The 240777-nt window shown below is 40.2% G+C and overlaps 1 protein-coding gene, 151 non-coding genes and 4 pseudogenes across 152 annotated transcripts; 1 reads left to right on the top strand and 155 right to left on the bottom strand.

The window, feature by feature from the left end:
- The first annotated feature begins 29710 nt into the window (after positions 1–29710).
- NCF1 (neutrophil cytosolic factor 1) lies at positions 29711–61512 on the top strand. Its single transcript, XM_063457401.1, has 11 exons — positions 29711–29908; positions 32060–32140; positions 37288–37363; positions 46274–46439; positions 46685–46746; positions 47825–47947; positions 49378–49485; positions 56829–56946; positions 58112–58219; positions 59336–59475; positions 60035–61512. The coding sequence occupies exons 1-11, from the start codon at positions 29837–29839 to the stop codon at positions 60157–60159; spliced, it is 1179 nt and encodes a 392-aa protein (XP_063313471.1). The 5' UTR covers positions 29711–29836; the 3' UTR covers positions 60160–61512.
- Positions 61513–61860: 348 nt separating this feature from the next.
- On the bottom strand, positions 61861–62074 carry LOC134574831 (small nucleolar RNA U3). The gene has a single exon (XR_010085512.1). It is a non-coding gene; the product is annotated as a small nucleolar RNA U3 (small nucleolar RNA).
- Positions 62075–62733: 659 nt separating this feature from the next.
- On the bottom strand, positions 62734–62949 carry LOC134574773 (small nucleolar RNA U3). Its single transcript, XR_010085504.1, has one exon. It is a non-coding gene; the product is annotated as a small nucleolar RNA U3 (small nucleolar RNA).
- Positions 62950–78272: 15323 nt separating this feature from the next.
- Positions 78273–78489, bottom strand: LOC134574768 (small nucleolar RNA U3). The gene has a single exon (XR_010085502.1). It is a non-coding gene; the product is annotated as a small nucleolar RNA U3 (small nucleolar RNA).
- Positions 78490–79156: 667 nt separating this feature from the next.
- On the bottom strand, positions 79157–79372 carry LOC134574612 (small nucleolar RNA U3). Its single transcript, XR_010085473.1, has one exon. It is a non-coding gene; the product is annotated as a small nucleolar RNA U3 (small nucleolar RNA).
- A 674-nt stretch (positions 79373–80046) lies between these two features.
- On the bottom strand, positions 80047–80262 carry LOC134573814 (small nucleolar RNA U3). Its single transcript, XR_010085377.1, has one exon. It is a non-coding gene; the product is annotated as a small nucleolar RNA U3 (small nucleolar RNA).
- Positions 80263–80920: 658 nt separating this feature from the next.
- On the bottom strand, positions 80921–81136 carry LOC134574604 (small nucleolar RNA U3). The gene has a single exon (XR_010085472.1). It is a non-coding gene; the product is annotated as a small nucleolar RNA U3 (small nucleolar RNA).
- Positions 81137–81794: 658 nt separating this feature from the next.
- On the bottom strand, positions 81795–82011 carry LOC134574786 (small nucleolar RNA U3). Its single transcript, XR_010085506.1, has one exon. It is a non-coding gene; the product is annotated as a small nucleolar RNA U3 (small nucleolar RNA).
- A 658-nt stretch (positions 82012–82669) lies between these two features.
- On the bottom strand, positions 82670–82886 carry LOC134574791 (small nucleolar RNA U3). Its single transcript, XR_010085507.1, has one exon. It is a non-coding gene; the product is annotated as a small nucleolar RNA U3 (small nucleolar RNA).
- A 658-nt stretch (positions 82887–83544) lies between these two features.
- On the bottom strand, positions 83545–83760 carry LOC134574783 (small nucleolar RNA U3). Its single transcript, XR_010085505.1, has one exon. It is a non-coding gene; the product is annotated as a small nucleolar RNA U3 (small nucleolar RNA).
- Positions 83761–84434: 674 nt separating this feature from the next.
- Positions 84435–84650, bottom strand: LOC134574123 (small nucleolar RNA U3). Its single transcript, XR_010085409.1, has one exon. It is a non-coding gene; the product is annotated as a small nucleolar RNA U3 (small nucleolar RNA).
- Positions 84651–85308: 658 nt separating this feature from the next.
- LOC134574112 (small nucleolar RNA U3) lies at positions 85309–85524 on the bottom strand. The gene has a single exon (XR_010085408.1). It is a non-coding gene; the product is annotated as a small nucleolar RNA U3 (small nucleolar RNA).
- Positions 85525–86179: 655 nt separating this feature from the next.
- On the bottom strand, positions 86180–86395 carry LOC134573870 (small nucleolar RNA U3). The gene has a single exon (XR_010085386.1). It is a non-coding gene; the product is annotated as a small nucleolar RNA U3 (small nucleolar RNA).
- Positions 86396–87053: 658 nt separating this feature from the next.
- On the bottom strand, positions 87054–87269 carry LOC134573936 (small nucleolar RNA U3). Its single transcript, XR_010085392.1, has one exon. It is a non-coding gene; the product is annotated as a small nucleolar RNA U3 (small nucleolar RNA).
- A 658-nt stretch (positions 87270–87927) lies between these two features.
- Positions 87928–88143, bottom strand: LOC134579362 (small nucleolar RNA U3). The gene has a single exon (XR_010086202.1). It is a non-coding gene; the product is annotated as a small nucleolar RNA U3 (small nucleolar RNA).
- A 658-nt stretch (positions 88144–88801) lies between these two features.
- On the bottom strand, positions 88802–89017 carry LOC134579354 (small nucleolar RNA U3). Its single transcript, XR_010086201.1, has one exon. It is a non-coding gene; the product is annotated as a small nucleolar RNA U3 (small nucleolar RNA).
- Positions 89018–89672: 655 nt separating this feature from the next.
- Positions 89673–89888, bottom strand: LOC134573859 (small nucleolar RNA U3). The gene has a single exon (XR_010085385.1). It is a non-coding gene; the product is annotated as a small nucleolar RNA U3 (small nucleolar RNA).
- Positions 89889–90546: 658 nt separating this feature from the next.
- On the bottom strand, positions 90547–90762 carry LOC134573847 (small nucleolar RNA U3). The gene has a single exon (XR_010085384.1). It is a non-coding gene; the product is annotated as a small nucleolar RNA U3 (small nucleolar RNA).
- A 655-nt stretch (positions 90763–91417) lies between these two features.
- Positions 91418–91633, bottom strand: LOC134579375 (small nucleolar RNA U3). The gene has a single exon (XR_010086204.1). It is a non-coding gene; the product is annotated as a small nucleolar RNA U3 (small nucleolar RNA).
- Positions 91634–92291: 658 nt separating this feature from the next.
- On the bottom strand, positions 92292–92507 carry LOC134574234 (small nucleolar RNA U3). The gene has a single exon (XR_010085419.1). It is a non-coding gene; the product is annotated as a small nucleolar RNA U3 (small nucleolar RNA).
- A 659-nt stretch (positions 92508–93166) lies between these two features.
- On the bottom strand, positions 93167–93382 carry LOC134574616 (small nucleolar RNA U3). Its single transcript, XR_010085474.1, has one exon. It is a non-coding gene; the product is annotated as a small nucleolar RNA U3 (small nucleolar RNA).
- Positions 93383–94059: 677 nt separating this feature from the next.
- Positions 94060–94275, bottom strand: LOC134573773 (small nucleolar RNA U3). The gene has a single exon (XR_010085336.1). It is a non-coding gene; the product is annotated as a small nucleolar RNA U3 (small nucleolar RNA).
- A 679-nt stretch (positions 94276–94954) lies between these two features.
- Positions 94955–95170, bottom strand: LOC134574344 (small nucleolar RNA U3). Its single transcript, XR_010085429.1, has one exon. It is a non-coding gene; the product is annotated as a small nucleolar RNA U3 (small nucleolar RNA).
- A 658-nt stretch (positions 95171–95828) lies between these two features.
- Positions 95829–96044, bottom strand: LOC134574573 (small nucleolar RNA U3). The gene has a single exon (XR_010085461.1). It is a non-coding gene; the product is annotated as a small nucleolar RNA U3 (small nucleolar RNA).
- A 658-nt stretch (positions 96045–96702) lies between these two features.
- Positions 96703–96918, bottom strand: LOC134573881 (small nucleolar RNA U3). The gene has a single exon (XR_010085387.1). It is a non-coding gene; the product is annotated as a small nucleolar RNA U3 (small nucleolar RNA).
- A 658-nt stretch (positions 96919–97576) lies between these two features.
- On the bottom strand, positions 97577–97792 carry LOC134579230 (small nucleolar RNA U3). The gene has a single exon (XR_010086174.1). It is a non-coding gene; the product is annotated as a small nucleolar RNA U3 (small nucleolar RNA).
- A 658-nt stretch (positions 97793–98450) lies between these two features.
- On the bottom strand, positions 98451–98666 carry LOC134573914 (small nucleolar RNA U3). Its single transcript, XR_010085390.1, has one exon. It is a non-coding gene; the product is annotated as a small nucleolar RNA U3 (small nucleolar RNA).
- A 655-nt stretch (positions 98667–99321) lies between these two features.
- On the bottom strand, positions 99322–99537 carry LOC134574493 (small nucleolar RNA U3). Its single transcript, XR_010085445.1, has one exon. It is a non-coding gene; the product is annotated as a small nucleolar RNA U3 (small nucleolar RNA).
- Positions 99538–100215: 678 nt separating this feature from the next.
- LOC134579201 (small nucleolar RNA U3) lies at positions 100216–100431 on the bottom strand. The gene has a single exon (XR_010086168.1). It is a non-coding gene; the product is annotated as a small nucleolar RNA U3 (small nucleolar RNA).
- Positions 100432–101089: 658 nt separating this feature from the next.
- Positions 101090–101305, bottom strand: LOC134574512 (small nucleolar RNA U3). Its single transcript, XR_010085450.1, has one exon. It is a non-coding gene; the product is annotated as a small nucleolar RNA U3 (small nucleolar RNA).
- A 658-nt stretch (positions 101306–101963) lies between these two features.
- On the bottom strand, positions 101964–102179 carry LOC134574399 (small nucleolar RNA U3). The gene has a single exon (XR_010085434.1). It is a non-coding gene; the product is annotated as a small nucleolar RNA U3 (small nucleolar RNA).
- A 655-nt stretch (positions 102180–102834) lies between these two features.
- On the bottom strand, positions 102835–103050 carry LOC134579347 (small nucleolar RNA U3). The gene has a single exon (XR_010086199.1). It is a non-coding gene; the product is annotated as a small nucleolar RNA U3 (small nucleolar RNA).
- Positions 103051–103808: 758 nt separating this feature from the next.
- Positions 103809–104019, bottom strand: LOC134574818 (small nucleolar RNA U3). Its single transcript, XR_010085510.1, has one exon. It is a non-coding gene; the product is annotated as a small nucleolar RNA U3 (small nucleolar RNA).
- A 658-nt stretch (positions 104020–104677) lies between these two features.
- Positions 104678–104893, bottom strand: LOC134574388 (small nucleolar RNA U3). Its single transcript, XR_010085433.1, has one exon. It is a non-coding gene; the product is annotated as a small nucleolar RNA U3 (small nucleolar RNA).
- Positions 104894–105570: 677 nt separating this feature from the next.
- On the bottom strand, positions 105571–105763 carry LOC134574798 (small nucleolar RNA U3; annotated as a pseudogene).
- Positions 105764–106076: 313 nt separating this feature from the next.
- Positions 106077–106292, bottom strand: LOC134573991 (small nucleolar RNA U3). Its single transcript, XR_010085397.1, has one exon. It is a non-coding gene; the product is annotated as a small nucleolar RNA U3 (small nucleolar RNA).
- A 658-nt stretch (positions 106293–106950) lies between these two features.
- Positions 106951–107166, bottom strand: LOC134579378 (small nucleolar RNA U3). Its single transcript, XR_010086205.1, has one exon. It is a non-coding gene; the product is annotated as a small nucleolar RNA U3 (small nucleolar RNA).
- A 677-nt stretch (positions 107167–107843) lies between these two features.
- On the bottom strand, positions 107844–108059 carry LOC134574664 (small nucleolar RNA U3). The gene has a single exon (XR_010085482.1). It is a non-coding gene; the product is annotated as a small nucleolar RNA U3 (small nucleolar RNA).
- A 658-nt stretch (positions 108060–108717) lies between these two features.
- LOC134574800 (small nucleolar RNA U3) lies at positions 108718–108910 on the bottom strand (annotated as a pseudogene).
- A 313-nt stretch (positions 108911–109223) lies between these two features.
- Positions 109224–109439, bottom strand: LOC134573980 (small nucleolar RNA U3). The gene has a single exon (XR_010085396.1). It is a non-coding gene; the product is annotated as a small nucleolar RNA U3 (small nucleolar RNA).
- Positions 109440–110097: 658 nt separating this feature from the next.
- On the bottom strand, positions 110098–110313 carry LOC134574657 (small nucleolar RNA U3). The gene has a single exon (XR_010085481.1). It is a non-coding gene; the product is annotated as a small nucleolar RNA U3 (small nucleolar RNA).
- Positions 110314–110971: 658 nt separating this feature from the next.
- Positions 110972–111187, bottom strand: LOC134574432 (small nucleolar RNA U3). The gene has a single exon (XR_010085437.1). It is a non-coding gene; the product is annotated as a small nucleolar RNA U3 (small nucleolar RNA).
- A 676-nt stretch (positions 111188–111863) lies between these two features.
- LOC134579242 (small nucleolar RNA U3) lies at positions 111864–112079 on the bottom strand. The gene has a single exon (XR_010086176.1). It is a non-coding gene; the product is annotated as a small nucleolar RNA U3 (small nucleolar RNA).
- A 758-nt stretch (positions 112080–112837) lies between these two features.
- On the bottom strand, positions 112838–113048 carry LOC134574810 (small nucleolar RNA U3). The gene has a single exon (XR_010085509.1). It is a non-coding gene; the product is annotated as a small nucleolar RNA U3 (small nucleolar RNA).
- Positions 113049–113706: 658 nt separating this feature from the next.
- On the bottom strand, positions 113707–113922 carry LOC134574366 (small nucleolar RNA U3). Its single transcript, XR_010085431.1, has one exon. It is a non-coding gene; the product is annotated as a small nucleolar RNA U3 (small nucleolar RNA).
- Positions 113923–114599: 677 nt separating this feature from the next.
- Positions 114600–114792, bottom strand: LOC134574795 (small nucleolar RNA U3; annotated as a pseudogene).
- Positions 114793–115105: 313 nt separating this feature from the next.
- LOC134579390 (small nucleolar RNA U3) lies at positions 115106–115321 on the bottom strand. The gene has a single exon (XR_010086208.1). It is a non-coding gene; the product is annotated as a small nucleolar RNA U3 (small nucleolar RNA).
- Positions 115322–115998: 677 nt separating this feature from the next.
- LOC134574650 (small nucleolar RNA U3) lies at positions 115999–116214 on the bottom strand. Its single transcript, XR_010085480.1, has one exon. It is a non-coding gene; the product is annotated as a small nucleolar RNA U3 (small nucleolar RNA).
- Positions 116215–116872: 658 nt separating this feature from the next.
- Positions 116873–117088, bottom strand: LOC134574421 (small nucleolar RNA U3). Its single transcript, XR_010085436.1, has one exon. It is a non-coding gene; the product is annotated as a small nucleolar RNA U3 (small nucleolar RNA).
- Positions 117089–117764: 676 nt separating this feature from the next.
- On the bottom strand, positions 117765–117980 carry LOC134579235 (small nucleolar RNA U3). The gene has a single exon (XR_010086175.1). It is a non-coding gene; the product is annotated as a small nucleolar RNA U3 (small nucleolar RNA).
- Positions 117981–118657: 677 nt separating this feature from the next.
- On the bottom strand, positions 118658–118873 carry LOC134573892 (small nucleolar RNA U3). Its single transcript, XR_010085388.1, has one exon. It is a non-coding gene; the product is annotated as a small nucleolar RNA U3 (small nucleolar RNA).
- A 658-nt stretch (positions 118874–119531) lies between these two features.
- On the bottom strand, positions 119532–119747 carry LOC134579342 (small nucleolar RNA U3). The gene has a single exon (XR_010086197.1). It is a non-coding gene; the product is annotated as a small nucleolar RNA U3 (small nucleolar RNA).
- Positions 119748–120405: 658 nt separating this feature from the next.
- LOC134574024 (small nucleolar RNA U3) lies at positions 120406–120621 on the bottom strand. The gene has a single exon (XR_010085400.1). It is a non-coding gene; the product is annotated as a small nucleolar RNA U3 (small nucleolar RNA).
- A 678-nt stretch (positions 120622–121299) lies between these two features.
- LOC134579339 (small nucleolar RNA U3) lies at positions 121300–121515 on the bottom strand. Its single transcript, XR_010086196.1, has one exon. It is a non-coding gene; the product is annotated as a small nucleolar RNA U3 (small nucleolar RNA).
- A 658-nt stretch (positions 121516–122173) lies between these two features.
- On the bottom strand, positions 122174–122389 carry LOC134574013 (small nucleolar RNA U3). The gene has a single exon (XR_010085399.1). It is a non-coding gene; the product is annotated as a small nucleolar RNA U3 (small nucleolar RNA).
- Positions 122390–123067: 678 nt separating this feature from the next.
- Positions 123068–123283, bottom strand: LOC134579336 (small nucleolar RNA U3). Its single transcript, XR_010086195.1, has one exon. It is a non-coding gene; the product is annotated as a small nucleolar RNA U3 (small nucleolar RNA).
- A 658-nt stretch (positions 123284–123941) lies between these two features.
- On the bottom strand, positions 123942–124157 carry LOC134574587 (small nucleolar RNA U3). Its single transcript, XR_010085463.1, has one exon. It is a non-coding gene; the product is annotated as a small nucleolar RNA U3 (small nucleolar RNA).
- A 658-nt stretch (positions 124158–124815) lies between these two features.
- LOC134579329 (small nucleolar RNA U3) lies at positions 124816–125031 on the bottom strand. Its single transcript, XR_010086194.1, has one exon. It is a non-coding gene; the product is annotated as a small nucleolar RNA U3 (small nucleolar RNA).
- A 674-nt stretch (positions 125032–125705) lies between these two features.
- Positions 125706–125921, bottom strand: LOC134574756 (small nucleolar RNA U3). The gene has a single exon (XR_010085498.1). It is a non-coding gene; the product is annotated as a small nucleolar RNA U3 (small nucleolar RNA).
- A 658-nt stretch (positions 125922–126579) lies between these two features.
- On the bottom strand, positions 126580–126795 carry LOC134574476 (small nucleolar RNA U3). The gene has a single exon (XR_010085442.1). It is a non-coding gene; the product is annotated as a small nucleolar RNA U3 (small nucleolar RNA).
- A 658-nt stretch (positions 126796–127453) lies between these two features.
- LOC134574002 (small nucleolar RNA U3) lies at positions 127454–127669 on the bottom strand. The gene has a single exon (XR_010085398.1). It is a non-coding gene; the product is annotated as a small nucleolar RNA U3 (small nucleolar RNA).
- Positions 127670–128343: 674 nt separating this feature from the next.
- LOC134574562 (small nucleolar RNA U3) lies at positions 128344–128559 on the bottom strand. Its single transcript, XR_010085459.1, has one exon. It is a non-coding gene; the product is annotated as a small nucleolar RNA U3 (small nucleolar RNA).
- A 674-nt stretch (positions 128560–129233) lies between these two features.
- LOC134574201 (small nucleolar RNA U3) lies at positions 129234–129449 on the bottom strand. The gene has a single exon (XR_010085416.1). It is a non-coding gene; the product is annotated as a small nucleolar RNA U3 (small nucleolar RNA).
- Positions 129450–130107: 658 nt separating this feature from the next.
- On the bottom strand, positions 130108–130323 carry LOC134574300 (small nucleolar RNA U3). The gene has a single exon (XR_010085425.1). It is a non-coding gene; the product is annotated as a small nucleolar RNA U3 (small nucleolar RNA).
- A 658-nt stretch (positions 130324–130981) lies between these two features.
- LOC134574167 (small nucleolar RNA U3) lies at positions 130982–131197 on the bottom strand. The gene has a single exon (XR_010085413.1). It is a non-coding gene; the product is annotated as a small nucleolar RNA U3 (small nucleolar RNA).
- A 658-nt stretch (positions 131198–131855) lies between these two features.
- Positions 131856–132071, bottom strand: LOC134574628 (small nucleolar RNA U3). Its single transcript, XR_010085476.1, has one exon. It is a non-coding gene; the product is annotated as a small nucleolar RNA U3 (small nucleolar RNA).
- Positions 132072–132734: 663 nt separating this feature from the next.
- LOC134574598 (small nucleolar RNA U3) lies at positions 132735–132950 on the bottom strand. Its single transcript, XR_010085471.1, has one exon. It is a non-coding gene; the product is annotated as a small nucleolar RNA U3 (small nucleolar RNA).
- Positions 132951–133608: 658 nt separating this feature from the next.
- LOC134573958 (small nucleolar RNA U3) lies at positions 133609–133824 on the bottom strand. The gene has a single exon (XR_010085394.1). It is a non-coding gene; the product is annotated as a small nucleolar RNA U3 (small nucleolar RNA).
- A 658-nt stretch (positions 133825–134482) lies between these two features.
- On the bottom strand, positions 134483–134698 carry LOC134579179 (small nucleolar RNA U3). Its single transcript, XR_010086164.1, has one exon. It is a non-coding gene; the product is annotated as a small nucleolar RNA U3 (small nucleolar RNA).
- Positions 134699–135370: 672 nt separating this feature from the next.
- On the bottom strand, positions 135371–135586 carry LOC134574046 (small nucleolar RNA U3). The gene has a single exon (XR_010085402.1). It is a non-coding gene; the product is annotated as a small nucleolar RNA U3 (small nucleolar RNA).
- Positions 135587–136244: 658 nt separating this feature from the next.
- Positions 136245–136460, bottom strand: LOC134574289 (small nucleolar RNA U3). Its single transcript, XR_010085424.1, has one exon. It is a non-coding gene; the product is annotated as a small nucleolar RNA U3 (small nucleolar RNA).
- Positions 136461–137118: 658 nt separating this feature from the next.
- On the bottom strand, positions 137119–137334 carry LOC134574156 (small nucleolar RNA U3). The gene has a single exon (XR_010085412.1). It is a non-coding gene; the product is annotated as a small nucleolar RNA U3 (small nucleolar RNA).
- A 658-nt stretch (positions 137335–137992) lies between these two features.
- On the bottom strand, positions 137993–138208 carry LOC134574212 (small nucleolar RNA U3). Its single transcript, XR_010085417.1, has one exon. It is a non-coding gene; the product is annotated as a small nucleolar RNA U3 (small nucleolar RNA).
- A 677-nt stretch (positions 138209–138885) lies between these two features.
- LOC134574590 (small nucleolar RNA U3) lies at positions 138886–139101 on the bottom strand. Its single transcript, XR_010085464.1, has one exon. It is a non-coding gene; the product is annotated as a small nucleolar RNA U3 (small nucleolar RNA).
- Positions 139102–139759: 658 nt separating this feature from the next.
- Positions 139760–139975, bottom strand: LOC134574487 (small nucleolar RNA U3). The gene has a single exon (XR_010085444.1). It is a non-coding gene; the product is annotated as a small nucleolar RNA U3 (small nucleolar RNA).
- Positions 139976–140633: 658 nt separating this feature from the next.
- LOC134579196 (small nucleolar RNA U3) lies at positions 140634–140849 on the bottom strand. The gene has a single exon (XR_010086167.1). It is a non-coding gene; the product is annotated as a small nucleolar RNA U3 (small nucleolar RNA).
- A 657-nt stretch (positions 140850–141506) lies between these two features.
- LOC134574278 (small nucleolar RNA U3) lies at positions 141507–141722 on the bottom strand. The gene has a single exon (XR_010085423.1). It is a non-coding gene; the product is annotated as a small nucleolar RNA U3 (small nucleolar RNA).
- A 658-nt stretch (positions 141723–142380) lies between these two features.
- LOC134574621 (small nucleolar RNA U3) lies at positions 142381–142596 on the bottom strand. The gene has a single exon (XR_010085475.1). It is a non-coding gene; the product is annotated as a small nucleolar RNA U3 (small nucleolar RNA).
- A 658-nt stretch (positions 142597–143254) lies between these two features.
- LOC134574739 (small nucleolar RNA U3) lies at positions 143255–143470 on the bottom strand. Its single transcript, XR_010085495.1, has one exon. It is a non-coding gene; the product is annotated as a small nucleolar RNA U3 (small nucleolar RNA).
- Positions 143471–144128: 658 nt separating this feature from the next.
- Positions 144129–144344, bottom strand: LOC134579262 (small nucleolar RNA U3). Its single transcript, XR_010086180.1, has one exon. It is a non-coding gene; the product is annotated as a small nucleolar RNA U3 (small nucleolar RNA).
- Positions 144345–147799: 3455 nt separating this feature from the next.
- Positions 147800–148015, bottom strand: LOC134574528 (small nucleolar RNA U3). Its single transcript, XR_010085453.1, has one exon. It is a non-coding gene; the product is annotated as a small nucleolar RNA U3 (small nucleolar RNA).
- A 658-nt stretch (positions 148016–148673) lies between these two features.
- LOC134579384 (small nucleolar RNA U3) lies at positions 148674–148889 on the bottom strand. Its single transcript, XR_010086207.1, has one exon. It is a non-coding gene; the product is annotated as a small nucleolar RNA U3 (small nucleolar RNA).
- A 3455-nt stretch (positions 148890–152344) lies between these two features.
- LOC134579275 (small nucleolar RNA U3) lies at positions 152345–152560 on the bottom strand. The gene has a single exon (XR_010086182.1). It is a non-coding gene; the product is annotated as a small nucleolar RNA U3 (small nucleolar RNA).
- Positions 152561–153218: 658 nt separating this feature from the next.
- On the bottom strand, positions 153219–153434 carry LOC134574245 (small nucleolar RNA U3). Its single transcript, XR_010085420.1, has one exon. It is a non-coding gene; the product is annotated as a small nucleolar RNA U3 (small nucleolar RNA).
- Positions 153435–154092: 658 nt separating this feature from the next.
- LOC134573836 (small nucleolar RNA U3) lies at positions 154093–154308 on the bottom strand. Its single transcript, XR_010085383.1, has one exon. It is a non-coding gene; the product is annotated as a small nucleolar RNA U3 (small nucleolar RNA).
- Positions 154309–154963: 655 nt separating this feature from the next.
- Positions 154964–155179, bottom strand: LOC134574223 (small nucleolar RNA U3). Its single transcript, XR_010085418.1, has one exon. It is a non-coding gene; the product is annotated as a small nucleolar RNA U3 (small nucleolar RNA).
- Positions 155180–155838: 659 nt separating this feature from the next.
- Positions 155839–156054, bottom strand: LOC134574410 (small nucleolar RNA U3). Its single transcript, XR_010085435.1, has one exon. It is a non-coding gene; the product is annotated as a small nucleolar RNA U3 (small nucleolar RNA).
- A 677-nt stretch (positions 156055–156731) lies between these two features.
- Positions 156732–156947, bottom strand: LOC134579396 (small nucleolar RNA U3). The gene has a single exon (XR_010086209.1). It is a non-coding gene; the product is annotated as a small nucleolar RNA U3 (small nucleolar RNA).
- A 675-nt stretch (positions 156948–157622) lies between these two features.
- On the bottom strand, positions 157623–157838 carry LOC134574706 (small nucleolar RNA U3). Its single transcript, XR_010085489.1, has one exon. It is a non-coding gene; the product is annotated as a small nucleolar RNA U3 (small nucleolar RNA).
- A 678-nt stretch (positions 157839–158516) lies between these two features.
- On the bottom strand, positions 158517–158732 carry LOC134574333 (small nucleolar RNA U3). The gene has a single exon (XR_010085428.1). It is a non-coding gene; the product is annotated as a small nucleolar RNA U3 (small nucleolar RNA).
- Positions 158733–159390: 658 nt separating this feature from the next.
- On the bottom strand, positions 159391–159606 carry LOC134574568 (small nucleolar RNA U3). Its single transcript, XR_010085460.1, has one exon. It is a non-coding gene; the product is annotated as a small nucleolar RNA U3 (small nucleolar RNA).
- Positions 159607–160264: 658 nt separating this feature from the next.
- On the bottom strand, positions 160265–160462 carry LOC134574778 (small nucleolar RNA U3; annotated as a pseudogene).
- Positions 160463–161120: 658 nt separating this feature from the next.
- LOC134579223 (small nucleolar RNA U3) lies at positions 161121–161336 on the bottom strand. The gene has a single exon (XR_010086173.1). It is a non-coding gene; the product is annotated as a small nucleolar RNA U3 (small nucleolar RNA).
- A 658-nt stretch (positions 161337–161994) lies between these two features.
- Positions 161995–162210, bottom strand: LOC134573903 (small nucleolar RNA U3). Its single transcript, XR_010085389.1, has one exon. It is a non-coding gene; the product is annotated as a small nucleolar RNA U3 (small nucleolar RNA).
- Positions 162211–162865: 655 nt separating this feature from the next.
- Positions 162866–163081, bottom strand: LOC134574101 (small nucleolar RNA U3). Its single transcript, XR_010085407.1, has one exon. It is a non-coding gene; the product is annotated as a small nucleolar RNA U3 (small nucleolar RNA).
- A 677-nt stretch (positions 163082–163758) lies between these two features.
- LOC134579217 (small nucleolar RNA U3) lies at positions 163759–163974 on the bottom strand. Its single transcript, XR_010086172.1, has one exon. It is a non-coding gene; the product is annotated as a small nucleolar RNA U3 (small nucleolar RNA).
- Positions 163975–164632: 658 nt separating this feature from the next.
- On the bottom strand, positions 164633–164848 carry LOC134574322 (small nucleolar RNA U3). Its single transcript, XR_010085427.1, has one exon. It is a non-coding gene; the product is annotated as a small nucleolar RNA U3 (small nucleolar RNA).
- A 655-nt stretch (positions 164849–165503) lies between these two features.
- On the bottom strand, positions 165504–165719 carry LOC134574090 (small nucleolar RNA U3). Its single transcript, XR_010085406.1, has one exon. It is a non-coding gene; the product is annotated as a small nucleolar RNA U3 (small nucleolar RNA).
- A 677-nt stretch (positions 165720–166396) lies between these two features.
- LOC134579213 (small nucleolar RNA U3) lies at positions 166397–166612 on the bottom strand. Its single transcript, XR_010086171.1, has one exon. It is a non-coding gene; the product is annotated as a small nucleolar RNA U3 (small nucleolar RNA).
- Positions 166613–167270: 658 nt separating this feature from the next.
- LOC134579323 (small nucleolar RNA U3) lies at positions 167271–167486 on the bottom strand. Its single transcript, XR_010086193.1, has one exon. It is a non-coding gene; the product is annotated as a small nucleolar RNA U3 (small nucleolar RNA).
- A 678-nt stretch (positions 167487–168164) lies between these two features.
- On the bottom strand, positions 168165–168380 carry LOC134579315 (small nucleolar RNA U3). Its single transcript, XR_010086192.1, has one exon. It is a non-coding gene; the product is annotated as a small nucleolar RNA U3 (small nucleolar RNA).
- Positions 168381–169038: 658 nt separating this feature from the next.
- Positions 169039–169254, bottom strand: LOC134574729 (small nucleolar RNA U3). Its single transcript, XR_010085493.1, has one exon. It is a non-coding gene; the product is annotated as a small nucleolar RNA U3 (small nucleolar RNA).
- A 658-nt stretch (positions 169255–169912) lies between these two features.
- Positions 169913–170128, bottom strand: LOC134579310 (small nucleolar RNA U3). Its single transcript, XR_010086191.1, has one exon. It is a non-coding gene; the product is annotated as a small nucleolar RNA U3 (small nucleolar RNA).
- Positions 170129–170802: 674 nt separating this feature from the next.
- LOC134574750 (small nucleolar RNA U3) lies at positions 170803–171018 on the bottom strand. The gene has a single exon (XR_010085497.1). It is a non-coding gene; the product is annotated as a small nucleolar RNA U3 (small nucleolar RNA).
- A 658-nt stretch (positions 171019–171676) lies between these two features.
- Positions 171677–171892, bottom strand: LOC134574472 (small nucleolar RNA U3). The gene has a single exon (XR_010085441.1). It is a non-coding gene; the product is annotated as a small nucleolar RNA U3 (small nucleolar RNA).
- Positions 171893–172550: 658 nt separating this feature from the next.
- On the bottom strand, positions 172551–172766 carry LOC134579302 (small nucleolar RNA U3). Its single transcript, XR_010086188.1, has one exon. It is a non-coding gene; the product is annotated as a small nucleolar RNA U3 (small nucleolar RNA).
- Positions 172767–173444: 678 nt separating this feature from the next.
- LOC134579297 (small nucleolar RNA U3) lies at positions 173445–173660 on the bottom strand. Its single transcript, XR_010086187.1, has one exon. It is a non-coding gene; the product is annotated as a small nucleolar RNA U3 (small nucleolar RNA).
- A 658-nt stretch (positions 173661–174318) lies between these two features.
- LOC134574464 (small nucleolar RNA U3) lies at positions 174319–174534 on the bottom strand. The gene has a single exon (XR_010085440.1). It is a non-coding gene; the product is annotated as a small nucleolar RNA U3 (small nucleolar RNA).
- Positions 174535–175192: 658 nt separating this feature from the next.
- LOC134579296 (small nucleolar RNA U3) lies at positions 175193–175408 on the bottom strand. The gene has a single exon (XR_010086186.1). It is a non-coding gene; the product is annotated as a small nucleolar RNA U3 (small nucleolar RNA).
- A 678-nt stretch (positions 175409–176086) lies between these two features.
- Positions 176087–176302, bottom strand: LOC134579292 (small nucleolar RNA U3). Its single transcript, XR_010086185.1, has one exon. It is a non-coding gene; the product is annotated as a small nucleolar RNA U3 (small nucleolar RNA).
- Positions 176303–176960: 658 nt separating this feature from the next.
- LOC134574723 (small nucleolar RNA U3) lies at positions 176961–177176 on the bottom strand. The gene has a single exon (XR_010085492.1). It is a non-coding gene; the product is annotated as a small nucleolar RNA U3 (small nucleolar RNA).
- Positions 177177–177834: 658 nt separating this feature from the next.
- On the bottom strand, positions 177835–178050 carry LOC134579286 (small nucleolar RNA U3). The gene has a single exon (XR_010086184.1). It is a non-coding gene; the product is annotated as a small nucleolar RNA U3 (small nucleolar RNA).
- Positions 178051–178724: 674 nt separating this feature from the next.
- On the bottom strand, positions 178725–178940 carry LOC134574744 (small nucleolar RNA U3). Its single transcript, XR_010085496.1, has one exon. It is a non-coding gene; the product is annotated as a small nucleolar RNA U3 (small nucleolar RNA).
- Positions 178941–179598: 658 nt separating this feature from the next.
- On the bottom strand, positions 179599–179814 carry LOC134574454 (small nucleolar RNA U3). The gene has a single exon (XR_010085439.1). It is a non-coding gene; the product is annotated as a small nucleolar RNA U3 (small nucleolar RNA).
- Positions 179815–180472: 658 nt separating this feature from the next.
- Positions 180473–180688, bottom strand: LOC134579268 (small nucleolar RNA U3). The gene has a single exon (XR_010086181.1). It is a non-coding gene; the product is annotated as a small nucleolar RNA U3 (small nucleolar RNA).
- Positions 180689–181362: 674 nt separating this feature from the next.
- On the bottom strand, positions 181363–181578 carry LOC134574544 (small nucleolar RNA U3). Its single transcript, XR_010085456.1, has one exon. It is a non-coding gene; the product is annotated as a small nucleolar RNA U3 (small nucleolar RNA).
- Positions 181579–182236: 658 nt separating this feature from the next.
- LOC134574079 (small nucleolar RNA U3) lies at positions 182237–182452 on the bottom strand. The gene has a single exon (XR_010085405.1). It is a non-coding gene; the product is annotated as a small nucleolar RNA U3 (small nucleolar RNA).
- A 658-nt stretch (positions 182453–183110) lies between these two features.
- On the bottom strand, positions 183111–183326 carry LOC134574057 (small nucleolar RNA U3). The gene has a single exon (XR_010085403.1). It is a non-coding gene; the product is annotated as a small nucleolar RNA U3 (small nucleolar RNA).
- A 674-nt stretch (positions 183327–184000) lies between these two features.
- LOC134574556 (small nucleolar RNA U3) lies at positions 184001–184216 on the bottom strand. The gene has a single exon (XR_010085458.1). It is a non-coding gene; the product is annotated as a small nucleolar RNA U3 (small nucleolar RNA).
- A 658-nt stretch (positions 184217–184874) lies between these two features.
- LOC134573925 (small nucleolar RNA U3) lies at positions 184875–185090 on the bottom strand. The gene has a single exon (XR_010085391.1). It is a non-coding gene; the product is annotated as a small nucleolar RNA U3 (small nucleolar RNA).
- A 658-nt stretch (positions 185091–185748) lies between these two features.
- Positions 185749–185964, bottom strand: LOC134573969 (small nucleolar RNA U3). Its single transcript, XR_010085395.1, has one exon. It is a non-coding gene; the product is annotated as a small nucleolar RNA U3 (small nucleolar RNA).
- Positions 185965–186622: 658 nt separating this feature from the next.
- LOC134579191 (small nucleolar RNA U3) lies at positions 186623–186838 on the bottom strand. The gene has a single exon (XR_010086166.1). It is a non-coding gene; the product is annotated as a small nucleolar RNA U3 (small nucleolar RNA).
- Positions 186839–187510: 672 nt separating this feature from the next.
- On the bottom strand, positions 187511–187726 carry LOC134574035 (small nucleolar RNA U3). The gene has a single exon (XR_010085401.1). It is a non-coding gene; the product is annotated as a small nucleolar RNA U3 (small nucleolar RNA).
- A 658-nt stretch (positions 187727–188384) lies between these two features.
- LOC134574267 (small nucleolar RNA U3) lies at positions 188385–188600 on the bottom strand. Its single transcript, XR_010085422.1, has one exon. It is a non-coding gene; the product is annotated as a small nucleolar RNA U3 (small nucleolar RNA).
- A 658-nt stretch (positions 188601–189258) lies between these two features.
- Positions 189259–189474, bottom strand: LOC134574145 (small nucleolar RNA U3). The gene has a single exon (XR_010085411.1). It is a non-coding gene; the product is annotated as a small nucleolar RNA U3 (small nucleolar RNA).
- Positions 189475–190132: 658 nt separating this feature from the next.
- LOC134573803 (small nucleolar RNA U3) lies at positions 190133–190348 on the bottom strand. The gene has a single exon (XR_010085367.1). It is a non-coding gene; the product is annotated as a small nucleolar RNA U3 (small nucleolar RNA).
- A 677-nt stretch (positions 190349–191025) lies between these two features.
- Positions 191026–191241, bottom strand: LOC134574256 (small nucleolar RNA U3). The gene has a single exon (XR_010085421.1). It is a non-coding gene; the product is annotated as a small nucleolar RNA U3 (small nucleolar RNA).
- A 658-nt stretch (positions 191242–191899) lies between these two features.
- LOC134574134 (small nucleolar RNA U3) lies at positions 191900–192115 on the bottom strand. The gene has a single exon (XR_010085410.1). It is a non-coding gene; the product is annotated as a small nucleolar RNA U3 (small nucleolar RNA).
- Positions 192116–192773: 658 nt separating this feature from the next.
- LOC134573792 (small nucleolar RNA U3) lies at positions 192774–192989 on the bottom strand. Its single transcript, XR_010085356.1, has one exon. It is a non-coding gene; the product is annotated as a small nucleolar RNA U3 (small nucleolar RNA).
- Positions 192990–193666: 677 nt separating this feature from the next.
- LOC134579280 (small nucleolar RNA U3) lies at positions 193667–193882 on the bottom strand. Its single transcript, XR_010086183.1, has one exon. It is a non-coding gene; the product is annotated as a small nucleolar RNA U3 (small nucleolar RNA).
- Positions 193883–194541: 659 nt separating this feature from the next.
- Positions 194542–194757, bottom strand: LOC134574692 (small nucleolar RNA U3). Its single transcript, XR_010085487.1, has one exon. It is a non-coding gene; the product is annotated as a small nucleolar RNA U3 (small nucleolar RNA).
- A 677-nt stretch (positions 194758–195434) lies between these two features.
- Positions 195435–195650, bottom strand: LOC134574550 (small nucleolar RNA U3). The gene has a single exon (XR_010085457.1). It is a non-coding gene; the product is annotated as a small nucleolar RNA U3 (small nucleolar RNA).
- Positions 195651–196309: 659 nt separating this feature from the next.
- Positions 196310–196525, bottom strand: LOC134574686 (small nucleolar RNA U3). Its single transcript, XR_010085486.1, has one exon. It is a non-coding gene; the product is annotated as a small nucleolar RNA U3 (small nucleolar RNA).
- Positions 196526–197202: 677 nt separating this feature from the next.
- LOC134573781 (small nucleolar RNA U3) lies at positions 197203–197418 on the bottom strand. The gene has a single exon (XR_010085345.1). It is a non-coding gene; the product is annotated as a small nucleolar RNA U3 (small nucleolar RNA).
- Positions 197419–198095: 677 nt separating this feature from the next.
- LOC134574539 (small nucleolar RNA U3) lies at positions 198096–198311 on the bottom strand. Its single transcript, XR_010085455.1, has one exon. It is a non-coding gene; the product is annotated as a small nucleolar RNA U3 (small nucleolar RNA).
- A 3454-nt stretch (positions 198312–201765) lies between these two features.
- On the bottom strand, positions 201766–201981 carry LOC134574522 (small nucleolar RNA U3). The gene has a single exon (XR_010085452.1). It is a non-coding gene; the product is annotated as a small nucleolar RNA U3 (small nucleolar RNA).
- A 655-nt stretch (positions 201982–202636) lies between these two features.
- On the bottom strand, positions 202637–202852 carry LOC134574698 (small nucleolar RNA U3). Its single transcript, XR_010085488.1, has one exon. It is a non-coding gene; the product is annotated as a small nucleolar RNA U3 (small nucleolar RNA).
- Positions 202853–203529: 677 nt separating this feature from the next.
- Positions 203530–203745, bottom strand: LOC134574759 (small nucleolar RNA U3). Its single transcript, XR_010085499.1, has one exon. It is a non-coding gene; the product is annotated as a small nucleolar RNA U3 (small nucleolar RNA).
- Positions 203746–204403: 658 nt separating this feature from the next.
- On the bottom strand, positions 204404–204619 carry LOC134579256 (small nucleolar RNA U3). The gene has a single exon (XR_010086179.1). It is a non-coding gene; the product is annotated as a small nucleolar RNA U3 (small nucleolar RNA).
- Positions 204620–208075: 3456 nt separating this feature from the next.
- LOC134574761 (small nucleolar RNA U3) lies at positions 208076–208291 on the bottom strand. Its single transcript, XR_010085500.1, has one exon. It is a non-coding gene; the product is annotated as a small nucleolar RNA U3 (small nucleolar RNA).
- Positions 208292–208945: 654 nt separating this feature from the next.
- LOC134574504 (small nucleolar RNA U3) lies at positions 208946–209161 on the bottom strand. Its single transcript, XR_010085448.1, has one exon. It is a non-coding gene; the product is annotated as a small nucleolar RNA U3 (small nucleolar RNA).
- Positions 209162–209839: 678 nt separating this feature from the next.
- Positions 209840–210055, bottom strand: LOC134574178 (small nucleolar RNA U3). The gene has a single exon (XR_010085414.1). It is a non-coding gene; the product is annotated as a small nucleolar RNA U3 (small nucleolar RNA).
- A 658-nt stretch (positions 210056–210713) lies between these two features.
- On the bottom strand, positions 210714–210929 carry LOC134574680 (small nucleolar RNA U3). Its single transcript, XR_010085484.1, has one exon. It is a non-coding gene; the product is annotated as a small nucleolar RNA U3 (small nucleolar RNA).
- A 674-nt stretch (positions 210930–211603) lies between these two features.
- Positions 211604–211820, bottom strand: LOC134574770 (small nucleolar RNA U3). Its single transcript, XR_010085503.1, has one exon. It is a non-coding gene; the product is annotated as a small nucleolar RNA U3 (small nucleolar RNA).
- Positions 211821–212478: 658 nt separating this feature from the next.
- LOC134574673 (small nucleolar RNA U3) lies at positions 212479–212694 on the bottom strand. Its single transcript, XR_010085483.1, has one exon. It is a non-coding gene; the product is annotated as a small nucleolar RNA U3 (small nucleolar RNA).
- Positions 212695–213368: 674 nt separating this feature from the next.
- On the bottom strand, positions 213369–213584 carry LOC134574683 (small nucleolar RNA U3). The gene has a single exon (XR_010085485.1). It is a non-coding gene; the product is annotated as a small nucleolar RNA U3 (small nucleolar RNA).
- A 658-nt stretch (positions 213585–214242) lies between these two features.
- Positions 214243–214458, bottom strand: LOC134574355 (small nucleolar RNA U3). Its single transcript, XR_010085430.1, has one exon. It is a non-coding gene; the product is annotated as a small nucleolar RNA U3 (small nucleolar RNA).
- Positions 214459–215136: 678 nt separating this feature from the next.
- LOC134574534 (small nucleolar RNA U3) lies at positions 215137–215352 on the bottom strand. The gene has a single exon (XR_010085454.1). It is a non-coding gene; the product is annotated as a small nucleolar RNA U3 (small nucleolar RNA).
- A 658-nt stretch (positions 215353–216010) lies between these two features.
- LOC134574718 (small nucleolar RNA U3) lies at positions 216011–216226 on the bottom strand. Its single transcript, XR_010085491.1, has one exon. It is a non-coding gene; the product is annotated as a small nucleolar RNA U3 (small nucleolar RNA).
- Positions 216227–216884: 658 nt separating this feature from the next.
- Positions 216885–217100, bottom strand: LOC134574732 (small nucleolar RNA U3). The gene has a single exon (XR_010085494.1). It is a non-coding gene; the product is annotated as a small nucleolar RNA U3 (small nucleolar RNA).
- A 2781-nt stretch (positions 217101–219881) lies between these two features.
- LOC134574482 (small nucleolar RNA U3) lies at positions 219882–220097 on the bottom strand. The gene has a single exon (XR_010085443.1). It is a non-coding gene; the product is annotated as a small nucleolar RNA U3 (small nucleolar RNA).
- Positions 220098–225384: 5287 nt separating this feature from the next.
- Positions 225385–225600, bottom strand: LOC134579207 (small nucleolar RNA U3). Its single transcript, XR_010086170.1, has one exon. It is a non-coding gene; the product is annotated as a small nucleolar RNA U3 (small nucleolar RNA).
- Positions 225601–229058: 3458 nt separating this feature from the next.
- LOC134574634 (small nucleolar RNA U3) lies at positions 229059–229274 on the bottom strand. The gene has a single exon (XR_010085477.1). It is a non-coding gene; the product is annotated as a small nucleolar RNA U3 (small nucleolar RNA).
- A 674-nt stretch (positions 229275–229948) lies between these two features.
- On the bottom strand, positions 229949–230164 carry LOC134574498 (small nucleolar RNA U3). Its single transcript, XR_010085447.1, has one exon. It is a non-coding gene; the product is annotated as a small nucleolar RNA U3 (small nucleolar RNA).
- A 677-nt stretch (positions 230165–230841) lies between these two features.
- On the bottom strand, positions 230842–231057 carry LOC134574638 (small nucleolar RNA U3). Its single transcript, XR_010085478.1, has one exon. It is a non-coding gene; the product is annotated as a small nucleolar RNA U3 (small nucleolar RNA).
- Positions 231058–231716: 659 nt separating this feature from the next.
- LOC134574825 (small nucleolar RNA U3) lies at positions 231717–231935 on the bottom strand. Its single transcript, XR_010085511.1, has one exon. It is a non-coding gene; the product is annotated as a small nucleolar RNA U3 (small nucleolar RNA).
- Between the last annotated feature and the right edge of the window lie 8842 nt (positions 231936–240777).

The raw sequence follows: 240777 nt of genomic DNA, 5'->3' as shown, positions 1-240777 counted from the left end.
GGTGGGGAGCGCAAGGACCATGTCAGACAACTGGCTCCAGAATTGGGGTGTAGATGTGTTGGGGGCATATATGTTGATTAAGTGGATGAGTTGTGAATGAATCCGGCCAGTCGCTACAACATATCTGCCGTCTGGGTCTGAAGTCACTTGGGTTATATGAACTGGGCATCGCTTGTGCGTGAGGATCGCTACTCCGTTGTGTTTACGGAAGGTGCGTGCCTCAGCGGTCAGGCGGTATGTGGAGTCGCGGAGGGAGACCTGGGCGGACCGAGACAGGTGTGTCTCTTGTATGAAAGCAATGTCGGGATTTAACCTTTTTAGTTCCCTGAAGAGTGTCCTTCGCTTGCGTGGGGCGTTGAGGCCTTTAACGTTAAGCGAGGATATTTTAAGAGACATGATCAGGTAGTTTTGGTGGGTGCACTTGGTCCCGAGGGATACTCGGGCCGCTTTGTTGCTGCAATAGGGGTCGGCTGGCGTAAGTATGTAACGGGGGGTGGGGTGTACTCCCACCTCTGTTCCTTTGGGGGGGCGGAGGAAGGGCGGGGACCAGTCATCGGTGGTTGCATACAGTATTACATATTCACTCACATCAAGACATATCAGTACAAATCTGAAACATGACAATCCCGCTGTCCCCTCCATTTCCAACATAACACCCCCTTTAAGTAACTTCCGTGTCCCGGTATGCGTGTGTTCCGCTGTCCACCTCGGCCCCGCCACATCCCCCCAGCCCACCCGCCACCCACCACCCCATCCCCCCACCCCCCCCCGCCACCCACCACCCCATCCCCCCACCCCCCCCCGCCACGGCCCGTGACTCCATGTTGTCCGGGTGTATGCTTCCCCTGCATAGTGTGTGACCCCTTGCCTTGAACCTTTGTCATCGTGTGGTGTGGATGTGTGGTGGGTTGGTGTCTGGAATAACGTGTTGCATCTATTGTGGTGTGTGAGCCTTGGCTTGCTGTCACATTATTTCATACAGATTGCAGTTATATACATTACTCTTCCGTTTGGTGTCAGGAACGTGACAGCAATTATCAGTTTCTGATTTCAGTGCCAAAGTGTCCGCAGCAGTCCAAAAACAGGTCCATAGTGTGGCTTATCGTTGTAGTTGCCACTGGGACAGGAGTTGGGAGGTTGGTGGGGTGAAGAAAGCTCGTCGATCATGTGTAGGTAATAGTCAGCGTGGATAGAATCCGTTGATTGGTGCGTGTGGCAAGGGTGAGCTTCGGAGCGTGAGCCCATTGTAGAAAGGAGCCTTATTTTTGGGTGTCACGGTTTCAGTCCGACCGGTGGGCAAAACGTCTCGGGTGCTCTGTTGCCTAGTGTTCTGCTGCCGGAGGATAGGAAAGGGTTGGAATGGCGCCGTGAAGTCATCGGAGGGGTCTGGTGTGCTCACTCTCGGGAGGTTGATATTGCCTTTGTTGCCGGTGTCAGTCTGTCGCCTATTTACTCCATGGTGGTGTGCCAATCGCGTGGCAGGGGTTGTAAGGCTGGCAGGGAGGTGTCAGGTAGCGAGAAGCTCTCTGGTAGTGTTATGCCCAGGGCGCGAAAAAAGGGTGCTGGGTCCGTGCCTGGCATGAGGATGTGAGGTCTGCCGTTTTTAAAGACCATTATTTTAAACGGGTGCCCCCAGGCGTACCTGATCGCGTTGGCCCTGAGTAGCTCAGTAACTGGCCTCCATTCTCTTCTGCGTTGGAGGGTAATGGGAGCCAAGTCTTGGAAAAGGGTGATTTCTCTGTCTTGGAATTTTATAGGGCTCTCTCTGGCCTTCCGTAGCACTGCTTCTTTCGTTTGAAAATGAAGAAAGCGGACAATTATGTCCCTGGGTCTTGCGTTGTCGTCTCTTCGGGCGCGCAGGGCCCTGTGGGCTCTGTCGATGTGCCAGTGTTCGTCTGGTATTTCTGGTAATAGAGGACGTAGGAGTGCAAGGAGCATGGTCGGGATTGGGCCTTCGTCCTGTTGCTCTGGCAGGCCGCGCACGCGTATGTTGTTGCGGCGCGACCTGTTCGCCAGGTCCTCCAGCGCTGCCTCTGAGGCCTCTAGTCGGGTGGTAAGTGTATTGACATGAGCGGTTACCAAGTTGTGAGCTATCGTGGTAGTTTCCACACGTTGCTCCAGGTCTGCGGTACGCTCGCCCAACTTGTGGATTTCTGACATCACTGCCTTCGAGCTTCTGTCAATCTCTCGGGCTAAGTAGGTTTTCACCGCCGCCAGCTCGGTCAGGATATGGGCCGTTTCCGATACGGCTGGGCCGTGAGGCTGGGGTGAGCTTGAGATTGCCGGCGAACCCGGAGCTCGCGGGCTGGATCCGCCGCCATCTTGGATGTCTTGGCGCGGCGTGCGAGAGGCCGCAAACAGATCGGGTACCGTGGCGGCTGTGTCTGTTTTTTTTGTGCCCGGTTTTCTCTGCTGGCGTTTTTCCATGGTGGGTAAGGAGTCAGGGGGTAAGGTTAATTAGTCGGTATTCAGCCGTTGTATGCGTTTGGTACAGGGGGTCAGCGAGGAGCTCTAGGCTTGCACGTCCAGCTTGGTTCCCGGTCAAGCCACCTGCTAACTTTTTTAAGCACACCAATGCCTCTACAAAGGCTACTTCATTGAAATTGCCTTTACTATTAAACATCTTCAATTGGGATCATGAGTAGCCTGGTAGTGAGTGGTGTGCTGAAAGACTTTGAAATAGGGTGTGGGGGAACACAACGAGATTATGGAAAGCAGCAGATATTGAGGCAAATGTGGATATTGCCAAGACATTAAGTCATGAATACTGGTGGGTACTAAAACTTATAGGAGGGGCTTATGGAATATACAAGAGACAATCGCTGAAGAACCAAAAGGGAGACAAACTCAATAGTAAGGTATGCCGAGTTATCATGGGAATGAAGGCAGTGAGAAATGCACTTGTTTTTAAAATACTTGTTGGGAAAAAATATTTTAAGATTTCCTCCATTAAATAATAGCAGGTTTAAGAAGCACTAATTTCATTTTTATTAAGCTTTAGTAGACGCTCTCCCCATACATATGATCTAGTTTAGTTCATAAAAAAAACAATAAATTTCTTTCAAACGTGCAGCTTTGCAATCCTGACACCTTCCTCTGAAAATACTTAGTGCAGCAAGTTTTTGCATGGATTTTGAACAAACTCTTGTTTTGGGCTGGCTAATGCTGCACATACAGACTCCAGGCACAGTGATGACTTCAAATCACTGATGTGGTTTTGGTTCTGTGAGTAACCCTTTAAGAAGAGGACTTTATTGTAAAAGCAGAATTGGGACATACACAAAGGGTTCAAATGTCTAAGGGAAGGCATTGTGGAATGTTGGCTAGTGATACAAATATATCTAGGAGTGGGAAATACATGTTGATAACTATTCGGTTGGCAATATATTTATTCTCCTTGGATTATTAACAGTAGTAGAACCTATCTGGTTATTTTATTATTGAGCAATATCCTGGCAATTTTAAAGATATATAATTGAATGCCATATACTATCTTACTCTCTTCACAATTACATTACTTCCATAGCCAAGCTACTAAGGCTGACTGAGTAACAGAACTAATTAATTGTTTATTGAATAAAGTGAGAATTTAAAGTGAGTTTCAGATTTAAGGCCAACGTTGCCAAACTGGAAGCATACAAGACTTGGAGAACTCTTCCAGTTCAGCTCCATAGGGAGAGCAGCAATAACAGTGCTGCTCTCCCTATGAAGACATAGATATTTACCTATTTACCATTAATTGGAACAGTGCTAAACCTCTTCCAAGACATGTACAGGGTTATTCATTACGGAGAATTCAAAGGGAGTTTAAATTTAAACCTTGCTGTTTCATATGGGACGTCACTAATGGGACATTCCAACCTTTTACAAAATGCCCTCTTGTAACTTGTTTCAGGGGAGTTATGCCAACTTTTCTTCTGGGAAAGGACACATCTAAAAAGGACTTGTTTGAACATGTAACATGTCTTCTTAGTAAAAAAAATGCCTTATGATAGGATTACTACATTTATATGGAATAAATAGAATGACAAAAACATCATGGGAGCTAAACTTGTATGTCTAAAAATATGTCCACACTTCTCCATTTTTAGAAAAAAAAAAGAAATGTAGAAAGAGGAAGCCTTTTTTTTTTTTTTTTAAATACTTTTCATTTTTAACATTATAAAAAAAAAAATTATTTCCACTCTGACATATCACAGAATGAAAATATGGTTCTACTTATAGAGAACAAAAAGGTTGTTTTTTGTTTTTTTCCAAATGCAGAATTGTTGTGAATTCAAAACTGAATTTCACCATTCAGCTCATTGGTCTGGCCAAGTTTCTAAATACTTTTTAGTCCTTGGCCTTATCTTATAGTTAGGATAGCCTTATGCCTATGCCACACATGCTTAAACTCACTGTGTTAACCTCTACAACTTCAGCTAGAAGGCTATTCCATGCATCCACTACATTCTCAGTTAAGTAATACTTCCTGATATTATTTTTAAACCTTTGCCTCTCTAGTTTAAGACTATGTCCTCTTGTTGTGGTAGTGTTTCTTCTTTTAAATATACACTCATACTTTTCTGTGGAGGGCAAACTTGTTCTATTCACATACCAAGAATCTTGATGTAGAATTTATCATTGTGCCAAATGTAATTGATTATTCAAAATTATTAAGGACACTAGTGTTGTCGCGAACCCGAAATTTTCGGTTCGCGAATGGCGAACGCGAACTTCCGCAAATGTTCGCGAACCGCCATTGACTTCAATGGGCAGGCGAATTTTAAAACCAACAGGGACTCTTTCTGGCCACAAAAGTGATGGAAAAGTTGTTTCAAGGGGACTAACACCTGGACTGTGGCATGCCGGACTCCCATGGAAAACTCCCATGGAAAATTACACAGTTGATGCAGAGTCTGCTTTTAATCCATAAAGGGCAGAAATCACCTAACATTGACACCTGTCCTCAAAGCCCCTGATACACACTGACACAGAGCAGAATAGAGACTGTTCCCCGTCCTCAGAGACCATGATACACACTGACACAGAGCAGAATAAAGACTGTTACCCCTACATAGGGTCACTTGGCAGATATGGCGGGGTCGTGGGAGGGGGAGGATGACTTTCACCTCTTCCCCGTTAGATTCCCGTTGTGCTGTGACATCACCCTTATACGCTGTGTAAAGCATACTATTTAATTTGATCAGCATGGCCACTTGAGTTTTTATAGTTTTCACGCTGCTTGTAGTTTATATATGGTTCACAAAAATCAAACAAACGATAAAGTAAACATGTAAGGATTCAGAATATTCTTTCAAACCCTTACACATTGTGTGTACGTATTTTTTGTCTTAAGTTTGTGGCTTTAAAGAGGTTCACGTTGTTTCTATGATGTGCATAACATGTTCTTGTAAATGTTTGTTAAATTTTTCCTGGAATTGTAATTTTGGAATCTGAATAAAGATAGTCAAATCCCTGATACACACTGACACAGAGCAGAATAGAGACTGTTCCCCGTCCACAGAGACCATGATACACACTGACACAGAGCAGAATAGGGACTGTTCCCCCTACATAGGGTCACTTGGCAGATATGGATTGACACCTATCCTAATGATCCCTGATACACACTGACACAGAGCAGAATAGAGACTGTTCCCCCTACATAGGGTCACTTGGCAGATATGGATTGACACCTGTCCTCAAAACCCCTGATAGACACTGGGGGGGGGGGGGTCCATAAAAATAATGAGGGGGGCCTACTGTCCTCCCCCCCGGCCCCCACCCCTCCTATAGTCTTCACTCACCCCCTCCCCATAGTCTTCACCCACCCCCTCCCCATAGTCTTCACCCACCCCCTCCCCATAGACTTCATCCACCCCCTCCCCATAGACTTCATCCACCCCCTCCCCATAGACTTCATCCCCCCCCTCCCCATAGACTTCATCCCCCCCCTCCCCATAGACTTCATCCCCCCCTCTCCATAGACTTCATACCCCCCCATAGACTTCATCCCCCCCCTCCCTCCCCATAGACTTCATCCCCCTCCCCATATTCTTCTCTCCCATACTGTCCCCCTCCCCTTGTCCCATAATTACTTACCTGTCTTGTAGCGTTGGCCGGCAGCACAGGGCGCACCGCGGTAGTGGAACTTGAATTTCATGTTCGGGTTTCCGGCGGGACTGAAAGGAAGTGCGCACTCAGCTTGTGCACACTTCCTTTCAGTCCCGCCGGAAACCGGAACATGAAATTCAAGTTCCACTACCGCGGTGCGCCCTGTGCTGCCGGCCAACGCTGCAAGACAGGTAAGTAAAGCTTCATATTCGCTCCATAAGACGCACAGACATTTCCCCTCACTTTTGAGGGGAAAAAAGTGCGTCTTATGGAGCGAAAAATACGGTAACTGCGAGTGTATGTAAAGGTGCCTTGCGAGTAGACATTCCCGCGCCTCTTCTGTCAGAGACGGAACAGGAAATGGAAGGTTCTATTCTCGCCAGGAGCAGCTCAGTTCAGTGTCATTGGGGCAAGATCTTTTCACGCCTTTTGACATGGCACAGGTTAATCATCTCATTATGTTTTTGTTTTATGGGTTGGCTTAGGATCTGTAAACATATTAGGACAAATTTATAATGCCTACTCCTAGCTGAACATATATATTTTTTTCTGCCCCTACATTGTCCATATTCTGCAATCGGCGCCATCCAGTGAAAGGGTTTACTTCGCAGCTTAGCTTCATTAGCCACAATTCTGAGGATTCAAAGTTAAACCATAAATGCTCAAAGTGATGAAGAGGTGTTTCTAAACTGTGTGTGCAACTAAGCTACTAACAAATACAGATTGGCGCTGTATTGACAGAAAATGGCCCAATGGGCAGGTTTATTTTACTTTTCCTCTTAGTTTAAGGTTGTCAGATGAGTAAAACATTAAAGATAAATGGTACAATCTGGAATGAGATTTTTTTTTTTTCTGTTTGTTTTAACTGAATAAAAGCCCACTGGAAATAAAATCACTGTCAATCTGCAGTTGCAGTATCCGTTATGCCTGTTAATTACTATTGCAATGCAGTACATGCATTGGGAAGTTAAAAAAGGTATTGCTTCACTTTAAGTACATTTTCGTTTAACATATATTGCTCTGGTCCCATTGTGTACTTAAAAGTGGGGAATGCCTGTATAGACTTTCAGTCTGTGGCGAGAAAATGACCAACAAGAGGCTTTTCATTGAGACAGAGACATCTGAAATTGATTTTTTTTTGTCAATCTGTATTTTATTGAGGCATATTAGTTGGGATACAGAATAGAGAGAGGGAAATGTGCATTTAGAATACAGTATAGGGTTCAATAGCAATGGTATCTAACATTTCCTTAGTATTTGTACCTCTTTTTTATATATTATGGTTTAACGTCAACAAGTAAGCAAAGCGTAAAATAATATTAGCAGAATCAAGCTGGGTGCAAGCTGGTCAGCAATAATGAGTATTTCAGTCGTTTAGTTACAGTAGCTTAAGGGTAAGTGTTGGATGTCGTCGCTTTAACTTTAACCTCGGCCCTAAGTGTAGTCCTACTTTTCTCGCTTAACTGTGCTCTAGTATGGCGTGTATGTTCCACGTGTTAGTGAGCAATGGCAGGCGGTTTGACCAGTCTAATCTTAAAGTAAAGGAACAGGTGGGTCATGTGTCAATTATTGTGTCTGTCTCTATTTATCGGGTTAAACAGCGTGTGAACATGCATTTGTGATTGCAATTAGTGACAGTCAGTTAGAGACAAGCTGGTGAGATCTACAAGCTGGGTGTTAATTACGGCGTGGGCCATAGGCAGGTTTATTAATGGGGTATAGAACCAGGCATCATATCTCAGGCCTTGATAATACAGAGTTCCTGAGGGAAAGGTGGCGAAAGGTAAGTCTTTCATTTATCACGAGTCCAACTTCGGATGGTCGGGATATGTTTCCCCTCAGCAGCCGCTGATGTGTGGTATCAGGGCACACAGGTTGTAATGCTGGGCGAGACCTCCGCTGTGCCCGATCTGCTTGTGAAAAGCTCCATGACAGCGACAATGTGGACGGTCAAGTTCAGTCTCTGTATGTGCCGGCGGGCCCCCCAGTGCAGCGGTAGTTGCGGGTCACTAATATCCCTGTGGGGCGGTGTGTTGCCCTGCTTGGAGGAGAGAGGGTGCACGGGGTCTTGCAGTCGGCCTCTAAGGGTGCTGTCTCTTCGAGGGTAGGCGGCATGCTAAGATGCAGGAGTGCTTGCAAGTGTGGGATTACGGCAAGGATCTGTGCCTGTTATGAGCTGCCGTTGTGGATGAGCAGCTTAACCCCTTAAGGACCAAACTTCTGGAATAAAAGGGAATCATGACATGTCACACATGTCATGAGTCATTAAGGGGTTAAGAGGGTACTGATCAGGACTCCATACCACTTGGCCTCCGCCATCTTGGTGTCTGTGGCTGGAGCGCGGGTTTTAACGGCCCTGCTGTTTAGCTAGTTGTACCTGTCATGCACCCTGTTTCTCCGTCTTGTATTAGGCGCGGCGGACATTTTGTTTTTTCACATGCGGTCTCAGGTTGGGCTTTCTGCCGATCGGCTGTAGTGGTCGTGTCCCGAGGGTGTAGACTGGGATCACCGGTCCATAGGGGGGGGGGGTACGGGGCCGGTGTCCCCGTGGGTCTGACTCTGAGTGCTGGACGGTGTGCGGCAGGGCAGCGGCCGTCCGCCCCGCTCGCCTCCGGGATAGGCCGCAATGGAGTCAGATCGGCTTTCTCTTCCAGGGGGCTGAAGCCTATCAGGCCAGCCTCACCCTGGTTCCAGGATACTCCGCCCGGTGGGGGCCGCCGTTGCCGGTCTGTTTTGAGGCAAAAATCTTAAGGTTTGTATGTAGTTCTATTTTAGGTTGCAGGAGCTGGTCTTGCGTGCGACCAGCCAGCTCGGCGGTCCGGCCCCGCCCCCCGTGTTTTTTTATTTTATATGATGGGCTTAATGATAGGAGGGTTAATCTTGGATACCATAGCTCTTGAGTTCAATGTATTCTTCCCTTTTCATGCTGTATTATATAAAACATGTATTATAAGACTTTTTGGAAACAAAAAGTCAGTCTCCATATACACTGAACAGCCAGAGCATTAAAACCACTGACATGTGAGGTGAATAACACTGATTATATAGTTACAATGGCACATTTAACGGGGTGGGGTATATTAGGCAGCAAGTGAACAATCAGTAAGTCCTTGAGTTTAATGTGTGAAGCAGGAAAACTGGAAAATAGGCAAGCAAAAAGATCTGAGTGACAAGGGCCAAATATTGGTGGCTAGACTACTCGGTCAGTGCATCTCTAAAATGGCAAGTTTTGTAGCGTGTTCCCATTATAGAGTGGCTAGTACCTACCAAAAGTGGTACAAGGAAGCACAATCCGTGAACCAGTGTCAAGTTCACTTGGGGTGCGAAGGCTTGTATGTCAGGTCCAACCACACAGAAGAGTTACTGTAGTTCAAACTGCTAAAAAAAACAACAACAAAAAAACAAAGTTAATGATGGATATGGATATGACAGAAAGGTGTCAGAATATACCGTGCATTGCTGTTTGCTGCCCATGAGGCTGCTTAACCACAGGGGTCACCACATGATTACCCCTGTCCACTGCCGAAAGCACCTTAAATGGGGAAGAGAGCTTCAGATCTGCAAGATGAAGCATTGGAAAAAGGTTACCTGGTTTGATGAATCATATTTTATTTTAGATTAGGTGGATGACCAGGTGTGTTTGTGTCGTTTACCTGGGGAAGAGATGGCAGCAGGATGCATTATGGGAAGAAGACAGGCTGGTGGAGGAAGTGTCATGCTCTGGGCAATGTTCTGCTGGAAAAATCTTGGGTGCTGGCATTCATATGAATGTTTCTTTAACAGTTTACACCTACCTGGATATTGTTGCAGACCATGTGCTCCCATTCATGGCAATGGTTTTCCTTGATGGCAGTGACCTCTTTCAGCAAGATAATGTTCCTTGCGTACTGCAAAAATTGTTCAGGAATGGAATCGGCAACATGACAAAGAGTTCAAAGGTGTTGCCTTGGTCTCCAAATCCCACAAATCTCAATCTGATTGAGCGTCTGTGGGATGTGCAGGAACAACAAATCCGGATGCCTTCCCTCGCAACTTGCAGAAATGAAAGGATCTGCTGCTACCGATACCACAGGTGCCGTTTAGAGGTCTTGTGGAGTCCATGCCTCAGCGCACTAGCGCTGTTTGGGCAGCATAAGGAGAACCTTTACAATATTAGACAGGTTGTTTTAATCTGGTTGATCAGTGTATGATTTCTAATCCGGACAGGAAGCAATTTACAGGTCACATATAGCACAAAATGCATTAGCCAAATAGCCAGTATTTCTTAATAGTAATGAAATTGGGAATATACCAGCCGCAGATAAATAAAAAAATATATATAGTAACTTCCTTAGTTTCAACTAGTAAAAAAATAAACAAAAAAGTGTCAAACAATCAGGGGAAATACCAACCCCATGACAGATTTTTAAGGGAATTTCTTTTCTTGCTTTTCATAAAATTTCTTGCCCTTGTCATGATACTACCTTCATATAGTAGTATTATAGTTTCAATATTTTCATTTATTAAAATAAATATTGGAAACTACTTGTGCAAGTCAATGAAAAGTGTCATCTTGATTGAGTTTTCCATTTTAAAAATCTTTTAATAAAAGATGTGCTAACTCCTGTGACCTGCACTCTGGTTGGTTTGGATCAAGCATAGGTAATAAAATTTCAGGTGACATCCCAGTGAGTGTTGTAAGGACTATGCAAGCATACAATTGGGGCATTCTCTAGTTTTCAAGTTTACCATGGACTCTTGGCGTAGAGATATTACGTATATAACTAAACAGCTCCAATCTCATCACCTGAGAAGAATGAAAGGTTGAGTTGACTATGTAAACCTAATGTTTGAGCAGGTTCTGCAGTTTCTGATTAAAACCCAGGATTTAGGGGCTACCCTACTTTATTCTAATAAGTATGTTAGGAAAACATGACCTTTTATGATCCTTTAGAACTTCCTTCAGACGTACTGCATAAGTCAACTGTCCCAGTTGGTAGTAAAGTTGTGCAAATTAAAGGTTGTAATTTTTTCTATGGCTTTCCATACAATGTGAATAAATTAGTTTATCAAGATCAACAAAACCCTTATTATATAACATAATTAACATAAGAGGTCAGGGAGAGTGTGTTAGGTTGGGAATAAATAGTATGGTTTGGGAGGGCTAGCTACAGGATACCTGAGCAGATGTGTCCACCATGAGCTCCGTATGAAATAAAATGTAACCAAGCTTTTACGCAGTAATTCTACAGCAAACTGACATCAACAGCTGCCACTTACCTTTCTCAACCTGGAGAAGTGGAATAATATCACGGTATGTGGCTTCCAAGATATTGGGGACTTGCTACTCAAGGGGAACACCAGGTGGAGCACCTAAGATTAACACGTCAGCTGTGGTGTCTTCCTCCAAGGAGGAACTTTCCTTGGATACCCTCAATGAGTTACCAAGGAGGGGGGCCTACACCATCTCTCTTTGGATGAGGAGACTGATATGCCATCTACCAAGAGGGATATTACATCCCTATTGAAGGACATGCAATCTCTGTTCCAAGCTGATCTAGCAAAAGATTAGGAGGTCTTAACTTCCATGACAGGCAGATTCAGGGCGAAGGAGGAGAATGTCCTTGAACTCAAGACCAAGCAGGTTGCAATGCAAGATTCCAATGATAAGTTATTACAGGCTAAGAGAAAAGTGATAGTGAATCTTGAGGAGCAGGAGCATAAGAGTCGTTGCAACAGTTAAAATTGTTAAGAGGAGGTTGTGGCCGAACCACCTCACTATCTACACCGCCTGTTTCCCCACTTACTACCACCTAAAACAGTTAGTTGGATGTTACTGCGTACTAAAGCTGGTTGGATAACCAAGCCGATAAATAGTCCTGACTCTACCACACTGGATCTATACATAGTCCAAATTCTGTCCTCTTGTGGTCAAAATAGAAGTTTTATCACCAGTTCGGGCCTCCGCCACCTGTGAATCTTAATCACATAGCCTTGTCTTCTTCTCCGACCTGTACCAAGTCACTCTCTCTGCATGGTCACTGGTATTCGATAGGAAAATAATGTCCATTACAGATGGGGCAATCTCCATTTGCTTCAAGTCACCAAATATGGCTTATTGCACAGGCTCCTGGATGTTGTTGAGTTTCAGGCCTTTGTTCAAACTCTGGGCCTCGCCATGGTTGACTTGCAACAACGATCTAGGCAGTATCCCTGGGAAAACCGACCAAGATTGGTCTGAATGGCTGAAACTCTTTGGGCCACTTTGGTTTCATGGGCACTGAACAACACAAAGGATTGTTCTCGTTATATGGAAGACATAAGATAAGAGACCAATCTTACAGAGTGTAAGGGGCAATATATGTGATAAAAAGATAAATATATTCCACTCACATTTAAATGAGCTATAGCCAGCTCAGGTATAACAGGCGTACAGCGGAATGATCCCCACTTATGGGATATATGGATGATTGTCCTCTGGATGGAATGATGTCTGGCTCTCAGGAGAGGGATATATAAAAACAGCTAATAGTGCTCACTGTTTGATAAGGTATAACCGTTGATAAAAAATAAAATGTACTTACAAGTATAGTGCAGGCCGACTGCACTATGGTAACAGCGTTGGTGGTATGATCCCCACCTCAGGATATGCTTGTAAGTACTTGATAAAATCAGTAAAATGCCAGGTAGAAGTAGAAAAGTGTATAAAAAGATAGTTGGCACAAATAGTAACCAAAACAATCTTTAATTATATAAAATACACAATAATAAAACCATTTACGCGTTTCGCCACTAGGGCTTTTTCAAAATGGGATAACATTAAAAACCTGGCAGGTAGGATTATATATAGGTACATAATAAATTAAGAATTGGCACCAAAAAAACGTCATTGATCAGTAGCCAATAGAATAACATTTGTATATTACATAAATTGTAAATAAATAAAACAGTTTATATTAAAAGTGACATAATACAGGGTCTTATGCAGTTAAAATGCTTTAAAAACTAGGTATATAGACTTAGAAATGAATAAATAAAGCGCGTCACGTGACTCAAGTGTAAATATGCGCTTTGCATACTGGGAGATGTAGTGCGCGGGTCACGTGAACGGCACATTCATAGGTGGCAGTGTGACGCGAGCAGTGTATCTTGCGGTATTGTGGGAATTAGGAATCGTCATACCGGAAGTGGTCATACATATCGCGGCACTTTGCCGCTTGGGAAATGTAGTACTGTAAATGTAAATGATCTTGTGCGGCCACCGTTCTAGTGGGCGGTGCGCACGTGATGAGGGGCGGGCTCACTTTGTTGGCTATGACAGGAAAAAAGGGGCGGCATAAATAGTGAATAGATGCATGGCTAATAGAAGAATACTGAAAAGTAACTGTGGGCAAAGAGTAGAGGAGCAGCCATATTAGCTATGGTAATAGATAGTGATGTGCCGGACGGTTCGCCGGCGAATAGTTCCCAGCGAACATAGCGTGTTCGCATTCGCGGCGGCGGGCGAACATATGCGATGTTCGGTCCGCCCCCTATTCGTCATCATTGAGTAAACTTTGACCCTGTACCTCACATTCAGCAGACACATTCCAGCCAATCAGCAGCAGACCCTCCCTTCCAGACCCTCCCACCTCCTGGACAGCATCCATTTCAGATTCATTCGGAAGCGGCATTCATTTTTTTTTTTCAATTTATTATTATTATTTTTTTTTCAGTGCATATAAATGTTACAAGCAGATACTCCCCCCAGACACTCTGTATTACTGCAGATACTCCCCCCAGACACTCTGTGTTACTGCAGATACTCCCTCCAGACACTCTGTGTTACTGCAGATACTCCCTCCAGACACTCTGTGTTACTGCAGATACTCCCCCGAGACACTCTGTTACTGCAGATACTCCCTCCAGACACTCTGTGTTATTGCAGATACTCCCCCCAGACACTCTGTGTTACTGCAGATACTCCCTCCAGACACCCTGTGTTACTGCAGATACTCCCTTCAGACACTCTGTGTTACTGCAGATACTCCCTCCAGACACACTGTGTTACTGCAGATACTCCCACCAGACACCCTGTGTTACTGCAGATACTCCCCCGAGACACTCTGTGTTACTGCAGGTACTCCCTCCAGACACCCTGTGTTACTGCAGATACTCCCTCCAGACACTCTGTGTTACTGCAGATACTCCCCCCAGACACTCTGTGTTACTGCAGATACTCCCTCCAGACACTCTGTGTTACTGCAGATACTCCCTCCAGACACACTGTGTTACTGCAGATACTCACCCCAGACACTCTGTGTTACTGCAGATCCCCTGTGCGGTGGGTGGGGGCCATAAAAATAATGAGGGGGGGACCTACTGTCCTCCCCTCGCCCCCACCTCTGCGCAGTGGGTGGGGCCATAAAAATAATGAGGGGCGGGTACCTACTGTCTTCCCCCCGGCCCCCACCCCTGCGCGGTGGGTGGGGGCCATAAAAATAATGAGGGGGGGACCTACTGTCATCCCCCCTGGCCCCCACCCCTGCGCAGTGGGTGGGGGCCATGAAATGAATGAGGGGGGGGACCTACTGTCCTCCCCCCGCCCCCACCCCTGCGCGGTGGGTGGGGGCCATAAAAATAATGAGGGGGGACCTACTGTCCTCCCCCCTGGCCCCCACCCCTGCGTAGTGGGTGGGGGCCATAAATCACAATGGGGGGAGGACCTACTGTCCTCCCCCCACCCCCACCCCTGCGCGGTGGGTGGGGCCATAAAAATAATGAGGGGGGACCTACTGTCCTCCCCCACTGGCCCCCACCCCTGCACGGTGGGTGGGGGCCATAAAAATATTGAGGGGGGGACCTACTGTCCTCCCCCCTGGCCCCCACCCCTGAGCGGTGGGTGGGGGCCCTAAAAAAACAATAAGGGGGGACCTACTGTCCCCCCCCAGCCCCCACCCCTGAGTGGTGGGTGGGGGCCCTAAATAAAAATCCCCCCCAATCAAAGGTGACTAGGGGTCCCCAAGCCCCTAGTCACCGACCCCCCCACCCCAAAAGAAGTTACCCCCTACCTACCCCCCTCACCCTAAAAAATAGTGAGGGGGAAATAAAATAACTAACCTGTAAAGAAAAATTCAACTTACCATTTGACGTCTTCTTTTTTCTAAAATCTTCTTTTTTCAGCCCCAAAAAAGGCCAAATAAAAAGCCATAAGAACCGACGCAATTAAAAAAAAAAGAAAAAAAAAACGAGCGCAAAATTTTTTTCCAGCCACTCTCCTGTTTCTTGGGGCTGATGGGACTGTCAGTCAGCTGGCTCTCCCTCTTCATTGTCGGGCGGGCGCTCCTCCCGCGCGGAGTGAGCTGGGAGGAAGTGACCACTTCCTCCCAGCAGCACTTGCGCTGCGTCAGCATTTTTTTTTTTTAAAGGGGCCCGGTCGGCGCTATACCACGGCCACAGCGCTGACCGGGCCTCTGAAGATATGGGTCCCATCGGGTGGCCCTAAGTGCATGGGCCACCCGATGGGCCCCATCAGCGTGCGGGCACCGGCTGCTACACGTGGGGACCGGGCGGCCGGGCCCCCCAGGGCCACTGGGCCCGTGACAACCATTATGGTTGTCACCCCCTGATGGCGGCCCTGACAGTAGGTCCCCCCAACTCATTGTGATTTATGGCCCCCACCCACCGCGCAGGGGTGGGGGCCGGGGGGAGGACAGTAGGTCCCCCCCCTCATTATTTTTATGGCCCCCACCCACCACGCAGGGGTGGGGGTGGGGGGAGGACAGTAGGTCCCCCCCCCCAGTGTGTATCAGGGTCCCTGAGGACAGGTGTCAATCCATATCTGCCAAGTGACCCTATGTATAGGGAACAGTCCCTATTCTGCTCTGTGTCAGTGTGTATCAGGGTCTCTGAGGACAGGTGTCAATCCATATCTGCCAAGTGACCCTATGTAGGGGGAACAGTCCCTATTCTGCTCTGTGTCAGTGTGTATCAGGGATCCTTAGGATAGGTGTCAATCCATATCTGCCAAGAAGTGACCCTATGTAGGGGGAACAGTCCCTATTCTGCTCTGTCTCACTGTGTATCAGGGTTCCTTAGGATGGGTGTCAATCCATATCTGCCAAGTGACCCTATGTAGGGGGCACAGTCCCTATTCTGCTCTGTGTCAGTGTGTATCAGGGTCCCTGAGGACAGGTGTCAATCCATATCTGCCAAGTGACCCTATGCAGGGGGAACAGCCCCTATTCTGCTCTGTGTCAGTGTGTATCAGGGTCTCTGAGGACAGGTGTCAATACATATCTGCCAAGTGACCCTATGTATGGGGGAACAGTCCTTATTCTGCTCTGTGACAGTGTGTATCAGGGTCCCTGAGGACAGGTGTAAATCCATATCTGCCAAGTGACCCTATGTAGGGTGAACAGTCTATATTCTGCTCTGTGTCAGTGTGTATCAGGGATCCTTAGGATAGGTGTCAATCCATATCTGCCAAGTGACCCTATGAAGGGGGAACAGTCCCTATTCTGCTCTGTGTCAGTGTGTATCAGTGTCTCTGAGGACAGGTGTCAATCCATATGTTACAAATCGCTATTTGTAACTGTCCCTTTAAATGAAAAATTGCCCTGCTTCCCTGGATTGTGGAGAAGCCTATTTGCCAGCCTCCTTCCTTATGACTATGGCCCTGTGTGAGTGGTGATACCCCAGATAGCTATGCCATGGAGCCTATTCATATAATGAAAGACTATGGGAAAGACTTTAGCTCCATGGCAATTGAACTGTGTGAATAGGATCTGCGCGCTATTCGGTAGTTTTGTGCGCTCAGATCCCAGCTATCTGGGGATATGTGAAATGTCTGTGTGTTATGTGTAAAAGGTGACTTTCTGTATTTTAAAGTGTTTTATGTGTTTTTGCAACCATGTGGTTAATGGAGTCTGCCTCTAACCCTGGATAATTGGATTACTTCTCCCATTGTCTCCAGGATAGAGGGCCCTGTAAAACCTGCTTGAACCAGTGCCATGCGGCCAGCCAGGCCCCAAAAGATACTTTTGATAACTTCTACGAACCCCTGGTCGGATTCATGCCATTTTTTAATATGTTGTTCCCCTGAATGGATTGATTGTGGATATGTATTTTTATGTGAATGTGATGTATGGTTTTAGAGTTACGAAAGTTGTGTAAAAAATATATTTCAACTGTATGTATAATGGGATTATGTGTCACACTAAGGGGAGGGGATGTGTGGGTTGCACTCATGATACTATTGGTTATTTTATGCCTCCCCCTGGGTGTGGCCTGTATGTGTAAAATGGTAATAAAAACCAGGCTGGGTGTTCCAGCACCTCAGACCTATTCTGACCCTCTAACTTGCAGCCTTGACTCATGTTTGTAGGGGACAGCTATAATCACTACAGGGATTGCTATGCTCTTCATACTCCCTTACCTACTGAGCTCTTGTAAGAGCTCTTGTTCCTGATCCTGCTTCGCTCTACAGAAGGAAGAGGTTCGCCTATTGGAACCTGGAGCCTGGTCGTAGGTCCAGGGCGCAGAGCAGACGGCGAGATACCAGCCCAGCAGCGGTGGTTCGTGGAGTCTGCAGTGCTTATGGTGGCTGCGGTGCTGATGGTCCTTTGGTGAGCGCTAGGAGCATCCTTTCCTACTATCCAACTTCCAGCCAGCCTGGAGGCAACCGTAACATTTGGTGGCAGCGGTGGGATGGCATCCTAGCGCAAGGAGCAGCACCCCAACAGCACTGGTATCGTATGAGAGTTATTGAGGGCAACGCTAGCCACTGCGCAGCGTCCCTACCTAGAGCAGCATGGAGCCAGCCAGTACGTGCACAGCAGCCGAAATGGAGGAGAGGTTCCTCGACAGATTGCATGACTTCCTATCCTGGAGAGATGGGGCAGTCTCAGAAGAGGAGATGTGTGGGTACAGACATGAGGCCAGAGCCGAGCTGTGGGAGGAAGCCCTACAGGAAGTTCAGCGTTGGCGAGGTGATCGTAGTATCAGCCGAGGGCAGCAAATCCAGGCTCGAATGGCAGAGCGGATGCCCCTCCTGGGCAAAATACCCCCTCCAGCGTGGGTGACAAACTAGAGGATCTAGTATATAGCGAACTGTGGCTCGACAACGCATACCAGGTGCTACAGTGGTACGCGGCTCAGCTTGTTCCAGAGATGGCTGAGTATGAATTCCCTGAGAGTGGGGATTACGATGGCCCTGGTCTATTCTGGGATAACATGGACGATGACGACTTCGGAAAGGCTACAGACTCACGCTTCTGGGACCTGTATGATGACCGGGAAGACATGCTGGGTCTCCCTAGAGCCATTGACCTAGGGGCAGATCTGCGGTACCTAGTCACCAACGAATGTGACCTTGAGTGGAAGTACCAGCACCTCATCAATGGGTCCCGGGAAGAGACAACCGGTCCCCTTTCTCCACAGCATCCAGAGGTACCCCAGGAGAGCACAGCAGCAGAGCCAGGTCGAGAGCCCTTCTGCTGGAAGGATATCGTAGAGGTATACTGGGAGGAACCTCTGATGGCAGGTAGAGATGGGACCGAGGTCTCTCTACCGGCCCTACAGGGATGCTGGGCCACCGGCCCAGATCCCAAACCCCAGGGTGAGTTACAGGGAGCGCAGAGCAACGACCTCCCTCCCCAGCGGCAGCCTGAGTTACAGGGAGAGGAGAGCAGCGACCTCCCTCCCCAGCGGCAGTATACCGTGCAGAGGGAAGAGACAACCGGTCTCCTTCCCCAACCCCAACCAGAGATACCCGAGGCAACAGGCCTCATGGACTGGTCCTGGGAGGACCCCCAGCAGGCAGGTGGAGATGGGACCGCAGTCTCTCTACCGGCCCTACAGGGATGCTGGGCAGGCTGCCCAGATCCCCAGCGACAGACCCAGCTACAGGGAGGGGAGAGCATCGACCTCCCTCCCCAGCCGGAGTGTGCCTTCCAGGGAGAGGAGACAACCGGTCTCTCTCCCCAGCCGCAGCATGTTCCACAGGGAGCGGAGAGCATCGACCTCCCTTCCCAACGGCCGCAGGAGTATCAGGAGGAGGAGGTAAGCCAATCCCCCCCTCCCCAGCTAACTCCTAACGTGGGCCCAGGGTTAACAGTGGAGATGTTAACCCCCACTGACCCCCACGTTCCCTTTGCCACCGGGCAGGACTATGCCCCAATTCCCCCAGCAGAAGCGCTGGCACCAGGGCCGCTGGCCGCTGGCCTCTGCCCCCCAAGTACCACCAGCTATTTGCCCAGCTGCACCGGGAAGGCACAGGCCAGTACTATTTATTGTGGGGGGGCTTCTCTGCCAATGTTTATTTGTGGGTGGGCTGCGAGACTAACTTAGGCACTGACCGACAGAAGGTCAGGTGCCTGGTTAGTCTCCCTCCAAAAGGGGAGATGTGTTACAAATCGCTATTTGTAACTGTCCCTTTAAATGAAAAATTGCCCTGCTTCCCTGGATTGTGGAGAAGCCTATTTGCCAGCCTCCTTCCTTATGACTATGGCCCTGTGTGAGCGGTGATACCCCAGATAGCTATGCCATGGAGCCTATTCATATAATGAAAGACTATGGGAAAGACTTTAGCTCCATGGCAATTGAACTGTGTGAATAGGATCTGCGCGCTATTCGGTAGTTTTGAAATGTCTGTGTGTTATGTGTAAAAGGTGACTTTCTGTATTTTAAAGTGTTTTATGTGTTTTTGCAACCATGTGGTTAATGGAGTCTGCCTCTAACCCTGGATAATTGGATTACTTCTCCCATTGTCTCCAGGATAGAGGGCCCAGCGCTGACTGGGCCCCTGAAGATATGGGGCCCATCGGGTGGCCCTAAGTGCATGGACCACCCGATGGGCCCCATTAGCGTGTGGGCACCGGCGCAACTGCACCAGCGGCAGTTCGGCTGCTACACGTGGGGACCGGGACCTGAGGACAGGTGTCAATCCATATCTGCCAAGTGACCCTATGTAAGGGGAACAGCCCCTATTCTGCTCTGTGTCAGTGTGTATCAGGGTCTCTGAGGACAGGTGTCAATACATATCTGCCAAGTGACCCTGTGTAGGGGGAACAGTCCCTATTCTGCTCTGTGTCAGTGTGTATCAGGGTCCCTGAGGACAGGTGTCAATCCATATCTGCCAAGTGACCCTATGTAGGGGGAACAGTCTCTATTCTGCTCTGTGTCAGTGTGTATCAGGGATCCTTAGGATAGGTGTCAATCCATATCTGCCAAGTGACCCTATGTAGGGGGAACAGTCCCTATTCTGCTCTGTGTCAGTGTGTATCAGGGTCTCTGAGGACAGGTGTCAATCCATATCTGCCAAGTGACCCTATGTAGGGGGAACAGTCCCTATTCTGCTTTGTGTCAGTGTGTATCAGGGATCCTTAGGATAGATGTCAATCCATATCTGCCAAGTGACCCTATGTAGGGGGAACAGTCCCTATTCTGCTCTGTGTCAGTGTGTATCAGGGTCCCTGAGGACAGGTGTCAATCCATATCTGCCAAGTGACCCTGTGTAGGGGGAACAGTCCCTATTCTGCTCTGTGTCAGTGTGTATCAGGGTCCCTGAGGACAGGTGTCAATCCATATCTGCCAAGTGACCCTATGTAGGGGGAACAGTCTCTATTCTGCTCTGTGTCAGTGTTTATCAGGGATCCTTAGGATAGGTGTCAATCCATATCTGCCAAGTGACCCTATGTAGGGGGAACAGTCCCTATTCTGCTCTGTGTCAGTGTGTATCAGGGTCTCTGAGGACAGGTGTCAATCCATATGTCAAGGTGTCAATATGTCATATGTCAGGTGCCAACCCATATCCATTGTGATTTAGGAATGTTAGGTGATTTCTGCCCTTTATGGATTAAAACCAGACTCTGCATCAACTGTGTAATTTTCCATGGGAGTTTTGCCATGGATCCCCCTCCGGCATGCCACAGTCCAGGTGTTAGTCCCCTTGAAACAACTTTTCCATCACTATTGTGGCCAGAAAATTTTATGTTCGCGACATCACTAGTCATAGATGGTACTGCAATAGTAATATATAGAATTTTAACTATTACCTAAGTAGTAGATCAGAGCACTTACTGTCATCGCACTAATAAGGCTCTGTTCGCCTCCTTTAAAGTCGACACAAAAAGTAATAAAATAAAATAAAAGTGTGCTAAAAAAAAATCTATCATTAGATGCAGGACACAGGGAATTGTCATGCGAATCCTAATGCACAAACTATGACTAGCATGTATTTAAATCATAAGCATCTGTAGGCATATAATTCTCCAGTGTCCCCAACCTCAATGGCTTTATTTATTATAAGGCATTTCCTTGGACAAGACTGTCAAGGGGGTGGCAAAAATGTTGCCCCTAAATAATGTTGCCCTTGTTAGCCTTGTGTCATTGTGACCCAAGAGCTTGCCGGCTGGCTATTGTTGGGACCCCCCGAGGTGCTCTGCTGTGCATACTGCATGTGGGTGGCGAGGGAGCACTGATCTCTATGTTCTTCTTGCCCTGCTGTAATGCTGGGAGACGGAATATGGTGTCATGCTGGAACTGGCATCACTAAGCAGCACGCAAAGGAGCAGAGCAAGTACTGCACAGCTCCCTCGACACCTCCACTGAGCCCCACCTCAGCAACCCAGCAGCCACACTGGAACTCAGGGACAGCTCTCCCAAAGGTAGAGAGGCTGGGTGGATTTAAATAAAATAATAATTTGTGAGTGTATACGTAAATGTGTCAGGTCATACCTGTCGGCATCACCATTTACCAGGCACTTCCGCATAGACGGAGCACTGCTACGCCCCCTTCTCTGACGCGGTCTCCTCGCGCTACATAAGGAGACCGCGCCAGATTCAAAATGCTGGATTATTGATGAGGCTTTCCCCAAAGATCCTCAGACCGGCTACAACTACTGCAAACCACAGATATGTGTACCGAACCCGGACTGGACATCGCTAACCTACCTTCTCCTCACCTCGACCTCGGACTGAATAGGACCTCTGCTTCTGTTTCATAAGAAGTTTTCTCTCTCATTGGATACAGCACTAAATAAGAGCTCTGGAACTATCTTCCACTGAACGCTAAGTATCACTTAAAGTTTATTTTGGAATTGCCTGCTTGCCTAACAACTACCAACCTTTTGCTATATAACCTTATTTCCTGTCTCCTGCAAATAATATCGCTCTGAGTTAATCAGAGCTCTGGATCTATCTTCCACTGAACGCTAAGTATCACTTCAAGTTATTTTGGACTCTGACTGCTTGCTTTTGCAATTGCCAACTTGCTACTATTTAATAGCATTATCTACTGTTACCTGCAAATAATAACAGCTCTGAACTCTACTCCTTATATTTGGATTTTATAACAAGACACGGAGGCTCATATTGCATATCCCTTTCTTTACTGTTGACAAATAGCAGCAAAGGAAACATACAGAGTGAAAAAAGAATGAACATGTGATAACCTAGGCCCCTCCCCCTCAGGTCCCAGTATAACAGGCAGCACTTCCCTTCCATTTCCCTCTTTCTTTGCTGCTCTGACACAAAGATAAGTACATGCCATATTTTCTCTTATATACTATTCATTGATAATTTAATGGATTTTTATTTAATTTGTATTTATTTAGTCTTTTATTTCTAAGGTTAGTAATTGTGTCGTTATACACTAGCCTCAGGGCCCAGACCTCCCCTGCTTATGTAACCTTGTCTGTTTCTTCTGCTCGAGCGCCTCTCTGCGCACTTCTTCTTGTTTCATTATTCCTCCGCGTAGCTTGCGGGTGCCGCGAATCCCACGAGATTCCCGGCGGCCATTTTCTGTCATTCTGTCCCTACCTCTTAGTGTGTCGCTGGTCTGGGCCCTGGTGAGAGCGTTTTTTCCTTTGCTTAGTTTGTTTGGGTGACTAACCCATACGTCCTTGATCATGCCTAAACCCAGACTATCTACTGGGTCCGCTCACTCTGGGGAGTCGGATTCCCCAGTAATCAGAACTGAGGTCCCTGTCACCTCAGATATTTCGCCTTCTTTGGCGGATGGGACTACCCAACCCGGTGGACCACAGTTTCTGGCGCTACAGCGCTCAGTGACAGACGCCATTATGGCTGCTATGGGGTCTATGTCCTCCACCCTCTCCCACACCATTTCACAAGCCCTCTTGCCCCGTCCTTCAGACGAGCAACTCTCGGGCACCTCGACACCCCAGGGAGAGGCATCTAAAGGGGACTTCAAAAAGGCTGCCCGTAAATCTAAACACTCCTCTGCCTCCAGAAACACCATGACTGGCGTACCTTCGGTCGCCCCAGAAAGCGTGTCCCATCCACGCAAAAGAGCCTTTCCGCGCCAGGCAGAACGGGCGCGGCTTTGGAAATGTGCTAGAGCACAGATTGAGAGCGGCACCGACTCAGAAATCGGGTCAAATGAGGAGGCTATGAACGAGTCAGATTCCGACTCTGATGCGGATTCCGCCGATGGCGCTCTCGACCTCCTTTCCTCTGCTCAGGCAGAGATGCCCGGAGGCGAGACGGGGACCAGGAACCCTGCGGCTGCGGGGCCATCCCTCGTGGATCCTTCGGGGGTCCCACTCTTCGACCCGGATGACCTTCATCATCCGAGGTCGGCGGAGTGGCTCCCAGCCGACCACGTTGCCACATATCTGGAAAATTGGGTCAGAAAACCCTTAAGCAAGGCGGCCCGCAACAAATTGAGGGCGGAGTGTCCTAGGCCTCTGGTGCCCAACAAGGTGTGTGACACCCCAGAGGTTGATCCAAAAATGACCCAGTTCCTCACTAAACTGGGCTGGAACCCCCGTAAAGGACTAGAGTCCGCTTTGAAGTCCTGCCAGGACAAGCACCTGGACATATTCGGGCCTTTGGCCAAATTATTTGACTTGGCGGAAGACGCCAGAGCGGAGAACTGCATGGTCGACCCTGAAGACCTTAGAGGTTGGGTCCAGAGAGCAATTTGTATTGCTGGGAGCGTAAATACCTCCCTGTCTATTGAAAGGCGTAAAGCCATATTGTTCAAAATTGAACCAAAACTAGCCAACCTCGCCCTTACGGAGGCGGGCAAAGACGCCCAAGGACTCCTCTTCGGAGACTCCTTCATCAAAGACTTGGGGCGTTTTGTGGGGGCATTCACGGCTCTAGACAAGGCCCAGGCCTCCATGAGGCGAGTATTCCAGGGGCGGGTCTCTACCAGGGCCGGCAGAAGCAGGAGCCGTCTGTCCGGCCGCAACTATCCCCAATCCCGTGGCACGGGAAGAGGCTCCTTTCAACAGTATCACCAATACCAGGAGACCTCCCGCCCCATGTTTTTTCCATCCCGTGGACGTCAATGGCGATCCAGAGGCCTTCGGAGTAACCCAAACTCCAGACGACCATACGGTGAGTTGCCTTCTACCACACATTTCTTCTCCGGGTTACATAGGGGGCAGACTCCAACATTTTTTCCCAGCCTGGTCACAAATCACTTCAGATCCCTGGGTACTGGCCACTATTCAGGGCTTCCATATAGAACTCACCTGCCGCCCTACACACATTCCCCCTCCTCGACCGATCCGCTTTTCCATCCAGGATCGCGGTCGGATCGACGAAGAACTTTCATCCCTCCAGTTCAAAGGGGCTATCGAACTAGCACCCCCCAGCCCTGCGGGCGTAATAAGCAATATCTTCCTAGTGGAAAAGAAAGGCGGCCAATCGAGGCCAGTCATAAATTTGCGCCCCCTCAATGCCGTAGTCAGGTACCGCCATTTCAAGATGGAGGGTATTCACCTGCTAAGGGATCTCCTCCTCCACGGAGACTGGCTAGCGAAACTAGACCTAAAAGACGCGTACCTGACAGTGCCAATAGCGGAGGCCTCTCGGGACCTCCTACGCTTTTACTGGCGACACGAAATATGGCGATTCACCTGTCTGCCCTTTGGCCTATCCTCAGCCCCGTGGTGTTTCACAAAACTTCTACGGCCCGTTATGGCCTGGCTACGCAGTCGAGGAGTTCGGCTAATCGTCTACCTAGACGATATTCTACTCATGGCTCAGGAGCGCTCCACCCTCCTCTCACACCTACGACTAGCCATAAACCTCCTGTCACGCTTAGGTTTCATAATCAACTGGGAGAAGTCATGCCTGACCCCCGCCACCCGCTTGGAATTCCTAGGTTTCCAAGTGGATTCGGGGGCAGCGACGCTGAGTCTCCCGATATCCAAGATTCGTTCCATCCGCAAAGAATTGCGCAGGGCCCTTATCCGACCCCAGCTCACCTTACGCCAATTGGCACGCCTCATAGGCCTACTGGCCTCTTCAATCCAGGCCGTGTTCCCAGGCCCACTCCACTACCGAGCGCTACAGCGCCTAAAAATCGCTCACCTAAGAGCCGGGGCATCCTACGCAGACCTAGTCTCCCTGGACAACGAGACGAAAGACGAGTTGCGATGGTGGATTCTCAACCTGTCTGCGTGGAATGGCAAAGCCATCTTCGGCTTAACGCCGGAATTCACGATCGACTCGGATGCGAGTCTACACGGTTGGGGAGCCCACTGCGAGGGCATCTCAACTGGGGGCCGGTGGTCGGAGTCCGAAGCCCGACTGCATATCAATGCCCTGGAGCTCCTGGCAGGCTCCTTCGCCATCCGCAGCTTCGCCAAGGACCGTGCCCTATCATGTATTCGGCTCCGCATGGACAATGTTTCGGCGGTGAGATATGTCAACCACCTGGGTGGTACACAGTCGGCGGTCCTGGCCAGATTGGCGAAAGATTTTTGGGAATTCTGCCTGGAACGGAACCTGATGGTCTACGCAGAGTACTTACCTGGCCTGCACAACGTCCAAGCGGACTGGGGTTCACGTTGTCTTTCAGACACCAGCGACTGGAGATTAGCCAGGAAGGTGTTCTCCAACATATCATCTCTTTGGGGACCATTTACCATAGACCTTTTCGCCTCCCGGCTCAATACTCAACTCCCACGCTTCTTCAGCTGGAGGCCGGACCCAATGGCGGAGGCAGTGGATGCCTTCCTACAAGAGTGGAAGGGAGGCCTCCTCTATGCCTTTCCCCCATTTTCCATGATCCCTCGCTCACTCCTGCAGACCCGCAAGCACCGGGCGGAGCTAGTCATGGTCACCCCATTCTGGGAGACGCAGTCTTGGTTTCCCCAAATGCTCGAGATGACGTTGGACTATCCTCGACTCCTGCCGGGTCGCCACGACCTGCTACAAGACCCGACGGGTCGCTATCATCCCCTCCGGCTGGAGGGCTCTCTCCCACTTCTGGCGTGGCGAATCTCCGGGGACCCTGGGAAATCCAAGGAGTTTCGGACGCAACTAGACTCTTATTGGCTGCAGCATGGGCTCCCGGCACTAGACGGGCATATGGGTCAGCTTGGCGAGCTTGGGCTAGCTGGTGCATGGCTCGGAACGAGGATCCCGTTTCGGCCCCTGTAACAACGATCCTGCAGTTCCTGACGTCTCTCTTCGAAGCCGGTAAGGCTTACAGGACCATTAACCTTTACCGCTCCGCTATCTCGGCGATTCACCAAGGCTTCGAGGGCCGCCCCGCGGGACAACACCCTCTAGTGTGCCGACTCGTCAAGGGCTCTAGATTTTCAAGGCCACCCAGGCCCCGCTACTCCACGACCTGGGATGTTTCAGTTGTATTGGCTTTCCTCTCATCCTGGCCCGCTAACACAGGACTCTCCCTCAAACAGCTGTCGGCCAAATTGGTGTGCCTGCTCTGTCTCATCTCATGCAAGAGAGTCTCGGATGTCAGTGCACTGGATGTCGATGCCAAGTCATACACCCCGGACGGGGTAACTTTTAACATCAGCAGACGCACTAAGACTTCCATCAAGGCGGTATCCTACCCTAGTTTCCCTGCCTTTCCTTCGCTATGCCCAGTGACCTGCCTTCGTGAATACGAATCTCGCACCGAACCACACCGATCTACTGCCTCCCGTCAGTTGTTCTTATCTTTCCGCCCCCCTTTTCACCCAGTTTCCAGCACTACCTTATCACGCTGGGTGAAATGGCTGCTGGCCCAAGCGGGCATTGACACTACAGTGTTCGGCGCCCACTCAGTACGAGGGGCTTCGGCCTCTTCTATGATGTCTGCGGGCGCCCGCCTAGAAGACATTATGAGAACAGCTGATTGGTCTAGGGAATCTACCTTCCGAGAATTCTACTTTCGGCCGGCCCCACACACATTCGCTGTAATAATGGATCAGCTTTAAACTTGCAATATGAGCCTCCGTGTCTTGTTATAAAATTGCATGATTTTGCTATTACATGACGAAAAGTCATGATTTTATTAAAGACACGGAGGCGAGTATTGCCCCACCCTTTTTTGTTACTCTCACGCTGGTAAGTATATATCTCCCCACCCATATTACTCATACCACGATACACCACATGTTATAGTTTGGGACGGTAAGTGGGGCCGTCCTTATACTTGTTGTTTTCAATATTACTGGATATGTTAACATTGATTGTTTTGTGGGATTGTATATACAAGGGTCTTTGTTCCCACTGGTGTAACCTTGTACTAGTTACAAGTATCGACTTTAACCTGTTGGCTCCTGTCCTTTATGTCTCCACAGCTTAATCTGGCAAGACGTCTAGCAAGGATCCGGTTTATTGGTCTCCTCCCGCTGTCCTCCATCGGTCCTATGGATTCTACGGCCACACTTCCCAGTTTGTGATGTTATACCTCCTCGGTTTTTTTCTGTTATTACCTTGGGACTTTATTCTCGCATTACTCTAGTTATGGACATTGTTCTTTGGTCGCATCTGCAGAAAGAGGGAAATGGAAGGGAAGTGCTGCCTGTTATACTGGGACCTGAGGGGGAGGGGCCTAGGTTATCACATGTTCATTCTTTTTTCACTCTGTATGTTTCCTTTGCTGCTATTTGTCAACAGTAAAGAAAGGGATATGCAATACTCGCCTCCGTGTCTTTAATAAAATCATGACTTTTCGTCATGTAATAGCAAAATCATGCAATTAATCTTAATTGCTACTGCTACTCTGTTGCAAATCTGTTGCTGCTTGTACTGTTTTCAACAAATAACACCCGTACTAAAGTACTTAAAGCTACAGTAACTGCTCTAACCAATTATATTTCCTCCTGAGTATTGATTAAATAATTTAATCAACGTTTTCTACAGTTGTGTTCCATCTATTAATTGAAATAGCATTACAAAATGTGTGTGAGTGTGTGTCTGTCTGTCAGTATATACCTGTCAGTGAGTGTATGTCTGTCTGTCAGTGTGTGTCTGTTAGTGTGTGTGTCTGTAAGTGAGTGTGTCTGTGTCTGTCAGAGTATGTCAAATCAGTGAGGATGTGTGTGTGTGTGTGTCAGTGTGTATCAAATTAGTGAGCGTGTGTGTCAGTGTTTGTGTATCTGAGAGTGTGTGTCTGTCAGTGAAAGTGTGTGTTGGTTAAACAGTGTATGTGCCAATGACTGTGTATCTGTCAGTGAGTGTATGTCAGTGCATGTGTCATTAAGGACATGGAATTGTGAGTGTTGCTCAGTTGCTTGAGTCATGCTTAGGGCAGCACAAATTAAAAAAAAACATTGGGTGAATGTGTGTGTCTGTCAGTGTATATCTGTTAGGAAGTGTGTGAGTGTCTGTCAGTGAGTGTGTGGGTGTCTATCAGTGAGTGTATAACTGTACGTGTGTTTCTGTGAGTGAATGTGTGTGTCTTTCAGAGTGTGTCAAGTCAGGGAGGAAGTGTGTGTTTGTCAGTGTGTGTTTGTGTGTATCAAATCAGATAGTGTGTGTGTCTGTCAGTGAGTGGGTTTGTCAGTGTGTGTGTCAATTAAAGTGTTTGTTGGTTAAACAGTGTATGTGCCAATGACTTTGTGTGTGTGCCTATGATTGTGTATCTGTTAGTGAGTGTATGTCAGTGCATGTATCAGTGAGGGTGTGTGTCTGTCAGTCAAACAAGTGCGTGTTGGTCTTAAACAGGAATAAATGTGGCCTTGACAGGACGGGGTGGGAGATATTTAGATTAAGGGGTTGCCCGAGATTAGTCATGCATAGGGCAGCACAAATCCAAACTACACCACTGCATGCGACTGTAGGCCTACTCTGTCTAATGGGAAATCTGGTTGTGGCTAGCGAGTGGTTTGGAACTACAGGGATCAAAATTCTGTCCCAGGTGTCTGGCTGAGCATTGTGGGAGATGTAATCCATACAATTGCTGTTTTTTTCCCCACACATGTTTATGTGCTAGGTATGTATCTCATATTTTACATGAATGTGGTATTGTTGGTAAAACAAAAGGGATTAATAGACAAACATAATTTCCTAGTCCTACATTTAAATTTGCTTTTCACCTCACATGCCAAAGACATTGCATATAGTATTTTATTAAATGAAAAGAGTACAGCAACAGGACTGTTAATAGATATTATTTATTCAGATGACTATCATATTAAAGGGGGCATGCATTACGTGCTATTTAGTAAAAATGACACAATGTAGGCTTGAAAATTCTCAAAGTTCACTGTTGAGTAATGAGTAACAGTAAAAAGAGAAGTTGACAACTGAGAATTCTAGGTTCCAAAAACCGAATCTTGCTGTTGTCTGCCTAACCAATCAGAGCTTTCTTTCATTTCCACTCCTACTGTATATAAAGCACACACCTTTTTATAATTAGTAGAAATTGCCAGCTGACAGCTGCATTGATAATCAAGGAAGTAAGCTCCAGGAAGCAGCTTGTTCGTTAGATCTAACAAAGAATACCTTGTCACCTTTTCTACAGCTCTGAACAAATAACAGAGCATCTCCTGCTCACAGCATCATGTCTGATCCATTCATAAGACACATCCAGCTTTTGGGATTTGAGAAGAGATTCCTCCCAAGTCAGCACTATGTAAGTAAATTAATTTAAAGCAGATATCTCATAGATCATTTGGATTGCAAATATGTTTTTAATTAAATTATCATTAAAACGGTGACATATTACAGGTGATTCTGTTTATAATGTATATGAATATGCATGAATAAGCTTTTTTTTTGCTGGTCTCTAATTATGTAAAAAAAATTACATTACAGCTGAGTTGACAATTTTAAAGAAAATTTCCATTTTTTTTATGTTAAGGCAAACAAATTCTAGATAACTGTTAACCATTTAAAGATCAGCATCATCAAAAAATTTCAGACTTTGCTATACCTTAAATCCTTATACCAAGCAAATTTTTAATAGTAGGTCTGTAAGTGGGGCATTCCCTTTGAGAATTGCATCCTTGAAGACCAGAATGTTATGTCTATGGTTTTAAAGGTCTAAATAGACATAATTTAATGTATTTGACAAGAAATAATTCAAATATTTTTCATCTTGTTTCTCAGCATAAATCTTGAAATGATACATTTTTAGGACATTTTTATTGTGAATTTGCAAAAATTGAACAATCAAATTGGACAATGTTTCATAAAATCTTCATTCATATGTGTCAGTTTTAAAAAGTGAGATTGAACAACACAAAAAAAATAGTATATAGATTTACGTTTTCATACTTCCTCTTTTTGGTTTTTATTGTACAGTATGTCGTTTTCACCGACTAAAAATGGCACTACACCACCTTGCCCACTACCACTAACTATATGTGTTATGGAGAAAGGAGTATTTAACTGTTTGTTGTTCCCCCATGTTTTTGTCAAATGGCTTAAAGGGACACTCCAGGCACCCAGACCACTTCTGCCCATTGGAGTGGTCTGGGTGCCAACTCCCACTACCCTTAACCCTGCAACTGTAATTATTGCAGTTTTTATAAACTGCAATAATTACCTTGCAGGGTTAACTCCTCCTCTAGTGGCTGTCTACTAGACAGCCACAATATCTACTAGACAGCCACTAGAGGGAACTTCCTGGTTCATAGCACAGGTTTTCTGTGCTATAGCGTAGTTGGATGTCCTCACGCTGGACCTCCAGCGTCGCTAAAATCCCCGTAGGAAAGCATTGAAAGCATTTTCAATGCTTTCCTATGGGGAGGTCTAATGCGCTTGCGCAGCATTGATCAGTCTTCCCGGCCGGCTGACGTGGTGACGGGGAGGAGCATGGGCGGACCAAGAAGCAGCGCTGAGGGACATCGTCGCTGCCTCTGGTAAGTCACTGAAGGGGTTTTGACCCCTTCAACAACTGGGGATGGGGGGGTGATTGTTTTCCTGGCACTGGAGAGTCTCTTTAACAAAAACAAATGGTATCCCCAGCACCCAAAGATCCTCCCTGATTGGAATGTCGCGAGGAAACATTTATTTCTTATTTATGCATTCAAAATGTCAAATTGTATTGCTAAGCAGGATGTATCTAGCACCAATATTTATTAGCTCTTTCAGTGGTGCCAAGTTAACACAACTTCTCTATATATTTATATCATACACATTATCATATATATTTGAATACTATGGTGATGAAATGTTTTGTAATATTTGCCACTAGTTTATTTTGTGCTTTGGTATGAGTTACCATCGGTTTTGAGAATACAGAAAGCAATGGTGTTTTCAAGAGCTGATAGTCTTTTGGAAATAACACTAAATATGCATATTTTTTTTGTAAAATTTGACTATTAAAACCAGAAATTAATGAGGCTAGTTGACTCCCAAGAATTTTGTTTTCTATTGAAGTGATAAGGTTGTGCCATAGAACTTGGCCTGCACTGTGGTGTATTGTATCACAGAGAGCTAATTAAACATTAAATCCCGGCAGGGTTGACTCAGCCCTTCATCCTTCCGAGGTAGATAAAATGAGTAATAGTAAGAACCTCTGGATGCTGGGCTAAGGTACCATCCCCAGGACGTACTTGAAAACCAGAGTAATCTGAATGTACCTTTCCTGGTTAAATACTTTGTTATTATTATTATCATTATTATTATGAATAATAATAATAAAGAATTCATCAGTTCATTCAAGCATCAAACTTATCTCCAGCTCTGAGTAACTAGGATCAGATTACATTTAGGTAACCAATTAATGTTGTCAACTAGTCTAAATATTTTGTGCATCTTTGCTTTTTTTTTTCTTTAGGTGTATATGTTTTTGGTGAAATGGCATGATCTTACAGAAAAACTGGTTTACAGGAAATATACGGAGATCCATGAGTTTCACGTAAGTTTTCTTTGTTTTCTCTTGATCATAGCTTTTTTTTTGTTGTTGCAGTTTTCAGCTGAGGATATAACAATCCATAGGGCTTTAATGATTTCACACAAATATGAAGGATTTCATAACACTCCCAGATACAGCTATTTGCCTTTAATACTGTTATACTGGGAGAGGAGCTGGAGAGACGGAGACATTGTGATTCTCTTTCTCCAAATCCTTTTCAGGCATATAACTAAAAGCAGAGAAACTAATATAGGTCAACAGTAACTCTAAAAAATCCATTGCGGACCACATCACATCAACATGTATTGGACTCCAGCAACAGCCCTAGCCTTAACTGTAGCCTAACCCCTAGCAGTACTCCACGCCCTAGGTCCAGCCCTAATTCTACCCCTAGCCCTAACCCTGTTTCATAAAAGATACACAAAGCTATGTCATGGCTTTATAGTTTTTTATATCATGTTTATAGGTTTTTGTTCACAGAAAAGATGTTACAGAGTTGCAGCCATTTGGTTTTGCCCGCACTGTGAGTGTCACATTATAGGAGGGGAAAACCATAGCCACAGTGCTATAGATGAGTCTCAAAAGCCATTCTTCACAAACTGAATGGTAATCTACTTTATACTAGTACACTACTGGAGTATAATTTTTTTTTATATTTTTTTATTTTTTTTTACCGTTTTACTTGCTTAATGTTTGGAAAGAAATTAGTTTAGCAACCAGTGTGAGCAAACTTCTTTGTTGCTTGTGTAATATGCTACTTCTTTTTTTCCTTTAGTTTGGCACATAATTGTTTTTCTAAACTATTTTGCAGTCTAATTATTTAAATTGACCACTGTTTTATGTAACAAATGTAATTGTTATCTTCAGTTCCTCTAACCTTAGCTGATTCATTTCTTTAGTTAGCAGTCATTTATATAATCCCCTGTTATAGTCTGACACATTATTAACTTGACACAATATGGCATGCTTGAAAAAGGAAGAAGATATATATATATATATATAAATGTCACTGTATCACAACAGCAGCAATCACATCTAAATTTGTATCAGAATTTTATTTCATAAAAAAATCCAAAACATTAGGCTATATAGATAGTGAATTAAAATGGGCACACAAGTTTTTAGCAAATGTATCTTACTTACAATCAGTCACAGTCAACAAATAAAAAGGTTGTTCAAGTGAGACATGCTTTGTAGGATGACTTTCTAAAAATGACATGGTTAAACTGCTTCAAAAATTATTATATCGTTATTCGAATGTTAACACTTTATTTATTAGGGATTTTTATGCGGTAATACACAGAATATTAAGAAAAACGAATTAGCTTTGATGCACAAAACTCAGATTTGTAGAAAATTTGAAATGGAATTGAAAACTTCCAGGCATAGGCAACCTTAGGGCACTCCAGATGTTTTGGACTACACCTCCCATGATGCTTTGCCAGCACTATGGGTGTCAGAGCATTATGGGGGATGTAGTCCAAAACATCTGGAGTGCCGAAGGTTGCCTATCCCTGCAAGTGATCTTAGGCAAACATACCGTATATACTCGAGTATAAGACGAGTTTTTCAGCACATTTTTTGTGCTGAAAAACACTCACTCGTCTTATACTCAAGTCAGTTGTCTGTATTATGGCAATTTTCATTGCCATAATACAGACAAGGACCGGGGGCTGTCAGGAAGCTGTAACTTACCTTCACCGCAGCTCCTGTCAGCTCCCTTCTCTCTTCTCCGGTGCGTGCAGCTCCCAGGTCAGCTCCCTCTGCAACTCTCGCGAGAGCCGCGGGGTCAGAGCGTTGCCACGGGTTACCGTGGCAACGCTCCGCGCGGCCGCGAGAGTTGCAGAGGGAGCTGACCTGGGAGCTGCACGCACCGGAGAAGAGAGAAGGGAGCTGACAGGAGCTGCGGTGAAGGTAAGTTACAGCTTCCTGACAGCCCCCTCCTACAGCCCATCCACTGGACCACCAGGGAGTGAGAGCCCCCCTCCCTGGCCAGCTAACAGGCAGGGAGGGGGTACGAAAAAATAAAAATATTAATAATAAAACAAATAATAATAAAAAATATTAAAATAATAATAGCATAAAAAAATAATACAATTAATAATAAAATAAAAAAAAATATTACCTAAAAAAAATATAATAACATTAAAAAAAATATTAAAATAATAATTAAATAATAATTAATAAAATGCCCACCCCCCACCAATGCTCTGCACTCACACACACACACACTGCACCCACACACACACACACTGCACACACATACACACACTGCACACACACTGCACTGCATTCATTATATACACACTGCATTCATACACACTGCACTCATACACACACTGCATACACACACTGCATACACACACTGCACTGCATTCATTATACACACACTGCACTCATATACACACACTGCACTCCATTCATTATATACACACTGCACTCATACACACTGCACTCATACACACACTGCATACACACACACTGCATTCATATACACACTGCATTCCTTATATACACACACTGTAAATAAATATTCAGTTAATATAATTTTTTTAGGATCTAATTTTATTTAGAAATTTACCAGTAGCTGCTGCATTTCCCACCCTAGTCTTATACTCGAGTCAATAAGTTTTCCCAGTTTTTTGGGGTAAAATTAGAGGCCTCGGCTTATATTCGGGTCGGCTTATACTCGAGTATATACGGTAATAAGCTAGAAAAGAGTTGATTATACCAGCTCAACTAATGAAATTTGCAGTTTACATAAATGGGTGAATACCATGCACTCATTAATTAAGAAAATAAATCTTAATTAAATAACAAAAACATAGCAAATGACCTGAAATAAATAAGAATTTGACAAAGGGTTACTCCAACTGACATAACCCTTTCAGTGCTTTTAAGTGGTGGTAGAAGTCTGGATGTGCAGTGTTTCTGCTTGACGCAGTGCACATTCAAAGATATTTACACTTTTGTCCTGGGGCAAGTTGTACCCTTGGCACACATGTAACTCTGTAACTCTGCTCAGGGCTGCCTAATGTTAATTCTGGCAATACGTTATATCTGTCATCAGCGTGTACTACACGCTGGTAAAAGAGAGTGCCTGCAAGGGGAAGATTGCTTCTGCCTCCCGCCGTGTGTGCGCTCACTCCTGCCTTCCTCCATTAAATAAATAGTGCTTTTTAAATTAAATGTTTTCCTTTCTTCGTGGGAAGAATCACTCCAAACATCATTTTCTGCTCCAGAATGGACTCAAATCATATCCTTTACTCACCTCAGCTCCAGCTGTGCAAAATACCAAGAGATGAACTATAGGGGAACTCACCCATTGGTATTACACAGAAAATTCCCAAATACTTCCCAGAGGCAGCCGACACCTGGCTGCTGGAGATGTATAAAAGAAGTGGGTACTTTCGTTCATGTCTTTTTGGGAGTGACCACGCCTCGTCCCCTACTGGCAGATGATCTTTGACACCATGACATGGATAGCAGACGAAAGCGTATGCTTCAATCTTGCTGAGATGCTTCTGAATAAATCGAACCTATCAATCTCAAAATACAAGAGAACTCTCTCGAGGCACATACTAACAGCAGCACGGTCACTATTCCCACTGCACTGGCGCTGTAAGGAACCCCTGACTTATCAGGAGTGACTGGAGAGTGTTGAGGATATAAGACAGGCTGAGGAAGAGGTTTAATTGTAAGTGGGCGACTAGACAAATATGAAGAGATATGGCGACCATGGACTTATTACATATGTTCTAGTGATGGAGGTTAGGGAACAACATTCGGATGCCAGCACGATGATGGGCTTCGGAAGACCTCCCCCCCCTCCCGGCGTGGATGGGGCATGCCGCGGCGGCTAAATGTAGACAAAGATGAGGGGGTCACCCACGGGTCTAGACTGTGGTTCTCATTACATGCCTTCTAACCTACCTCCTCTCTTTCCCCTTCTTCTCCACTCCCCCCCCTTTTTTTTCTCTCTCTGGCCCTCTTCCTTACTCAATCTCAACTTTTCCCACTTCGTCTCTCTCTCTTTTATCTCATTATTTCCACTTTCACTGTTCTATCTTTCCATGATTACGTATTTCACATCTTCGTCTCTCATACAGCTGTTTCCCATAGCGGCTGGAACTCTTAGGATTTCTTTCCTTGCCCAAGGTTAGGCGGCTTGACAGGGTCGGATGGGGCAGAAGAGATTTTTTCTGATCAGATTACATCGGGAAGTACAGATGCATAGTCAGTGAATCGCCACACAGGTTGGAGACGGTCAGGCCCACAGTGGGCGACAGGGAGGTTAGGCCACGCAACAAACACATGGGGCTCTGGGGCTCTATGGACAGTTTAGACATTAGCAACTAGAAGGCCACGTAATTAGCACTTCCAGGCTAGCCTCCAACCGCCTGACTTTCGCACACCTAACTCGAATTGCAGATAAATGGGTTGCGTACAGTTAGCTTTACTGGTGCGTTAAATTACGATCAATGTCTAGATGTGTTTTCCAGATGCAATTGTTAAACGACATGCAGTTCTGACATCAGCAAAGAGACGACTGTTATATATTTATTTCATTACTTTCTCTTTGTACCTGTATATTGAAAAACTAATAAACAAAGAATGAAACATTTTTATTTTTATTTATTTTTTTACCAATGGAGAGAGCTTTTGACTCATATGAGCACTCTAGCAGCATTATAAACTAATTTGAGAATTGCCAGGAATTATGAAAAATTAAAGCCAAAATAGGCAAAATTCATACTTTATTGGATAACCCTGTTGATGACTCATTGCACCAAATAAAAAAAAAAAACAATGTTTGAGTGCCTATGTAATTGCTTTTTCTTTTAATTAATTTGCAGTTCCCATTCAGTTCTCCACAATTTCCAGTTTGGTGAATTTCCTAATGTGGTTAAAAAACATATGAGATTTGTGTAGGGTTAATTAGGGATTTGGAAGAATTAATTTTTGTATGTACTGTAACTATGTATACTGTAGCCGTGTACCTAGTGTTTAAAGACTGTAAGAGCTCACTCCAGTTGTAATAAGTATTTTTTTTTAACATAGTTATTCCAGATTTAATATACCTCTGATGAACCATTGAATGTAGTGTTTAAAGGCAGCATTCTTACATACATAACATTTTTTATTTGTAGAAAGCATTAAAAGAAATGTTTCCTATTGAATCAGGGCAAATTGAGAAGGAACATCGGACAATCCCTCATTTACCAGGTAAATACATGTGTTTACAATGTTCAGAAGTATGTTACTGTCTTAATTATTTATGGCATGTTAAAGAAAGTGGAAAAAAATTATAATGGGTACCATACAATTATGTATTCCTGACACTATAGTTCTAACAGTGCCCTTTAGGTGCAGTGTTAGACTCACCTTTTTTCCATCGCTGACCAGGTTCCTGCGCAGCTGGCTCTCCCCGTGGTCTGCCTCCTTGGCTGAGATCATCAGACTTGATAATCTCTGCAAATCCATTGATTTCCCTCTTTAGGAAAGCATTGGGAGGCTATTGCACATGCTCACAGAGATACATTGAATCATTGCATCTCTATGAGGAACATTCAGCTTCTACATGCAGAGTGTCCCAGGAAGCCCCTCTAGTGGCCGTCTGAGTGACTGTCACTAGAGGTGTTACTAGGCAGTAATGTAAACAGTAAACACTGCCTTTTCTCTGAGAAGGCAGCGCTTACTTAAAAAAATATTTATTATCATTAAGCCTTAGTTGTTTTGGTGAATGTAGTGTCCCTTTAAAAACAAATACCAGTGTATTTAAGTTGTTATAGTGCACAGAAAGACACATTATTAAAGTGTAATCAATGACATACCTATTAGTTAATATAAACAATTCCCCAGAAATAAGCAACCCCACAAGTAGCCTACCTTCACAAATGCAATACAACACGCCTTACACATGCCGCCCCACATTCCAACAAACTTACAACACCATATGCGTTTTTTTTCTCACGCACACAACATCACAAACAGCCTCTACACACACACACTCAAGAAAAAAAATATGTTCTAAAATGCTGGATCAATGCAAATGTGGTTAAATTCCTCATTAACTGCTCTTTGAACTAGACCTACAGTACATTCAAGCATTTCTGTCTCTTTAAAACAGTTCCCATTACGATTGGATGTAGTTGAGGACAACTTTTCTCTATGTAATGCGAAGTAAAATGTGACTAGCACTAGCATTCTTGAGCACTGTATAGATGAGATTTTTCTTATCATTTGAATTTTGTGTAACTTAAACAACCTCAGCATGGAAGATGGAAAACAGAAGTGAAACTTCTCATTATGACTGAGCCTCCTGTTTTGTATCACAATATATTCTAATTGTTTAACAAAATGAACACATGTGGGGGGAGTGTGTCTAGATTTATTCTGCACCTTACATTTAGTGAAATAATATTAAAAAGGGTAGAATATAATAAGTATACCATTATAGAACATAAATACTGATGTAGTAAAGGTATCACATCTTTTTTGGTATTTAGCAAGGGTCAAAAAATGTTATAAAAGCAATAATGGAAATTTCAAAGGGGTTCACTCCTTCTATTCCCGATCCCTCTCTCCCCCCCCCCCCCCCAAACCCTGACCAAAATTAAAATACATGCAAGGAAACGTATAATTTAAACTAAAATGTATGGGCATGACTCTCTAATCCTACTGTATGCAGAGTTGGTGTTTGCCTAACTGAAGTTTTGTTATGCATTTTACTCAGTGTAACTAGATCATCGGGTCCCTATAGCTCCTCTATAACGAGTGTTAAATTTAATAATTCTGGGGGGGGCGTGTCCTGCGACCGCATGGAGTAGTCGCACTGTAACGGAGCTCCGCAGCCACCGAGCCTAAAAGCCGTCAAAAACGAGCCAGAAATACCGCAAAACTCACCCCTCCGGTCGCCCCAACATCCTGACACAACATGGCACCATCCAGACAGCTGAAACTGACGGACCCGATCCGGAACGCCAAAAAAGACCGCCCGCGGCAAAAACAAGATGGCGACGGCGGAACTCCAGAAGCCTCTGAGTTCGCAGATGCCACTGCACTAACAATCGAAGATGCAGACCAGACCCCCCACGGGGACTCTCTGGTAACTAACCACAGCCTCCATTTAATGCTGCAGGACCTAAAAGAGTCTCTTAGATCCGATTTCAAGCAGATTACCAGAGAACTGCGCGATGATATTCAAGAGCTGGGAGACCGCACTGACCGACTGGAAGCCAAAACGGATGATATGTGCACAGCCCATAATGAGTTGGTGGATCACATACACCGCTTGGAGGAAGAACAAGCAACTCTAAAGCTTAAAATGGCCGATATGGAGGACAGGGCCCGCAGAAATAATCTGCGCTTCAGGGGCATAGCTGACACAATCCCGAATGAGGCCCTTCCACATTTTCTACGAACCCTATGCTCATCAATAGTACCACAGCTCGGGGCTGAGGCCTGGACGCTGGACAGAGCGCACAGGCTGCCAAGATCGGCCAGGCTAACGGCAGACACGCCGAGAGATGTTATAGCACGCTTTCACTACTACAGCTCAAAAGAAGCAGTCCTGTCCGCGACAAGGAAACTGGAAACGTTACCCGAACCGTACCAAGGACTCAGCATTTTTGCCGACCTCTCCGCAGCTACCATGGCGAGACGACGTGAGTTTATTAATATCACGAAAACCCTACGCAACCGACAGATCCCGTACAGATGGGGTTACCCTACTAAACTGCTAATTTGGCACAAAGGCAAAACTGAAGTAGTATTAGACCCGGAGGCCGGAATGGCGAAACTTAAAGACTGGGGCCTACATCATAACATGGGCCACAACTCTCCCACGCGCACGCAACCAAGGAAGCTGACAGCTGACTGGATGATGGCGGGATCGACTTCGAAAGCACCAGCACATAAAGAACTTTGAAGCAGAACCATCCAAGGCCTAGGCCTTGCCGGCTCATTCACTTAAGTATCACTATCTGCAATACGCATTTGATTTAACGAATAACCTATATGCATGTATTCAGGGTTTCCGGTTAAGCCACTTCAGTTGGCATAACGGTTTTGTTTAATGTTCGGTTTTTAATTGCCACTGACCGTAGCCGTTATGAGTTATGTTTATAGTATAGTGGTTTAGCGACTTGCCTACCCGGCACCCTGTAAATGAAACTACTGTAATCCAGCACAAGGTTTACATACACCGACAAGGTGACCTTTGCCTACGGGGAACCACGCTCAGTAATTGTTGGCCTCCCAACCGGCCCATGAGGTGGATCCCCATATTGAAGTAATTTCTCTCAACGCCACCAGTAATACCCTTAGCCTACCTAACAGGCGTGGTCGGTACATGTTTGGGGAGCTGGTATGGCGCACACCCCAGATTCGATAACATCAAGACATGTACCCCTTAAATTGAGCTACTGACAGTTATGTTTTAGTTTGCTTTAGATTTGGGCCCCCAACGCCATATTCTAGTATGAACCTATATCATTCCATCTGGCTCCTCAAGGTAGAATTTAAATAGGCTCGGCTTCGGTGGAGCCGTCTATCCACACCCCCCACCGCCCATTCTCGAGAGATGCCAAACTCTCACCGGAGGCGAACTACATCCCTGTGCTGGCCACAGGTATCCCCTTGTTCTCCCCCTTATACCCCAACCCAAGGTTTAAATGTGTTTGTACGATATGTGTTAACATGTATAAAAATGTTCCTAGATGCTATGCAATGTACCAGTATTCCACCACTCATAATGTGTGTAACTTGCCTAAACATGCAATGTCTGTGCGTTTGCCTACCCCTGACCGTACGCAACACTCCCCAGGTTGGACGCCAGGCCCTACTGGTTCCAGGCGCTAAAGCACTGCATCCCCACACACAATCATGACGCTACCTACGTTTAAAATCCACTCGTTAAATGTCAAAGGCCTGAATAGCCCGCATAAGAGGCGCCTCCTGGTGCAAGAAATGCAGAAATCTAAGGCGGCAGTTATATGCCTCCAGGAGACACATCTCTGTGTCCGCAAACCCCCACGCATCTACTCCTCTCACTATCCCCAGGTATTCCATGCGTTCTCGCCCAACAAATCCAAAGGGGTCGCTATTCTTTTCCATAAAGATTGGGTCTTTCAAGAAACAAACAGGTATACTGACAAAGAAGGGCGCCTGCTGGTTCTGGTGGGTAACCTAAATGGCATGTTGATGACTATAGCAACACTATACGCCCCAAATGAAGCCCAAAATACGTTTATACGTAAGTCTTTGCTACATCTCACTAAAATCAAACAAGGTCACACGATAATATGCGGGGACCTTAATTGTACCCTGAACCCTGATCTTGATATACAACGAGAAGGCCACAAACCCCCCACCGCTCAATCGAGAGCGATAAGCGCTGACTTAAGCAAAATAATTTCCCACAATGAGCTATATGATACATGGCGCTCTATATACCCTACCAAAAGAGACTATACGTTTTTTTCACAGGTACACAGAACGTACTCAAGGATAGATTATTGTCTGGTAGACAAGGTGACCCTAAATAATATAGAGGACATACACATAGGACAGAGGACGTGGTCGGACCACGCCCCGCTGTCAATCACCTTTAGATCTCTACACTCGGCGAGAGGCAGGGGAAAGTGGAGACTCAATGAGAGTCTACTAGACAACCCACATATACTTGACACAGTAGTCAAAGAAGCAACTGAATACTTCAATATCAACTCATCAGATGACATCCCGGCCCCAACCATTTGGGTTGCTCACAAGGCAGTTTTACGGGGAGTACTCATAAGGGAAGGGTCCAAACTTAAAAAGATAACTAAAGACAAACGTGACCTCCTGCGACTAGAACTGACATCCCTTGAGACACAAAACAAAACTAATCCAACAAAAGCCCTAACGAAACAAATCTCCGAAATACAAAGGGAATTACATGAACTAGACCTCTTGTCCACCGAAAGATGGATGAGATCTCTCAAACTCAACTATTACACACAAGGGAACAAAGCAGGAAAACTACTGGCCAAAAAACTCAAACACAAACAACTACAAACCAAAATCCCTTACATTGACTCCCCCACAAGAGGCAGATTATATAACCCTTTAGATATCGTAAACGAACTGGCAAATTATTATGACACACTTTACAACTTGGAAAAAGACCCAACGACACCCCAACCCACAATTGAGACTATAGAGGCCTTTCTAAACAAAACATCGCTACCGCAACTCTCCCCAATAGCCTGCAGGCAATTGGACGAACCATTCACGGAAGAAGAGGTGCTCAACACTATTAAGTCCCTGCCCAAACACAAGGCGCCTGGCCCCGACGGGCTCTCTAATTATTATTACCACAAATTAGCGCAGACATTAACACCCCACCTCACAGACCTATTCAACACCATTAAACGAACCGGCACTCTCCCGGCGGAGATGCTGGAGGCACATATAGTCACCCTGCCCAAACCAGGCAAGCCGCCCACTCTCTGTGAAAACCTTCGGCCTATCTCCTTACTGAACGCAGACATTAAACTGTATGCGAAACTATGGGCAACAAGATTGAAACAAAACCTCCCCAACCTAGTCTCTGCCGAACAAGCGGGATTTGTCCCAAGCAGACAAGCGGGTGATAATACCAGACACTTCATCAATATGATCAACTGGGCTAACAAACATAAGAAATCAGGAGCAGTTCTGGCGCTTGACGCTGAAAAAGCGTTCGACCGTCTGAACTGGCTATACATGGAAGCCACACTATCCAAAATGGGCTTCACTAGCCAATCTCTGAGAGGTATTAAGGCACTGTACCAAATGCCATCAGCCAAGATCTTCAACTCCGGCTTCCTGTCAAACACATTCCACATAAGCAATGGCACACGCCAAGGCTGCCCGCTGTCCCCGTTACTTTTCATTTTATGTCTAGAACCACTCATACAACGCATCAAACATGACCCCCAGATAACAGGCTTAGACACTCCAGCAGGGACCCAAAAACTAGCCTTATTCGCAGATGACGTGTTAGTATACGTTTCCGACCCAGAACGATCCATCCCAAATCTAATGACTCTTCTCCAAGAGTATGGAAGAGTTTCATACTATAGGAATAACCTAAAAAAGACACAAGCCCTGCCCATAAACCTCCCCCAGCGCACCGTGCAGTCCCTCATGGGCTCACACCCATTTGACTGGAGGAAGGTATCCATAAAATACTTAGGTATTAATCTGACCAAATCAGCCCAACATCTCCCTAAAGAGAATCACACCAAGGTAGCCCATAAACTACAATCGCTACTAGATGGCTGGCAAGATCTGGAAATCTCATGGTTGGGTAGGGTGAACACCATCAAAATGATGGCACTGCCCCATATCCTATATCTATTCCGCACCATTCCCATAGCACTCACCGACAAACTACTACACAAATTCCAAAGTATCTTCAATGCCTACATTTGGAAAAAAAAACCACCAAGACTAGCTAGGCGCCTAACCTGGCTTTCCCCGAATAAAGGGGGGCTGGGCATCCCAAACATCAGGATGTACTATAGAGCCGCAATTCTGGCACAAGGCCTGGAACTACTCACACGCCACCACACACCTATTTGGGCTTCCCTAGAAAACGCCTGCATTCAGCCACTCACTGTGCAAGCCGCACTGCGGGCATGTGTACTCGGGAAGACGCCCGCGTACAACCCATTACAAAGCACAACCTTTCTACTAAAAAGCTGGAAGAAATGGGCAGGCACACTCACGGGTGCGACTAATCTTCTATACTTCGCACCTATACAAACAATCTCAGAATTAGCTGAAAATATCACTATGACAACATGGACTACGAGTGGCATACACTCGATAGCCCAACTGTACACAAAAGCAGGCCTAAAACCGTTTCCAGTGCTCCAACTGGAGTTCAATCTTCCCCCCAGGGACATATTCAAGTATATCAGGATAAAACACATCCTACAAAATTTACACGCACAATACTGTGAGGAAACACAACTAACACACTTCGGCCGACACTGTATAAAACGACCCACGCAATCAAAATCATTATCCATGTGCTATACAGCTCTCAACGATAGAGACCCGCTCCACAAGCACACCTATATGCGCTTGTGGGAACGCGAGCTAGAAGTAAACATCCCGATGCCATTATGGCTACAAGCCATTCAGACAACTAGAAAAGCGTTTCACAGCCTAGCGCACTGGGAGGCCTACTGTAAAATACTTATGAGGTGGTATATGGTACCAGTCAGGCTGGCTCTCATGTACAAGACCACACCACCCAACTGCTGGAGATGTGATGCCCCCAGGGGAGATATGTTACACATTTTTTGGACATGCCCTGCAATAACCGACTTTTGGAGGCAAATAGGGAAAGCCATCAAACTGATTACACATCGCAAACTCCCATTCACACCAGAATGCTTCCTCCTCCACCTGTCTCCAGAATTGTTAACAGACAAAACTAAACATGTCCTCTTGCATATTTTAACCGCAGCTAAAACCAGCATAGCATGTCACTGGAAGAAAAGGAGCGCCCCAACACCGCTAGAGGTATGGGGTAGACTAGACAATATCGCTATGTACGAACGCATGGCATACAAAATACAGGGTCGTGCCGAATCCTACTCCACACACTGGGAAAATTGGCACACGGCACGCAAAGAAATATTGAAACAATGAAAACTCACACCACTAACATTTAACACACTTCATCACTTTCACAGCCAACGTCCCACCGGCTAGCATATGGGAATTTACGCAATCAAGGTATACCACAAAGCTCAGACAAGTAACACAAAATGTACACTGCATGGAACTAGTACAAGATACTTGTACTGTATTGTATAAACACTGGTTACTAAGTTACCCCCCTGTTTACTTTCTCTGACACCCATACCCCCACCTACACCCCGACCTATGAATATGCATATAATCTGGCGAACACACACAGTCCACAAGTCGGACACTAGTCATCACTCTATGCAATAACAGGCACATAGATTTACAGACAGAAAACAACTTGGAGAATGGTATTTAAAAGACGATGTGTAATATGTATGTATTTTGCATGTACCACCTGAATGACTCAACACCTGTCGTCCCCTTTGTATAACTCCGATCAATGCCTAATATGTACTGTACAATGAGATAATATGACCTTGCATATTCATGTACCCCTCCCCTTTCTTCATTCTGTACCCCTATAATTCTGAATTTCTTACTGCAACAAAATTTCAATAAAAACGAAACATTGAAAAAAAAAAATTGGATAATTCTGGTACCGCGTATAGTATGGTGTGTGTAGAACAGAACAAATAAATAATATGGAATCTATAAACATAGCGTTTTGTGCAAATGGGATTATATACCATATTCTGAGATCAAATTATAATAACTAATAAATTATGGAAAAAGTAATATTATTTACTACACAGTGGAGCACCCCTCATTTCCTGACACTGTGAGAAAAAGGAATATAGTTGTGGGGTGTGAATACCATAATATAAACGAGTAGAGTCCATTTATACATCATTACATCTAGTAAACTTACATAGAAACAAATTAGACTTGTGTAAATATGTGTTATTATCTGCAACAAATGCGTCAGTTTCCAGTTGATCTACACCCAAACAAATTGTAGATTAACAGTATTTTGATACTTTCGTTGCAAGTGAAAAGGATTTGTACACAAGTCTAAAACAAACATTTGTAATTGTTCCTAGCTCATTTTAGCATATCAATCTGTTACACTGATGCCTGCTTCATATGAAGGTAGGAACACCGGATAATATACAGAGCACAGGCAGAGATATTGACCTATGTGAGAATTTTAAATTTAAGGCCAGAGTAGCCAAACTAGAATAATCCTCTCTATCAGTAATGCTTTCCGTTCAGCTACTCTGGCACTCACTTTAGAAAATACACCTGCCAGTATTTAAATCTGCATGGGAAACAAGTAAAGTAGGTCACGTCTCCATTTTCTCTTATACAATTTTACAATTTAGAAATTCCCAGTGCTTTGTATGAATGGAGGGAACTAAGTACCCATAGGTTCCCATTGTATTAGAGCCCAGAATAATTTCAGATAAACTAACCAAAAATTCAACAACTTTATTGGCTTTCCAGCTCCAAAGTGGTTTGATGGCCTTAGATCCACAGAGAACAGACAGATTACACTGGCTGATTACTGCGCATCATTGCTCAATCTTCCATCTAAGATTTCCCGTTCTCCCCATGTGATAAACTTCTTTAAAGTCCGATCAGATGATGTGAACCCTGCATCCAATAAAAAGTGAGTATATAGCACTATCTTTGAACAGCTAAAGAAAAACTGCTCATTCGCTCTCTAACAGTTTGTATATTTATATGATACATATGTTAAACTTCCTCCATTGGATCTGTCTGAGGTCACTCAACTAGAGTTGCCTGACAAGCCTCTATTGCCTGACAAGCAGAAGTCGTTAAGCTTTTGTACAAAATACAAGCTTGTGTAATAATATTGTTTCCAAAAGTACCTAACGTCTGTCTGTATTTTAGTGGTCGAAAACCGGAAACATTTTTGTTGAAGACAGAATCGACAAAGCAAGCAAACGTATCAGGTAGGAAAAAGAAATTCTTAGTACTTCTCATTTATTTGCTTTCTCAGATTGGGTTTTATATTGTTACTTGACTCCCTTAACCCCTTAAGGACCAAACTTCTGGAATAAAAGGGAATCATGACATGTCACACATGTCATGTGAGCTTAACCCCTTAAGGACACATGACATGTGTGACATGTCATGATTCCCTTTTATTCCAGAAGTTTGGTCCTTAAGGGGTTAAGGGGTTAAAGGGACACTGTAGGCAGCAAAACCATTTTGTTTTAGTGCCTGGAATCTCTCTACAGGTATGGCTAAGGCAGAGATTACATATTTCCTTCTAGCCATACCAATTCATATCAGGAATGGACACTGTGATAGACTGAAAGCAGTTAGCTGACACTCTTAGCCAACCACAACTGTCCATTGCTGCTTAGGCTGCTTAGACTAATGAGGAATCATTAGGGGGATGGTTGCTGGGGACTTCTGTTTAGCATCCCCCCCAAAAAAAACAGTTATTGCTGCATGGAAGGGCGCCAGGGGACAACAGACACTATAACAACTTCCATGAGATGAAGCAGTTACAGTGGCTACAGTGTGTCTTTAATTTGAGGAAAGGATGAATCTTCCGCTGAGAAGAGATTTCTTAAAGCTGGAACATAACTGTTTATGTCTACTTGGTATATCCATGTTACATAAATGGTATGGAATTTAGTGGAACATAGAGGTACTTCAGTAACAATATATTTTTGTGATGGCTGTTTCAAAGCCATGTAAATAAATGTAATGTAAATGAATTTTATAGAAAACGTGTAATCAATTTGGAACAAGATATAAATATTGATTTAAATATTATGTATGCACATCTATGTATTTTCTAGCGCTTTCACACGTACAATGTATTAAGATGCTAGTAAATTTTGGGTATAGGAATTAGAGGCCAGTATCTTTAAGCATTAGCTATCATAATATTCTCCTGTATAGAAACCCATGACATAAGATAACTGGAGGGCCATCATTTTCTTTTTTTTTTTCTAGCCCTTTTGAATCTTATTGCATTTGCTGACTAAACAATCACTACTTATGTTCTGACCACAGATATCACCGGTCCCATTATACTTCAGTCATATCGCGTGATCGCAGACTATGTAAAGAATACAAAGAGTGAACTGGGGGTAACAGCTGGTGATGTTGTGGATGTTGTGGAGAAAAATGAGAATGGTAATATACTTTTATATCCATTACAAATACTTAATATCTGTGTATCAATGCGTTTGGGAATGGCGATCTCTGCTATATAGGACATACACTTTATATAAGTGTATGAACATCTCTCTGTTTTTCTGAAATCTGAACTTACTGATTGTACTTGAAAACTGGAATTTATTCACACCCTTGTACTCTCCAATCACCAATCAATACAGGTTGCCGCAGTGGTTATTCAGGAGTGCCCTGGCGTCTAAGTAGTCAAGCCATTTGAGAATGGTTTATCAAATTACTTGGTGTTTGCAGGGTGCTTGCTGCGGCCCTCTCTCTAGCTGGAAGCTCCTGCTCTAAGCTGAGTCTGTCGGCTCAGGAAGGCACTCATTGGTTTAGACAACTCACCTGATGCTCTCAGTCTATGAGCGGGCCAAGGAAGCCTCTTTCAAGGAAATTCTGGCTCCACTGGTTATTGTGTTTGAGTATTCCTTTCATCAGATTATTTTATTGGCAATATGAGTGAGTGCAGGTTTTGATCAAACCTTGATTATGATCTAAAGGGCTGTTGTGTCTTTGTAGGGATGATATGAGGTCTTATAACCGTATCAATTTAAAAGAACCTATAGTGTCATGAAAACGAACATGTATTCCTGACACTATAGGTTTAAAACTGGAGTTTAGCTATCCAGACAACCTAGGCTGCATTTAAAAAGGTGTAAACCAGGTTTTGGCTGTGCCTCGTTGGCTGAGATCATCACTTTTGATGATCTCAGCCAATACAATGCTTTCCCATAGAAAATCATTGGGAGACTATTGCACTGCACAGCAAACCGCCACACTGCACCAATAAACATCTCCTCATAGAGATGCATTAAATCAGTGCACCTCTATGGGTGGTATTCTGCGTCTTCATACAGTACGTGGAGATGCTGAAAGTCAGTGCTGCACACACTGATCCAGGAAGCACCTCTAGTGGCCGTCTGAGTGACTGCTACTAGAGGTGTTACTAGGCAGTAATGTAAATACTGCTCTTTCTCTGAAAAGGCAGTATTTACATGAAAAAGCCTGCAGGATCACTTTATATACACCAGAACAACTACATTATGCTATAGTTTTTCTGGTGACTAAAGTGTCCCTTTATTTAACCGCCTGCAAAGCTTAAATATGGTTATCCATACTGTGTGCACCATTGCATTATTTATGATGGTTAAATATCATTCGTTTTAATATTCAAGGACTACTAAATAGGACTTGTATGGAAAACATCTCTTAAATAATATGAATTTAAAAACGATTTAAACTGTTTGAAGAAATGTTTAAGAAATCTTTAATTACATCAGCAAATTGAGTTTTCACTTCTTAGTCATACATTTATTTACACTGCAATCATCTGTCTGACTTAAAAATATGCAGAATCAGGAATTTGTGTATTTAATGTATTCATGTCACAGGTTGGTGGTTCTGTCAACTAAAGAACAAACGAGGCTGGGTTCCTGCTGCCTATCTAGAACCTCTTGATAGTCCAGATGAATCTGAAGAGCAAGATCCTGATTATGCTGGTAATACAAACATCTTCTCTATCTTACACATTTGTTTTTCCACTACCTGGATAACCTTTATACATGTGTCTTTAAATAAATTTGTGAAGTTAACTACTCACCGACTCATCTTGTAACTGGCCTGAATGGACTGGGCAAACGCACTCTCACAATTCCTAACACGTGGGTGTAAGGTAGGGGTTTTAAAATGCCTTATACAGCTACCTGGTAAAATAATGTTTGTAGTCTTCATGCAAAGCTGCAAAGGCTAAGTAAAGAAAAAAATTAAATGAAATGGAAATAACTTTGTTAGCACAAAATAATAATCATGAAGTACATGATTTACAAGTAAATCACAGTGAAGATTGGGGACCAATACATCATTAAGCTAACAGTGACTAATTTACTTATCTTTTACTTCTAAATGTTCCTGAAAAATTGTTATGTACTAGGTGCAAAGAGGAAGTTTGTAACAGAATGGTGTTTGGTAGGTGTAGACACTCCTTAAAGGGACATGCATCACTTTTAGACAACTGCCTTGTTCAAAAGATTTATTTGGAATTAGACAGTTGACTCAGGCAGAAAAAGCAGGTAAATAGGATTTTTCTTTTTCATATATACCTGCTTCTTCTTGCCTGGGCTTTCCACACTTCCTCCTAGGAGGACACTGATGTTGTCAATCAGTGCCCAATCCCTAGGAATTGTGAAAAGCCAAATTGCACATGCGCATCTCAGTCGTGCATGCACAATTCAAACATCTCAAGACATCATTGATGATGTCATAGGATGTGTGCCGATAGTGAACGAGGGTTATCCACAAAAAACAAGTGCTTGGCATTTGAATGAGACATTTATCTCATTCTGTTAGCAGAAAAGGCAAGTATATATATTTTTTTGCTTTCCTCCATATCTACCTGCTTTTTCTTCCCTGCCTTTTGCACGCTTTTCTTAGGGGGGCACTGATCCAGCCAGTAAGTGTCCTATCCTTAAGTATTTTTGGAAAATCACATTGCACATCAGTGATGTTGCATTATTCTTAGACGAGCATCTACCTTTTTTACACAGAGCTGTTCATTCTACACAGGGTGTCTTCCTCGACAATGAGCGAAAATTTCTTCAGATTGTCTCCCGTAGATAATGAGTGTTTCTTTTTAAATAATAGATACTCTGCCTCTACTAGTGAGTCCCTCTGTAGACTGTGGCTCAGTATATAAAGAGGAATTCACAGTACAGAGCATTGAATGTCACTAAGTATATAGAATATAAGAATATAGAGAGATTCACAATGCAGAGTATTCTCTGCACATTGAGTTCCTCTGTACTAACAGTACACTATATATATATATATATATTTATATATATATATATATATATATATATATATATATATATTCTCTCTCAGAAAACAATAAAGGTATGGTGGGGAAAAATGAGATTCAAAACCCCTTCCACCTGAAGTCTGTGGATAGTTAATACAATGTTAAACAAAAATCTGCATACCAGTCAAGCCATAAGACATGCTTTTTCCACAGGAACAAATTTGCAGTGATGTTACTACCACAAAGGATTCTGGGTGGGTATATGCAAATTAGTTCAACAAAGAATACAATTTTTGCCTCATTCCATTTTAAACATGGATTCCTTTGAGTCTGTGTGTGCTGTATATATTTCAAAGCTGTTGTATACAGCATTTTCAGAAAGTCAGTCGATCATAACTGTTTCCCTGACTCTCAGCATCCTTTGCTCGTTTGTGTGCAAATGTCACAAGCGTGCACATAGTTTTTCATGCATGCCTAGTGCTAGTTCATGTGAAACTGAGATGGGTGGATTAGTGGTTTGGAGAGCAGCAGGTAAGAGGCAAGGGGAGGGAGGCTGAAGAAGCACCCCTAGCTAAGAGATGTAAGAAACAAAGGAAACTACAAACATTAATAATAGGTTTTTAAATGTTTATTATATACCTTACACACTTTTCCTTCTTTATTTTAGTTTGTATATTTGTGTAAAAGTGTTTGCTTGCTGGTTTAAAACAAATATTGTCGCATGATGCATGTCCCTTTAAACTATAAATTACATCCCACACATGGCACACCCCTCTCGGCGTTAAATTTCTACTCGATAATGGTGTTTGTGATATTGAAAATCTTAAGCTCATATGTTAATTATCCTCCCCCCCCCCCCAAAAAAAATATTTTTTTTGTTAATCTTTTTACCTACTTTTTGATGCAATAGTTTCTAAAGACACTCCGATTGAGGGCAATTTTATGTATTCATCTAGAGATATTAAATTAACACTCCAAACACTTAAATCACTTCAAAAAGTGTGTCCCCTTTTACATTTTAAATAGAAATCCACACTTTCACAATTCTATCCGGCTTCAATTCACCAGTAGGGAGGTTTTTCTTCCAGCTAGTTTAGCTCCCTGGAGCAAAGTGTAAATGGCAGGTGCCCAGAGTACTAGATGTTGACATGCGGAGTATTATTAATTGAATTGAATAAAAAGACTTCAGTGGTAAATCCTCATTTTGTTCTGTCATGGATTAAAATGAATTTGATTTTAACTAACTGGTCCAAATGAGTTTGTGTACAAGTCTACTAGATCTGCAGCTCAATTTTCATCACCTCCAAAGAAAATATGCAAAAAGACATGTATGTCATTGGGGCACATCTATTAATACAAAAATAAGGCAAGCACATTATTTGATGTGCTTGGGCTATGTTCAGGACTGAAATAGTGCTCCCTGCATGGTCTGCCCACAGTGGGCTGGCCTGCTTGATTGCCAGGTTGACCTGTCACTTCTACAGGTCACTTCTACAGGTGGAACCACCTCTTTCTAGGCAGGGCCAGCAGGGCCGCCACCAGAAATTTCCGGGCCCCTAACAGAACAAATGGTCTGGGCCCCCCCCCAATTCACAAAAAGTGCAAATAAATAATAAATATAAATATCAAAACAAACAAATAACGCAGGAAACAATGAGCAAATATATACAACAATGTGCAAATAGTGCAGTGCAAACAAATGTTACACAAATTGACTTGCTCTATGTGTTTTAATACAACTTACCAATGTAGTAATCTTCAGATGTCCTAGGAAGTTACAAGCACGTACGTGGTCATGTAACAGGCAGAAATACTCACCTTTCAGGAAAATTGCAGGTGTCCATCAGTCGCAAGGTCTGAGCAACAAGAAACAAACACACACACTGATGCACAGAGAAACACACAAACAAACATACATTCACAATGTGCATTTGGCTCTGTGTATTTCTAAATGTGTCTGAGAGTGTGTGTCAGACAGCAAGTATCCTTGTAAGTGAATGTGTGTCTCTGTGAGCATGTGTGTGTCTGGGACCATGTGAGCAAGTGGAAGCTCGTATGTATGGGGGGCTGATTGTGATCTTTGTGCATTGTGTTTATGGAGAAGCTATATTTCATGACTGTGTATGATTACTGTCTTCAGGGTGTAACTGTGAAGGGGGAATATAGGGTTAACTTGGCAGAGTAAGTGTGACAGGCAGGAGCGTATTAGCCGCGAGGCAAACAAGGCATTTGCCTTGGGCGGCATTTTCCAGGGGGCGCCTGAGTTTTGTCCTGCCTAGGGCAGCACAAAACCAGGATACACCACTGGTGACAGGGCGAGGGGCGTGAAAGAGACAGGGGTGGGGGTGAGTGTGACAGAATGAGAGAAGTAGAGTGTGACAGAATTGGGGTGAATGTGGGGCTTAACCCCTTAAGGACACATGACATGTGTGACATGTCATGATTCCCTTTTATTCCAGAAGTTTGGTCCTTAAGGGGTTAAAGTGACAGGGTGAGTGTGGCAGGGAAAGATTTGGGGATGAGTGTGACATAGTTGGAGGAGGGAGTGTAACAGGATGAGGGGTGTTAATAGAAACAGAGAATGTGACGGCAGATAAGAACCATTCGGCCCACCTAGTCTGCCCAATTTTCTAAATACTTTCATTAGTCCCTGGCCTTATCTTATAGTTAGGATAGCCTTATGCATATCCCACGCATGCTTAACCCCTTAAGGACCAAACATCTGGAATAAAAGGGAATCATGACATGTCACACATGTCATGTGTCCTTAAAGGACCACTATAGTGCCAGGAAAACATACTTGTTTTCCTGGCACTATAGTGCCCTGAGGGTGCCCCCACCCTCAGGGTCCCCCTCCCACCGGGCTCTGGGGAGAGGAAAGGGGTTAAAACTTACCTTTCTCCAGCGCCGGGCGGGGAGCTCTTCTCCTCCGATCCTCCTCCTCTCCTCCCATTCGGCTGAATGCGCACGCGGGGCAAGAGCTGCCACTAGAGGCTTTGAGGGCTGGATTAACCCATTTATAAACATAGCAGTTTCTCCGATCCTCCTCCGTTCCGCCCCGTCGGCTGAATGCGCACGCGCGGCAAGAGCATTCAGCCAGTCGCATAGGAAAGCATTATCAATGCTTTCCTATGGACGCTTGCGTGCTCTCACTGTGATTTTCACAGTGAGAATCACGCAAGCGCCTCTAGCGGCTGTCAATGAGACAGCCACTAGAGGCTCTGGAGGCTGGCTTAACCCTCAGTCTAAACATAGCAGTTTCTCTGAAACTGCTATGTTTATAAAAAAATGGGTTAACCCTAGCTGGACCTAGCACCAAGACCACTTCATTAAGCTGAAGTGGTCTGGGTGCCTAGAGTGGTCCTTTAAGGGGTTAAAGGGACACTCCAGTGCCAGGAAAACACTGCAGGTCCCCTCTCCCTCCCACCCCCCATCCCAAGTTGCTGAGGGGGTTAAAACCCCTTCAGTGACTTACCTGTATCCAGCGTCGATGTCCCTCGGCGCTGGGTCAGGATCCACTCACGCTCCTCCCCCACCGACATCAGACGGGGAGACCTATAGAGCATGCGCAGCCGTCGGCGGGGGAGACGCACACAAACAAACGCGCATTAGACCTCCCCATAGGAAAAAATTGAAAAATGCTTTCAATGCTTTCCTATGGGGATTTCAGCGACGCTGGAGGTCCTCACATAGCGTGAGGACGTCTTGTGCCGTTATAGCACACTTTTCATGTGCTATAAACACAGAAGTGTCCTCTAGTGGCTGTCTAGTCTAGAAGACCGCCATTAGAGGAGTTAACTCTGCAAGGTAAATATTGTAGTTTATGAAACTGCAATAATTACACTTGCAGGGTTAAGGGTAGTGGGAGTTGGCACCCAGACCACTCCAATGGGCAGAAGTGGTCTGGGTGCCTGGAGTGTCCCTTTAAGGAGGATTAATATTCAGGTTCAGTGTGACATGGTTGAAGTGTGAATCAGTGAGTGTGACAGCATTTGGTGCTAGTGTGGCATGGTTGGAGGATGGAGTGTGACAGGATTGAGGGATTATTATGACATGGTGAGTGTGGCAGAGCGAAAGGTGTTGAGTGTGACAGGATTGGATGTATTAATGTGAGTGTGGCAACGTTGTTGGAGGGGAGTGTGATACAGGATTAGCAGGGATAGATGTGAGTGTGGCATGGTAAAGGGGATGACTTTGTGTGGGGGTGAGGGTGACAGTGAGTGAGTGGAGGTGTGGGTAGCAGTGATTGCGGGAGGGGAGGGTAGCAGTGAGTGGGGGAGGTGAGGGTGGCAGACTGGCATTGAGTGGGGGAGGGGATGGTGGCAGTGAGTGGAGGGAGATGAGGGTGGCAGTGAGTGGGGAGGGTGGCAGTGATGGGGGGAAGGGAGGATGGCAGTGATGGGGGGAAGGGATGGTGGCAGTGATGGGGGAAGGGAGGGTGGCAGTGAGTGGGGGAGGTGAGGGTGGCAGACTGGCATTGAGTGGGGGAGCGGAGGGTGGCAGTGATGGGGGGAGGGGAGGGTGGCCGTGATGGGGGGAGGGGAGGGTGGCAGTGATGGGGGGAGGGTGGCAGTGATGGGGGGAAGGGAGGATGGCAGTGAGTGGGGGAGGTGAGGGTGGCAGTGAGGGGAGGGTGGCAGTGAGACAATAAATTAACTTACCTCAAGAGTGAAGTGACTCCCTGTCCCTGGTGATCTTCTTTCCTGCAGCAGCAGGAGGGTGGCAGTGAGTGGGGGAGGTGAGAGTAGCAGTGAGTGGGGGAGGTGAGGGTGGCAGTGAATGGGGGAGGTGAGGGTGGCAGACTGGCATTGAGTGGGGGAGGGTGGCAGTGAGTGGAGGGAGGTGAGGGTGGCAGTGAGTGGGGTGGCAGTGATGGGGGAAGGGAGGATGGCAGTGATGGGGGAAGGGAGGATGGCAGTGAGTGGGGGAAGGGAGGATGGTAGTGAGTGGGGGAAGGGAGGGTGGCAGTGAGTGGGGATGGGAGGGTGGCAGTGAGTGGGGAGGGTGGCAGTGATGGGGGGAAGGGAGGATGGCAGTGATGGGGGGAGGTGAGGGTGGCAGTGAGTGGGGGGGTGAGGGTGTCAGACTGGCATTGAGTGGGGGAGGGGAGGGTGGCAGTGAGTGGGGAGGGTGGCAGTGATGGGGGAGGTGAGGGTGGCAGTGAGAGTGAGACAATAAAATAACTTACCTCTGTCCCTGGTGATCTTCTTTCCTGCAGCAGCAGCACCCTCCTGGTCCCATGCTCTCCTTCCTGTCTGCAGCTCCGCCTCCACGGGTTCAGAGCTGCAGTCAGACCATGTGGAGATTGTCTCGCGAGCTCTGATTGGCTGAGCTCGCTGACAATCAATCATGGTCTGCAGCTCTGCACCCGTGGAGGCGGAGCTGCAGACAGGAGTCACAGGGATCCGGATTTGTGCACTGTCTGCAGTCACAGTGCACGGTGACAGGCAGCTCTCTCCCGGCGGCACACAGGGGGGCCCAGCATCCAGCGGCACAGAGGCTAAGCTGCTGGGCCCCCCTACTGTCAGGACTCGAGCCCGCCCGACAAATGAGTCCTCTTCTCAGTCCCGGCCCGCACCAGCAATCCGGCCGCGGGCCGGGCCCCCCAGGACCGCCGGGCCCGTGACAATTGTCACGGTTGTCATGCCCTGATGGCGGCCCTGAGGGCCAGTGACGTGAATTGCATCACTAGTCTTCCCTTTTTTGTGCCTTTCACTAAATCCCTACTTCGTAGGACGCCAGAGTTGAGATGTATGCTATATGAGTTTAGAATCCGTTAAATCAGCTATATTATACTGAATTTTATAACTGTGTTCATAGTTCACAGATATAGTTTAGAGATTAGCAAATAACCCTGTAAGTCACATAGCATAACTGCTATTTGCCCAAAGGCCAAATCGGGATAGAAGGAGATGCCTGGGGCAGGCATCACTAGAATGATATCGGCTATTAAACCAAGAATGGATATTTATTTGGGTTTCTTGTGTTTGTTATGTTGTTGGAAAAACTGTTTTCTTTATAGTCCTCTTTCTCCCTACAATAAAGGTGAAAAACACATTATCACAAAAGATTATTCAAGCACTCTGGATGATGAACTGGATGTGAAAGAGGGTGAAACAGTTGACGTTATTCATAAGCTCCTGGATGGATGGTGGGTTGTCAGGTATGAGCAAAGTGAAATACAAGGACTTCCAGGGAGAGTTCTAGATATATTTGTTTTTCAGGACGGAGTAAATTAAACTTAGAGCAAATGGGAATAGAATCAAAGGATTGGGATTGGTGCTCACAAAAAGACAGACGTTCAAGCAATTCAAAGCATACCAGACTCACATCCTATTGACACATCCCCTGCACTTCTCCCACCTGGCTCATTAAAAGAAATGGACATCGATTTACCACCCTGTTTTCGGCCCTAGGTTTCCCTATGTAGATTTTTTTTTTGAATAGTTTTAAAAATCATTGATGGAAATAACACTAAAACTATTGATGAAAACTAGTAACTGCTTTACAATATTGCCCCTGAATCTCTAACAGAGCAGGCTTAACCTTAGGTGGTCACCTCAGATCTAGTGGTTAGACAGGGAGCCCGGAATACTTCATTTGTCCCCTTATACCTCCCTATATAAAAAATTAAGGGGGAGGGATAGTAACCTGCCTATGGCCTATGGAATCCTAATCTTTCTCTGATAAATGACTAAAATCTATTATAACAGTTAGACCTTTTCCTTAGGCTATATTATGTTATCTGAGTAGCAGATATGATTGAAATACAGTGTCACCTTGACCTGCGGGTACCAACTTGTATTCATCACCTGACATGAATTAGAGACAGCACATTACTGTTACAGTATATACAATATTACCGGTGATGGTGACACTTAGTGGTTTAACAGCTCATCATCAGCTGTTAAAATGTCACAATTATCAGATATAAAATTAAAATGTTCCAATGTTATCTACTTTGTGTGAAGAAGGGCCTTATACCTTATTATTAAACACTCAAGTTTCAACAAAGACAGTCCTGTCGAACACAAATTAACAACACTCAACACTTTAAGGGAACCATCGAAAACTTTTATTAATGAAATTAGGGTTTAGGCCTGTTTTTTTAGATGATAATATTTTCTGACTTTCGACAATGTGCTGGTAGAAAATAGATTTGTGAAGTTTGGATTCCTAAAGCATGGTTACAGATGCTAGACTGTAATGTAGAGCTTAAACATTTTGGGGTGTTTGGCACCAACTCTTGATACCACAAATGAAATCTGTATGAATATTTATGAAAATAGTTTTTGGGTGGTTCATAACTTGTTTTTTCTCTTGTACAGGAAGGGCAGCATAACTGGGTATTTGCCTGCAATGTATCTGAAGAAATCTGGTGAAGCATTCCCTGCAGATGAGAATCAGACAAAGACTAAAGCCTTGCCACCTCGAAGGTGAGCCAAATTGTTAAGGTTAAAGAGCTCCCCACATCTCTTTTTGGTTGCTTCTTTTCTTTAGTCAAGGAAAATGATGTGGGTGTAATGTACAGTAAACATACACATGCAGTACAAATGGGTATTTTCCTCTGAAATGAAGGGGAAACATTTACATGTTGGAGTGCCTGTGCCTTGTGCATAATATGCATGTCATGTATAGTGTAGTTATTTCCTCAGTTTTTTTACCCTGTATTAAGTAAAAATGCTAAATTAAAACATAAAAATGCAATACATTTAAAGTTGCCAATTAAACCTTAATATATAGTGATTAAAAAAAATATAAAAATGCAATCATGGATTTGATGAACAATAAGTCAATAAAAACAGAGAAAGTACTTTAGCACAGTGTTTCCCAAACCAGTCCTTATGGCCGACCAACAGTCCAGGATTTATGTATTTCCCTGTTTTATTCCGAAGGAGATACTGACAAAACCTGGACTGTTGGTGGGTCTTTATCCCCTTAGGGGGTCGAAACGTCGATTTGAACATGCACAGTTTATGTATTTTTTTAAATACAATAAATAACGTTTTTCCACGATTTTGAGACCTGGGGTGCTCTATAATTTTATATATATATAAAAAAATGTATTTATAATCTATTTCATACATGAGCCAGTGCACTCACTCATTCACTAAACCATGATTTCACAGAATGTAATTTTTTTTATTTAAAAACAACTTACCAAGGCAAAAAAAAAAATGGGGGTTTAGTTACAATATATGATCATGCATTACATAAGCCTGCCACAATGTCAATGCACCCCATTCTTGGCAGGTCCTATCCTAGCAGTCTAGTGCCTGCTCTGAGATTAATCCACTTACTTGGGAGATGCTTCCTCCTGGAACTCTCTGCAGGGCAAGGTTACGTATAATGTGTATATATATATATTCTTTATAGTCGTACAGGTATCTTACATTAATTAAAAGGGACCCTATGTATTGCATCATGTAGGGAATGTGGTGGTAGTGGCTAGCCATAAAAAAAGAACAGGAAGCTAATGACTCAAAAAAATCACACAAAAAATAATTTTAAATTAAACACTTGTTTTTCTTATTGTTTCATTCTAAATGTAGGTCCACTATTTCAAATGCTCGAAGCATGCACCAACAAAGTCGCAAGCAGATTACCCAGGACACATACAGGAGAAACAGCAAGAAGTATTTAAAAGAACGACAGTCTAAAACAGAATCTATGATTACAGCCATAACAATTGGTATGTATGGGTCTACTTATGTTATAGGCATGTATTATATTTATCTAAGTGGATTAACCCCTTAAGGACACATGACATGTGTGACATGTCATGATTCCCTTTTATTCCAGAAGTTTGGTCCTTAAGGGGTTAAAAGGTTAATTAGCCTCTTGTAGTGCAGTACAGTGTAAAATCCTGTTTCATGCAGTTCCCAGCTTGCATCAATTCTTATGTTTATATCTGCAATATTTTTGCATTCGTTTTTCACAGAAACAATACAGAAACTGCTTAATAGCTTATATCAGGGTTCGCCAAATGATAATTCCCAGCTCCTGTTAAACTGCAATGATGATGCTAAGACTGGCAAAGAGTCATGAGAATTGTGGTTCTATAAAGTTGGAATCTTCCGTAGGTTTAGATGAAGGCAGTATAATTAGGTAGTAGTGAGTATATATTTTTTTTCTTTCATTAAACTGTCTTTTAAAAGTATATATCATCATTGTAGAAATGATAATGTTATACCCTTTGCTTTTTGTATTTTCTTCACTTTTGTTTTTATATTTTTTTTTGTGTGGTCTAGATGAGGACAAAGAGATGGAAAGTCATTGCAAAGCACAGCCTGCCATTCCACCAAGGCCAAGCAAAGAAGTTATTTTGGATCGTTGTACAGAGCACACAAAATCCAAGATTCGGACTATGAACTGAGAGAAACTGAAAATCAAGAGCCTCTGTACCTGAGCCTCTCATGAGCCATTTATCATTTCTAAATTTTGTGCACAGCACATTGAATTGCTCATTTAAATATTAAATGTGCCTTCTGCCTATTGTGTTTATCAGGAAACAATAACATTACTGTGGAGTATAATCTTGACTTCCAGTAAGATAAATACCCAATTAAATTATATATTGTAATGCTCCTTCGAGGCTAAAGTTTGGTTTTACTGCATAAAGCAGCAATACCATTAATGGGTATGTGCTTATCTACAACACAGCATGGTGCACACATACCTATTCCATACAGCACACAACACCACAGCATGGTGCACACATACCTATTCCATACAGCACACAACACCACATATCCCTCCTCTGGTACTCTACTGCGTATAAGCAACTTTATTGGTGTATTTATACAGAAAACAAAAATTACAAATCAGTACACATTCACAAATGTCTGCAACCGAATAGGAGGAGAAAGCAATGAACAAGAAAACCTGTTTGTGGGATTGAAAGCAAGCGAGTAATTCTCTTAGACTGTCAATGATGGAATAGTCTCTGACAATGCTGCAACAGTCTTGACTGATAACTTGCTATCTCCTGAACAACAGAGAATTTCAATCAAACCATCAAGCCTCCTACAGACACCATATCAGGGGCCAAGTATGGGGGCAAATCCATGTTGTGCCATATGACTACATGTGTATTCTAATAGCGGGAATAATCTCAAGGGTGTATATTACACTGCAACAAGTTGTGGTGAGTTGACAATAGCCTTGCAGAATATGTGCCAAAGAAGCTGAGTTAAAAAAAATAAAAAATATTTCAATCTTGAACTAAGAGGAAGTATATATTTTAGTCTAGATTCTGCAGTGATTGTCAAAATCCACTGACCAAAAAGTCAAGTTTTGGTAAGTAGGGGAAGTGCATATTCACTTTATAATTGCATACCTGTAAAAAGCCAGAAAGAACATTTAAGCTATCTTTACAGAACAAAAGTCTAGGACAGGGTTAGGCAACCTTCGGGACTCCAGATGTTGTGGACTACATCCCCCATAGTACTCTTACACCTATAATGCTGGCAAAGCATCATGGGTGGTGTGGTCCAAAGCATCTGGAGTGTCGAAGGTTGCCTGTGCCTGGTCTAGGATATGTGCAGTTGTATTTAAGTGAATTTGGTCTACCTTTATCGTGCACATAATTGCTAGCAGTGCTATCCTATACTGGTCAGTTGCATGTTTTTTAAAACTTTACATTTGTATAATCCACCTTTATATCATATACATATGTATTCTTACTTTTTCAAACTTGTTCAATAAAGAATATGGAAAAAAAGCTTAATCAACCAGAATAATAATCCAGGATTACTTAAAGCAATTCTATGCAATGTACTCTATTCCAAAAATATATTGTCTCAGAAATTTAGATGTGCAAAATTTGATTAGTTCAAGTGAGAAGGAAGTCAGGAAGGAGTGTTGCTTATAATTATTATTTAGATTTCCTTTTTATGAGACACCAAGTATACCACGTCAATACAAATTAATGACAGTTTCTTAAAATTGTATGGTGCACAAAAAAAGCAAAGCAAACATAGTACAAAAATCACCCTAAACCACTCAATTAAGGTTACTCCTCATTAATTTCACCATTTGCCTAAACCTAGAACCACTGTCATCTTAACACTATATTCTCATAATTATTATGTTATAAGCCCCATTTAAGGAGCCTGGAACAAACATTAAAAGTAACCAACAGCTTAAATACAGAAGAAGAGCAGGAACTCATCTCATGCTCAGCAAAAAAAAAACCCTGAAGCTCTTGCTTGTGGTTATTGAGTTTAGACACTTTCAAGCCCATTCTACTAGTTACAAACTATAGAAATTATCCCTGGAAGTTTAATCTTAAAGGTCATGTTTGCAAGAATATGGCATACTTTAAAATGTTCTCCTTAACATTGCATCTACAATATAAACCATGTACTGAAAAGCCCTCTTAGGAAATGATTTGTGACATATTGACATTTTGACCTCAAGAAAATGTGACAAGGAGTTTATGTGGAGTTGCAAGATAGAATTTGTGTTTTATACAGTGCTAGTCTGCACATGTTCACATGTGAAGTCAAGGAATCAGACTCATGCATGTATTTTGATGCTTTAATCTCTGAAAGATTGAGAGGAAGGCAACAAGAACAATTGTCGTGTATACTTCTAAATTGCACAGAAACACCCAGATACATTATTTTGATCTTCAGAGTTATTCTCCAGTGCCAGCATTTTATCCCACAATTGTTCCATGCAAAGGCATTCCAAAGTGTTTGGAGCTATTCCCAAGAGGATATTGACAAGCTGGTTAAAAGAGAGCTGGAAATATGTTAAGGCATGTAAACACCCCTCTAGAGATACATGTAGGATATCTGCTGCCTGTAGATAGTTCCAGCTAAAACCCACATTGTCGTTCGGCTTTGACATTTTATTAAACATGGAATCTCCACCACAAGGTCAAACAGAACATGATGTATTTCTTTAGAAGACAACCCTGCTAGTATGACAAATTATAAATAGCACCACTCAGATTGGGTTTTCTCTGTCCTAAGTCCCATTTAAGAAACCCAGTACATTCATCAAAAGTAACCAGCGACTCCATACAGAAGTTACAGGAACTCATCTCTTGCTCAGAAGAAAACCCTGAAGCTCTTCCTTGTGGTTACTGAGTTTAGACACTTTCAAGCACATTCCACCACCTACAAACTATATAAATGATCCCTGAAAGTATAGTCTTAAAGGTCATGTTTGTAAGAATATGGCATAATTTAAAATGTTCTCCTTAACCCCTTAAGACCGCAGCCAAATGTACAAGTTGTGAACGAAACAAAATGTAAACAAAACCTGGCATTTGACTTGGAAGGGCATATTACCAAATCCTACATTAAAACCATGCTCCAAGATCTGAGAGCGACGATCAGGGAAGATTTTACTACCGCTATTGCAGGCATACACCAAGAACTAGCGGAGCTGGGGGACCGTACGGACCACTTAGAACAGAAGACTGAGGAGCTATGCTCAGCCCACAACGAGGCAGCTGATAAGCTTCATGCACTAGAAGCTGATAACATGTAATTATGGCAGAAAATTGCAGATATGGAGGATAGATCAAGGAGGAACAACGTGAGGTTCCGAGGCATAGCAGAAATCATCCCGGCTGACAAACTAAATGAATACATCACCAACTTGTGCGCCACACTAGCTCCCGCAATCAGCAGCACGGCCTGGGAACTGGACAGAGCCCACCGTCTACCGAGACCACCGCGCCTCACGCCCGAAATCCCACGCGATGTTATCGCTCGATTCCTCCACTATAAATCAAAAGACGCTCTCCTCCAGGCGGCTAGATCAACACCCACTCTACCTGCACCCTACGATGGCATTGCACTGTATGCTGACCTATCGGCCATGACTATGGCCCGCCGTAGAGAATTTTCCACAATCACAAAAACGCTACGCAACAACAAAATTGCCTACAGATGGGGATTTCCAACTAAACTGTTAGTCTGGAAAGAAGGAAAGCTAAACACATTGGCAGATCCTGACCGCGGACTTACCGTCCTGAAAGAATGGGGCCTATGGAACCCTCAGAGCCCGTCCATTCCGCCAGATGCTCCCCAGAAGCGATTTCAACCGGAGTGGAAGATGGTGGGACAAGCCAAACGCTAGCCCGACACAAGATGCCAGCACTCAAGGACTTTCAAAGAAACAAGAAAAAAAAGAAAAAAAAAAGAAGTTTATTATCCGAAGACCCGCGCATAAGATGAACCGAGAAAATGACTTTCATGCTAAATGATGTATAGCAGACTCCAGGACTGGTAGTATTACGTGAGCGCCATTTATGGTGCTATAACTTGTACATAACTGTTCTCTTTCCACCTACATTAAGGTACTAGAGTGTCTCCACTGTAATATTAAATCTTTCGGGGTAATGGGGCTAGAAAGTGGGCCCATAACACCACTAGCACTCCACTTCCGTTCCCCCTAGATTGCAGGGCACAAGCGGCTTGCGGCCCACAGAGCCACTACACGATCTGGCAGCACGACCGCAGGCAATCCTGGGTGGTTGGAGGCCTGTGGCCGCGTGGTAGACACCGGCAAACACCAAGTGCCGCAGGGGGACGGGACGGGAGGACAGGACCTCCTAAATTTGGGTTGTATCCTACGTCACGAGGTAGCAAAGCGGGTGGGAGATACGTCCATATCTAACTATGGGAACACACAGGCCGTTTATGCCTATCATTCACAGACCCTCCCCCATGTAATCTAGCCCCCAGGGAGATGAGAGTGGCATTAGCCAGATTCGGGGGCAGGTACTTCTTTCTCTCCGCCCCCCCAAAAAAAAAAAAAAATACCGCTTCGTAGCTACGCATACAAAAAAATCTATTACCATCACCACTATACAGAGAAACTAGGTTGATTGCACACACTGGCTCTAATGCAGTGAATCTGCAAGCCGGGAGAGCAAACTACACAGGTAGCCGGATAACTTAGCCCATGTGTCAATTTGTGCTGATATGTTCTTCGATGACATTACTATGGCTCGGGAGCGAGCCCGCTCCACACGTTCCCTATTAGGATGTACACTGGAGGTACACTAAAGTACTCTCCAGCCCATCCACAGGTTACCTCTCAATGGAGAGGATGTTGTATATACTTTATTTGTACTGTTCTTGGTTATGTTTCCCCCACCCTCCCCTCCTCCCCCCCCCCCCCAACTCCTAAACCTTTATATGTCACACAACCAAAGTGGAATACCTAAGCTTAGACACCTAATTGACAACTCTTATAGGAAGTACACAATTCTCGCCTACGGACGAGACGGTCGATAGGGTTACGGCACGATATCTCCAATTCTAGCGACATACAACTATGCTAACGACATTCACTCCCCCTGATATGTCCCACCAATTTAAGTGCCTCTCCTTGAACGTAAATGGCTTGAATAGCCCGTTCAAGAGACACGTAGCCATGAGGGAAATACATGATTCCAAGGCTGCAATAATTTGCCTACAGGAAACACACCTGAGCACGCACAACCCTCCGGCATTTAAACCAATGTGTTATCCACAAATTTTTCATGCACTCTCCCCTAACAAGTCCAAAGGGGTCGCTATATTGTTCCATCAAGATTGGGTCTTTCAACAGACAGAGTCAGGGACATATCAGGATAAACTGGGCAGATTGCTAATATTAGTGGGCACACTAAATGGCATAATGATCACGATAGTCTCCCTATACGCCCCCAACGAAGCTCAAGCACCCTTTTTACAGTCAGCATTTAACAAAGTGGCTAAACTTAGACAAGGCCACACTATAATATGCGGGGACTTTAATTGTACTCTGGACCCCAGTCTGGACACTCAGAGGGCGCAAGGTAAAAAACCGCTACAACATACCACATCCCTCAGTCGCAAACTCTCCACAATCCTCCACACCCACGACCTCTATGACACCTGGAGAAGTCGTTTTCCTAGCGGAAGGGACTACACCTTTTTTTCACCCGCGCACCACACATACTCGCGCATAGACATGTGCCTGGTAGATGCAGCGACATTACAAAATGTGGAGGACGTGGAAATTAAAAACAGGACATGGTCAGACCATGCCCCGGTTATTGTCACGTTTAGAACTCTGTACCCCACGAGGGGTAGGAGTACGTGGAAGTTAAATGAAGCCCTAATGAATGAGAAAGCGCTCATAACAAAACTAGCCACCGCAATTCATATATTCTATGAAGTACATGCAAAGGATGGGTCGACCATTTCAACACAATGGCTGACTCTCAAAGCAGTAATCAGGGGCCTATTAATACAAGCAGGAGCGCTCCGCAAATGAAAAGGCAATCAGGTAAAGGCACAACTCTTAGAAGAACTCACACGAATAGAAACCAGAAACAAGCTCAATCCATCCAAAAAACTAACTACACTAGCTAACAAAATAAAATCAGAGTTACATGCTGTAACGGAACCGCTGGCACCCCGACCGGGTACCCTCCGCTGACGGATGCTCCTAGTGCTTTCCGAGGTCTCCAAGCACTCCACCAGACACCATAATCACTGTAGACTCCCACGAACCGCCGCAGCTTGGTTGGGGTCTCGCCACGCTACCCACTCTGGACCCACGACCAGGGTCTAGCTTCCAGTAGATGGACCTCTCCGAATTCCAGAGCGCAGGAACAGGAACCAGCTCTTAGCAGAGCTCAGCGATAATACCCTGGGGAGTATAGTGATTATAGCAATCCCCAGAGTGTAGTTTTCCAATCCCCCAAACATGAGCCGAAACTTCATGAAGGTACAAGATGATCTGAGGTGCTAGCACACCCAGTCTGCTTTTATTTCCATCTTACACATAAAAGACCGCCCACAGGGGCGGGGTAAAACAGCCAATAGCATAACGGTTACAACCCACAAGTTCCCTCCCCTCAGATAACCAGTTAACATAATTATTACAGCCAGGGAAAATACAGTTTTTATACATGTGCTATAACTTTAAAACCGTACATCCAATCTTCCCAAAAACCATATATTTAGAATCAGCACACTTTAAACATACACCCTTCCAAAATTCAGCCAAATCCCTCCAGCGGATCAAAAGTTAGCTGGAGGTCCCTTTATGACCGACCGCAAGCACATTTTCCTGCCCAAAACAGTTCCATAGATTTGGGCTGTGTGGCCGGTCAATTTCATGCAAAAAAACGACATTTCGAACGGGACTTAGTCTCTGGAGCTGCAAGTTCAGTATGGAAGAAGGTAAGGGTCAGCGGTGTTCGGTAAAATGTGTAGCCGATTTTAGTTCCACAGAATCTTTAGCATACACCGCTGACCGCATCTGACTGAACCAAGATGGCCGCCGCCACGTGCAATTAACCTGCAGTAACCTCACAGCCTGGGAGGTAAATTGCCTGCACACTTTAACTTCTGGGTGGTCCGCCTGTGTGGTACTTGGTTCAGTAAGCCCTATTTACTGAACCAAGTGGGGGAAAGCCAGGGGCAAGTTATTTTACAGGTCAGGGGCCATAGTCTTAAAGGGGCATTGTTCAGCAAAGTCACAATATGTCCCCAGACGGTTCTTAAAGGGCCATACACACACAATAAAAGTTCATACTTTTCAGGGGCCATAGTCTTAAAGGGTATTGTTACCCAAAGTCTCAATATGTCCCCAGACAGTTCTTAAAGGGCCAGCAGCAGTACAATAAAATACCATTCACTGTGCTTAAAGGGCCAGCAGTCGCACAATAAAATACAATATGCCCAAATATAGTTCTCTAAACGTACCAATTTTCAAGGGGCCATAGTCAGCAGGTAGGAGGCGGGCAAACAGGCTTCTCCAATGCCCAGTGGCGAGGTTGGTTTCGTCACACATGCAATATCCCTATCCTCGTTGGAACAACAAATGCGTAAACTCAACCTAACCCACTACATGCAAGGTAACAAGGCAGGTAAATTACTGGCTCGCCACCTGAAAGCACAACACTTACAATCCAAACTCCCATACATGGCCTCGGCCTCTGGCGAGAAACTCTATAACCCCCAAGACATAGTGGAAGAACTAGCATCATACTATGATGCACTCTACAACTTAAAACACGCAAAAGACACCCACCAACCCTCCACAACCGAAATCCATGCGTTCATAAACAATGCAGATCTCCCACATTTGACAGACACACAAATACTGGCCCTCTCAGCACCTTTTACAGAAGCGGAAGTACACAAAACCATCAATTCACTCCCCAAGCACAAAGCACCCGGTCCAGACGGGTTTCCCAACGCCTTCTACGTAACCTTTGCCACACTGCTCACGCCACACCTCACTAGGCTCTTCAACCACATCAAAGACACAGGGACCATGCCGGCAGAGATGCTCCTAGCTCATGTAATAACACTCCCAAAACCAGGGAAATCTCCCACAGAATGCGCCAACTTAAGGCCAATATCGCTACTGAATGCAGACACCAAGTTATATGCAAAACTACTAGCTACACGCATCAAACCGATGCTACTAGACATGGTCTCCCCTGAACAAGCAGGGTTTGTTCCGTCTAGACAACCGGGAGACAATACACGCCACTTCTTAAATATAATCCAATGGGCACAAAATACCCAACAACAGGGCATACTATTGGCACTCGACGCTGAAAAGGCGTTCGACCGCCTAAATTGGACGTATATGACAGCAGTTCTGTCCAAAATGGGTTTTCCCCCTAAATTTCAGAGGAGCATACTGGCCCTTTACTCGAGCCCTTCGGCCAAGGTATACAACACTGGCTTCCTCTCAAGGCCATTCCCTATAACTAACGGCACAAGGCAAGGGTGCCCCCTCTCCCCGCTAATATTCATCCTATGTCTGGAACCGCTGGTCAAACTTATCAAATCACAAGACTCAATCCAGGGCCTGACCACACCAATAGGGACTATGAAAATTGCATTGTTCGCGGATGACATCCTTTTGTTCATCTCCAATCCATCTCAATCCCTCCCACATTTAATGACACTACTCGGCGAATATGGTAGAGTATCCTACTACAGAAATAACGCGAAAAAATCACAGGCCTTAGCGATCCGACTGCCACACCGCACGTTACAAACTCTCCAAACTGCCTTTCCATTCGACTGGCGCAAGACATCAATCTCATACTTAGGTATTCAGCTACCTGCCACACCTACGTTAGTGCCTAAAGTAAACCACATCCCCCTGCTGCATAAACTGGACCTCCAACTCAAACAATGGGACACTAGAGGAACATCCTGGCTTGGCCGCATAAACACTGTTAAAATGATGATCCTACCACACATCCTATACCTCTTTCGCACATTACCTATAGCGATCCCAAATGCGATTATAAAAAGATTCCAAACAACTATAAACGCACATATATGGAAGAGAAAACCCCCCCGCGTATCGCAGAAGTTGACTTGGAGACCCTTCTCGGAAGGCGGTCTCAGCGTCCCCAATATCCAGTTATACTATAAAGCCTCCATTATGGCACAGGGCTTAACAATCTTGGAAAACAGAAATTCCCCCATCTGGCTAGCCTTAGAAAATGCCTGTATAGTCCAAGGCACGATCACAGATGCCCTGTGGACACACACAGACCGACAGTTGAGAGATAGGGATATACTTCCTCCTACGAAACTGCTACTCAGAACGTGGAGCCAAGCGGTTAAGAAAATGGAAATTGGGAATGACCTTATGCGCGCTGCCCCCCTAAGTACCATGACCCCACACACAACAGACCTATACCTTGAAACGTGGACACGACATGGCATTATCACTATAGGTGCATTGTACGACGATGAGGGTGTGATGCCCTTTCCAACACTACAGAAATCCTTCAACCTCCCATCGAGAGAAATATTCACATACCTGCGCATAAAAAACATGTTACATACCCGTAAACTACACACTGAGAGACACCACCCATCTCCAAACTTCGTCCTCAAATGTCAGGGCAAAATTAGAAGCACTAAAGCATTATCTTTTTGTTACTCAGCTCTTATGGCTCTGGTAGATAAAGAAACCCCCCCATATATGAGCACATGGGAGAAGGACTTAAACATACAAATCAGCCAACATACATGGCGGACGGCACTGATTAGGGTAAAGAAGGCCACATATAGCATGGCCCACAGGGAAGCGTTTTGCAAAGTACTGATGAGGTGGTATCTGGTTCCCTCGCGTTTAGCACACATATACCCGGGCTCACCCTCCACGTGTTGGAGATGCCAGAACAACGAAGGCACATTACTACATATATTTTGGTCCTGCCCGGTTTTAGCTCAATTCTGGAACGCGCTGGAACAGTTTCTCCACAATAAGCTGAAAATAAAGGTGCCAAAGTCCCCAGAATGTTACCTACTCCATATATTCCCGTACCCCCTCAAAGAAGATGAGCTACATATACTCACCCATTGTCTCATAGCAGCAAAAATTACTATAGCACACAAGTGGAAACAACCACAATGCCCTAACCTCCCAGAAACTCTCACACGCCTCGAATTGACAAACAACTATGAAAAAATGGCTAGCCGTCTCCGAAATGACGAACATAGATATACCACTAGATGGCAAAGATAGTCTCAGATCACAGACCTACTTGCGTCCTAAAACCCTGATCAATAGGTCCCTTAAAAATACGCCCAGCTAGGACAGACAAGACAAGTTAGACCAGTAAGACCGTTTAAATCTATGCCATAACTAGATGACGGACGAACATTAAGCAACTTCCTCCCAGGAATAATCCTCCCCTCACCCGCCCACCATACCCCTCTAGAACAGGAGCAAATGTGTAAAAATTAATAGTCAACGAAGGAATCAGATCAGGGGTACGGTGTGAGATGCACATGGAATCAGGGTTTTCGATATATTCTAGGATCGTCCCAGACAGAACATAACGCCGCACCAACGAGGCCCAAATACTTGCCCAATATACGCCACTAGGTCAACGAACACGCTATAGGATACACTGGTATGTGATGCTTAGGGTCACAGTCAAAAACAATGAGGTCATATCTACCATGTTGTAATGTAAAGCCAAATCGAGTTGTATCACCATCCAATTGTGTAAATATATTATATTGTGTAAATGTACGATGCAATGGTAACTTGAACACTTAAGTTGTGATATTAAGCTCTATGTTTGCTTCTAAGACTGCTTAACCCCCCTCCCCTTCTTCCTTTCTGTACCCCTCCTGTATTATTTCTATATTTACCAAAAAAAAAAAAAATTTCAATAAAAATTGAGATATTGAAAAAATGCACCCCCCCTTATCATATATCATTTTATTCAGGGGAAACAGGTCTTTCATTTAATATCAAATATTTAGCTATGAAACATAATTTAATATGAAATAAATGGGAGAAAATAATATTTTTTTTTATTTTTTTAGTTCTACATGACATTTTAACTGTCAATGTCATAATACTGTTTGCTTTTACTGCAATAAAATACACATATTTGTATTCAGCAAAGTCTCACGTGTAAAACAGTACCCCCTATGTACAGGTTTTATGGTGTTTTGGGAAGTTACAGGGTCAAATATAGCACGTTACATTTGAAATTAAAATTCGCCAGATTGGTTACGTTGCCTTTGAGACTGTATAGTAGTCCAGGAAATAAATTTACACCCATAATGGCATACCATTTGCAATAGTAGACGACCCAAGGTATTGCAAATGGGGTATGTCCAGTCTTTTTTAGTAGCCATTTGGTCACAAACACTGGCCAAAGTTAGCGTTAGTATTTGTTTGTGTGTGAAAAATGCAAAAAACGCCAATTTTGGCCAGTGTTTGTGACTAAGTGGCTACTAAAAAAGACTGGACATACCCCATTTGCAATACCTTGGGTTGTCTACTATTGCAAATAGTATGCCATCATAGGGGTAATTTTCATTCTTGGGCTACCATGGGGTCATAAAGGCAACGTAAGCAATCTGGCGAATTTTAATGTGAAAAAAATGAAACACAAGCCTTATATTTGATGCTGTAATTTTTGAAAACACCATCAAACCTGTACATGAGGGGTACTGTTGTACTCGGGAGACTTCGCTGAACACAAATATTTGTGTTTCAAAACAGTAAAAAGTATTGCAGCAATAATATCGTCCGTGTAAGTGCTGTTTGTGCGTGAAAAGTGCAAAAAACGTCACTTTTACTGGCGATATCATCGTTGTAATACATTTTACTGTTTTGAAACACTAATATTTGTGTTCAGCAAAGTCTCCCGAGTAAAACAGTACCCCCCATGTACAGGTTTTATGGTGTCTTGGAAAGTTATAGGGTTAAATATAGTGCTAGCAAATTAAATTCCCTATACTTTCGGCATGGGTTGTCAGGCAGTCCCGCTAATTGTAATTAATTAGGATACCTAATTATGTAAAATTATTACATAAATATATGTGTAGAATTAATATATGTATATATATACATATGTGTATATATACGTATATATATATATATAATTTTTTTTAAATATTTTTATTTATATATAGGTATATATATAGTGATATATACGTATATATTTATGTATATAGATATATATATTATTTCGTTCTACGTGTATTTTGATATAAATATATATATATATATATATATATATATTAATATCACAATACAGTTAGAACTAAATAAAACACATCTATATATTTTTTAATATTTTACTTTCAATTATTTTTTTATTTTATTGTTTTTACGTATTTACATATTTTTTATATTATATATAAATATATATAACAATAATTATATATATATTTAATCAGTATCAGTCTACGTGTAATTTGATATTAATATATATATATAATTATATATATATTAATATTAAAATACACCTAGACAGTGTATGTGTGTGTATGTATATGTGTATATATATACTTAGATCATATATATATTATATATATATATATATGATCTAAGTATATATATATATTTTTTACACTTATTTTATTTTATTTTTATTTGATTTCAGCCAGCAGGGGGACTAACTGTCATTACAGTTAGTCCCCCTGCTGGCATTGCTGCAGCCAGCTATCCCGGCCATGTGATGGTGAGGTCCTCGCAAGGACCTCACTCTCACATGACCGGGGGGGACCGGAGGAGGAAGATCTGCCGTGGGGGGGCTCCCTGGGAGTCCCCCCAACCGCGATCGCCGCGACCGGGTAAGTAAATAAAAACCGGAGGGCGTACATTTACGTCCTGCGGCGTTTAGAGCCGCTTTAAAAAGGACGTAAATGTACGCCTTCCGGACTAAAAGGGTTAACATTGCATCGACAATACAAATCATGTAATGAAAAGCCCTCTTAGGAAATGATTTGTGACATATTGACTTTTCGACCTCAAGAAAATGTGACAAGGAGTTTATGTGGAGTTGGAAGATAGAATTTGTGTTTTCTACGGTGCTAGTCTGCACATGTTCACATGTGAAGCCAAGGAATCAGACTCATGCATGTATGAGCTTGGTTGCTTCATCTAAGTGTTGCTTCTAAGTGTGTGTGGTTGGAGATATTCTGGAGAGTTTTACAGAAGCTTCAACTGTCTAAGAGTTGTGCTAAGAGTTTTCTTTTTTACTGTTACAGGTAAGATTCATCTGTAGGAAAAGGTTACTGATTGCACAAGGTTTGATTTCCTGTTGGTAATTATAAGGCATTTGATTTGATTAGGTAGCTACTTGCTATTGATTGCTGTGTAAATTAGCTATTGTTTGCAAATAAGCAGAGGCCTACCCAGGTGTTAAACATTCCTAGTGGAAGGTGATTTTAGGAGTATATAAGGGTTGTTGTCATTAGCTTGGCTAATAGAGCTTGGTTGCTTCATCTAAGTGTTGCTTCTAAGTGTGTGTGGTTGGAGATAAACTGGAGGTAATCTGAGGTAATCAGGAGGATAAATAAACAGTTAAGATTTGTTTGATTTAAATTATTCACCTCATTGGAATGGCAGACCTAGTTCAGTGTAATAGTTGCTATGCATTTGTTTCACGTTCCACTTTTTGGAGGTTTGGTTGTTGTCTAATCTGTAGACAGTTCTCTATCTTGCAGCAGGAGATTGTATTTTTGAAGTCTGAGATTTGTAAATTATCTGGTAAACAAACTCAGGCTGGAACTGCTGCAAAGCCACTGCCGCAGAGACATACTAGGAATGGCAGATGGATTACTGTAGGATCTGGTAGACTTAGAGTTGTGGATAAAAGGCATATTGCACAGTCTGTTGCTCTACATAATTCATTTTCTGCACTTTCAGAGTGTAATGGTGTCATGGAGACAGGCACTGAGGCTAGTGGTGTTGTGCTGAGAGGCACTGAGGCTAGTGGTGTTGTGCAGAGAGCCACTGAGGCTAGTGGTGTTGTGCAGAGAGGCACTGAGGCTAGTGGTGTTGTGCAGAGAGGCACTGAGGCTAGTGGTGTTGTGCAGAGAGGCACTGAGGCTAGAGGTGTTGTGGAGAGAGGCACTGAGGCTAGAGGTGTTGTGGAGAGAGGCACTGAGGCTAGAGGTGTTGTGGAGAGAGGCATTGAAGCTAGTGGTGTTGTGGAGAGAGGCATTGAGGCTAGTGGTGTTGTGGAGAGAGGCACTGAGGCTAGTGGTGTTGTGCAGAGAGGCACTGAGGTTAGTGGTGTTGTGCAGAGAGGAACTGAGGCTAGTGGTGTTGTGGAGAGAGGCACTGAGGCTAGTGGTGTTGTGCAGAGAGGCTTGAAGACTATGGTGAGGCCTAATAGAAAGCAGTTGTTGTTGGGGGATTCCATCATAAGAGGTGTGGAGATGGACAATGGTGGTCTTGTGAGGTGTCTTCCCGGAGCTACTGCTCACAGAGACAGGAGACGTATCTGTAATATTGTTAAGCAAGCAAAGCAGGAAGGGGAATTGGATGTACTTGTCCATTTAGGGACAAATGACTTGGCTTGCAATGAGGTTTCAGAGGTTAAGGAAGTTTTTAAAGTTTTTGCCAATGATATACGGCAGGTTGCTTCCACACTGTCATTCTCTGAAGTTCTGCCTGTGCATAACACTAAGAATGACAGGCGGATGCGTATTAGGGACTTTAACTTGTGGCTTGGTGAATGGTGTCGGGAGCAAGGATTTGGCTTTATTGCTCATGGTAGCTCTGTTTGGAATGGAAATAAACTGTACAAAAAAGATGGTTTGCATCTTTCTCAAAAGGGAACAAATGTTCTCAGTGAGCAGTTCAGAGGTTTTGCTAGGATGTATTTAAACTAGGAGGGGGGGCAAAAGGGTGATAAAACATTATTCCAATTCTCCCCCAAAACAAGGACAGAAGGTGCCTGTGGCAAGTGTGTTAAAAAATGATAAGCTTAGAGTCATGTCTACAAATGCTCGCAGTTTAGGGAATAAGATCCATGAACTTGTGGCAATAATGGCAACTGATAGTGTAGATTTAGTTGCTGTTACTGAGACATGGTATAATGAGAAAAATGACTGGGACATAGCAATACCAGGGTACTCTTTATATAGAAAAGACAGGGAAGGCAAGAAAGGGGGAGGGGTGGCCCTGTATGTGAAGGATAGCATAAAATCTAGCCTAATAAAGGTTAGTGAGGCGAACATAGAGTCCGTTTGGGTTACGTTAGAATTTGGTAATCACACAGTAACTCGTGTAGGTGTGACTTATAGGCCCCCAGGACAAATTGAAGAGTTAGATAATCTACTAGTTGAAGAAATAGCTAAAATGACAATGAAGGGGGAAGTTATCATCATGGGTGACTTTAATCTTCCTGATGTGAATTGGAAAACAAAAATAGCTACTTGTGCCAGGAGCACACATATTCTAAACTCCCTACTGGGATTGTCTCTAAAACAAGTTGTTGAGGAGCCAACTCTTAAAGAGGCCATACTAGATTTAGTGTTAACAAATGGAGATTTGGTATCAGATATTACTGTAGGTGAAAGTTTAGGATCCAGTGATCATCAGTCAGTGTGGTTTAATATAAGAACAGTGACTGAGTCACACCACACAAAAACAAAAGTTTTAGACTTTAGAAAAACAGACTTTTCTAAAATTAGAATATGTGTAAAGGAGTCATTATCAGACTGGAGCAATTTAAATGGAGTCCAAAAGAAATGGGATTATTTAAAAGTTGCACTACTGAAGGCAACAGAAAATTGCATTAGGCTTGTCAGCAAAAGCAAAAAATTCAAGAAACCACTGTGGTACTCCGCAGATATGGCCAAAATAGTAAAAAACAAAAAGTTAGCATTTAGTAATTATAAAAAAACCCAGAGTGAGGAAGACAGAATGACCTATAAGATTAGGCAGAAAGAGGCTAAGCAAGTTGTAAGAGCTTCCAAATCACACACAGAAGAGAAAATAGCACAGTCAGTAAAAAAGGGGGACAAAACTTTTTTTAGATACATAAATGAGAAAAGAAAAGTAAAACAAGGATTAGTTAGATTAAAAACAAAAGAAGGAAGGTATGTAGATGAGGATAAAGGTCTAGCTGACTGCCTCAATAATATTTTTGTTCGGTATTTACAGATGAAAATGAAGGAAAGGGACCTCAGTTAAGAAAAAGGATAAATGAGTAATTTATTACACGTGAGTTTACAGAGGAAGAGGTTCTATTTTAACTGTCAAAAGTAAAGACAAATAAGTCAATGGGACCTGATGGAATACACCCAAAGCTATTAAAAGAGCTTAGTGGTGTACTAGCAAAACCACTAACAGATTTATTTAACCAATCATTGTTAACAGGAGTAGTCCCAGAAGATTGGAAGTTAGCGAATGTTGTGCCCATTCACAAGAAAGGTAATAGGGAGGAGTCGGGCAGCTATAGGCCAGTAAGCCTTACTTCAGTAGTGGGGAAAGTGATGGAAACCATGTTAAAGGATAGGATTGTTGAACATCTAAACCCACATGGATTTCAAGATCAGAGACAACATGGGTTTACTTTAGGGAGATCATGCCAAACTAATCTTATTGATTTTTTTGATTGGGTTACTAAAATTATAGATCAGGGTGGTGCAGTAGACATTGCTTACCTAGATTTCAGTAAGGCTTTTGACACTGTTACACATAGAAGGCTTATCAATAAACTACAATCTTTGAGTTTGGATTCCAATATTGTTGAATGGGTAAGGCAGTGGCTGAGTGACAGGCAACAGAGGGTTGTAGTCAATGGAGTATATTCGAAGCTTGGGCTTGTCACCAGTGGGGTACCTCAGGGATCTGTACTTGGACCCATTCTCTTTCATATTTTTATTAGTGATATTGCAGAAGGTCTTGATGGTAAGGTGTGTCTTTTTGCGGATGATACTAAGATATGTAACAGGGTTGATGTTCCAGGAGGGATAAGCCAAATGGAAAATGATTTAGGTAAACTAGAAAAATGGTCAGAGTTGTGGCAACTGACATTTAATGTGGATAAGTGCAAGATAATGCATCTTGGACGTAAAAACCCAAGGGCAGAGTACAGAATATTTGATAGAGTCCTAACCTCAACATCTGAGGAAAGGGATTTAGGGGTGATTATTTCTGATGACTTAAAGGTAGGCAGACAATGTAATAGAGCAGCAGGAAATGCTGGCAGAATGTTTGGTTGTATAGGGAGAGGTATTAGCAGTAGAAAGAGGGAAGTGCTCATGCCATTGTACAGAACACTGGTGAGACCTCACTTGGAGTACTGTACACAGTACTGGAGACCCTATATTCAAAAGGATATTGATACCTTGGAGAGAGTTCAAAGAAGGGCTACTAAACTGGTTCATGGATTGCAGGATAAAACTTACCAGGAAAGGTTAAAGGATCTTAACATGTATAGCTTGGAGGAAAGACGAGACAGGGGGGATATGATAGAAACACATAAAGGGAATCAACACAGTAAAGGAGGAGACTATATTTAAAAGAAGAAAAACTACCACAACAAGAGGACATAGTCTTAAATTAGAGGGACAAAGGTTTAAAAATAATATCAGGAAGTATTACTTTACTTCCAGCTGAAGTGGTAGAGGTTAACACAGTAAAGGAGTTTAAGCATGCGTGGGATAGGCATAAGGCTATCCTAACTATAAGATAAGGCCAGGGACTAATGAAAGTATTTAGAAAATTGGGCAGACTAGATGGGCCGAATGGTTCTTATCTGCCGTCACATTCTATGTTTCTATGTTTTTATGTATTTTGATGCTTTAATCTCTGAAAGATTGAGAGGAAGGCAACAGGCTATGGGTAGCACATAAAGAACAATTGTCGTGTATACTTCTAAATTGCACAGAAACACCCAGATACATTATTTTGATCTTGAGAGTTATTCTCCAGTGCCAGCATTTTATCCCACAATTGTTCCATGCAAAGGCATTCCAAGTGTTTGGTGCTATTCCCAAGAGGATATTGACAAGCTGGTTAAAAGAGAGTTGGAAATATATTAAGGCATGTAAAAACCCCACTTGAGATACATGTAGGATACCTGCTGCCTATAGATAGTTCCAGCTAAACCCCACATTGTCATTCGCTTTGACATTTTATTAAACAAGGAATCTCCCCCACAAGGTCAGACAGAACATTTCTTTCTAAGTATTTCTTTGGAAGACAACCCTGTTAGTATGACGAATTATAAACAGCACCACTCAGATTTGGTTTTCTCCGTCCTAAGTCCCATTTAAGGAACCGAGTACATTCATCAAAAGTAACCAGTAACTTCATACAGAAGTTACAGGAACTCATCTCACGCTCAGAAAAAAACCCCTGAAGTTCTTCCTTGTGGTTACCGAGTTTAGACACTTTCAAGCACATTCCACCAGTTACAAACTATAGAAATGATTCCTGAATGTACAGTCTTAAAGGTCATGTTTGCAAGAATATGGCATACTTTAAAATGTTCTCCTTAACATCGCATCGACAATATAAACCATGTACTGAAAAGCCCTCTTAGGAAATGATTTGTGACATATTGACTTTTCGACCTTAAGAAAATGTGACAAGGAGTTTATGTGGAGTTGGAAGATAGAATTTGTGTTTTCTACGGTGCTAGTCTGCACATGTTCACATGTGAAGCCAAGGAATCAGACTCATGCATGTATTTTGATGCTTTAATATCTGAAAGATTGAGAAAATTTTATGGGTAGCACATAAGGAACAATTGTCGTGTACTTCTAAATTGCACAGAAACACCCAGATACATTATTTTGATCTTCAGAGTTATTCTCCAGTGCCAGCATTTTATCCCACAATTGTTCCATGCAAAGGCATTCCAAAGTGTTGGGAGCTATCGCCAAGAGGATATTGACAAGCTGGTTAAAGAGAGCTGGAAATATATTAATGCATGTAAACACCCCACTAGAGATACATGTAGGATATCTGCTGCTTGTAGATAGTTCCAGCTAAAACCCACATTGTCGTTCAGCTTTGATCGTTTATTAAACAATGAATCTCTCCCACAAGGTCAGACAGAACATGATGTATTTCTTTGGAAGACAACCCTGTTAGTATGACGAATTATAAACAGCACCACTCAGATTCGGTTTTCTCCATCTTAAGTCCCATTTAAGGAACCAAGTACATTCATCAATAGTAACCAGTTACTTCATACAGAAGTTACAGGAACTCATCTGATGCTCAGAAGAAAACCCTGAAGTTCTTCCTTGTGGTTACTGAGTTTAGACATGTTCAAGCACATTCCACCAGTTACAAACTATAGAAATGATCCCTGAAAGTATAGTCTTAAAGTTCATGTTTGCAAGAATATGGCATACTTTAAAATGTTCTCCTTAAAATTGCATTGACAATGTAAACCATGCACTGAAAAGCCCTCTTTGGAAATGATTTGTGACATATTGACTTTTCGACCTCAAGAAAATGTGACAACGAGTTTATGTGGAGTTGGAAGATAGAATTTGTGTTTTCTACGGTGCTAGTCTGCACATGTTCACATGTGAAGCCAAGGAATCAGACTCATGCATGTATTTTGATGCTTTAATCTCTGAAAGATTGAGAGGAAGGCAACAGGCTATGGGTAGCACATAAAGAACAATTGTCGTGTATACTTCTAAATTGCACAGAACAACCCAGATACATTATTTTGATCTTCAGAGTTATTCTCCAGTGCCAGCATTTTATCCCACAATTGTTCCATGCAAAGGCATTTCAAAGCGTTGGTAGCTATTGCCAAGAGGATATTGAGCTGGTTAAAGAGAGCTGTAAATATATTAATGCATGTAAACACCCCACTAGAGATACATGTAGGATATCTGCTGCTTGTAGATAGTTCCAGATAAAACCAACATTGTCGTTCAGCTTTAATATTTTATTAAACAATGAATCTTTCCCACAAGGTCAGACAGAACATGATGTATTTCTTTGGAAGACAACCCTGTTAGTATGACGAATTATAAACAGCACCACTCAGATTGGGTTTTCTCCATCCTAAATCCCATTTAAGGAACCAAATACATTCATCAAAAGTAACCAGCGACTTCATACAGAAGTTACAGGAACTCATCTCATGCTCAGAAGAAAACCCTGAAGTTCTTCCTTGTGGTTACTGAGTTTAGACACTTTCAAGCACATTCCACCAGTTACAAACTATAGAAATGATCCCTGAAAGTATAGTCTTAAAGTTCATGTTTGCAAGAATATGGCATACTTTAAAATGTTCTCCTTAACATTGCATTGACAATGTAAACCATGCACTGAAAAGCCCTCTTTGGAAATGATTTGTGACATATTGACTTTTCGACCTCAAGAAAATGTGACAAGGAGTTTATGTGGAGTTGGAAGATAGAATTTGTGTTTTCTACGGTGCTAGTCTGCACAGGAATCAGACTCATTCATGTATTTTGATGCTTTAATCTCTGAAAGATTGAGAGGAAGGCAACAGGCTATGGGTAGCACATAAAGAACAATTGTCGTGTATACTTCTAAATTGCACAGAAACACCCAGATACATTATTTTGATCTTCAGAGTTATTCTCCAGTGCCAGCATTTTATCCCACAATTGTTCCATGCAAAGGCATTCCAAAGTGTTGGGAGCTATCGCCAAGAGGATATTGACAAGCTGGTTAAAGAGAGCTGGAAATGTATTAATGCATGTAAACACCCCACTAGAGATACATGTAGGATATCTGCTGCTTGTAGATAGTTCCAGCTAAATCCCACATTGTCGTTCAGCTTTGATATTTTATTAAACAATGAATCTCTCCCACAAGGTAAGACAGAACATGATGTATTTCTTTGGAAGACAACCCTGTTAGTATGACGAATTATAAACAGCACCACTCAGATTCGGTTTTCTCCATCTTAAGTCCCATTTAAGGAACCAAGTACATTCATCAATAGTAACCAGTGACTTCATACAGAAGTTACAGGAACTCATCTGATGCTCAGAAGAAAACCCTGAAGTTCTTCCTTGTGGTTACTGAGTTTAGACATGTTCAAGCACATTCCACGAGTTACAAACTATAGAAATGATCCCTGAAAGTATAGTCTTAAAGTTCATGCTTGCAAGAATATGGCATACTTTAAAATGTTCTCCTTAACATTGCATTGACAATGTAAACCATGCACTGAAAAGCCCTCTTTGGAAATGATTTGTGACATATTGACTTTTCGACCTCAAGAAAATGTGACAACGAGATTATGTGGAGTTGGAAGATAGAATTTGTGTTTTCTACGGTGCTAGTCTGCACAGGAATCAGACTCATGCATGTATTTTGATGCTTTAATCTCTGAAAGATTGAGAGGAAGGCAACAGGCTATGGGTAGCACATAAAGAACAATTGTCGTGTATACTTCTAAATTGCACAGAAACACCCAGATACATTATTTTGATCTTCAGAGTTATTCTCCAGTGCCAGCATTTTATCCCACAATTGTTCCATGCAAAGGCATTCCAAAGTGTTGGGAGCTATCGCCAAGAGGATATTGACAAGCTGGTTAAAGAGAGCTGGAAATATATTAATGCGTGTAAACACCCCACTAGAGATACATGTAGGATATCTGCTGCTTGTAGATAGTTCCAGCTAAAACCCACATTGTCGTTCAGCTTTGATATTTTATTAAACAATGAATCTCTCCCACAAGGTCAGACAGAACATGATGTATATCTTTGGAAAACAACCCTGTTAGTATGACAAATTATAAATAGCACCACTCAGATTGGGTTTTCTCCATGCTAAATCCCATTTAAGAAACCCAGTGCATTCATCAAAAGTAACCAGCGACTCCATGCAGAAGTTAGAGAAACTCATCTCGTGCACAGAAAAAAAACCCTGAAGCTCTTCCTTGTGGTTACTGAGTTTAGACACTTTCGAACACATTCCACCAGTTAAAAATTAGAGAAATGATCCCTGAAAGTATAGTCTTAAAGGTCATGTTTGCAAGAATATGGCATACTTTAAAATGTTCTCCTTAACATTGCATTGACAATGTAAACCATGTACTGAAAAGCCCTCTTTGGAAATGATTTGTGACATATTGACTTTTTGACCTCAAGAAAATGTGACAAGGAGTTTATGTGGAGTTGGAAGATAGAATTTGTGTTTTCTACAGTGCTAGTCTGCACAGGAATCAGACTCATTCATGTATTTTGATGCTTTAATCTCTGAAAGATTGAGAGGAAGGCAACAGGCTATGGGTAGCACATAAAGAACAATTGTCGTGTATACTTCTAAATTGCACAGAAACACCCAGATACATTATTTTGCTCTTCAGAGTTATTCTCCAGTGCCAGCATTTTATCCCACAATTGTTCCATGCAAAGGCATTCCAAAGTGTTGGGAGCTATCGCCAAGAGGATATTGACAAGCTGGTTAAAGAGAGCTGGAAATATATTAATGCATGTAAACACCCCACTAGAGATACATGTAGGATATCTGCTGCTTGTAGATAGTTCCAGCTAAAACCCACATTGTCGTTCAGCTTTGATATTTTATTAAACAATGAATCTCTCCCAAAAAGTCAGACAGAACATGATGTATTTCTTTGGAAGACAACCCTGTTAGTATGACGAATTATAAACAGCACCACTCAGATTGGGTTTTCTCCATCCTAAGTCCCATGTAAGCAACCAAGTACATTCATCAAAAGTAACCAGCGACTTCATACAGAAGTTACAGGTACTCATCTCATGCACAGAAAAAAACCCTGAAGTTCTTCCTTTTTTGTTACTGAGTTTAGACCCTTTCAAGCACATTCCACCAGTTACAAACTATAGAAATAATCCCTGAAAGTATAGTCTTAAAGTTCATGTTTGCAAGAATATGGCATACTTTAAAATGTTCTCCTTAACATTGCATTGACAATGTAAACCATGCACTGAAAAGCCCTCTTTAGAAATGATTTGTGACATATTGACGTTTTGACCTCAAGAAAATGTGACAAGGAGTTTATGTGGAGTTGGAAGATAGAATTTGTGTTTTCTACGGTGCTAGTCTGCACAGGAATCAGACTCATGCATGTATTTTGATGCTTTAATCTCTGAAAGATTGAGAGGAAGGCAACAGGCTATGGGTAGCACATAAAGAACAATTGTCGTGTATACTTCTAAATTGCACAGAAACACCCAGATACATTATTTTGATCTTCAGAGTTATTCTCCAGTGCCAGCATTTTATCCCACAATTGTTCCATGCAAAGGCATTCCAAAGTGTTGGGAGCTATCGCCAAGAGGATATTGACAAGCTGGTTAAAGAGAGCTGGAAATATATTAATGCATGTAAACACCCCACTAGAGATACATGTAGGATATCTGCTGCTTGTAGATAGTTCCAGCTAAAACCCACATTGTCGTTCAGCTTTGATATTTTATTAAACAATGAATCTCTCTCACAAGGTCAGACAGAACATGATGTATTTCTTTGGAAGACAACCCTGTTAGTATGACAAATTTTAAACAGCACCACTCAGATTCGGTTTTCTCCATCTTAAATCCCATTTAAGGAACCAAGTAAATTCATCAATAGTAACCAGTGACTTCATACAGAAGTTACAGGAACTCATCTGATGCTCAGAAGAAAACCCTGAAGTTCTTGCTTGTGGTTACGGAGTTTAGACATGTTCAAGCACATTCCACCAGTTACAAACTATAGAAATGATCCCTGAAAGTATAGTTTTAAAGTTCATGTTTGCAAGAATATGGCATACTTTAAAATGTTCTCCTTAACATTGCATTGACAATGTAAACCATGCACTGAAAAGCCCTCTTTGGAAATGATTTGTGACATATTGACTTTTCGACCTCAAGAAAATGTGACAACGAGTTTATGTGGAGTTGGAAGATAGAATTTGTGTTTTCTACGGTGCTAGTCTGTACATGTTCACATGTGAAGCCAAGGAATCAGACTCATGCATGTATTTTGATGCTTTAATCTCTGAAAGATTGAGAGGAAGGCAACAGGCTATGGGTAGCACATAAAGAACAATTGTCGTGTATACTTCTAAATTGCACAGAACCACCCAGATACATTATTTTGATCTTCAGAGTTATTCTCCAGTGCCAGCATTTTATCCCACAATTGTTCCATGCAAAGGCATTTCAAAGTGTTGGGAGCTATTGCCAAGAGGATATTGAGCTGGTTAAAGAGAGCTGTAAATATATTAATGCATGTAAACACCCCACTAGAGATACATGTAGGATATCTGCTGCTTGTAGATAGATCCAGATAAAAAACACATTGTCGTTCAGCTTTAATATTTTATTAAACAATGAATCTTTCCCACAAGGTCAGACAGAACATGATGTATTTCTTTGGAAGACAACCCTGTTATTATGACGAATTATAAACAGCACCACTCAGATTGGGTTTTCTCCATCCTAAGTCCCATTTAAGGAACCAAGTACATTCATCAAAAGTAACCAGCGACTTCATACAGAAGTTACAGGAACTCATCTCATGCTCAGAAAAAAACCCTGAAGTTCTTCCTTGTGGTTACTGAGTTTAGACACTTTCAAACACATTCCACCAGTTACAAACTATAGAAATGATCTCTGAAAGTATAGTCTTAAAGTTCATGTTTGCAAGAATATGGCATACTTTAAAATGTTCTCCTTAACATTGCATTGACAATGTAAACCATGCACTGAAAAGCCCTCTTTGGAAATGATTTGTGACATATTTACTTTTCGACCTCAAGAAAATGTGACAAGGAGTTTATGTGGAGTTGGAAGATAGAATTTGTGTTTTCTACGGTGCTAGTCTGCACAGGAATCAGACTCATGCATGTATTTTGATGCTTTAATCTCTGAAAGATTGAGAGGAAGGCAACAGGCTATGGGTAGCACATAAAGAACAATTGTCGTGTATACTTCTAAATTGCACAGAAACACCCAGATACATTATTTTGATCTTCAGAGTTATTCTCCAGTGCCAGCATTTTATCCCACAATTGTTCCATGCAAAGGCATTCCAAAGTGTTGGGAGCTATCGCCAAGAGGATATTGACAAGCTGGTTAAAGAGAGCTGGAAATGTATTAATGCATGTAAACACCCCACTAGAGATAGATGTAGGATATCTGCTGCTTGTAGATAGTTCCAGCTAAAACCCAAATTGTCGTTCAGCTTTGATATTTTATTAAACAATGAACCTCTCCCAAAAGGTCAGACAGAACATGATGTATTTCTTTGGAAGACAACCCTGTTAGTATGACGAATTATAAACAGCACCACTCAGATTGGGTTTTCTCCATCCTAAGTCCCATTTAAGGAACCAAGTACATTCATCAAAAGTAACCAGCGACTTCATACAGAAGTTACAGGAACTCATCTCATGCTCAGAAGAAAACCCTGAAGTTCTTCCTTGTGGTTACTGAGTTTAGACACTTTCAAGCACATTCCACCAGTTACAAACTATAGAAATGATCCCTGAAAGCATAGTCTTAAAGTTCATGTTTGCAAGAATATGGCATACTTTAAAATGTTCTCCTTAACATTGCATTGACAATGTAAACCATGCACTGAAAAGCCCTCTTTGGAAATGATTTGTGACATATTGACTTTTTGACCTCAAGAAAATGTGACAAGGAGTTTATGTGGAGTTGGAAGATAGAATTTGTGTTTTCTACGGTGCTAGTCTGCACAGGAATCAGACTCATGCATGTATTTTGATGCTTTAATCTCTGAAAGATTGAGAGGAAGGCAACAGGCTATGGGTAGCACATAAAGAACAATTGTCGTGTATACTTCTAAATTGCACAGAAACACCCAGATACATTATTTTGATCTTCAGAGTTATTCTCCAGTGCCAGCATTTTATCCCACAATTGTTCCATGCAAAGGCATTCCAAAGTGTTGGGAGCTATTGCCAAGAGGATATTGAGCTGGTTAAAGAGAGCTGTAAATATATTAATGCATGCAAACACCCCACTAGAGATACATGTAGGATATCTGCTGCTTGTAGATAGTTCCGGCTAAAACCCACATTGTCGTTCAGCTTTGATATTTTATTAAACAATGAATCTCTCCCACAAGGTCAGACAGAACATGATGTATTTCTTTGGAAGACAACCCTGTTAGTATGACGAATTATAAACAGCACCACTCAGATTGGGTATTCTCCATCCTAAGTCCCTTTTAAGGAACCAAGTACATTCATCAAAAGTAACCAGCGACTTCATACAGAAGTTACAGGAACTCATCTCATGCTCAGAAGAAAACCCTGAAGTTCTTCCTTGTGGTTACTGAGTTTAGACACTTTCAAGCACATTCCACCAGTTACAAACTATAGAAATGATCCCTGAAAGTATAGTCTTAAAGTTCATGTTTGCAAGAATATGGCATACTTTAAAATGTTCTCCTTAACATTGCATTGACAATGTAAACCATGCACTGAAAAGCCCTCTTTGGAAATGATTTGTGACATATTGACTTTTCGACCTCAAGAAAATGTGACAAGGAGTTTATGTGGAGTTGGAAGATAGAATTTGTGTTTTCTACGGTGCTAGTCTGCACAGGAATCAGACTCATGCATGTATTTTGATGCTTTAATCTCTGAAAGATTGAGAGGAAGACAACAGGCTATGGGTAGCACATCAAGAACAATTGTCGTGTATACTTCTAAATTGCACAGAAACACCCAGATACATTATTTTGATCTTCAGAATTATTCTCCAGTGCCAGCATTTTATCCCACAATTGTTCCATGCAAAGGCATTCCAAAGTGTTGGGAGCTATTGCCAATAGGATATTGACAAGCTGGTTAAAGAGAGCTGGAAATATATTAATGCATGTAAACACCCCACTAGAGATACATGTAGAATATCTGCTGCTTGTAGATACTTCCAGCTAAAACCCACATTGTCGTTCAGCTTTGATATTTTATTAAACAATGAATCTCTCCCACAAGGTCAGACAGAACATGATGTATTTCTTTGGAAGACAACCCTGTTAGTATGACGAATTATAAACAGCACCACTCAGATTGGGTTTTCTCCATCCTAAATCCCATTTAAGGAACCAAATACATTCATCAAAAGTAACCAGCGACTTCATACAGAAGTTACAGGAACTCATCTCATGCTCAGAAGAAAACCCTGAAGTTCTTCCTTGCGGTTACTGAGTTTAGACACTTTCAAGCACATTCCACCAGTTACAAACTATAGAAATGATCCCTGAAAGTATAGTCTTAAAGTTCATGTTTGCAAGAATATGGCATACTTTAAAATGTTCTCCTTAACATTGCATTGACAATGTAAACCATGCACTGAAAAGCCCTCTTTGGAAATGATTTGTGACATATTGACTTTTTGACCTCAAGAAAATGTGACAAGGAGTTTATGTGGAGTTGGAAGATAGAATTTGTGTTTTCTACGGTGCTAGTCTGCACAGGAATCAGACTCATGCATGTATTTTGATGCTTTAATCTCTGAAAGATTGAGAGGAAGGCAACAGGCTATGGGTAGCACATAAAGAACAATTGTCGTGTATACTTCTAAATTGCACAGAAACACCCAGATACATTATTTTGATCTTCAGAGTTATTCTCCAGTGCCAGCATTTTATCCCACAATTGTTCCATGCAAAGGCATTCCAAAGTGTTGGGAGCTATCGCCAAGAGGATATTGACAAGCTGGTTAAAGAGAGCTGGAAATGTATTAATGCATGTAAACACCCCACTAGAGATAGATGTAGGATATCTGCTGCTTGTAGATAGTTCCAGCTAAAACCCAAATTGTCGTTCAGCTTTGATATTTTATTAAACAATGAGCCTCTCCCAAAAGGTCAGACAGAACATGATGTATTTCTTTGGAAGACAACCCTGTTAGTATGACGAATTATAAACAGCACCACTCAGATTGGGTTTTCTCCATCCTAAGTCCCATTTAAGGAACCAAGTACATTCATCAAAAGTAACCAGCGACTTCATACAGAAGTTACAGGAACTCATCTCATGCTCAGAAGAAAACCCTGAAGTTCTTCCTTGTGGTTACTGAGTTTAGACACTTTCAAGCACATTCCACCAGTTACAAACTATAGAAATGATCCCTGAAAGTATAGTCTTAAAGTTCATGTTTGCAAGAATATGGCATACTTTAAAATGTTCTCCTTAACATTGCATTGACAATGTAAACCATGCACTGAAAAGCCCTCTTTGGAAATGATTTGTGACATATTGACTTTTTGACCTCAAGAAAATGTGACAAGGAGTTTATGTGGAGTTGGAAGATAGAATTTGTGTTTTCTACGGTGCTAGTCTGCACAGGAATCAGACTCATGCATGTATTTTGATGCTTTAATCTCTGAAAGATTGAGAGGAAGGCAACAGGCTATGGGTAGCACATAAAGAACAATTGTCGTGTATACTTCTAAATTGCACAGAAACACCCAGATACATTATTTTGATCTTCAGAGTTATTCTCCAGTGCGAGCATTTTATCCCACAATTGTTCCATGCAAAGGCATTCCAAAGTGTTGGGAGCTATCGCCAAGAGGATATTGACAAGCTGGTTAAAGAGAGCTGGAAATGTATTAATGCATGTAAACACCCCACTAGAGATAGATGTAGGGTATCTGCTGCTTGTAGATAGTTCCAGCTAAAACCCAAATTGTCGTTCAGCTTTGATATTTTATTAAACAATGAACCTCTCCCAAAAGGTCAGACAGAACATGATGTATTTCTTTGGAAGACAACCCTGTTAGTATGACGAATTATAAACAGCACCACTCAGATTGGGTTTTCTCCATCCTAAGTCCCATTTAAGGAACCAAGTACATTCATCAAAAGTAACCAGCGACTTCATACAGAAGTTACAGGAACTCATCTCATGCTCAGAAGAAAACCCTGAAGTTCTTCCTTGTGGTTACTGAGTTTAGACACTTTCAAGCACATTCCACCAGTTACAAACTATAGAAATGATCCCTGAAAGTATAGTCTTAAAGTTCATGTTTGCAAGAATATGGCATACTTTAAAATGTTCTCCTTAACATTGCATTGACAATGTAAACCATGCACTGAAAAGCCCTCTTTGGAAATGATTTGTGACATATTGACTTTTTGACCTCAAGAAAATGTGACAAGGAGTTTATGTGGAGTTGGAAGATAGAATTTGTGTTTTCTACGGTGCTAGTCTGCACAGGAATCAGACTCATGCATGTATTTTGATGCTTTAATCTCTGAAAGATTGAGAGGAAGGCAACAGGCTATGGGTAGCACATAAAGAACAATTGTCGTGTATACTTCTAAATTGCACAGAAACACCCAGATACATTATTTTGATCTTCAGAGTTATTCTCCAGTGCCAGCATTTTATCCCACAATTGTTCCATGCAAAGGCATTCCAAAGTGTTGGGAGCTATTGCCAAGAGGATATTGAGCTGGTTAAAGAGAGCTGTAAATATATTAATGCATGCAAACACCCCACTAGAGATACATGTAGGATATCTGCTGCTTGTAGATAGTTCCGGCTAAAACCCACATTGTCGTTCAGCTTTGATATTTTATTAAACAATGAATCTCTCCCACAAGGTCAGACAGAACATGATGTATTTCTTTGGAAGACAACCCTGTTAGTATGACGAATTATAAACAGCACCACTCAGATTGGGTATTCTCCATCCTAAGTCCCTTTTAAGGAACCAAGTACATTCATCAAAAGTAACCAGCGACTTCATACAGAAGTTACAGGAACTCATCTCATGCTCAGAAGAAAACCCTGAAGTTCTTCCTTGTGGTTACTGAGTTTAGACACTTTCAAGCACATTCCACCAGTTACAAACTATAGAAATGATCCCTGAAAGTATAGTCTTAAAGTTCATGTTTGCAAGAATATGGCATACTTTAAAATGTTCTCCTTAACATTGCATTGACAATGTAAACCATGCACTGAAAAGCCCTCTTTGGAAATGATTTGTGACATATTGACTTTTCGACCTCAAGAAAATGTGACAAGGAGTTTATGTGGAGTTGGAAGATAGAATTTGTGTTTTCTACGGTGCTAGTCTGCACAGGAATCAGACTCATGCATGTATTTTGATGCTTTAATCTCTGAAAGATTGAGAGGAAGACAACAGGCTATGGGTAGCACATAAAGAACAATTGTCGTGTATACTTCTAAATTGCACAGAAACACCCAGATACATTATTTTGATCTTCAGAATTATTCTCCAGTGCCAGCATTTTATCCCACAATTGTTCCATGCAAAGGCATTCCAAAGTGTTGGGAGCTATTGCCAAGAGGATATTGACAAGCTGTTTAAAGAGAGCTGGAAATATATTAATGCATGTAAACACCCCACTAGAGATACATGTAGAATATCTGCTGCTTGTAGATACTTCCAGCTAAAACCCACATTGTCGTTCAGCTTTGATATTTTATTAAACAATGAATCTCTCCCACAAGGTCAGACAGAACATGATGTATTTCTTTGGAAGACAACCCTGTTAGTATGACGAATTATAAACAGCACCACTCAGATTGGGTTTTCTCCATCCTAAATCCCATTGAAGGAACCAAATACATTCATCAAAAGTAACCAGCGACTTCATACAGAAGTTACAGGAACTCATCTCATGCTCAGAAGAAAACCCTGAAGTTCTTCCTTGTGGTTACTGAGTTTAGACACTTTCAAGCACATTCCACCAGTTACAAACTATAGAAATGATCCCTGAAAGTATAGTCTTAAAGTTCATGTTTGCAAGAATATGGCATACTTTAAAATGTTCTCCTTAACATTGCATTGACAATGTAAACCATGCACTGAAAAGCCCTCTTTGGAAATGATTTGTGACATATTGACTTTTCGACCTCAAGAAAATGTGACAAGGAGTTTATGTGGAGTTGGAAGATAGAATTTGTGTTTTCTACGGTGCTAGTCTGCACAGGAATCAGACTCATGCATGTATTTTGATGCTTTAATCTCTGAAAGATTGAGAGGAAGGCAACAGGCTATGGGTAGCACATAAAGAACAATTGTCGTGTATACTTCTAAATTGCACAGAACCACCCAGATACATTATTTTGATCTTCAGAGTTATTCTCCAGTGCCAGCATTTTATCCCACAATTGTTCCATGCAAAGGCATTCCAAAGTGTTGGGAGCTATTGCCAAGAGGATATTGAGCTGGTTAAAGAGAGCTGGAAATATATTAATGCATGTAAACACCCCACTAGAGATACATGTAGGATATCTGCTGCTTGTAGATAGTTCCAGCTAAAACCCACATTGTCGTTCAGCTTTGATATTTTATTAAACAATGAATCTTTCCCACAAGGTCAGACAGAACATGATGTATTTCTTTGGAAGACAACCCTGTTAGTATGACGAATTATAAACAGCACCACTCAGATTGGGTTTTCTCCATCCTAAGTCCCATTTAAGGAACCAAATACATTCATCAAAAGTAACCAGCGACTTCATACAGAAGTTACAGGAACTCATCTCATGCTCAGAAGAAAACCCTGAAGTTCTTCCTTGTGGTTACTGAGTTTATACACTTTCAAGCACATTCTACCAGTTACAAACTATAGAAATGATCCCTGAAAGTATAGTCTTAAAGTTCATGTTTGCAAGAATATGGCCTACTTTAAAATGTTCTCCTTAACATTGCATTGACAATGTAAACCATGCACTGAAAAGCCCTCTTTGGAAATGATTTGTGACATATTGACTTTTGCGACCTCAAGAAAATGTGACAAGGAGTTTATGTGGAGTTGGAAGATAGAATTTGTGTTTTCTACGGTGCTAGTCTGCACAGGAATCAGACTCATGCATGTATTTTGATGCTTTAATCTCTGAAAGATTGAGAGGAAGGCAACAGGCTATGGGTAGCACATAAAGAACAATTGTCGTGTATACTTCTAAATTGCACAGAAACACCCAGATACATTATTTTGATCTTCAGAGTTATTCTCCAGTGCCAGCATTTTATCCCACAATTGTTCCATGCAAAGGCATTCCAAAGTGTTGGGAGCTATCGCCAAGAGGATATTGACAAGCTGGTTAAAGAGAGCTGGAAATATATTAATGCATGTAAACCCCCACTAGAGATACATGTAGGATATCTGCCGCTTGTAGATAGTTCCAGCTAAAACCCACATTGTCGTTCAGCTTTGATATTTTATTAAACAATGAATCTCTCCCAAAAGGTCAGACAGAACATGATGTATTTCTTTGGAAGACAACCCTGTTAGTATGACGAATAATAAACAGCACCACTCAGATTGGGTTTTCTCCATCCTAAGTCCCATTTAAGGAACCAAGTACATTCATCAAAAGTACCCAGCGACTTCATACAGAAGTTACAGGAACTCATCTCATGCTCCGAAGAAAACCCTGAAGTTCTTCCTTGTGGTTACTGAGTTTAGACACTTTCAAGCACATTCCACCAGTTACAAACTATAGAAATGATCCCTGAAAGTATAGTCGTAAAGTTCATGTTTGCAAGAATATGGCATACTTTAAAATGTTCTCCTTAACATTGCATTGACAATGTAAACTATGCACTGAAAAGCCCTCTTTGGAAATGATTTGTGACATATTGACTTTTGCGACCTCAAGAAAATGTAACAAGGAGTTTATGTGGAGTTGGAAGATAGAATTTGTGTTTTCTACGGTGCTAGTCTGCACAGGAATCAGACTCATGCATGTATTTTGATGCTTTAATCTCTGAAAGATTGAGAGGAAGGCAACAGGCTATGGGTAGCACATAAAGAACAATTGTCGTGTATACTTTTAAATTGCACAGAAACACCCAGATACATTATTTTGATCTTCAGAGTTATTCTCCAGTGCCAGCATTTTATCCCACAATTGTTCCATGCAAAGGCATTCCAAAGTGTTGGGAGCTATCGCCAAGAGGATATTGACAAGCTGGTTAAAGAGAGCTGTAAATATATTAATGCATGTAAACACCCCACTAGAGATACATGTAGGATATCTGCCGCTTGTAGATAGTTCCAGCTAAAACCCACATTGTCGTTCAGCTTTGATATTTTATTAAACAATGAATCTCTCCCAAAAGGTCAGACAGAACATGATGTATTTCTTTGGAAGACAACCCTGTTAGTATGACGAATAATAAACAGCACCACTCAGATTGGGTTTTCTCCATCCTAAATCCCATTTAAGGAACCAAGTACATTCATCAAAAGTACCCAGCGACTTCATACAGAAGTTACAGGAACTCATCTCATGCTCCGAATAAAACCCTGAAGTTCTTCCTTGTGGTTACTGAGTTTAGACACTTTCAAGCACATTCCACCAGTTACAAACTATAGAAATGATCCCTGAAAGTATAGTCGTAAAGTTCATGTTTGCAAGAATATGGCATACTTTAAAATGTTCTCCTTAACATTGCATTGACAATGTAAACTATGCACTGAAAAGCCCTCTTTGGAAATGATTTGTGACATATTGACTTTTCGACCTCAAGAAAATGTGACAAGGAGTTTATGTGGAGTTGGAAGATAGAATTTGTGTTTTCTACGGTGCTAGTCTGTACATGTTCACATGTGAAGCCAAGGAATCAGACTCATGCATGTATATTGATGCTTTAATCTCTGAAAGATTGAGAGGAAGGCAACAGGTTATGGGTAGCACATAAAGAACAATTGTCGTGTATACTTCTAAATTGCACAGAAACACCCAGATACATTATTTTGATCTTCAGAATTATTCTCCAGTGCCAGCATTTTATCCCACAATTGTTCCATGCAAAGGCATTTCAAAGTGTTGGGAGCTATTGCCAAGAGGATATTGACAAGCTGGTTAAAGAGAGCTGGAAATATATTAATGCATGTAAACACCCCACTAGAGATACATGTAGGATATCTGCTGCTTGTAGATAGTTCCAGCTAAAACCCACATTGTCGTTCAGCTTTGATATTTTATTAAACAATGAATCTCTCACACAAGGTCAGACAGAACATGATGTATTTCTTTGGAAGACAACCCTGTTAGTATGACGAATTATAAACAGCACCACTCAGATTGGGTTTTCTCCATCCTAAATCCCATTTAAGGAACCAAGTACATTCATCAAAAGTAACCAGCGACTTCATACAGAAGTTACAGGAACTCATCTCATGCTCAGAAGAAAACCCTGAAGTTCTTCCTTGTGGTTACTGAGTTTAGACACTTTCAAGCACATTCCACCAGTTACAAACTATAGAAATGATCCCTGAAAGTATAGTCTTAAAGTTCATGTTTGCAAGAATATGGCATACTTTAAAATGTTCTCCTTAACATTGCATTGACAATGTAAACCATGCACTGAAAAGCCCTCTTTGGAAATGATTTGTGACATATTGACTTTTGCGACCTCAAGAAAATGTGACAAGGAGTTTATGTGGAGTTGGAAGATAGAATTTGTGTTTTCTACGGTGCTAGTCTGTACATGCTCACATGTGAAGCCAAGGAATCAGACTCATGCATGTATTTTGATGATTTAATCTCTGAAAGATTGAGAGGAAGGCAACAGGCCATTGGTAGCACATAAAGAACAATTGTTGTGTATACTTCTAAATTGCACAGAAACACCCAGATACATTATTTTGATCTTCAGAATTATTCTCCAGTGCCAGCATTTTATCCCACAATTGTTCCATGCAAAGGCATTTTAAAGTGTTGGAAGCTATTGCCAAGAGGATATTGACAAGCTGGTTAAGGAGAGCTGTAAATATATTAATGCATGTAAACACTACACTAGAGATACATGTAGGATATCTGCTGCTTGTAGATAGTTCCAGATAAAACCCACATTGTCGATCAGCTTTAATATTTTATTAAACAATGAATCTTTCCCACAAGGTCAGACAGAACACATATGTATTTCTTTGGAAGACAACCCTGTTAGTATGACGAATTATAAACAGCACCACTCAGATTGGGTTTTCTCCATCCTAAGTCCCATTTAAGGAACCAAGTACATTCATCAAAAGTAACCAGCGACTTCATACAGAAGTTACAGGAACTCATCTCATGCTCAGAAGAAAACCCTGAAGTTCTTCCTTGTGGTTACTGAGTTTAGACACTTTCAAGCACATTCCACCAGTTACAAGCTATAGAAATGATCCCTGAAAGTATAGTCTTAAAGTTCATGTTTGCAAGAATATGGCATACTTTAAAATGTTCTCCTTAACATTGCATTGACAATGTAAACCATGCACTGAAAAGCCCTCTTTGGAAATGATTTGTGACATATTGACTTTTCGACCTCAAGAAAATGTGACAAGGAGTTTATGTGGAGTTGGAAGATAGAATTTGTGTTTTCTACGGTGCTAGTCTGCACAGGAATCAGACTCATGCATGTATTTTGATGCTTTAATCTCTGAAAGATTGAGAGGAAGGCAACAGGCTATGGGTAGCACATAAAGAACAATTGTCGTGTATAATTCTAAATTGCACAGAAACACCCAGATACATTATTTTGATCTTCAGAGTTATTCTCCAGTGCCAGCATTTTATCCCACAATTGTTCCATGCAAAGGCATTCCAAAGTGTTGGGAGCTATCGCCAAGAGGATATTGACAAGCTGGTTAAAGAGAGCTGGAAATGTATTAATGCATGTAAACACCCCACTAGAGATACATGTAAGATATCTGCTGCTTGTAGATAGTTCCAGCTAAAACCCAAATTGTCGTTCAGCTTTGATATTTTATTAAACAATGAATCTCTCCCAAAAGGTCAGACAGAACATGATGTATTTCTTTGGAAGACAACCCTGTTAGTATGACAAATTATAAACAGCACCACCCAGATTGGGTTTTCTCCATCCTAAGTCCCATTTAAGGAACCAAATACATTCATCAAAAGTAACCAGCGACTTCATACAGAAGTTACAGGAACTCATCTCATGCTCAGAAGAAAACCTTGACGTTCTTCCTTGTGGTTACTGAGTTTAGACACTTTCAAGCACATTCCACCAGTTACAAACTATAGAAATGATCCCTGAAAGTATAGTCTTAAAGTTCATGTTTGCAAGAATATGGCATACTTTAAAATGTTCTCCTTAACATTGCATTGACAATGTAAACCATGCACTGAAAAGCCCTCTTTGGAAATGATTTGTGACATATTGACTTTTTGACCTCAAGAAAATGTGACAAGGAGTTTATGTGGAGTTGGAAGATAGAATTTGTGTTTTCTACGGTGCTAGTCTGCACAGGAATCAGACTCATGCATGTATTTTGATGCTTTAATCTCTGAAAGATTGAGAGGAAGGCAACAGGCTATGGGTAGCACATAAAGAACAATTGTCGTGTATACTTCTAAATTGCACAGAAACACCCAGATACATTATTTTGATCTTCAGAGTTATTCTCCAGTGCCAGCATTTTATCCCACAATTGTTCCATGCAAAGGCATTCCAAAGTGTTGGGAGCTATTGCCAAGAGGATATTGACAAGCTGGTTAAAGAGATCTGGAAATGTATTAATGCATGTAAACACCCCACTAGAGATACATGTAGGATATCTGCTGCTTGTAGATAGTTCCAGCTAAAACCCACATTGTCGTTCAGCTTTGATATTTTATTAAACAATGAATCTCTCCCAAAAGGTCAGACAGAACGTGATGTATTTCTTTGGAAGACAACCCTGTTAGTATGACGAATTATAAACAGCACCACTCAGATTGGGTTTTCTCCATCCTAAGTCCCATTTAAGGAACCAAGTACATTCATCAAAAGTAACCAGCGACTTCATACAGAAGTTACAGGAACTCATCTCATGCTCAGAAGAAAACCCTGAAGTTCTTCCTTGTGGTTACTGAGTTTAGACACTTTCAAGCACATTCCACCAGTTACAAACTATAGAAATGATCCCTGAAAGTATAGTCATAAAGTTCATGTTTGCAAGAATATGGCATACTTTAAAATGTTCTCCTTAACATTGCATTGACAATGTAAACCATGCACTGAAAAGCCCTCTTTGGAAATGATTTGTGACATATTGACTTTTCGACCTCAAGAAAATGTGACAAGGAGTTTATGTGGAGTTGGAAGATAGAATTTGTGCTTTCTACGGTGCTAGTCTGCACAGGAATCAGACTCATGCATGTATTTTGATGCTTTAATCTCTGAAAGATTGAGAGGAAGGCAACAGGCTATGGGTAGCACATAAAGAACAATTGTCGTGTATACTTCTAAATTGCACAGAAACACCCAGATACATTATTTTGATCTTCAGAATTATTCTCCAGTGCCAGCATTTTATCCCACAATTGTTCCATGCAAAGGCATTTCAAAGTGTTGGGAGCTATTGCCAAGAGGATATTGACAAGCTGGTTAAAGAGAGCTGTAAATATATTAATGCATGTAAACACCCCACTAGAGATACATGTAGGATATCTGCTGCTTGTAGATAGTTCCAGCTAAAACCCACATTGTCGCTCAGCTTTGATATTTTATTAAACAATGAATCTTTCCCACAAGGTCAGACAGAACATGATGTATTTCTTTGGAAGACAACCCTGTTAGTATGACGAATTATAAACAGCACCACTCAGATTGGGTTTTCTCCATCTTAAGTCCCATTTAAGGAACCAAATACATTCATCAAAAGTAACCAGCGACTTCATACAGAAGTTACAGAAACTCATCTCATGCTCAGAAGAAAACCCTGAAGTTCTTCCTTGTGGTTACTGAGTTTAGACACTTTCAAGCACATTCCACCAGTTACAAACTATAGAAATGATCCCTGAAAGTATAGTCTTAAAGTTCATGTTTGCAAGAATATGGCATACTTTAAAATGTTCTCCTTAACATTGCATTAACAATGTAAACCATGCACTGAAAAGCCCTCTTTGGAAATGATTTGTGACATATTGACTTTTCGACCTCAAGAAAATGTGACAAGGAGTTTATGTGGAGTTGGAAGATAGAATTTGTGTTTTCTACGGTGCTAGTCTGCACAGGAATTAGACTCATGCATGTATTTTGATGCTTTAATCTCTGAAAGATTGAGAGGAAGGCAACAGGCTATGGGTAGCACATAAAGAACAATTGTCGTGTATACTTCTAAATTGCACAGAAACACCCAGATACATCATTTTGATCTTCAGAGTTATTCTCCAGTGCCAGCATTTTATCCCACAATTGTTCCATGCAAAGGCATTCCAAAGTGTTGGGAGCTATCGCCAAGAGGATATTGACAAGCTGGTTAAAGAGAGCTGGAAATGTATTAATGCATGTAAACACCCCACTAGAGATAGATGTAAGATATCTGCTGCTTGTAGATAGTTCCAGCTAAAACCCACATTGTCGTTCAGCTTTGATATTTTATTAAACAATGAATCTCTCCCAAAAGGTCTGACAGAACATGATGTATTTCTTTGGAAGACAACCCTGTTAGTATGACGAATTATAAACAGCACCACTCAGATTGGGTTTTCTCCATCCTAAGTCCCATTTAAGGAACCAAGTACATTCATCAAAAGTAACCAGCGACTTCATACAGAAGTTAAAGGAACTCATCTCATGCTCAGAAGAAAACCCTGAAGTTCTTCCTTGTGGTTACTGAGTTTAGACACTTTCAAGCACATTCCACCAGTTACAAACTATAGAAATGATCCCTGAAAGTATAGTCTTAAAGTTCATGTTTGCAAGAATATGGCATACTTTAAAATGTTCTCCTTAACATTGCATTGACAATGTAAACCATGCACTAAAAAGCCCTTTTTGGAAATGATTTGTGACATATTGACTTTTCGACCTCAAGAAAATGTGACAAGGAGTTTATGTGGAGTTGGAAGATAGAATTTGTGTTTTCTACTGTGCTAGTCTGCACAGGAATCAGACTCATGCATGTATTTTGATGCTTTAATCTCTGAAAGATTGAGAGGAAGGCAACAGGCTATGGGTAGCACATAAAGAACAATTGTCGTGTATACTTCTAAATTGCACAGAAACACCCAGATACATTATTTTGATCTTCAGAGTTATTCTCCAGTGCCAGCATTTTATCCCACAATTGTTCCATGCAAAGGCATTTCAAAGTGTTGGGAGCTATTGCCAAGAGGATATTGAGCTGGTTAAAGAGAGCTGTAAATATATTAATGCATGTAAACACCCCACTAGAGATACATGTAGGATATCTGCTGCTTGTAGATAGTTCCAGGTAAAACCCACATTGTCGTTCAGCTTTGATATTTTATTAAACAACGAATCACTCCCAAAAGGTCAGACAGAACATGATGTATTTCTTTGCAAGACAACCCTGTTAGTATGACGAATTATAAACAGCACCACTCAGATTGGGTTTTCTCCATCCTAAGTCCCATTTAAGGAACCAAGTACATTCATCAAAAGTAACCAGCGACTACATACAGAAGTTACAGGAACTCATCTCATGCTCAGAAGAAAACCCTGAAGTTCTTCCTTGTGGTTACTGAGTTTAGACACTTTCAAGCACATTCCACCAGTTACAAACTATAGAAACGATCCCTGAAAGTATAGTCTTAAAGTTCATGTTTGCAAGAATATGGCATACTTTAAAATGTTCTCCTTAACATTGCATTGACAATGTAAACCATGCACTGAAAAGCCCTCTTTGGAAATGATTTGTGACATATTGACTTTTCGACCTCAAGAAAATGTGACAAGGAGTTTATGTGGAGTTGGAAGATAGAATTTGTGTTTTCTACGGTGCTAGTCTGTACATGCTCACATGTGAAGCCAAGGAATCAGACTCATGCATGTATTTTGATGATTTAATCTCTGAAAGATTGAGAGGAAGGCAACAGGCCATTGGTAGCACATAAAGAATAATTGTTGTGTATACTTCTAAATTGCACAGAAACACCCAGATACATTATTTTGATCTTCAGAATTATTCTCCAGTGCCAGCATTTTATCCCACAATTGTTCCATGCAAAGGCATTTCAAAGTGTTGGGAGCTATTGCCAAGAGGATATTGACAAGCTGGTTAAAGAGAGCTGTAAATATATTAATGCATGTAAACACCCCACTAGAGATACATGTAGGATATCTGCTGCTTGTAGATAGTTCCAGATAAAATCCACATTGTCGTTCAGCTTTAATATTTTATTAAACAATGAATCTTTCCCACAAGTTCAGACAGAACACATATGTATTTCTTTGGAAGACAACCCTGTTAGTATGACAAATTATAAACAGCACCACTCAGATTGGGTTTTCTCCATCCTAAGTCCCATTTAAGGAACCAAGTACATTCATCAAAAGTAACCAGCAACTTCATACAGAAGTTACAGGAACTCATCTCATGCTCAGAAGAAAACCCTGAAGTTCTTCCTTGTGGTTACTGAGTTTAGACACTTTCAAGCACATTCCACCAGTTACAAACTATAGAAATGATCCCTGAAAGTATAATCTTAAAGTTCATGTTTGCAAGAATATGGCATACTTTAAAATGTTCTCCTTAACATTGCATTGACAATGTAAACCATGCTCTAAAAAGCCCTTTTTGGAAATGATTTGTGACATATTGACTTTTCGACCTCAAGAAAATGTGACAAGGAGTTTATGTGGAGTTGGAAGATAGAATTTGTGTTTTCTACTGTGCTAGTCTGCACAGGAATCAGACTCATGCATGTATTTTGATGCTTTAATCTCTGAAAGATTGAGAGGAAGGCAACAGGCTATGGGTAGCACATAAAGAACAATTGTCGTGTATAATTCTAAATTGCACAGAAACACCCAGATACATTATTTTGATCTTCAGAGTTATTCTCCAGTGCCAGCATTTTATCCCACAATTGTTCCATGCAAAGGCATTCCAAAGTGTTGGGAGCTATCGCCAAGAGGATATTGACAAGCTGGTTAAAGAGAGCTGGAAATGTATTAATGCATGTAAACACCCCACTAGAGATACATGTAGGATATCTGCTGCTTGTAGATAGTTCCAGCTAAAACCCAAATTGTCGTTCAGCTTTGATATTTTATTAAACAATGAATCTCTCCCAAAAGGTCAGACAGAACATGATGAATTTCTTTGGAAGACAACCCTGTTAGTATGACAAATTATAAACAGCACCACTCAGATTGGGTTTTCTCCATCCTAAGTCCCATTTAAGGAACCAACTACATTCATCAAAAGTAACCAGCGACTTCATACAGAAGTTACAGGAACTCATCTCATGCTCAGAAGAAAACCTTGACGTTCTTCCTTGTGGTTAATGAGTTTAGACACTTTCAAGCACATTCCACCAGTTACAAACTATAGAAATGATCCCTGAAAGTATAGTCTTAAAGTTCATGTTTGCAAGAATATGGCATACTTTAAAATGTTCTCCTTAACATTGCATTGACAATGTAAACCATGCACTGAAAAGCCCTCTTTGGAAATGATTTGTGACATATTGACTTTTTGACCTCAAGAAAATGTGACAAGGAGTTTATGTGGAGTTGGAAGATAGAATTTGTGTTTTCTACGGTGCTAGTCTGCACAGGAATCAGACTCATGCATGTATTTTGATGCTTTAATCTCTGAAAGATTGAGAGGAAGGCAACAGGCTATGGGTAGCACATAAAGAACAATTGTCGTGTATACTTCTAAATTGCACAGAAACACCCAGATACATTATTTTGATCTTCAGAGTTATTCTCCAGTGCCAGCATTTTATCCCACAATTGTTCCATGCAAAGGCATTCCAAAGTGTTGGGAGCTATCGCCAAGAGGATATTGACAAGCTGGTTAAAGAGAGCTGGAAATGTATTAATGCATGTAAACACCCCACTAGAGATACATGTAGGATATCTGCTGCTTGTAGATAGTTCCAGCTAAAACCCAAATTGTCGTTCAGCTTTGATATTTTATTAAACAATGAATCTCTCCCAAAAGGTCAGACAGAACATGATGTATTTCTTTGGAAGACAACCCTGTTAGTATGACAAATTATAAACAGCACCACTCAGATTGGGTTTTCTCCATCCTAAGTCCCATTTAAGGAACCAAGTACATTCATCAAAAGTAACCAGCGACTTCATACAGAAGTTACAGGAACTCATCTCATGCTCAGAAGAAAACCTTGACGTTCTTCCTTGTGGTTACTGAGTTTAGACACTTTCAAGCACATTCCACCAGTTACAAACTATAGAAATGATCCCTGAAAGTATAGTCTTAAAGTTCATGTTTGCAAGAATATGGCATACTTTAAAATGTTCTCCTTAACATTGCATTGACAATGTAAACCATGCACTGAAAAGCCCTCTTTGGAAATGATTTGTGACATATTGACTTTTTGACCTCAAGAAAATGTGACAAGGAGTTTATGTGGAGTTGGAAGATAGAATTTGTGTTTTCTACGGTGCTAGTCTGCACAGGAATCAGACTCATGCATGTATTTTGATGCTTTAATCTCTGAAAGATTGAGAGGAAGGCAACAGGCTATGGGTAGCACATAAAGAACAATTGTCGTGTATACTTCTAAATTGCACAGAAACACCCAGATACATTATTTTGATCTTCAGAGTTATTCTCCAGTGCCAGCATTTTATCCCACAATTGTTCCATGCAAAGGCATTTCAAAGTGTTGGGAGCTATTGCCAAGAGGATATTGAGCTGGTTAAAGAGAGCTGTAAATATATTAATGCATGTAAAAACCCCACTAGAGATACATGTAGGATATCTGCTGCTTGTAGATAGTTCCAGATAAAACCCACATTGTCGTTCAGCTTTAATATTTTATTAAACAATGAATCTTTCCCACAAGGTCAGACAGAACATGATGTATTTCTTTGGAAGACAACCCTGTTAGTATGACGAATTATAAACAGCACCACTCAGATTGGGTTTTCTCCATCCTAAGTCCCATTTAAGGAACCAAGTACATTCATCAAAAGTAACCAGCGACTTCATACAGAAGTTACAGGAACTCATCTCATGCTCAGAAGAAAACCCTGAAGTTCTTCCTTGTGGTTACTGAGTTTAGACACTTTCAAGCACATTCCACCAGTTACAAACTATAGAAATGATCCCTGAAAGTATAGTCTTAAAGTTCATGTTTGCAAGAATATGGCATACTTTAAAATGTTCTCCTTAACATTGCATTGACAATGTAAACCATGCACTGAAAAGCCCTCTTTGGAAATGATTTGTGAGATATTGACTTTTCGACCTCAAGAAAATGTGACAAGGAGTTTATGTGGAGTTGGAAGCTAGAATTTGTGTTTTCTACGGTGCTAGTCTGTACATGCTCACATGTGAAGCCAAGGAATCAGACTCATGCATGTATTTTGATGATTTAATCTCTGAAAGATTGAGTGGAAGGCAACAGGCTATTGGTAGCACATAAAGAACAATTGTTGTGTATACTTCTAAATTGCACAGAAACACCCAGATACATTATTTTGATCTTCAGAATTATTCTCCAGTGCCAGCATTTTATCCCACAATTGTTCCATGCAAAGGCATTTAAAAGTGTTGGGAGCTATTGCCAAGAGGATATTGACAAGCTGGTTAAAGAGAGCTGTAAATATATTAATGCATGTAAACACCCCACTAGAGATACATGTAGGATATCTGCTGCTTGTAGATAGTTCCAGATAAAACCCACATTGTCGTTCAGCTTTAATATTTTATTAAACAATGAATCTTTCCCACAAGGTCAGACAGAACATGATGTATTTCTTTGGAAGACAACCCTGTTAGTATGACGAATTATAAACAGCACCACTCAGATTGGGTTTACTCCATCCTAAGTCCCATTTAACCCCTTAAGGACCAAACTTCTGGAATAAAAGGGAATCATGACATGTCAGACATGTCCTGTGTCCTTAAGGTGTTAAGGAACCAAGTACATTCATCAAAAGTAACCAGCGACTTCATACAGAAGTTACAGGAACTCATCTCATGCTCAGAAGAAAACCCTGAAGTTCTTCCTTGTGGTTACTGAGTTTAGACACTTTCAAGCACATTCCACCAGTTACAAACTATAGAAATGATCCCTGAAAGTATAGTCTTAAAGTTCATGTTTGCAAGAATATGGCATACTTTAAAATGTTCTCCTTAACATTGCATTGACAATGTAAACCATGCACTGAAAAGCCCTCTTTGGAAATGATTTGTGACATATTGACTTTTCGACCTCAAGAAAATGTGACAAGGAGTTTATGTGGAGTTGGAAGATAGAATTTGTGTTTTCTACGGTGCTAGTGTGCACAGGAATCAGACTCATGCATGTATTTTGATGCTTTAATCTCTGAAAGATTGAGAGGAAGGCAACAGGCTATGGGTAGCACATAAAGAACAATTGTCGTGTATAATTCTAAATTGCACAGAAACACCCAGATACATTATTTTGATCTTCAGAGTTATTCTCCAGTGCCAGCATTTTATCCCACAATTGTTCCATGCAAAGGCATTCCAAAGTGTTGGGAGCTATCGCCAAGAGGATATTGACAAGCTGGTTAAAGAGAGCTGGAAATGTATTAATGCATGTAAACACCCCACTAGAGATACATGTAGGATATCTGCTGCTTGTAGATAGTTCCAGCTAAAACCCAAATTGTCGTTCAGCTTTGATATTTTATTAAACAATGAATATCTCCCAAAGGGTCAGACAGAACATGATGTATTTCTTTGGAAGACAACCCTGTTAGTATGACAAATTATAAACAGCACCACTCAGATTGGGTTTTCTCCATCCTAAGTCCCATTTAAGGAACCAAGTACATTCATCAAAAGTAACCAGCGACTTCATACAGAAGTTACAGGAACTCATCTCATGCTCAGAAGAAAACCTTGACGTTCTTCCTTGTGGTTACTGAGTTTAGACACTTTCAAGCACATTCCACCAGTTACAAACTATAGAAATGATCCCTGAAAGTATAGTCTTAAAGTTCATGTTTGCAAGAATATGGCATACTTTAAAATGTTCTCCTTAACATTGCATTGACAATGTAAACCATGCACTGAAAAGCCCTCTTTGGAAATGATTTGTGACATATTGACTTTTTGACCTCAAGAAAATGTGACAAGGAGTTTATGTGGAGTTGGAAGATAGAATTTGTGTTTTCTACGGTGCTAGTCTGCACATGTTCACATGTGAAGCCAAGGAATCAGACTCATGCATGTATTTTGATGCTTTAATCTCTGAAAGATTGAGAGGAAGGCAACAGGCTATGGGTAGCACATAAAGAACAATTGTCGTGTATACTTCTAAATTGCACAGAAACACCCAGATACATTATTTTGATCTTCAGAGTTATTCTCCAGTGCCAGCATTTTATCCCACAATTGTTCCATGCAAAGGCATTCCAAAGTGTTGGGAGCTATCGCCAAGAGGATATTGACAAGCTGGTTAAAGAGAGCTGGAAATATATTAATGCATGTAAACACCCCACTAGAGATACATGTAGGATATCTGCTGCTTGTAGATAGTTCCAGCTAAAACCCACATTGTCGTTCAGCTTTGATATTTTATTAAACAATGAATCTCTCCCACAAGGTCAGACAGAACATGATGTATTTCTTTGGAAGACAACCCTGTTAGTATGATGAATTATAAACAGCACCACTCAGATTGGGTTTTCTCCATCCTAAGTCCCATATAAGGAACCAAGTACATTCATCAAAAGTAACCAGCGACTTCATACAGAAGTTACAGGAACTCATCTCATGCTCAGAAGAAAACCCTGAAGTTCTTCCTTGTGGTTATTGAGTTTAGACACTTTCAAGCACATTCCAGATACATTATTTTGATCTTCAGAATTATTCTCCAGTGCCAGCATTTTATCCCACAATTGTTCCATGCAAAGGCATTCCAAAGTGTTGTGAGCTATTGCCAAGAGGATATTGACAAGCTGGTTAAAGAGAGCTGGAAATATATTAATGCATGTAAACACCCCACTAGAGATACATGTAGGATATCTGCTGCTTGTAGATAGTTCCAGCTAAAACCCACATTGTCGCTCAGCTTTGATATTTTATTAAACAATGAATCTCTCCCACAAGGTCAGACAGAACATGATGTATTTCTTTGGAAGACAACCCTGTTAGTATGACGAATTATAAACAGCACCACTCAGATTGGGTTTTCTCCATCTTAAGTCCCATTTAAGGAACCAAATACATTCATCAAAAGTAACCAGCGACTTCATACAGAAGTTACAGGAACTCATCTCATGCTCAGAAGAAAACCCTGAAGTTCTTTCTTGTGGTTACTGAGTTTAGACACTTTCAAGCACATTCCACCAGTTACAAACTATAGAAATGATCCCTGAAAGTATAGTCTTAAAGTTCATGTTTGCAAGAATATGGCATACTTTAAAATGTTCTCCTTAACATTGCATTGACAATGTAAACCATGCACTGAAAAGCCCTCTTTGGAAATGATTTGTGACATATTGACTTTTCGACCTCAAGAAAATGTGACAAGGAGTTTATGTGGAGTTGGAAGATAGAATTTGTGTTTTCTACGGTGCTAGTCTGCACAGGAATTAGACTCATGCATGTATTTTGATGCTTTAATCTCTGAAAGATTGAGAGGAAGGCAACAGGCTATGGGTAGCACATAAAGAACAATTGTCGTGTATACTTCTAAATTGCACAGAAACACCCAGATACATTATTTTGATCTTCAGAGTTATTCTCCAGTGCCAGCATTTTATCCCACAATTGTTCCATGCAAAGGCATTCCAAAGTGTTGGGAGCTATCGCCAAGAGGATATTGACAAGCTGGTTAAAGAGAGCTGGAAATGTATTAATGCATGTAAACACCCCACTAGAGATAGATGTAAGATATCTGCTGCTTGTAGATAGTTCCAGCTAAAACCCACATTGTCGTTCAGCTTTGATATTTTATTAAACACTGAATCTCTCCCAAAAGGTCTGACAGAACATGATGTATTTCTTTGGAAGACAACCCTGTTAGTATGACAAATTATAAACAGCACCACTCAGATTGGGTTTTCTCCATCTTAAGTCCCATTTAAGGAACCAAGTACATTCATCAAAAGTAACCAACGACTTCATACAGAAGTTACAGGAACTCATCTCATGCTCAGAAGAAAACCCTGAAGTTCTTCCTTGTGGTTACTGAGTTTAGACACTTTCAAGCACATTCCACCAGTTACAAACTATAGAAATGATCCCTGAAAGTATAGTCTTAAAGTTCATGTTTGCAAGAATATGGCATACTTTAAAATTTTCTCCTTAACATTGCATTGACAATGTAAACCATGCACTAAAAAGCCCTTTTTGGAAATGATTTGTGACATATTGACTTTTCGACCTCAAGAAAATGTGACAAGGAGTTTATGTGGAGTTGGAAGATAGAATTTGGGTTTTCTACGGTGCTAGTCTGTACATGCTCACATGTGAAGCCAAGGAATCAGACTCATGCATGTATTTTGATGCTTTAATCTCTGAAAGATTGAGAGGAAGGCAACAGGCTATTGGTAGCACATAAAGAACAATTGTTGTGTATACTTCTAAATTGCACAGAAACACCCAGATACATTATTTTGATCTTCAGAATTATTCTCCAGTGCCAGCATTTTATCCCACAATTGTTCCATGCAAAGGCATTTCAAAGTGTTGGGAGCTATTGCCAAGAGGATATTGACAAGCTGGTTAAAGAGAGCTGTAAATATATTAATGCATGTAAACACCCCACTAGAGATACATGTAGGATATCTGCTGCTTGTAGATATTTCCAGATAAAACCCACATTGTCGTTCAGCTTTAATATTTTATTAAACAATGAATCTTTCCCACAAGGTCAGACAGAACATGATGTATTTCTTTGGAAGACAACCCTGTTAGTATGACGAATTATAAACAGCACCACTCAGATTAGGTTTTCTCCATCCTAAGTCCCATTTAAGGAACCAAATACATTCATCAAAAGTAACCAGCGACTTCATACAGAAGTTACAGGAACTCATCTCATGCTCAGAAGAAAACCCTGAAGTTCTTCCTTTTGGTTCCTTAGTTTAGACACTTTCAAGTACATTCCACCAGTTACAAACTATAGAAATGATCCCTGAAAGTATAGTCTTAAAGTTCATGCTTGCAAGAATATGGCATACTTTAAAATGTTCTCCTTAACATTGCATTGACAATGTAAACCATGCACTGAAAAGCCCTCTTTGGAAATGATTTGTGACATATTGACTTTTCGACCTCAAGAAAATGTGACAAGGAGTTTATGGGGAGTTGGAAGATAGAATTTGTGTTTTCTACGGTGCTAGTCTGCACAGGAATCAGACTCATGCATGTATTTTGATGCTTTAATCTCTGAAAGATTGAGAGGAAGGCAACAGGCTATGGGTAGCACATAAAGAACAATTGTCGTGTATACTTCTAAATTGCACAGAAACACCCAGATACATTATTTTGATCTTCAGAGTTATTCTCCAGTGCCAGCATTTTATCCCACAATTGTTCCATGCAAAGGCATTCCATAGTGTTGGGACCTATCGCCAAGAGGATATTGACAAGCTGGTTAAAGAGAGCTGGAAATGTATTAATGCATGTAAACACCCCACTAGAGATACATGTAGGATATCTGCTGCTTGTAGATAGTTCCAGCTAAAACCCACATTGTCGTTCAGCTTTGATATTTTATTAAACAATGAATCACTCCCAAAAGGTCAGACAGAACATGATGTATTTCTTTGGAAGACAACCCTGTTAGTATGACGAATTATAAACAGCACCACTCAGATTGGGTTTTTTCCATCCTAAGTCCCATTTAAGGAACCAAGTACATTCATCAAAAGTAACCAGCGACTTCATACAGAAGTTACAGGAACTCATCTCATGCTCAGAAGAAAACCCTGAAGTTCTTCCTTGTGGTTATTGAGTTTAGACACTTTCAAGCACATTCCAGATACATTATTTTGATCTTCAGAATTATTCTCCAGTGCCAGCATTTTATCCCACAATTGTTCCATGCAAAGGCATTCCAAAGTGTTGTGAGCTATTGCCAAGAGGATATTGACAAGCTGGTTAAAGAGAGCTGGAAATATATTAATGCATGTAAACACCCCACTAGAGATACATGTAGGATATCTGCTGCTTGTAGATAGTTCCAGCTAAAACCCACATTGTCGCTCAGCTTTGATATTTTATTAAACAATGAATCTCTCCCACAAGGTCAGACAGAACATGATGTATTTCTTTGGAAGACAACCCTGTTAGTATGACGAATTATAAACAGCACCACTCAGATTGGGTTTTCTCCATCTTAAGTCCCATTTAAGGAACCAAATACATTCATCAAAAGTAACCAGCGACTTCATACAGAAGTTACAGGAACTCATCTCATGCTCAGAAGAAAACCCTGAAGTTCTTTCTTGTGGTTACTGAGTTTAGACACTTTCAAGCACATTCCACCAGTTACAAACTATAGAAATGATCCCTGAAAGTATAGTCTTAAAGTTCATGTTTGCAAGAATATGGCATACTTTAAAATGTTCTCCTTAACATTGCATTGACAATGTAAACCATGCACTGAAAAGCCCTCTTTGGAAATGATTTGTGACATATTGACTTTTCGACCTCAAGAAAATGTGACAAGGAGTTTATGTGGAGTTGGAAGATAGAATTTGTGTTTTCTACGGTGCTAGTCTGCACAGGAATTAGACTCATGCATGTATTTTGATGCTTTAATCTCTGAAAGATTGAGAGGAAGGCAACAGGCTATGGGTAGCACATAAAGAACAATTGTTGTGTATACTTCTAAATTGCACAGAAACACCCAGATACATTATTTTGATCTTCAGAATTATTCTCCAGTGCCAGCATTTTATCCCACAATTGTTCCATGCAAAGGCATTTCAAAGTGTTGGGAGCTATTGCCAAGAGGATATTGACAAGCTGGTTAAAGAGAGCTGTAAATATATTAATGCATGTAAACACCCCACTAGAGATACATGTAGGATATCTGCTGCTTGTAGATATTTCCAGATAAAACCCACATTGTCGTTCAGCTTTAATATTTTATTAAACAATGAATCTTTCCCACAAGGTCAGACAGAACATGATGTATTTCTTTGGAAGACAACCCTGTTAGTATGACGAATTATAAACAGCACCACTCAGATTAGGTTTTCTCCATCCTAAGTCCCATTTAAGGAACCAAATACATTCATCAAAAGTAACCAGCGACTTCATACAGAAGTTACAGGAACTCATCTCATGCTCAGAAGAAAACCCTGAAGTTCTTCCTTTTGGTTCCTTAGTTTAGACACTTTCAAGTACATTCCACCAGTTACAAACTATAGAAATGATCCCTGAAAGTATAGTCTTAAAGTTCATGCTTGCAAGAATATGGCATACTTTAAAATGTTCTCCTTAACATTGCATTGACAATGTAAACCATGCACTGAAAAGCCCTCTTTGGAAATGATTTGTGACATATTGACTTTTCGACCTCAAGAAAATGTGACAAGGAGTTTATGGGGAGTTGGAAGATAGAATTTGTGTTTTCTACGGTGCTAGTCTGCACAGGAATCAGACTCATGCATGTATTTTGATGCTTTAATCTCTGAAAGATTGAGAGGAAGGCAACAGGCTATGGGTAGCACATAAAGAACAATTGTCGTGTATACTTCTAAATTGCACAGAAACACCCAGATACATTATTTTGATCTTCAGAGTTATTCTCCAGTGCCAGCATTTTATCCCACAATTGTTCCATGCAAAGGCATTCCATAGTGTTGGGACCTATCGCCAAGAGGATATTGACAAGCTGGTTAAAGAGAGCTGGAAATGTATTAATGCATGTAAACACCCCACTAGAGATACATGTAGGATATCTGCTGCTTGTAGATAGTTCCAGCTAAAACCCACATTGTCGTTCAGCTTTGATATTTTATTAAACAATGAATCACTCCCAAAAGGTCAGACAGAACATGATGTATTTCTTTGGAAGACAACCCTGTTAGTATGACGAATTATAAACAGCACCACTCAGATTGGGTTTTTTCCATCCTAAGTCCCATTTAAGGAACCAAGTACATTCATCAAAAGTAACCAGCGACTTCATACAGAAGTTACAGGAACTCATCTCATGCTCAGAAGAAAACCCTGAAATTCTTCCTTGTGGTTACTGAGTTTAGACACTTTCAAGCACATTCCACCAGTCACAAACTATAGAAATGATCCATGAAAGTATAGTCTTAAAGTTCATGTTTGCAAGAATATGGCATACTTTAAAATGTTCTCCTTAACATTGCATTGACAATGTAAACCATGCACTGAAAAGCCCTCTTTGGAAATGATTTGTGACATATTGACTTTTGCGACCTCAAGAAAATGTGACAAGGAGTTTATGTGGAGTTGGAAGATAGAATTTGTGTTTTCTACGGTGCTAGTCTGCACATGTTCACATGTGAAGCCAAGGAATCAGACTCATGCATGTATTTTGATGCTTTAATCTCTGAAAGATTGAGAGGAAGGCAACAGGCTATGGGTAGCACATCAAGAACAATTGTCGTGTATACTTCTAAATTGCACAGAAACACCCAGATACATTATTTTGATCTTCAGAGTTATTCTCCAGTGCCAGCATTTTATCCCACAATTGTTCCATGCAAAGGCATTCCAAAGTGTTGGGAGCTATCGCCAAGAGGATATTGACAAGCTGGTTAAAGAGAGCTGGAAATATATTAATGCATGTAAACACCCCACTAGAGATACATGTAGGATATCTGCTGCTTGTAGATAGTTCCAGCTAAAACCCACATTGTCGTTCAGCTTTGATATTTTATTAAACAATGAATCTCTCCCACAAGGTCAGACAGAACGATGTATTTCTTTGGAAGACAACCCTGTTAGTATGACGAATTATAAACAGCACCACTCAGATTGGGTTTTCTCCATCCTAAGTCCCATATAAGGAACCAAGTACATTCATCAAAAGTAACCAGCGACTTCATACAGAAGTTACAGGAACTCATCTCATGCTCAGAAGAAAACCCTGAAGTTCTTCCTTGTGGTTACTGAGTTTAGACACTTTCAAGCACATTCCACCAGTTACAAACTATAGAAATGATCCCTGAAAGTATAGTCTTAAAGTTCATGTTTGCAAGAATATGGCATACTTTAAAATGTTCTCCTTAACATTGCATTGACAATGTAAACCATGCACTGAAAAGCCCTCTTTGGAAATGATTTGTGACATATTGACTTTTCGACCTCAAGAAAATGTGACAAGGAGTTTATGTGGAGTTGGAAGCTAGAATTTGTGTTTTCTACGGTGCTAGTCTGTACATGCTCACATGTGAAGCCAAGGAATCAGACTCATGCATGTATTTTGATGATTTAATCTCTGAAAGATTGAGTGGAAGGCAACAGGCTATTGGTAGCACATAAAGAACAATTGTTGTGTATACTTCTAAATTGCACAGAAACACCCAGATACATTATTTTGATCTTCAGAATTATTCTCCAGTGCCAGCATTTTATCCCACAATTGTTCCATGCAAAGGCATTTAAAAGTGTTGGGAGCTATTGCCAAGAGGATATTGACAAGCTGGTTAAAGAGAGCTGTAAATATATTAATGCATGTAAACACCCCACTAGAGATACATGTAGGATATCTGCTGCTTGTAGATAGTTCCAGATAAAACCCACATTGTCGTTCAGCTTTAATATTTTATTAAACAATGAATCTTTCCCACAAGGTCAGACAGAACATGATGTATTTCTTTGGAAGACAACCCTGTTAGTATGACGAATTATAAACAGCACCACTCAGATTGGGTTTACTCCATCCTAAGTCCCATTTAACCCCTTAAGGACCAAACTTCTGGAATAAAAGGGAATCATGACATGTCAGACATGTCCTGTGTCCTTAAGGTGTTAAGGAACCAAGTACATTCATCAAAAGTAACCAGCGACTTCATACAGAAGTTACAGGAACTCATCTCATGCTCAGAAGAAAACCCTGAAGTTCTTCCTTGTGGTTACTGAGTTTAGACACTTTCAAGCACATTCCACCAGTTACAAACTATAGAAATGATCCCTGAAAGTATAGTCTTAAAGTTCATGTTTGCAAGAATATGGCATACTTTAAAATGTTCTCCTTAACATTGCATTGACAATGTAAACCATGCACTGAAAAGCCCTCTTTGGAAATGATTTGTGACATATTGACTTTTCGACCTCAAGAAAATGTGACAAGGAGTTTATGTGGAGTTGGAAGATAGAATTTGTGTTTTCTACGGTGCTAGTGTGCACAGGAATCAGACTCATGCATGTATTTTGATGCTTTAATCTCTGAAAGATTGAGAGGAAGGCAACAGGCTATGGGTAGCACATAAAGAACAATTGTCGTGTATAATTCTAAATTGCACAGAAACACCCAGATACATTATTTTGATCTTCAGAGTTATTCTCCAGTGCCAGCATTTTATCCCACAATTGTTCCATGCAAAGGCATTCCAAAGTGTTGGGAGCTATCGCCAAGAGGATATTGACAAGCTGGTTAAAGAGAGCTGGAAATGTATTAATGCATGTAAACACCCCACTAGAGATACATGTAGGATATCTGCTGCTTGTAGATAGTTCCAGCTAAAACCCAAATTGTCGTTCAGCTTTGATATTTTATTAAACAATGAATCTCTCCCAAAAGGTCAGACAGAACATGATGTATTTCTTTGGAAGACAACCCTGTTAGTATGACAAATTATAAACAGCACCACTCAGATTGGGTTTTCTCCATCCTAAGTCCCATTTAAGGAACCAAGTACATTCATCAAAAGTAACCAGCGACTTCATACAGAAGTTACAGGAACTCATCTCATGCTCAGAAGAAAACCTTGACGTTCTTCCTTGTGGTTACTGAGTTTAGACACTTTCAAGCACATTCCACCAGTTACAAACTATAGAAATGATCCCTGAAAGTATAGTCTTAAAGTTCATGTTTGCAAGAATATGGCATACTTTAAAATGTTCTCCTTAACATTGCATTGACAATGTAAACCATGCACTGAAAAGCCCTCTTTGGAAATGATTTGTGACATATTGACTTTTTGACCTCAAGAAAATGTGACAAGGAGTTTATGTGGAGTTGGAAGATAGAATTTGTGTTTTCTACGGTGCTAGTCTGCACATGTTCACATGTGAAGCCAAGGAATCAGACTCATGCATGTATTTTGATGCTTTAATCTCTGAAAGATTGAGAGGAAGGCAACAGGCTATGGGTAGCACATAAAGAACAATTGTCGTGTATACTTCTAAATTGCACAGAAACACCCAGATACATTATTTTGATCTTCAGAGTTATTCTCCAGTGCCAGCATTTTATCCCACAATTGTTCCATGCAAAGGCATTCCAAAGTGTTGGGAGCTATCGCCAAGAGGATATTGACAAGCTGGTTAAAGAGAGCTGGAAATATATTAATGCATGTAAACACCCCACTAGAGATACATGTAGGATATCTGCTGCTTGTAGATAGTTCCAGCTAAAACCCACATTGTCGTTCAGCTTTGATATTTTATTAAACAATGAATCTCTCCCACAAGGTCAGACAGAACATGATGTATTTCTTTGGAAGACAACCCTGTTAGTATGATGAATTATAAACAGCACCACTCAGATTGGGTTTTCTCCATCCTAAGTCCCATATAAGGAACCAAGTACATTCATCAAAAGTAACCAGCGACTTCATACAGAAGTTACAGGAACTCATCTCATGCTCAGAAGAAAACCCTGAAGTTCTTCCTTGTGGTTATTGAGTTTAGACACTTTCAAGCACATTCCAGATACATTATTTTGATCTTCAGAATTATTCTCCAGTGCCAGCATTTTATCCCACAATTGTTCCATGCAAAGGCATTCCAAAGTGTTGTGAGCTATTGCCAAGAGGATATTGACAAGCTGGTTAAAGAGAGCTGGAAATATATTAATGCATGTAAACACCCCACTAGAGATACATGTAGGATATCTGCTGCTTGTAGATAGTTCCAGCTAAAACCCACATTGTCGCTCAGCTTTGATATTTTATTAAACAATGAATCTCTCCCACAAGGTCAGACAGAACATGATGTATTTCTTTGGAAGACAACCCTGTTAGTATGACGAATTATAAACAGCACCACTCAGATTGGGTTTTCTCCATCTTAAGTCCCATTTAAGGAACCAAATACATTCATCAAAAGTAACCAACGACTTCATACAGAAGTTACAGGAACTCATCTCATGCTCAGAAGAAAACCCTGAAGTTCTTCCTTGTGGTTACTGAGTTTAGACACTTTCAAGCACATTCCACCAGTTACAAACTATAGAAATGATCCCTGAAAGTATAGTCTTAAAGTTCATGTTTGCAAGAATATGGCATACTTTAAAATTTTCTCCTTAACATTGCATTGACAATGTAAACCATGCACTAAAAAGCCCTTTTTGGAAATGATTTGTGACATATTGACTTTTCGACCTCAAGAAAATGTGACAAGGAGTTTATGTGGAGTTGGAAGATAGAATTTGGGTTTTCTACGGTGCTAGTCTGTACATGCTCACATGTGAAGCCAAGGAATCAGACTCATGCATGTATTTTGATGCTTTAATCTCTGAAAGATTGAGAGGAAGGCAACAGGCTATTGGTAGCACATAAAGAACAATTGTTGTGTATACTTCTAAATTGCACAGAAACACCCAGATACATTATTTTGATCTTCAGAATTATTCTCCAGTGCCAGCATTTTATCCCACAATTGTTCCATGCAAAGGCATTTCAAAGTGTTGGGAGCTATTGCCAAGAGGATATTGACAAGCTGGTTAAAGAGAGCTGTAAATATATTAATGCATGTAAACACCCCACTAGAGATACATGTAGGATATCTGCTGCTTGTAGATATTTCCAGATAAAACCCACATTGTCGTTCAGCTTTAATATTTTATTAAACAATGAATCTTTCCCACAAGGTCAGACAGAACATGATGTATTTCTTTGGAAGACAACCCTGTTAGTATGACGAATTATAAACAGCACCACTCAGATTAGGTTTTCTCCATCCTAAGTCCCATTTAAGGAACCAAATACATTCATCAAAAGTAACCAGCGACTTCATACAGAAGTTACAGGAACTCATCTCATGCTCAGAAGAAAACCCTGAAGTTCTTCCTTTTGGTTCCTTAGTTTAGACACTTTCAAGTACATTCCACCAGTTACAAACTATAGAAATGATCCCTGAAAGTATAGTCTTAAAGTTCATGCTTGCAAGAATATGGCATACTTTAAAATGTTCTCCTTAACATTGCATTGACAATGTAAACCATGCACTGAAAAGCCCTCTTTGGAAATGATTTGTGACATATTGACTTTTCGACCTCAAGAAAATGTGACAAGGAGTTTATGGGGAGTTGGAAGATAGAATTTGTGTTTTCTACTGTGCTAGTCTGCACAGGAATCAGACTCATGCATGTATTTTGATGCTTTAATCTCTGAAAGATTGAGAGGAAGGCAACAGGCTATGGGTAGCACATAAAGAACAATTGTCGTGTATACTTCTAAATTGCACAGAAACACCCAGATACATTATTTTGATCTTCAGAGTTATTCTCCAGTGCCAGCATTTTATCCCACAATTGTTCCATGCAAAGGCATTCCATAGTGTTGGGACCTATCGCCAAGAGGATATTGACAAGCTGGTTAAAGAGAGCTGGAAATGTATTAATGCATGTAAACACCCCACTAGAGATACATGTAGGATATCTGCTGCTTGTAGATAGTTCCAGCTAAAACCCACATTGTCGTTCAGCTTTGATATTTTATTAAACAATGAATCACTCCCAAAAGGTCAGACAGAACATGATGTATTTCTTTGGAAGACAACCCTGTTAGTATGACGAATTATAAACAGCACCACTCAGATTGGGTTTTTTCCATCCTAAGTCCCATTTAAGGAACCAAGTACATTCATCAAAAGTAACCAGCGACTTCATACAGAAGTTACAGGAACTCATCTCATGCTCAGAAGAAAACCCTGAAATTCTTCCTTGTGGTTACTGAGTTTAGACACTTTCAAGCACATTCCACCAGTCACAAACTATAGAAATGATCCATGAAAGTATAGTCTTAAAGTTCATGTTTGCAAGAATATGGCATACTTTAAAATGTTCTCCTTAACATTGCATTGACAATGTAAACCATGCACTGAAAAGCCCTCTTTGGAAATGATTTGTGACATATTGACTTTTGCGACCTCAAGAAAATGTGACAAGGAGTTTATGTGGAGTTGGAAGATAGAATTTGTGTTTTCTACGGTGCTAGTCTGCACATGTTCACATGTGAAGCCAAGGAATCAGACTCATGCATGTATTTTGATGCTTTAATCTCTGAAAGATTGAGAGGAAGGCAACAGGCTATGGGTAGCACATCAAGAACAATTGTCGTGTATACTTCTAAATTGCACAGAAACACCCAGATACATTATTTTGATCTTCAGAGTTATTCTCCAGTGCCAGCATTTTATCCCACAATTGTTCCATGCAAAGGCATTCCAAAGTGTTGGGAGCTATCGCCAAGAGGATATTGACAAGCTGGTTAAAGAGAGCTGGAAATATATTAATGCATGTAAACACCCCACTAGAGATACATGTAGGATATCTGCTGCTTGTAGATAGTTCCAGCTAAAACCCACATTGTCGTTCAGCTTTGATATTTTATTAAACAATGAATCTCTCCCACAAGGTCAGACAGAACGATGTATTTCTTTGGAAGACAACCCTGTTAGTATGACGAATTATAAACAGCACCACTCAGATTGGGTTTTCTCCATCCTAAGTCCCATATAAGGAACCAAGTACATTCATCAAAAGTAACCAGCGACTTCATACAGAAGTTACAGGAACTCATCTCATGCTCAGAAGAAAACCCTGAAGTTCTTCCTTGTGGTTACTGAGTTTAGACACTTTCAAGCACATTCCACCAGTTACAAACTATAGAAATGATCCCTGAAAGTATAGTCTTAAAGTTCATGTTTGCAAGAATATGGCATACTTTAAAATGTTCTCCTTAACATTGCATTGACAATGTAAACCATGCACTAAAAAGCCCTCTTTGGAAATGATTTGTGACATATTGACTTTTCGACCTCAAGAAAATGTGACAAGGAGTTTATGTGGAGTTGGAAGATAGAATTTGTGTTTTCTACGGTGCTAGTCTGTACATGTTCACATGTGAAGCCAAGGAATCAGACTCATGCATGTATTTTGATGCTTTAATCTCTGAAAGATTGAGAGGAAGGCAACAGGCTATGGGTAGCACATAAAGAACAATTGTCGTGTATACTTCTAAATTGCACAGAAACACCCAGATACATTATTTTGATCTTCAGAATTATTCTCCAGTGCCAGCATTTTATCCCACAATTGTTCCATGCAAAGGCATTCCAAAGTGTTGGGAGCTATTGCCAAGAGGATATTGACAAGCTGGTTAAAGAGAGCTGGAAATATATTAATGCATGTAAACACCCCACTAGAGATACATGTAGGATATCTGCTGCTTGTAGATAGTTCCAGCTAAAACCCACATTGTCGCTCAGCTTTGATATTTTATTAAACAATGAATCTCTCCCACAAGGTCAGACAGAACATGATGTATTTCTTTGGAAGACAACCCTGTTAGTATGACGAATTATAAACAGCACCACTCAGATTGGGTTTTCTCCATCCTAAGTCCCATTTAAGGAACCAAATACATTCATCAAAAGTAACCAGCGACTTCATACAAAAGTTACAGGAACTCATCTCATGCTCAGAAGAAAACCCTGAAGTTCTTCCTTGTGGTTACTGAGTTTAGACACTTTCAAGCACATTCCACCAGTTACAAACTATAGAAATGATCCCTGAAAGTATAGTCTTAAAGTTCATGACTGCAAGAATATGGCATACTTTAAAATGTTCTCCTTAACATTGCATTGACAATGTAAACCATGCACTGAAAAGCCCTCTTTGGAAATGATTTGTGACATATTGACTTTTCGACCTCAAGAAAATGTGACAAGGAGTTTATGTGGAGTTGGAAGATAGAATTTGTGTTTTCTACGGTGCTAGTCTGCACAGGAATTAGACTCATGCATGTATTTTGATGCTTTAATCTCTGAAAGATTGAGAGGAAGGCAACAGGCTATGGGTAGCACATAAAGAACAATTGTCGTGTATACTTCTAAATTGCACAGAAACACCCAGATACATTATTTTGATCTTCAGAGTTATTCTCCAGTGCCAGCATTTTATCCCACAATTGTTCCATGCAAAGGCATTCCAAAGTGTTGGGAGCTATCGCCAAGAGGATATTGACAAGCTGGTTAAAGAGAGCTGGAAATGTATTAATGCATGTAAACACCCCACTAGAGATAGATGTAAGATATCTGATGCTTGTAGATAGTTCCAGCTAAAACCCACATTGTCGTTCAGCTTTGATATTTTATTAAACAATGAATCTCTCCCAAAAGGTCTGACAGAACATGATGTATTTCTTTGGAAAACAACCCTGTTAGTATGACGAATTATAAACAGCACCACTCAGATTGGGTTTTCTCCATCCTAAGTCCCATTTAAGGAACCAAGTACATTCATCAAAAGTAACCAGCGACTTCATACAGAAGTTACAGGAACTCATCTCATGCTCAGAAGAAAACCCTGAAGTTCTTCCTTGTGGTTACTGAGTTTAGACACTTTCAAGCACATTCCACCAGTTACAAACTATAGAAATGATCCCTGAAAGTATAGTCTTAAAGTTCATGTTTGCAAGAATATGGCATACTTTAAAATGTTCTCCTTAACATTGCATTGACAATGTAAACCATGCACTGAAAAGCCCTCTTTGGAAATGATTTGTGACATATTGACTTTTCGACCTCAAGAAAATGTGACAACGAGTTTATGTGGAGTTGGAAGATAGAATTTGTGTTTTCTACGGTGCTAGTCTGCACAGGAATCAGACTCATGCATGTATTTTGATGCTTTAATCTCTGAAAGATTGAGAGGAAGGCAACAGGCTATGGGTTATACATAAAGAACAATTGTCGTGTATACTTCTAAATTGCACAGAAACACCCAGATACATTATTTTGATCTTCAGAGTTATTCTCCAGTGCCAGCATTTTATCCCACAATTGTTCCATGCAAAGGCATTCCAAAGTGTTGGGAGCTATCGCCAAGAGGATATTGACAAGCTGGTTAAAGAGAGCTGGAAATATATTAATGCATGTAAACACCCCACTAGAGATACATGTAGGATATCTGCTGCTTGTAGATAGTTCCAGCTAAAACCCACATTGTCGTTCAGCTTTGATATTTTATTAAACAATGAATCACTCCCAAAAGGTCAGACAGAACATGATGTATTTCTTTGGAAGACAACCCTGTTAGTATGACGAATTATAAACAGCACCACTCAGATTGGGTTTTCTCCATCCTAAGTCCCATTTAAGGAACCAAGTACATTCATCAAAAGTAACCAGCGACTTTATACAGAAGTTACAGGAACTCATCTCATGCTCAGAAGAAAACCCTGAAGTTCTTCCTTGTGGTTACTGAGTTTAGACACTTTCAAGCACATTCCACCAGTTACAAACTATAGAAATGATCCCTGAAAGTATAGTCTTAAAGTTCATGTTTGCAAGAATATGGCATACTTTAAAATGTTCTCCTTAACATTGCATTGACAATGTAAACCATGCACTGAAAAGCCCTCTTTGGAAATGATTTGTGACATATTGACTTTTGCGACCTCAAGAAAATGTGACAAGGAGTTTATGTGGAGTTGGAAGATAGAATTTGTGTTTTCTACGGTGCTAGTCTGCACATGTTCACATGTGAAGCCAAGGAATCAGACTCATGCATGTATTTTGATGCTTTAATCTCTGAAAGATTGAGAGGAAGGCAACAGGCTATGGGTAGCACATCAAGAACAATTGTCGTGTATACTTCTAAATTGCACAGAAACACCCAGATACATTATTTTGATCTTCAGAGTTATTCTCCAGTGCCAGCATTTTATCCCACAATTGTTCCATGCAAAGGCATTCCAAAGTGTTGGGAGCTATCGCCAAGAGGATATTGACAAGCTGGTTAAAGAGAGCTGGAAATGTATTAATGCATGTAAACACCCCACTAGAGATAGATGTAAGATATCTGATGCTTGTAGATAGTTCCAGCTAAAACCCACATTGTCGTTCAGCTTTGATATTTTATTAAACAATGAATCTCTCCCAAAAGGTCTGACAGAACATGATGTATTTCTTTGGAAAACAACCCTGTTAGTATGACGAATTATAAACAGCACCACTCAGATTGGGTTTTCTCCATCCTAAGTCCCATTTAAGGAACCAAGTACATTCATCAAAAGTAACCAGCGACTTCATACAGAAGTTACAGGAACTCATCTCATGCTCAGAAGAAAACCCTGAAGTTCTTCCTTGTGGTTACTGAGTTTAGACACTTTCAAGCACATTCCACCAGTTACAAACTATAGAAATGATCCCTGAAAGTATAGTCTTAAAGTTCATGTTTGCAAGAATATGGCATACTTTAAAATGTTCTCCTTAACATTGCATTGACAATGTAAACCATGCACTGAAAAGCCCTCTTTGGAAATGATTTGTGACATATTGACTTTTCGACCTCAAGAAAATGTGACAACGAGTTTATGTGGAGTTGGAAGATAGAATTTGTGTTTTCTACGGTGCTAGTCTGCACAGGAATCAGACTCATGCATGTATTTTGATGCTTTAATCTCTGAAAGATTGAGAGGAAGGCAACAGGCTATGGGTTATACATAAAGAACAATTGTCGTGTATACTTCTAAATTGCACAGAAACACCCAGATACATTATTTTGATCTTCAGAGTTATTCTCCAGTGCCAGCATTTTATCCCACAATTGTTCCATGCAAAGGCATTCCAAAGTGTTGGGAGCTATCGCGAAGAGGATATTGACAAGCTGGTTAAAGAGAGCTGGAAATATATTAATGCATGTAAACACCCCACTAGAGATACATGTAGGATATCTGCTGCTTGTAGATAGTTCCAGCTAAAACCCACATTGTCGTTCAGCTTTGATATTTTATTAAACAATGAATCACTCCCAAAAGGTCAGACAGAACATGATGTATTTCTTTGGAAGACAACCCTGTTAGTATGACGAATTATAAACAGCACCACTCAGATTGGGTTTTCTCCATCCTAAGTCCCATTTAAGGAACCAAGTACATTCATCAAAAGTAACCAGCGACTTTATACAGAAGTTACAGGAACTCATCTCATGCTCAGAAGAAAACCCTGAAGTTCTTCCTTGTGGTTACTGAGTTTAGACACTTTCAAGCACATTCCACCAGTTACAAACTATAGAAATGATCCCTGAAAGTATAGTCTTAAAGTTCATGTTTGCAAGAATATGGCATACTTTAAAATGTTCTCCTTAACATTGCATTGACAATGTAAACCATGCACTGAAAAGCCCTCTTTGGAAATGATTTGTGACATATTGACTTTTGCGACCTCAAGAAAATGTGACAAGGAGTTTATGTGGAGTTGGAAGATAGAATTTGTTTTTTCTACGGTGCTAGTCTGCACATGTTCACATGTGAAGCCAAGGAATCAGACTCATGCATGTATTTTGATGCTTTAATCTCTGAAAGATTGAGAGGAAGGCAACAGGCTATGGGTAGCACATCAAGAACTATTGTCGTGTATACTTCTAAATTGCACAGAAACACCCAGATACATTATTTTGATCTTCAGAGTTATTCTCCAGTGCCAGCATTTTATCCCACAATTGTTCCATGCAAAGGCATTCCAAAGTGTTGGGAGCTATCGCCAAGAGGATATTGACAAGCTGGTTAAAGAGAGCTGGAAATGTATTAATTCATGTAAACACCCCACTAGAGATAGATGTAAGATATCTGATGCTTGTAGATAGTTCCAGCTAAAACCCACATTGTCGTTCAGCTTTGATATTTTATTAAACAATGAATCTCTCCCAAAAAGTCTGACAGAACATGATGTATTTCTTTGGAAAACAACCCTGTTAGTATGACGAATTATAAACAGCACCACTCAGATTGGGTTTTCTCCATCCTAAGTCCCATTTAAGGAACCAAGTACATTCATCAAAAGTAACCAGCGACTTCATACAGAAGTTACAGGAACTCATCTCATGCTCAGAAGAAAACCCTGAAGTTCTTCCTTGTGGTTACTGAGTTTAGACACTTTCAAGCACATTCCACCAGTTACAAACTATAGAAATGATCCCTGAAAGTATAGTCTTAAAGTACATGTTTGCAAGAATATGGCATACTTTAAAATGTTCTCCTTAACATTGCATTGACAATGTAAACCATGCACTGAAAAGCCCTCGTTGGAAATGATTTGTGACCTATTGACTTTTCGACCTCAAGAAAATGTGACAACGAGTTTATGTGGAGTTGGAAGATAGAATTTGTGTTTTCTACGGTGCTAGTCTGCACAGGAATCAGACTCATGCATGTATTTTGATGCTTTAATCTCTGAAAGATTGAGAGGAAGGCAACAGGCTATGGGTAGCACATCAAGAACAATTGTCGTGTATACTTCTAAATTGCACAGAAACACCCAGATACATTATTTTGATCTTCAGAGTTATTCTCCAGTGCCAGCATTTTATCCCACAATTGTTCCATGCAAAGGCATTCCAAAGTGTTGGGAGCTATCGCCAAGAGGATATTGACAAGCTGGTTAAAGAGAGCTGGAAATATATTAATGCATGTAAACACCCCACTAGAGATACATGTAGGATATCTGCTGCTTGTAGATAGTTCCAGCTAAAACCCACATTGTCGTTCAGCTTTGATATTTTATTAAACAATGAATCTCTCCCACAAGGTCAGACAGAACATGATGTATTTCTTTGGAAGACAACCCTGTTAGTATGACGAATTATAAACAGCACCACTCAGATTGGGTTTTCTCCATCCTAAGTCCCATATAAGGAACCAAGTACATTAATCAAAAGTAACCAGCGACTTCATACAGAAGTTACAGGAACTCATCTCATGCTCAGAAGAAAACCCTGAAGTTCTTCCTTGTGGTTACTAAGTTTAGACACTTTCAAGCACATTCCACCAGTTACAAACTATAAAAATGATCCCTGAAAGTATAGTCTTAAAGTTCATGTTTGCAAGAATATGGCATACTTTAAAATGTTCTCCTTAACATTGCATTGACAATGTAAACCATGCACTAAAAAGCCCTCTTTGGAAATGATTTGTGACATATTGACTTTTCGACCTGAAGAAAATGTGACAAGGAGTTTATGTGGAGTTGGAAGATAGAATTTGTGTTTTCTACGGTGCTAGTCTGCACAGGAATTAGACTCATGCATGTATTTTGATGCTTTAATCTCTGAAAGATTGAGAGGAAGGCAACAGGCTATGGGTAGCACATCAAGAACAATTGTCGTGTATACTTCTAAATTGCACAGAAACACCCAGATACATTATTTTGATCTTCAGAGTTATTCTCCAGTGCCAGCATTTTATCCCACAATTGTTCCATGCAAAGGCATTCCAAAGTGTTGGGAGCTATCGCCAAGAGGATATTGACAAGCTGGTTAAAGAGAACTGGAAATGTATTAATGCATGTAAACACCCCACTAGAGATAGATGTAAGATATCTGCTGCTTGTAGATAGTTCCAGCTAAAACCCACATTGTCGTTCAGCTTTGATATTTTATTAAACAATGAATCTCTCCCAAAAGGTCTGACAGAACATGATGTATTTCTTTGGAAGACAACCCTGTTAGTATGACGAATTATAAACAGCACCACTCAGATTGGGTTTTCTCCATCCTAAGTCCCATTTAAGGAACCAAGTACATTCATCAAAAGTAACCAGCGACTTCATACAGAAGTTACAGGAACTCATCTCATGCTCAGAAGAAAACCCTGAAGTTCTTCCTTGTGGTTACTGAGTTTAGACACTTTCAAGCACATTCCACCAGTTACAAACTATAGAAATGATCCCTGAAAGTATAGTCTTAAAGTTCATGTTTGCAAGAATATGGCATACTTTAAAATGTTCTCCTTAACATTGCATTGACAATGTAAACCATGCACTGAAAAGCCCTCTTTGGAAATGATTTGTGACATATTGACTTTTCGACCTCAAGAAAATGTGACAACGAGTTTATGTGGAGTTGGAAGATAGAATTTGTGTTTTCTACGGTGCTAGTCTGCACATGTTCACATGTGAAGCCAAGGAATCAGACTCATGCATGTATTTTGATGCTTTAATCTCTGAAAGATTGAGAGGAAGGCAACAGGCTATGGGTAGCACATAAAGAACAATTGTCGTGTATACTTCTAAATTGCACAGAACCACCCAGATACATTATTTTGATCTTCAGAGTTATTCTCCAGTGCCAGCATTTTATCCCACAATTGTTCCATGCAAAGGCATTTCAAAGTGTTGGGAGCTATTGCCAAGAGGATATTGAGCTGGTTAAAGAGAGCTGTAAATATATTAATGCATGTAAACACCCCACTAGAGATACATGTAGGATATCTGCTGCTTGTAGATAGTTCCAGATAAAACCCACATTGTCGTTCAGCTTTAATATTTTATAAAACAATGAATCTTTCCCACAAGGTCAGACAGAACATGATGTATTTCTTTGGAAGACAAACCTGTTAGTATGACGAATTATAAACAGCACCAGTCAGATTGGGTTTTGTTTATCCTAAGTCCCATTTAAGGAACCAAGCACATTCATCAAAAGTAACCAGCGACTTCATACAGAAGTTACAGGAACTCATCTCATGCTCAGAAGAAAACCCTGAAGTTCTTCCTTGTGGTTACTGAGTTTAGACACTTTCAAGCACATTCCACTAGTTACAAACTATAGAAATGATCCCTGAAAGTATAGTCTTAAAGTTCATGTTTGCAAGAATATGGCATACTTTAAAATGTTCTCCTTAACATTGCATTGACAATGTAAACCATGCACTGAAAAGCCCTCTTTGGAAATGATTTGTGACATATTGACTTTTCGATCTCAAGAAAATGTGACAAGGAGTTTATGTGGAGTTGGAAGATAGAATTTGTGTTTTCTACGGTGCTAGTCTGCACAGGAATCAGACTCATGCATGTATTTTGATGCTTTAATCTCTGAAAGATTGAGAGGAAGGCAACAGGCTATGGGTAGCAGATAAAGAGCAATTGTCGTGTATACTTCTAAATTGCACAGAAACACCCAGATACATTATTTTGATCTTCAGAATTATTCTCCAGTGCCAGCATTTTATCCCACAATTGTTCCATGCAAAGGCATTCCAACGTGTTGGGAGCTATCGCCAAGAGGATATTGACAAGCTGGTTAAAGAGAGCTGGAAATGTATTAATGCATGTAAACACCCCACTAGAGATACATGTAGGATATCTGCTGCTTGTAGATAGTTCCAGCTAAAACCCACATTGTCGTTCAGCTTTGATATTTTATTAAACAATGAATCTCTCCCACAAGGTCAGACAGAACATGATGTATTTCTTTGGAAAACAACCCTGTTAGTATGACGAATTATAAACAGCACCACTCAGATTGGGTTTTCTCAATCCTAAGTCCCATTTAAGGAACCAAGTACATTCATCAAAAGTAACCAGCGACTTCATACAGAAGTTACAGGAACTCATCTCATGCTCAGAAGAAAACCCTGAAGTTCTTCCTTGTGGTTACTGAGTTTAGACACTTTCACGCACATTCCACCAGTTACAAACTATAGAAATGACCCCTGAAAGTATAGTCTTAAAGTTCATGTTTGCAAGAATATGGCATACTTTAAAATGTTCTCCTTAACATTGCATTGACAATGTAAACCATGCACTGAAAAGCCCTCTTTGGAAATGATTTGTGACATATTGACTTTTCGACCTCAAGAAAATGTGACAAGGAGTTTATGTGGAGTTGGAAGATAGAATTTGTGTTTTCTACGGTGCTAGTCTGCACAGGAATCAGACTCATGCATGTATTTTGATGCTTTAATCTCTGAAAGATTGAGAGGAAGGCAACAGGCCATGGGTAGCACATAAAGAACAATTGTCGTGTATACTTCTAAATTGCACAGAAACACCCAGATACATTATTTTGATCTTCAGAGTTATTCTCCAGTGCCAGCATTTTATCCCACAATTGTTCCATGCAAAGGCATTCCAAAGTGTTGGGAGCTATCGCCAAGAGGATATTGACAAGCTGGTTAAAGAGAGCTGGAAATGTATTAATGCATGTAAACTCCCCACTAGAGATAGATGTAAGATATCTGCTGCCTGTAGATAGTTCCAGCTAAAACCCACATTGTCGTTCAGCTTTGATATTTTATTAAACAATGAATCTCTCCCACAAGGTCAGACAGAACATGATGTATTTCTTTGGAAGACAACCCTGTTAGTATGACGAATTATAAACAGCACCACTCAGATTGGGTTTTCTCCATCCTAAGTCCCATTTAAGGAACCAAGTACATTCATCAAAAGTAACCAGCGACTTCATACAGAAGTTACAGGAACTCATCTCATGCTCAGAAGAAAACCCTGAAGTTCTTCCTTATGGTTACTGAGTTTAGACACTTTCAAGCACATTCCACCAGTTACAAACTATAGAAATGATCCCAGAAAGTATAGTCTTAAAGTTCATGTTTGCAAGAATATGGCATACTTTAAAATGTTCTCCTTAACATTGCATTGACAATGTAAACCATGCACTGAAAAGCCCTCTTTGGAAATGATTTGTGACATATTGACTTTTCGACCTCAAGAAAATGTGACAACGAGTTTATGTGGAGTTGGAAGATAGAATTTGTGTTTTCTACGGTGCTAGTCTGCACATGTTCACATGTGAAGCCAAGGAATCAGACTCATGCATGTATTTTGATGCTTTAATCTCTGAAAGATTGAGAGGAAGGCAACAGGCTATGTGTAGCACATAAAGAACAATTGTCGTGTATACTTCTAAATTGCACAGAAACACCCAGATACATTATTTTGATCTTCAGAGTTATTCTCCAGTGCCAGCATTTTATCCCACAATTGTTCCATGCAAAGGCATTTCAAAGTGTTGGGAGCTATTGCCAAGAGGATATTGAGCTGGTTAAAGAGAGCTGTAAATATATTAATGCATGTAAACACCCCACTAGAGATACATGTAGGATATCTGCTGCTTGTAGATAGTTCCAGATAAAACCCACATTGTCGTTCAGCTTTAATATTTTATAAAACAATGAATCTTTCCCACATGGTCATACAGAACATGATGTATTTCTTTGGAAGACAAACCTGTTAGTATGACGAATTATAAACAGCACCACTCAGATTGGGTTTTGTTCATCCTAAGTCCCATTTAAGGAACCAAGCACATTCATCAAAAGTAACCAGCGACTTCATGCAGAAGTTACAGGAACTCATCTCATGCTCAGAAGAAAACTCTGAAGTTCTTCCTTGTGGTTTCTGAGTTTAGACACTTTCAAGCACATTCCACCAGTTACAAACTATAGAAATGATCTCTGAAAGTATAGTCTTAAAGTTCATGTTTGCAAGAATATGGCATACTTTAAAATGTTCTCCTTAACATTGCATTGACAATGTAAACCATGCACTGAAAAGCCCTCTTTGGAAATGATTTGTGACATATTGACTTTTCGACCTCAAGAAAATGTGACAACGAGTTTATGTGGAGTTGGAAGATAGAATTTGTGTTTTCTACGGTGCTAGTCTGCACATGTTCACATGTGAAGCCAAGGAATCAGACTCATGCATGTATTTTGATGCTTTAATCTCTGAAAGATTGAGAGGAAGGCAACAGGCTATGTGTAGCACATAAAGAACAATTGTCGTGTATACTTCTAAATTGCACAGAAACACCCAGATACATTATTTTGATCTTCAGAGTTATTCTCCAGTGCCAGCATTTTATCCCACAATTGTTCCATGCAAAGGCATTTCAAAGTGTTGGGAGCTATTGCCAAGAGAATATTGAGCTGGTTAAAGAGAGCTGTAAATATATTAATGCATGTAAACACCCCACTAGAGATACATGTAGGATATCTGCTGCTTGTAGATAGTTCCAGATAAAACCCACATTGTCGTTCAGCTTTAATATTTTATAAAACAATGAATCTTTCCCACAAGGTCAGACAGAACATGATGTATTTCTTTGGAAGACAAACCTGTTAGTATGAGGAATTATAAACAGCACCACTCAGATTGGGTTTTGTTCATCCTAAGTCCCATTTAAGGAACCAAGCACATTCATCAAAAGTAACCAGCGACTTCATACAGAAGTTACAGGAACTCATCTCATGCTCAGAAGAAAACCCTGAAGTTCTTCCTTGTGGTTACTGAGTTTAGACACTTTCAAGCACATTCCACCAGTTACAAACTATAGAAATGATCCCTGAAAGTATAGTCTTAAAGTTCATGTTTGCAAGAATATGGCATACTTTAAAATGTTCTCCTTAACATTGCATTGACAATGTAAACCATGCACTGAAAAGCCCTCTTTGGAAATGATTTGTGACATATTGACTTTTCGACCTCAAGAAAATGTGACAAGGAGTTTATGTGGAGTTGGAAGATAGAATTTGTGTTTTCTACGGTGCTAGTCTGCACAGGAATCAGACTCATGCATGTATTTTGATGCTTTAATCTCTGAAAGATTGAGAGGAAGACAACAGGCTATGGGTAGCACATAAAGAACAATTGTCGTGTATACTTCTAAATTGCACAGAAACACCCAGATACATTATTTTGATCTTCAGAATTATTCTCCAGTGCCAGCATTTTATCCCACAATTGTTCCATGCAAAGGCATTCCAAAGTGTTGGGAGCTATTGCCAAGAGGATATTGACAAGCTGGTTAAAGAGAGCTGGAAATATATTAATGCATGTAAACACCCCACTAGAGATACATGTAGAATATCTGCTGCTTGTAGATACTTCCAGCTAAAACCCACATTGTCGTTCAGCTTTGATATTTTATTAAACAATGAATCTCTCCCACAAGGTCAGACAGAACATGATGTATTTCTTTGGAAGACAACCCTGTTAGTATGACGAATTATAAACAGCACCACTCAGATTAGGTTTTCTCCATCCTAAGTCCCATTTAAGGAACCAAATACATTCATCAAAAGTAACCAGCGACTTCATACAGAAGTTACAGGAACTCATCTCATGCTCAGAAGAAAACCCTGAAGTTCTTCCTTGTGGTTACTGAGTTTAGACACTTTCAAGCACATTCCACCAGTTACAAACTATAGAAATGATCTCTGAAAGTATAGTCTTAAAGTTCATGTTTGCAAGAATATGGCATACTTTAAAATGTTCTCCTTAACATTGCATTGACAATGTAAACCATGCACTGAAAAGCCCTCTTTGGAAATGATTTGTGACATATTGACTTTTCGACCTCAAGAAAATGTGACAAGGAGTTTATGTGGAGTTGGAAGATAGAATTTGTGTTTTCTACGGTGCTAGTCTGCACAGGAATCAGACTCATGCATGTATTTTGATGCTTTAATCTCTGAAAGATTGAGAGGAAGGCAACAGGCTATGGGTAGCACATAAAGAACAATTGTCGTGTATACTTCTAAATTGCACAGAAACACCCAGATACATTATTTTGATCTTCAGAGTTATTCTCCAGTGCCACCATTTTATCCCACAATTGTTCCATGCAAAGGCATTCCAAAGTGTTGGGAGCTATCGCCAAGAGGATATTGACAAGCTGGTTAAAGAGAGCTGGAAATATATTAATGCATGTAAACACCCCACTAGAGATACATGTAGGATATCTGCTGCTTGTAGATAGTTCCAGATAAAACCCACATTGTCGTTCAGCTTTAATATTTTATTAAACAATGAATCTTTCCCACAAGGTCAGACAGAACATGATGTATTTCTTTGGAAGACAACCCTGTTATTATGACGAATTATAAACAGCACCACTCAGATTAGGTTTTCTCCATCCTAAATCCCATTTAAGGAACCAAATACATTCATCAAAAGTAACCAGCGACTTCATACAGAAGTTACAGGAACTCATCTCATGCTCAGAAGAAAACCCTGAAGTTCTTCCTTGTGGTTACTGAGTTTAGACACTTTCAAGCACATTCCACCAGTTACAAACTATAGAAATGATCCCTGAAAGTATAGTCTTAAAGTTCATGTTTGCAAGAATATGGCATACTTTAAAATGTTCTCCTTAACATTGCATTGACAATGTAAACCATGCACTGAAAAGCCCTCTTTGGAAATGATTTGTGACATATTTACTTTTCGACCTCAAGAAAATGTGACAAGGAGTTTATGTGGAGTTGGAAGATAGAATTTGTGTTTTCTACGGTGCTAGTCTGCACAGGAATCAGACTCATGCATGTATTTTGATGCTTTAATCTCTGAAAGATTGAGAGGAAGGCAACAGGCTATGGGTAGCACATAAAGAACAATTGTCGTGTATACTTCTAAATTGCACAGAAACACCCAGATACATTATTTTGATCTTCAGAGTTATTCTCCAGTGCCAGCATTTTATCCCACAATTGTTCCATGCAAAGGCATTCCAAAGTGTTGGGAGCTATCGCCAAGAGGATATTGACAAGCTGGTTAAAGAGAGCTGGAAATATATTAATGCGTGTAAACACCCCACTAGAGATGCATGTAGGATATCTGCTGCTTGTAGATAGTTCCAGCTAAAACCCACATTGTCGTTCAGCTTTGATATTTTATTAAACAATGAATCTCTCCCACAAGGTCAGACAGAACATGATGTATTTCTTTGGAAGACAACCCTGTTAGTATGACGAATTATAAACAGCACCACTCAGATTGGGTTTTCTCCATCCTAAGTCCCATATAAGGAACCACGTACATTCATCAAAAGTAACCAGCGACTTCATACAGAAGTTACAGGAACTCATCTCATGACCAGAAGAAAACCCTGAAGTTCTTCCTTGTGGTTACTGAGTTTAGACACTTTCAAGCACATTCCACCAGTTACAAACTATAGAAATGATCCCCGAAAGTATAGTCTTAAAGTTCATGTTTGCAAGAATATGGCATACTTTAAAATGTTCTCCTTAACATTGCATTGACAATGTAAACCATGCACTAAAAAGCCCTCTTTGGAAATGATTTGTGACATATTGACTTTTTGACCTCAAGAAAATGTGACAAGGAGTTTATGTGGAGTTGGACGATAGAATTTGTGTTTTCTACGGTGCTAGTCTGTACATGTTCACATGTGAAGCCAAGGAATCAGACTCATGCATGTATTTTGATGCTTTAATCTCTGAAAGATTGAGAGGAAGGCAACAGGCTATGGGTAGCACATAAAGAACAATTGTCGTGTATACTTCTAAATTGCACAGAAACACCCAGATACATTATTTTGATCTTCAGAATTATTCTCCAGTGCCAGCATTTTATCCCACAATTGTTCCATGCAAAGGCATTCCAAAGTGTTGGGAGCTATTGCCAAGAGGATATTGACAAGCTGGTAATATATTAATGCATGTAAACACCCCACTAGAGATACATGTAGGATATCTGCTGCTTGTAGATAGTTCCAGCTAAAACCCACATTGTGGTTCAGCTTTGATATTTTATTAAACAATGAATCTCTCCCACAAGGTCAGACAGAACATGATGTATTTCTTTGGAAGACATCCCTGTTAGTATGACGAATTATAAACAGCACCACTCAGATTGGGTTTTCTCCATCCTAAGTCCCATTTAAGGAACCAAGCACATTCATCAAAAGTAACCAACGACTTCATACAGAAGTTACAGGAACTCATCTCATGCTCAGAAGAAAACCCTGAAGTTCTTCTTTGTGGTTACTGAGTTTAGACACTTTTAAGCACATTCCACCAGTTACAAACGATAGAAATGATCCCTGAAAGTATAGTCTTAAAGTTCATGTTTGCAAGAATATGGCATACTTTAAAATGTTCTCCTTAACATTGCATTGACAATGTAAACCATGCACTGAAAAGCCCTCTTTGGAAATGATTTGTGACATATTGACTTTTCGACCTCAAGAAAATGTGACAAGGAGTTTATGTGGAGTTGGAAGATAGAATTTGTGTTTTCTACGGTGCTAGTCTGCACAGGAATCAGACTCATGCATGTATTTTGATGCTTTAATCTCAGAAAGATTGAGAGGAAGGCAACAGGCTATGGGTAGCACATAAAGAACAATTGTCGTGTATACTTCTAAATTGCACAGAAACACCCAGATACATTATTTTGATCTTCAGAGTTATTCTCCAGTGCCAGCATTTTATCCCACAATTGTTCCATGCAAAGGCATTCCAAAGTGTTGGGAGCTATCGCCAAGAGGATATTGACAAGCTGGTTAAAGAGAGCTGGAAATATATTAATGCATGTAAACACCCCACTAGAGATACATGTAGGATATCTGCCGCTTGTAGATAGTTCCAGCTAAAACCCACATTGTCGTTCAGCTTTGATATTTTATTAAACAATGAATCTCTCCCAAAAGGTCAGACAGAACATGATGTATTTCTTTGGAAGACAACCCTGTTAGTATGACGAATTATAAACAGCACCACTCAGATTGGGTTTTCTCCATCCTAAGTCCCATTTAAGGAACCAAGTACATTCATCAAAAGTACCCAGCGACTTCATACAGAAGTTACAGGAACTCATCTCATGCTCCGAAGAAAACCCGGAAGTTCTTCCTTGTGGTTACTGAGTTTAAACACTTTCAAGCACATTCCACCAGTTACAAACTATAGAAATGATCCCTGAAAGTATAGTCTTAAAGTTCATGTTTGCAAGAATATGGCATACTTTAAAATGTTCTCCTTAACATTGCATTGACAATGTAAACCATGCACTAAAAAGCCCTCTTTGGAAATGATTTGTGACATATTGACTTTTCGACCTCAAGAAAATGTGACAAGGAGTTTATGTGGAGTTGGAAGATAGAATTTGTGTTTTCTACGGTGCTAGTCTGCACAGGGATCAGACTCATGCATGTATTTTGATGCTTTAATCTCTGAAAGATTGAGAGGAAGGCAACAGGCTATGGGTAGCACATAAAGAACAATTGTCGTGTATACTTCTAAATTGCACAGAAACACCCAGATACATTATTTTGATCTTCAGAGTTATTCTCCAGTGCCAGCATTTTATCCCACAATTGTTCCACGCAAAGGCATTCCAAAGTGTTGGGAGCTATCGCCAAGAGGATATTGACAAGCTGGTTAAAGAGAGCTGGAAATGTATTAATGCATGTAAACACCCCACTAGAGATAGATGTAGGATATCTGCTGCTTGTAGATAGTTCCAGCTAAAACCCACATTGTCGTTCAGCTTTGATATTTTATTAAACAATGAATCTCTCCCAAAAGGTCAAACAGAACATGACGTATTCCTTTGGAAGACAACCCTGTTAGTATGACGAATTATAAACAGCACCACTCAGATTGGGTTTTCTCCATCCTAAGTCCCATTTAAGGAACCAAGTACATTCATCAAAAGTAACCAGCGACTTCATACAGAAGTTACAGGAACTTATTTCATGCTCAGAAGAAAACCCTGAAGTTCTTCTTTGTGGTTACTGAGTTTAGACACTTTCAAGCACATTCCACCAGTCACAAACTATAGAAATGATCCCTGAAAGTATAGTCTTAAAGTTCATGTTTGCAAGAATATGGCATACTTTAAAATGTTCTCCTTAACATTGCATTGACAATGTAACCATGCACTGAAAAGCCCTCTTTGGAAATGATTTGTGACATATTGACTTTTCGACCTCAAGAAAATGTGACAACGAGTTTATGTGGAGTTGGAAGATAGAATTTGTGTTTTCTACGGTGCTAGTCTGCACATGTTCACATGTGAAGCCAAGGAACAGACTCATGCATGTATTTTGATGCTTTAATCTCTGAAAGATTGAGAGGAAGGCAACAGGCTATGGGTAGCACATAAAGAACAATTGTCGTGTATACTTCTAAATTGCACAGAAACACCCAGATACATTATTTTGATCTTCAGAGTTATTCTCCAGTGCCAGCATTTTATCCCACAATTGTTCCATGCAAAGGCATTTCAAAGTGTTGGGAGCTATTGCCAAGAGGATATTGAGCTGGTTAAAGAGAGCTGTAAATATATTAATGCATGTAAACACCCCACTAGAGATACATGTAGGATATCTGCTGCTTGTAGATAGTTCCAGATAAAACCCACATTGTCGTTCAGCTTTAATATTTTATAAAACAATGAATCTTTCCCACAAGGTCATACAGAACATGATGTATTTCTTTGGAAGACAAACCTGTTAGTATGACGAATTATAAACAGCACCACTCAGATTGGGTTTTGTTCATCCTAAGTCCCATTTAAGGAACCAAGCACATTCATCAAAAGTAACCAGCGACTTCATACAGAAGTTACAGGAACTCATCTCATGCTCAGAAGAAAACCCTGAAGTTCTTCCTTGTGGTTTCTGAGTTTAGACACTTTCAAGCACATTCCACCAGTTACAAACTATAGAAATGATCCCTGAAAGTATAGTCTTAAAGTTCATGTTTGCAAGAATATGGCATACTTTAAAATGTTCTCCTTAACATTGCATTGACAATGTAAACCATGCACTGAAAAGCCCTCTTTGGAAATGATTTGTGACATATTGACTTTTCGACCTCAAGAAAATGTGACAAGGAGTTTATGTGGAGTTGGAAGATAGAATTTGTGTTTTCTACGGTGCTAGTCTGCACAGGAATCAGACTCATGCATGTATTTTGATGCTTTAATCTCTGAAAGATTGAGAGGAAGACAACAGGCTATGGGTAGCACATAAAGAACAATTGTCGTGTATACTTCTAAATTGCACAGAAACACCCAGATACATTATTTTGATCTTCAGAATTATTCTCCAGTGCCAGCATTTTATCCCACAATTGTTCCATGCAAAGGCATTCCAAAGTGTTGGGAGCTATTGCCAAGAGGATATTGACAAGCTGGTTAAAGAGAGCTGGAAATATATTAATGCATGTAAACACCCCACTAGAGATACATGTAGAATATCTGCTGCTTGTAGATACTTCCAGCTAAAACCCACATTGTCGTTCAGCTTTGATATTTTATTAAACAATGAATCTCTCCCACAAGGTCAGACAGAACATGATGTATTTCTTTGGAAGACAACCCTGTTAGTATGACGAATTATAAACAGCACCACTCAGATTAGGTTTTCTCCATCCTAAGTCCCATTTAAGGAACCAAATACATTCATCAAAAGTAACCAGCGACTTCATACAGAAGTTACAGGAACTCATCTCATGCTCAGAAGAAAACCCTGAAGTTCTTCCTTGTGGTTACTGAGTTTAGACACTTTCAAGCACATTCCACCAGTTACAAACTATAGAAATGATCTCTGAAAGTATAGTCTTAAAGTTCATGTTTGCAAGAATATGGCATACTTTAAAATGTTCTCCTTAACATTGCATTGACAATGTAAACCATGCACTGAAAAGCCCTCTTTGGAAATGATTTGTGACATATTGACTTTTCGACCTCAAGAAAATGTGACAAGGAGTTTATGTGGAGTTGGAAGATAGAATTTGTGTTTTCTACGGTGCTAGTCTGCACAGGAATCAGACTCATGCATGTATTTTGATGCTTTAATCTCTGAAAGATTGAGAGGAAGGCAACAGGCTATGGGTAGCACATAAAGAACAATTGTCGTGTATACTTCTAAATTGCACAGAAACACCCAGATACATTATTTTGATCTTCAGAGTTATTCTCCAGTGCCACCATTTTATCCCACAATTGTTCCATGCAAAGGCATTCCAAAGTGTTGGGAGCTATCGCCAAGAGGATATTGACAAGCTGGTTAAAGAGAGCTGGAAATATATTAATGCATGTAAACACCCCACTAGAGATACATGTAGGATATCTGCTGCTTGTAGATAGTTCCAGATAAAACCCACATTGTCGTTCAGCTTTAATATTTTATTAAACAATGAATCTTTCCCACAAGGTCAGACAGAACATGATGTATTTCTTTGGAAGACAACCCTGTTATTATGACGAATTATAAACAGCACCACTCAGATTAGGTTTTCTCCATCCTAAATCCCATTTAAGGAACCAAATACATTCATCAAAAGTAACCAGCGACTTCATACAGAAGTTACAGGAACTCATCTCATGCTCAGAAGAAAACCCTGAAGTTCTTCCTTGTGGTTACTGAGTTTAGACACTTTCAAGCACATTCCACCAGTTACAAACTATAGAAATGATCCCTGAAAGTATAGTCTTAAAGTTCATGTTTGCAAGAATATGGCATACTTTAAAATGTTCTCCTTAACATTGCATTGACAATGTAAACCATGCACTGAAAAGCCCTCTTTGGAAATGATTTGTGACATATTTACTTTTCGACCTCAAGAAAATGTGACAAGGAGTTTATGTGGAGTTGGAAGATAGAATTTGTGTTTTCTACGGTGCTAGTCTGCACAGGAATCAGACTCATGCATGTATTTTGATGCTTTAATCTCTGAAAGATTGAGAGGAAGGCAACAGGCTATGGGTAGCACATAAAGAACAATTGTCGTGTATACTTCTAAATTGCACAGAAACACCCAGATACATTATTTTGATCTTCAGAGTTATTCTCCAGTGCCAGCATTTTATCCCACAATTGTTCCATGCAAAGGCATTCCAAAGTGTTGGGAGCTATCGCCAAGAGGATATTGACAAGCTGGTTAAAGAGAGCTGGAAATATATTAATGCGTGTAAACACCCCACTAGAGATGCATGTAGGATATCTGCTGCTTGTAGATAGTTCCAGCTAAAACCCACATTGTCGTTCAGCTTTGATATTTTATTAAACAATGAATCTCTCCCACAAGGTCAGACAGAACATGATGTATTTCTTTGGAAGACAACCCTGTTAGTATGACGAATTATAAACAGCACCACTCAGATTGGGTTTTCTCCATCCTAAGTCCCATATAAGGAACCACGTACATTCATCAAAAGTAACCAGCGACTTCATACAGAAGTTACAGGAACTCATCTCATGCTCAGAAGAAAACCCTGAAGTTCTTCCTTGTGGTTACTGAGTTTAGACACTTTCAAGCACATTCCACCAGTTACAAACTATAGAAATGATCCCCGAAAGTATAGTCTTAAAGTTCATGTTTGCAAGAATATGGCATACTTTAAAATGTTCTCCTTAACATTGCATTGACAATGTAAACCATGCACTAAAAAGCCCTCTTTGGAAATGATTTGTGACATATTGACTTTTTGACCTCAAGAAAATGTGACAAGGAGTTTATGTGGAGTTGGACGATAGAATTTGTGTTTTCTACGGTGCTAGTCTGTACATGTTCACATGTGAAGCCAAGGAATCAGACTCATGCATGTATTTTGATGCTTTAATCTCTGAAAGATTGAGAGGAAGGCAACAGGCTATGGGTAGCACATAAAGAACAATTGTCGTGTATACTTCTAAATTGCACAGAAACACCCAGATACATTATTTTGATCTTCAGAATTATTCTCCAGTGCCAGCATTTTATCCCACAATTGTTCCATGCAAAGGCATTCCAAAGTGTTGGGAGCTATTGCCAAGAGGATATTGACAAGCTGGTTAAAGAGAGCTGGAAATATATTAATGCATGTAAACACCCCACTAGAGATACATGTAGGATATCTGCTGCTTGTAGATAGTTCCAGCTAAAACCCACATTGTGGTTCAGCTTTGATATTTTATTAAACAATGAATCTCTCCCACAAGGTCAGACAGAACATGATGTATTTCTTTGGAAGACATCCCTGTTAGTATGACGAATTATAAACAGCACCACTCAGATTGGGTTTTCTCCATCCTAAGTCCCATTTAAGGAACCAAGCACATTCATCAAAAGTAACCAACGACTTCATACAGAAGTTACAGGAACTCATCTCATGCTCAGAAGAAAACCCTGAAGTTCTTCTTTGTGGTTACTGAGTTTAGACACTTTTAAGCACATTCCACCAGTTACAAACGATAGAAATGATCCCTGAAAGTATAGTCTTAAAGTTCATGTTTGCAAGAATATGGCATACTTTAAAATGTTCTCCTTAACATTGCATTGACAATGTAAACCATGCACTGAAAAGCCCTCTTTGGAAATGATTTGTGACATATTGACTTTTCGACCTCAAGAAAATGTGACAAGGAGTTTATGTGGAGTTGGAAGATAGAATTTGTGTTTTCTACGGTGCTAGTCTGCACAGGAATCAGACTCATGCATGTATTTTGATGCTTTAATCTCTGAAAGATTGAGAGGAAGGCAACAGGCTATGGGTAGCACATAAAGAACAATTGTCGTGTATACTTCTAAATTGCACAGAAACACCCAGATACATTATTTTGATCTTCAGAGTTATTCTCCAGTGCCAGCATTTTATCCCACAATTGTTCCATGCAAAGGCATTCCAAAGTGTTGGGAGCTATCGCCAAGAGGATATTGACAAGCTGGTTAAAGAGAGCTGGAAATATATTAATGCATGTAAACACCCCACTAGAGATACATGTAGGATATCTGCCGCTTGTAGATAGTTCCAGCTAAAACCCACATTGTCGTTCAGCTTTGATATTTTATTAAACAATGAATCTCTCCCAAAAGGTCAGACAGAACATGATGTATTTCTTTGGAAGACAACCCTGTTAGTATGACGAATTATAAACAGCACCACTCAGATTGGGTTTTCTCCATCCTAAGTCCCATTTAAGGAACCAAGTACATTCATCAAAAGTACCCAGCGACTTCATACAGAAGTTACAGGAACTCATCTCATGCTCCGAAGAAAACCCGGAAGTTCTTCCTTGTGGTTACTGAGTTTAAACACTTTCAAGCACATTCCACCAGTTACAAACTATAGAAATGATCCCTGAAAGTATAGTCGTAATCTTCATGTTTGCAAGAATATGGCATACTTTAAAATGTTCTCCTTAACATTGCATTGACAATGTAAACCATGCACTGAAAAGCCCTCGTTGGATATGATTTGTGACATATTGACTTTTCGACCTCAAGAAAATGTGACAAGGAGTTTATGTGGAGTTGGAAGATAGAATTTGTGTTTTCTACGGTGCTAGTCTGCACAGGGATCAGACTCATGCATGTATTTTGATGCTTTAATCTCTGAAAGATTGAGAGGAAGGCAACAGGCTATGGGTAGCACATAAAGAACAATTGTCGTGTATACTTCTAAATTGCACAGAAACACCCAGATACATTATTTTGATCTTCAGAGTTATTCTCCAGTGCCAGCATTTTATCCCACAATTGTTCCACGCAAAGGCATTCCAAAGTGTTGGGAGCTATCGCCAAGAGGATATTCACAAGCTGGTTAAAGAGAGCTGGAAATGTATTAATGCATGTAAACACCCCACTAGAGATAGATGTAGGATATCTGCTGCTTGTAGATAGTTCCAGCTAAAACCCACATTGTCGTTCAGCTTTGATATTTTATTAAACAATGAATCTCTCCCAAAAGGTCAAACAGAACATGACGTATTCCTTTGGAAGACAACCCTGTTAGTATGACGAATTATAAACAGCACCACTCAGATTGGGTTTTCTCCATCCTAAGTCCCATTTAAGGAACCAAGTACATTCATCAAAAGTAACCAGCGACTTCATACAGAAGTTACAGGAACTCATTTCATGCTCAGAAGAAAACCCTGAAGTTCTTCTTTGTGGTTACTGAGTTTAGACACTTTCAAGCACATTCCACCAGTCACAAACTATAGAAATGATCCCTGAAAGTATAGTCTTAAAGTTCATGTTTGCAAGAATATGGCATACTTTAAAATGTTCTCCTTAACATTGCATTGACAATGTAACCATGCACTGAAAAGCCCTCTTTGGAAATGATTTGTGACATATTGACTTTTCGACCTCAAGAAAATGTGACAACGAGTTTATGTGGAGTTGGAAGATAGAATTTGTGTTTTCTACGGTGCTAGTCTGCACAGGAATCAGACTCATGCATGTATTTTGATGCTTTAATCTCTGAAAGATTGAGAGGAAGACAACAGGCTATGGGTAGCACATAAAGAACAATTGTCGTGTATACTTCTAAATTGCACAGAAACACCCAGATACATTATTTTGATCTTCAGAATTATTCTCCAGTGCCAGCATTTTATCCCACAATTGTTCCATGCAAAGGCATTCCAAAGTGTTGGGAGCTATTGCCAAGAGGATATTGACAAGCTGGTTAAAGAGAGCTGGAAATATATTAATGCATGTAAACACCCCACTAGAGATACATGTAGAATATCTGCTGCTTGTAGATACTTCCAGCTAAAACCCACATTGTCGTTCAGCTTTGATATTTTATTAAACAATGAATCTCTCCCACAAGGTCAGACAGAACATGATGTATTTCTTTGGAAGACAACCCTGTTAGTATGACGAATTATAAACAGCACCACTCAGATTAGGTTTTCTCCATCCTAAGTCCCATTTAAGGAACCAAATACATTCATCAAAAGTAACCAGCGACTTCATACAGAAGTTACAGGAACTCATCTCATGCTCAGAAGAAAACCCTGAAGTTCTTCCTTGTGGTTACTGAGTTTAGACACTTTCAAGCACATTCCACCAGTTACAAACTATAGAAATGATCTCTGAAAGTATAGTCTTAAAGTTCATGTTTGCAAGAATATGGCATACTTTAAAATGTTCTCCTTAACATTGCATTGACAATGTAAACCATGCACTGAAAAGCCCTCTTTGGAAATGATTTGTGACATATTGACTTTTCGACCTCAAGAAAATGTGACAAGGAGTTTATGTGGAGTTGGAAGATAGAATTTGTGTTTTCTACGGTGCTAGTCTGCACAGGAATCAGACTCATGCATGTATTTTGATGCTTTAATCTCTGAAAGATTGAGAGGAAGGCAACAGGCTATGGGTAGCACATCAAGAACAATTGTCGTGTATACTTCTAAATTGCACAGAAACACCCAGATACATTATTTTGATCTTCAGAGTTATTCTCCAGTGCCAGCATTTTATCTCACAATTGTTCCATGCAAAGGCATTCCAAAGTGTTGGGAGCTATCGCCAAGAGGATATTGACAAGCTGGTTAAAGAGAGCTGGAAATGTATTAATGCATGTAAACACCCCACTAGAGATACATGTAGGATATCTGCTGCTTGTAGATAGTTCCAGCTAAAACCCACATTGTCGTTCAGCTTTGATGTTTTATTAAACAATGAATCTCTCCCAAAATGTCAGACAGAACATGATGTATTTCTTTGGAAGACAACCCTGTTAGTATGACGAATTATAAACAGCACCACTCAGATTGGGTTTTCTCCATCCTAAGTCCCATTTAAGGAACCAAGTACATTCATCAAAAGTACCCAGCGACTTCATACAGAAGTTACAGTAACTCATCTCATGCTCAGAAGAAAACACTGAAGTTCTTCCTTGTGGTTACTGAGTTTAGACACTTTCAAGCACATTCCACCAGTTACAAACTATAGAAACAATCCCTGAAAGTATAATCTTAAAGTTCATGTTTGCAAGAATATGGCATACTTTAAAATGTTCTCCTTAACATTGCATTGACAATGTAAACCATGCACTGAAAAGCCCTCTTTGGAAATGATTTGTGACATATTGACTTTTCGACCTCAAGAAAATGTGACAAGGAGTTTATGTGGAGTTGGAAGATAGAATTTGTGTTTTCTACGGTGCTAGTCTGCACAGGAATCAGACTCATGCATGTATTTTGATGCTTTAATCTCTGAAAGATTGAGAGGAAGGCAACAGGCTATGGGTAGCACATCAAGAACAATTGTCGTGTATACTTCTAAATTGCACAGAAACACCCAGATACATTATTTTGATCTTCAGAGTTATTCTCCAGTGCCAGCATTTTATCTCACAATTGTTCCATGCAAAGGCATTCCAAAGTGTTGGGAGCTATCGCCAAGAGGATATTGACAAGCTGGTTAAAGAGAGCTGGAAATGTATTAATGCATGTAAACACCCCACTAGAGATACATGTAGGATATCTGCTGCTTGTAGATGGTTCCAGCTAAAACCCACATTGTCGTTCAGCTTTGATATTTTATTAAACAATGAATCTCTCCCAAAAGGTCAGACAGAACGTGATGAATTTCTTTGGAAGACAACCCTGTTAGTATGACAAATTATAAACAGCACCACTCAGATTGGGTTTTCTCCATCCTAAGTCCCATTTAAGGAACCAAGTACATTCATCAAAAGTAACCAGCGACTTCATACAGGAGTTATAGGAACTCATCTCATGCTCAGAAGAAAACCCTGAAGTTCTTCCTTGTGGTTACTGAGTTTAGACACTTTCAAGCACATTCCACCAGTTACAAACTATAGAAATGATCGCTGAAAATATAGTCTTAAAGTTAATGTTTTCAAGAATATGGCATACTTTAAAATGTTCTCCTTAACATTGCATTGACAATGTAAACCATGCACTGAAAAGCCCTCTTTGGAAATGATTTGTGACATATTGACTTTTCGACCTCAAGAAAATGTGACAAGGAGTTTATGTGGAGTTGGAAGATAGAATTTGTGTTTTCTACGGTGCTAGTCTGCACAGGAATCAGACTCATGCATGTATTTTGATGCTTTAATCTCTGAAAGATTGAGAGGAAGGCAACAGGCTATGGGTAGCACATAAAGAACAATTGTCGTGTATACTTCTAAATTGCACAGAAACACCCAGATACATTATTTTGATCTTCAGAATTATTCTCCAGTGCCAGCATTTTATCCCACAATTGTTCCATGCAAAGGCATTCCAAAATGTTGGGAGCTATTGCCAAGAGGATATTGACAAGCTGGTTAAAGAGAACTGGAAATATATTAATGCATGTAAACACCCCACTAGAGATACATGTAGGATATCTGCTGCTTGTAGATAGTCCCAGCTAAAAGCCACATTGTCGTTCAGCTTTGATATTTTATTAAACAATGAATCTCTCCCACAAAGTCAGACAGAACATGATGTATTTCTTTGGAAGACAACCCTGTTAGTATGACGAATTATAAACAGCACCACTCAGATTGGGTTTTCTCCATCCTAAGTCCCATTTAAGGAACCAAGTACATTCATCAAAAGTAACCAGCGACTTCATACAGAAGTTACAGGAACTCATCTCATGCTCAGAAGAAAACCCTGAAGTTCTTCCTTGTGGTTATTGAGTTTAGACACTTTCAAGCACATTCCACCAGTTACAAACTATAGAAATGATCCCTGAAAGTATAGTCTTAAAGTTCATGTTTTCAGGAATATGGCATACTTTAAAATGTTCTCCTTAACATTGCATTGACAATGTAAACCATGCACTGAAAAGCCCTCTTTGGAAATGATTTGTGACATATTGACTTTTCGACCTCAAGAAAATGTGACAAGGAGTTTATGTGGAGTTGGAAGATAGAATTTGTGTTTTCTACGGTGCTAGTCATAGAAACATAGAAACATAGAAACATAGAATGTGACGGTAGATAAGAACCATTCGGCCCATCTACTCTGCCCAGTTTTCTAAATACTTTCATTAATCCCTAGGCTTATCTTATAGTTAGGATAGCCTTATGCCTATCCCACGCATGCTTAAACTCCTTTACTGTGTTAACCTCTACCACTTCAGCTGGAAGGCTATTCCATGCATCCACTACCCTCTCCGTAAAGTAATACTTCCTGATATTATTTTTAAACCTTTGTCCCTTTAATTTAAGACTATGTCCTCTTGTTGTGGTAGTTTTTCTTCTTTTAAATATAGTCTCCTCCTTTACTGTGTTGATTCCCTTTATGTATTTAAATGTTTCTATCATATCCCCCCTGTCTCGTCTTTCCTTCAAGCTATACATGTTAAGATCCTTTAACCTTTCCTGGTAAGTTTTATCCTGCAATCCATGAACCAGTTTAGTAGCCCTTCTTTGAACTCTCTCCAAGGTATCAATATCCTTTTGAATATAGGGTCTCCAGTACTGTGTACAGTACTCCAAGTGAGGTCTCACCAGTGTTCTGTACAATGGCATGAGCACTTCCCTCTTTCTACTGCTAATACCTCTCCCTATACAACCAAACATTCTGCCAGCATTTCCTGCTGCTCTATTACATTGTCTGCCTACCTTTAAGTCATCAGAAATAATCACCCCTAAATCCCTTTCCTCAGATGTTGAGGTTAGGACTCTATCAAATATTCTGTACTCTGCCCTTGGGTTTTTACGTCCAAGATGCATTATCTTGCACTTATCCACATTAAATGTCAGTTGCCACAACTCTGACCATTTTTCTAGTTTACCTAAATCATTTTCCATTTGGCTTATCCCTCCTGGAACATCAACCCTGTTACATATCTTAGTATCATCCGCAAAAAGACACACCTTACCATCAAGACCTTCTGCAATATCACTAATAAAAATATTAAAGAGAATGGGTCCAAGTACAGATCCCTGAGGTACCCCACTGGTGACAAGCCCAAGCTTTGACTATACTCCATTGACTACAACCCTCTGTTGCCTGTCACTCAGCCACTGCCTTACCAATTCAACAATATTGGAATCCAAACTCAAAGATTGTAGTTTATTGATAAGCCTTCTATGTGCAACAGTGTCAAAAGCCTTACTGAAATCTAGGTAAGCAATGTCTACTGCACCACCCTGATCTATAATTTTAGTTACCCAATCAAAAAAATCAATAAGATTAGTTTGGCATGATCTCTTTCTGAAGTAAACCCATGTTGTCTCTGATCTTGAAATCCATGTGTTTTTAGATGTTCAACAATCCTATCCTTTAACATGGTTTCCATCACTTTCCCCACTACTGAAGTAAGGCTTACTGGCCTATAGTTGCCCGACTCCTCCCTATTACCTTTCTTGTGAATGGGCACAACATTCGCTAACTTCCAATCTTCTGGGACTACTCCTGTTATCAATGATTGGTTAAATAAATATGTTAATGGTTTTGCTAGTACACCACTAAGCTCTTTTAATAGCTTTGGGTGTATTCCATCAGGTCCCATTGACTTATTTGTCTTTACTTTTGACAGTTGAAATAGAACCTCTTCCTCTGTAAACTCACGTGTAATAAATGACTCATTTATCCTTTTTTCTTAACTGAGGTCCCTTTCCTTCATTTTAATCTGTAAATACCGAACAAAAATATTCATTGAGGCAGTCAGCTAGACCTTTATCCTCATCTACATACCTTCCTTCTTTTGTTTTTAATCTGACTAATCCTTGTTTTACTTTTCTTTTCTCATTTATGTATCTAAAAAAAGTTTTGTCCCCCTTTTTTACTGACTGTGCTATTTTCTCTTCTGTGTGTGATTTGGAAGCTCTTATAACTTGTTTAGCCTCTTTCTGCCTAATCTTATAGGTCATTCTGTCTTCCTCACTCTGGTTTTTTTTATAATTACTAAATGCTAACTTTTTGTTTTTTACTATTTTGGCCACATCTGTGGAGTACCACAGTGGTTTCTTGAATTTTTTGCTTTTACTGACAAGCCGAATGCAATTTTCTGTTGCCTTCAGTAGTGCAACTTTTAAATAATCCCATTTCTTTTGGACTCCATTTAAATTGCTCCAGTCTGATAATGACTCCTTTACACATATTCTAATTTTAGAAAAGTCTGTTTTTCTAAAGTCTAAAACTTTTGTTTTTGTGTGGTGTGACTCAGTCACTGTTCTTATATTAAACCACACTGACTGATGATCACTGGATCCTAAACTTTCACCTACAGTAATATCTGATACCAAATCTCCATTTGTTAACACTAAATCTAGTATGGCCTCTTTACGAGTTGGCTCCTCAACGACTTGTTTTAGAGACAATCCCAGTAGGGAGTTTAGAATATGTGTGCTCCTGGCACAAGTAGCTATTTTTGTTTTCCAATTCACATCAGGAAGATTAAAGTCACCCATGATGATAACTTCCCCCTTCATTGTCATTTTAGCTATTTCTTCAACTAGTAGATTATCTAACTCTTCAATTTGTCCTGGGGGCCTATAAATCACACCTACACGAGTTACTGTGTGATTACCAAATTCTAACGTAACCCAAACGGACTCTATGTTCGCCTCACTAACCTATATTAGGCTAGATTTTATGCTATCCTTTACATACAGGGCCACCCCTCCCCCTTTCTTGCCTTCCCTGTCTTTTCTATATAAAGAGTACCCTGGTATTGCTATGTCCCAGTCATTTTTCTCATTATACCATGTCTCAGTAACAGCGACTAAATCTACACTGTTCACATGTGAAGCCAAGGAATCAGACTCATGCATGTATTTTGATGCTTTAATCTCTGAAAGATTGAGAGGAAGGCAACAGGCTATGGGTAGCACATAAAGAACAATTGTCGTGTATACTTCTAAATTGCACAGAAACACCCAGATACATTATTTTGATCTTCAGAGTTATTCTCCAGTGCCAGCATTTTATCCCACAATTGTTCATGCAAAGGCATTCCAAAGTGTTGGGAGCTATTGCCAAGAGGATATTGAGCTGGTTAAAGAGAGCTGGAAATATATTAATGCATGTAAACACCCCACTAGAGATACATGTAGGATATCTGCTGCTTGTAGATAGTTCCAGCTAAAACCCACATTGTCGTTCAGCTTTGATATTTTATTAAACAATGAATCTCTCACACAAGGTCAGACAGAACATGATGTATTTCTTTGGAAGTCAACCCTGTTAGTATGACGAATTATAAACAGCACCACTCAGATTGGGTTTCCTCCATCCTAAATCCCATTTAAGGAACCAAGTACATTCATCAAAAGTAACCAGCGACTTCATACAGAAGTTACAGGAACTCATCTCATGCTCAGAAGAAAACCCTGAAGTTCTTCCTTGTGGTTACTGAGTTTAGACACTTTCAAGCACATTCCACCAGTTACAAACTATAGAAACAATCCCTGAAAGTATAATCTTAAAGTTCATGTTTGCAAGAATATGGCATACTTTAAAATGTTCTCCTTAACATTGCATTGACAATGTAAACCATGCACTGAAAAGCCCTCTTTGGAAATGATTTGTGACATATTGACTTTTCGACCTCAAGAAAATGTGACAAGGAGTTTATGTGGAGTTGGAAGATAGAATTTGTGTTTTCTACGGTGCTAGTCTGCACAGGAATCAGACTCATGCATGTATTTTGATGCTTTAATCTCTGAAAGATTGAGAGGAAGGCAACAGGCTATGGGTAGCACATAAAGAACAATTGTCGTGTATACTTCTAAATTGCACAGAAACACCCAGATACATTATTTTGATCTTCAGAATTATTCTCCAGTGCCAGCATTTTATCCCACAATTGTTCCATGCAAAAGCATTCCAAAATGTTGGGAGCTATTGCCAAGAGGATATTGACAAGCTGGTTAAAGAGAGCTGGAAATATATTAATGCATGTAAACACCCCACTAGAGATACATGTAGGATATCTGCTGCTTGTAGATAGTTCCAGCTAAAAGCCACATTGTCGTTCAGCTTTGATATTTTATTAAACAATGAATCTCTCCCACAAGGTCAGACAGAACATGATGTATTTCTTTGGAAGACAACCCTGTTAGTATGACGAATTATAAACAGCACCACTCAGATTGGGTTTTCTCCATCCTAAGTCCCATTTAAGGAACCAAGTACATTCATCAAAAGTAACCAGCGACTTCATACAGAAGTTACAGGAACTCATCTCATGCTCAGAAGAAAACCCTGAAGTTCTTCCTTGTGGTTATTGAGTTTAGACACTTTCAAGCACGTTCCACCAGTTACAAACTATAGAAATGATCCCTGAAAGTATAGTCTTAAAGTTCATGTTTTCAGGAATATGGCATACTTTAAAATGTTCTCCTTAACATTGCATTGACAATGTAAACCATGCACTGAAAAGCCCTCTTTGGAAATGATTTGTGACATATTGACTTTTCGACCTCAAGAAAATGTGACAAGGAGTTTATGTGGAGTTGGAAGATAGAATTTGTGTTTTCTACGGTGCTAGTCATAGAAACATAGAAACATAGAAACATAGAATGTGACGGTATATAAGAACCATTCGGCCCATCTACTCTGCCCAGTTTTCTAAATACTTTCATTAATCCCTAGGCTTATCTTATAGTTAGGATAGCCTTATGCCTATCCCACGCATGCTTAAACTCCTTTACTGTGTTAACCTCTACCACTTCAGCTGGAAGGCTATTCCATGCATCCACTACCCTCTCCGTAAAGTAATACTTCCTGATATTATTTTTAAACCTTTGTCCCTTTAATTTAAGACTATGTCCTCTTGTTGTGGTAGTTTTTCTTCTTTTAAATATAGTCTCCTCCTTTACTGTGTTGATTCCCTTTATGTATTTAAATGTTTCTATCATATCCCCCCTGTCTCGTCTTTCCTTCAAGCTATACATGTTAAGATCCTTTAACCTTTCCTGGTAAGTTTTATCCTGCAATCCATGAACCAGTTTAGTAGCCCTTCTTTGAACTCTCTCCAAGGTATCAATATCCTTTTGAATATAGGGTCTCCAGTACTGTGTACAGTACTCCAAGTGAGGTCTCACCAGTGTTCTGTACAATGGCATGAGCACTTCCCTCTTTCTACTGCTAATACCTCTCCCTATACAACCAAACATTCTGCCAGCATTTCCTGCTGCTCTATTACATTGTCTGCCTACCTTTAAGTCATCAGAAATAATCACCCCTAAATCCCTTTCCTCAGATGTTGAGGTTAGGACTCTATCAAATATTCTGTACTCTGCCCTTGGGTTTTTACGTCCAAGATGCATTATCTTGCACTTATCCACATTAAATGTCAGTTGCCACAACTCTGACCATTTTTCTAGTTTACCTAAATCATTTTCCATTTGGCTTATCCCTCCTGGAACATCAACCCTGTTACATATCTTAGTATCATCCGCAAAAAGACACACCTTACCATCAAGACCTTCTGCAATATCACTAATAAAAATATTAAAGAGAATGGGTCCAAGTACAGATCCCTGAGGTACCCCACTGGTGACAAGCCCAAGCTTTGACTATACTCCATTGACTACAACCCTCTGTTGCCTGTCACTCAGCCACTGCCTTACCAATTCAACAATATTGGAATCCAAACTCAAAGATTGTAGTTTATTGATAAGCCTTCTATGTGCAACAGTGTCAAAAGCCTTACTGAAATCTAGGTAAGCAATGTCTACTGCACCACCCTGATCTATAATTTTAGTTACCCAATCAAAAAAATCAATAAGATTAGTTTGGCATGATCTCTTTCTGAAGTAAACCCATGTTGTCTCTGATCTTGAAATCCATGTGTTTTTAGATGTTCAACAATCCTATCCTTTAACATGGTTTCCATCACTTTCCCCACTACTGAAGTAAGGCTTACTGGCCTATAGTTGCCCGACTCCTCCCTATTACCTTTCTTGTGAATGGGCACAACATTCGCTAACTTCCAATCTTCTGGGACTACTCCTGTTATCAATGATTGGTTAAATAAATATGTTAATGGTTTTGCTAGTACACCACTAAGCTCTTTTAATAGCTTTGGGTGTATTCCATCAGGTCCCATTGACTTATTTGTCTTTACTTTTGACAGTTGAAATAGAACCTCTTCCTCTGTAAACTCACGTGTAATAAATGACTCATTTATCCTTTTTTCTTAACTGAGGTCCCTTTCCTTCATTTTAATCTGTAAATACCGAACAAAAATATTCATTGAGGCAGTCAGCTAGACCTTTATCCTCATCTACATACCTTCCTTCTTTTGTTTTTAATCTGACTAATCCTTGTTTTACTTTTCTTTTCTCATTTATGTATCTAAAAAAAGTTTTGTCCCCCTTTTTTACTGACTGTGCTATTTTCTCTTCTGTGTGTGATTTGGAAGCTCTTATAACTTGTTTAGCCTCTTTCTGCCTAATCTTATAGGTCATTCTGTCTTCCTCACTCTGGTTTTTTTTATAATTACTAAATGCTAACTTTTTGTTTTTTACTATTTTGGCCACATCTGTGGAGTACCACAGTGGTTTCTTGAATTTTTTGCTTTTACTGACAAGCCGAATGCAATTTTCTGTTGCCTTCAGTAGTGCAACTTTTAAATAATCCCATTTCTTTTGGACTCCATTTAAATTGCTCCAGTCTGATAATGACTCCTTTACACATATTCTAATTTTAGAAAAGTCTGTTTTTCTAAAGTCTAAAACTTTTGTTTTTGTGTGGTGTGACTCAGTCACTGTTCTTATATTAAACCACACTGACTGATGATCACTGGATCCTAAACTTTCACCTACAGTAATATCTGATACCAAATCTCCATTTGTTAACACTAAATCTAGTATGGCCTCTTTACGAGTTGGCTCCTCAACGACTTGTTTTAGAGACAATCCCAGTAGGGAGTTTAGAATATGTGTGCTCCTGGCACAAGTAGCTATTTTTGTTTTCCAATTCACATCAGGAAGATTAAAGTCACCCATGATGATAACTTCCCCCTTCATTGTCATTTTAGCTATTTCTTCAACTAGTAGATTATCTAACTCTTCAATTTGTCCTGGGGGCCTATAAATCACACCTACACGAGTTACTGTCTGATTACCAAATTCTAACGTAACCCAAACGGACTCTATGTTCGCCTCACTAACCTATATTAGGCTAGATTTTATGCTATCCTTTACATACAGGGCCACCCCTCCCCCTTTCTTGCCTTCCCTGTCTTTTCTATATAAAGAGTACCCTGGTATTGCTATGTCCCAGTCATTTTTCTCATTATACCATGTCTCAGTAACAGCGACTAAATCTACACTGTTCACATGTGAAGCCAAGGAATCAGACTCATGCATGTATTTTGATGCTTTAATCTCTGAAAGATTGAGAGGAAGGCAACAGGCTATGGGTAGCACATAAAGAACAATTGTCGTGTATACTTCTAAATTGCACAGAACCACCCAGATACATTATTTTGATCTTCAGAGTTATTCTCCAGTGCCAGCATTTTATCCCACAATTGTTCATGCAAAGGCATTCCAAAGTTTTGGGAGCTATTGCCAAGAGGATATTGAGCTGGTTAAAGAGAGCTGGAAATATATTAATGCATGTAAACACCCCACTAGAGATACATGTAGGATATCTGCTGCTTGTAGATAGTTCCAGCTAAAACCCACATTGTCGTTCAGCTTTGATATTTTATTAAACAATGAATCTTTCCCACAAGGTCAGACAGAACATGATGTATTTCTTTGGAAGACAACCCTGTTAGTATGACGAATTATAAACAGCACCACTCAGAATGGGTTTTCTCCATCCTAAGTCCCATTTAAGGAACCAAGTACATTCATCAAAAGTAACCAGCGACTTCATACAGAAGTTACAGGAACTCATCTCATGCTCAGAAGAAAACCCTGAAGTTCTTCCTTGTGGTTACTGAGTTTAGACACTTTCAAGCACATTCCACCAGTTACAAACTATAGAAATGATCCCTGAAAGTATAGTCTTAAAGTTCATGTTTGCAAGAATATGGCATACTTTAAAATGTTCTCCTTAACATTGCATTGACAATGTAAACCATGCACTGAAAAGCCCTCTTTGGAAATGATTTGTGACATATTGACTTTTCGACCTCAAGAAAATGTGACAAGGAGTTTATGTGGAGTTGGAAGATAGAATTTGTGTTTTCTACGGTGCTAGTCTGCACAGGAATCAGACTCATGCATGTATTTTGATGCTTTAATCTCTGAAAGATTGAGAGGAAGGCAACAGGCTATGGGTAGCACATAAAGAACAATTGTCGTGTATACTTCTAAATTGCACAGAAACACCCAGATACATTATTTTGATCTTCAGAGTTATTCTCCAGTGCCAGCATTTTATCCCACAATTGTTCCATGCAAAGGCATTCCAAAGTGTTGGGAGCTATCGCCAAGAGGATATTGACAAGCTGGTTAAAGAGAGCTGGAAATATATTAATGCATGTAAACACCCCACTAGAGATACATGTAGGATATCTGCCGCTTGTAGATAGTTCCAGCTAAAACCCACATTGTCGTTCAGCTTTGATATTTTATTAAACAATGAATCTCTCCCAAAAGGTCAGACAGAACATGATGTATTTCTTTGGAAGACAACCCTGTTAGTATGACGAATTAAAAACAGCACCACTCAGATTGGGTTTTCTCCATCCTAAGTCCCATTTAAGGAACCAAGTACATTCATCAAAAGTACCCAGCGACTTCTTACAGAAGTTACAGGAACTCATCTCATGCTCCGAAGAAAACCCTGAAGTTCTTCCTTGTGGTTACTGAGTTTAGACACTTTCAAGCACATTCCACCAGTTACAAACTATAGAAATGATCCCTGAAAGTATAGTCGTAAAGTTCATGTTTGCAAGAATATGGCATACTTTAAAATGTTCTCCTTAACATTGCATTGACAATGTAAACCATGCACTGAAAAGCCCTCTTTGGAAATGATTTGTGACATATTGACTTTTCGACCTCAAGAAAATGTGACAAGGAGTTTATGTGGAGTTGGAAGATAGAATTTGTGTTTTCTACGGTGCTAGTCTGCACAGGAATCAGACTCATGCATGTATTTTGATGCTTTAATCTCTGAAAGATTGAGAGGAAGACAACAGGCTATGGGTAGCACATAAAGAACAATTGTCGTGTATACTTCTAAATTGCACAGAAACACCCAGATACATTATTTTGATCTTCAGAATTATTCTCCAGTGCCAGCATTTTATCCCACAATTGTTCCATGCAAAGGCATTCCAAAGTGTTGGGAGCTATTGCCAAGAGGATATTGTCAAGCTGGTTAAAGAGAGCTGGAAATATATTAATGCATGTAAACACCCCACTAGAGATACATGTAGAATATCTGCTGCTTGTAGATACTTCCAGCTAAAACCCACATTGTCGTTCAGCTTTGATATTTTATTAAACAATGAATCTCTCCCACAAGGTCAGACAGAACATGATGTATTTCTTTGGAAGACAACCCTGTTAGTATGACGAATTATAAACAGCACCACTCAGATTGGGTTTTCTCCATCCTAAATCCCATTGAAGGAACCAAATACATTCATCAAAAGTAACCAGCGACTTCATACAGAAGTTACAGGAACTCATCTCATGCTCAGAAGAAAACCCTGAAGTTCTTCCTTGTGGTTACTGAGTTTAGACACTTTCAAGCACATTCCACCAGTTACAAACTATAGAAATGATCCCTGAAAGTATAGTCTTAAAGTTCATGTTTGCAAGAATATGGCATACTTTAAAATGTTCTCCTTAACATTGCATTGACAATGTAAACCATGCACTGAAAAGCCCTCTTTGGAAATGATTTGTGACATATTGACTTTTCGACCTCAAGAAAATGTGACAAGGAGTTTATGTGGAGTTGGAAGATAGAATTTGTGTTTTCTACGGTGCTAGTCTGCACAGGAATCAGACTCATGCATGTATTTTGATGCTTTAATCTCTGAAAGATTGAGAGGAAGGCAACAGGCTATGAGTAGCACATAAAGAACAATTGTCGTGTATACTTCTAAATTGCACAGAACCACCCAGATACATTATTTTGATCTTCAGAGTTATTCTCCAGTGCCAGCATTTTATCCCACAATTGTTCCATGCAAAGGCATTCCAAAGTGTTGGGAGCTATTGCCAAGAGGATATTGAGCTGGTTAAAGAGAGCTGGAAATATATTAATGCATGTAAACACCCCACTAGAGATACATGTAGGATATCTGCTGCTTGTAGATAGTTCCAGCTAAAACCCACATTGTCGTTCAGCTTTGATATTTTATTAAACAATGAATCTTTCCCACAAGGTCAGACAGAACATGATGTATTTCTTTGGAAGACAACCCTGTTAGTATGACGAATAATAAACAGCACCACTCAGATTGGGTTTTCTCCATCCTAAGTCCCATTTAAGGAACCAAGTACATTCATCAAAAGTACCCAGCGACTTCATACAGAAGTTACAGGAACTCATCTCATGCTCCGAAGAAAACCCTGAAGTTCTTCCTTGTGGTTACTGAGTTTAGACACTTTCAAGCACATTCCACCAGTTACAAACTATAGAAATGATCCCTGAAAGTATAGTCGTAAAGTTCATGTTTGCAAGAATATGGCATACTTTAAAATGTTCTCCTTAACATTGCATTGACAATGTAAACTATGCACTGAAAAGCCCTCTTTGGAAATGATTTGTGACATATTGACTTTTGCGACCTCAAGAAAATGTAACAAGGAGTTTATGTGGAGTTGGAAGATAGAATTTGTGTTTTCTACGGTGCTAGTCTGCACAGGAATCAGACTCATGCATGTATTTTGATGCTTTAATCTCTGAAAGATTGAGAGGAAGGCAACAGGCTATGGGTAGCACATAAAGAACAATTGTCGTGTATACTTTTAAATTGCACAGAAACACCCAGATACATTATTTTGATCTTCAGAGTTATTCTCCAGTGCCAGCATTTTATCCCACAATTGTTCCATGCAAAGGCATTCCAAAGTGTTGGGAGCTATCGCCAAGAGGATATTGACAAGCTGGTTAAAGAGAGCTGGAAATATATTAATGCATGTAAACACCCCACTAGAGATACATGTAGGATATCTGCCGCTTGTAGATAGTTCCAGCTAAAACCCACATTGTCGTTCAGCTTTGATATTTTATTAAACAATGAATCTCTCCCAAAAGGTCAGACAGAACATGATGTATTTCTTTGGAAGACAACCCTGTTAGTATGACGAATAATAAACAGCACCACTCAGATTGGGTTTTCTCCATCCTAAATCCCATTTAAGGAACCAAGTACATTCATCAAAAGTACCCAGCGACTTCATACAGAAGTTACAGGAACTCATCTCATGCTCCGAAGAAAACCCTGAAGTTCTTCCTTGTGGTTACTGAGTTTAGACACTTTCAAGCACATTCCACCAGTTACAAACTATAGAAATGATCCCTGAAAGTATAGTCGTAAAGTTCATGTTTGCAAGAATATGGCATACTTTAAAATGTTCTCCTTAACATTGCATTGACAATGTAAACTATGCACTGAAAAGCCCTCTTTGGAAATGATTTGTGACATATTGACTTTTCGACCTCAAGAAAATGTGACAAGGAGTTTATGTGGAGTTGGAAGATAGAATTTGTGTTTTCTACGGTGCTAGTCTGTACATGTTCACATGTGAAGCCAAGGAATCAGACTCATGCATGTATATTGATGCTTTAATCTCTGAAAGATTGAGAGGAAGGCAACAGGTTATGGGTAGCACATAAAGAACAATTGTCGTGTATACTTCTAAATTGCACAGAAACACCCAGATACATTATTTTGATCTTCAGAATTATTCTCCAGTGCCAGCATTTTATCCCACAATTGTTCCATGCAAAGGCATTCCAAAGTGTTGGGAGCTATTGCCAAGAGGATATTGACAAGCTGGTTAAAGAGAGCTGGAAATATATTAATGCATGTAAACACCCCACTAGAGATACATGTAGGATATCTGCTGCTTGTAGATAGTTCCAGCTAAAACCCACATTGTCGTTCAGCTTTGATATTTTATTAAACAATGAATCTCTCACACAAGGTCAGACAGAACATGATGTATTTCTTTGGAAGACAACCCTGTTAGTATGACGAATTATAAACAGCACCACTCAGATTGGGTTTTCTCCATCCTAAATCCCATTTAAGGAACCAAGTACATTCATCAAAAGTAACCAGCGACTTCATACAGAAGTTACAGGAACTCATCTCATGCTCAGAAGAAAACCCTGAAGTTCTTCCTTGTGGTTACTGAGTTTAGACACTTTCAAGCACATTCCACCAGTTACAAACTATAGAAATGATCCCTGAAAGTATAGTCTTAAAGTTCATGTTTGCAAGAATATGGCATACTTTAAAATGTTCTCCTTAACATTGCATTGACAATGTAAACCATGCACTGAAAAGCCCTCTTTGGAAATGATTTGTGACATATTGACTTTTGCGACCTCAAGAAAATGTGACAAGGAGTTTATGTGGAGTTGGAAGATAGAATTTGTGTTTTCTACGGTGGTAGTCTGTACATGTTCACATGTGAAGCCAAGGAATCAGACTCATGCATGTATTTTGATGCTTTAATCTCTGAAAGATTGAGAGGAAGGCAACAGGCTATGGGTAGCACATAAAGAACAATTGTCGTGTATACTTCTAAATTGCACAGAAACACCCAGATACATTATTTTGATCTTCAGAGTTATTCTCCAGTGCCAGCATTTTATCCCACAATTGTTCCATGCAAAGGCATTTCAAAGTGTTGGGAGCTATTGCCAAGAGGATATTGAGCTGGTTAAAGAGAGCTGTAAATATATTAATGCATGTAAACACCCCACTAGAGATACATGTAGGATATCTGCTGCTTGTAGATAGTTCCAGCTAAAACCCACATTGTCGTTCAGCTTTGATATTTTATTAAACAACGAATCACTCCCAAAATGTCAGACAGAACATGATGTATTTCTTTGCAAGACAACCCTGTTAGTATGACGAATTATAAACAGCACCACTCAGATTGGGTTTTCTCCATCCTAAGTCCCATTTAAGGAACCAAGTACATTCATCAAAAGTAACCAGCGACTACATACAGAAGTTACAGGAACTCATCTCATGCTCAGAAGAAAACCCTGAAGTTCTTCCTTGTGGTTACTGAGTTTAGACACTTTCAAGCACATTCCACCACTTACAAACTATAGAAACGATCCCTGAAAGTATAGTCTTAAAGTTCATGTTTGCAAGAATATGGCATACTTTAAAATGTTCTCCTTAACATTGCATTGACAATGTAAACCATGCACTGAAAAGCCCTCTTTGGAAATGATTTGTGACATATTGACTTTTCGACCTCAAGAAAATGTGACAAGGAGTTTATGTGGAGTTGGAAGATAGAATTTGTGTTTTCTACGGTGCTAGTCTGTACATGCTCACATGTGAAGCCAAGGAATCAGACTCATGCATGTATTTTGATGATTTAATCTCTGAAAGATTGAGAGGAAGGCAACAGGCCATTGGTAGCACATAAAGAACAATTGTTGTGTATACTTCTAAATTGCACAGAAACACCCAGATACATTATTTTGATCTTCAGAATTATTCTCCAGTGCCAGCATTTTATCCCACAATTGTTCCATGCAAAGGCATTTCAAAGTGTTGGGAGCTATTGCCAAGAGGATATTGACAAGCTGGTTAAGGAGAGCTGTAAATATATTAATGCATGTAAACACTACACTAGAGATACATGTAGGATATCTGCTGCTTGTAGATAGTTCCAGATAAAACCCACATTGTCGATCAGCTTTAATATTTTATTAAACAATGAATCTTTCCCACAAGGTCAGACAGAACACATATGTATTTCTTTGGAAGACAACCCTGTTAGTATGACGAATTATAAACAGCACCACTCAGATTGGGTTTTCTCCATCCTAAGTCCCATTTAAGGAACCAAGTACATTCATCAAAAGTAACCAGCGACTTCATACAGAAGTTACAGGAACTCATCTCATGCTCAGAAGAAAACCCTGAAGTTCTTCCTTGTGGTTACTGAGTTTAGACACTTTCAAGCACATTCCACCAGTTACAAGCTATAGAAATGATCCCTGAAAGTATAGTCTTAAAGTTCATGTTTGCAAGAATATGGCATACTTTAAAATGTTCTCCTTAACATTGCATTGACAATGTAAACCATGCACTGAAAAGCCCTCTTTGGAAATGATTTGTGACATATTGACTTTTCGACCTCAAGAAAATGTGACAAGGAGTTTATGGGGAGTTGGAAGATAGAATTTGTGTTTTCTACGGTGCTAGTCTGCACAGGAATCAGACTCATGCATGTATTTTGATGCTTTAATCTCTGAAAGATTGAGAGGAAGGCAACAGGCTATGGGTAGCACATAAAGAACAATTGTCGTGTATAATTCTAAATTGCACAGAAACACCCAGATACATTATTTTGATCTTCAGAGTTATTCTCCAGTGCCAGCATTTTATCCCACAATTGTTCCATGCAAAGGCATTCCAAAGTGTTGGGAGCTATCGCCAAGAGGATATTGACAAGCTGGTTAAAGAGAGCTGGAAATGTATTAATGCATGTAAACACCCCACTAGAGATACATGTAGGATATCTGCTGCTTGTAGATAGTTCCAGCTAAAACCCAAATTGTCGTTCAGCTTTGATATTTTATTAAACAATGAATCTCTCCCAAAAGGTCAGACAGAACATGATGTATTTCTTTGGAAGACAACCCTGTTAGTATGACAAATTATAAACAGCACCACCCAGATTGGGTTTTCTCCATCCTAAGTCCCATTTAAGGAACCAAATACATTCATCAAAAGTAACCAGCGACTTCATACAGAAGTTACAGGAACTCATCTCATGCTCAGAAGAAAACCTTGACGTTCTTCCTTGTGGTTACTGAGTTTAGACACTTTCAAGCACATTCCACCAGTTACAAACTATAGAAATGATCCCTGAAAGTATAGTCTTAAAGTTCATGTTTGCAAGAATATGGCATACTTTAAAATGTTCTCCTTAACATTGCATTGACAATGTAAACCATGCACTGAAAAGCCCTCTTTGGAAATGATTTGTGACATATTGACTTTTTGACCTCAAGAAAATGTGACAAGGAGTTTATGTGGAGTTGGAAGATAGAATTTGTGTTTTCTACGGTGCTAGTCTGCACAGGAATCAGACTCATGCATGTATTTTGATGCTTTAATCTCTGAAAGATTGAGAGGAAGGCAACAGGCTATGGGTAGCACATAAAGAACAATTGTCGTGTATACTTCTAAATTGCACAGAAACACCCAGATACATTATTTTGATCTTCAGAGTTATTCTCCAGTGCCAGCATTTTATCCCACAATTGTTCCATGCAAAGGCATTCCAAAGTGTTGGGAGCTATCGCCAAGAGGATATTGACAAGCTGGTTAAAGAGATCTGGAAATGTATTAATGCATGTAAACACCCCACTAGAGATACATGTAGGATATCTGCTGCTTGTAGATAGTTCCAGCTAAAACCCACATTGTCGTTCAGCTTTGATATTTTATTAAACAATGAATCTCTCCCAAAAGGTCAGACAGAACGTGATGTATTTCTTTGGAAGACAACCCTGTTAGTATGACGAATTATAAACAGCACCACTCAGATTGGGTTTTCTCCATCCTAAGTCCCATTTAAGGAACCAGCGACTTCATACAGAAGTTACAGGAACTCATGTCATCTCATGCTCAGAAGAAAACCCTGAAGTTCTTCCTTGTGGTTACTGAGTTTAGACACTTTCAAGCACATTCCACCAGTTACAAACTATAGAAATGATCCCTGAAAGTATAGTCATAAAGTTCATGTTTGCAAGAATATGGCATACTTTAAAATGTTCTCCTTAACATTGCATTGACAATGTAAACCATGCACTGAAAAGCCCTCTTTGGAAATGATTTGTGACATATTGACTTTTCGACCTCAAGAAAATGTGACAAGGAGTTTATGTGGAGTTGGAAGATAGAATTTGTGCTTTCTACGGTGCTAGTCTGCACAGGAATCAGACTCATGCATGTATTTTGATGCTTTAATCTCTGAAAGATTGAGAGGAAGGCAACAGGCTATGGGTAGCACATAAAGAACAATTGTCGTGTATACTTCTAAATTGCACAGAAACACCCAGATACATTATTTTGATCTTCAGAATTATTCTCCAGTGCCAGCATTTTATCCCACAATTGTTCCATGCAAAGGCATTTCAAAGTGTTGGGAGCTATTGCCAAGAGGATATTGACAAGCTGGTTAAAGAGAGCTGTAAATATATTAATGCATGTAAACACCCCACTAGAGATACATGTAGGATATCTGCTGCTTGTAGATAGTTCCAGCTAAAACCCACATTGTCGCTCAGCTTTGATATTTTATTAAACAATGAATCTTTCCCACAAGGTCAGACAGAACATGATGTATTTCTTTGGAAGACAACCCTGTTAGTATGACGAATTATAAACAGCACCACTCAGATTGGGTTTTCTCCATCTTAAGTCCCATTTAAGGAACCAAATACATTCATCAAAAGTAACCAGCGACTTCATACAGAAGTTACAGAAACTCATCTCATGCTCAGAAGAAAACCCTGAAGTTCTTCCTTGTGGTTACTGAGTTTAGACACTTTCAAGCACATTCCACCAGTTACAAACTATAGAAATGATCCCTGAAAGTATAGTCTTAAAGTTCATGTTTGCAAGAATATGGCATACTTTAAAATGTTCTCCTTAACATTGCATTGACAATGTAAACCATGCACTGAAAAGCCCTCTTTGGAAATGATTTGTGACATATTGACTTTTCGACCTCAAGAAAATGTGACAAGGAGTTTATGTGGAGTTGGAAGATAGAATTTGTGTTTTCTACGGTGCTAGTCTGCACAGGAATTAGACTCATGCATGTATTTTGATGCTTTAATCTCTGAAAGATTGAGAGGAAGGCAACAGGCTATGGGTAGCACATAAAGAACAATTGTCGTGTATACTTCTAAATTGCACAGAAACACCCAGATACATTATTTTGATCTTCAGAGTTATTCTCCAGTGCCAGCATTTTATCCCACAATTGTTCCATGCAAAGGCATTCCAAAGTGTTGGGAGCTATCGCCAAGAGGATATTGACAAGCTGGTTAAAGAGAGCTGGAAATGTATTAATGCATGTAAACACCCCACTAGAGATAGATGTAAGATATCTGCTGCTTGTAGATAGTTCCAGCTAAAACCCACATTGTCGTTCAGCTTTGATATTTTATTAAACAATGAATCTCTCCCAAAAGGTCTGACAGAACATGATGTATTTCTTTGGAAGACAACCCTGTTAGTATGACGAATTATAAACAGCACCACTCAGATTGGGTTTTCTCCATCCTAAGTCCCATTTAAGGAACCAAGTACATTCATCAAAAGTAACCAGCGACTTCATACAGAAGTTAAAGGAACTCATCTCATGCTCAGAAGAAAACCCTGAAGTTCTTCCTTGTGGTTACTGAGTTTAGACACTTTCAAGCACATTCCACCAGTTACAAACTATAGAAATGATCCCTGAAAGTATAGTCTTAAAGTTCATGTTTGCAAGAATATGGCATACTTTAAAATGTTCTCCTTAACATTGCATTGACAATGTAAACCATGCACTAAAAAGCCCTTTTTGGAAATGATTTGTGACATATTGACTTTTCGACCTCAAGAAAATGTGACAAGGAGTTTATGTGGAGTTGGAAGATAGAATTTGTGTTTTCTACTGTGCTAGTCTGCACAGGAATCAGACTCATGCATGTATTTTGATGCTTTAATCTCTGAAAGATTGAGAGGAAGGCAACAGGCTATGGGTAGCACATAAAGAACAATTGTCGTGTATACTTCTAAATTGCACAGAAACACCCAGATACATTATTTTGATCTTCAGAGTTATTCTCCAGTGCCAGCATTTTATCCCACAATTGTTCCATGCAAAGGCATTTCAAAGTGTTGGGAGCTATTGCCAAGAGGATATTGAGCTGGTTAAAGAGAGCTGTAAATATATTAATGCATGTAAACACCCCACTAGAGATACATGTAGGATATCTGCTGCTTGTAGATAGTTCCAGGTAAAACCCACATTGTCGTTCAGCTTTGATATTTTATTAAACAACGAATCACTCCCAAAAGGTCAGACAGAACATGATGTATTTCTTTGCAAGACAACCCTGTTAGTATGACGAATTATAAACAGCACCACTCAGATTGGGTTTTCTCCATCCTAAGTCCCATTTAAGGAACCAAGTACATTCATCAAAAGTAACCAGCGACTTCATACAGAAGTTACAGGAACTCATCTCATGCTCAGAAGAAAACCCTGAAGTTCTTCCTTGTGGTTACTGAGTTTAGACACTTTCAAGCACATTCCACCAGTTACAAACTATAGAAACGATCCCTGAAAGTATAGTCTTAAAGTTCATGTTTGCAAGAATATGGCATACTTTAAAATGTTCTCCTTAACATTGCATTGACAATGTAAACCATGCACTGAAAAGCCCTCTTTGGAAATGATTTGTGACATATTGACTTTTCGACCTCAAGAAAATGTGACAAGGAGTTTATGTGGAGTTGGAAGATAGAATTTGTGTTTTCTACGGTGCTAGTCTGTACATGCTCACATGTGAAGCCAAGGAATCAGACTCATGCATGTATTTTGATGATTTAATCTCTGAAAGATTGAGAGGAAGGCAACAGGCCATTGGTAGCACATAAAGAACAATTGTTGTGTATACTTCCAAATTGCACAGAAACACCCAGATACATTATTTTGATCTTCAGAATTATTCTCCAGTGCCAGCATTTTATCCCACAATTGTTCCATGCAAAGGCATTTCAAAGTGTTGGGAGCTATTGCCAAGAGGATATTGACAAGCTGGTTAAAGAGAGCTGTAAATATATTAATGCATGTAAACACCCCACTAGAGATACATGTAGGATATCTGCTGCTTGTAGATAGTTCCAGATAAAACCCACATTGTCGTTCAGCTTTAATATTTTATTAAATAATGAATCTTTCCCACAAGGTCAGACAGAACATGATGTATTTCTTTGGAAGACAACCCTGTTAGTATGACAAATTATAAACAGCACCACTCAGATTGGGTTTTCTCCATCCTAAGTCCCATTTAAGGAACCAAGTACATTCATCAAAAGTAACCAGCAACTTCATACAGAAGTTACAGGAACTCATCTCATGCTCAGAAGAAAACCCTGAAGTTCTTCCTTGTGGTTACTGAGTTTAGACACTTTCAAGCACATTCCACCAGTTACAAACTATAGAAATGATCCCTGAAAGTATAGTCTTAAAGTTCATGACTGCAAGAATATGGCATACTTTAAAATGTTCTCCTTAACATTGCATTGACAATGTAAACCATGCACTGAAAAGCCCTCTTTGGAAATGATTTGTGACATATTGACTTTTCGACCTCAAGAAAATGTGACAAGGAGTTTATGTGGAGTTGGAAGATAGAATTTGTGTTTTCTACGGTGCTAGTCTGCACAGGAATTAGACTCATGCATGTATTTTGATGCTTTAATCTCTGAAAGATTGAGAGGAAGGCAACAGGCTATGGGTAGCACATAAAGAACAATTGTCGTGTATACTTCTAAATTGCACAGAAACACCCAGATACATTATTTTGATCTTCAGAGTTATTCTCCAGTGCCAGCATTTTATCCCACAATTGTTCCATGCAAAGGCATTCCAAAGTGTTGGGAGCTATCGCCAAGAGGATATTGACAAGCTGGTTAAAAAGAGCTGGAAATGTATTAATGCATGTAAACACCCCACTAGAGATAGATGTAAGATATCTGCTGCTTGTAGATAGTTCCAGCTAAAACCCACATTGTCGTTCAGCTTTGATATTTTATTAAACAATGAATCTCTCCCAAAAGGTCTGACAGAACATGATGTATTTCTTTGGAAGACAACCCTGTTAGTATGACGAATTATAAACAGCACCACTCAGATTGGGTTTTCTCCATCCTAAGTCCCATTTAAGGAGCCAAGTACATTCATCAAAAGTAACCAGCGACTTCATACAGAAGTTAAAGGAACTCATCTCATGCTCAGAAGAAAACCCTGAAGTTCTTCCTTGTGGTTACTGAGTTTAGACACTTTCAAGCACATTCCACCAGTTACAAACTATAGAAATGATCCCTGAAAGTATAGTCTTAAAGTTCATGTTTGCAAGAATATGGCATACTTTAAAATGTTCTCCTTAACATTGCATTGACAATGTAAACCATGCACTAAAAAGCCCTTTTTGGAAATGATTTGTGACATATTGACTTTTCGACCTCAAGAAAATGTGACAAGGAGTTTATGTGGAGTTGGAAGATAGAATTTGTGTTTTCTACTGTGCTAGTCTGCACAGGAATCAGACTCATGCATGTATTTTGATGCTTTAATCTCTGAAAGATTGAGAGGAAGGCAACAGGCTATGGGTAGCACATAAAGAACAATTGTCGTGTATACTTCTAAATTGCACAGAAACACCCAGATACATTATTTTGATCTTCAGAGTTATTCTCCAGTGCCAGCATTTTATCCCACAATTGTTCCATGCAAAGGCATTTCAAAGTGTTGGGAGCTATTGCCAAGAGGATATTGAGCTGGTTAAAGAGAGCTGTAAATATATTAATGCATGTAAACACCCCACTAGAGATACATGTAGGATATCTGCTGCTTGTAGATAGTTCCAGGTAAAACCCACATTGTCGTTCAGCTTTGATATTTTATTAAACAACGAATCACTCCCAAAAGTTCAGACAGAACATGATGTATTTCTTTGCAAGACAACCCTGTTAGTATGACGAATTATAAACAGCACCACTCAGATTGGGTTTTCTCCATCCTAAGTCCCATTTAAGGAACCAAGTACATTCATCAAAAGTAACCAGCGACTTCATACAGAAGTTACAGGAACTCATCTCATGCTCAGAAGAAAACCCTGAAGTTCTTCCTTGTGGTTACTGAGTTTAGACACTTTCAAGCACATTCCACCAGTTACAAACTATAGAAACGATCCCTGAAAGTATAGTCTTAAAGTTCATGTTTGCAAGAATATGGCATACTTTAAAATGTTCTCCTTAACATTGCATTGACAATGTAAACCATGCACTGAAAAGCCCTCTTTGGAAATGATTTGTGACATATTGACTTTTCGACCTCAAGAAAATGTGACAAGGAGTTTATGTGGAGTTGGAAGATAGAATTTGTGTTTTCTACGGTGCTAGTCTGTACATGCTCACATGTGAAGCCAAGGAATCAGACTCATGCATGTATTTTGATGATTTAATCTCTGAAAGATTGAGAGGAAGGCAACAGGCCATTGGTAGCACATAAAGAACAATTGTTGTGTATACTTCTAAATTGCACAGAAACACCCAGATACATTATTTTGATCTTCAGAATTATTCTCCAGTGCCAGCATTTTATCCCACAATTGTTCCATGCAAAGGCATTTCAAAGTGTTGGGAGCTATTGCCAAGAGGATATTGACAAGCTGGTTAAAGAGAGCTGTAAATATATTAATGCATGTAAACACCCCACTAGAGATACATGTAGGATATCTGCTGCTTGTAGATAGTTCCAGATAAAACCCACATTGTCGTTCAGCTTTAATATTTTATTAAATAATGAATCTTTCCCACAAGGTCAGACAGAACATGATGTATTTCTTTGGAAGACAACCCTGTTAGTATGACAAATTATAAACAGCACCACTCAGATTGGGTTTTCTCCATCCTAAGTCCCATTTAAGGAACCAAGTACATTCATCAAAAGTAACCAGCAACTTCATACAGAAGTTACAGGAACTCATCTCATGCTCAGAAGAAAACCCTGAAGTTCTTCCTTGTGGTTACTGAGTTTAGACACTTTCAAGCACATTCCACCAGTTACAAACTATAGAAATGATCCCTGAAAGTATAGTCTTAAAGTTCATGACTGCAAGAATATGGCATACTTTAAAATCTTCTCCTTAACATTGCATTGACAATGTAAACCATGCACTGAAAAGCCCTCTTTGGAAATGATTTGTGACATATTGACTTTTCGACCTCAAGAAAATGTGACAAGGAGTTTATGTGGAGTTGGAAGATAGAATTTGTGTTTTCTACGGTGCTAGTCTGCACAGGAATTAGACTCATGCATGTATTTTGATGCTTTAATCTCTGAAAGATTGAGAGGAAGGCAACAGGCTATGGGTAGCACATAAAGAACAATTGTCGTGTATACTTCTAAATTGCACAGAAACACCCAGATACATTATTTTGATCTTCAGAGTTATTCTCCAGTGCCAGCATTTTATCCCACAATTGTTCCATGCAAAGGCATTCCAAAGTGTTGGGAGCTATCGCCAAGAGGATATTGACAAGCTGGTTAAAGAGAGCTGGAAATGTATTAATGCATGTAAACACCCCACTAGAGATAGATGTAAGATATCTGATGCTTGTAGATAGTTCCAGCTAAAACCCACATTGTCGTTCAGCTTTGATATTTTATTAAACAATGAATCTCTCCCAAAAGGTCTGACAGAACATGATGTATTTCTTTGGAAAACAACCCTGTTAGTATGACGAATTATAAACAGCACCACTCAGATTGGGTTTTCTCCATCCTAAGTCCCATTTAAGGAACCAAGTACATTCATCAAAAGTAACCAGCGACTTCATACAGAAGTTACAGGAACTCATCTCATGCTCAGAAGAAAACCCTGAAGTTCTTCCTTGTGGTTACTGAGTTTAGACACTTTCAAGCACATTCCACCAGTTACAAACTATAGAAATGATCCCTGAAAGTATAGTCTTAAAGTTCATGTTTGCAAGAATATGGCATACTTTAAAATGTTCTCCTTAACATTGCATTGACAATGTAAACCATGCACTGAAAAGCCCTCTTTGGAAATGATTTGTGACATATTGACTGTTGCGACCTCAAGAAAATGTGACAAGGAGTTTATGTGGAGTTGGAAGATAGAATTTGTGTTTTCTACGGTGCTAGTCTGCACATGTTCACATGTGAAGCCAAGGAATCAGACTCATGCATGTATTTTGATGCTTTAATCTCTGAAAGATTGAGAGGAAGGCAACAGGCTATGGGTAGCACATCAAGAACAATTGTCGTGTATACTTCTAAATTGCACAGAAACACCCAGATACATTATTTTGATCTTCAGAGTTATTCTCCAGTGCCAGCATTTTATCCCACAATTGTTCCATGCAAAGGCATTCCAAAGTGTTGGGAGCTATCGCCAAGAGGATATTGACAAGCTGGTTAAAGAGAGCTGGAAATGTATTAATGCATGTAAACACCCCACTAGAGATAGATGTAAGATATCTGATGCTTGTAGATAGTTCCAGCTAAAACCCACATTGTCGTTCAGCTTTGATATTTTATTAAACAATGAATCTCTCCCAAAAAGTCTGACAGAACATGATGTATTTCTTTGGAAAACAACCCTGTTAGTATGACGAATTATAAACAGCACCACTCAGATTGGGTTTTCTCCATCCTAAGTCCCATTTAAGGAACCAAGTACATTCATCAAAAGTAACCAGCGACTTCATACAGAAGTTACAGGAACTCATCTCATGCTCAGAAGAAAACCCTGAAGTTCTTCCTTGTGGTTACTGAGTTTAGACACTTTCAAGCACATTCCACCAGTTACAAACTATAGAAATGATCCCTGAAAGTATAGTCTTAAAGTACATGTTTGCAAGAATATGGCATACTTTAAAATGTTCTCCTTAACATTGCATTGACAATGTAAACCATGCACTGAAAAGCCCTCGTTGGAAATGATTTGTGACCTATTGACTTTTCGACCTCAAGAAAATGTGACAACGAGTTTATGTGGAGTTGGAAGATAGAATTTGTGTTTTCTACGGTGCTAGTCTGCACAGGAATCAGACTCATGCATGTATTTTGATGCTTTAATCTCTGAAAGATTGAGAGGAAGGCAACAGGCTATGGGTAGCACATCAAGAACAATTGTCGTGTATACTTCTAAATTGCACAGAAACACCCAGATACATTATTTTGATCTTCAGAGTTATTCTCCAGTGCCAGCATTTTATCCCACAATTGTTCCATGCAAAGGCATTCCAAAGTGTTGGGAGCTATCGCCAAGAGGATATTGACAAGCTGGTTAAAGAGAGCTGGAAATATATTAATGCATGTAAACACCCCACTAGAGATACATGTAGGATATCTGCTGCTTGTAGATAGTTCCAGCTAAAACCCACATTGTCGTTCAGCTTTGATATTTTATTAAACAATGAATCTCTCCCACAAGGTCAGACAGAACATGATGTATTTCTTTGGAAGACAACCCTGTTAGTATGACGAATTATAAACAGCACCACTCAGATTGGGTTTTCTCCATCCTAAGTCCCATATAAGGAACCAAGTACATTAATCAAAAGTAACCAGCGACTTCAAACAGAAGTTACAGGAACTCATCTCATGCTCAGAAGAAAACCCTGAAGTTCTTCCTTGTGGTTACTAAGTTTAGACACTTTCAAGCACATTCCACCAGTTACAAACTATAAAAATTATCCCTGAAAGTATAGTCTTAAAGTTCATGTTTGCAAGAATATGGCATACTTTAAAATGTTCTCCTTAACATTGCATTGACAATGTAAACCATGCACTAAAAAGCCCTCTTTGGAAATGATTTGTGACATATTGACTTTTCGACCTCAAGAAAATGTGACAAGGAGTTTATGTGGAGTTGGAAGATAGAATTTGTGTTTTCTACGGTGCTAGTCTGCACAGGAATTAGACTCATGCATGTATTTTGATGCTTTAATCTCTGAAAGATTGAGAGGAAGGCAACAGGCTATGGGTAGCACATCAAGAACAATTGTCGTGTATACTTCTAAATTGCACAGAAACACCCAGATACATTATTTTGATCTTCAGAGTTATTCTCCAGTGCCAGCATTTTATCCCACAATTGTTCCATGCAAAGGCATTCCAAAGTGTTGGGAGCTATCGCCAAGAGGATATTGACAAGCTGGTTAAAGAGAACTGGAAATGTATTAATGCATGTAAACACCCCACTAGAGATAGATGTAAGATATCTGCTGCTTGTAGATAGTTCCAGCTAAAACCCACATTGTCGTTCAGCTTTGATATTTTATTAAACAATGAATCTCTCCCAAAAGGTCTGACAGAACATGATGTATTTCTTTGGAAGACAACCCTGTTAGTATGACGAATTATAAACAGCACCACTCAGATTGGGTTTTCTCCATCCTAAGTCCCATTTAAGGAACCAAGTACATTCATCAAAAGTAACCAGCGACTTCATACAGAAGTTACAGGAACTCATCTCATGCTCAGAAGAAAACCCTGAAGTTCTTCCTTGTGGTTACTGAGTTTAGACACTTTCAAGCACATTCCACCAGTTACAAACTATAGAAATGATCCCTGAAAGTATAGTCTTAAAGTTCATGTTTGCAAGAATATGGCATACTTTAAAATGTTCTCCTTAACATTGCATTGACAATGTAAACCATGCACTGAAAAGCCCTCTTTGGAAATGATTTGTGACATATTGACTTTTCGACCTCAAGAAAATGTGACAACGAGTTTATGTGGAGTTGGAAGATAGAATTTGTGTTTTCTACGGTGCTAGTCTGCACATGTTCACATGTGAAGCCAAGGAATCAGACTCATGCATGTATTTTGATGCTTTAATCTCTGAAAGATTGAGAGGAAGGCAACAGGCTATGGGTAGCACATAAAGAACAATTGTCGTGTATACTTCTAAATTGCACAGAACCACCCAGATACATTATTTTGATCTTCAGAGTTATTCTCCAGTGCCAGCATTTTATCCCACAATTGTTCCATGCAAAGGCATTTCAAAGTGTTGGGAGCTATTGCCAAGAGGATATTGAGCTGGTTAAAGAGAGCTGTAAATATATTAATGCATGTAAACACCCCACTAGAGATACATGTAGGATATCTGCTGCTTGTACATAGTTCCAGATAAAACCCACATTGTCGTTCAGCTTTAATATTTTATAAAACAATGAATCTTTCCCACAAGGTCAGACAGAACATGATGTATTTCTTTGGAAGACAAACCTGTTAGTATGACGAATTATAAACAGCACCAGTCAGATTGGGTTTTGTTTATCCTAAGTCCCATTTAAGGAACCAAGCACATTCATCAAAAGTAACCAGCGACTTCATACAGAAGTTACAGGAACTCATCTCATGCTCAGAAGAAAACCCTGAAGTTCTTCCTTGTGGTTACTGAGTTTAGACACTTTCAAGCACATTCCACTAGTTACAAACTATAGAAATGATCCCTGAAAGTATAGTCTTAAAGTTCATGTTTGCAAGAATATGGCATACTTTAAAATGTTCTCCTTAACATTGCATTGACAATGTAAACCATGCACTGAAAAGCCCTCTTTGGAAATGATTTGTGACATATTGACTTTTCGATCTCAAGAAAATGTGACAAGGAGTTTATGTGGAGTTGGAAGATAGAATTTGTGTTTTCTACGGTGCTAGTCTGCACAGGAATCAGACTCATGCATGTATTTTGATGCTTTAATCTCTGAAAGATTGAGAGGAAGGCAACAGGCTATGGGTAGCAGATAAAGAGCAATTGTCGTGTATACTTCTAAATTGCACAGAAACACCCAGATACATTATTTTGATCTTCAGAATTATTCTCCAGTGCCAGCATTTTATCCCACAATTGTTCCATGCAAAGGCATTCCAAAGTGTTGGGAGCTATCGCCAAGAGGATATTGACAAGCTGGTTAAAGAGAGCTGGAAATGTATTAATGCATGTAAACACCCCACTAGAGATACATGTAGGATATCTGCTGCTTGTAGATAGTTCCAGCTAAAACCCACATTGTCGTTCAGCTTTGATATTTTATTAAACAATGAATCTCTCCCACAAGGTCAGACAGAACATGATGTATTTCTTTGGAAAACAACCCTGTTAGTATGACGAATTATAAACAGCACCACTCAGATTGGGTTTTCTCAATCCTAAGTCCCATTTAAGGAACCAAGTACATTCATCAAAAGTAACCAGCGACTTCATACAGAAGTTACAGGAACTCATCTCATGCTCAGAAGAAAACCCTGAAGTTCTTCCTTGTGGTTACTGAGTTTAGACACTTTCACGCACATTCCACCAGTTACAAACTATAGAAATGACCCCTGAAAGTATAGTCTTAAAGTTCATGTTTGCAAGAATATGGCATACTTTAAAATGTTCTCCTTAACATTGCATTGACAATGTAAACCATGCACTGAAAAGCCCTCTTTGGAAATGATTTGTGACATATTGACTTTTCGACCTCAAGAAAATGTGACAAGGAGTTTATGTGGAGTTGGAAGATAGAATTTGTGTTTTCTACGGTGCTAGTCTGCACAGGAATCAGACTCATGCATGTATTTTGATGCTTTAATCTCTGAAAGATTGAGAGGAAGGCAACAGGCCATGGGTAGCACATAAAGAACAATTGTCGTGTATACTTCTAAATTGCACAGAAACACCCAGATACATTATTTTGATCTTCAGAGTTATTCTCCAGTGCCAGCATTTTATCCCACAATTGTTCCATGCAAAGGCATTCCAAAGTGTTGGGAGCTATCGCCAAGAGGATATTGACAAGCTGGTTAAAGAGAGCTGGAAATGTATTAATGCATGTAAACACCCCACTAGAGATAGATGTAAGATATCTGATGCTTGTAGATAGTTCCAGCTAAAACCCACATTGTCGTTCAGCTTTGATATTTTATTAAACAATGAATCTCTCCCAAAAGGTCTGACAGAACATGATGTATTTCTTTGGAAAACAACCCTGTTAGTATGACGAATTATAAACAGCACCACTCAGATTGGGTTTTCTCCATCCTAAGTCCCATTTAAGGAACCAAGTACATTCATCAAAAGTAACCAGCGACTTCATACAGAAGTTACAGGAACTCATCTCATGCTCAGAAGAAAACCCTGAAGTTCTTCCTTGTGGTTACTGAGTTTAGACACTTTCAAGCACATTCCACCAGTTACAAACTATAGAAATGATCCCTGAAAGTATAGTCTTAAAGTTCATGTTTGCAAGAATATGGCATACTTTAAAATGTTCTCCTTAACATTGCATTGACAATGTAAACCATGCACTGAAAAGCCCTCTTTGGAAATGATTTGTGACATATTGACTTTTGCGACCTCAAGAAAATGTGACAAGGAGTTTATGTGGAGTTGGAAGATAGAATTTGTGTTTTCTACGGTGCTAGTCTGCACATGTTCACATGTGAAGCCAAGGAATCAGACTCATGCATGTATTTTGATGCTTTAATCTCTGAAAGATTGAGAGGAAGGCAACAGGCTATGGGTAGCACATCAAGAACAATTGTCGTGTATACTTCTAAATTGCACAGAAACACCCAGATACATTATTTTGATCTTCAGAGTTATTCTCCAGTGCCAGCATTTTATCCCACAATTGTTCCATGCAAAGGCATTCCAAAGTGTTGGGAGCTATCGCCAAGAGGATATTGACAAGCTGGTTAAAGAGAGCTGGAAATGTATTAATGCATGTAAACACCCCACTAGAGATAGATGTAAGATATCTGATGCTTGTAGATAGTTCCAGCTAAAACCCACATTGTCGTTCAGCTTTGATATTTTATTAAACAATGAATCTCTCCCAAAAAGTCTGACAGAACATGATGTATTTCTTTGGAAAACAACCCTGTTAGTATGACGAATTATAAACAGCACCACTCAGATTGGGTTTTCTCCATCCTAAGTCCCATTTAAGGAACCAAGTACATTCATCAAAAGTAACCAGCGACTTCATACAGAAGTTACAGGAACTCATCTCATGCTCAGAAGAAAACCCTGAAGTTCTTCCTTGTGGTTACTGAGTTTAGACACTTTCAAGCACATTCCACCAGTTACAAACTATAGAAATGATCCCTGAAAGTATAGTCTTAAAGTACATGTTTGCAAGAATATGGCATACTTTAAAATGTTCTCCTTAACATTGCATTGACAATGTAAACCATGCACTGAAAAGCCCTCGTTGGAAATGATTTGTGACCTATTGACTTTTCGACCTCAAGAAAATGTGACAACGAGTTTATGTGGAGTTGGAAGATAGAATTTGTGTTTTCTACGGTGCTAGTCTGCACAGGAATCAGACTCATGCATGTATTTTGATGCTTTAATCTCTGAAAGATTGAGAGGAAGGCAACAGGCTATGGGTAGCACATCAAGAACAATTGTCGTGTATACTTCTAAATTGCACAGAAACACCCAGATACATTATTTTGATCTTCAGAGTTATTCTCCAGTGCCACCATTTTATCCCACAATTGTTCCATGGAAAGGCATTCCAAAGTGTTGGGAGCTATCGCCAAGAGGATATTGACAAGCTGGTTAAAGAGAGCTGGAAATGTATTAATGCATGTAAACACCCCACTAGAGATACATGTAGGATATCTGCTGCTTGTAGATAGTTCCAGCTAAAACCCACATTGTCGTTCAGCTTTGATATTTTATTAAACAATGAATCTCTCCCACAAGGTCAGACAGAACATGATGTATTTCTTTGGAAAACAACCCTGTTAGTATGACGAATTATAAACAGCACCACTCAGATTGGGTTTTCTCAATCCTAAGTCCCATTTAAGGAACCAAGTACATTCATCAAAAGTAACCAGCGACTTCATACAGAAGTTACAGGAACTCATCTCATGCTCAGAAGAAAACCCTGAAGTTCTTCCTTGTGGTTACTGAGTTTAGACACTTTCACGCACATTCCACCAGTTACAAACTATAGAAATGACCCCTGAAAGTATAGTCTTAAAGTTCATGTTTGCAAGAATATGGCATACTTTAAAATGTTCTCCTTAACATTGCATTGACAATGTAAACCATGCACTGAAAAGCCCTCTTTGGAAATGATTTGTGACATATTGACTTTTCGACCTCAAGAAAATGTGACAAGGAGTTTATGTGGAGTTGGAAGATAGAATTTGTGTTTTCTACGGTGCTAGTCTGCACAGGAATCAGACTCATGCATGTATTTTGATGCTTTAATCTCTGAAAGATTGAGAGGAAGGCAACAGGCCATGGGTAGCACATAAAGAACAATTGTCGTGTATACTTCTAAATTGCACAGAAACACCCAGATACATTATTTTGATCTTCAGAGTTATTCTCCAGTGCCAGCATTTTATCCCACAATTGTTCCATGCAAAGGCATTCCAAAGTGTTGGGAGCTATCGCCAAGAGGATATTGACAAGCTGGTTAAAGAGAGCTGGAAATGTATTAATGCATGTAAACACCCCACTAGAGATAGATGTAAGATATCTGATGCTTGTAGATAGTTCCAGCTAAAACCCACATTGTCGTTCAGCTTTGATATTTTATTAAACAATGAATCTCTCCCAAAAGGTCTGACAGAACATGATGTATTTCTTTGGAAAACAACCCTGTTAGTATGACGAATTATAAACAGCACCACTCAGATTGGGTTTTCTCCATCCTAAGTCCCATTTAAGGAACCAAGTACATTCATCAAAAGTAACCAGCGACTTCATACAGAAGTTACAGGAACTCATCTCATGCTCAGAAGAAAACCCTGAAGTTCTTCCTTGTGGTTACTGAGTTTAGACACTTTCAAGCACATTCCACCAGTTACAAACTATAGAAATGATCCCTGAAAGTATAGTCTTAAAGTTCATGTTTGCAAGAATATGGCATACTTTAAAATGTTCTCCTTAACATTGCATTGACAATGTAAACCATGCACTGAAAAGCCCTCTTTGGAAATGATTTGTGACATATTGACTTTTGCGACCTCAAGAAAATGTGACAAGGAGTTTATGTGGAGTTGGAAGATAGAATTTGTGTTTTCTACGGTGCTAGTCTGCACATGTTCACATGTGAAGCCAAGGAATCAGACTCATGCATGTATTTTGATGCTTTAATCTCTGAAAGATTGAGAGGAAGGCAACAGGCTATGGGTAGCACATCAAGAACAATTGTCGTGTATACTTCTAAATTGCACAGAAACACCCAGATACATTATTTTGATCTTCAGAGTTATTCTCCAGTGCCAGCATTTTATCCCACAATTGTTCCATGCAAAGGCATTCCAAAGTGTTGGGAGCTATCGCCAAGAGGATATTGACAAGCTGGTTAAAGAGAGCTGGAAATGTATTAATGCATGTAAACACCCCACTAGAGATAGATGTAAGATATCTGATGCTTGTAGATAGTTCCAGCTAAAACCCACATTGTCGTTCAGCTTAGATATTTTATTAAACAATGAATCTCTCCCAAAAAGTCTGACAGAACATGATGTATTTCTTTGGAAAACAACCCTGTTAGTATGACGAATTATAAACAGCACCACTCAGATTGGGTTTTCTCCATCCTAAGTCCCATTTAAGGAACCAAGTACATTCATCAAAAGTAACCAGCGACTTCATACAGAAGTTACAGGAACTCATCTCATGCTCAGAAGAAAACCCTGAAGTTCTTCCTTGTGGTTACTGAGTTTAGACACTTTCAAGCACATTCCACCAGTTACAAACTATAGAAATGATCCCTGAAAGTATAGTCTTAAAGTACATGTTTGCAAGAATATGGCATACTTTAAAATGTTCTCCTTAACATTGCATTGACAATGTAAACCATGCACTGAAAAGCCCTCGTTGGAAATGATTTGTGACCTATTGACTTTTCGACCTCAAGAAAATGTGACAACGAGTTTATGTGGAGTTGGAAGATAGAATTTGTGTTTTCTACGGTGCTAGTCTGCACAGGAATCAGACTCATGCATGTATTTTGATGCTTTAATCTCTGAAAGATTGAGAGGAAGGCAACAGGCTATGGGTAGCACATCAAGAACAATTGTCGTGTATACTTCTAAATTGCACAGAAACACCCAGATACATTATTTTGATCTTCAGAGTTATTCTCCAGTGCCAGCATTTTATCCCACAATTGTTCCATGCAAAGGCATTCCAAAGTGTTGGGAGCTATCGCCAAGAGGATATTGACAAGCTGGTTAAAGAGAGCTGGAAATATATTAATGCATGTAAACACCCCACTAGAGATACATGTAGGATATCTGCTGCTTGTAGATAGTTCCAGCTAAAACCCACATTGTCGTTCAGCTTTGATATTTTATTAAACAATGAATCTCTCCCACAAGGTCAGACAGAACATGATGTATTTCTTTGGAAGACAACCCTGTTAGTATGACGAATTATAAACAGCACCACTCAGATTGGGTTTTCTCCATCCTAAGTCCCATATAAGGAACCAAGTACATTAATCAAAAGTAACCAGCGACTTCAAACAGAAGTTACAGGAACTCATCTCATGCTCAGAAGAAAACCCTGAAGTTCTTCCTTGTGGTTACTAAGTTTAGACACTTTCAAGCACATTCCACCAGTTACAAACTATAAAAATTATCCCTGAAAGTATAGTCTTAAAGTTCATGTTTGCAAGAATATGGCATACTTTAAAATGTTCTCCTTAACATTGCATTGACAATGTAAACCATGCACTAAAAAGCCCTCTTTGGAAATGATTTGTGACATATTGACTTTTCGACCTCAAGAAAATGTGACAAGGAGTTTATGTGGAGTTGGAAGATAGAATTTGTGTTTTCTACGGTGCTAGTCTGCACAGGAATTAGACTCATGCATGTATTTTGATGCTTTAATCTCTGAAAGATTGAGAGGAAGGCAACAGGCTATGGGTAGCACATCAAGAACAATTGTCGTGTATACTTCTAAATTGCACAGAAACACCCAGATACATTATTTTGATCTTCAGAGTTATTCTCCAGTGCCAGCATTTTATCCCACAATTGTTCCATGCAAAGGCATTCCAAAGTGTTGGGAGCTATCGCCAAGAGGATATTGACAAGCTGGTTAAAGAGAACTGGAAATGTATTAATGCATGTAAACACCCCACTAGAGATAGATGTAAGATATCTGCTGCTTGTAGATAGTTCCAGCTAAAACCCACATTGTCGTTCAGCTTTGATATTTTATTAAACAATGAATCTCTCCCAAAAGGTCTGACAGAACATGATGTATTTCTTTGGAAGACAACCCTGTTAGTATGACGAATTATAAACAGCACCACTCAGATTGGGTTTTCTCCATCCTAAGTCCCATTTAAGGAACCAAGTACATTCATCAAAAGTAACCAGCGACTTCATACAGAAGTTACAGGAACTCATCTCATGCTCAGAAGAAAACCCTGAAGTTCTTCCTTGTGGTTACTGAGTTTAGACACTTTCAAGCACATTCCACCAGTTACAAACTATAGAAATGATCCCTGAAAGTATAGTCTTAAAGTTCATGTTTGCAAGAATATGGCATACTTTAAAATGTTCTCCTTAACATTGCATTGACAATGTAAACCATGCACTGAAAAGCCCTCTTTGGAAATGATTTGTGACATATTGACTTTTCGACCTCAAGAAAATGTGACAACGAGTTTATGTGGAGTTGGAAGATAGAATTTGTGTTTTCTACGGTGCTAGTCTGCACATGTTCACATGTGAAGCCAAGGAATCAGACTCATGCATGTATTTTGATGCTTTAATCTCTGAAAGATTGAGAGGAAGGCAACAGGCTATGGGTAGCACATAAAGAACAATTGTCGTGTATACTTCTAAATTGCACAGAACCACCCAGATACATTATTTTGATCTTCAGAGTTATTCTCCAGTGCCAGCATTTTATCCCACAATTGTTCCATGCAAAGGCATTTCAAAGTGTTGGGAGCTATTGCCAAGAGAATATTGAGCTGGTTAAAGAGAGCTGTAAATATATTAATGCATGTAAACACCCCACTAGAGATACATGTAGGATATCTGCTGCTTGTACATAGTTCCAGATAAAACCCACATTGTCGTTCAGCTTTAATATTTTATAAAACAATGAATCTTTCCCACAAGGTCAGACAGAACATGATGTATTTCTTTGGAAGACAAACCTGTTAGTATGACGAATTATAAACAGCACCAGTCAGATTGGGTTTTGTTTATCCTAAGTCCCATTTAAGGAACCAAGCACATTCATCAAAAGTAACCAGCGACTTCATACAGAAGTTACAGGAACTCATCTCATGCTCAGAAGAAAACCCTGAAGTTCTTCCTTGTGGTTACTGAGTTTAGACACTTTCAAGCACATTCCACTAGTTACAAACTATAGAAATGATCCCTGAAAGTATAGTCTTAAAGTTCATGTTTGCAAGAATATGGCATACTTTAAAATGTTCTCCTTAACATTGCATTGACAATGTAAACCATGCACTGAAAAGCCCTCTTTGGAAATGATTTGTGACATATTGACTTTTCGATCTCAAGAAAATGTGACAAGGAGTTTATGTGGAGTTGGAAGATAGAATTTGTGTTTTCTACGGTGCTAGTCTGCACAGGAATCAGACTCATGCATGTATTTTGATGCTTTAATCTCTGAAAGATTGAGAGGAAGGCAACAGGCTATGGGTAGCAGATAAAGAGCAATTGTCGTGTATACTTCTAAATTGCACAGAAACACCCAGATACATTATTTTGATCTTCAGAATTATTCTCCAGTGCCAGCATTTTATCCCACAATTGTTCCATGCAAAGGCATTCCAAAGTGTTGGGAGCTATCGCCAAGAGGATATTGACAAGCTGGTTAAAGAGAGCTGGAAATGTATTAATGCATGTAAACACCCCACTAGAGATACATGTAGGATATCTGCTGCTTGTAGATAGTTCCAGCTAAAACCCACATTGTCGTTCAGCTTTGATATTTTATTAAACAATGAATCTCTCCCACAAGGTCAGACAGAACATGATGTATTTCTTTGGAAAACAACCCTGTTAGTATGACGAATTATAAACAGCACCACTCAGATTGGGTTTTCTCAATCCTAAGTCCCATTTAAGGAACCAAGTACATTCATCAAAAGTAACCAGCGACTTCATACAGAAGTTACAGGAACTCATCTCATGCTCAGAAGAAAACCCTGAAGTTCTTCCTTGTGGTTACTGAGTTTAGACACTTTCACGCACATTCCACCAGTTACAAACTATAGAAATGACCCCTGAAAGTATAGTCTTAAAGTTCATGTTTGCAAGAATATGGCATACTTTAAAATGTTCTCCTTAACATTGCATTGACAATGTAAACCATGCACTGAAAAGCCCTCTTTGGAAATGATTTGTGACATATTGACTTTTCGACCTCAAGAAAATGTGACAAGGAGTTTATGTGGAGTTGGAAGATAGAATTTGTGTTTTCTACGGTGCTAGTCTGCACAGGAATCAGACTCATGCATGTATTTTGATGCTTTAATCTCTGAAAGATTGAGAGGAAGGCAACAGGCCATGGGTAGCACATAAAGAACAATTGTCGTGTATACTTCTAAATTGCACAGAAACACCCAGATACATTATTTTGATCTTCAGAGTTATTCTCCAGTGCCAGCATTTTATCCCACAATTGTTCCATGCAAAGGCATTCCAAAGTGTTGGGAGCTATCGCCAAGAGGATATTGACAAGCTGGTTAAAGAGAGCTGGAAATGTATTAATGCATGTAAACACCCCACTAGAGATACATGTAGGATATCTGCTGCTTGTAGATAGTTCCAGCTAAAACCCACATTGTCGTTCAGCTTTGATATTTTATTAAACAATGAATCTCTCCCACAATGTCAGACATAACATGATGTATTTCTTTGGAAGACAACCCTGTTAGTATGACGAATTATAAACAGCACCACTCAGATTGGGTTTTCTCCATCCTAAGTCCCATTTAAGGAACCAAGTACATTCATCAAAAGTAACCAGCGACTTCATACAGAAGTTACAGAAACTCATCTCATGCTCAGAAGAAAACCCTGAAGTTCTTCCTTGTGGTTACTGAGTTTAGACACTTTCAAGCACATTCCACCAGTTACAAACTATAGAAATGATCCCTGAAAGTATAGTCTTAAAGTTCATGTTTGCAAGAATATGGCATACTTTAAAATGTTCTCCTTAACATTGCATTGACAATGTAAACCATGCACTGAAAAGCCCTCTTTGGAAATGATTTGTGACATATTGACTTTTCGACCTCAAGAAAATGTGACGAGTTTATGTGGAGTTGGAAGATAGAATTTGTGTTTTCTACGGTGCTAGTCTGCACATGTTCACATGTGAAGCCAAGGAATCAGACTCATGCATGTATTTTGATGCTTTAATCTCTGAAAGAATGAGAGGAAGGCAACAGGCTATGGGTAGCACATAAAGAACAATTGTCGTGTATACTTCTAAATTGCACAGAACCACCCAGATACATTATTTTGATCTTCAGAGTTATTCTCCAGTGCCAGCATTTTATCCCACAATTGTTCCATGCAAAGGCATTCCAAAGTGTTGGGAGCTATCGCCAAGAGGATATTGACAAGCTGGTTAAAGAGAGCTGGAAATATATTAATGCATGTAAACACCCCACTAGAGATACATGTAGGATATCTGCTGCTTGTAGATAGTTCCAGCTAAAACCCACATTGTCGTTCAGCTTTGATATTTTATTAAACAATGAATCTCTCCCACAAGGTCAGACAGAACATGATCTATTTCTTTGGAAAACAACCCTGTTAGTATGACGAATTATAAACAGCACCACTCAGATTGGGTTTTCTCAATCCCAAGTCCCATTTAAGGAACCAAGTACATTCATCAAAAGTAACCAGCGACTTCATACAGAAGTTACAGGAACTCATCTCAAGCTCAGAAGAAAACCCTGAAGTTCTTCCTTGTGGTTACTGAGTTTAGACACTTTCAAGCACATTCCACCAGTTACAAACTATAGAAATGATCCCTGAAAGTATAGTCTTAAAGTTCATGTTTGCAAGAATATGGCATACTTTAAAATGTTCTCCTTAACATTGCATTGACAATGTAAACCATGCACTGAAAAGCCCTCTTTGGAAATGATTTGTGACATATTGACTTTTCGACCTCAAGAAAATGTGACAAGGAGTTTATGTGGAGTTGGAAGATAGAATTTGTGTTTTCTACGGTGCTAGTCTGCACAGGAATCAGACTCATGCATGCATTTTGATGCTTTAATCTCTGAAAGATTGAGAGGAAGGCAACAGGCCATGGGTAGCACATAAAGAACAATTGTCGTGTATACTTCTAAATTGCACAGAAACACCCAGATACATTATTTTGATCTTCAGAGTTATTCTCCAGTGCCAGCATTTTATCCCACAATTGTTCCATGCAAAGGCATTCCAAAGTGTTGGGAGCTATCGCCAAGAGGATATTGACAAGCTGGTTAAAGAGAGCTGGAAATGTATTAATGCATGTAAACACCCCACTAGAGATAGATGTAAGATATATGCTGCTTGTAGATAGTTCCAGCTAAAACCCACATTGTCGTTCAGCTTTGATATTTTATTAAACAATGAATCTCTCCCACAAGGTCAGACAGAACATGATGTATTTCTTTGGAAGACAACCCTGTTAGTATGACGAATTATAAACAGCACCACTCAGATTGGGTTTTCTCCATCCTAAGTCCCATTTAAGGAACCAAGTACATTCATCAAAAGTAACCAGCGACTTCATACAGAAGTTACAGGAACTCATCTCATGCTCAGAAGAAAACCCTGAAGTTCTTCCTTGTGGTTACTGAGTTTAGACACTTTCAAGCACATTCCACCAGTTACAAACTATAGAAACGATCCCTGAAAGTATAGTCTTAAAGTTCATGTTTGCAAGAATATGGCATACTTTAAAATGTTCTCCTTAACATTGCATTGACAATGTAAACCATGCACTGAAAAGCCCTCTTTGGAAATGATTTGTGACATATTGACTTTTCGACCTCAAGAAAATGTGACAAGGAGTTTATGTGGAGTTGGAAGATAGAATTTGTGTTTTCTACGGTGCTAGTCTGCACAGGAATTAGACTCATGCATGTATTTTGATGCTTTAATCTCTGAAAGATTGAGATGAAGGCAACAGGCTATGGGTAGCACATAAAGAACAATTGTCGTGTATACTTTTAAATTGCACAGAAACACCCAGATACATTATTTTGATCTTCAGAGTTATTCTCCAGTGCCAGCATTTTATCCCACAATTGTTCCATGCAAAGGCATTCCAAAGTGTTGGGAGCTATCGCCAAGAGGATATTGACAAGCTGGTTAAAGAGAGCTGGAAATGTATTAATGCATGTAAACTCCCCACTAGAGATAGATGTAAGATATCTGCTGCTTGTAGATAGTTCCAGCTAAAACCCACATTGTCGTTCAGCTTTGATATTTTATTAAACAATGAATCTCTCCCACAAGGTCAGACAGAACATGATCTATTTCTTTGGAAAACAACCCTGTTAGTATGACGAATTATAAACAGCACCACTCAGATTGGGTTTTCTCCATCCTAAGTCCCATTTAAGGAACCAAGTACATTCATCAAAAGTAACCAGCGACTTCATACAGAAGTTACAGGAACTCATCTCATGCTCAGAAGAAAACCCTGAAGTTCTTCCTTGTGGTTACTGAGTTTAGACACTTTCAAGCACATTCCACCAGTTACAAACTATAGAAACGATCCCTGAAAGTATAGTCTTAAAGTTCATGTTTGCAAGAATATGGCATACTTTAAAATGTTCTCCTTAACATTGCATTGACAATGTAAACCATGCACTGAAAAGCCCTCTTTGGAAATGATTTGTGACATATTGACTTTTCGACCTCAAGAAAATGTGACAAGGAGTTTATGTGGAGTTGGAAGATAGAATTTGTGTTTTCTACGGTGCTAGTCTGCACATGTTCACATGTGAAGCCAAGGAATCAGACTCATGCATGTATTTTGATGCTTTAATCTCTGAAAGATTGAGAGGAAGGCAACAGGCTATGTGTAGCACATAAAGAACAATTGTCGTGTATACTTCTAAATTGCACAGAAACACCCAGATACATTATTTTGATCTTCAGAGTTATTCTCCAGTGCCAGCATTTTATCCCACAATTGTTCCATGCAAAGGCATTTCAAAGTGTTGGGAGCTATTGCCAAGAGGATATTGAGCTGGTTAAAGAGAGCTGTAAATATATTAATGCATGTAAACACCCCACTAGAGATACATGTAGGATATCTGCTGCTTGTAGATAGTTCCAGATAAAACCCACATTGTCGTTCAGTTTTAATATTTTATAAAACAATGAATCTTTCCCACATGGTCATACAGAACATGATGTATTTCTTTGGAAGACAAACCTGTTAGTATGACGAATTATAAACAGCACCACTCAGATTGGGTTTTGTTCATCCTAAGTCCCATTTAAGGAACCAAGCACATTCATCAAAAGTAACCAGCGACTTCATGCAGAAGTTACAGGAACTCATCTCATGCTCAGAAGAAAACTCTGAAGTTCTTCCTTGTGGTTTCTGAGTTTAGACACTTTCAAGCACATTCCACCAGTTACAAACTATAGAAATGATCTCTGAAAGTATAGTCTTAAAGTTCATGTTTGCAAGAATATGGCATACTTTAAAATGTTCTCCTTAACATTGCATTGACAATGTAAACCATGCACTGAAAAGCCCTCTTTGGAAATGATTTGTGACATATTGACTTTTCGACCTCAAGAAAATGTGACAAGGAGTTTATGTGGAGTTGGAAGATAGAATTTGTGTTTTCTACGGTGCTAGTCTGCACAGGAATCAGACTCATGCATGTATTTTGATGCTTTAATCTCTGAAAGATTGAGAGGAAGACAACAGGCTATGGGTAGCACATAAAGAACAATTGTCGTGTATACTTCTAAATTGCACAGAAACACCCAGATACATTATTTTGATCTTCAGAATTATTCTCCAGTGCCAGCATTTTATCCCACAATTGTTCCATGCAAAGGCATTCCAAAGTGTTGGGAGCTATTGCCAAGAGGATATTGACAAGCTGGTTAAAGAGAGCTGGAAATATATTAATGCATGTAAACACCCCACTAGAGATACATGTAGAATATCTGCTGCTTGTAGATACTTCCAGCTAAAACCCACATTGTCGTTCAGCTTTGATATTTTATTAAACAATGAATCTCTCCCACAAGGTCAGACAGAACATGATGTATTTCTTTGGAAGACAACCCTGTTAGTATGACGAATTATAAACAGCACCACTCAGATTGGGTTTTCTCCATCCTAAATCCCATTTAAGAAACCAAATACATTCATCAAAAGTAACCAGCAACTTCATACAGAAGTTACAGGAACTCATCTCATGCTCAGAAGAAAACCCTGAAGTTCTTCCTTGTGGTTACTGAGTTTAGACACTTTCAAGCACATTCCACCAGTTACAAACTATAGAAATGATCCCTGAAAGTATAGTCTTAAAGTTCATGTTTGCAAGAATATGGCATACTTTAAAATGTTCTACTTAACATTGCATTGACAATGTAAACCATGCACTGAAAAGCCCTCTTTGGAAATGATTTGTGACATATTGACTTTTCGACCTCAAGAAAATGTGACAAGGAGTTTATGTGGAGTTGGAAGATAGAATTTGTGTTTTCTACGGTGCTAGTCTGCACAGGAATCAGACTCATGCATGTATTTTGATGCTTTAATCTCTGAAAGATTGAGAGGAAGGCAACAGGCTATGGGTAGCACATAAAGAACAATTGTCGTGTATACTTCTAAATTGCACAGAAACACCCAGATACATTATTTTGATCTTCAGAGTTATTCTCCAGTGCCACCATTTTATCCCACAATTGTTCCATGGAAAGGCATTCCAAAGTGTTGGGAGCTATCGCCAAGAGGATATTGACAAGCTGGTTAAAGAGAGCTGGAAATATATTAATGCATGTAAACACCCCACTAGAGATACATGTAGGATATCTGCTGCTTGTAGATAGTTCCAGCTAAAACCCACATTGTCGTTCAGCTTTGATATTTTATTAAACAATGAATCTCTCCCAAAAGGTCAGACAGAACATGATGTATTTCTTTGGAAGACAACCCTGTTAGTATGACGAATTATAAACAGCACCACTCAGATTGGGTTTTCTCCATCCTAAGTCCCATATAAAGAACCAAGTACATTCATCAAAAATAACCAGCGACTTCATACAGAAGTTACAGGAACTCATCTCATGCTCAGAAGAAAACCCTGAAGTTCTTCCTTGTGGTTACTGAGTTTAGACACTTTCAAGTACATTCCACCAGTTACAAACTATAGAAATGATCCCTGAAAGTATAGTCTTAAAGTTCATGTTTGCAAGAATATGGCATACTTTAAAATGTTCTCCTTAACATTGCATTGACAATGTAAACCATGCACTAAAAAGCCCTCTTTGGAAATGATTTGTGACATATTGACTTTTCGACCTCAAGAAAATGTGACAAGGAGTTTATGTGGAGTTGGAAGATAGAATTTGTGTTTTCTACGGTGCTAGTCTGCACAGGGATCAGACTCATGCATGTATTTTGATGCTTTAATCTCTGAAAGATTGAGAGGAAGGCAACAGGCTATGGGTAGCACATAAAGAACAATTGTCGTGTATACTTCTAAATTGCACAGAAACACCCAGATACATTATTTTGATCTTCAGAGTTATTCTCCAGTGCCAGCATTTTATCCCACAATTGTTCCACGCAAAGGCATTCCAAAGTGTTGGGAGCTATCGCCAAGAGGATATTGACAAGCTGGTTAAAGAGAGCTGGAAATGTATTAATGCATGTAAACACCCCACTAGAGATAGATGTAGGATATCTGCTGCTTGTAGATAGTTCCAGCTAAAATCCACATTGTCGTTCAGCTTTGATATTTTATTAAACAATGAATCTCTCCCAAAAGGTCAAACAGAACATGACGTATTCCTTTGGAAGACAACCCTGTTAGTATGACGAATTATAAACAGCACCACTCAGATTGGGTTTTCTCCATCCTAAGTCCCATTTAAGGAACCAAGTACATTCATCAAAAGTAACCAGCGACTTCATACAGAAGTTACAGGAACTCATTTCATGCTCAGAAGAAAACCCTGAAGTTCTTCTTTGTGGTTACTGAGTTTAGACACTTTCAAGCACATTCCACCAGTCACAAACTATAGAAATGATCCCTGAAAGTATAGTCTTAAAGTTCATGTTTGCAAGAATATGGCATACTTTAAAATGTTCTCCTTAACATTGCATTGACAATGTAACCATGCACTGAAAAGCCCTCTTTGGAAATGATTTGTGACATATTGACTTTTCGACCTCAAGAAAATGTGACAACGAGTTTATGTGGAGTTGGAAGATAGAATTTGTGTTTTCTACGGTGCTAGTCTGCACATGTTCACATGTGAAGCCAAGGAACAGACTCATGCATGTATTTTGATGCTTTAATCTCTGAAAGATTGAGAGGAAGGCAACAGGCTATGGGTAGCACATAAAGAACAATTGTCGTGTATACTTCTAAATTGCACAGAAACACCCAGATACATTATTTTGATCTTCAGAGTTATTCTCCAGTGCCAGCATTTTATCCCACAATTGTTCCATGCAAAGGCATTTCAAAGTGTTGGGAGCTATTGCCAAGAGGATATTGAGCTGGTTAAAGAGAGCTGGAAATATATTAATGCGTGTAAACACCCCACTAGAGATACATGTAGGATATCTGCTGCTTGTAGATAGTTCCAGCTAAAACCCACATTGTCGTTCAGCTTTGATATTTTATTAAACAATGAATCTTTCCCACAAGGTCATACAGAACATGATGTATTTCTTTGGAAGACAAACCTGTTAGTATGACGAATTATAAACAGCACCACTCAGATTGGGTTTTGTTCATCCTAAGTCCCATTTAAGGAACCAAGCACATTCATCAAAAGTAACCAGCGACTTCATACAGAAGTTACAGGAACTCATCTCATGCTCAGAAGAAAACCCTGAAGTTCTTCCTTGTGGTTTCTGAGTTTAGACACTTTCAAGCACATTCCACCAGTTACAAACTATAGAAATGATCCCTGAAAGTATAGTCTTAAAGTTCATGTTTGCAAGAATATGGCATACTTTAAAATGTTCTCCTTAACATTGCATTGACAATGTAAACCATGCACTGAAAAGCCCTCTTTGGAAATGATTTGTGACATATTGACTTTTCGACCTCAAGAAAATGTGACAAGGAGTTTATGTGGAGTTGGAAGATAGAATTTGTGTTTTCTACGGTGCTAGTCTGCACAGGAATCAGACTCATGCATGTATTTTGATGCTTTAATCTCTGAAAGATTGAGAGGAAGACAACAGGCTATGGGTAGCACATAAAGAACAATTGTCGTGTATACTTCTAAATTGCACAGAAACACCCAGATACATTATTTTGATCTTCAGAATTATTCTCCAGTGCCAGCATTTTATCCCACAATTGTTCCATGCAAAGGCATTCCAAAGTGTTGGGAGCTATTGCCAAGAGGATATTGACAAGCTGGTTAAAGAGAGCTGGAAATATATTAATGCATGTAAACACCCCACTAGAGATACATGTAGAATATCTGCTGCTTGTAGATACTTCCAGCTAAAACCCACATTGTCGTTCAGCTTTGATATTTTATTAAACAATGAATCTCTCCCACAAGGTCAGACAGAACATGATGTATTTCTTTGGAAGACAACCCTGTTAGTATGACGAATTATAAACAGCACCACTCAGATTAGGTTTTCTCCATCCTAAGTCCCATTTAAGGAACCAAATACATTCATCAAAAGTAACCAGCGACTTCATACAGAAGTTACAGGAACTCATCTCATGCTCAGAAGAAAACCCTGAAGTTCTTCCTTGTGGTTACTGAGTTTAGACACTTTCAAGCACATTCCACCAGTTACAAACTATAGAAATGATCTCTGAAAGTATAGTCTTAAAGTTCATGTTTGCAAGAATATGGCATACTTTAAAATGTTCTCCTTAACATTGCATTGACAATGTAAACCATGCACTGAAAAGCCCTCTTTGGAAATGATTTGTGACATATTGACTTTTCGACCTCAAGAAAATGTGACAAGGAGTTTATGTAGAGTTGGAAGATAGAATTTGTGTTTTCTACGGTGCTAGTCTGCACAGGAATCAGACTCATGCATGTATTTTGATGCTTTAATCTCTGAAAGATTGAGAGGAAGGCAACAGGCTATGGGTAGCACATAAAGAACAATTGTCGTGTATACTTCTAAATTGCACAGAAACACCCAGATACATTATTTTGATCTTCAGAGTTATTCTCCAGTGCCACCATTTTATCCCACAATTGTTCCATGCAAAGGCATTCCAAAGTGTTGGGAGCTATCGCCAAGAGGATATTGACAAGCTGGTTAAAGAGAGCTGGAAATATATTAATGCATGTAAACACCCCACTAGAGATACATGTAGGATATCTGCTGCTTGTAGATAGTTCCAGATAAAACCCACATTGTCGTTCAGCTTTAATATTTTATTAAACAATGAATCTTTCCCACAAGGTCAGACAGAACATGATGTATTTCTTTGGAAGACAACCCTGTTATTATGACGAATTATAAACAGCACCACTCAGATTAGGTTTTCTCCATCCTAAATCCCATTTAAGGAACCAAATACATTCATCAAAAGTAACCAGCGACTTCATACAGAAGTTACAGGAACTCATCTCATGCTCAGAAGAAAACCCTGAAGTTCTTCCTTGTGGTTACTGAGTTTAGACACTTTCAAGCACATTCCACCAGTTACAAACTATAGAAATGATCCCTGAAAGTATAGTCTTAAAGTTCATGTTTGCAAGAATATGGCATACTTTAAAATGTTCTCCTTAACATTGCATTGACAATGTAAACCATGCACTGAAAAGCCCTCTTTGGAAATGATTTGTGACATATTTACTTTTCGACCTCAAGAAAATGTGACAAGGAGTTTATGTGGAGTTGGAAGATAGAATTTGTGTTTTCTACGGTGCTAGTCTGCACAGGAATCAGACTCATGCATGTATTTTGATGCTTTAATCTCTGAAAGATTGAGAGGAAGGCAACAGGCTATGGGTAGCACATAAAGAACAATTGTCGTGTATACTTCTAAATTGCACAGAAACACCCAGATACATTATTTTGATCTTCAGAGTTATTCTCCAGTGCCAGCATTTTATCCCACAATTGTTCCATGCAAAGGCATTCCAAAGTGTTGGGAGCTATCGCCAAGAGGATATTGACAAGCTGGTTAAAGAGAGCTGGAAATATATTAATGCGTGTAAACACCCCACTAGAGATACATGTAGGATATCTGCTGCTTGTAGATAGTTCCAGCTAAAACCCACATTGTCGTTCAGCTTTGATATTTTATTAAACAATGAATCTCTCCCACAAGTTCAGACAGAACATGATGTATTTCTTTGGAAGACAACCCTGTTAGTATGACGAATTATAAACAGCACCACTCAGATTGGGTTTTCTCCATCCTAAGTCCCATATAAGGAACCAAGTACATTCATCAAAAGTAACCAGCGACTTCATACAGAAGTTACAGGAACTCATCTCATGCTCAGAAGAAAACCCTGAAGTTCTTCCTTGTGGTTACTGAGTTTAGACACTTTCAAGCACATTCCACCAGTTACAAACTATAGAAATGATCCCGGAAAGTATAGTCTTAAAGTTCATGTTTGCAAGAATATGGCATACTTTAAAATGTTCTCCTTAACATTGCATTGACAATGTAAACCATGCACTAAAAAGCCCTCTTTGGAAATGATTTGTGACATATTGACTTTTTGACCTCAAGAAAATGTGACAAGGAGTTTATGTGGAGTTGGACGATAGAATTTGTGTTTTCTACGGTGCTAGTCTGTACATGTTCACATGTGAAGCCAAGGAATCAGACTCATGCATGTATTTTGATGCTTTAATCTCTGAAAGATTGAGAGGAAGGCAACAGGCTATGGGTAGCACATAAAGAACAATTGTCGTGTATACTTCTAAATTGCACAGAAACACCCAGATACATTATTTTGATCTTCAGAATTATTCTCCAGTGCCAGCATTTTATCCCACAATTGTTCCATGCAAAGGCATTCCAAAGTGTTGGGAGCTATTGCCAAGAGGATATTGACAAGCTGGTTAAAGAGAGCTGGAAATATATTAATGCATGTAAACACCCCACTAGAGATACATGTAGAATATCTGCTGCTTGTAGATACTTCCAGCTAAAACCCACATTGTCGTTCAGCTTTGATATTTTATTAAACAATGAATCTCTCCCACAAGGTCAGACAGAACATGATGTATTTCTTTGGAAGACAACCCTGTTAGTATGACGAATTATAAACAGCACCACTCAGATTAGGTTTTCTCCATCCTAAGTCCCATTTAAGGAACCAAATACATTCATCAAAAGTAACCAGCGACTTCATACAGAAGTTACAGGAACTCATCTCATGCTCAGAAGAAAACCCTGAAGTTCTTCCTTGTGGTTACTGAGTTTAGACACTTTCAAGCACATTCCACCAGTTACAAACTATAGAAATGATCTCTGAAAGTATAGTCTTAAAGTTCATGTTTGCAAGAATATGGCATACTTTAAAATGTTCTCCTTAACATTGCATTGACAATGTAAACCATGCACTGAAAAGCCCTCTTTGGAAATGATTTGTGACATATTGACTTTTCGACCTCAAGAAAATGTGACAAGGAGTTTATGTAGAGTTGGAAGATAGAATTTGTGTTTTCTACGGTGCTAGTCTGCACAGGAATCAGACTCATGCATGTATTTTGATGCTTTAATCTCTGAAAGATTGAGAGGAAGGCAACAGGCTATGGGTAGCACATAAAGAACAATTGTCGTGTATACTTCTAAATTGCACAGAAACACCCAGATACATTATTTTGATCTTCAGAGTTATTCTCCAGTGCCACCATTTTATCCCACAATTGTTCCATGCAAAGGCATTCCAAAGTGTTGGGAGCTATCGCCAAGAGGATATTGACAAGCTGGTTAAAGAGAGCTGGAAATATATTAATGCATGTAAACACCCCACTAGAGATACATGTAGGATATCTGCTGCTTGTAGATAGTTCCAGATAAAACCCACATTGTCGTTCAGCTTTAATATTTTATTAAACAATGAATCTTTCCCACAAGGTCAGACAGAACATGATGTATTTCTTTGGAAGACAACCCTGTTATTATGACGAATTATAAACAGCACCACTCAGATTAGGTTTTCTCCATCCTAAATCCCATTTAAGGAACCAAATACATTCATCAAAAGTAACCAGCGACTTCATACAGAAGTTACAGGAACTCATCTCATGCTCAGAAGAAAACCCTGAAGTTCTTCCTTGTGGTTACTGAGTTTAGACACTTTCAAGCACATTCCACCAGTTACAAACTATAGAAATGATCCCTGAAAGTATAGTCTTAAAGTTCATGTTTGCAAGAATATGGCATACTTTAAAATGTTCTCCTTAACATTGCATTGACAATGTAAACCATGCACTGAAAAGCCCTCTTTGGAAATGATTTGTGACATATTTACTTTTCGACCTCAAGAAAATGTGACAAGGAGTTTATGTGGAGTTGGAAGATAGAATTTGTGTTTTCTACGGTGCTAGTCTGCACAGGAATCAGACTCATGCATGTATTTTGATGCTTTAATCTCTGAAAGATTGAGAGGAAGGCAACAGGCTATGGGTAGCACATAAAGAACAATTGTCGTGTATACTTCTAAATTGCACAGAAACACCCAGATACATTATTTTGATCTTCAGAGTTATTCTCCAGTGCCAGCATTTTATCCCACAATTGTTCCATGCAAAGGCATTCCAAAGTGTTGGGAGCTATCGCCAAGAGGATATTGACAAGCTGGTTAAAGAGAGCTGGAAATATATTAATGCGTGTAAACACCCCACTAGAGATACATGTAGGATATCTGCTGCTTGTAGATAGTTCCAGCTAAAACCCACATTGTCGTTCAGCTTTGATATTTTATTAAACAATGAATCTCTCCCACAAGTTCAGACAGAACATGATGTATTTCTTTGGAAGACAACCCTGTTAGTATGACGAATTATAAACAGCACCACTCAGATTGGGTTTTCTCCATCCTAAGTCCCATATAAGGAACCAAGTACATTCATCAAAAGTAACCAGCGACTTCATACAGAAGTTACAGGAACTCATCTCATGCTCAGAAGAAAACCCTGAAGTTCTTCCTTGTGGTTACTGAGTTTAGACACTTTCAAGCACATTCCACCAGTTACAAACTATAGAAATGATCCCGGAAAGTATAGTCTTAAAGTTCATGTTTGCAAGAATATGGCATACTTTAAAATGTTCTCCTTAACATTGCATTGACAATGTAAACCATGCACTAAAAAGCCCTCTTTGGAAATGATTTGTGACATATTGACTTTTTGACCTCAAGAAAATGTGACAAGGAGTTTATGTGGAGTTGGACGATAGAATTTGTGTTTTCTACGGTGCTAGTCTGTACATGTTCACATGTGAAGCCAAGGAATCAGACTCATGCATGTATTTTGATGCTTTAATCTCTGAAAGATTGAGAGGAAGGCAACAGGCTATGGGTAGCACATAAAGAACAATTGTCGTGTATACTTCTAAATTGCACAGAAACACCCAGATACATTATTTTGATCTTCAGAGTTATTCTCCAGTGCCAGCATTTTATCCCACAATTGTTCCATGCAAAGGCATTCCAAAGTGTTGGGAGCTATCGCCAAGAGGATATTGACAAGCTGGTTAAAGAGAGCTGGAAATGTATTAATGCATGTAAACATCCCACTAGAGATAGATGTAGGATATCTGCTGCTTGTAGATAGTCCCAGCTAAAACCCAAATTGTCGTTCAGCTTTGATATTTTATTAAACAATGAATCTCTCCCAAAAGGTCAGACAGAACATGATGTATTTCTTTGGAAGACAACCCTGTTAGTATGACGAATTATAAACAGCACCACTCAGATTGGGTTTTCTCCATCCTAAGTCCCATTTAAGGAACCAAGTACATTCATCAAAAGTAACCAGCGACTTCATACAGAAGTTACAGGAACTCATCTCATGCTCAGAAGAAAACCCTGAAGTTCTTCCTTGTGGTTACTGAGTTTAGACACTTTCAAGCACATTCCACCAGTTACAAACTATAGAAATGATCCCTGAAAGTATAGTCTTAAAGTTCATGTTTGCAAGAATATGGCATACTTTAAAATGTTCTCCTTAACATTGCATTGACAATGTAAACCATGCACTGAAAAGCCCTCTTTGGAAATGATTTGTGACATATTGACTTTTGCGACCTCAAGAAAATGTGACAAGGAGTTTATGTGGAGTTGGAAGATAGAATTTGTGTTTTCTACGGTGCTAGTCTGCACAGGAATCAGACTCATGCATGTATTTTGATGCTTTAATCTCTGAAAGATTGAGAGGAAGGCAACAGGCTATGGGTAGCACATAAAGAACAATTGTCGTGTATACTTCTAAATTGCACAGAAACACCCAGATACATTATTTTGATCTTCAGAGTTATTCTCCAGTGCCAGCATTTTATCCCACAATTGTTCCATGCAAAGGCATTCCAAAGTGTTGGGAGCTATCGCCAAGAGGATATTGACAAGCTGGTTAAAGAGAGCTGGAAATATATTAATGCATGTAAACACCCCACTAGAGATACATGTAGGATATCTGCCGCTTGTAGATAGTTCCAGCTAAAACCCACATTGTCGTTCAGCTTTGATATTTTATTAAACAATGAATCTCTCCCAAAAGGTCAGACAGAACATGATGTATTTCTTTGGAAGACAACCCTGTTAGTATGACGAATTATAAACAGCACCACTCAGATTGGGTTTTCTCCATCCTAAGTCCCATTTAAGGAACCAAGTACATTCATCAAAAGTACCCAGCGACTTCATACAGAAGTTACAGGAACTCATCTCATGCTCCGAAGAAAAGCCGGAAGTTCTTCCTTGTGGTTACTGAGTTTAAACACTTTCAAGCACATTCCACCAGTTACAAACTATAGAAATGATCCCTGAAAGTATAGTCGTAATCTTCATGTTTGCAAGAATATGGCATACTTTAAAATGTTCTCCTTAACATTGCATTGACAATGTAAACCATGCACTGAAAAGCCCTCGTTGGATATGATTTGTGACATATTGACTTTTCGACCTCAAGAAAATGTGACAAGGAGTTTATGTGGAGTTGGAAGATAGAATTTGTGTTTTCTACGGTGCTAGTCTGTACATGTTCACATGTGAAGCCAAGGAATCAGACTCATGCGTGTATTTTGATGTTTTAATCTCTGAAAGATTGAGAGGAAGGCAACAGGTTATGGGTAGCACATAAAGAACAATTGTCGTGTATACTTCTAAATTGCACAGAAACACCCAGATACATTATTTTGATCTTCAGAATTATTCTCCAGTGCCAGCATTTTATCCCACAATTGTTCCATGCAAAGGCATTCCAAAGTGTTGGGAGCTATTGCCAAGAGGATATTGACAAGCTGGTTAAAGAGAGCTGGAAATATATTAATGCATGTAAACACCCCACTAGAGATACATGTAGGATATCTGCTGCTTGTAGATAGTTCCAGCTAAAACCCACATTGTCGTTCAGCTTTGATATTTTATTAAACAATGAATCTCTCCCAAAAGGTCAGACAGAACATGATGTATTTCTTTGGAAGACAACCCTGTTAGTATGACGAATTATAAACAGCACCACTCAGATTGGGTTTTCTCCATCCTAAGTCCCATTTAAGGAACCAAGTACATTCATCAAAAGTACCCAGCGACTTCATACAGAAGTTACAGGAACTCATATCATGCTCCGAAGAAAACCCTGAAGTTCTTCCTTGTGGTTAATGAGTTTAGACACTTTCAAGCACATTCCACCAGTTACAAACTATAGAAATGATCCCTCTAAGTATAGTCGTAAAGTTCATGTTTGCAAGAATATGGCATACTTTAAAAGGTTCTCCTTAACATTGCATTGACAATGTAAACCATGCACTGAAAAGCCCTCTTTGGAAATGATTTGTGACATATTGACTTTTGCGACCTCAAGAAAATGTGACAAGGAGTTTATGTGGAGTTGGAAGATAGAATTTGTGTTTTCTACGGTGCTAGTCTGCACAGGAATCAGACTCATGCATGTATTTTGATGCTTTAATCTCTGAAAGATTGAGAGGAAGGCAACAGGCTATGGGTAGCACATAAAGAACAATTGTCGTGTATACTTCTAAATTGCACAGAAACACCCAGATACATTATTTTGATCTTCAGAGTTATTCTCCAGTGCCAGCATTTTATCCCACAATTGTTCCATGCAAAGGCATTCCAAAGTGTTGGGAGCTATCGCCAAGAGGATATTGACAAGCTGGTTAAAGAGAGCTGGAAATATATTAATGCATGTAAACACCCCACTAGAGATACATGTAGGATATCTGCCGCTTGTAGATAGTTCCAGCTAAAACACACATTGTCGTTCAGCTTTGATATTTTATTAAACAATGAATCTCTCCCAAAAGGTCAGACAGAACATGATGTATTTCTTTGGAAGACAACCCTGTTAGTATGACGAATTATAAACAGCACCACTCAGATTGGGTTTTCTCCATCCTAAGTCCCATTTAAGGAACCAAGTACATTCATCAAAAGTACCCAGCGACTTCATACAGAAGTTACAGGAACTCATCTCATGCTCCGAAGAAAAGCCGGAAGTTCTTCCTTGTGGTTACTGAGTTTAAACACTTTCAAGCACATTCCACCAGTTACAAACTATAGAAATGATCCCTGAAAGTATAGTCGTAATCTTCATGTTTGCAAGAATATGGCATACTTTAAAATGTTCTCCTTAACATTGCATTGACAATGTAAACCATGCACTGAAAAGCCCTCGTTGGATATGATTTGTGACATATTGACTTTTCGACCTCAAGAAAATGTGACAAGGAGTTTATGTGGAGTTGGAAGATAGAATTTGTGTTTTCTACGGTGCTAGTCTGTACATGTTCACATGTGAAGCCAAGGAATCAGACTCATGCATGTATTTTGATGTTTTAATCTCTGAAAGATTGAGAGGAAGGCAACAGGTTATGGGTAGCACATAAAGAACAATTGTCGTGTATACTTCTAAATTGCACAGAAACACCCAGATACATTATTTTGATCTTCAGAATTATTCTCCAGTGCCAGCATTTTATCCCACAATTGTTCCATGCAAAGGCATTCCAAAGTGTTGGGAGCTATTGCCAAGAGGATATTGACAAGCTGGTTAAAGAGAGCTGGAAATATATTAATGCATGTAAACACCCCACTAGAGATACATGTAGGATATCTGCTGCTTGTAGATAGTTCCAGCTAAAACCCACATTGTCGTTCAGCTTTGATATTTTATTAAACAATGAATCTCTCCCACAAGTTCAGACAGAACATGATGTATTTCTTTGGAAGACAACCCTGTTAGTATGACGAATTATAAACAGCACCACTCAGATTGGGTTTTCTCCATCCTAAGTCCCATATAAGGAACCAAGTACATTCATCAAAAGTAACCAGCGACTTCATACAGAAGTTACAGGAACTCATCTCATGCTCAGAAGAAAACCCTGAAGTTCTTCCTTGTGGTTACTGAGTTTAGACACTTTCAAGCACATTCCACCAGTTACAAACTATAGAAATGATCCCGGAAAGTATAGTCTTAAAGTTCATGTTTGCAAGAATATGGCATACTTTAAAATGTTCTCCTTAACATTGCATTGACAATGTAAACCATGCACTAAAAAGCCCTCTTTGGAAATGATTTGTGACATATTGACTTTTTGACCTCAAGAAAATGTGACAAGGAGTTTATGTGGAGTTGGACGATAGAATTTGTGTTTTCTACGGTGCTAGTCTGTACATGTTCACATGTGAAGCCAAGGAATCAGACTCATGCATGTATTTTGATGCTTTAATCTCTGAAAGATTGAGAGGAAGGCAACAGGCTATGGGTAGCACATAAAGAACAATTGTCGTGTATACTTCTAAATTGCACAGAAACACCCAGATACATTATTTTGATCTTCAGAATTATTCTCCAGTGCCAGCATTTTATCCCACAATTGTTCCATGCAAAGGCATTCCAAAGTGTTGGGAGCTATTGCCAAGAGGATATTGACAAGCTGGTTAAAGAGAGCTGGAAATATATTAATGCATGTAAACACCCCACTAGAGATACATGTAGGATATCTGCTGCTTGTAGATAGTTCCAGCTAAAACCCACATTGTGGTTCAGCTTTGATATTTTATTAAACAATGAATCTCTCCCACAAGGTCAGACAGAACATGATGTATTTCTTTGGAAGACATCCCTGTTAGTATGACGAATTATAAACAGCACCACTCAGATTGGGTTTTCTCCATCCTAAGTCCCATTTAAGGAACCAAGCACATTCATCAAAAGTAACCAACGACTTCATACAGAAGTTACAGTAACTCATCTCATGCTCAGAAGAAAACCCTGAAGTTCTTCTTTGTGGTTACTGAGTTTAGACACTTTTAAGCACATTCCACCAGTTACAAACGATAGAAATGATCCCTGAAAGTATAGTCTTAAAGTTCATGTTTGCAAGAATATGGCATACTTTAAAATGTTCTCCTTAACATTGCATTGACAATGTAAACCATGCACTGAAAAGCCCTCTTTGGAAATGATTTGTGACATATTGACTTTTCGACCTCAAGAAAATGTGACAAGGAGTTTATGTGGAGTTGGAAGATAGAATTTGTGTTTTCTACGGTGCTAGTCATAGAAACATAGAAACATAGAAACATAGAATGTGACGGTATATAAGAACCATTCGGCCCATCTACTCTGCCCAGTTTTCTAAATACTTTCATTAATCCCTAGGCTTATCTTATAGTTAGGATAGCCTTATGCCTATCCCACGCATGCTTAAACTCCTTTACTGTGTTAACCTCTACCACTTCAGCTGGAAGGCTATTCCATGCATCCACTACCCTCTCCGTAAAGTAATACTTCCTGATATTATTTTTAAACCTTTGTCCCTTTAATTTAAGACTATGTCCTCTTGTTGTGGTAGTTTTTCTTCTTTTAAATATAGTCTCCTCCTTTACTGTGTTGATTCCCTTTATGTATTTAAATGTTTCTATCATATCCCCCCTGTCTCGTCTTTCCTTCAAGCTATACATGTTAAGATCCTTTAACCTTTCCTGGTAAGTTTTATCCTGCAATCCATGAACCAGTTTAGTAGCCCTTCTTTGAACTCTCTCCAAGGTATCAATATCCTTTTGAATATAGGGTCTCCAGTACTGTGTACAGTACTCCAAGTGAGGTCTCACCAGTGTTCTGTACAATGGCATGAGCACTTCCCTCTTTCTACTGCTAATACCTCTCCCTATACAACCAAACATTCTGCCAGCATTTCCTGCTGCTCTATTACATTGTCTGCCTACCTTTAAGTCATCAGAAATAATCACCCCTAAATCCCTTTCCTCAGATGTTGAGGTTAGGACTCTATCAAATATTCTGTACTCTGCCCTTGGGTTTTTACGTCCAAGATGCATTATCTTGCACTTATCCACATTAAATGTCAGTTGCCACAACTCTGACCATTTTTCTAGTTTACCTAAATCATTTTCCATTTGGCTTATCCCTCCTGGAACATCAACCCTGTTACATATCTTAGTATCATCCACAAAAAGACACACCTTACCATCAAGACCTTCTGCAATATCACTAATAAAAATATTAAAGAGAATGGGTCCAAGTACAGATCCCTGAGGTACCCCACTGGTGACAAGCCCAAGCTTTGACTATACTCCATTGACTACAACCCTCTGTTGCCTGTCACTCAGCCACTGCCTTACCAATTCAACAATATTGGAATCCAAACTCAAAGATTGTAGTTTATTGATAAGCCTTCTATGTGCAACAGTGTCAAAAGCCTTACTGAAATCTAGGTAAGCAATGTCTACTGCACCACCCTGATCTATAATTTTAGTTACCCAATCAAAAAAATCAATAAGATTAGTTTGGCATGATCTCTTTCTGAAGTAAACCCATGTTGTCTCTGATCTTGAAATCCATGTGTTTTTAGATGTTCAACAATCCTATCCTTTAACATGGTTTCCATCACTTTCCCCACTACTGAAGTAAGGCTTACTGGCCTATAGTTGCCCGACTCCTCCCTATTACCTTTCTTGTGAATGGGCACAACATTCGCTAACTTCCAATCTTCTGGGACTACTCCTGTTATCAATGATTGGTTAAATAAATATGTTAATGGTTTTGCTAGTACACCACTAAGCTCTTTTAATAGCTTTGGGTGTATTCCATCAGGTCCCATTGACTTATTTGTCTTTACTTTTGACAGTTGAAATAGAACCTCTTCCTCTGTAAACTCACGTGTAATAAATGACTCATTTATCCTTTTTCTTAACTGAGGTCCCTTTCCTTCATTTTAATCTGTAAATACCGAACAAAAATATTCATTGAGGCAGTCAGCTAGACCTTTATCCTCATCTACATACCTTCCTTCTTTTGTTTTTAATCTGACTAATCCTTGTTTTACTTTTCTTTTCTCATTTATGTATCTAAAAAAAGTTTTGTCCCCCTTTTTTACTGACTGTGCTATTTTCTCTTCTGTGTGTGATTTGGAAGCTCTTATAACTTGTTTAGCCTCTTTCTGCCTAATCTTATAGGTCATTCTGTCTTCCTCACTCTGGTTTTTTTTATAATTACTAAATGCTAACTTTTTGTTTTTTACTATTTTGGCCACATCTGTGGAGTACCACAGTGGTTTCTTGAATTTTTTGCTTTTACTGACAAGCCTAATGCAATTTTCTGTTGCCTTCAGTAGTGCAACTTTTAAATAATCCCATTTCTTTTGGACTCCATTTAAATTGCTCCAGTCTGATAATGACTCCTTTACACATATTCTAATTTTAGAAAAGTCTGTTTTTCTAAAGTCTAAAACTTTTGTTTTTGTGTGGTGTGACTCAGTCACTGTTCTTATATTAAACCACACTGACTGATGATCACTGGATCCTAAACTTTCACCTACAGTAATATCTGATACCAAATCTCCATTTGTTAACACTAAATCTAGTATGGCCTCTTTACGAGTTGGCTCCTCAACGACTTGTTTTAGAGACAATCCCAGTAGGGAGTTTAGAATATGTGTGCTCCTGGCACAAGTAGCTATTTTTGTTTTCCAATTCACATCAGGAAGATTAAAGTCACCCATGATGATAACTTCCCCCTTCATTGTCATTTTAGCTATTTCTTCAACTAGTAGATTATCTAACTCTTCAATTTGTCCTGGGGGCCTATAAATCACACCTACACGAGTTACTGTGTGATTACCAAATTCTAACGTAACCCAAACGGACTCTATGTTCGCCTCACTAACCTATATTAGGCTAGATTTTATGCTATCCTTTACATACAGGGCCACCCCTCCCCCTTTCTTGCCTTCCCTGTCTTTTCTATATAAAGAGTACCCTGGTATTGCTATGTCCCAGTCATTTTTCTCATTATACCATGTCTCAGTAACAGCGACTAAATCTACACTGTTCACATGTGAAGCCAAGGAATCAGACTCATGCATGTATTTTGATGCTTTAATCTCTGAAAGATTGAGAGGAAGGCAACAGGCTATGGGTAGCACATAAAGAACAATTGTCGTGTATACTTCTAAATTGCACAGAACCACCCAGATACATTATTTTGATCTTCAGAGTTATTCTCCAGTGCCAGCATTTTATCCCACAATTGTTCATGCAAAGGCATTCCAAAGTGTTGGGAGCTATTGCCAAGAGGATATTGAGCTGGTTAAAGAGAGCTGGAAATATATTAATGCATGTAAACACCCCACTAGAGATACATGTAGGATATCTGCTGCTTGTAGATAGTTCCAGCTAAAACCCACATTGTCGTTCAGCTTTGATATTTTATTAAACAATGAATCTCTCACACAAGGTCAGACAGAACATGATGTATTTCTTTGGAAGTCAACCCTGTTAGTATGACGAATTATAAACAGCACCACTCAGATTGGGTTTCCTCCATCCTAAATCCCATTTAAGGAACCAAGTACATTCATCAAAAGTAACCAGCGACTTCATACAGAAGTTACAGGAACTCATCTCATGCTCAGAAGAAAACCCTGAAGTTCTTCCTTGTGGTTACTGAGTTTAGACACTTTCAAGCACATTCCACCAGTTACAAACTATAGAAACAATCCCTGAAAGTATAATCTTAAAGTTCATGTTTGCAAGAATATGGCATACTTTAAAATGTTCTCCTTAACATTGCATTGACAATGTAAACCATGCACTGAAAAGCCCTCTTTGGAAATGATTTGTGACATATTGACTTTTCGACCTCAAGAAAATGTGACAAGGAGTTTATGTGGAGTTGGAAGATAGAATTTGTGTTTTCTACGGTGCTAGTCTGCACAGGAATCAGACTCATGCATGTATTTTGATGCTTTAATCTCTGAAAGATTGAGAGGAAGGCAACAGGCTATGGGTAGCACATCAAGAACAATTGTCGTGTATACTTCTAAATTGCACAGAAACACCCAGATACATTATTTTGATCTTCAGAGTTATTCTCCAGTGCCAGCATTTTATCTCACAATTGTTCCATGCAAAGGCATTCCAAAGTGTTGGGAGCTATTGCCAAGAGGATATTGAGCTGGTTAAAGAGAGCTGGAAATATATTAATGCATGTAAACACCCCACTAGAGATACATGTAGGATATCTGCTGCTTGTAGATGGTTCCAGCTAAAACCCACATTGTCGTTCAGCTTTGATATTTTATTAAACAATGAATCTCTCCCAAAAGGTCAGACAGAACGTGATGAATTTCTTTGGAAGACAACCCTGTTAGTATGACAAATTATAAACAGCACCACTCAGATTGGGTTTTCTCCATCCTAAGTCCCATTTAAGGAACCAAGTACATTCATCAAAAGTAACCAGCGACTTCATACAGGAGTTACAGGAACTCATCTCATGCTCAGAAGAAAACCCTGAAGTTCTTCCTTGTGGTTACTGAGTTTAGACACTTTCAAGCACATTCCACCAGTTACAAACTATAGAAATGATCGCTGAAAATATAGTCTTAAAGTTAATGTTTTCAAGAATATGGCATACTTTAAAATGTTCTCCTTAACATTGCATTGACAATGTAAACCATGCACTGAAAAGCCCTCTTTGGAAATGATTTGTGACATATTGACTTTTCGACCTCAAGAAAATGTGACAAGGAGTTTATGTGGAGTTGGAAGATAGAATTTGTGTTTTCTACGGTGCTAGTCTGTACATGTTCACATGTGAAGCCAAGGAATCAGACTCATGCATGTATTTTGATGTTTTAATCTCTGAAAGATTGAGAGGAAGGCAACAGGTTATGGGTAGCACATAAAGAACAATTGTCGTGTATACTTCTAAATTGCACAGAAACACCCAGATACATTATTTTGATCTTCAGAATTATTCTCCAGTGCCAGCATTTTATCCCACAATTGTTCCATGCAAAGGCATTCCAAAGTGTTGGGAGCTATTGCCAAGAGGATATTGACAAGCTGGTTAAAGAGAGCTGGAAATATATTAATGCATGTAAACACCCCACTAGAGATACATGTAGGATATCTGCTGCTTGTAGATAGTTCCAGCTAAAACCCACATTGTCGTTCAGCTTTGATATTTTATTAAACAATGAATCTCTCACACAAGGTCAGACAGAACATGATGTATTTCTTTGGAAGTCAACCCTGTTAGTATGACGAATTATAAACAGCACCACTCAGATTGGGTTTCCTCCATCCTAAATCCCATTTAAAGAACCAAGTACATTCATCAAAAGTAACCAGCGACTTCATACAGAAGTTACAGGAACTCATCTCATGCTCAGAAGAAAACCCTGAAGTTCTTCCTTTTGGTTACTGAGTTTAGACACTTTCAAGCACATTCCACCAGTTACAAACTATAGAAACAATCCCTGAAAGTATAATCTTAAAGTTCATGTTTGCAAGAATATGGCATACTTTAAAATGTTCTCCTTAACATTGCATTGACAATGTAAACCATGCACTGAAAAGCCCTCTTTGGAAATGATTTGTGACATATTGACTTTTCGACCTCAAGAAAATGTGACAAGGAGTTTATGTGGAGTTGGAAGATAGAATTTGTGTTTTCTACGGTGCTAGTCTGCACAGGAATCAGACTCATGCATGTATTTTGATGCTTTAATCTCTGAAAGATTGAGAGGAAGGCAACAGGCTATGGGTAGCACATAAAGAACAATTGTCGTGTATACTTCTAAATTGCACAGAAACACCCAGATACATTATTTTGATCTTCAGAATTATTCTCCAGTGCCAGCATTTTATCCCACAATTGTTCCATGCAAAGGCATTCCAAAATGTTGGGAGCTATTGCCAAGAGGATATTGACAAGCTGGTTAAAGAGAGCTGGAAATATATTAATGCATGTAAACACCCCACTAGAGATACATGTAGGATATCTGCTGCTTGTAGATAGTCCCAGCTAAAAGCCACATTGTCGTTCAGCTTTGATATTTTATTAAACAATGAATCTCTCCCACAAAGTCAGACAGAACATGATGTATTTCTTTGGAAGACAACCCTGTTAGTATGACGAATTATAAACAGCACCACTCAGATTGGGTTTTCTCCATCCTAAGTCCCATTTAAGGAACCAAGTACATTCATCAAAAGTAACCAGCGACTTCATACAGAAGTTACAGGAACTCATCTCATGCTCAGAAGAAAACCCTGAAGTTCTTCCTTGTGGTTATTGAGTTTAGACACTTTCAAGCACATTCCACCAGTTACAAACTATAGAAATGATCCCTGAAAGTATAGTCTTAAAGTTCATGTTTTCAGGAATATGGCATACTTTAAAATGTTCTCCTTAACATTGCATTGACAATGTAAACCATGCACTGAAAAGCCCTCTTTGGAAATGATTTGTGACATATTGACTTTTCGACCTCAAGAAAATGTGACAAGGAGTTTATGTGGAGTTGGAAGATAGAATTTGTGTTTTCTACGGTGCTAGTCATAGAAACATAGAAACATAGAAACATAGAATGTGACGGTAGATAAGAACCATTCGGCCCATCTACTCTGCCCAGTTTTCTAAATACTTTCATTAATCCCTAGGCTTATCTTATAGTTAGGATAGCCTTATGCCTATCCCACGCATGCTTAAACTCCTTTACTGTGTTAACCTCTACCACTTCAGCTGGAAGGCTATTCCATGCATCCACTACCCTCTCCGTAAAGTAATACTTCCTGATATTATTTTTAAACCTTTGTCCCTTTAATTTAAGACTATGTCCTCTTGTTGTGGTAGTTTTTCTTCTTTTAAATATAGTCTCCTCCTTTACTGTGTTGATTCCCTTTATGTATTTAAATGTTTCTATCATATCCCCCCTGTCTCGTCTTTCCTTCAAGCTATACATGTTAAGATCCTTTAACCTTTCCTGGTAAGTTTTATCCTGCAATCCATGAACCAGTTTAGTAGCCCTTCTTTGAACTCTCTCCAAGGTATCAATATCCTTTTGAATATAGGGTCTCCAGTACTGTGTACAGTACTCCAAGTGAGGTCTCACCAGTGTTCTGTACAATGGCATGAGCACTTCCCTCTTTCTACTGCTAATACCTCTCCCTATACAACCAAACATTCTGCCAGCATTTCCTGCTGCTCTATTACATTGTCTGCCTACCTTTAAGTCATCAGAAATAATCACCCCTAAATCCCTTTCCTCAGATGTTGAGGTTAGGACTCTATCAAATATTCTGTACTCTGCCCTTGGGTTTTTACGTCCAAGATGCATTATCTTGCACTTATCCACATTAAATGTCAGTTGCCACAACTCTGACCATTTTTCTAGTTTACCTAAATCATTTTCCATTTGGCTTATCCCTCCTGGAACATCAACCCTGTTACATATCTTAGTATCATCCGCAAAAAGACACACCTTACCATCAAGACCTTCTGCAATATCACTAATAAAAATATTAAAGAGAATGGGTCCAAGTACAGATCCCTGAGGTACCCCACTGGTGACAAGCCCAAGCTTTGACTATACTCCATTGACTACAACCCTCTGTTGCCTGTCACTCAGCCACTGCCTTACCAATTCAACAATATTGGAATCCAAACTCAAAGATTGTAGTTTATTGATAAGCCTTCTATGTGCAACAGTGTCAAAAGCCTTACTGAAATCTAGGTAAGCAATGTCTACTGCACCACCCTGATCTATAATTTTAGTTACCCAATCAAAAAAATCAATAAGATTAGTTTGGCATGATCTCTTTCTGAAGTAAACCCATGTTGTCTCTGATCTTGAAATCCATGTGTTTTTAGATGTTCAACAATCCTATCCTTTAACATGGTTTCCATCACTTTCCCCACTACTGAAGTAAGGCTTACTGGCCTATAGTTGCCCGACTCCTCCCTATTACCTTTCTTGTGAATGGGCACAACATTCGCTAACTTCCAATCTTCTGGGACTACTCCTGTTATCAATGATTGGTTAAATAAATATGTTAATGGTTTTGCTAGTACACCACTAAGCTCTTTTAATAGCTTTGGGTGTATTCCATCAGGTCCCATTGACTTATTTGTCTTTACTTTTGACAGTTGAAATAGAACCTCTTCCTCTGTAAACTCACGTGTAATAAATGACTCATTTATCCTTTTTTCTTAACTGAGGTCCCTTTCCTTCATTTTAATCTGTAAATACCGAACAAAAATATTCATTGAGGCAGTCAGCTAGACCTTTATCCTCATCTACATACCTTCCTTCTTTTGTTTTTAATCTGACTAATCCTTGTTTTACTTTTCTTTTCTCATTTATGTATCTAAAAAAAGTTTTGTCCCCCTTTTTTACTGACTGTGCTATTTTCTCTTCTGTGTGTGATTTGGAAGCTCTTATAACTTGTTTAGCCTCTTTCTGCCTAATCTTATAGGTCATTCTGTCTTCCTCACTCTGGTTTTTTTTATAATTACTAAATGCTAACTTTTTGTTTTTTACTATTTTGGCCACATCTGTGGAGTACCACAGTGGTTTCTTGAATTTTTTGCTTTTACTGACAAGCCGAATGCAATTTTCTGTTGCCTTCAGTAGTGCAACTTTTAAATAATCCCATTTCTTTTGGACTCCATTTAAATTGCTCCAGTCTGATAATGACTCCTTTACACATATTCTAATTTTAGAAAAGTCTGTTTTTCTAAAGTCTAAAACTTTTGTTTTTGTGTGGTGTGACTCAGTCACTGTTCTTATATTAAACCACACTGACTGATGATCACTGGATCCTAAACTTTCACCTACAGTAATATCTGATACCAAATCTCCATTTGTTAACACTAAATCTAGTATGGCCTCTTTACGAGTTGGCTCCTCAACGACTTGTTTTAGAGACAATCCCAGTAGGGAGTTTAGAATATGTGTGCTCCTGGCACAAGTAGCTATTTTTGTTTTCCAATTCACATCAGGAAGATTAAAGTCACCCATGATGATAACTTCCCCCTTCATTGTCATTTTAGCTATTTCTTCAACTAGTAGATTATCTAACTCTTCAATTTGTCCTGGGGGCCTATAAATCACACCTACACGAGTTACTGTGTGATTACCAAATTCTAACGTAACCCAAACGGACTCTATGTTCACCTCACTAACCTATATTAGGCTAGATTTTATGCTATCCTTTACATACAGGGCCACCCCTCCCCCTTTCTTGCCTTCCCTGTCTTTTCTATATAAAGAGTACCCTGGTATTGCTATGTCCCAGTCATTTTTCTCATTATACCATGTCTCAGTAACAGCGACTAAATCTACACTGTTCACATGTGAAGCCAAGGAATCAGACTCATGCATGTATTTTGATGCTTTAATCTCTGAAAGATTGAGAGGAAGGCAACAGGCTATGGGTAGCACATAAAGAACAATTGTCGTGTATACTTCTAAATTGCACAGAAACACCCAGATACATTATTTTGATCTTCAGAGTTATTCTCCAGTGCCAGCATTTTATCCTACAATTGTTCCATGCAAAGGCATTTCAAAGTGTTGGGAGCTATTGCCAAGAGGATATTGAGCTGGTTAAAGAGAGCTGTAAATATATTAATGCATGTAAACACCCCACTAGAGATACATGTAGGATATCTGCTGCTTGTAGATAGTTCCAGCTAAAACCCAAATTGTTGTTCAGCTTTGATATTTTATTAAACAATGAATCTCTCCCAAAAGGTCAGACAGAACATGATGTATTTCTTTGGAAGACAACCCTGTTAGTATGACGAATTATAAACAGCACCACTCAGATTGGGTTTTCTCCATCCTAAGTCCCATTTAAGGAACCAACTACATTCATCAAATGTAACCAGCGACTTCATACAGAAGTTACAGGAACTCATCTGATGCTCAGAAGAAATCCTTGAAGTTCTTCCTTGTGGTTACTGAGTTTAGACACTTTCAAGCACATTCCACCAGTTACAAACTATAGAAATGATCCCTGAAAGTATAGTCTTAAAGTGCATGTTTGCAAGAATATGGCATACTTTAAAATGTTCTCCTTAACATTGCATTGACAATTTAAACCATGCACTGAAAAGCCCTCTTTGGAAATGATTTGTGACATATTGACTTTTTGACCTCAAGAAATGTGACAAGGAGTTTATGTGGAGTTGGAAGATAGAATTTGTGTTTTCTACGGTGCTAGTCTGCACAGGAATCAGACTCATGCATGTATTTTAAAGCTTTAATCTCTGAAAGATTGAGAGGAAGGCAACAGGCTATGGGTAGCACATAAAGAACAATTGTCGTGTATACTTCTAAATTGCACAGAAACACCCAGATACATTATTTTGATCTTCAGAGTTATTCTCCAGTGCCAGCATTTTATCCCACAATTGTTCCATGCAAAGGCATTTCAAAGTGTTGGGAGCTATTGCCAAGAGGATATTGAGCTGGTTAAAGAGAGCTGTAAATATATTAATGCATGTAAACACCCCACTAGAGATACATGTAGGATATCTGCTGCTTGTAGATAGTTCCAGATAAAACCCACATTGTCGTTCAGCTTTAATATTTTATTAAACAATGAATCTTTCCCACAAGGTCAGACAGAACATGATGTATTTCTTTGGAAGCCAACCCTGTTAGTATGACGAATTATAAACAGCACCACTCAGATTGGTTTTTCTCCATCCTAAGTCCCATTTAAGGAACCAAGTACATTCATCAAAAGTAACCAACGACTTCATACAGAAGTTACAGGAACTCATCTCATGCTCAGAAGAAAACCCTGAAGTTCTTCCTTGTGGTTACTGAGTTTAGACACTTTCAAGCACATTCCACCAGTTACAAACTATAGAAATGATCCCTGAAAGTATAGTCTTAAAGTTCATGTTTGCAAGAATATGGCATACTTTAAAATGTTCTCCTTAACATTGCATTGACAATGTAAACCATGCACTTAAAAGCCCTCTTTGGAAATGATTTGTGACATATTGACTTTTCGACCTCAAGAAAATGTGACAAGGAGTTTATGTGGAGTTGGAAGATAGAATTTGTGTTTTCTACGGTGCTAGTCTGTACATGCTCACATGTGAAGCCAAGGAATCAGACTCATGCATGTATTTTGATGATTTAATCTCTGAAAGATTGAGAGGAAGGCAACAGGCTATTGGTAGCACATAAAGAACAATTGTTGTGTATACTTCTAAATTGCACAGAAACACCCAGATACATTATTTTGATCTTCAGAATTATTCTCCAGTGCCAGCATTTTATCCCACAATTGTTCCATGCAAAGGCATTTCAAAGTGTTGGGAGCTATTGCCAAGAGGATATTGACAAGCTGGTTAAAGAGAGCTGTAAATATATTAATGCATGTAAACACCCCACTAGAGATACATGTAGGATATCTGCTGCTTGTAGATAGTTCCAGATAAAACCCACATTGTCGTTCAGCTTTAATATTTTATTAAACAATGAATCTTTCCAACAAGGTCAGACAGAACACATATGTATTTCATTGGAAGACAACCCTGTTAGTATGACGAATTATAAACAGCACCACTCAGATTAGGTTTTCTCCATCCTAAGTCCCATTTAAGGAACCAAGTACATTCATCAAAAGTAACCAGCGACTTCATAAAGAAGTTACAGGAACTCATCTCATGCTCAGAAGAAAACCCTGAAGTTCTTTCTTGTGGTTACTGAGTTTAGACACTTTCAAGCACATTCCACCAGTTACAAACTATAGAAATGATCCCTGAAAGTATAGTCTTAAAGTTCATGTTTGCAAGAATATGGCATACTTTAAAATGTTCTCCTTAACATTGCATTGACAATGTAAACCATGCACTGAAAAGCCCTCTTTGGAAATGATTTGTGACATATTGACTTTTCGACCTCAAGAAAATGTGACAAGGAGTTTATGTGGAGTTGGAAGATAGAATTTGTGTTTTCTACGGTGCTAGTCTGCACAGGAATCAGACTCATGCATGTATTTTGATGCTTTAATCTCTGAAAGATTGAGAGGAAGGCAACAGGCTATGGGTAGCACATAAAGAACAATTGTCGTGTATAATTCTAAATTGCACAGAAACACCCAGATACATTATTTTGATCTTCAGAGTTATTCTCCAGTGCCAGCATTTTATCCCACAATTGTTCCATGCAAAGGCATTCCAAAGTGTTGGGAGCTATCGCCAAGAGGATATTGACAAGCTGGTTAAAGAGAGCTGGAAATGTATTAATGCATGTAAACACCCCACTAGAGATACATGTAGGATATCTGCTGCTTGTAGATAGTTCCAGCTAAAACCCAAATTGTCGTTCAGCTTTGATATTTTATTAAACAATGAATCTCTCCCAAAAGGTCAGACAGAACATGATGTATTTCTTTGGAAGACAACCCTGTTAGTATGACAAATTATAAACAGCACCACTCTGATTGGGTTTTCTCCATCCTAAGTCCCATTTAAGGAACCAAGTACATTCATCAAAAGTAACCAGCGACTTCATACAGAAGTTACAGGAACTCCTCTCATGCTCAGAAGAAAACCTTGACATTCTTCCTTGTAGTTACTGAGTTTAGACACTTTCAAGCACATTCCACCAGTTACAAACTATAGAAATGATCCCTGAAAGTATAGTCTTAAAGTTCATGTTTGCAAGAATATGGCATACTTTAAAATGTTCTCCTTAACATTGCATTGACAATGTAAACCATGCACTGAAAAGCCCTCTTTGGAAATGATTTGTGACATATTGACTTTTTGACCTCAAGAAAATGTGACAAGGAGTTTATGTGGAGTTGGAAGATAGAATTTGTGTTTTCTACGGTGCTAGTCTGTACATGTTCACATGTGAAGCCAAGGAATCAGACTCATGCATGTATTTTGATGCTTTAATCTCTGAAAGATTGAGAGGAAGGCTACAGGCTATGGGTAGCACATAAAGAACAATTGTCGTGTATACTTCTAAATTGCACAGAAACACCCAGATACATTATTTTGATCTTCAGAGTTATTCTCCAGTGCCAGCATTTTATCCCACAATTGTTCCATGCAAAGGCATTTCAAAGTGTTGGGAGCTATTGCCAAGAGGATATTGAGCTGGTTAAAGAGAGCTGTAAATATATTAATGCATGTAAACACCCCACTAGAGATACATGTAGGATATCTGCTGCTTGTAGATAGTTCCAGATAAAACCCACATTGTCGTTCAGCTTTAATATTTTATTAAACAATGAATCTTTCCCACAAGGTCAGACAGAACATGATGTATTTCTTTGGAAGACAACCCTGTTAGTATGACGAATAATAAACAGCACCACTCAGATTGGGTTTTCTCCATCCTAAGTCCCATTTAAGGAACCAAGTACATTCATCAAAAGTAACCAGCGACTTCATACAGAAGTTACAGGAACTCATCTCATGCTCAGAAGAAAACCCTGAAGTTCTTCCTTTTTTGTTACTGGGTTTAAACACTTTCAAGCACATTCCACCAGTTACAAACTATAGAAATAATCCCTGAAAGTATAGTCTTAAAGTTCATGTTTGCAAGAATATGACATACTTTAAAATGTTCTCCTTAACATTGCATTGACAATGTAAACCATGCACTGAAAAGCCCTCTTTGGAAATGATTTGTGACATATTGACTTTTCGACCTCAAGAAAATGTGACAAGGAGTTTATGTGGAGTTGGAAGATAGAATTTGTGTTTTCTACGGTGCTAGTCTGCACAGGAATCAGACTCATGCATGTATTTTGATGCTTTAATCTCTGAAAGATTGAGAGGAAGGCAACAGGCTATGGGTAGCACATAAAGAACAATTGTCGTGTATACTTCTAAATTGCACAGAAACACCCAGATACATTATTTTGATCTTCAGAGTTATTCTCCAGTGCCAGCATTTTATCCCACAATTGTTCCATGCAAAGGCATTCCAAAGTGTTGGGAGCTATTGCCAAGAGGATATTGACAAGCTGGTTAAAGAGAGCTGGAAATGTATTAATGCATGTAAACACCCCACTAGAGATACATGTAGGATATCTGCTGCTTGTAGATAGTTCCAGCTAAAACCCAAATTGTCGTTCAGCTTTGATATTTTATTAAACAATGAATCTCTCCCAAAAGGTCAGACAGAACATGATGTATTTCTTTGGAAGACAACCCTGTTAGTATGACAAATTATAAACAGCACCACTCTGATTGGGTTTTCTCCATCCTAAGTCCCATTTAAGGAACCAAGTACATTCATCAAAAGTAACCAGCGACTTCATACAGAAGTTACAGGAACTCCTCTCATGCTCAGAAGAAAACCTTGACATTCTTCCTTGTAGTTACTGAGTTTAGACACTTTCAAGCACATTCCACCAGTTACAAACTATAGAAATGATCCCTGAAAGTATAGTCTTAAAGTTCATGTTTGCAAGAATATGGCATACTTTAAAATGTTCTCCTTAACATTGCATTGACAATGTAAACCATGCACTGAAAAGCCCTCTTTGGAATTGATTTGTGACATATTGACTTTTTGACCTCAAGAAAATGTGACAAGGAGTTTATGTGGAGTTGGAAGATAGAATTTGTGTTTTCTACGGTGCTAGTCTGTACATGTTCACATGTGAAGCCAAGGAATCAGACTCATGCATGTATTTTGATGCTTTAATCTCTGAAAGATTGAGAGGAAGGCTACAGGCTATGGGTAGCACATAAAGAACAATTGTCGTGTATACTTCTAAATTGCACAGAAACACCCAGATACATTATTTTGATCTTCAGAGTTATTCTCCAGTGCCAGCATTTTATCCCACAATTGTTCCATGCAAAGGCATTTCAAAGTGTTGGGAGCTATTGCCAAGAGGATATTGAGCTGGTTAAAGAGAGCTGTAAATATATTAATGCATGTAAACACCCCACTAGAGATACATGTAGGATATCTGCTGCTTGTAGATAGTTCCAGATAAAACCCACATTGTCGTTCAGCTTTAATATTTTATTAAACAATGAATCTTTCCCACAAGGTCAGACAGAACATGATGTATTTCTTTGCAAGACAACCCTGTTAGTATGACGAATTATAAACAGCACCACTCAGATTGGGTTTTCTCCATCCTAAGTCCCATTTAAGGAACCAAGTACATTCATCAAAAGTAACCAGCGACTACATACAGAAGTTACAAGAACTCATCTCATGCTCAGAAGAAAACCCTGAAGTTCTTCCTTGTGGTTACTGAGTTTAGACACTTTCAAGCACATTCCACCAGTTACAAACTATAGAAACAATCCCTGAAAGTATAGTCTTAAAGTTCATGTTTGCAAGAATATGGCATACTTTAAAATGTTCTCCTTAACATTGCATTGACAATGTAAACCATGCACTGAAAAGCCCTCTTTGGAAATGATTTGTGACATATTGACTTTTCGACCTCAAGAAAATGTGACAAGGAGTTTATGTGGAGTTGGAAGATAGAATTTGTGTTTTCTACGGTGCTAGTCTGCACAGGAATCAGACTCATGCATGTATTTTGATGCTTTAATCTCTGAAAGATTGAGAGGAAGGCAACAGGCTATGGGTAGCACATAAAGAACAATTGTCGTGTATACTTCTAAATTGCACAGAAACACCCAGATACATTATTTTGATCTTCAGAGTTATTCTCCAGTGCCAGCATTTTATCCCACAATTGTTCCATGCAAAGGCATTCCAAAGTGTTGGGAGCTATCGCCAAGAGGATATTGACAAGCTGGTTAAAGAGAGCTGGAAATGTATTAATGCATGTAAACACCCCACTAGAGATACATGTAGGATATCTGCTGCTTGTAGATAGTTCCAGCTAAAACCCACATTGTCGTTCAGCTTTGATATTTTATTAAACAACGAATCACTCCCAAAAGGTCAGACAGAACATGATGTATTTCTTTGCAAGACAACCCTGTTAGTATGACGAATTATAAACAGCACCACTCAGATTGGGTTTTCTCCATCCTTAGTCCCATTTAAGGAACCAAGTACATTCATCAAAAGTAACCAGCGACTACATACAGAAGTTACAGGAACTCATCTCATGCTCAGAAGAAAACCCTGAAGTTCTTCTTTGTGGTTACTGAGTTTAGACACTTTCAAGCACATTCCACCAGTTACAAACTATAGAAACGATCCCTGAAAGTATAGTCTTAAAGTTCATGTTTGCAAGAATATGGCATACTTTAAAATGTTCTCCTTAACATTGCATTGACAATGTAAACCATGCACTGAAAAGCCCTCTTTGGAAATGATTTGTGACATATTGACTTTTCGACCTCAAGAAAATGTGACAAGGAGTTTATGTGGAGTTGGAAGATAGAATTTGTGTTTTCTACGGTGCTAGTCTGTACATGCTCACATGTGAAGCCAAGGAATCAGACTCATGCATGTATTTTGATGATTTAATCTCTGAAAGATTGAGAGGAAGGCAACAGGCTATTGGTAGCACATAAAGAACAATTGTTGTGTATACTTCTAAATTGCACAGAAACACCCAGATACATTATTTTGATCTTCAGAATTATTCTCCAGTGCCAGCATTTTATCCCACAATTGTTCCATGCAAAGGCATTTCAAAGTGTTGGGAGCTATTGCCAAGAGGATATTGACAAGCTGGTTAAAGAGAGCTGTAAATATATTAATGCATGTAAACACCCCACTAGAGATACATGTAGGATATCTGCTGCTTGTAGATAGTTCCAGATAAAACCCACATTGTCGTTCAGCTTTAATATTTTATTAAACAATGAATCTTTCCAACAAGGTCAGACAGAACACATATGTATTTCTTTGGAAGACAACCCTGTTAGTATGACGAATTATAAACAGCACCACTCAGATTGGGTTTTCTCCATCCTAAGTCCCATTTAAGGAACCAAGTACATTCATCAAAAGTAACCAGCGACTTCATACAGAAGTTACAAGAACTCATCTCATGCTCAGAAGAAAACCCTGAAGTTCTTTCTTGTGGTTACTGAGTTTAGACACTTTCAAGCATATTCCACCAGTTACAAACTATAAAAATGATCCCTGAAAGTATAGTCTTAAAGTTCATGTTTGCAAGAATATGGCATACTTTAAAATGTTCTCCTTAACATTGCATTGACAATGTAAACCATGCACTGAAAAGCCCTCTTTGGAAATGATTTGTGACATATTGACTTTTCGACCTCAAGAAAATGTGACAAGGAGTTTATGTGGAGTTGGAAGATAGAATTTGTGCTTTCTACGGTGCTAGTCTGCACAGGAATCAGACTCATGCATGTATTTTGATGCTTTAATCTCTGAAAGATTGAGAGGAAGGCAACAGGCTATGGGTAGCACATAAAGAACAATTGTCGTGTATAATTCTAAATTGCACAGAAACACCCAGATACATTATTTTGATCTTCAGAGTTATTCTCCAGTGCCAGCATTTTATCCCACAATTGTTCCATGCAAAGGCATTCCAAAGTGTTGGGAGCTATCGCCAAGAGGATATTGACAAGCTGGTTAAAGAGAGCTGGAAATGTATTAATGCATGTAAACACCCCACTAGAGATACATGTAGGATATCTGCTGCTTGTAGATAGTTCCAGCTAAAACCCAAATTGTCGTTCAGCTTTGATATTTTATTAAACAATGAATCTCTCCCAAAAGGTCAGACAGAACATGATGTATTTCTTTGGAAGACAACCCTGTTAGTATGACAAATTATAAACAGCACCACTCTGATTGGGTTTTCTCCATCCTAAGTCCCATTTAAGGAACCAAGTACATTCATCAAAAGTAACCAGCGACTTCATACAGAAGTTACAGGAACTCCTCTCATGCTCAGAAGAAAACCTTGACATTCTTCCTTGTAGTTACTGAGTTTAGACACTTTCAAGCACATTCCACCAGTTACAAACTATAGAAATGATCCCTGAAAGTATAGCCTTAAAGTTCATGTTTGCAAGAATATGGCATACTTTAAAATGTTCTCCTTAACATTGCATTGACAATGTAAACCATGCACTGAAAAGCCCTCTTTGGAAATGATTTGTGACATATTGACTTTTTGACCTCAAGAAAATGTGACAAGGAGTTTATGTGGAGTTGGAAGATAGAATTTGTGTTTTCTACGGTGCTAGTCTGCACAGGAATCAGACTCATGCATGTATTTTGATGCTTTAATCTCTGAAAGATTGAGAGGAAGGCAACAGGCTATGGGTAGCACATAAAGAACAATTGTCGTGTATACTTCTAAATTGCACAGAAACACCCAGATACATTATTTTGATCTTCAGATTTATTCTCCAGTGCCAGCATTTTATCCCACAATTGTTCCATGCAAAGGCATTCCAAAGTGTTGGGAGCTATCGCCAAGAGGATATTGACAAGCTGGTTAAAGAGAGCTGGAAATATATTAATGCATGTAAACACCCCACTAGAGATACATGTAGGATATCTGCTGCTTGTAGATAGTTCCAGCTAAAACCCACATTGTCGTTCAGCTTTGATATTTTATTAAACAATGAATCTCTCCCACAAGGTCAGACAGAACATGATGTATTTCTTTGGAAGACAACCCTGTTAGTATGACGAATTATAAACAGCACCACTCAGATTCGGTTTTCTCCATCCTAAGTCCCATTTAAGGAACCAAGTACATTCATCAATAGTAACCAGTGACTTCATACAGAAGTTACAGGAATTCATCTGATGCTCAGAAGAAAACCCTGAAGTTCTTCCTTGTGGTTACTGAGTTTAGACATTTTCAAGCACATTCCACCAGTTACAAACTATAGAAATGATCCCTGAAAGTATAGTCTTAAAGTTCATGTTTGCAAGAATATGGCATACTTTAACCCCTTAACACCGCAGCCAAATGTACAAGTTGTGAACGAAACAAAATGTAAACAAAACCTGGCATTTGCGCTATATGTCTGTCAAACCGTAATTCACCTCTTTCATATTAAATGCACCCCCCTTATTATATATCATTTTATTCAGGGGAAACAGGGCTTTCATTTAATATCAAATATTTAGCTATGAAACATAATTTAATATGAAAAAAATTGGAGAAAATAAGATTTTTTTTTATTTTTTTCGTTCTACATGACATTTTAACTGTCAATGTCATAATACTGTTTGATTTTACTGCAATAAAATACACATATTTGTATTCAGCAAAGTCTCACGTGTAAAACAGTACCCCCTATGTACAGATTTTATGGTGTTTTGGGAAGTTACAGGGTCAAATATAGCATGTTACATTTGAAATTGAAATTCGCCAGATTGGTTACGTTGCCTTTGAGACTGTATAGTAGCCCAGGAAATAAATTTACACCCATAATGGCATGCCATTTGCAATAGTAGACGACCCAAGGTATTGCAAATAAGCGATGTCCAGTCTTTTTTAGTAGCCATTTGGTCACAAACACTGGCCAAAGTTAGCGTTCGTATTTGTTTGTGTGTGAAAAATGCAAAAAATGCCAATTTTGGCCAGTGTTTGTGACTAAGTGGCTACTAAAAAAGACTGGACATACCCCATTTGCAATACCTTTGGTTGTCTACTATTGCAAATGGTATGCCATCATAGGGGTAATTTTCATTCTTGGGCTACCATAGGGTCATAAAGGCAACGTAAGCAATCTGGCGAATTTTAATGTGAAAAAAATTAAACACAAGCCTTATATTTGACGCTGTAATTTTTGAAAACACCATAAAACCTGTACATGAGGGGTACTGTTGTACTCAGGAGACTTCGCTGAACACAAATATTTGTGTTTCAAAACAGTAAAAAGTATTGCAGCAATAATATCGTCCCTGTAAGTGCTGTTTGTGCGTGAAAAATGCAAAAAACGTCACTTTTACTGGTGATATCATGGTTGTAATACATTTTACTGTTTTGAAACACTAATATTTGTGTTCAGCGAAGTCTCCCGAGTAAAACAGTACCCCCCATGTACAGGTTTTATGGTGTCATGGAAAGTTATAGGGTTAAATATAGTGCTAGCAAATTAAATTCCCTATACTTTTGGCATGGGTGGTCAGGCAGGTCCCACTAATTGTAATTAATTAGGATACCTAATTATGTAAAATTATTACATAAATATATGTGTAGAATTAATATATGTATATATATATACATATGTGTATATATACGTATATATATATATATATATATTTTTTATATTTTTATTTATATATAGGTATATATAGTGATATATACGTATATATTTATGTATATAGATATATATATTATTTCGTTCTACGTGTATTTTGATATAAATATATATATATTAATATCACAATACAGTTAGAACGAAATAAAACACATCTATATATTTTTTAATATTTTATTTTTAATTATTTTTTTTATTTTATTTTTTTACGTATTTACATATTTATTTTTTTTTATATTATTTATAAATATATATATAACAATAATTATATATATATTTAATCAGTATCAGTCTACGTGTAATTTGACATTAATATATATATATAATTATATATATATTAATATTAAAATACACCTAGACGGTGTATGTGTGTGTATGTATATGTGTATATATATACTTAGATCATATATATATAATATATATATATATGATCTAAGTATAAATTTTTTTTTTTACACTTATTTAACTTTATTTTATTTTATTTTCAGCCAGCAGGGGGACCAACTGTCATTACAGTTGGTCCCCCTGCTGGCAATGCCTGAGCCAGCTATACCGGCCATGTGATTGTGAGGTCCTCGCAAGGACCTCACTCTCACATGACCGGGAGGGACCGGAGGAGGCAGATCTGCCTCGGGGGGGCTCCCTGGGAGTCCCCCCAACCGCGATCGCCGGCGTGGGACCACCGGCAACCGGGTAAGTTAAAAAAAAACGGCGGGCGTATATTTACGTCCTGCGGCGTTTAGAGCCGCTTGACGTAAATATACGTCCGCCGGACTTAAGGGGTTAAAATGTTCTCCTTAACATTGCATTGACAATGTAAACCATGCACTGAAAAGCCCTCTTTGGAAATGATTTGTGACATATTGACTTTTCGACCTCAAGAAAATGTGACAACGAGTTTATGTGGAGTTGGAAGATAGAATTTGTGTTTTCTACGGTGCTAGTCTGCACATGTTCACATGTGAAGCCAAGGAATCAGACTCATGCATGTATTTTGATGCTTTAATCTCTGAAAGATTGAGAGGAAGGCAACAGGCTATGGGTAGCACATAAAGAACAATTGTCGTGTATACTTCTAAATTGCACAGAACCACCCAGATACATTATTTTGATCTTCAGAGTTATTCTCCAGTGCCAGCATTTTATCCCACAATTGTTCCATGCAAAGGCATTTCAAAGTGTTGGGAGCTATTGCCAAGAGGATATTGAGCTGGTTAAAGAGAGCTGTAAATATATTAATGCATGTAAACACCCCACTAGAGATACATGTAGGATATCTGCTGCTTGTAGATAGTTCCAGATAAAACCCACATTGTCGTTCAGCTTTAATATTTTATTAAACAATGAATCTTTCCCACAAGGTCAGACAGAACATGATGTATTTCTTTGGAAGACAACCCTGTTAGTATGACGAATTATAAACAGCACCACTCAGATTGGGTTTTCTCCATCCTAAGTCCCATTTAAGGAACCAAGTACATTCATCAAAAGTAACGAGCGACTTCATACAGAAGTTACAGGAACTCATCTCATGCTCAGAAGAAAACCCTGAAGTTCTTCCTTGTGGTTACTGAGTTTAGACACTTTCAAGCACATTCCACCAGTTACAAACTATAGAAATTATCCCTGAAAGTATAGTCTTAAAGTTCATGTTTGCAAGAATATGGCATACTTTAAAATGTTCTCCTTAACGAGGGCGTGGCTTGGCGCTCGGCGAGGAAGGACGCATGTGAGAGAGGCTCCGTCCTAAACCGGCCTAAAAGCGACTAAACCAGCGAATTTGACCACAGAAATTTGCCTAAAACTCCCCTCAAGATGGCTCAACACAAGGGGAAAAAGAATCCTGAAAAACCCGACAAATCTGGGTTCTTTACAGCCCGAAACCAGCCGCCCAAAGCCCAGTGCACGTCCGACCAAGACAAATCTGGGTTCTTTACAGCCCGAAACCAGCCGCCCAAAGCCCAGTGCACGTCCGACCAAGATGGCGACGACACTCTCCCCCTACAGGGATCCCCAGGTGACAGAGCACTACCAGTCACTCAAGATATACTGCAAGCATGCCTAGACGACATGTCAGAAAAATTGATGCACAATTTTAATAAAACCATCTCAGAACTGAGAAAGGATGTCCAGGAGTTAGGAGACCGAACTGCCCATATGGAAAACCGCATGGGTGAATACGCGGAGGCACACAACGACATGGCCGACCACGTACAAAACCTGGAACAAGAACTGTCGGTGTGTCAGAATAAACTCATGGACCTGGAAGACAGGTCGAGGAGACACAACATACGTTTTCGTGGCGTACCTGAAACAGTTAAGCCACCCGACATAGTGGCACACCTTACAGGCCTTTTTAAAACTCTAGCACCGGATCTCCCCGCGGATGTATTCCTGATTGACCGAGCCCACAGAGTTGCTAAACCTAAATTCCTCCCAGACTCAGCTCCCAGGGATATACTTGCCTGTCTTCACTACTTCCATGCTAAGGAAGCGATAATGAGGGCATCCAGACAGCGGAGAGACCTGCCAGCGCCATATAACACCATCCAGCTGTATTCCGACCTCTCTCAGCGTACACTGCAGAAGAGGAGGGAGTTTAAAGTGATCACAGACGCACTCCGTCTCCATGACATGCAGTACCGCTGGGGCCACCCAGTGCGCCTGCTAGTTCAAAAAAATGGAGTCATCAACTCACTAAACACCCCGGAGGAAGGTAAAAAAGCTCTGCAGAAATGGGGCATATCAGTCCAACCAAGTGCACACCAGCGACAAAGCACTCTGCAGCACCCGACCAAATTGCAACCCGACTGGAAGAAACCGCGTGCAGGAGGAAGAGAGTAAGAAAAGACCCGAAGATCCGCACACCGTGCAGGATTACCGCAGCAGCTAAAATGGCGCGAAAGCCATCAGGACACTTAACCCCAGAACTCGGACTCAAATGTATTTACGGTGCTACACCAGATCGTATGTAAAATAGATCTCACCACAGAGGCCGCCGGACAGGTGAATATGCTGTCCCCCATACACTCGCATTACACTAGCTTACCACACACCCACTTGTAACGCCATTACACCGCCAAGTCTCAATAGCAGAGCATATAAGACTAGCAAACACGCAGCTGATATTAGGGGGTCACGACAGCAACCTATCTACACTTACACAACACCATGGGGGGCAGCTAAGATCCAGCTAAGATCCAGCTAAGATCCTGACACTGCCAAGGTCTTGTCACACTATTGCAACACAGATCTAGCGCTCCTCACTACAACGGCACTACGTATAGTTCTTATATACAAAATTGCACGAGACGTACACTTAAAATTGTTTAAAAATGTTTATTGAAAGTTATATAATATAAAAAAAAAAAAAAAAATTCTGTAAAACACTATATGATCAAAAGGGGCTCCGAACCCATGTTCAACCCCACTGAATGTTTACTGAATGTTGAATAACGATATGTAACTTGTTGTAAAGGACGGTTCAGCACGTTATTATGTCCCAATAATCAACCCATACGTAGCAAAGTACCCTTAACTTTAGCAGCGATCACCATATCCTATCCTTAGAGCCCTGAGGGCAAAGTGCATACTTGCATGTTGGTCACAGCGGCTGAATATGGCCGACGATTGGTTAGTAATACACTCATCAACCACGTTCCCAATGGAGCCGACTCATGGTTCCCTGACCCATGTATGGGTTATATTTCTACTACCGTTGCTGTTTGCACACTCTCAGTGCAACTTGCCCCTACCCTCCCCTCCCTCACTCCCCTTCGACCTCAATGTCAGAGAGCCTGAAACAAACAGGTTGTACCTTAGAATATGCAATATGCAGAGACAGTCCACCAAACGATCTACTACTAAGCAGGCTACGCCTACTACCACAAACATAGACAACAACCCTTGCGAGTTCATTCGCTACAACAACAGAGAGTACTTCCACAACCCACGAGATACCCACAACCGCTCTTACAACCACCCACAGCCGCTAGTGAAGCTTTTTGCAATTCCACTGGTTTATGAAAATACAAAGCTATAATGTGAGAGGGTTGAATACCCCGTATAAGAGGCATTGCCTCTTCAGAGACCTTAAGAGGGACCAACCTGACATCATTTGCCTGCAAGAGACACATTTTAAATCCCCGCCCATGCTGAAACAAAACCTATACCCATACCAGTTCCATGCCACGTCCGGGAAGAAATCTGGAGGCACATCCATATTAATCAATAACTCAGTCTCCTTCCAACACCATGCCACAAAATCTGATAAAGAGGGAAGGTACCTCATAATCGTATGCACAATCAATAACACTAAATACACCTTGGCAAACGTGTATGCACCAAACACGTACCAAAGGAATTTCCTACACAAAATATTAACAGTACTACATTCGGTCCAAGAAGGCATTCTTGTCCTCTGTGGGGACTTCAACCAAATCTTAGACCCCCAAAAAGACACAACCTCTACAACAACCCAGGCATCACGCACCAGACAACAAAAATCATGTACGACATACCTCAACCTATTGGAAAGTCACAAACTATATGATGTATGGAGAGTTCTTCACCCACAGGAAAAAGACTACACTTACTACTCCTCCACACATAATACATACACTAGAATAGACAGATTTCATATAGAAGGCCAGCACCTAGACCAAGTCATTGATTGCACTATAGGACAGATCTTGTGGTCAGATCACGCCCCACTGACAATAACCCTCAAAGACAACTATGACTATAAACACAAAAACCCGTGGAGACTAAATGAAACTTTATTACTAGACAACTCTTTTACTCAGCAGCTCGAGGAAGCCATCTCGGAATTCTTCATGCTGAATAAGTCAGAGGACACATCAGCTAGTACAGTATGGCAAACACATAAAGCAGTCATCAGGGGTCTCCTCCTGAGGAGAGCAGCCCACCTAAAACGCTCCAACCGCAACCAATGGCTGACATGGCACAAACAACTAGAGGACCTTACATCAATAAATAAAAAACACCTGACGGAGACAACACAAAAGTCTATTAGGGACCTTGTGGATAAAATTAAACTACATACTCTAGAAAGAGTTAGCTTCAACCTCCGCAAACTTCGCGCAAGGCAACAAAGCCAGTAAATTGTTAGCAGCCAGACTGAAAAAAAGAGAAGCCAACACAAAAATCTCACACATCTTCACCAATGACAAAAAGATAATTTCCCCCATTGAGATTAGTAACGCATTTGCTGATTACTACGACAGACTATATAACCTAGAACGATCCGACAAACTACCCAAACCTGATAATAAAGACATAGAAACCTACTTGCGTGACATACCCCTGCCGACCCTCACCCACGACCAGTCGGCCCAACTAATCAGACCAGTTACGACGAAAGAGGTGATAGAAGCAATACGCACCCTGCCTAAAAATAAAGCACCGGGCCCAGACGGATTTACGAATGCGTATTATAAAAGATTCGCGACTCAGTTAGCCCCCTCCCTAGCCTCACTATTTAATTCGGCCACCAAGGACAAGTCACTCCCCGCAGATTTTCTCCTAGCACACATCATTACACTACCAAAACCTGGTAAACCCCCAACTCACTGCCCTAACTTCCGGCCAATTTCCCTTCTTAATACAGATGCTAAACTTTACGCAAAAATATATGCCCGACGCTTAGGATCCATACTCCCAACATTAATCCACAACGATCAGGTGGGATTTGTGGCAGGTAGACAAGGAGCAGACAACACACGCAAAGTAGTGGATTTGATCCACAGTATCAGGAGGAAAAATCTCAGCAGTCTCCTAGTCTCATTAGATGCGGAGAAAGCTTTTGATAGACTCAACTGGTCATTCCTCCAAGCGGTCTTGTCAAAATTCGGCTTCCCCAGCCATTTCACGAACACAGTAGCAGCCCTCTATAGCAATCCAACTGCGAGAGTCTTAAATGCTGGATTTCGCTCAAGCGAATTTACTATAAGCAATGGATCTCGTCAAGGCTGTCCCCTATCCCCATTGTTATACGTGTTAGCTCTAGAACCACTAGCAACCAAAATTAGAGAAAACTCCGCAATTCATGGTATCCCGCTTGGTAAGCGGGAATATAAATTAAGTATTTTTGCAGACGATATATTCCTAACACTTACACAACCGCTGATCTCCCTACCTAACCTCATGCACCTCATCACGGAATATGGGCAACTGTCCTTCTACAAACTTAATGTCACCAAAACGCAAGCCCTTAGCATAAACATACATGCCGACCAACTAGAAAATCTTAAAGACAAGTTCCCATTAGATTGGAGGAACGATTATCTCACATTCCTGGGAGTCAAGATAGCTAAGAACCCTACTGCCATGTTTCAGTTAAACTACCAGCCTCTACTGACAACCTTTAAAGCCACTCTACACTCCTGGGAAGGGAAATACTTATCATGGGTGGGAAGAATAGCGGCAATAAAAATGTCCCTACTGCCAAGACTGCAATACCTATATAGAACGCTACAAATATCATTACCAGGGACCTTTATCAAAAGTCTCACGAAGTTACTCACAGGCTTCATATGGCTACACAAAAAACCCAGAGTAGCAATTAAAACTCTACAAAAACCAGTAGTCCAAGGGGGCCTGGGCATCCCGGACTTAGTAGCATATTACAAAGCAGCTACACTATCAGTAATACCACACCTCAGACAACAGCCTTCATCCCCCCAATGGCTAGAGATAGAAAATTACTGGGCTCAACACCCAACTCTATATTCCATATTCTGGACCCCTAAACACCATAGAAAAGACACCTCCCATCTTCTACCAACAACCCAACATTGTCGTTCAGCTTTGATATTTTATTAAACAATGAATCTCTCCCAAAAGGTCAGACAGAACATGATGTATTTCTTTGGAAGACAACCCTGTTAGTATGACGAATTATAAACAGCACCACTCAGATTGGGTTTTCTCCATCCTAAGTCCCATTTAAGGAACCAAGTACATTCATCAAAAGTAACCAGCAACTTCATACAGAAGTTACAGGAACTCATCTCATGCTCAGAAGAAAACCCTGAAGTTCTTCCTTGTGGTTACTGAGTTTAGACACTTTCAAGCACATTCCACCAGTTACAAACTATAGAAATGATCCCTGAAAGTATAGTCTTAAAGTTCATGTTTTCAGGAATATGGCATACTTTAAAATGTTCTCCTTAACATTGCATTGACAATGTAAACCATGCACTGAAAAGCCCTCTTTGGAAATGATTTGTGACATATTGACTTTTCGACCTCAAGAAAATGTGACAAGGAGTTTATGTGGAGTTGGAAGATAGAATTTGTGTTTTCTACGGTGCTAGTCATAGAAACATAGAAACATAGAAACATAGAATGTGACGGTAGATAAGAACCATTCGTCCCATCTAGTCTGCCCAGTTTTCTAAATACTTTCATTAGTCCCTAGGCTTATCTTATAGTTAGGATAGCCTTATTCCTATCCCACGCATGCTTAAACTCCTTTACTGTGTTAACCTCTACCACTTCAGCTGGAAGGCTATTCCATGCATCCACTACCCTCTCAGTAAAGTAATACTTCCTGATATTATTTTTAAACCTTTGTCCCTTTAATTTAAGACTATGTCCTCTTGTTGTGGCAGTTTTTCTTCTTTTAAATATAGTCTCCTCCTTTACTGTGCTGATTCCCTTTATGTATTTAAATGTTTCTATTATATCCCCCCTGTCTCGTCTTTCCTCCAAGCTATACATGTTAAGATCCTTTAACCTTTCCTGGTAAGTTTTATCCTGCAATCCATGAACCAGTTTAGTAGCCCTTCTTTGAACTCTCTCCAAGGTATCAATATCCTTTTGAATATAGGGTCTCCAGTACTGTGTACAGTACTCCAAGTGAGGTCTCACCAGTGTTCTGTACAATGGCATGAGCACTTCCCTCTTTCTACTGCTAATACCTCTCCCTATACAACCAAGCATTCTGCTAGCATTTCCTGCTGCTCTATTACATTGTCTGCCTACCTTTAAGTCATCAGAAATAATCACCCCTAAATCCCTTTCCTCAGATGTTGAGGTTAGGACTCTATCAAATATTCTGTACTCTGCCCTTGGGTTTTTACGTCCAAGATGCATTATCTTGCACTTATCCACATTAAATGTCAGTTGCCACAACTCTGACCATTTTTCTAGTTTACCTAAATCATTTTCCATTTGGCTTATCCCTCCTGGAACATCAACCCTGTTACATATCTTAGTATCATCCGCAAAAAGACACACCTTACCATCAAGACCTTCTGCAATATCACTAATAAAAATATTAAAGAGAATGGGTCCAAGTACAGATCCCTGAGGTACCCCACTGGTGACAAGCCCAAGCTTTGAATATACTCCATTGACTACAACCCTCTGTTGCCTGTCACTCAGCCACTGCCTTACCCATTCAACAATATTGGAATCCAAACTCAAAGATTGTAGTTTATTGATAAGCCTTCTATGTGCAACAGTGTCAAAAGCCTTACTGAAATCTAGGTAAGCAATGTCTACTGCACCACCCTGATCTATAATTTTAGTTACCCAATCAAAAAAATCAATAAGATTAGTTTGGCATGATCTCTTTCTGAAGTAAACCCATGTTGTCTCTGATCTTGAAATCCATGTGTTTTTAGATGTTCAACAATCCTATCCTTTAACATGGTTTCCATCACTTTCCCCACTACTGAAGTAAGGCTTACTGGCCTATAGTTGCCCGACTCCTCCCTATTACCTTTCTTGTGAATGGGCACAACATTCGCTAACTTCCAATCTTCTGGGACTACTCCTGTTATCAATGATTGGTTAAATAAATATGTTAATGGTTTTGCTAGTACACCACTAAGCTCTTTTAATAGCTTTGGGTGTATTCCATCAGGTCCCATTGACTTATTTGTCTTTACTTTTGACAGTTGAAATAGAACCTCTTCCTCTGTAAACTCACGTGTAATAAATGACTCATTTATCCTTTTTCTTAACTGAGGTCCCTTTCCTTAATTTTCATCTGTAAATACCGAACAAAAATATTAATTGAGGCAGTCAGCTAGACCTTTATCCTCATCTACATACCTTCCTTCTTTTGTTTTTAATCTGACTAATCCTTGTTTTACTTTTCTTTTCTCATTTATGTATCTAAAAAAAGTTTTGTCCCCCTTTTTTACTGACTGTGCTATTTTCTCTTCTGTGTGTGATTTGGAAGCTCTTATAACTTGTTTAGCCTCTTTCTGCCTAATCTTATAGGTCATTCTGTCTTCCTCACTCTGGTTTTTTTTATAATTACTAAATGCTAACTTTTAGTTTTTTACTATTTTGGCCACATCTGTGGAGTACCACAGTGGTTTCTTGAATTTTTTGCTTTTACTGACAAGCCTAATGCAATTTTCTGTTGCCTTCAGTAGTGCAACTTTTAAATAATCCCATTTCTTTTGGACTCCATTTAAATTGCTCCAGTCTGATAATGACTCCTTTACACATATTCTAATTTTAGAAAAGTCTGTTTTTCTAAAGTCTAAAACTTTTGTTTTTGTGTGGTGTGACTCAGTCACTGTTCTTATATTAAACCACACTGACTGATGATCACTGGATCCTAAACTTTCACCTACAGTAATATCTGATACCAAATCTCCATTTGTTAACACTAAATCTAGTATGGCCTCTTTACGAGTTGGCTCCTCAACGACTTGTTTTAGAGACAATCCCAGTAGGGAGTTTAGAATATGTGTGCTCCTGGCACAAGTAGCTATTTTTGTTTTCCAATTCACATCAGGAAGATTAAAGTCACCCATGATGATAACTTCCCCCTTCATTGTCATTTTAGCTATTTCTTCAACTAGTAGATTATCTAACTCTTCAATTTGTCCTGGGGGCCTATAAATCACACCTACACGAGTTACTGTGTGATTACCAAATTCTAACGTAACCCAAACGGACTCTATGTTCGCCTCACTAACCTTTATTAGGCTAGATTTTATGCTATCCTTTACATACAGGGCCACCCCTCCCCCTTTCTTGCCTTCCCTGTCTTTTCTATATAAAGAGTACCCTGGCATTGCTATGTCCCAGTCATTTTTCTCATTATACCATGTCTCAGTAACAGCGACTAAATCTACACTGTTCACATGTGAAGCCAAGGAATCAGACTCATGCATGTATTTTGATGCTTTAATCTCTGAAAGATTGAGAGGAAGGCAACAGGCTATGGGTAGCACATAAAGAACAATTGTCGTGTATACTTCTAAATTGCACAGAACCACCCAGATACATTATTTTGATCTTCAGAGTTATTCTCCAGTGCCAGCATTTTATCCCACAATTGTTCCATGCAAAGGCATTCCAAAGTGTTGGGAGCTATTGCCAAGAGGATATTGACAAGCTGGTTAAAGAGAGCTGGAAATATATTAATGCATGTAAACACCCCACTAGAGAAACATGTAGGATATCTGCTGCTTGTAGATAGTTCCAGCTAAAACCCACATTGTCGTTCAGCTTTGATATTTTATTAAACAATGAATCTTTCCCACAAGGTCAGACAGAACATGATGTATTTCTTTGGAAGACAACCTTGTTAGTATGACAAATTATAAACAGCACCACACAGATTGGGTTTTCTCCGTCATAACTCCCATTTAAGGAACCAAGTACATTCATCAATAGTAACCAGCGACTTCATACAGAAGTTACAGGAACTCATCTCATGCTCAGAAGAAAACCCTGAAGTTCTTCCTTGTGGTTACTGAGATTAGACACTTTCAAGCACATTCCACCAGTTACAAACTATAGTAATGATCCCTGAAAGTATAATCTTAAAGTTCATGTTTGCAAGAATATGGCATACTTTAAAATGTTCTCCTTAACATTGCATTGACAATGTAAACCATGCACTGAAAAGCCCTCTTTGGAAATGATTTGTGACATATTGACTTTTCGACCTCAAGAAAATGTGACAAGGAGTTTATGTGGAGTTGGAAGATAGAATTTGTGTTTTCTACGGTGCTAGTCTGCACATGTTCACATGTGAAGCCAAGGAATCAGACTCATGCATGTATTTTGATGCTTTAATCTCTGAAAGATTGAGAGGAAGGCAACAGGCTATGGGTAGCACATAAAGAACAATTGTCGTGTATACTTCTAAATTGCACAGAAACACCAAGATACATTATTTTGATCTTCAGAATTATTCTCCAGTGCCAGCATTTTATCCCACAATTGTTCCATGCAAAGGCATTTCAAATTGTTGGGAGCTATTGCCAAGAGGATATTGAGCTGGTTAAAGAGAGCTGTAAATATATTAATGCATGTAAACACCCCACTAGAGATACATGTAGGATATCTGCTGCTTGTAGATAGTTCCAGCTAAAACCCACATTGTCGTTCAGCTTTGATATTTTACTAAACAATGAATCTCTCCCACAAGATCAGACAGAACATGATGTATTTCTTTGGAAGACAACCCTGTTAGTATGACGAATTATAAACAGCACCACTCAGATTGGGATTTCTCCATCATAAGTCCAATTTAAGGAACCAAGTACATTCATCAATAGTAACCAGCGACTTCATACAGAAGTTACAGGAACTCATCTCATGCTCAGAAGAAAACCCTGAAGTTCTTCCTTGTGGTTACTGAGTTTAGACACTTTCAAACAGATTCCACCAGTTACAAACTATAGAAATGATCCCTGAAAGTATAGTCTTAAAGTTCATGTTTGCAAGAATATGGCATACTTTAAAATGTTCTCCATAACATTGCATTGACAATGTAAACCATGCACTGAAAAGCCCTCTTTGGAAATGATTTGTGACATATTGACTTTTCGACCTCAAGAAAATGTGACAAGGAGTTTATGTGGAGTTGGAAGATAGAATTTGTGTTTTCTACGGTGCTAGTCTGCACATGTTCACATGTGAAGCCAAGGAATCAGACTCATGCATGTATTTTGATGCTTTAATCTCTGAAAGATTGAGAGGAAGGCAACAGGCTATGGGTAGCACATAAAGAACAATTGTCGTGTATACTTCTAAATTGCACAGAACCACCCAGATACATTATTTTGATCTTCAGAGTTATTCTCCAGTGCCAGCATTTTATCCCACAATTGTTCCATGCAAAGGCATTCCAAAGTGTTGGGAGCTATTGCCAAGAGGATATTGACAAGCTGGTTAAAGAGAGCTGGAAATATATTAATGCATGTAAACACCCCACTAGAGAAACATGTAGGATATCTGCTGCTTGTAGATAGTTCCAGCTAAAACCCACATTCTCGTTTAGCTTTGATATTTTATTAAACAATGAATCTCTCCCACAAGGTCAGACAGAACATGATGTATTTCTTTGGAAGACAACCCTGTTAGTATGACGAATCATAAACAGCACCACTCAGATTGGGTTTTCTCCATCATAAGTACCATTTAAAGAACCAAGTACATTCATCAAAAGTAACCAGCAACTTCATACAGAAGTTACAGGAACTCATCTCATGCTCAGAAGCAAACCCTAACGTTCTTCCTTGTGGTTACTGAGTTTAGACACTTTCAAGCACATTCCACCAGTTACAAACTATAGAAATGATCCCTGAAAGTAAAGTCTTAAAGTTCATGTTTGCAAGAATATGGCATACTTTACAATGTTCTCCTTAACATTGCATTGACAATGTAAACCATGCACTGAAAAGCCCTCTTTGGAAATGATTTGTGACATATTGACTTTTCGACCTCAAGAAAATGTCACAAGGAGTTTATGTAGAGTTGGAAGATAGAATATGTGTTTTCTACGGTGCCAGTCTGCACAAGGAATCAGACTCATGCATGTATTTTGATGCTTTAATCTCTGAAAGATTGAAAGGAAGGCAACAGGCTATGGGTAGCACATAAAGAACAATTGTCGTGTATACTTCTAAATTGCACAGAAACACCCAGATACATTATTTTGATCTTCAGAGTTATTCTCCAGTGCCAGCATTTTATCCCACAATTGTTCCATGCAAAGGCATTCCAAAGTGTTGGGAGCTATTGCCAAGAGGATATTGACAAGCTGGTTAAAGAGAGCTGGAAATATATTAATGCATGTAAACACCCCACTTGAGATACATGTAGGATATCTGCTGCTTGTAGATAGTTCCAGCTAAAACCCACATTGTCATTCAGCTTTGATATTTTATTAAACAAGGAATCTCTCCCACAAGGTCAGACAGAACATGATGTATTTCTTTGGAAGACAACCCTGTTAGTATGACGAATTATAAACAGCACCACTCAGATTGGGTTTTCTCCATTCTAAGTCCCATTTAAGGAACCAAGTACATTCATCAAAAGTAACTAGCGACTCCATACAGAAGTTACAAGAACTCATCTCATGCTCAGAATTAAACCCTGAAGCTCTTCCTTGTGGTTACTGATAGTGATGTCGCGAATATAAAATTTTCGGTTCACGAACGGCGAACGCGAACTTAAGCAAATGTTCGCGAACGGGCGAACCGGGCGAACCGCCATAGACTTCAATGGGCAGGCGAATTTTATAACCCACAGGGACTCTTTCTGGCCACAATAGTGATGGAAAAGTTGTTTCAAGGGGACTAACACCTGGACTGTGGCATGCCGGAGGGGGATCCATGGCAAAACTCCCATGTAAAATTATATAGTTGATGCAGAGTCTGGTTTTAATCCATGAAGGGCATAAATCACCTAACATTCTTAAATTGTTTGGAATAACCTTCTTTAAAACATCAGGTATGATGTTGTATCGATCAGGTAGTGTAAGGGTTATGCCCGCTTCACAGTGACAGACCAAACGACCCGTTTAACGCACCACAAACAACCGCAAACAGTCCATTTGCACAGCCGCAAACTCCCCACTTGCACAAGGTTTGATACCAAGCTAGCCATGTCCCCTTCCTTGTCCTCACTGATGTCATTGAAGGTCTCTTCCTCCACCCAGCCACGTACAACACCAAGGGTCCCCGAAAGGTGACAACAAGCCCCCTGGGACGCCTGCTGTGTTTGGTCTTCCACCTGTTCAAAGCCACCTTCCTCCTCAGACTCCTCTCTCTGCGTTATTATAAGGTGTGTTAAGTAGTACTATCCCTTTTAGTTTAATCCCTGTTACGTTATTTGGGGTACTGCGCGTGCAATCTAATGTGCCACCAGATAGGAGTGGTGTGTTAAGTAGTACTATTCCTATCAGTTTAATCCCTGTTACGTCCCCTATCAGGGGACATGTATATAAGGCATCGATTTTAGGATATGGGAGATGGAAAAACATGCTTGGTCGGTCCTCCTACTTCAAATTTGGGGCACTGCGCGTGCAATCTAATGTGCCACCAGATAGGAGTGGTGTGTTAAGTAGTACTATTCCTATCAGTTTAATCCCTGTTACGTACCCTATCAGGGGACGTGTATATAAGGCATCAATTTTAGGAAGCAGGAGATGGAAATACATGCATGGTCGGTCCTCCTACTTCAAATTTGGGGCACTGCGCGTGCAATCTAATGTGCCACCAGATAGGAGTGGTGTGTTAAGTAGTACTATTCCTATCAGTTTAATCCCTGTTACGTCCCCTATCAGGGGACGTGTATATAAGGCATAAATTTTAGGAAGCAGGAGATGGAAAAACATGCTTGGTCGGTCCTCCTACTTCAAATTTGGGGCACTGCGCGTGCAATCTAATGTGCCACCAGATAGGAGTGGTGTGTTAAGTAGTACTATTCCTATCAGTTTAATCCCTGTTACGTCCCCTATCAGGGGACGTGTATACAAGGCATCGATTTTAGGAAGCGGGAGATGGAAAAAGATGCTTGGTCGGTCCTCCTACTTCAAAATTGGGGCACTGCGCGTGCAATCTAATGTGCCACCAGATAGGAGTGGTGTGTTAAGTAGTACTATTCCTATCAGTTTAATCCCTGTTACGTACCCTATCAGGGGACGTGTATATAAGGCATCGATTTTAGGAAGCAGGAGATGGAAATACATGCATGGTCGGTCCTCCTACTTCAAATTTGGGGCACTGCGCGTGCAATCTAATGTGCCACCAGATAGGAGTGGTGTGTTAAGTAGTACTATTCCTATCAGTTTAATCCCTGTTACGTCCCCTATCAGGGGACGTGTATATAAGGCATCAATTTTAGGAAGCAGGAGATGGAAAAACATGATTGGTCGGTCCTCCTACTTCAAATTTATGGCACTGCGCGTGCAATCTAATGTGCCACCAGATAGGAGTGGTGTGTTAAGTAGTACTATTCTTATCAGTTTAATCCCTGTTACGTCTCCTATCAGGGGACGTGTATATAAGGCATCGATTTTAGGAAGCGGGAGATGGAAAAACATACTTAGTCGGTCCTCCTACTTCAAATTTGGGGCACTGCGCGTGCAATCTAATGTGCCACCAGATAGGAGTGGTGTGTTAAGTAGTACTATTCCTATCAGTTTAATCTCTGTTACGTCCCCTATCAGGGGACGTGTATACAAGGCATCGATTTTAGGAAGCGGGAGATGGAAAAAGATGCTTGGTCGGTCCTCCTACTTCAAATTTGGGGCACTGCGCGTGCAATCTAATGTGCCACCAGATAGGAGTGCTGTGTTAAGTAGTACTATTCTTATCATTTTAATCCCTGTTACGTCCCCTATCAGGGGACGTGTATATAAGGCATCGATTTTAGGATATGGGAGATGGAAAAACATGCTTGGTCGGTCCTCCTACTTCAAATTTGGGGCACTGCGCGTGCAATCTAATGTGCCACCAGATAGGAGTGGTGTGTTAAGTAGTACTATTCCTATCAGTTTAATCCCTGTTACGTACCCTATCAGGGGACGTGTATATAAGGCATCGATTTTAGGAAGCAGGAGATGGAAATACATGCTTGGTCGGTCCTCCTACTTCAAATTTGGGGCACTGCGCGTGCAATCTAATGTGCCACCAGATAGGAGTGGTGTGTTAAGTAGTACTATTCTTATCACTTTAATCCCTGTTACGTCCCCTATCAGGGGACGTGTATACAAGGCATCGATTTTAGGAAGCGGGAGATGGAAAAAGATGCTTGGTCGGTCCTCCTACTTCAAATTTGGGGCACTGCGCGTGCAATCTAATGTGCCACCAGATAGGAGTGCTGTGTTAAGTAGTACTATTCTTATCATTTTAATCCCTGTTACGTCCCCTATCAGGGGACGTGTATATAAGGCATCGATTTTAGGATATGGGAGATGGAAAAACATGCTTGGTCGGTCCTCCTACTTCAAATTTGGGGCACTGCGCGTGCAATCTAATGTGCCACCAGATAGGAGTGGTGTGTTAAGTAGTACTATTCCTATCAGTTTAATCCCTGTTACGTACCCTATCAGGGGACGTGTATATAAGGCATCGATTTTAGGAAGCGGGAGATGGAAAAACATGCTTGGTCGGTCCTCCTACTTCAAATTTGGGGCACTGCGCGTGCAATCTAATGTGCCACCAGATAGGAGTGGTGTGTTAAGTAGTACTATTCTTATCACTTTAATCCCTGTTACGTCCCCTATCAGGGGACGTGTATACAAGGCATCGATTTTAGGAAGCGGGAGATGGAAAAAGATGCTTGGTCGGTCCTCCTACTTCAAATTTGGGGCACTGCGCGTGCAATCTAATGTGCCACCAGATAGGAGTGCTGTGTTAAGTAGTACTATTCTTATCAGTTTAATCCCTGTTACGTCCCCTATCAGGGGACGTGTATATAAGGCATCGATTTTAGGACGCGGGAGATGGAAAAACATGCTTGGTCGGTCCTCCTACTTCAATTTGGGGCACTGCACGTGCAATCTAATGTGCCACCAGATAGAAGTGGTGTGTTAAGTATCCCCCTCATCATGCCTTTTTTAGTCGAATGTATTGCCCACTGTCAGTCCCTTCGGGATCCATCCCTCATTCATCTTAATAAAGGTGAGGTGATCTAGACTTTTTTGACCTAGGCGACTTCTCTTCTCAGTGACAATACCTTCTGCTGCACTGAAGGTCCTTTCTGACAGGACACTTGAAGTGGGGCAGGCCAGAAGTTCTATCGCAAATTGGGATAGCTCAGGCCACAGGTCAAGCCTGCACACCCAGTAGTCAAGGGGTTCATCGCTCCTCAGAGTGTCGATATCTGCAGTTAAGGCGAGGTAGTCTGCTACCTGTCGGTCGAGTCGTTCTCTGAGGGTGGACCCCGAAGGGCTGTGGCGATGCATAGGAATTAAAAAGCTCCGCATGTCCTCCATCAACAACACGTCTGTAAAGCGTCCTGTCCTTGCCGGCATGGTCGTGGGAGGAGGAGGATTACTTTCACTTCTTCCCCTGTTAGATTCCCGTTGTGCTGTGACATCACCCTTATACGCTGTGTAAAGCATACTTTTTAATTGATTTTGGAACTGCTGCATCCTTTCCGACTTGCCGTAATTCGGTAACATTTCAGGCACTTTCTGCTTATACCGGGGGTCTAGTAGCGTGGACACCCAGTACAGGTCGTTCTCCTTCAGCCTTTTTATACGAGGGTCCCTCAACAGGCACGACAGCATGAAAGACCCCATTTGCACAAGGCTGGATGCCGAGCTACTTATGTCCTGTTCCTCGTCCTCAGTGATCTCTCTGAAGGTATGTTCTTCCCCCCAGCCACATACAACACCACGGGTACCAGATAGGTGACAACGAGCACCCTGGGATGCCTGTTGTGGTTGGTCTTCCTCCTCCTCCTCAAAGCCACATTCCTCCTCTGACTCATCTTCCTCACAATCCTCTTCCAGCGTTGCCGCAGGTCCAGCAAGTGATGCTGATAAGGCTGTTTCTGGTGGTGATGGTGACCACAACTCTTCCTCTTCACGCTCATCTACGGCCTGATCCAGCACTCTTCGCAGGGCACGCTCCAGGAAGAAAACAAATGGTATGATGTCGCTGATGGTGCCTTCGGTGCGACTGACTAGGTTTGTCACCTCCTCAAAAGGACGCATGAGCCAACAGGCATTGCGCATGAGTGTCCAGTAACGTGGCAAAAAAATTCCCAGCTCCGCAGAGGCTGTCCTAGCACCCCGGTCATACAAATACTCGTTAACGGCTTTTTCTTGTTGGAGCAGGCGGTCGAACATTAGGAGTGTTGAATTCCAACGTGTCGGGCTGTCGCAAATCAAGCGCCTCACTGGCATGTTGTTTCGCCGCTGGATATTGGAAAAGTGCGCCATGGCCGTGTAGGAACGCCTGAAATGGCCACACACCTTCCTGGCCTGCTTAAGGATGTCCTGTAAGCCTGGGTACTTATGCACAAAGCGTTGTACAATCAGATTACACACATGTGCCATGCACGGCACATGTGTCAACATGCCCAAATGCAATGCCGCCAACAAATTTCTTCCGTTGTCACAAACCACTTTGCCAATCTCCAGTTGGTGCGGAGTCAGCCACTTATCCACCTGTGCGTTCAGGGCGCACAGGAGTGCTGGTCCGGTGTGACTCTCTGCTTTCAGGCAAGTCAACCCCAAGACGGCGTGACACTGCCGTATACGGGATGTGGAACAGTACCTGGGGAGCTGGGGGGGTGCCGTTGATGTGGAGCAAGACGCAGCAGCAGAAGAGGACTCAGCCGAGGAGGTTATGGAAGAGGATGGAGTAGGAGGAGTAGAGGAGGTGGCAGCAGGCCTGCCTGCAAGTCGTGGCGGTGTTACCAACTCCTCTGCAGAGCCACGCATTCTATGCTTGGCAGCCGTCAGCAAGTTTACCCAATGCGCAGTGTAGGTGATATACCTGCCCTGACCATGCTTTGCAGACCAGGTATCAGTGGTCAGATGGACCCTTGCCCCAACACTGTGTGCCAGACATGCCATTACTTCCTTTTGCCCAATCGAGTACTGGTTGGGGATTGCCTTTTGTGCAAATAAATTTTGGCCGGGTACCTTCCACTGCGGTGTCCCAATAGCTACAAATTTTTTGAACGCCTCAGACTCCACCAGCTTGTATGGTAAAAGCTGGCAGGCTAAGAGTTCAGTCAAGCCAGCTGTCAGACGCTGGGCAAGGGGGTGACTTTGTGACATTGGCTTTTTACGCTCAAACATGTCCTTGACAGACACCTGACTGTGGGCAGATGAGCAGGAACTGCTCAAGGCGAGAGACGGAGGGGTAGATGGTTGAGAGGTGGCAAGGAGGACAGCAGTGGTTAACGTGGCTGAAGATGCTGGACCAGGAGGAGGATGGCGGCTTTGAGTTTGTGTGCTGCTTGTACTCATGTGTTGATCCCATAGGCGTTTGTGATGTGCGATCATGTGCCTTCGCAAAGCAATTGTACCTAGGTGGATGTTGGACTTCCCATGACTTTTGGCACAGGTTGCAAATGGCATCACTGTTGTCAGAGGCAGACACACAAAAAAAATGCCACACTGCTGAGCTCTGCAATGACGGCATTCTGGTGGTGTCAACAGCATGCATTGATTGGCGTGCTGTCTGGCTGACCCCGGGTGCCGATGCATGCTGTCTGACTGTGCCACTAGCTCCTTGCGACGACCTCCCCCTGCTTCCAACTCGTCTCCTCCTCCTCCTCTCTGTCTCCCAATCTGAACTTTCCCCCTGTTCTTCTTCTCTTCTAGCGGGCACCCACGTGACATCCACGGACGCATCGTCTTCATCAACCGCTTCACTTGTATCTGACAACTCAGCAAAGGAAGCAGCAGTGGGTACAACATCATCATCATCACACCGTACGTGTGTAATGCTGCCTGACTGAGACATATCCCTGTTATCTACATCCTCTGGCAATAATGGTTGCATCACTCATTCTTCAAACGGATGTGTAAATAACTCCTCTGACAGATAAAGTGAAGCAGCTGTGGTGCTAGTGTTAATGGTGGCGGCAGGCGGGTGAGTGGTATCTTGAGAGGTGCCCGAAGCTAAGCTGGAGGAGGATGGTGCGTCAAGGTTCCGAGCGGAAGCTGTAGAAGATTGGGTGTCCTGTGTTAGCCAGTCAACTATGTCCTCAGAACTTTTCAAGTTCAGGGTACGTGGCCTCGGAAAACTGGGCATTATTCTAGGGCAAAAGGGAATCACAGCACCACGACCACGACGGCCCCAGCGGGGTGGCCTGCCTCTGCCTGTCATTTTTTTTGGGATTAGTGGTACTATGCGTGCAAGCTACTGTGAGACCAGATATGAGTGGCACTGTGCAGTGGCAGAGGTTTGCAGAGTAGACGCTGTAGGCCTGAAACACCCGCTTGAAGACAACTAACTGCTATTCAATCTATAACAGTGAAAAAACATTTTTTTTTTTAAATGCACGCTATTGTGACACCAGATATGAGTGGCAATGTGCACTGGCAGAGGTTGCCAGAGTACACACTGTAGGCCTGACACACCCGCTTGAAGACAACTAACTGCTATTCAATCTATAACAGTGAAAAAAGTTTTTGGGTTTTTAAATGCACGCTATTCTGACACCAGATATGAGTGGCACTGTGCACTGGCAGAGGTTGGCAGAGTAGACGCTGTAGGCCTGACACACCCGCTTGAAGACAACTAACTGCTATTCAATCTATAACAGTGAAAAAAGTTGTTTTGGTTTTAAATGCACGCTATTGTGACACCAGATATGAGTGGCAATGTGCACTGGCAGAGGTTGGCAGAGTAGACGCTGTAGGCCTGACACACCCGCTTGAAGACAACTAACTGCTATTCAATCTATAACAGTGAAAAAAGTTTTTGGGTTTTTAAATGCATGCTATTGTGACACCAGATATGAGTGGCACTGTGCACTGGCAGAGGTTGGCAGAGTACACGCTGCAGGCCTGACACCCGCTTGCAGACAACTAACTGCTATTTAATCTATAACAGTGAAAAAAGTTTTTGGGTTTTTAAATGCACGCTATTGTGACACCAGATATGAGTGGCACTGTGCACTGGCAGAGGTTGGCAGAGTACACGCTGTAGGCCTGACACCCACTTGCAGACAACTAACTGCTATTCAATCTATAACAGTGAAAAAGTTTTTTTGGTTTTTAAATGCAATCTATTGCAACACCATATAAGAGTGGCACTGTGCACTGGCAGAGGTTGGCAGAGTACACGCTGTAAGCCTGACACCCGCTTGAAGGACACTGACTGCTATTAGATCACAGTCAAAAAGTTTTTTGTTTTTAAATGCAAGCTATTGTGACATCAGATATGAGTGGCACTGTGCACTGGCAGAGGTTGGCAGAGTACACGCTGTAGGCCTGACACACACTTATGAAGGACACTGACTGCTATTATATTACAGTCAAAAACTTTTTTGTTTTTAAAGGCACGCTATTGTGACACCAGATATGAGTGGCACTGTGCACTGGCAGAGGTTGGCAGAGTACACGCTGTAGGCCTGACACCCGCTTGAAGGACACTGACTGCTATTAGATTACAGTCAAAAACGTTTTTTTGTTTTTAAATGCACACTATTGTGACACCAGATATGAGTGTTACTGTGCACTGGCAGAGGTTGGCAGAGTAGACAATGTAGGCCTGACACACCCGCTTGAAGACAACTAACTGCTATTCAATCTATAACAGTGAAAAAAAAATTGTTTTTAAATGCACGCTATTGTGACACCAGATATGAGTGGCAATGTGCACTGGCAGAGGTTGGCAGAACACACACTGTAGGCCTGACACACCCGCTTGAAGACAACTAACTGCTATTAAATCTATAACAGTGAAAAAAGTTTTTGGGTTTTTAAATGCACGCTATTGTGACACCAGATATGAGTGGCACTGTGCACTGGCAGAGGTTGGCAGAGTACACGCTGTAGGCCTGACACCCGCTTGAAGGACACTGACTTCTATTAGATTACAGTCAAAAATGTTTTTTGTTTTTAAATGCAAGCTATTGTGACACCAGATATGAGTGGCACTGTGCACTGGCAGAGGTTTGCAGAGTACACACTGTAGGCCTGACACACACTTATGAAGGACACTGACTGCTATTATATTACAGTCAAAAATGTTTTTTGTTTTTAAATGCAAGCTATTGTGACACCAGATATGAGTGGCACTGTGCACTGGCAGAGGTTGGCAGAGTACACGCTGTAGGCCTGACACCCACTTGCAGACAACTAAATGCTATTCAATCTATAACAGTGAAAAAGGTTTTTTGGTTTTTAAATACAATCTATTGCAACACCAGATAAGAGTGGCACTGTGCACTAGCAGAGGTTGGCAGAGTACACGCTGTAGGCCTGAAACACACTTATGAAGGACACTGTCTGCTATTATATTACAGTCAAAAACGTTTCTTGTTTTTAAATGCAAGCTATTGTGACACCAGATATGAGTGGCACTGTGCACTGGCAGAGGTTGGCAGAGTACACG

This window comes from Pelobates fuscus, chromosome 1, assembly GCF_036172605.1.
Source record: "Pelobates fuscus isolate aPelFus1 chromosome 1, aPelFus1.pri, whole genome shotgun sequence".
NCBI classification, from domain to species: Eukaryota; Metazoa; Chordata; class Amphibia; order Anura; family Pelobatidae; genus Pelobates; species Pelobates fuscus.
Note: the sequence above shows the minus strand (reverse complement) of the source record. Positions and strands in the feature narration are given on the sequence as shown.

Excerpts from the sequence above, each read along its gene's own strand:
- NCF1 (XM_063457401.1), top strand. The coding sequence starts at position 29,837 with ATGTCTGATCCATTCATAAGACACATCCAGCTTTTGGGATTTGAGAAG. Across the intron at positions 32,141-37,287 it reads CGGAGATCCATGAGTTTCAC|AAAGCATTAAAAGAAATGTT; the intron begins GTAAGTTTTCTT and ends TTTTATTTGTAG. Across the intron at positions 49,486-56,828 it reads GCAAGATCCTGATTATGCTG|GTGAAAAACACATTATCACA; the intron begins GTAATACAAACA and ends CCTACAATAAAG.